We start from the raw sequence: 284,824 nt of genomic DNA, 5'->3' as shown, positions 1-284,824 counted from the left end.
CTTTCCTCAACGTTTTCTTCGCATTTTTTTCATTGAGCAGCTTCTCATAAAACCACGGCCACCTCTTACTGATTTCACCGTCTTCCCCCAGTCCTCTTCCATTTTCATCTTTTACACACTTCACAGCTCCTAACTCCTCTGTGCTTCCTTGCCTAATCTTGGCTAATCTACACATTCCTTTCCCCGCTTTTTTCGTTAGTTGTCCTGCATATCAGACCTCAAATGCCTGTCCCTTAGCTTCTGCAACTGCACTTTTCTCTGTGTTCTTTACCAGCTTGTATTCCTCACAATTTTCCACCGCTCTTATTTTCTGCCATCGCTTAAACCAGTGGTTCCCAACCTTTTTGGCTCGAGGGCCACAGATATCATTTTCACAACCCTGAAGGGCCACCAGTCTCCGCCAGCAGCCCCCTGTCCCACTGCAGCCGGACGGAAGGAGTCCTCGCTGATCTCCCGTCCCCCTGGCTGCAGCAGGGAAACCGCATGCGTCCTGTAGCCCTGTGCGCTCCACCTGGATCCCTTGGCAGTGGCTCCCTTCTGCTGCCAGGGGGACAGGAGATGACTGCTCCCCTCCCTCTGGTTGCAGCAGGGACCCCAGCACATAGGGACCCAGGCAGAGCGCTCTCTGCTGGAGCTGGGGACAACAGCGCTGATCTCCCCTCCCTCTGGCTCCAGCAGGACCCCAGCGCCTATGGACCTAGGTGGAGCGCTTTGCCATGCTCCCTGCTACAGCCAGGGGAGGGGAGTGCTGATCTCCCATCCCCTTGGCTGCAGCAAGGAGCCTGCACGGGTCTTTTAGCCCTGTAGAAACGCGCTCCGCCTGGGTCCTTAGGCAGCGGCTCCCTTCTGCAGCCAGCAGGAGGGGAGCCGTGGGCCACTTTGAAAGCCCCCGCGTGCCATCTTTGCCCCCCAGGCTGGGAACCACTGCATTAAACCTTTCCTGCTCTCTCTCTACTGCCTCCTCAACATCGCTTGACCACCACGACGTCTCCTGGCCATGAAATTTCCCTCCTTTTGTTTGGCCACAGGCACTTTGTGCCCTTTCTGTGACGGGTTTGGATGGAAGGCCTCGGTGCGAGGCGAGTTTATGCACAAGCGTAACAGTTTGCAGGATCAGGTCCTCCGAGACTTGCCCCAGGAATCACAATGAGCCAGTGGCCAAGTTAGGAAGAAAGCCCAGGAGTTCCACCCCGCCCGCCACCTTTTTGCTTTCACCACTCGAAACACTGCTTCCTTCGGAGGTGCAGGAGAGCAACACAGACTTTGGTAAACTCTTTACAATGAAATGGAAAAGCAATCCTGTGTTAATTCTATTCTGTGTCCCTTGGCGTCTTAAATCTAAACCAGGGCTGCATTGTCATGTGTTGAAACCATGTCTTACACACCGGGGTGTCTAGGCTTTCTTAGACACCTAATCGGGAATAATAACCTCAGCTTTTATACCACAGCCTTTACTGTGGTGTCTGCGAGCCTCCCTTGGCTGCAACTGCAAAGAGACAAAGTGATTAACATTGCTCCAGTGAAGGTCTTTTCTCCATTTCCCCTCCCCGCCGGGGAAGGCGACATGTGGTGGTTTGTAATAAATATAAATACAGTTAACATGCTACGCGGGGAGCAGCAGGGCTTGCATTTGGATCAGACCGCATTGTGCAGGTTGCAGTTGAAACCCACACAAAGTCCGGAGATGTAAAAATGATAGCCCCAGCAGCAGCACGCAGCTCTGTCACCTTCCACATCCTGTGTGCTTGCTGCTGTACAGAGCTTGACGGACAGTCACACAGAAGACCAGGAATAGAACATAGAAAATACTAACTGTGGGCCCCGTTGCTGAACTAAGGCTACTGCTTAGCTGGGCGCGTTTCATTGGGAGGCTTATGTGAGTCTCAGGCAAGCTGTCCCTACCGCAGCCCTGGGGCCTGTCAGACTTTTTCAGAGAGATGCCCTGTTCACAAGGGGCTGGGATCTCAGAGGCCTTTTCTGGTGCCCATTGAGTCCAAGGGATCAGGTCCCAAGGCGGGGATTTTCAAAGCAGCGTGGCACCTAACTCTCTTGGGCTCCTTTGGAAATCCCAGCCTTGGCTTCTAAAGTCCTAGACACCCACAAAGCCTGTTCCAATGGACTTTATCTTTAATTTCGCACTCCTCATCTTAATTAAGAACCAGTGCCAGGTTTCCGATTTCTAGTGGTTTTGCTTCAGCTCTGTCCAGCAGCACACCGAGTAGAACCCTGTGTCCCACGGCGGGAATGGAGTTCTGCCCATCTCCAAGGAGGCCGCAGGGTTTTTGCTCAAACTGATAAAACACAATCGCTTGTGGACAGATGTCACCCACTGGTGAGTGAGTTGCAAGGCCCCCTTTGTGCTGACCCGCAGAGGATAGGAGGCTGTTACAGCTCCACCTAAAGTGTGTTGGCTCACATGACGGGCTTTCGTGCTTTAGCCTCTGGAGATCCCTGGTGTGTTGGCCAAGACGGCGACTATCACACAAGCATTGAAAATTTCAGCTCAAAGCTTTCCAGAAAACTATGAGCATGTGAAAAAGAAACTTGCTTTGCACCCTTAAACACAGGGTGGACCCCGGCACCAAGCGCCATAACAACCCATACAGGCATCCATCCATGGATGGACTTTGAACGTGAAATTATACCTTTGCTCCCAGACCAACCAGCCTAATGCTGGGGCTCATGACAAGCTCAGTGGTACAGACAACAAAAGGATACATCCAGCTTCAATAGAGTCCAGAGTGCACCCCCCCCCACCCCTCATCTCTATCTAAATTGGAGTCTTTCCCAGACATATCCCACTGGTGCGGCCCCATCAGTGAAAACCGCCCTGGAACAGCCAGAGATAGGAGGTGCTGCCAGTGTTTTAGCCACTGTGTTTTCCAGACACCTTCTGTAAGCATGGCGCATGGGGGTTAAAATGCCAATGGCTGGTGTTCGCTAGCGCTCACAATGGCGATGCAGCCTGTGACAGTGGGAAAGCGTAGCCCAGACCAAGGACTTGGAGGATTTACATTTGACATGGGACCTGGCATGCGCTCCCAGGCAGCGCGCTGCTCTGAAAGGGCTCTGAAAGGGCTCTCCAGGGCTTCGTGCGTGTGGTGCTCAGGCCCCCCCCACGTACACGCGCAGGGCTGAACTTCCAGGGCCGGAGCGATAAAGGTTTTATGGGAGCCAGAAATAGAGCAGAGTGAGGAAATGCAGGATTCATGTGGAGAGTCAGGACAAAAATAAAACCCTGTGCAACGGAAGGATACGGAGAGAGGACTCGACGACTTCCAAAGACAAAAAAACTAACTTAAAACAACATTTTACATTTAAAACGACAACCGCTGAGACCTAGACTGCTGGAAGCCAGCAAATTCTGAACTGAGTCTGACACAGCGGGCTATGTCCTGCTCCTACTGCTGACAATGGGCATTCATTGGGAGCAGGACGGGAACCCCCGTCCCAGAATGGATGATACACCTGCTCAGCAGAACAAAAAGCACATCAGAGGCTGCCACATTCCCAGTTCCTGGTAAAATGCTCCCATTTCAACTGAAGTTATGCTGTAACTTCTCTAGCACTGCACTTTGAAATATAAACCGAGGGTCACCCAGGCCTTTTGGCGTGTGGAAATGTGAGAGGAACTGGAGAAAGAGAGTCAGGTTTCAGAAAGATCCAGTTTTATGTGAGAATGGGAGCTCGTGTGTGCAAGCTGGTGGCCAGGCTGCTACTAAGACAGATGCAGCCTTCTCAGCATATAAAACCAGCCTCTATCCATGTTCAGTAAAGATCTCTTTCCCACAACTCTGCCTGCCTGCTGCATCACTTATATCCAGTGAAACCGTGCACACTTGTTCTTTCAGATCAAAAACTAAATACCCTGCTAAAACAGCAAGAGTTGGCTCTGCACTGCAGCACCTGCAGGACCAGATTGTGATCTCTGATCTGCCTATCACACTGGGTCATGTCTCGTGAAAACAGCAATAATTTGTAGACGCGTGCTTAGTGTCTGATTTCACAGGCTCCCTAATGAAATATGACATGGGCAGCAGCAATCCTAGAATATAATTAGACAGGAACTTCTACTATAAGGGTGTATATGTGTTGTCACCCCCATTTTATAGATGGGGAAGCTGAAGCAGGTTACGTGAGTTATTTAAGATCACAGTGACTCTGGCAATCAGAAACAATAGCAAGGTTTCTTGGCATACAATTCTATACAGTAATCACCGGAAAACTCCATCCCAAAATTATGGGTGCAACAATCTTCATAATTTAAAAACGTTTTTCCATGATCTAGTATTGTAGGGATTTTTGCAGCTCCATGTGTGGTGCAGAAGTATCATCTTCACAGTTGCAGTGAGAGTATTGCTTCATTTTAGCTTAAGAAATCAAGTTGACTCAGGAAAGCTGTTTTTGAAATGAAAAGTTTACAGTGAGAACAATTACTTGAATTTAGTTATGGTGGCTCTTACCTGCACCTCAGATACTGAGTCACAGAGTAAATGAAGATGGAATGGCAAGGAAGTATTAGAAAACTAGAAAAGAGAATAACTTAGCGTATTGATTTATACACAACTATCAATTTAACCCTTGTATGATTTTACAGGGTTTCCAGCGTATTAGACTAAATGGCAGTATAGAACAGTGGGTGTGACAATTTAAATTGTCCATTGAGCCAGAACATTCATGGTCTACACATTACAGTCCAATTACCATATATATGATACAGCCGCCACATGTCTCTGGCACCCATTGAAATCAATAGGATTCCTGCAAGTATAAAAGCAAGAATGGTTCCATCTGTTGAACGTTATATGCTATGGACCAAACCCTCCTCCCGTTTATACAGATGCAGCTCTGCTGACTTCACTGGGGTTTCACTGGAATCCCTGAGAGCAGAATTTGCCCCTGTGCCTAGGGAGCTGTAGGGGGGACAGGCTGGCGTGAAGATGAAGAGAGGCAAGTTTCACGGTGATGCCCCTGAGAACAGGAACACCCCTGGTGTAATAGTGTCCCTCTTGCAGAGTCCTATTATCCAAGCTGGGTAATGTTGCTAGTGCCAGATCCCCTTTTAACTGAGGGTTTTCGTCTTGCAGTACCAAACATAATTGCGTTCCAATGGCATTCTAACGGGGAGCATTGGAAACCAGCTCCCTCCTATCTCTAGAAGTTGGAGAACATGCAATTGCACAATAAGAAGCAAACTGCATTCACCCAGTCTTCAGACACACTCTCTATACACGGTACACGTGCTGCGCTCCCAGCCCTGCCCTCATCCTGCGCACCCTCCCGGCTGGTTTTGATCCTGTCAATCACACATTCTCTTCTTAACATCTGGTAAGCCTTTTGTGATACTGTCCTCTCCTGGTTCTCTGCCTCTCTCAGCTCTGTCTTTCCCCTCGTGACTTAGCCCTCTCCATCCAGCCTGGCATCTCGAACTATCTTTCCAACCCTCCCCACCAATGTCTGTCATTTTGGATTGGAAGTTCCCCAGAACAGGGCCCAGGCGCTCCTCTGTGCTCAGTCTCCAGCACAATGTAGATGCTATGGCAATATCAATAATAAATATAATTGTATTTATCTAGAAATGGGCATGGAAGGAGAAGGTGACTAGGGCTTCCTCAAAGGAGAGCTAAATGTGATGTATGCAAGTGACCTGTGTTATACAGGATGATCACACTGGTCTCTTCTGACATTAAAGTTTAGGAATCTATGAAAAAGGGAGACTCTGCTCTGCAGAAGATACAAATGTAAACCCAAGAGTTACTTGCCGAAGGTCAAACATTGAGCCTACGGAACAGCCGGGAACTGAATGCCGATCTCCTGAATTCCAACAAAGTGCCTTAACCACAACCCGCATCTTTCCCTGTCAGCAGCTCCATGGATGCCCTCATTTGTATAAAATGGATCATATTGTTCCTCCTTCCTCTTTCACATGAGGAGCCAGGCAGCCTGCACAGACTATGGCATCTGGGCTGCTCAAATGAAGGCAGAACTTTCTGCAATCAAACCTGTCAACTCTGCTTGATCTCTGTGGAAGATGCAGCCTGCAGCCGCTGTATTGCAGAATTCCATGGGCAGCATTTGCCCACTTGCATATTGTGGGCTATCTTGCACTGGTGGAATAGTATAGTTGGAATGATAAACTGATCAGAAACCTCTGCTGTACATTTCTGGAAGTGCTCCCAGTTCCATACTCATAGAATCACAGAAGATTAGAATTGGAAGGGGCCTCAGGAGGTATCTAGTTCAACCTCCTGCTCAAAGCAGGACTAACCTCAGCTAAATCATCCCAGCCAGGGCTTTGTCAAGTCGCAGCTTAAAAACTTCTAAAGATGGAGATTCCACCACCTCCCTAGATAACCCATTGCAGTGCTTCACTACCCTCATGTTCAGATGGTTTACGTTACCTATAAGGTATTGAGTAATATAGAGAGCTGCATCATTAATTGACATGCTATATTTAAACCCTTTTGTGAGAGGCATCCCATGGGACAGGTGTTGTGCATTCATTCTTACTACATTCCATTGTCATTCATTCATTCAGCCTTGGGACTTGTGTCTGGCGGCCACTCCAGTGCTTCTCTAGGGCCCAGTTCTGCAAGGTGTTGACTGCCACCTGCCAGGTGCAGAGCTGAAGGTAATGAGAGTGGAGAGTGCTCAGCCCCACACAAGACCAGACCTTTACTAGGCACAAAATACACTCTATACACTAAGTCACAGAGGTTAAATCAGCACAGACCGATTTCTCTTGCAAACTAACTTCCTTGGCTTTGTGACTCATCTTCCTCCCCACTCCTACCCAGCACAGACTCATTATCGTCCCTTGTAACTCCATTTTGTTTTCTTGCAGAAACATTTGCTTCATGTTTATCAATGAATAGGACAATAGCCTGGAAATGTAAAGGTCAGAGAGCACGTCCCTTCCTGGTCTAAAACTCTGGCATAAGAGCTACTGAGTTCCTCAGGATGTTGCATGGAGTAATTAATATTTGTAACAAATGGCCTTTGAAGACAAAGGATGCTATGTAGTATTACTTTCACACCCCCACTGAGCATTATTGCAAACTATAATCCAGAGGCGCCCAAGGACAGCTGTGACCTAATATACGAAGGGATCCAGCCATGGGTGATCTTTTCTTATCCATGTCCTTATGTCGTAAGCAATGCCACCTTAGCCTGGGACAATCTCCATCTTCATGTGACAAAGAATCTCCCATCAAATCCTCCTTAAAACTACTGTGCTTCCAAGAAGTCTGTAACAAACAGCCATTGCTAGATTTCTACCATCAGCTCCGGCTCATTTTATGCATTCAGTGTATTGGCCTTTTATCATCCCCCAAGTAGAGAAAATGGTAGGTGAGCTGGGATTCTTCTAACTTTCCATCTGAGATTACACAACACTGAATTAACCCATCCTTTGTTACAACTATAAATTAAAATGGCAGTCCATAATTTTCTGGTCAGATCTTTGAATAGTGCATGTTGTGAAGGATGTGTGAAAAACGTTAAGCCCTGGAATGGACACACCGAGGGGAAATTCATAAGATTTCACTGTAGCAATGACTGCAGTAATATCACAGTGTTTTCTTTGCCCTGCTTTACTGTCAGAATGTAAACAAAAGCCTCACAAATAGACCATAAAAATAGTTTATGCAACAAGGATAGTGCAACAAAGATGTCAGAACCTTGCCCAATTGCAAGCTAAGGTTTTAATAATTGGAAGCCACTTTCCATTACATTATTGCTTAATTATTATTAATGATTTATATTGTGGCACAGCTCAGGAGTCCCAGTCATGGACCAGAACCCCATTGCGCTAAGCGCTGTACACACATAACAAAAAGATGATTCCTACCCCAAAGCGCTTCCAATCTAAGTGTAAGGCAAGAGCCAACGGATGGATACACACAGACTGACTGAGAAAAGTAAAAGGAAACAAGGAGACAATCTTGGTTAGTATGATAGGCAGTGGTTTCAGCACACCAGCTGCCTAACCATTGTCAAGTGTTATGTAGGCATCATGGAAAAGGAGAGTTTTAAGAAAGGATTTGAAAGAGGACAATGAGGTCGTTTTGTGGATGCTTATGGAGAGCCCTTCCCAAGCATGAGGCGCAGCTTGGGAGAAAGCATGAAGGTGCTTGTTTGAAAACGTAACACGTGGGCGAGGAAGGCTAGCATTGTGTATGGCTTACTGAAGACTATCCCTAGTTCATCATTCAGCACGGAATCAGCAATGCTGATTCTTCAGGAGCAGTTGGTTGGTTGCATACATCTCAAGGAGCCATCACTGCAACTCTTCCAAGGATATGGGAGAATGGAGTGTGGAACATCAGCAGGATCAGTAATGCAGCCAGTAAGGTTTCTTGCTACAAGAATGAGGAACCAAGCTGGTGCATGGTGACAAATCATGTGTGAATATCTTTATCTGAAATATTTCAAGAAACTAAAAATTCAAGCGCTCATATTAAAATCAGTTCTTGTGTCAGATGGAAGCATGGCTGGTCTCTAAAGGGATTTCCCCAGTCTTAGGGAAATCTTGTCCTTCTGTCTAACTTCAATCTCTCTGTCATGTTTCTGAATAGTTCTCTTTTATTCCACAGATTTGAAATGCACAGAGTAAACTTCCTTCCTGTACCATCTGCAGCCACTCATAGGGGAAAGCATACACAGGAGTGAAGCAAAGTGAATTCTCCTGAATTAAAAGCAGGATTTTTTTACCCTAGTGTCATTTGACCATGAAAAAAGTGCTGTAAATATCGGAAAGGGAATGAGACCAGCTGTTTAAAGGGTCTAGCTGAGCCTGTTCTGAAATGCTTAGTTCCTATTTTCATATACCGGTATCTCTGGGCTTTGCTGTCAAACTAAGGAGTATAAAAGGGATATTAATAGGGGTTAGGGAGAGAAATGTGGCTTAGTGGTCTGAGTATAGATGAGATTTAGGATCTCCCCATCTCTCACCCTAGCTCTGACAGTGACTCCCTCTGTAGCCTTGAACAAGTCACTGCACGCCCTGTGCCTCAGTTAGTCCATCTGTAAAATGGGATAATACCTAACAAGGCATGTGGCGAGCGACGTGCCAGGAAGTAAATGCTCATTTCTGTACAGATCCCTGCTGATGTGTTCACATCACAAAAGCTCCAATGGAAACTGGTTCCCAGTCTCATCAGAGAGGCCAAGGACGGACTGAGGCCTGGTGACTGAACACTAGCTCTAGCTGATGAGGATTAAGGCGCTCAGCTGGTTATTACAGAGAAGCTCGTACTGCCGCTGCTCATGCAGCACCTGATCTACAGCTTAAAAAGGGCTTTGTTTTCCAGGTCCGTCAGCCCAGCATCTTTTACCATCATTACATTCACACAGAAATGAGGCAAACTGAGAAGTAGGGACTATTGTCTTTGTATCTTGGGGATTGCAGGGACAGAAAGACCATCTTTTCAAGGGGATGAACGACCCTCCCCTGAAACTACAACAAGTCACCGCTATTATAGAATAATTCACAGTTAATTGTTGTGTCGAAGCACTCAGCGAGCCCAGCAACATTCATCTCAGCAGTACGGTTCTCCTCCTAGCCCCGTCCTAAAGGCTCAGCCCAATAAGGGCAAGTCAGCGCCTGTCCTTCGGTGACAACCACTCTTTCCAAATGCTTCCTGTGTCTTTTCTGGGCACATTTCTCTTGCCAAAAGTAAAATTCATCATAACAAATCAGTTAGTAACTTCCCATTTCTCTCGGTGAACATGTAATAGAATGAGTTTCTTCCCCAGCTTCTGCAGCGCTGGTTGTTTCATTGCTGACATTGCTTGGTGGCACCAGAGTTTTCAGTCTCACTTTCTCCCCAGAAACAACGCGAGTTCTGTGGTACTTTAAAGACTAACAAATTTAATTTTTGTAGGCATAAGCTTTCGTGAGACTCAGCTCACTTCTCCCCAGACTATTTCCTCAAGTGTCTGGAGCTCTATTAACTCATACCCTTGCATAACGATGGAAGCGTATCTCATCTAGAACTGGTTCCAGCTCCAGTACCTTTAGGGTCTCCGGTTAGCAGAAGCTGTGTGCTGTTTTTTTCTCAGAATGTTTCCAGCGCCGATACAGACCACGTTTGACCAGGGAGCAGCTGATGTCCTTACTTTGTACAAGCATTTTCCTTCTCACACTTGTCATCTTCTCTTATATGAAAAATGGAGTTACCCTGAAATGTAGTTGATCCTTTTGTTCCCCCTGTTGGAAACAAAATCCTTCACCAACTTTTGCTTCGCTCTTTTCCTTCAAAATAGCAGGATCTGCTTTTCGCCTCCCCTGAAACTATACTAGCTCCAAAAGTGTGGCTCTAGGGTTATCAGAGATAGACAGGTATCTTCCCATTATCTAGAACTTCTCTGAGAACTCCTCAATTTGCTGATCCATTTGATTGCGGATGCCCTGGCCTTGCAGCTCCCTGCTGGACTTTGTATGGATTAGCAGTAGTATTACAGGGTCTCCTAGCAGCATCAACCAGGATTGGGGCTACACTTTGGTACACAGCATTCGGCTAGCAAGTTCTGCAGGGGTTCTCCCACTAAAGCTGTTTCCTCTGGGCTCAGGAGTGACCACGCCTGGTTACACCCCATTTCACAAGGATGGCGTGGATCCTTTCCCTCCGCTCCTCTCCCGCCAAGCACCAGGAGGCCCACCAGGGCGGGGCTGGAGATGAGACAGCGAGGATGATCATGACTCGGGGTAGCTCCTAGGAGAGGCAGGGTCAGGGACCAGCACCAGTGCTTAGTTTGTGCCAGGGCTTGCCCAGAGGCACACCGAGGCGTGGCAGTTCATAGCCCTGGCCCTCTGCTCAGCTTGCTGCATCAGTTATGAATGTAAAAAAACCTGCTGGAGCCCGGGGAACCTCTTTCATTACAAATCAAGCAGAGCCAGGCCAGGGGTTGGAGCACTTGGGGGGGGTCTTAAGAGCTCAGGGTTGGAAGGGGCGGCCCCCGGGGGGGGGGCATCCAGTCCAAGCCGCTCGAGCCTGGGCGAGAGGACCAGCGGGGCCAAGCCCTGCTGCTCCCAGGGGGCGACCTCCCGCGGCCCGGCCGGGGGGTGCCGCTCTCCCCGCTGGGCGCGCAAGGGCAGGAGCCGGCGGCGGGCGGGAGGCAGCGAGGGCTGGAGGAGGAGGAGGAGGAGGAGGCTGGCGGAGCCTGGGGCCGGGCGCACGGGGGAGGGGGCGGCTCCCCGGCCCCAGCACCCCGCCTCCTCTCCTGCGCTCCAGTCCCGCGGCTGCCGGAGCCAGCGGCGCCGGAGGGAGCCCCCCGGAAACCTCGAGCGGCCGCTGCCCAGGTGTGGCGCTCCCCGAGCGGCAGGAGGCGCCGGCGGGGCCAGGCTGGCTGCACGCCCCGCTCGCCGGGGGCAGGGCGGATCCGGGCCGCCCCCTGCCCCGCGTGCCCCGGCTGGGCCCGGCCCGGCCCGTCTGAGCGGGGTCTGCAGCCCCTAGCGCGCGGCGGCGGCGGCGAGCCGGGGAAGCTCGCGGGCCATGGAGGAGGAGGTGAGTCACTCGGGGGCCGGGGACCTGCCTCTCTGGACAGCCCCCCCCCGGCCCCACGCACTGTCCGGGGGGGAGAAGGAGCCCCGAAGAGTTGCAGCCCGCGGGGGGGGGAGCAAAGAAGCAGAGCAAAGAAGATGCTGCTCCGGACCGTGAGTTCCCAGCCCCCGTCGGTCCGAGCCGGGGGGGGCTGCCCGCTGCAGCGAGCCTCCCGGGCCGGGCGAACTGTTGAGCCGTGCGTGGCGGTGCTTGCCGCGCTCCCAGTGTCTCCTGCAAGTTTCGCAGGGGAAGCGGAACCCCGCGCTTCGCCCTCCGTGCACACACACCCGGCCAGCGCGGGGGGGACGGAGAGCCGCCGCCGGCCCGGCCCAGCCTGGCTGGGCTCGGACTGGGAGAGCCCAGGGAGCTCGGACTAGCGCCTGGCCGGGCCTGAAGACTTTTTTCCCCCCTTCTCTCTCTTCTTCCTCCTCCTTTCGGTCTGCCGTGGGCTTTGGCCTGGGAAGTGGAGGGTGAGAAGAGCGGTGGTGATGGGCGATGGGCTGGGAATCAGGGCGGGAGAGTTGCTCACGCTGCTTTGACGGTGACCTAAGCCAGAGGCTGGTCCAAACAGCCTCTTTTAGTGCGCTGGGTCTCCGGGCTGGCACTGGGAGATGCTGTCAGCGCAGGCTTTCATCTCCGGCCAGCTGAGGTGAGCTGAAGTACCCCCAGATTTGCCATACACAGTAGCAAAGCTCCTTGCCCAATGCACATGGAAGGGTGGGTTTGAAACCTAAACAGGGGAGGGGGCCAGGCCTCCGGACCACCCAGCGGCTGGGCACCAGTTATTACATGGAACAGACTCTGGGAATGGCCCGCTACCCTGAATGAGCAACACCCCTAACGCACGGTGCAGCGCTGCTGCATCACTAGCGGAGCAGGTGCAAGGTGCTCACTCCGCGGGGCTGAGGACGCCGTAAATGGCTATATGGATAAACAGTATAGAAAGGTCGCCGGTGTTTAAATGATAGTCTTGCTGACTTTTGGCTTCCCATGCACAAGTTACAGAATAGCAGTAATTCACGGGGTACAGTTTTCCCTCTGGATTTGAAATAAGTACGCCAGAATGGTCATACTGAGTCAGACCCAGGGTCCGTCTAGTCCCATATGCTGTCTTCTGACAGTGGCCAATGCCAGATGCATCAGAGGGAATGACCAGAACAGGGCAGTTTATCGAGTGGATGGACCTATCCTCTAGGAACTTAGATAAGTCTTTTCTGAACCCACTCATACTTCACAACATCCCCTGGCGATGAGTTCCATAGGGTGGCTGGGTGTTGTGTGAAGAAGTGCTTCCTTTTCTTTGTTTTAAACCTACTGCCCATTCATTTGTTTTAAATCTGCTGCCTCCTGGTTCTCGTGTTTTGTGAAGGGGTAAATAACACATCCTTATTCACTTTCTCCACACCATGCATGATTTTATAGATCTCTATTGGATCCCCTCTTAGTCATCTCTTTTCTAAGATGAACAGGTCCAGTTTTTTAATCTCTCCTCATAGGGAAGCTGTTTCATACTCCTAATGCTTTTTGTTGCCCTTCTCTGTACTTTTTCTGATTCTAATATATCTTTTTTGAGATGGTGTGACCAGAACTGCGCGCAGTATTCAAGGTGTGGATATACCATGGATTTATTCAGCGGCATTGATATTTTTTGTCTTACTATGTATCCCTTTCCTTATGGTTCCTAACATTCAGTTAGCTTTTTTGACTGCCGCAGCACATTGAACAGATGTTTTCAGAGAACCATCCATGATGACCGCAAGATCTTTTCCTTGAGTAGTAATAGCTAAATTAGACTCCATCATTTTGCACGTATAGTCGGGATTATGGTTTCCAATGTGCGTTCTACTGCACTTACTAACACTGAATTTCATCGGCCATTTTCCTACCAGTCACCCAGTTTAATGAGATCCCTTTGTAACTCTTCCCAGTCAGCTGTGTGTGGCCTTACCTACTTGAGTTATTTAATTCGGTTTGGTGAAACTGGTCTATCCTTATCTTTGTCATTTCTGAGTATGGATACATTGAAACCCAGCCTTTCAAACTGAAATCCTTATTTATGCCATCTTGCCAGTTCTCTCTGTTTAAGGATTTTGTACTCGTGCCCATCACCGTAATACCTGAGCCTTTGCCAGGTTAATAGATCACCAATGATCAAGTGCTTTGTGGACTTCATGGGGGCGTCAGCTCTTCTCCCATTTCAGGCTATGGAAGGTTCTGCTTGGGAAGGTGTTGAATTTGGGGAAAAGAGTGTGGCTGTTGTTTCTCTTTCCATGCACTGGTGGTGTTCATGGCTCAATAATGCATCTCTACCAGGATTTATTCTAACACTAGGACCTTGCCAGCAGCTCAAACAAATGCCTTGCTTTTTCTCAGATCAGCTGGCCACAGTATTATTTCCTCCTCCTTTCCTCAAATGAGAGTCTACTGCCCATATATGGGCAAAGCTCCCATTGCTAACTGGAATGGGAGCTGAGCCTGCTTGACGACTTCAGAATTGGGCCACAGTAGATTTGATGTTAAGCGTCGAGTTGTGCCTTTTCCCTCCTTCATTTCAGGCTCCAAAATTGTGTGGCAAGGCCCAAGGTTTCTGAAAACTGGCAGCAAGACAGTTGGGAGACTGAAATGCAGCCCAAGTTGGTAGCAATTGAAAGTTGTTATTATCCACTGACCTACATGAAATTAATCCACATCACAAAAGCCACCTTCCAGCTGGCAATCTTCTTAGCTGTTTTGGTAAGGGGGCCGAGGCCTGAATAGGCGTGGATACTGAACCAGTCCTAGCGGTGGTCACGCCAGTTCAGGAGTGAGGCATATTGGCAGGGTGCTAGGAGGACAACTTTCAATCCTGTTGCCAAGGTTGCCCTTTCTGTGTAGTGATTTAAGTTTGCAGTTCCGCTCGCTCTGCACTGCTTACTAATGCTAAATTAGCACTTCACAGGCCACTTTTTCAAAGTCAGCTTCGAATTCTGCACCCAGCGGTAATTGCAAATGCAGCTTCATGAGCATGATCAACTAACTGTAGGTGGCAAGGATTAGCGTTAGTTATCTAGTTACCTGATTTGCTACTACAATTCTGAGAAAACTAAGTTAGAATATTTGGGCCGGCATGCAAGATCAGAGGCCAAGTTGACATTCCCTGAATAAAAATAGCTTTACTAGATGGCAGTAGGGCATTCGTCAAAAGTAGAGAAAAGTATTTCTTGCTATAGGTGTACTTTTGATTAGTCAGTTATTTACAGTCGCTATCTGTCTGCTTTAAATGAGGTTAGTTAAACTGAGCAAGGAACTTCAATACCTTGTGTAATATTTAGTTCACAAACCACCATAGTGATTAAACTTTTTTTTTTTTTTTTGCTCAAAAGAAATGAAACTGATGAGGTTTTGTGAGACTGAAAATACTGGGCAAGGAGGTTGGGGGAAAAAGGTAAAACTGGCTACTTAAGTGTTTAAAAAATAAAAAGCCTCCAAAGTTTGACATCCCTGCTAAGATTTGTAATCATAAGTGTGACCAAGTTGCACACATGAAACACCAGTGTTTCACCAGTAAAGTGTCCATAATATAAATTGCAGTTCGTGAAATACTGAGAATATGTCCAGTTCTTGGTGTTGATTCTGTTGACTTAAATTAGGGACAGGATAGCCAGATTCTTCTGCTACACCATCAAATCTTGACAGATGTCAATGGGGTTATTCCTGATTTACACCAGCGTCAGAGGAGTACCTAGCACAGAAATCCCTTGGAAAGGACACAAAGCAGATAGTGCCTTCAACAGACAAACACCAACATAAACCTGAAGTAACAGGAGTGAATCAAGCCCAATGATAAGAAGATTCCTTTGCTTTGGAATTTGTGTAACTGTATTTTGCTGCAATTAGTCTCTTCGCCTTATGTTCTTGTGTGAGCCACAGCCCAGGTCCAGGAGCACAGAGTGGAACTGAAGGCCCAATCCTGCAGTCTTGCCTGTAATGTTACGTCTTCTCTTTACTCCTTTTCACCTCTCCCTTATGAAAAGATAAGACTAGAAAGCCAGATCCCTGGCTTGTATGAACCGGTTTACACCAGCTAAGGATCATGCCCACTGGGTTGGATTCTCCATTCCTTTGGGGTCTGATCCTCCCAGTGTAAATCCAGGGCAGCTCCAGTGAACCCAGCAGAATTATGCCAGTGCAAAACTGCTGTAGGTGGAATTGGAATCAGGCCCCAAGGAACTATAAATGACATCAAAAGGCAGCTCATTCAGGAAACCAGCATGTCTATATTTGTGCACTAGCTGATGTTTGCTGAGGTGGCAGATCACAACAGAATACAACTTCCTGGCAACATAAGCAGTTAGGTAAAAAAAAAAAACAAACAACAATTACAATGCCACTCCATTTTCAGGAAAAGCTTTGCCTCTACTGCTATCCTGTATTGCGGTATTTTCAATCACTACTTAGTGTGATCAAGACAGCACCTACCTAGTGACCCAGCTATCAGGGAAATCTCTCTATAAATACATGCCAAAATACACAATTTCTTAGTATTGGCCTGCTCCAAAGGCCATTAAATTAGGAGCTTTTCCATTGACTTCAGTGAGCATTGGAATAAGGCCCTATACACAGAACAACTCGGTCACTTTCTCTCCGTCTGTCTAGTGTCATGGCTGCCTCCTCTGCAGTCCCAGTTCAAACAAATGGCAGCTGCAATCCAAGGGTGTGTTCATCAGGAGTCCGATGCACGGAAACAAATTTGTTACCAAGGCTCACATCATCTGACAGCGATCCTCGCACTACATTTTTGGAACTCATCCTTCTACGCTAGCTCGTTCTTTAATCAGTTCTGGCCATGAGGGTGTCTAGGTTTGATCTCCATCACCGCACATTGTATTTCCTCAGTTCAGGAAAAACGATGGCCAAGTTACTGTTGCTCTGATGAACTTCTTTCCTACAAGAAGAGTTGCATTTAGTAACTAACCAGGACCATACTGGAATGGGATGGGATTCTGCCTTCAGATAGCATGCTAATTTGACATTGATAAGAAAAGCACAAAGCTTCCATGATTTATCTCATGACAGTACAAGCCTCCTGTCCCAATAGAATATGGAGAAAACTAAACCTGTATTTAAGGCGTCATTCTCCTGAAACACACTGGCAAATACTGGGTCGGCCTCCTGTTACAGTCATGGGTTTGTTGAAGCGCTGTTTACAGGGGAATTGGCTCAGTTGAAGATACAGTAAGGGATTCCCTCTGCCTGTTCCTGCAGAAGAGGCTCATTAAAGGGTCAGCATTCCCAACAGCAGCATAGATGAAGCAGTGAGGAGCATGGGGGAAGGATGGATTCTGATTCTGTGGAAGCCTCATCTTCCATTGCTGTAAATATTCAAGAGCATGTCCTGAAGCTTGAAAGGCATTTGTGCCTTACGTATTTTGGATTTAAATGGGCTTTGCTGACCACACCCTCCCCCTTCTGGGTTTCTTTGCCATCTGAAAAGATGATTGGCATTGGATACATTTCAGTTTATTTTTTAAATCATGAGAGTAATTTGTCCCCCATTGTAGGTGGATCTGGAAAATGACTGGCCCCAAGAATGCAAAACTTGCATTCCTTGCGGCTCCCTGGACTTGTGATTCTCCTCCACGGGCTGCTTGCCTGCAGTCACAGCACCTGCCCTGAGCCCATTGCTGTGGGACCTGTTCTCCTCCCCCTTGCAAATCCTGAGATTTCTGGAGACAATCATGAGAAATTCCACCTCCCACAAGCCTGAGATTAAGGAGGACTAGTTCTGGGTGGGGGGTACGTTTCTGTAACTTGTGTATGAACTCTTAGAACAAGAGACTGGGTTCTAAAACCACAGTCCTGATTCTGATCGCACTTGCAGGATGAGAATCAGGAGTAACTTCCCTGGGGTCAAAGGAAGGTAGCACTAGCATGTGGGAGATCAGAATCAGGCCCTGTAGCTCTGGAACACAGCAGCTTTATGTCTGATAAACCCCATGCAGCCAGCAGTTGTATGTGAGCCACCTGCACATGCATACAGTAGTCTCTGCTTGTCTAAGTAGTGCATCATGATGGTGGAAACTAAGACCAGCCTGGAGAATCAGTGAAAAAGTTATATTAATGTAGCAGCAGGGACTCGAAAATGTAAACTGATTTGCCCACCGGTGTTTCGTTAAATGCCAAGGCACTGAAATGGAGCAGGGCTGCACAGCCAACGTTTGGACACTGATTCTGCTTCTTTGCGTGTACTTACAGCCCCCTCCTTCCCAAGTTTTCAATGCCGGGTGTCAAATGCCAGGGAGGTTTCCCCAGTGCCAACTTCCCCAAGGCAGCATAGGGCCTTTGCAGACTATTCCACTGGGGACTGGCGCAGGGACAATGTACAACCCCAGCTCTATGGAGGGCTTCCACAACACCATGGAGACAGCTGGCCTTTCTCCCTTTCCCTACGGGCCACGGGAGAGGGGTGTGTGGAGGGGGCCCTAAGGGTGACCCAGGCCTTGGAATCCACTCCGGCAGTAAACGGGGGGGATTGGAAAAGGTGGCTATGGTGAAAAGAGGCTGTGGAGAGGAAGGATTGGTAGTTAGATGAAGATGGGGAGAAGGAATCAAAGTCAAGTGGGGGAGGGACAAAAACGTTGCTTTCAATAGTTATAAATGTCCCAAATAAAAGGAACTGTTGCTTTAAACTTCCTTTTTTCCTGCTAGCCCTTTCAACTCAAGTTAAAACCAGCGCATTGCATAAGTTAGTCAATGCAGGGACCACGTCAGTGTGAGGAAGAGCACAGCGCAGAGAGCTAAGCCTTTGGCCCTGGTGTGCTCACATCCCATGGTGCAATTCAGCTTAGCACTGTTAATATGAAAGTCTCAGAGTCCTGTATTCAGCATTACAGAGGGGCACAGAGTTCTACAGGTGACAGCATCAGGTGTATGGAAGACGTGGCCAACCTTCTGGGAGAAAAACTCGACCTGGAGAAAATGCCCAAGAGTGGCTATGGGCCGAACCCCGGGAACTATGGGATTAACTTCAGTGGGAGCAGGAGTAAGCCCAGGAGATTTTCAGGGTTCACTAGAGTGGGTTAGGAACAGAGCTGAATCAAACTCCAGACAACAACAACTTGAGAGGCGGGTGATGTTTTTCCAGAGCTGCGTGAGGAGATCCTGGCTGAGTTTTCCTCTCTTGCAGAGGTTTTCCCTGCAAGGTGGAAGTCTGACCCCCGTCTTTTTCTTCAGAGTTGATAAATGGTGGTAAAAGTCACACATGGGAAAGAGGACCTGCCACACTCAAACCAAGGGATTGTAAGGGCGGATGTAGGCCCCATGTCCTGCCAGTGGCTTCAGTGGGAAGGGTGGAGGCCCAGCACCTCTCCGCAGCGAGCCCTTTGGAATACATAGTGGCTGATGACTAGCTATGGAAAGTGCAATTGACAGTAATCTTCCTCCCTTTGCTTTTCATGGTGTCTTTGCAGGGTGTGAAAGAGGAGGTCCCAGAGAAACCAAAATGTGCGCCAACTGCAGACAAAGCTGGCTGGATTAAGAAAAGCAGTGGAGGACTCTTGGGATTATGGAAAGATCGATACATCCTGTTATGTAAAACGCGGCTACTGGTGTATGACGATGAGGTACGGTTAGCTAAGGCATTCCTGAATAAGGGCCCTATCCTGCATGGTGCAGAACAGGATCTGGCCCATGGGCAACGTGGGAATGTTTGTCCTTCACCCTTTCCTCCAATTCATTTCTGTCAATTCAGCTTCTCAAGAAAAATCCTGGAAGGAAGGTTAAATGCAAGAGAGGAGACAGCTGGAGCATTTTAGAGTATGCTCTAGTCTATATTATAAATATTTTCACCCATAAAAAGAAACTGCCAATGCTATTGGCAAATTTGGAGCAAAAGGTGGTCTGTAAGAAAGGGAGCAGATTATGAAATTGGGAGCAGGAGGAGGATTTTTTGTGGTGGTTAAATTCTAGAACTGAATTGCAACAGGCTGACTTCCCACCTGCTACTCCAGCGAATGACGCAGCCTTGCAGCTGTTTGGCAGCCTTCAAATGTCTGGCCTGCAAGGATTCAAGCCTCTTCAGGGTTTCACTTACCCATTCATGGGTGTGGAGTGTGTGTGAGAGCACTGGCAATCCTCCTTTAATGCAGGCACAATGCAGACTTTACTTGGCTTTTCCCTTCAACTGGTTCAAAAGCAGTACTAAGTTGCACTGGAGCAGGACCTGATCCTTCAGCCTTACTCCTGGGAACCCTTCTATGCACGTCATTGGGATTACTTGCAAATTAGAGGGCCTGGCCCTATTTTAATAGTTTTCAATCAACTGAGAAGTAAGAGCCAAACAAAATCTTCCTTGCATCTCCATTCAATGAGGATTATACATGCCTGAAAATAGAGACCCCGGTGACAGGGCTTCAAAGAGCCTGTATGCATGAGTAAAGATTTCTAGGATCAGGCCCTATATTCCATGATTTCTGTGGAATTTCCTGTGTGAGCAGGATTTTGCAGGCCCAGGCCCAGGCCCAGAAGTGTACAGAAATTGTAATGCAAAGCACCTAAATAAAGTCTGTGCGTTTTGTGTCAAGCTCACCAGAACGGGGAAATATTTCACCAGTTACATTATTGTGATGATTTGAAGGAGAGAGAACCTGAAAAACACTTTTGGTTCTCTCTCTTTTTTTATTTCTCCCTCCTGCCCCCCAAAACGTGCTACCTGATGGAGAAGGTTTGACACGATCAGCCAAGTCAAATGCTACTAGGTCTGCCCCCCGGCAATCGCCAGTTTGTTCTGAGCAGAGCTGGCTAGAAAATGGAAATCACCACCTGCAAAAAATTACACGTTTTTCAGCTTCTCCCTAGTGGGTCTCATGCTTCAACCCCTTGTAGTGGGCCAGGGAGTCCCCAGTAACCCTGTCTCCCCTTAGAGGTACCTTGCTCCAGCTTCCTTCTGCTGGCTGGGGCTAGGGGTTTTCTCCTTCTGCAGAGAAGCACAGTATCCAGGAGGGGGTGTCTCCTCCAGCTGCTACCAGCCTTCTGGCAGCTTTCTCCTTCTGTGCTTCTTCCCCTCCCGCTAGGGAAGGCAGGGTTTAAGTACACCTGGACTAGCCCTTCATTGGGTCCAGCTGTCTCTAATTGCCCTGCAATCATCTCTCCCCTGCTTGCAGGAACCAGGGCTTTAGGCATTCTTGGGCTCATACTCTGGCCCTGGTATGTCTTTTTGCAGCCCTCTGGCCTGACTTCATCACAGGGACACAAAGTCAAAAATGGAAAACTATTCCTGGGAAGGGATGTCCTGAAAACACCCATTTTGAGAGACCCAGAACCGAATTTTGTGGCTTGCTGGAGGCTGTCTCACCGAAAGGCTCTTGGCAATTTCACTTTCTCCCTGCAGGCAGAAAGGGAAGTGACCAGGAGCCTGCCAGGAAGGCAGCTGCGGAGCCATCATTTTGGCTGGGGAACTGCTGGAAAAATCAAAATTGTTCAGCAAAAGTGAACATTTTCCCATGGAAAATTTTGGTTTTGCAAAAAAAAGGGCATTTTCCACCAGAAATCCATCCTGCTGGGAAATTTCCAGCTCGCTCTGAAACCGCCGGCGCCACAAAGTGATTTATAAGCATTTAAAGAAGGAGTCAAAATAAAGTGCTCAGCAGTAGCCAGAAAGTTAGACACAAGTTTATTAGCATGGGCATAGGGGGCAGCTGTGTAGCAAGACGTGGGACCCAATCCTGCACATTGCTGAGCCTCTCCTGGGAGCTGCCAGGTACCCTGGACTCCTGTTGACTCCAGCTGAAGTTTCAAATGCTCAGAACCTCCCAGATTCGGGCTATAAAGACGACGTTGGCTTTTAAAAGGGGATACCTTTGAAAACCAGATATACTGAGGTTTTTATCTTCACAGTAGGAAATGAGGCATTTTAAAGTAAGAGTCATCTTCCCAGACATTCAGGGGAAGAAAAAATCCCACTCGTTTTAAGAGGTATTTTATTTTCTCAAAAGGGAGAATGACATTTATAACAACCAGGCCCAGTATTTTCTGGTGGTGTGTCAGTTGTGGTAACATCCTGTAATAAATTGCATCTGTAAGCTGGTTAGCTGGCTCATGCCACTATTGTAAATACAGGGTCATAATAAGCAATTAAAGTGGCATATATTGAAGTAGTGTATCTGAGGAGTGGGAATTGCTACTAAGTTTGCTGGTAGTGTAATAAGACAGCATATGATTGTGCAGATTTGCTGCCGGGGTACTGAAGGAAATGGCCATTTTTAGTGAGGCACTAACAAAAAGGTCCCCTCCACTGTAATAGCTGAGAACCTCAGACTTAATGTATTTATCTCCACAGCAACCCTGCTTGATAGGGAAGTGGTATTTTCTCCATTTTACAGAGAGGGAACCGAATCACAGAGAAATGAAATTATTTGCTCCGGGTCACACAAGCAATCTGGGGTCTAGGGGAACTGAACCTGTGTCTTCCGCTTTCCAGTGCCCAACCGTAATCACGTGGCCAGCCTACATCCCTATCCAGTAGCTCTTGTTGCAGGTCTAAAGAGGAATACAGCTTCCCTTGCTCTTTTGAGAATCAAGTATTTTTAAATGAAATGTTTTGTGCTTGTGAAAGGTTGGGGTTAGTAGCCGTAGGAAGTGAAGGCCTCTCCTTACACGCAGGCCAGGGATAGTCTGCACAACAGGCTTCCTGCCCAGCGTGTCTCAAGCCTGACCCAAAGGGGTGAGATGGGAGGTCAGCTTCCAACGCCTCCCTGCTGGGACTCCTGGCAAGGGTAGGGCTTTAGGATATGCACGGCTGTCTATGAAGAAGTGGACCAGGCCCCACCAGTTCACTGGACTTGAACTAGTGACCAAGAGGCAAAAGGCACCTCATCCTTTTACCAGCCTCCCGACCTAGCATGAATAGGAGTCTGTAGAGGGCCAGATTTACTAACGCTGGCCTTGAACAATGGCTTCATTTGTAGGTCCAAATGCCACACTTGTTTTTCTGAGGGCACAGGTGTGTCAGCTGTACATGCAAACCTTAGTGTGTACAATGTTTAGTGCATACACAATCAAAGGCAAGGCTACGGGCAGCTGAAACTCTAGTGTTGCATCACTGAAAAAAAATACAGCCTAAGACTAGCACAGATACTGCAGTCGCATGGTTTATGGTTATCGGCTGTAATTCGTCTTTGATTGAAATTCGGCAGTTAGGACTTGCTCATCCATTTTGAAACACGTTCATCATTTCTTCGTCAGGTGTCAGGGGTGTTCTAAAGGGTAGCTGTCTACCCAAGGCAAATTGTAAATGGCTAGGCCAGCCCACAGCAATTCTGGGCCCCAGGGCAGAACAGTTAGAAAGGGATGGCTGAGGTCCAAGTGGGCTTATGCTGGAAGTTTTTGCTGGTTTATTATGCGCCATGCAGGTTCCCAGGCAGCGGAGGAGGTTGTATCTGCTAATCAGCTTCTCCTGTCCCTTGGACTCCCCAGGGAGGTACTGATGGAGCAGATACCGCCTCTTCCTCGGCTCAGGGGAGAGGTGGAGAGCGCGAGCAGCAAGGCCTCAGGGGAGGAGGGGTGTGGAGGAGAGGAGGATATGCATCTACCCTCCCATCCACCCAGGCCCTTTTAAATCGCTGGTCCCCTGGGCAATGCCCCTTCCCCTCCCCCTCGGCGGGCCTGTAAATGGCTATCATATTACACTGAGCAGATGGTTGGCGAAAATCTCTGGTACCTTTAATATGCTTCAAACTTCCTTCAATTGATATGGAGTCAGGTGTGTTTCCTAGATCCCATTCTGGCTTCACCGACATCACCCCACACCCTAACCTCTGCATGAACTGACTGTGCTACCTAAGATATATTTATAGTGTGTATGTCGCACACCTAACAACAGTAACTTGGCTGCACACATACCCACACTAATACATATATGTCCATGCCACTCACACACTGAGGGAGGGGCTCAGATACTACACTGATGAGCACAGTACAAAAGCCTATATAGAATAGACGAGAATAGAATAGGCATTGTTATGAAATAATGATTCGGCCTGCCTTCAAGAGAACATGTGTATCCTGGCCAGAATGAAAATGAAATTCAGAGAATGATACAGGATGTCTGAAGAACAAGGACTCCTGTTCAGAAGGTTGTTGAACATAAAAGTCAGTGCAGTCCCAATACAGATTAGACGGTATCACTCATTTTTGAAATTACCTCTGATTCTTTTTTGTCCAAAGTAACACAACTAATTAAAAACCTGGTTATTTAAATGTATATCATTGAAGGCATCAAGGAGCATAATCTAGCCTGTAAAGAACAGGACTGGAGGTCAGGGAATCTGGATTCTCTCTCTGGCTCCGCAGTAGACTTCCTATGTGACCTTTGGTCAAGTGTTTACCATCTCTGCCTGCATTTTCCACATTTGTAAAGTGGAGATAATGCATTCCCTGCTTCAATGCTTAATTCATTAAATTACTTTCAAAGCCTCAGATAGAAGGTTCGGCAAGAACAGAAATGATTATTACACCAATGTAGACGTCCTTGGTGGTTAACCACAAATAGCGCATTTGGGACTCGTCAAAAATTTTCAATCAAAACTTTTTTTTTTTTTTAATGGAAAAATATATTTTCAACTAGATGAAAATTTTTGTGGAAAGTGACAACTTTCGTAGAAAATGTTTTATTATTATTTTGGAAAATCATAAAACCAAATAATAAAACCCAAAATGTTGGCATTTTTAGAGTTTTGGCAATGTTCAGTCAAATATTCTTCATTGCCAAACACACACACAAAAAAAAAAAATAAAAAAGTCAGTTTTTGGTTTTTCAACAAACATTCAAAACTCTGGAAATGGAACCTTCCATTTTCCAACCAGCTGTACCCATATTATTTTTTACACATACAATGCTTCAATTAAATGTATGTATTAATATGTAAAAAGTGTCCTCAAGTGTTAATAACTTTCTGCCCACGGCCCCAATCCAGCAAAACACTTAAAGTTACATGTGTGCTTAAGCTGTCAGTAGACGACTACCTGAGTAATCAATTCATAGATCAGTCTATTTTCATTCTGCAGGTTATACACATACTTAATTGCTGTCTTGCATCAGGGTCTTAAGTGTCTTATTGATGCCCTTAACTCTAGCAAGTGCAAAAGTGATTTAAAAATCTAACATGTATGAAATGAAAGAGAAAGGAGGACTGAATAAAATTCACCATCCCGCTGTCACCTCTCAACAGTTATGTGTAACGCTCCTGGACAAAAGCTGAGCTGCATTTGAAATGTCACGGGACAGCCCCAAACATCTGTGCTGCAATATAAAGTAAAACCCTTGACTGCAGACTAAGGCCGCTGCGAAATTAAACCCTTGTATCTTAGCACAACATAAAACAATAATTGTAACTCCCCTGTGATACGAGAGAAAACTAGAACACAAGCGGGTGTGGGATAGACTGGTGCGTCCCGTTTTGTAAGAGTAGATCTCCAGAACTCAGAGGTGACCTTAAAGTTATAGAAATGTGCTGGCTGGTCCTGAAAGGTGCTGAACGCATATAGCTTTGAGCAGGGGGTTGGACTAGATGACCTCCTGAGGTCTCTTCCAACCCTAATCTATGATTCTATGAGCTGCCAAGAGGTCATGGGTCATGCAGGCCCTCAGCACCAGGCCGTTCGAGTCTTTATTTCAGCTGTGGATATTAAATATGTAGGATTTTCTTGTGACCTGGCTGGGCACTGAACTAATGCCGGCCTCTTGCCAATGGTAAACTGTCACATTTAGACACGCTCCAAGTTCAGAATCTTCCTTTGCTTCTTATATGGGGTTTCCTTCTTCATCTTGGTCCAGGCCACCCTTTTCTCCCCCTCACTAGATGGGGTAATTTACTTGGGAAACTCCAGTTTCTAAAATACTCTCTCCCTACGGGGCCTGGCCTAGAAACCAGGCCTGTGTCCTAGGACGGGGCCTGTACACAGAGATTCAACCTTTTTGCCGTACTCTGAGTCCCCCATCTGTACTCCACTGGAAGCTGACCTGTTCCCACTTATTTCCTAGCTGTGCTTAAGTGCCAACTCCTCCCCCAGGGGAAATACTGAAGGTTAAATGCTGCAGTGACCAGCATATTTCCAGAGCTTTGTGGGGGCTGATGCCCATGGTAGAGCTTCTGGTCCCTCACCTGCCATGCCCTTCCCCTCCCCCAAAACCATCACAGCCACCAACCATCCTCATATGGGAGAATGGCTTCTGTGGGACCTGGGGGAAGGTGCCTGTCAAACCCTCTAGGTGGGAAAGAAGGGAGGGAGGGCTGAGGAGGATTATACGGCCCTTAGAGACATTCTGGGAGCAAAGCTGCTGCCACAGACTAGAGCTGGACCTATTGCCAACTGGCTTTTTGAGCTAACCTCCCCACCAAGCTTTGCCAATCCACCTTGATCCTGACCCACAACCGACGGTCACAGAGAGGCGACTGACTGGGTGGCAGTTTTGTGATGTGGGCAAACTCTCCTCTAACAACCAGCCTGAGATCACCCAGCATATATGCCCATGTTTGTGACCTCACCCTCCTCTGTCATTTGCTGGTTTATAGGGTTTATTAAAGGTTCTGTTTCCATCCCGGACACATTTGTAATTACGCTGCAAGGACAGGCCATGTGAGCCCTGTCAGAGTGCGTGCCATCTGCTGCGCAGACAGCGGCTATAGAAAGGGCCTGGTCCTGCACTTTTGGAGTGAGCTGGTTTCAGTGCGAGCAGAAGCAGGTTCGTGCTGCACATCGGACGTGGAGGCAGATGCGTCCAGTTCTCCCCTGTTACTCGCCTCCTCTGTTTAAAGTGAAATAAACGTTCCTTTAATTTAAAAAAAAAAATCCAGATCTAAATTAGGTCCAGGCACCTTTGTGTGACTCGCACCCTGCTCTGTATGCCAGCACTGCAGCTCAGCGGGGGCCTCCTCTGTGAATATAATGCAATGAAAGAAATTGCAACACAGCAAGAGCACTTAAACGTCAGAGGGTAAACCATGGAAATTCCCCTCAACCCACTTCCCTTGTGACTATTCCCTGCTTCTAACTGTTCAGTAACTTCCTGGCTAGGACATGTGGCCCACACCCTACACTCCCCCTCTACTATTCCCCAGGCATTTGCGAAACGTAGCTAGAAGCCGGTCTGAGCCCCAAACCGCACAATTTGGGGGTGCTCACAGTCAGAGTTTTAGTTTGGGCCAATGACAGAGACAAGCCTGAGACACGACATTCGGATTTGGATCCCCACTTTCCATAAAGGTCATGGGAGTTGGCGGCCGAGTCCCAGTCAGAGCCCATGTCTTATGAAAACACTCTTTGGTTCACATCTCAGAGACCTCTGTGTTGCTGCTTCTCTCACTTCCTGCAAATGTCCTAATTTGCAGCCTGCAGCAACTGCTGTTCTCCACTTCTGTGACGTCAGGATTTGTTACACTAATGTGAGCGATTAATATGTATGAACACGAAGCTAATTGAAAAGTCTTCAGGGCAGAGACCCTGCCTGCAACCATGTGTTTGTACAGCACCTAGCACAGTGGGGCCCAAATGAGATTGGCGTCACTGTGATAGAAATAATAATAATATTCCCCGCATGTTACATTGTCTTCCCTACTAAATGGACCAGTTGAAAACGATGCGATGTCTGGGTAACTGAACCAGGGCTCCGTGTGCATGAAACTTTAGCTATGTCATTAGACAGAATGGGCCAAGTTCATCTAATTAAAATCATCATTGACTTCAGTGGCGAGATAGGCCCCAAGAAGACACTGGCATTGATAGTGCTGCCTTCTTTAGAATAATATGATTCCATTTTGAAAGATCAAATGTACAGACAGGAAAAACGTGCTTAAACAACATATGGCCATCGCTGGGTTTGTTCTTATTGAAAGGAAGGGTGATCCAAGCCTGCAGCACAAGAGATCCTGGAGATCTGGATTCTTGTCCCTGCTCTGCCAGATTCCCTGCATGATCCTGAGTAGTCACGGTCTGTGCCTCAGTTTCCCCTTGTGTAAAACAGGGATAATATTTACCTAACTCACTGGAGGACTGGAAGGCTAAGTTAAGGCTTATAAAGCACTTTGAGATCCTGATAGAAAGCATTACAGAAATGCAAAATATAGTCAGTTCTGCTCACAGCAGCTAGTCATGTGAGCTAACGCCTCTGCTGAATGACATGCAGCCTACAGAGCAGCAGATTTTCTTTTGTGAGGTGTTTGCCTGATTCATGGAGGCTTCTGCCTGCAGAACTATAATTGCACGCAGATTATTTTAAAGGAGAACTAGGGTTGGAGAGACAAAGGGATGAAAATGCAGACGTTGATATGCATTTGATTTAGAGGTATAATGTTATAGATAAAGATTTTCTTTCTCTCTTCTCCCCCCGCTCTGCAGGAGGAACAGAAATGCATAGAAACGGTGGAACTTGAGAACTATGACAAGTGCCAAGATTTGCGCGCGCTCTTGAAAAGGAAAAACCGTTTCATTTTAATTCGATCCTCGGGTAAGAAGGTAGGATTATCCTTCTCTTCCCTTTGAACTCCACTACCTACTAAAGTATCTATGTGCCTAGAAACCTAAAGAAACCAGAATTCTCATTCTGATTTTGCAGTGATTTACGGTAATGAACTGGCTAATGTGTGTATCTACCATCCCTGCCCTGCCCCTCCACCTGGGCTTTCTGGTGTCTCATAGATCCTAGATTGCTAACAAACAAGGGCAATTCTCCCTTTAATGCTTTTGGAGTGAGAGGCTCTGAGGTTTGTCCCCAATGCAGCAGGGGTGTTCTGAGTGGCAAAGGAACAACCACAAAGTGGCTGTGAATTCTTTACAAGAGGCGGGGAGGGTGGATAGCCAGGGGAGGAATTCCTTCTTCACCGCTACTTTCCCCCAGGAGAAGTGTTTCCTCATGAATTTTTCAGCTTTAGAGACTTCTGTCTGAGACAAGGTTTCATCAGCGGAGAATGAAAAAAAGCGTCTTCCTTCTGCACCCATCTGTTCTCTCCCGGGTCCTGATTAGGGACAGCACTTGATCTACACATATGCTCAAGTCCCCTGGAAGTCAGTGAGAGTTAAGCGTGTGCTTAATGTGTTTTCCTGAATCAGGGCTCTTGTTTTGAGTAAATCTTTTGACTTTGCTGAAATAATGGTGCCAAGAATCAACTTTCAAAGGAGAGTCCATAAAAAAAAATGTATATATTTATATATATATAATATCTCTCTATATATGGAAAGCAGCATGGCTGAGTGGATTGAGCATTGGACTGGGACACCAGCAAACAGCGTTCTATTCCTGGCTTTGCCCCTGACCTGCTGTGTGACTTTGGGCAAGTCACGTCAACTCCCTGTGCCTCAGTTTCCCCATCTGTAAAATGATACCGATCTCCTTTGAGAGCTAAGAGTCAGGTATTATTTTGCCAAATCCCCCAAACCCTAGCACATGGGGTTCCTGTGGCAAGATCCGGTGCCATCCAAAACCTAATATCAGCACAGGAATCAAAATGCCTTTATAAATCCAGTACAGCCCTGAGCCAGAGTCAAACCCTGCTTTGCCCGCCACCCCCCTACAGCTTTCACTACAGGACTGCTGAGAGTCGGAAGAGCAGCAGCAGGATTGTGCCTCTAGTTTTGACATTCTCCTCTCGTAAACAACACAGTTAGCTCTTTTGTCCCTAGCCTTACAGTCACAGAAATGTAGGGCTGGAAGGGACATGCAGAGACCATCAAGTAACCCACCCCTGACGGGTGTTTGTCCAAACTGTTCTTAAAAGCTTCCAGTGATGGGAATTCCACGACCTCCCTTGGAAACCTACCCTCACACTTAGAAAGCTTTTCCTAAGATCTAACCTAAATCTCCCTTGCTGCAGATTAAGGCCATTACTTAATTAAGGTCTACAGTGGACATGGAGAACAATTGATCATGGTTTTCTTTATAACATCCATTAACGTAATTGAAGGCTGTTAAGAGGTTCCCCCTCAGTTGTCTTTTCTCAGGACTAAACATATCCAGGGATGTTTTTTTTTAACCTTTCCTCATAACTCAGGTGTTCTAAACCTTTGATCAATTTTGTTGCTCTTCTCTGGACTCCCGCTGATTTATCCACATCTTTCCTAAAGTATGGCACCCAGAATGGCACAGAGTATTCCAGATGAGGCCTCACCTGAGTAGAGTGAGCAGTTACCTTCTGTGTCTTACATATGACACTCCTGTTAATATACCCCAGAATGATACTAACCTTTTTTGCAAGTGCATCATATTGTTAACCCATATTCAATTTGTGATCCACTATAATCCCCAGATCCTTTTCACCAGTATCGCCACCTAGCCAACTCTTCCCCATTGTGTAGTTGTGCATTTCATTTTTTGCCTCCCTAAGTGAAGCACTTTGCACTTGTCTTTATTGAATTTCATCTTGTTGATTTCAGACCAATTTGCCAACTTGTCAAGTTGTTCTGAATTCTAATATTGTCCTCCAAAGTACTTGCAACCCCTCCCAGCTCGGTGCCATTGGCAGATTTTATAAGCCTACTCTTCACTCCATTATCCAAGTCATTAATGGAAATATTGACTAGGACCAGACTCAGGACTGACCCCTGTGGAACCTCACTAGAGACGCCTTCCCAGTTTGACAGTGAACCAGTTGTGCATCCACCTTGTAGTAATTTCATCTAGACCATGGTTTCCCTAGTTTGCTTGAGACTGTCATGTGGGACTGTGTCAAAAGCCTGACTGAATCAAGATATATCTCGTCTACTGCTTCCCTCCTATCCACTAGGCCAGTAACCCTCTCAAAGAAGAAAGTTAGGTTAGTTTGACATGATTTGTTTTTGACAAATCCATGCTAGATATTCCTTATAATCCTATTATCCTCTAGGTGCTTACAAATTGATTTCTTCCAGTATCTTTGTTGTTGTGCTGAGATATCTCACTTCTGGTTTTGATTTTGATTGGTTTTCTTCTTCTTCTTCTTCTCCTTTTGTTTTGTTTTTTTTGGCCTAAGACTGAGAACATGTCACTGAATTATGGTTTCCTTGTTCTAGATTTGACAGGCTTTGACGGGGAGGGGAGTTGACCAAAACAAATTCATTTCTACAAGGATTTCTGCAGCCAAAAATGTCAGCGTCTCAGCTCAGTCTGTTTTACCTGAATGAGGACTATTCAGCCCCTGTAGGGTTTTTTGCACACTCTCAGGTTTCAGTTAGTATTTATTAGTACAGTAATGCCAAGAGAACTTTACAGAGTTCAGAGCATTATTGTGCTAAACTCTGTATGAACACAGAGGCAGGCCCTTTCGCAAAGAACCAGCACCCTGACCAGGCAAAGGAGAAGAAAGGAAGCGGCATTATACCCATTTTGCAGATGGGAAGTGGGGGGGAGAGGGGAAGAGAGAGATTAAATGACTTGCCCAAGGTCACACAGGAAGTCTGTGGCAGAGCCAGTCTCCTGAGTTCCACTCCAGAGCTGTAACCACAAGACCAGCCTTCCAGTCTTATTGGTGGGGTATCTTGCAATTTGACTAAACATGAATAGCAACTTAATCTAATATTTAAGGTCCTACAAGCCTAACCCCACCGGCGGCTGCCCACCATCCGTTAACCGCCGAGCACCCACAGCTCCAGTGATTGGATCCCGTTAGCTACTTTGGGCCATTTGTTTTTAAGCAGAAATCCCAGCTGCAGTCAATGGAGATAAATCTGCTTAGAAATGGAAGGTCCAATAGGAACCTATTGTACATTGAGGAAAGGGTCAAATCATTCTCAGCTTTACTTACGCCAGTATCTGCATTCGTTTCAGCCGCACTACAGGCATGCATCCAGGCACAAGAGCTGACCCCAGGTACTTCATACCTTACCATAAGGGTGGTGCTTTCCACCTCGCAACCCACCACTGACGGTTAACTTCACTTTTTCAAAGCACTGGCCCCATGACAGTCCACCCGTTCCTCTGCTCTATATAATATCATGCCCCTAATTAAATGGAGACCCAGAGAAAGACCATGTGTTAAGAAAGCCCCTTTAGCTGAAATGAGTTTTGATCAATGAAAAGTTCACTGTTTGTAGCGGGTTTTTTTCCCCTTTGGCAGGGAACCTAGCGAGGGTGTTGACACGCAAAATACTTAATCACAGATGCCAGAGCAGGCTTCAGGCAAGCGAGCCAATGTACACAACTGTCGTCTTTCTGTTTTGAAATTGCAGCTGTGGTGATATTTATCAACTAAACCTTGTCCATTGGGAAGCCTTGCTGCCATCCGCCGTCTGTGCAGCAGTTGGAAATCACACACCCCATTATCTGGATTTTGGAGCTCTTGAGGGCTAGCTGACTTTTCTTTGCCATGTTTGCTGATCGTGGGCTAAATGAGTGTACAAATTTCGGGGGAGGGCTGGGTTTATGGGAGCTGCGTGGGCTCTTGGCCCCAGCGGCGTACCGAGAGGGGACATAGCGGGTGGCGCCGGGCCGACCCGGCCCTTCACCATGGACAGGGGGTGGGGGATGCAGGAGGCTCTGAGGGGCACCCCTCAGTGCCTCTCCCCCCAGCATGTCGTGAAGGGCTGGCCCGGCACCCCACCCCCAGGCCGGTGGGCTGAGGCCGCCCAGTCCAAGCCAGCGCCGGGCTGTGGGGTTGGAGTGATGGGTCAGCGCAGGGCCGGCCTTTCACGATGGGAGGTGCCCCCTCAGCCCCTCCCTCCCGCCCCCCACCCGTGCGTCATGAAGGACCAGACCAGCCCCCCTACCCAGGCCAGGGGTAGAGGCCGTCCCCGTCCGCGTTGGCACCAGGCTGAGGGGCTGGAGCAGGAGAGGCGGGCTCCGCGCGGAGGATAAGTGCGGGGAGAGGGGGGTGTCAGAGCCAAACCTGTATTTGCGCCCCCCCAAACTGCACTCTGCCCCCACAAGTACAGACCCCCCTCCCTGGGGCAGCTGGGGGATAGTGCTGGGACCCCTCCTGCCCTGCGTGGGGAGGTGTGTGATGCCTGGGGGGGGGCGCAAATGTAGGCTTGGCCCCCTGGCGCCAGAGACCCTCAGTATGCCACTGCGTGGCCCCACTGAAAAAAATAACAGGGCACTTTTATTTAAATATGGGGGGTTATGCTGAATTAATTAAGCCCACCACGCCTGTGAAAATACTTAACACCTACACAGCACTGTGCCTAGTCAGCCATTAAATAACCTTCAGTCACTTGGGGTGGAAGATAACCGTGTTATCCCCATTTTACTGATGTGGAAGTTGAGTCAGTTTCCTCCACCTGGCCGTTTGCTTTCAGTAACCCCAGACTGGTCCTGTATCGAATGGCTGGAAGGCTAGCATAAGTGGCTGAAATTCTGTTCTCTAAATACAGGTGTATCTTGGGGAAAATGCCAGGTAAGCATTGTGAGATGTGCTTCCCAAGACGGCCTGTGACTTGAAGAAAAGACCAAGGGATATATGTAGTATTACGTGTGCACCTCTGAATGTGCTAAAAGTGAGGATTAGTGGCATATTGGGGTGGAGGGAATTACTGCAAGTTCTTTCAAATACTTGGTGCTTCTGTGCAAGGATCTCAAAATGCTTTACAGATATTAGGGTGAAATTCACTTCGGCTAGAGGGCCAGGCCAAGGACAGACATCACTTAATTCCCCAAAATAGGGCTCAAGTGAGACCAAGACCCTTGTGCTGGTCTCTGGGCACCAACTAATGAATTTAGCCTCAGTCCCCCTGTGAATACACAGGTTTTAAGGCCAAAAGGGACTCTTGTGATCATCTAATCTGCCCTCCCACAGAACAGGTCACGGGGCTCCCCTGAACAAGTCCTTGACAGAACGCTGTCTGACCCCTAGTCCAGCGTGCTACCCACAAGATCACAAAGGTGGGTCTGTCAGTACTACCCCCCTTTTACAATTTGGGGGGACACCAAGCACAGAGCACGACTTGTGCCAGGTTACACAGCAAGTCTCTGGCAGAGCTGTGGAGAGAACACAGGTCTCCTCCCTCCCAGACCCGTACAGTAGCTTCACGAGCATCCTTTCACAATCTGCCAGCCCAGCTGGTGCCATAGCTGCGTGTAGGTGCATGAAACTGTAGGTCAGCGTTCAATTGTACAACCACGGTTACATGCCAGAGGGACACCTCAGCTTCTCCTTAACGATGAACGGTCCCCCGAGCCTTCACTCAACCCTGCCGTACATTCACAGACTGACACCAACACTTAGTCACGCTCCACTCTCGGAGGCCCAGGGGCTTTGTCAGGGACCCAGAAATGAGGCACAAAGTGGCAAGAGAGGAGGAAGCTTGAAAGCAGGGGATCCTTTCCTTGAACAATGTGTCCCGAGTTCTCTGTACTCCCGCTGTAAGCTGCCAGGTCTCTGCCAGGCAGCCCAACAGCTGAGCTGTGCACAAGGAAATCTTTCTCGCAGGCTTTTCTAATCACAAAGCTTAACAGCAAAACTGTTTCCAAACAAAAAGGATTTTAAGCGCACACAGAAACAGTCCTTCTCAGGCTAAAACAAAAGCAGCCTGGCACGGTGTTTTGGAGACTTGCTTTCCTTTAGCTTCCCTGCTTAGCATGACCTCTGGGTCTCCTGAACAGAGAGCTGTTGTTATGACGCTCCCCAGTTCAGGCCCTTACCTCCGAGTCGAGCTGTTCAGGAGCAGCTTGACCTTGTCACCCTACCTTTTCCACTGGTTCGCTTGTAGGAGGCAGGAAATCCCAGGAAGGATTGCCTCCCTTTCTGCTATGCTGAAGTAAAGGGTTTCATGCCCCATTCCGCTCACCTTCATGGCCGTGGTGAATGATTTATAGACATTGAAAGTGAGGGTTTGCGTGGGACTGAGGCAGATTAGAATCGAAACCTCTCATTTAGATCTCGTTCTAAACATTAGAATCTGACATCTCGTCCCTCCTAGCAAAGGGCAGCTGCAGAAGGGAAGGGTGACTGCCTAGTGGTTAAAGCTCAGGAGAGGGAAGGAGGCAGCCTGGCTTCTAGGCCCGTCAGACTTCATCTGATGCTGAACGTTTCAGCCTGGTGATTTGCCTAGCCAGGGGTTGCCTATTGATGGTCACCTAAGTGAAAGGGACCCCATTTTCAGAAGGTGCCAAGAAGTCCTCCTTTCTGTTAACTTCGGTGGAAGTGGTAGCTGCTCAGAACACCCCACCTCTGTCAGGTGGCTTTATAAGAATAGTGGAGTCGGCAGCCCTGTCTGTTAACGATGCCTGCCACTTCTGTTTTCAGTCACTTACAACTTTGCCAAATTTCAGCTGTTTGGGCTTAAACTTTCTAGGCCAGTGTCTGAAATTTTTCTGGAAAATTTCAGCCAAAACTCTTCAGCCTTTTCCAAAAACAAGGCTAGGGAAAAATACATGGGTTTGCCCTTGTTAAAATTCTGGTCACCTTTCCTTTGAGAAGCTTTGCACCCCATGCTTTGGAACAGGGAGACTGAGGTCAGGGGACTTAAGTTCTATTCCCAGCTCTGCTGCATTAGAGAAAGTCAATTAACCTCTCTTTGCCTCAGTTTCCCTCTCTGTATGCTTGAGGAAACTTATTTCATCTGCTAACACATCCCTGTCAGGAAGCTTTTCCTGGTATGCATCCTAAGTTTTTCCTCTCTTAATTTCACCTCACTGCTCCGAATAGAAGTAAAACCCAGAGACGGAGAATGCCCATTAGGTCATTTCTTTGTTGCCCAAGTGAGAAGCTTGAGTAATTCCTCCAGAAATGGAGAACTGGGTCATCCTTTTAGTTACATGCCAACGTCTGGATGCACGAGAGGATGTTACATTCGCCAGTGGCAAAGGCCATTCTTTTGAACAAATGCACTGTTTCAGAACAGGCCACCGGAGAATTTCCTCACCATTCACTTGGATCTGTTGCCAAGAACTCTCTCAATCAGCCTCCCACTCGTTTTTAATGAGGAAACAGATATTTATCATGCATTGATCAAACAGCCCTGAACTTTCTAGCATGGACACTATCTGGAGTTTAAAAAAAACTAGCCATCCAAGTGAGCACAGAGTTCAGACTCTTGAAGGCCATTGCTTATTCATTCACTCAAGAAATTACATCCCACCTACGATTTCCTGTAGGGAATGCTGTCTGGGGTTTGTCAAGGCAGAACACTAGGAATTCTGAGAACTAGTCAGAGCTGTTGGGGAAATTGGCTCCCTCCCTGCAGAGAATTTCAATTAAAATGAAAAAAAAATAGTTTTCATTGAAATGTTCCATGGAAAAGTTTGACCTTTCAGTGAAAAATTAAACATTGAAATATGTAAATGATGCCATGGTGCAGTATGGGAGTTGTAGTTTGTTTATGTGCCTTGCACATCCATTCTTCTCTGTAGACTGGGCTCCCTGGTCAAACTACATCTCCCATGATGCACCATGGCGCAGTTCATGGTGAGAAGAGCAGTTGCATCATGGGAATCCCTGGTCCCCAAGCACAGTCTGAGGGAATGGGTTCTGTGCTGGGGGATCGCTGTGCTAGGCCAAGTGGAGAGCTCCTTCTCCTCTCCGGGCTTCAGCACAGCTTCTCTCCAGCCATAGCAGGGCATCATAGCTGCATCTGGTGTTACGATCTAAGGGCTTCTCTGTTGGCGTGGGAAGGGGGGAATTATGGCATATGGATCTATATGGCTCTGCCACTTTATCCTTCTGAACCCTCATGTCCTGTGACATCGGTGAGCGCTCCCCCACCACCCTGCCAGCCTGTCTGTGCACGGCCGAGGCAAGGTGTGCACCCCCCTTCACAGAGTCCCAGAATCCCGCCCTCGGCCTATGCAGCAGCACCATACAAGAGCAGGCAGGGTTTGTTCCTCACAGATTTCACCCTGCTCTCTGCCTGCAGCACGTGGGGAAGTTGGAGATACAGCATCTTATTGCACCTGACAACACGGCAGCATGAGTTGTTCAATCAGGCAAATCCCCTAAGTACAGAGCCATCTATTGCTCCAGGAACATTTCATCACCCTTTGCAGGAGGAAGGAACTGTTACCCGTGTTATTAATTGAATTGCTTGCTGCAAAAATAAAACTATAGCAACAAACCGTCCAGCAAAACAAAGCTATGTTCGTTGCGGCTGCGGAGTGAAGCCACTGCAAAGGAATTTCTAGTTTAAACACAGGCTGAGCTGGAGATTGAGTTTAAAACACAAATGATGTAGAGGCTACTTTTCTGTCCTTGGCAAATAACATTAAAATGAAAACATCTCTCTACCCCTTGCAGGTCCATGATATCAAATTTCAGGCTCAGAATTTGGAAGAGAAAGAATCATGGATGAAAGCCCTGAATGAAGGGATCAACAGAAGCAAAAATAAAATACTTGATGAGGTAAGACAAATGGGTTTCAAGCTGTATGCATTTTTGTGCCGGCCCTCATTCACTACACACAGATGGGCTCTAACTGAGACCCTCTGCCCCCACACCTCCAAGTTTCATAGGCAATCCAGCTCCAGGTCCTGTGCCCCTTGACCCCCATATTGCTATTAGCAGGTTTTGATTATAGCAACATTCTTAATCTGGTGGCCAGGTGTCATGTTAGCCTTGCTCCCCCGTCCTTCCTTTGCTTGGGCCTCCTGAATACTAAGCTACAACAAAGGTCAAAGCGAAAAAGAAAACTCTTGTGGCCAGATGCAGAGGTGGTGGAAGGAGAAGTGAGTTACACCGCTTACCGATGTGTAGGCAAGGCTTAGGCCATGTCTACACGTACAGCGGCACAGCTCTCCCATCGGCGTAAAAAACCCCACCTCCACAAACAGCTGAAGCTATGTCAGTGCAGCTTGTCTCTCTCCTTCCAACACAGCGCTGTGCGCTTACGTCGGTGTAACTTATGTTGCTCAGAGGGGTGATTTATTCACCCCGCCGAGTGACATAAATTATGCTGACATAACCTTAGTCACTGCAGCTTGCATTCGGGAGCCAGAACACATAAGAAGTTAGAGTAGCAGCTGGTTCACACCTTCCCCTGTCCTGCTGCTTCTCTTCTCTTCTCCTGGCCCCGTGGTATGTGTGTTACACAAACAAACCCACTGCCTAAGACGCAGTGAGCCAAATTCAGAAGGGCTGGAGAACGATAGGGGTGCGTTATGTTGTTACATGGGTTAGACTCTGATGTGGCATCACACAGGTGCTGAGGGGCCCGGAAGTGGCGTGTGTGACACCCAGAATTTGCCCCTGGGAATGGGATAACAATGCTGTGTCTTTTCCTCTCTGACAACGTACCTCTGAATGCGGAACATATACCTTTCAGCAGAGTTTCAAAGAAGCCTCTCTGGGATTGTCTGTATAGAATCCACCACCCCCTAAGCCATGCATTCCCCATATAAGTCATTTGCCCCCTTCCAATATTGTAATGCTGGGACTCTCAAGAAGGACAAAAGAGGGGAGTAGAGGAAATTATCTGACACTATGCAGTTGGCCTGAGCTACAAGCAACTAAGGGTCTGGTCCAGAGCCCACTGAACTCAGTGGGAGATGTACTAGTAACTTCAGAGGGCTTTGGATAAGACCCTGAGTTAACCCACTGGCATCTCTTACCTACCCCCATAGAAGTAACTAGGGCCCTGGAGCTACTGCAGCTCGGAATTTGCCGAGTGGCTGCTCTGCCCTGGCTGTGGAAGGCTATCCTTCCCCGCAGCTCCAAGACTCTCTATAGCACACAGCCTGCTTACTGCGACACTGCACTGGCCTTAGGGTTGGGCCCCAACTTTAAAACTGGACATGCAGGTAACGTGACACAGTTCATGCTGCCGGGAGAGATCTCTAATGGAAAGCTGCTACGCGGGCCTTTAGCACTACCATCCAGCGATGTGTTGCCAAGTGGTGCCTGAAGCCGCGCTGGCGAGGTTGCAGAGCAGCTGCCTCCCACCCACATGAACTCTGAAACTCTCCTCAAATCCAGACATTCAGCGCAGGGTTTGACATGGAGCGAACCTCAATGCTTTACCAGAAAGAGTAGCATCCACTGTGCATTCATTCAGTAATAAGGAGGAGGAGCAGAGAAACCACTACCAAGGAAATGGATATAAAGAAATGAGATGGGGTAACTTGGAGACTAAGAAACCAATGAGGTCTGATTAGTGAAAGACAGGCCAGTCATTAGGGAAGTGGAAACTAGTGTAAAAATCTTTGAGAGAAAGGCAGGGGATAAAAACCACCACATGCCTTTGTCAAGCATGCGCTACAGACATGGCATAGCATATAGAACGGGCTCAATCCTGTGCCTGTTACTCAGGCAAGGAAGCCAGTGGGAAGTTGGACTAAGGAGCGGAGAATGGGACTCCAATTGCACTGTGCCATTTTGATGAGAAAAAGCATTTAAATTTAAAAGATCCAGACTCTCTATTTTTGTTCACTGGAGGCCACGCGCAGTACCTGGAGGAGGTCCAGGAGAGCACCTTGGGAGGCATTGCTTGTTCGTCATAGCAAATAAAAAGCAGCACTCGTAAGTAACTGGACCAGCTGGGATCAGCAGACGAGCTGGGGCTAGATCATAAACCTGAGCAGCAGAAAACTCAGCATTCGAGCTCACGCTCACGTTACCGATAAGCAGGAGAGGTGATGTAATGTAGTGTAATGCCAGACAGCCCTTGCTGTAGCAACCAGCCTCCGACTCCCTGGTTGCCGGGGGAGAGCAGCGCTGGTGCTGTACTCTCTTTCCAAAGTGGAGTTCTCTCTCTGTCCCCTAGGGATGAGGATGTGCGATTGACACTGCACTCCTTTGCGCAGAGTGCAAAGTCCTTTGTCCCATTTTGTTTTTATTAAATATAGACCCCATTGGCCTGCTCTGTCTTTCAACTTTGGAGAACTCTGATCTCTCTGGGGAGCAGAGACAAGTAAATGGAAAGAGCTGCATGCAATCAATTGGCATTTCTGAAGCCCTTCTTGTTGCAATATCTCCATGCTGCCCTCTATGCCTTCAGACACTGAGGACACTGAATCCCCAGTGGTGCCCAGTAAGCGCTGGGTGCAGCTGGTGGGAGGAGACATTCATGCAAAGGAGACATTCATGACTCCCCTATTCCTGAGGTCTGCTCCATGAGCCACCTGCCCCAGTGTAGTTTATAGCAGCCTGAGGGGCACACTAATCTAGATCAGTTTGGGTCCATTATGCCAGCTCGGATCACAAGCATGCGGTACGCTCTGGCAACATGGCAGCATGCTCCCTTCACTTAGTAGGTGGGGGTGGGGAGAGCCAGGAGTGGTAGGCATAGAGCCAGAATAGTACAGGCACGTAGCACATGGAAAATGGGAGCCATGCTAGGCTGTGAATTTTAAAGCTGATTCCAGTAAGTAAATGTGGAAATTCAGCCCCCGTTGCAACTAATCCATGTCGCCACTCACACCTTCTGTCCAGCTTCCGGAGACCATTAAAGCAGTACAAGAAAAGGTCTATTAACAAAATCTGCTGATACAGTTCACAGTCAGGTCAGCATTATTAACATGCCTTCACCTCTTAGATGGCCAGAGCAGTTTTACTATATCTCCCTGCCACATTCCAAGCCCAGCCTGGGTGCAGGACAACAAAAGTCTTTTGTGCCCTCCCTTTCCCTGCCCCGGAGGTACCTAGGGATTGGCAAACCTCAGAAAGTTTGATGGATCAAGTCAGACTCTCTCCATTTCACCTATGAGGTTGCAGAACTAGCGTATCATCTTGTAGATGAACTCAGTTCCGCCCTCACAGAGAGGCAGGAGCGTAGACGGCAGAGCCGTCATGAATGTGCATGTTGCAAACCAAACTGAGAATTTGGAGCGAGCATTGAATTCCAACAGCCCATGGCTAAGATGCTGAGGGCGGCTATGCTGGATCACAGCTGGATTTGCTTTGAAAATACTAAATAGATTCTGTGGCCATGCAGAGTAATGTTTTGTCGATGTACAAGTTCACATTGCTGGCAGCCAGCTGTAAGGAATGGAAGATGAGGCTTAAGCCTGCCCGCACCTTTTGGCTTTCCAAGAACAAACCCTCCAGATTGTCTGCATATGTAGTCAGTGGCTAAGAGGATGAAGGAGGCTGTCATAGAAACTTCCACCCAAGAAAGGGTTGTGTAACTTTCCTGCTTACAGAGAAGCTTTTGGCATCTCTTTCAGTGCTGGCGCGTGTGATACATATGGCTATATATATATATATATATATATATATATATATATATATATATATAGAGTGCAGTGTAAATGCTTATGAAAGGGATGGCAGGTTCTAAGGCAATATAAATGGTGCTGGTGAGCAATAACAACACACAGAAAACAAGGCTTAGAGGTTTGATTTCAATAGGCCTGGAAATCTGGGACCTGATTGTGATGGTGACCTATTCAAAAGCCATCCTGGATACACATGCAGCCTTGTCAGAAATGACTGAGAAGGTCTGAGAAGGTCTCTCTCAATGAGCTGGTTTGAGACGGGTATTGACAAGTCAGTGAAGTTCTCCTTTTCACCCTTCCCCCATTTAAAGGTGAAGGTAGATGAGAGCCTCTCTCTGGAACATGTGACTCGAGGCAGAGTGAAAGTGGGACACGGGCGCAGACCACCCACCAGAATTCATCTGAAAGAGGTAAGGAGGCAGCTTGGGGTTGCATGTTTCAGCACCGTGAAATCACCTGTATGCAGCCTCCACCTGGTAAAAGTTCCAAGCAGGCATCAGTGAGAACGATTCCTGCGTGTATGGTTCATGCTGATTACATGCAAAACACACTTGTAATAGAACGCAAGCTTCTAGCTGACCCCTTCCAGGTAAGACCAGCTGGCAAGCAAGTTCTTATCTGTGGGAAGGTGGACAGCAGCTGTTTGAGATTTTGCATCCTTCAGAGTGGCAGCTGCTGCATCATGTGATATATTTCGTGAGCTTTTCTACAGTTCCTGAGCTGTTTCATTGTTTGGCAGGTGCCATTACTGCTTAATTAAAAACAACACATAAAGCAAGGAGCGTGGGTTATAATGAAAGATATGATTAGGTCACGAATTCCAGGACTTTCCGGGACTTCAGGGGCAGGGCTGGAGTAGCTGTCGGCCCCGGGGCTGCCACCCAACAGCAGACCGGGGGCCAGCTCTGGACCTGCCAGAGCAGCTCCTGGCCCGCCGGAGCAGCTGCTGGGTTTGGGGCAGCTCCCCTGGGGTTGGAGCTGCACCGTCCGCCCCTGTGGCTGGAACACCGGTGGGGCTAAGCAGCTGCACGCCTCAGCAGCTCTGTTTTCACTCATCTCTCAGGATATTTTTAGTAAAAGCGAGAGACAGGGCACGGACTTCCGTGAATTTTTGTTTATTGCTGCTAACCTCTCCCCAACCTTTACTAAAAATACCCATGACAGAATCTGAACCTTGGTTATAACTGGTTTTGCCTAAGACAGTTTTGTAAAGCAGCCTGCCTATTTCCAGTTCTCAGGAGCTTTTCCGTAGCTAGCATTTAAAACAAACAAACACCACACACACGATTCTCTTATATAGGAGGTGCTAATAAATATTAGATTGCCATGATTTCTAAGGGAGTTCTTACACTGAAGATGTATTGATATTTTAGAAGATTAAACTAGTGAACGGGTTAGAGGCTAAAGTTCTTTCTGCAAACGTCATAGATTGTTGGCTCTCATCTTCTGGGTAGCTCTCATGTGATCTTAGTGCACATAAAACTCTTGAAAGCTTTCTATTCTAGTCAAGAATATATGCTAGCTATCTGTTCAACCTTGTACGTACTGTGACACTCTGAGTACCTTTCCCAGACCTGAGGAAGAGCTGTGTAGCTCAAAAGCTTTGTCTCTCTTACCAACAGAAGTTGGTTCAATAAGAGATATTATCTCACCCACCTTGTCTCTCCTCTGCTCTGGGAAACTCTTTGCATTTATCAGTTCAGACAGCACACCTGTCCTTGTAAATATTTGTAACTTGGAAACACTCCGCACCAGAACTGCACAGCTCAGTGCTTAGAACTTAGAAAGGAAAAAAGGACTTTTTGGTAGGTTGGTTGTACAACGGCTTAGGACCAATTCTTCACCTCTGTGATTATGGGTTGGATGCTCTCCAGACTGTCGCTCCACTACTGGAGAGAAAATAGCTCAATGGCACATATGCTTGCACTGGTGTGTGCTGGTGTAACGTCATACCGGGTGTTAAACTGAGTGAGAAGTGGCGGTGCAGAGGGGAGCAGAAACAGAGGCATTGCTCAGTCTTATGTGTGTAAGCTGTGCTGAGGTGTACGGGCTTGTCTGCACTGTCCACCTTGTGAGACACAAGATGCGTAGAGTCAAAGGCTGGATTCAGTGCCCCCCACTCTATCCACTTCTTTGACTTAAATGATTTTTTAAAGACTGGTTGTGAGCCCAGGGTAGTTCAGGGGATTGCTAACGGGACATATTCTAAAAGAAGCTCTCCTGTATTGCATTTCTCAGGTTGCCAAGGCTACCTCGGATGGAATCTTGAGGCTAGATCTGGATATAGTGGATAATGGCCCTCCAGGCTTCACCTCGGCGGTGAGCAACGACGACGTCCCGCCTCCCAAGGAAACGCCAAAGCCACCTATGCCGCCTACAAAACCCAGTGTCATGTCAGAGAAGCAGAGTGCGGATAACAATGTTGCTGATCAAGAGCTTAAAAAGCCTGTGTCGCCTCCCTTGCCTCCAGCGAAGAAGTTTAAGGAGAGCACACCATCAAAGGACGATCTGACCTCCAAAGACGAGGATTCGGTCAGTAAAGGTGAGGATGGTGAAGAATCCGAAGCACCAGCTGGGGACAATAAAGAGAACCTCGTGGAGGTTGGCAACGGGGCCCCAGCAAAGGCTCCAGTTCCTCCTCCTAAAATCTTATCGGACAAGCTGAAAGGGATCAGTTGGGATGAAGCAGCCCCTCGCTCTCAAAGCACAGAAGATTTGAAATCATCCAAGAGTGGCAGTAAAGAAAACCTCATGGAGGTAGTCACAATGGATACTGTGAAACCTCCAGTTCCTCCTAAGGTTTTATCAGAAACGTTGACAGCAAGTGTGAATTCCACCCTGAGCACTTCAGAGGTGAAGGGCTCAGAAAGCCAGGAGCTCGCTGATTCAAACACTCCCGCGAATGGAATGGAAGACAGGGAAGTGACAGAATCCAATCCGCAAAGATTAGAGCCTGAAGAAGGAAGTGAGAGAGCTGATGATCAGGAAGAGGAGCAGCAAACAATACAGGAACAAATAAAGATGTCCTTAGATACAGAAGCAAAACAGGAAAGTACAAAGGTACCTAGTAAAGAGAAAACACTTTTACCACAGTCCTTGGGGAATTCCTCACCTCTCAGAACTCGCTGTGCATCTCTCGGAGACCTGCTCAATGAATCAAAAACTGCACAAAAAGCACTGCAGGGTCCAGGCTTCCAAAAGGAGGCCCACTCCTGCCTGGCTAAAATGGAGGAGAAAGTGGCTTACGAAAGGGAAAAGACAGAAAAACTCCTGCAAAAGGTTTTGCGTGGAGAGTTGCAGCAAGCACAGGAGGGGAATGGCCCCCCAATAAACGCTGAGGCGATACTCAACGAGGCAGTAGAACAACTTCGGCAAGCAACACAAGTCTTACAAGAAATTAAAGGTTTAGGAGAACTGAATAAGGAACAGACAGAGAAACAGGACGAAAAGCAGAAAGATCTAGTAACTCTTTACAGGAGAAGTGCTCCCTGAGATGAACTTTAAAAGACACTTCTTTCTTGCAATCAGGCTAAAAATTTGCTATTTACAACTTATACCATTTCTAGGTCAGTGTTAAATGTGGTTATGTGTCGCTATGCACACACCATGCATGGAGAGCAGGGCATTTCAGGTATAGTTTTCTTTTATTCCGTCTTTATGCCATATGCCCATCCCTGATGACAATAGGAAGTTAGAGGACATTGGACGTCAGTTGCAAAACTGTGAATATTCTTTAAGGTCTTGATCCAAAGCTCATTGACGTCAATGGAAAAACATCAATGGGCTTTGGATCAGGCCCTAAAACAAACCAACACTGGTAATCAGACTAAAGGTCAGTTTTTCAAAGAAGGGCAATGGATATTCCAGCAAAAACTCATGTGGGCATGTATAAATTGGCATGTAAGACATGCAATTACCCAGTTTGCACTGGCACACAGAGTTTTGCCAATGAAACCATTCCACTGGCAATCTGGCCGCAAACATCCATAAATGTTGCTCAGTTTGTTCAGTGGCTGACAGGTTTTGACTACCTGACCTAATTACATTCTGGAGCAAATGGCTAACAGTCTCCAAAGAGACTTATTAAACACATCTGCACTTAAAAACGGACTTAGAAATCCACACAGAACTGGCAAACTGGTGATGGCAAGTCATTTTTTTCAGCTCTAGACCAGATTTAAACACAACAACCCTTCCATGTTCTGAGCACCGTACAAGTATTAAACTACCATGGCCAAGCAAGTATTATTTTACCAGTGGGGAAACCGAGGCAGCGATGTGAAGTGATTTGCCCAGAGGGAGAGTCCACTTCAGAGCCAGGTATAGAATTTAGCAGTCACACCCCTCACTCTGTGCTCATTCTTCTCGATAGTGCTGCTCCATTTGAAATACCTGCTCCTGGCAAAATGTTCTTTTTAAAACAATACGTCGGCCGGGTAACTCGAGTCTCCTGTGCTGTAGAAGTAGCCGGATATTTGGGAGCGGTTGGCTGGCTGTTCTGAAAGTAGAATCTCCCCCCGCTTTGTGTCGAGAAGCCTTGTCTGGGGATATTGACTGACAACGTGTGTGGCAGGGCCACTGGTTTTGATGGAACGTCCAATCCAGTGGTTCTCAACCTATTTACCATTGTGGGCTGCATAAGCAGCTCTCTGTGTGTTAGACGGGCCGCATCCACACAACATATATACACACTACCTATGTGGCCCTGAAGATGCCACGTGTGCTGATTGGGCCGTAAGTGTCCTGCAGGCTGAGAACCACTGCTCTAATCATGTCATTTGAACAGATTTTTACCGGCTGTGCTCTGGCCACACTGGGAGCTGTTTTCTTGGCATGAATGTCCCCTCTGTGAACAAATATTTAAATACAATCGAGAGAAATGCATTTTGCATATAAATTCTTGGGCGGGAGGTGGCTGAACTATATCCACTGACATGAAGAAGGCATTACTAAATAAGGGCCCAGTCTGGTTCCCATAGAAGGCAAAGGCAACATTCTCCTTGATTCTCGGTCCTCCTGTTAAAAGCAGTTGCATCTCCCTAAGCATCCAGTGAGAGAAATGTGATGAAATGGAAGTAGTCGTTTTGAGAAAGCGATTACAAAATTATGTCTTGCATGACAGAGATTAACAACGAAAGCACCCTTTGCACCCTCAGACAACACGTGTGTATGTGAACCGGGTCACCTGCCTGCCAATCCCAGTTCATTGATGCTCATTTGATCAACCAAATCAGGTCAGCACAAGGTGCGGGTGCATCCCTTGTATCCTCCTTTCACAGTTTTGCCCTAAAATATTCATGCTCAATGGCACCACATCAACTACACAGGAATTCAAAGGGCCACCACCTCCTCTTTGCTTTATCTAGGCTTGTGCAGAGAGGAAGGATTGGATCTTTCTACACCGATCTTATGGAGCTATGGGGAATGCAGGTGGTGTTGAATAGCTAAGGCCCAGCAGAATAGGAAGAATTTCTGAGCGAGGAGAGAAAGTCCGATTTGGAAGTTCTCATTGCTAAAATATCTACACTACCAAGTAGCTTGTGCCATCTACCCCTGCCAAGTGCTAAGCCAGGATCATGCTATCCACCATCTTATTTTTCCTGTAGCTCAGTGAGGCTCCATGGTACCCCATGCTACAAACATCTACCATAACAGCAGCAAAGTAAAACTCAAAACTATAGTCTTTTTTCCCCTCCTTTCTAATTCAGCTGATGAGTGCTCCTAGCTGTGTACGGCCCAACCCTGATCCAAGGCATTTCAGGCATGGAAAAATCCCAGAGAAGAGATAGGTAGTCACTCAACCAGACACTTCCAAGTTGTGTGATTTAAACTGCCTCATTCTCAAGCCAGTCATAGGAGTTGTATTGAAAATCTCTCATTATTCCATCATCCAAGAAGTTTCTGCATAGTAGAATTTGCTTGAGTTTCAGGTGCCAGCCCTGCTTTTGGACAACAGAGTTTCAAATATGTGCAGTCCAGAGCATATCCCCTCGAGGTAGGCCAAGGATGAACTCTGGTTCTGCATAATTTACTGCTGTAGATTCAATGTGAACTGGGGGATCTTGTTCTCTTACGAGATGTACTTATAAGACAAGGGCTAACAATACAGACCTAGTCTATTCAGTGCCTACCAGCTATCAAATATGTATTTTTCTGCATGTGCACTTTTGTTTACCGAACACTGTGCGATGTGAACGCGAGCTGTACAAACCTGGTGCGTACAGAATGTCTTGGGACATCAGCCTTCAGGCACTTGTGAGATAAAATTGTATAACAAAGGATAAAGCAGATGGCTAATGGCGATGCATCTGTAATAGGGATGTGCCCAAGCCAGCACCCTGATCTTCCCATGGGTAATGTTTGGCTGCGGATTCAAATCCCAGTGCTGAAGTTGTCCCTTGGGACCAAACCAAACCCCAGGATCTGAATACCCTTGAACATGGGGAAGGTTTGGATCCAACTCAGATTCATCTCTGATACCCAGGGATGCTTTCACTCTTACAAGTATTTTGTCATCACAATGTGCCATGTTTTAAATATCTACCTAGGGCAGTGTTGATGAATATGACCAGACTCTTATCTTTTACAGCAAGAATCTACAGGATGTGCTTATATTTACTGTAATTTTTTTTTTTTTTTAAATAATACTGAATATTCTAATGAGCAGATGTCTGACATTTTACTGAAACCCCAGTAGGAATCTTAGCAGAAGACACCTGAATCTGTTAGGAGATGGGAGAGCTAAACCTTTTTACAAGCCAGAGCTATACTGTACGCACTATACTAACGTCACTTACCTTTATGTACTATGTCTTATAAATAAGTATAACTTAAGTGAACTTTCTTTTTAACAGTCAGTATCTTCATGGCTGAAAATGTTACGTTAATTAAGGAAAAATAGCCTTTTTTATTTTTCCCCTATAGGTTTAGCAGTTTCATTCCGAAGTGATTAGCCCACCTCGAATTTTGGTTCGACTGGGCTTTCTGTATAAACACAGCTTCCTGGTTTGTTTAGAACATTTAATTCATTCTGAAGCATTCACAGTCGCGCACGTTATTCTTTTTCAGGGCATAAGCCAATCTCTGCCTAATAGGGGAGGGCAGGTTATTCCATAGCTGTCTTCCGGGGTTCTTGCACTTTCCTCTTAAACAGCTAGTACTGGTCATTATCACAGCCGGGTTCTGGAGCAGAAGGCCCATTGCGCTGATCTAGCAAGACCGTTCCTGTCTTCATTTTACCTACTACCGCCGAGCACCCTGCTTTTCTCCGCTCACGATCTCTGGCTGCACTAAGCTTGCTGTCTCGGGGCTGAAGACGTGGTGGGCACGTCGAGATGGTATGTGACTCAATTCCAGATTTGTACAAGGGCAGAGTTGCAGGAAGGAAGCGACTGTGCTAGCAAGCAGCAGTGAATGATGGTTTCTGAAAATCAGTGGTCATGGCTGCGGAAAGGGAACACGGTCTTCTGCTTGTAAAGAGCTTTGCGATTTGGCAATAAAACTCCCTTTCAAGCACAATCCGCTTCAGAGCAGTTTGTTGGTAACAAGAGCGCAGAGCGGGCATTGGGAGGAAGTGTTGACACATTGCTTGGATAAACTCCCATCACCGCCAAAGAGGGCTGTGCAGCCTGCCTCCAACCTAGGCTGTGGGCTAGATCATGGACTAACCCCAGGCCCCAAGGAAGGGACGGCACAACTATGCACTGGCCCAGGAGCAGGCCTGGAATCTAACTGTGACACCAGTAACCCTACGCCCGGCAGCTTACTGTCCCTTCCATGCCCGCCCCGCTGTGCTGGCTGCCATGCAGGCGCACACTTCCCCCCAGCTGCGTGGGAGAGGCCATACTGCACCGCTGCAGCAGCAGCAGCAGCTTTCCCTCCTCCCCCACCACAAACACACAGACCAGCCGTGGGAGCATCTCACGCCATTTCCTTTCCTGCACCGGTGCAGAACTCAAGCTCACGACCGAGCCCTTGGAGTGTGTTAGAGTTGATTTACAGGAACAGAAGCAGGTCCTAAAACGAGGGAAGTTACTCGAGTTGATTGCAAGGGTCTGATTTTAAGGGCAGTGTTGCCTAGTGGTTGCAGCAGAGGCGGGGCAGCCCAGGCTTTCGGTTTCTATACCTTAGACTGCCACTGATTATCTGGGTTTCTTTGAGAAAGTCACTTATTCGTCCCTCACTTTATCCAGTTATAAAAGTGAACATAACAGCTTCTATGATCCCTCAAAGGGATGTAGGAATATTTATGAGGCACTTGCAGATCACTTTTTATCAGAAGCGATCCAAGAGCCAGTTTTCTTACATGCTGTTTTTGGAGTACTGATAAAAGAAAGCCAGTCAATCCCTGATATACAGTTTATTTTAACAAGATTTAATCGCTTCCTTCCAACCGCTATAAGAAGTGGTCATTAACTGCATCGCAGGTTTTATATAAAATCTATGTTGATAACATTAAATATCAAGATTAAATGAAGTACATGGAACCAAAACACTTCCTGAAATTGTGTCAATTTAGTTGAATTATTTCAATTAAAAAAAAATTAAAACTTTTTTTAAAAAAATCAAAAATGTTTTGTTCTGACATTTTCAAAATGAAATGTTTTGGATTTTTATTCAAAATGGCTTGTTTTAAATTTTGCCTCTATTAAAATGGTTAAACTAAAAAAATCCAAAATAACACATTTTGTTTTGGATTGAACAAAATATTGTTTGTTTCAGGTTTAATTTTTTTCAACTTTTTCAGGTTCACTGCCAAATTTGAAAAATGCATCTTTTGGGTCCACCCAAAACTTTCTTCCCCCCAGTTCATCCAGTGAACTGAAAAAAATCCGTTATTCACACCGCTCCAGCCAGAAGAGACCTTTATGATCACCTGATCTCTGACTTCCTGCATAAAAAGAGGCCCTATGTTTCACCCAGTGATTCCTAGATCGAGCCCAACAATTTGTGGAGAAACTAGAGCATATCGTTCAGGAAGACATCCAATCTCCAAGGGATGGAGAATTTGCTGCATTCCTGGTCGGTCCGTTCCAACGGTTAATTACCCCTCACTGTTAAAAATGTGCATCTTACCTTAAAACTGAGACACAAACTACAAAGCTCTCCAAGATTTCTCCTTTCAGTTCAAGGGAGAACCAGAGAGTTATTAATCAAAGGCACAGAACTTGTCCACAGTATTTAGAGACAGAAGAATCCTATTTCACTCTGCTATGCAAGCCCACACGTTTGGGAAAGCCAATTTTTAATTTATTCCTGGAAACTTAGTCACGCTTTCCTCCAGTGCCTTACCTCATGGCTGTGCAAACTGCATTGTTCTTGTGACAACTGCTGATGTGGCATTGCTGACCATTAATGAGCTTGTGGTTGGCAAGAGGATGTCTGCTGTCCGAAGAGCACGTGAAGTATTTTTAAGCAGCCTGTTTCCCACCCACCTTCCAGCCCCTCCGTAGTTACGGCCCAATTCTGCAAAAGTGTTCTTCACTACAGTGGAACTAGCCCAGGAAGAGTCTGCATGATCAGCCCTTAAACCACCTGCTTTCAGCTTTATGGTTCTTTTTGGTCACACTAGCCTGTCTTGTTAGTGTTTACAAGGCCAAGGGCGGGAACTGTATCTGGTTTCTGTAAGATGTTGGCTGGGCCCCAGCAGCCAGGCTGCACAACTAATAAATATCTCCCCATATGCTCATCAGTTTTAAAGTATTGAACCTTGTTTTCTCTCGCACAGGGAATTCAGAGGCCTGAGTTGCACCTGGAGCTGTAGGGTGATAGATCACAATGCCACACTTTAGAAATTCCCCCATACCCATTGCCTGCATCTCTTCCCCCATCTCCTATACCTCCTGCTCCCTCTGCTCCGCCCAAGGTCTTCCCTTTCCCTTCCCTCCCAGTCCTGGTATATCCCCTTCTCTTCTGCCATCCCTACAGCTAGGAACAGCCTCTTAAATAACATTCACCAAGTGTCCTCTGCCTCCTATTCTGTCCATCAAACCCTTTTCCAAACAACCCATTCCCAAGAAGCACAGAGGTGTCCTATGCCACCTTGTGCCTTGCGACCACAAACTCTTTGAGGCAGGGACAGACAGACAGACACACAGATGCTCAACTTTACGCATAGCCATGCTGATATAAATATCTAGAATTTTACTTGTGCAGCTGCCAGCTGTCCTCCTCATTTGGATTCAAATCTCTAGGACAGGAGAGAGGTAGGCTCACACGTTGCATGGTGCCCTATGGCTTGTGAGCCGCACGGCGAGGAGATTCATTTGTAATGGTTTATTTTAAAATAAAGGCAAGTGAATCAAATTGACAAATGCTGGAAAATAGGAAGTTAAAACTCAGTCCCCACATTTGACTCTCAGCCTCGTCCACTGAGTGATGCTGCACTTTTATAGCATCTCCCCCACCAGGATCTCAAAGCACCTTCTGAACATTTATTACTCAATGTACTACCATAATGCCTCAGAATCCCAGTGACGGACCAGGACCCCACTGGGCTAGGCATTGTATAGACCCAGAACAAAAAGACAGTCCATGCCCCAAAGAGATTACAATCTGACTCCCAAATTTAGCCTGTGAGGGAGGGAGATATTATTACATACACACTAGAAATGAATTCCAGAGGGGTAGCCGTGTTAGTCTGTATACAGCAAAAACAACAAGAGTCCTGGAGCACTTTAAAGACTAACAAATTTAATTTCTGCAGGCATAAGCTTTTGTGGGCTGTAAGAAACTCAGGCACAGAGAGGCTAAGGTCCAAATTCTCAAATCATCCTAGTTCTGGCTCCCTGCTTTTTGGTTACTGAAGGTCAGAGGCACCAATGGTCATGTTCCCAACTCAAGTCAATCAAAAATTTGAGAGGTTTAAAATGAGTCCACTTTTGAAATGTAAGCCTTTAATGACTCACCCATCCTCCTAGAAAAGTCCCTGGGCAGTGACAGGAAGAGAACTCAGAATTCCAGCCCTTGAATGGGTATAAAATATTGGATTTAAAAAGGCAGCAAGTTTAGGGCATGTCTTTCTGGGACAAGGTGTCCTGGTAGCCGAGGAAGGTGCAAGAGGCAGAGCCCTGTGTGAATGCTAAAGCTACGTGATGGGGTTTGTTGTTCAAACATGAGTGAGAAATAAGAAACTTGAAATTCCTTTGGAGGCTTTTCAGAGAGAAAAAAATTGAGGCCAGCCGGAGCAAAGATTGCAAGGGCGTGTAATGAGGAAGAGGTCAAGAGGACAGAAGAGGGGAGGATGTGGGCGGACAATACTAAGAATGATCTGGGTGAAGAAGTGACACAGAGTATTGCAGACAGATCCTGTCACATCTTCCCCAGTCTGATGTGGGCCACATACCCTACAAGTGGATTACTGGCTCCCCCGCCACCACCACTCATTTCAGTGTTTAATTCCCTCTTGGCTTCCAGACGTTTTCCAGATGCCTGGTCTAAATTTTTAACATGTTTCGGGTGATTTTTACTTAAGGAGAAAGGATGATTCTGGGGTCAAGACCCAAGACTGGAAATCAGGAGAGCTGGCTACTGTCGTGAGCTTGGGTCAATCCTGCAGCCCCCGTTTCCTCATCTGAAAGGGGAGAACTCAACGAGAGCGGGTCAAAAAACATCTCTTTCAGTGAACATTTTTCAGCATTTTGGATGCTGAAATTCTTTTGGGTTTAGTGGTTTTCTTTTTGTAATAAGAAATGAAACCCGACAATTTGAGGAAAATGGACTATTTTTTTGGTGGAAAGTTTCTATAAAACCCCCAATATTCATTAAAAACACTTCTGGAACAAAAACATTTCCACCAGCACCCAATGCACCTTACCTCGTACCTGCACACTGGAAAGCTACACTACCCCGTCACACAGCGCTAGGATTCACTCAGGGTTCTTCCTCTTGTACTTTCCTTGGCTACCAGGACACTTTGTCCCAGAAAGACACGCCCTAAACCTGCTGCCTTTTAAGTCTAACATTTTATACCCACACACATCAAGATCTTCCAAAGGCTCCAACAGACATGCCAGCTGTTGTTTATTAGGGACTGTCTCTGAGGAAATAAAGCCACCAGCTCCATTGTAAGGCCTCTGCTACTTTAGCTGCAGCGAGGAGTATATTTTTGAGGCACTTGCAAGAAGATTCTGGGAAGGCACATATCTGGCTTGGATGGCCCCATTACCTTAGTATATTAGCAGCCCACAATAGGTCATGTGCCCTCACAACACCCCTCAGAGGTAGGGCAGTGCTGTTAGCCCCAATTTTAAAGATGGGAAACTAAGTCACGGAGAGGCTACGTGACTTGCCCAAGTTCACACAGGAATTCTGCGACCTGGAATCTTTGATCATGGAAATGGTGTTACTTTTCAGCAGCACAGATGGCAGCTGCCCTGGGTTGGTTTTACTGAGCCAAGCAAATAAATTGGACCCATTTTCATCTGAGTGTAAGTCTGAGAAGAACTAGTTCACTTTTAAAAAGGCTATGAATTCCAGTTGTAGTTTGCATGCAAGCTGCAGCTGCTGGATTGGTATGAGGAGGCTGTATTCAAATCTCAGATCATAATATTCAAAGTAGTGTTTCAGCACCAGCCTTAGTAAGACCCTGATCCTGCCGTTGCATCCATGTGGGTTCAAAGGTCTCTCTCTATGCAGATCTGATTGCAAGATCAGTGCCTGGGCGTGAAACTGACCCATGTGCAGAGGGCCAGTCAAGACCTATGCAACACTGAAGTCTTCAAAATTGGGAGTGAGAGATTGAAGCAGCACAGACCTTGCACTGGTTTCACCCTCACTGAGAGATTGAGCCATTTTTTATGCTGGAGAGACAGTGTGGAATTGCCCGGTGCTGATTAACCCAGCATAGCTAGAGCTTGAGGGGGACTAAACTGCATACTTCAGATTAGGAATATAGTGATCTCCATCAAGAAGGCAGTTAAGCAAACAAGATAACGGCCCAGCTAAATCCGGGAGGGAGTTTTCCCTTATAAGGATAACTACATTGTGGTGTTGAAACCAACTCACCCCGTCAAGCTCTTAGGATGGGGCGGTGGTGAACGTAGCACCTATTACAGCTGAGCGCCGATAGGAGCAGGTCAGCTGATGCCCAGGGCACTACAGGAGCCCTTGTCTGCAGCAGCCACTTTTTCCTTTTCCGGTGCAGAGCAGCACTGTGCACATTCAGCTCCAGCGTGTCACCGTAACCCCAATGCCACACAGCGCCGGGCCCACCGCCACCACCCTGTCTATGGGAAAGGGAACCAGAGCAGAGGGACCACAGCCGTGTAACTGGAAAACAAAATAAACTCAGCCTAGCGCTGGTCACTGAGCTCTCAAATCAGTGGGAAAGTTTCCACCGAGAAAGGAGCAGGGTGCTGGTTCTGGGCAGCTTTTAGCCCGGAAGCCTCGGATTTCGGTATCAAAACAAGGCTTCTCCCTGAGTGGTTCGTCTGTGAAATACTTTCGCATCTGACTAACGCTCACTTGGCCTCAGTGCTGCAAAACCTGCCTCCGCGTTCACGTTCTGGGGGCAGCTGCCACTTCGCTTCACTTCTGTTAAAGGGTTCTAGCATTGCTCGGCGCGTTGTGCCCACAGAATGGGGCTGACAGGTTTCAGATGGGCAGCACGGCAGTTTGTCTGGGAGAAGCCCCCCAGGATCCAGATGCTCATTCGAACGGCTGAAGCCTGGGCTGCCATCTCCCACGGCTCAGCTCTCCCAGGAGATTTCTAGTTCTTTCTGCTTCCAGCTAGTCCAGAACTCCCATAAGAGCCAGCACATGACAGCCGAACACTACTGCTTCCCCTCCCCGACAGAACCAGCAGACACCCCGGAGCATGACAACGGCCCGCTCTGGCAAAAGTCAAACTATGTACAAACACACATCAAAAAGGTGGTGTTTGAGCAGGCTCGGCTTTAGGCAATAAAGGCCAGCGAGGGGAATCGTATTTTAGGAGGCATCAGCGTAGATGACAGAACCAAAATCCTTCACCCCACGGTGGTGAACAAGGGCCGGTGCCAAATCAGGGGGACGCAAATGGAGGAGGAGGAGTCTGCTGATACGTGAGAGCACCCAAAGCAAGATCATAGCTGGCGCCAGCAGAAAGGAGGCTGGAACTTGCTTCAGAGCTGAACGCTGCCTGCATTCACATTGTGCCCAGGGCCAGATCCCGGTGAAATTCTAGCTAGAGTCTATACAATCCAATTCCTGCACCGCTCGCCTGGCCCTTTAGTTGGCGCTGGAAGGGGGTAGACAGATGTCATGGCCCAGGAAGGGGTAGGAACCCAGCAGAGTAAATCATGGTGTTGGAAACACGTGCAAAAGGAAAACCTGAGCCTAGAGGTACATCTGTAAAATTGCAGTGTAGATGTTCAGGCTCGGGCCCTGCAAGGTCTCATAGCCGGGACTCAGCCTAAGCATCTACACTGCAGTTCTCTAGCCCCGCAGTCCAAGCCAGCTGCGGGTCTTTTATTGCACTGAGGACATATCCTCAGCGACTTGCCGGGGGGGGGGGGGAGGGGGTGTCACACGGGAAGCCTGTGGCAGAGTTTGGAACTGACGCCGGATCTCCTGAGCTGCAGTCCAGCGTCTCCTCCACTAGACCATCCTTCCCCAAAGGTGTGACGCCCCTGCAGTGCACGTGCTGCTGACTGGATCGGCTTGGGTGGTGATCACACTCTTGAACACTTCTCCTTGCAGCGCTTTATTCAGTGGCATTCCAGTAGCTTCAGGCTGTGCTAGCCGCTGTACAGACCCTCCCTGCTCGCATGAGGTACCTAGCACCATTCTGGCAACGTAGAAAATATTTCTCTCATTGGACAGAGGACGAGCTGAAGCCCAGAGAATTTTGTGGCCAGATTTTCAGAACCACCGAACACCAGCGAAACAGTGACTGCAGTGAATTTGCTAGTACTCAGCACCTCTGGAAATCAGGTCATTAGTAATTTGCCCAAAGCCCCAGAAAGAATCAGTGTGTTGGCTGAGGATGCAGCAGCTCCTGGCTCCCTGGCCTGTGCTCCCATCACTCAACCACAATCTATTGGAGCAATTGTGAAGGGACTGACAGTGGTCTATTACTTTCATGCTTCAAGGGCAGCTGTAAATTTTTAGCTTATTTCCTCAGAGCTTTGTTATAAAAAGAATTTCCTTTCTAATCAGTCTCTCATTGAAGGGGAAGCAGGGAGAAGCTCCCAACTTCTCTTTAAACAGGAAAAGCCTGTTAGCTCTGATAAATGGAAATATATCCCCCAGGACTGAGTGACAGGCAGACAGCAGAAAGGAAGAGGAATATGGCAGCAAAGAGGGATACACAGGTGTCTAAGGAGGCAGGCAGATTGTGATCACGTAAAAAAGGGAAAGTGCAGTGACAATTAAAATGCATGAAGCTGCGTGGCTGGAATCATGCCGTGTGTATATGTGACTTCATTTATGGATGCTAGCAGTAGGACAAAGTGTGTGTGTGGGAAATCTATAAATTATTGTGTACACTATAAATACATGTGCACTCACAGAAATGTAAGTCCTGTCATGGGGCCTGAGATCTGCAAGCCAGCCACAGAGGGAAAACCAGCGTGTGTGGTGGAAACATTTGATAAACACATGACAACATCTGTCTTCTGTTTCCGGTGCTCTGTACAGAATTATCAGGCAGAAATAATCTCTCACTGCTTGGAGAAAAGCTGTACTTTTTTTTTTTTATTTATTTTATTAAAAAGGATCTGCTCTGACTTACTAAAACTCAAATCATCTCAGTTTGCACAACACAAATCAGATCAAAACCAGAGTCAGGACAGCCTGAGTACTTTCTGGATTCAAGCACTTTTTCCTTCATGAACTGAGCAAATAAATAAATAAATTCAATAAATATAATTCCCAAATAAAGTAAAACCACCTCTGTTGGCATAATTATTTTCCATTTTCACTTGCTGTGCCAAAAACAAGTATCCCCTCTAGATTTCTGCATCCCTTGAAGGAGCCATTTCTGCACCAACAGCCAGGGAATTCAGCAACCATCTTAAGAAAAGTCTGTTAGGCAACAATAAAAAAAAAAAAATGGATCGACCTGAAATTCTGCACCCACAGAGTTCCTTGCAAACCACCCAGTTCCAACTGCTGCATGTTCCATTCCTCCTTTCTGAGCCCAATACCATAGAATTACTCATTAGCTCTGGAACAGAACGATTCCTGTGTACTTGCACATGTCCGGGGCAAAGACAGATGCATTAAGTTTCAGTGAGATTTGGGCTCCTAAGTGCTTAAACTGCTTTTGAAAATGGGACTTCGGCATTTCTGAAAATTGCACCCCTTCCCGATCAGGTTTTCCATTACGTACTTAACACAATCAATTCCACATCAGTGTAAACATCCACCTTCAGTGTCGTTCCAGGCTAGATTCTAAAATAAATCAAGGGTTTCTCAATGACTGATCCATGGACCAGCTCCAGACCCTGAGATCTCCCTGACATAGTTTAGGAAGGCAGCAAGCCAGTCCCTGGTATCAAAAAGATTGAGAAGCACTGTTCTAGATCACTTCTGAGGTGTTGGGGCCTACTTCTGCAGTTAAATCCCTGCTCTCATGATAGGACCATTTCAGAGCAGGGTTTCATTTCTGCTGCCAGTTACAATTTCAGAATATGAATGAGCCAGCTCACGAGAGAGGGGCTTGAGTTTTTAACCAGGCAGCTTGTTCAGAGCCATTCACACACCAGCCACAAGCTCAGGCAGTCATGACAGTTGTACCACAGGAGCCAAGTATGCAGGATATGCTGGGCCGCTCGGCGGAAAGGACATTTCCTAATCTGCACTAGAATTCTGGATTCCTGCCATGCAAAGGTTTCCTTGCTTCAGCAGAGCCTTGATACCGGCTACAAGACCTTCTGTTTATCTGTAGCGGGGGTTCTGCTCCGAACAGCCATAAATTGCAAGAGACCAACAGAGATTAATTCAGTGTGAATTGTCAATTACAGGGGTGAAATACTGAGCCGTAGCTACTTTTCTATTACATGCATGTTTGGACAACTTCATTTATGAGGCAGGCGCAGCTGTTCTTCTGTGGAGATCCCAGCTGCAGAGCAGGGGCGGGGGGCAGGGGCAAATGACCACACAGAGAGCAAACCCTTATCAGCAGAGATCAAATTCAGCATCAGATCCACCAGCTCGTGCATTTGAGACACACCACTTGTGGCTCCTTCACTGCATCAGGAAACCAAGACCATAAAACCACAGGCCCAGTCCTGCTCCCACTGAAGTCAGACACTGAACTTTCACACGGTCACCCATAGGATCAGGGCCTAGACGTGAAAGTAAAAGACAGAATCAAAGAACAGAGGATGGAGATTTCCTGTAGCCTTGGTGACTCTGCCACCCTAAAGGCCTCATTGGCTGGTGATCAGCCATTAATACCCTCTTCCGTATGCTCACCACTGCAGTATCCAGGCTGCTCAATCTGGTGGAGTAGGGCTGGTGACAGCTCACTGGTGGCCATCATGTGCCAACTAATCAAAGTGCCCCCTCTATGCTTCCCCCATAGGCTCCCCATGCTCTTACCAACCCAGAAGTACAACCTATTTCAGGATGTGGCAAAGAATTTGCCATCGCACCAGAACCATCTTCTGCGGTCGTCTGCCCCCAGCCATGGGCTGTGCTTGAGACTTTAGAGGAGAGTAACAAAAAGCACTCAGCTGGTCAGGCAACGGCTCCACCTGGCGAGAAGGTTCTCTACGGATTTCTGTGGACAACATCTGATGGCGCCAAGTCCAGGGCATGAGGATTATCCCCACCAGTATTACTGGAGATAGACCTGCGCCACGGAGTTTGCTATTCTTTGCCTTACTAGAGAAAGCATATACCCATTAGCATTTCTTTCTCTATTTTGTCCCTGGCTTTCTTCCTTTTTAAAGCCACTCCCTCCCTGGCTCTGTGCTTGAAGAGGTCCTTCACAAAAGAAAAATGAGCCACACTAAGCAGAAAGCCAAGTCAAAGCCTCTGAAAGAGAGGAGGGGCACGTGAATATTTAGTCCTTCTGCAAGCTTCTCCTCCCACCACATGAGAGCTGGAAATGACGGAGCTGATCTGAGCCATGCATGTCAAGCACTTCTCGCTAAGCTGTCTTGCAGATAACTGTACCACCGAACGTTGAACCTTCAGTCATCTTGTGGCTTCTCTGGAGCCTCGAGGTTTTGTAGAAGCAAGTCACAGGGAATGAGGAAGTAGGTTTTGATTGGACAAGTTGGTTTCTTCACATTTGATTCCTGCAGTAGGTAGTTTAGAGCCCTGTGCCAGAAGGTGCAGGCGCCAATAAAAAGGATTCCTTACTTATAAACAAGGGACCTGGTTTTGATCTCAGAGACGCTGACGCATATCTGCAGTTGCGCCATTTCAGTCATTGGAAGGACTCCGGATTTACACTGGTGGATGGGATAGCAAAACCTGGCCCCTGGTTTCTCTCAGGAAAGAACGCTGGGTTGTTTCACACAGAACCCACGCAATCCGCGTTCACAAAAACCAAGTCTCATTTGCTTCCAACAGGAGAGCTCCCCAAGAACTCCTGACTGGGAAGAGTGAAACGGATTAGAATCACACCCAAAATATTTCATACAAGTTCTAAAAAAGCCTTGCCAACATCTTTTCCGATAGATGTCCCCGCAACCCGTTCCCCTGCAGTCTTAAGTCATGGCCATCAGACCTCGCTGAGCCTTGTCTCTCCTGGGGAACAGCACAGGCTTCAGCAGAAGGTCAGTAGAACCTGTGCTGAACATGGTTTGCTCTTGTACAACACCCCCCCCCCCCCGCTAACCCTGGAGCCAGCTGACACTGGGTGAGGAGGATGGAAGAAGCTTGCCATGGAGCAGCTGCTGTGCTGGGTCAGCAGAGAGGGGGAAAACAAAATAAACATTCAGATTCACCTTTTGCTTGAGAGATAGGGGCTTGTGCTTTTTGCAGATGAAGAATCTCCACTGGTTGGTAGCAGTATGGGGACAATGACACACAGTTGAGTAATTCTGATCCCCTCTAGCAGACAGCAATGACACAGACATTTCCCGTTACATTTCTATTACACAGCAGCTATTGTCATATCGGTGATATTTGGCAATGCAGGGTATAGGCCTACCCGCTGAGATGATCCTCGTTCTAGTCTTGACTTTACCTATGCTCCATAAAAATGTGCTGTCCCCCTCGCTTGTTGTTGACGACAATTTATATGAGAAATAAAGACTCATGAACCTAATATCACAGAATCACTTACAATGACCAAGGATTCAACCCTTTTGTAGAATTTGTGTCCATCCTCTTGGATCTTTGTCACACACGGTCTCCCACATTTGTGCCCTGGCTACAAGGTAAGGGTACAGGCAAAGGCTCCAAAGTAGAGACGGAGCTTAGATGTTCTTCCACACCCCCTGCTAATTCAGACACAGGCCTCATCTAACCAGGCACCTGCCCACTGGGCTGTCATTTTATCCTATGGATAAAACGGCTCCCAAGAAGCCGAGGGTCAGACATGCTTTTCAGTCTAACCATCTCCCTTTATATAGACCGCTGTCTTTCTGTACAGTGGTAGACCTAGCTGATGTGCCAAATGTACACATCAGAGGCATAGGTTTGATCTTTCAACATACAGCAAGATGCGGATCTGTATCAGAGTTGTCATTACGAGCCTCAGCAGACTTCTTTCTGCCTTAATAGGAATGAGAGCACAGCTGAAATGCCTCTGTAAACTGTCAGAAAAGCTACATGGCATAATAGTCTGGGAAAACAAGCAACATATTACTGAGTTACCAGCTTGTGCAAATGGACACTGAAGAACTGAAGCACTGAACGCGCTCAGATGCTGCATGTGTTTAACCCACTCATCAGACAGTCTCTGTTTAACAAAATATTTGACTTCAGAATTGGGTCTGAATTATTATTGGCACAGCTTTCAAGCTACCCGGGTCCCTTTAACAAGCCGTTCTTCTGTGAAAGGCATAGGTGAGGAGATGAATACGTTCTTTGAAGAGGTTTTTGGAGAAACTCTTGGGCTTTGAGTGTGTATTTGTAGAGTCCTGTTAACTTCTCGAGTTTCTGAAGCCTCAATGTGACTGACGTTTAGAAGCTAAAGGCTGATGTTGATGGGTATGGCTGTGATGCCCTTCAGGGTTTTCCACTTTCCAGCTTCCCACTAAAACTTGTATTTCCTCATAACCCTCTAATTCTGACTCACAACCTGCATTACTAGAAAACATTTAGTTAGCCCTTTCAGACTCTGGGCCGAGTTCCATCCAGCCATCGGTATGTATACACAAACACCCCGTGAAGTCAATGGGATTTCTGTACCATTCTGGCCTGATGTGGCCCAAGATGATCGACTTAGATCCTGAAAGTGCAGTGCCTGTGTAGTTCACCCACAATAAGCTCTCAGCCATTGTAGCTCAGGAAGAGGTGAGGCATACAGCTGTGTGCATTAGAAGGTGTTGGCCTGAGAAGATGGAATGCTGGCACTATAAAAATGATATTGGGGGATAATTTCTTGACTGTTGCATAACGCTCCAGTGCTGCTCTATCTACCAGCCACATCCCCACTGCAGAGCCAGAGTTGTCCCCACACCAGGGGCAGTTGCACCACAGAAAGGGTTAACTTTTCCTGAACTGCCACCTGCAGTGGCGAGATAGATCATTCTCATTTTTCTTCCAAAGCCTGATTATAATTTAAAACAAATTTTCTAAATCTTGTAGGTGAGAAATTGCTGATGCACAATGCAACTGCATGGCTCATTTGTGCACAACATCACACATGCACATTGGTAACTGCATGCAAAGCTAGCCATTTCCAAGTCACTTGAACATACAATTATACCAGAAGGCAAACCTCCAACCCCAATTTATTATTGTTCTCTTGCCCAGTCATGATTTTTAAGCCAGACTCATCACACTGTAATACTTGTGGTTGGCAGTTCTGGTTATAGCAAATGGGCACCTACATAGAGCCCTGTGCGGATGCAAAAATTTGGATCTGCTTCCATCCAACCCATGATCCACCGCCGACCTTTTACATGTATCCACATCCACGCCCTCTCTCACTGGGACAGCCCTGCATGGACTCAAAACTTTGAATCTGCATCCGATCCACAGAGATCAACAGATGCGGCTATCCACAGATTTGCAGGGCTCTGCGCATGCAGTCACATTGACTGCGCATGCAAATTAAATGTACAATGCCACTCCTAAGATGCGTTGGCACAAGGACAAATGGGAATAAACTGGCCACGAATAAGCTTAGGCTGGGAATTAGGTTTCTAATGATCAGAGACTTGAGGCTCGGGCACAGGCTCCTAATCGCAGTGGGACAAACAACCCAACCAGTTTCAGGCTGGAGCTTGATCAGATTATTAAAGAGGTTATATGACAAGGTTACTTCAATGACCCAGGAAGTCCCTTCCAGTCTTATGTTCTTAAGTCACTTGCAGCCAGTTTTTAGACATGAGCCAAGAAATAGCACCTGGCAGGATTGGCTAAAATTAGCCCTCAAGAAAGAAGAATGCATGCGACGAGCCGAAGGACTAAGTCTTGCCGCATGCAGAGTCAATACCAAACATCCACTGTAAGGGCACTTGGATTATCAGATCACATTCTGCGTCACTGTCCAGTGCACTATGCCATAGCAGCGGCAGGAAAGTGAGAAAGGTCCTTTGGAACCAGGCTTTTATTAAAGGGTTTACTGATTGCTATGCAAGTAGCTGCTATTAGTAGTAAACCTTTCAAGAGTCAGAAGAGGTTCGTGTCAGCAGAGAACGGTTAGACCTTCCTACTCCCTAGCATGCCCCTGTTCAGTAAGGTCAAAAGAAATTAACGGCATCTTTTTTTGCTGGCTTCAACTACTCTCCTGGAACAGCAGCGGCCTAGAACAGTTGCAAATTCTCACAGCATCTCTGTGCTGTTTCAGTCCATACATAAGCATTAAGCAGCAGACAAGCCTGGGGTGATCCGTCTTGGCTGACTCACGCTCCAGAATAAAATACTGCATCATTGACATTTATAACAACACAGGAACGTGGCACTTCTGCAGAACCTTCCACCTGCTGATCTCAAAGCGCTTGTTCATGTTTATTGGGGTACATGCCTAAAGGCCCCAACTGAGACAGGGCTATCAGTGTGCCAGACGCTGTACACATGCATAGTAAGAGACAGTTCCTGAATGGAAGAATTTACAATCCAAGGGCTTGGTCGACACTGCCCCGCAGTTTGAATGACCGGGGTGTGAATAGAAATGCACCGGAAAGTGCTACGTTGTAACTCCCCTGTGTGGATGCTGCAGGCATGAGTTAAAGGATTCCTAGCCCACGGTAAGGTAGTCCTCTTCAAACAGGATTACATTACTGTGAAGTCAGAACCTTTTAGTTTGCATCCACAGCGTCCACACAGGGCAGTTCCAGCACAACATTTCGGTGCGCTCTGCTGTTCACACTGAACTCCGGGGCAGCGTGGACCTAGCCTCAGAAGGCAAGGCAAAGGAAATATTCTTCTCTTCTGAAGGTAGGACAAGAAGGAATGGGCTTAATCCACAGCAATGGTTATTTAGGTTCGATAGGAGGGAAAAGTTTCGAGCTCTAAGGGGAGTTCAATTCTGGAACAGGCTTCCAAGGGAGGTCGTGGAATCCCCAGCACGAGGGTTTTGAGAACAGGTTGGACAAACACTCGTCAGGGATGGTCGAGGTGCACTTCGTCCTGCCTCAGTGCAGGGGGCCAGGCTAGCTGACCTCCTGAAGTCTCTTGCAGCCCTATATTTGTAGGATTCTATGATAACCCCACATCCTTTTCTGCAGTATTGCGGTCTAGTCAGTTATTCCCCATTTTGTTCTCTCCCATAATCTATGGAGAAGGCTAAGATTATGTCATGGAAGTCATGGAATCTGTGACTTCCTGCAACCTCCGTGACATTTTCTGCTTCAGCTGGGGGCAGGCGGGAGGAAGGGCAAGAGCCGTCAGCCAGCAAGGAGCCTGGCCACTCCCTGCCCCCATGGGTGGGGAGAAAAGGGGACCCGAAGCTCCAAGCTGCAGTAAGCAGCGCCTGTAGCTCCCAGGCACTGCAGGAGATGGTGGGGGGGAGAAGGGAGGGCACGGCGGTCCCCAGAGCTCCCAGCCACCATGGGCTTAGTTTAGCAAGAGAGATTTAGGTTAGATATTAGGAAAAACCTACTAACTCTAAGGAAAGTGAAGCACTAGAATAGGCTTCCAAAGGAGGCTGTAGAATCCTCAATATTGGAGGCTTTCAAGAACAGGTTAGACAGACACCTGTCAGGGATGGTCCAGGTTTGCTTGGTCCTGCCTCAGTGCAAGAGGAGCAATGGGAAGGGACCTCAAGAGATCACTGACCAGCCTGCCATTTCTCTAAAGTGCATCAGAACCCCTCGGAAACTATTCAGATACAGTTTTGTCCACAGCTCCTGCTCCCCACAGGTCTGGCTTTTGGTATTCACTTGTAACCTTTAAGTCTCAGTGTTCCATTGTTTTGCACTGGTGAGCAGGGGGTGATTCACAGCAAAGGAGATTATTCAAGCCAGTCATGATTCTCTAAGGAACCAAGTCTGGGCCGATGAAGACAATGGCGTTACACCAAGTTCGAGTCTGAGCCTAAATCTTTTGAGTCAGGGGGGAAGCCAGAAGGCGGCTCCAGGAAGCAGATGCACTGTGAGGCGACCTGAGGGTGGCCTGGCTAACACCCTTCTGCGTGGGCACTTACTTATGTTTATCCCCAGCAGTGCCAGACAGCTGCACTTGGGAACACGTGAGCTGTGAACTAGAAGAGAGAAACTGCCACCAAGAGGATCAAACAAACATCCTAGCTCTTCTGCTGGCTCATACATTTTTAAGAGCCCATTTCACAGGTAATCCTCTCTGGGAGTCTGTTTAACAAATGGAAATTGTAAAGCACTGTTGGTTCCTCATGCTTCAAAAATATTTCAGCTCCTCACTGGAGCTTAACACTAAGTTCATCTCCATGCAGCTGCCAGGCAGAGAGAACTGGATGTTAGGATGCAGCTGACCTGTACGGAGCAGGACAAGTGGATTCCAGTTGTGATGCTGCCTCTTTCTAGGGCCAGTCGCCCTTCATCCCTAACTTATTCTGCTCTAACTTATTCTGGCTGCAAAAGGATGCCCCCATTCCCCTGTTATGCTGGCAGCAGGGAGATGGTATGAAGGCCCCTCTTAAAGGGTAAGACCGCCAGTGGCGCAGTGTGAACTGGAGAATCTGCCCTAGCTATGGGTAGCAGCCTCTACTAATAATAGTAGGTCATTAGAGGAACTCCTGATAAATAGCATGACCTCTCAAAACAGCACTGGCACCCTCATGTGGTCACTGAGACACCATACACACACCCCAGTCGCCCCATCTCCAAAAGGATACAATCAGAAAGAGAAGATGCCCAGAGAGGCACAAAAACTGATTGGACACTTAAAAAGTTTTCCTCCAAGAGAAGAGAGTATAAGATTGTCTCCTCTCTAAAGAAACCACCCCAAACAGGGAACCCGCCGAGGTATCTAAAATACGGCCAGTGGCATACAGAGAAGGTAAATCAGGTGCTCATTTACCTCCTCTCTCATAATAAAATGGGCATTAAATTAAAAAAAAAAGGCAACAAAAAGTATCATATGGAACCCACTGTCACAAGAGATGGAAGCAAAGAGCTTAGCAGGATTATATGAAGTATTAGACATTTCTAGGAGTAAGAATATCCACTGTTATACTAGCTAGGATAAAAGTTAGACAGGATGACGTTTTTCCAGGAGATCAACCCAGACAATTAACATTGCTTAGACAGAAACCGCTCCTTGGGGTAACTGGACAACTGCATATTACATATGGAATTGACGTCTTTCTCTGAAGCGTCTGGGTCTGGCCATTGCTGGAGAAAGAACACTAGACTTCAACAGACCCTCAGTCTGATCTTGGCCGGGGGGAGGAGGGGGGGAGGCGCGGCGGGGGCGGTAATCCTTGTATTCCTCAAGAATTAGCTACCAAACATGGAGTGCAATTTCAGATCTCCACATCAATATTTCAGAAGACAGACAACGCTGAGTGCATCTGGTATGAAACCACTTAGGAAACGTGGCTGGGGTGGGAACGGTCATTATGAAATGTGATCATTAACAGAGTGAAATCCAGCACTCTCTCAGGGCTAAGGACCAACCTGGCCACCCTTACAAGCTCCTGCTAAAGTCTGTCTGAGAAAAGGCCCAGGCCCCAATACCTAACTCCAAGCATGTGAATAGTGCTGCTAAAGACAATGGGACTCACATGCTAAGGATGGTAGGACTGAGGCTGTGATTCAGCAAAACACACATCCCTAACTTTAAGTGTATGAGAAATCCCATTGAATTCAGGGAGATTGTTAACGTCAAGCATGTGATCAATAATTAATACCACCTAGCTGTTGTGTAGCACTTCTCATGAGTGGATCCCTAAACACTTGACAAAGGAGGGCAGTATCACCATCCCCATTCTACGGAGGTGAAGGACTTGCTGAAGATCACCTGGCAGGCCACATGCAGAGCCAGGAGCAGCTCAGAGGTCTCCAGGGTCCAATCTAGTGCTCTATCCACTAGGCCACAGTACCTTGACCTGGGATACAGGCCTTTCCACAGGCAAACTTCACTGGAAGTTTCTCTGAGTAAGCCTTAGCCAAAGATTACCGGATCTAGCCAGCGATTGCCATTCTGGTCACGGCTGTCATTAAAGTCTCTCTACTCCTGAATTGTTTTCACTTCTTATTTTACAGTCAAATAGGATGTTTAAGGAAAATACCACGTGCCTATCACAAAATGAACACACACAAAAACTGCGAGCTACTCATTGTGACGCATTAAGGAGGCTTACAGCAAACCGTTAATTGGTTAGTTCTCCATTCCAGCATTTAAAATGTAAAAATAAGAGACAAGCAAAGCCTGCTTAATTTCAATATGTTGGTCTAGAAATCCAACCTCTATTCCTCATCTACATGATGGGAAAAATACTTCTTTTCTCCCACCCCTGACTGGTCTTGTCTAAGTTAGACTGGATGCTCCTTGGAGCAGGCACTGTTTGGCTGTGTGTCTATTCAGCACCTAGCCCAATGGGACCCTGATCTTGGCTGGGGCCCCTTAGACGCTATAGTAAAATAAAACACAAAGTCCCAGTATCTCTTCTCCAGATCTGCAGTATAGTGGAATGACCTCTCCCAGCTCGTTTTGAAGGCCACAGTATATTCCAACCAGGCTGCCTCTTTGAGCCTTGGAGAGATGTATTAGTTTGACAGTTAAGGATTTTTGGCTGTACATGGCCAGAGGAAACTTAACAATACTACAAAATGGTGACCTTGGACCCAGGCACCCAGAGATTTTTTGTTTTCCCCAGCAGAAGCCAGCTGACAGGCACTGTCCTTTTGCTAAGTGGGAGCTCTCTGATCAATGCTGATAAGATGAAGTTTGCAATCTGTGCGTTCAAATCCCTAGCCCTGCAAATACAATAATCCCATTGTCATTCAGTACAAAGGGTGACATTTACATGGACCCACAGATGGATGGGACATGAATCCACAGCTCCAAAGCCTAAACCTTCCTTTGAGTGGAGGCCAGGTAAAGAGCGCAGTTCTGCTTACAACCCACATCTGGGGACAAAAAAAAACCGTACTGCTGCTAGGAGAAACAGGCACATGCCCCATTTTCTTCATACCTCCAGTCGTACACGCCAAGGGAGCCCCCTGAACCCCAGCCTTGCTGGTACTCTAGGAGCTGGAGGGTTGATGCAGGGAACCCACGTTTTTGCTCTCTTTGGGGTGAGTGAGGCTAAATGTTGACAAGTAGCAGCAGCAACTGGACACAGCAGGCTGCTGGGTCTGAAATCACCCAGAGCTGATGAACGCAGTCATTTGACTGCCAGACACTGGAGCCCCTGGGCTCTAGCTGGAAACAGAAGCCTGGTCCATAGCTCAGTTAAGTCATTGGGCAGCTTTCCATTGATCTCAGTGGCCATCAGACCAGGCTGTTAGCTGTTCTTACCCAGGAAGATGGACAGGTTGCAGGCAGCAGTGACCACCTGGTCAGGTCAGTTTCCATATCCCAGGCCAGCCGTGTAGGACTCGTTTCTGAACACCCTCAATTGTATTAAGCTCAGTGGGAGCTGAGGGTGCCACAGCACAGGAGGCACTTAGCTCCATGCAGGATCGGGCTCATAGGTAGAAGTGCAGAACAGCAGCTAGGACAGGGAGGGTAGATGCCTGCTTGCACACCCAGCCGTCCACAGCAAGCAAGCGTCTCGCCTGCTGCTCTCACCAGTCCACTACAGCCCAGTGCCAGGAGGTTAGAGCATCACCAATCTCTTCCCTGCATGGTGAAGGCTCCCCTGGGGCTATCGAAGGGGCGGATAACAGCCCATTATTGTAAGGGTGTCTAGCTAGCATCTGCATTCCCCTTGTGCTCTAGTCTGTACCTACGTGACGGCCCCATCTGAAGTTAAAAGAGGCCCCGTTTGCACAAGACACCAGAGTAAGAATCAATATGAGAGAAGATCTTTCAGCCTCCGTTGGCTCTCCTGCTGTTGAAGCAGGAAACCCCTTAGCCAGCCTCAGGTTGGAGCTGAAGAAATTACCCCAGATCCTCGCTTTCCACATGCCAGGCCTGCAAAGCCGGTGAGTACTGCAGTTACTATGTAGATCCACCAGATGGCACCAGGAAATTATTTGTTCCCAGGTACCTTTCTGAGTATATCCAGGTGGGTGGGCCAGTGAGGACCTTAGAAACGCTGAAGAAGATGACAAATAAGTGGGGGCCCAGTGGTCTCCCGGCATGCAGAGCACCCTTGGGAAGGGCAGTATGTTATTGCAAGCTGATCAGTATTTCAGTCATGTTTTAAAATAAAGCGTAGGACGGTCACTGAACACAGCCCCACATGCTGGGAGATGAGCTCACGAGCATCTGGGCAGGCCATTCATTGGGACACACAGGTGGAGAAGGAAAATGACACGTCCCCTGCCCAGTCTCCCCTCACACACAGACCGCATGGAGAGCTCTGCACTTGATCTGGGGAGGCAAGGAGAAGGTTGCAGAGTGGCTGACCCTACACTCTACGTGGATGATCTGTTTGCGGCTCCCTGTCTTTTAATCTCTAGTTGGTGCAGTCTGCAGTACCCCCTCCACACCCACACACACACACACACACACCCACACACCCTGTGATCATTAGGACTTGCTGGTTCGGACTGCAGACTGCTCATGACAGGGACGCCGAGGGAAAGCCACGTGTCTGGTGCTGAGCCTGGTGCAGGGACCAAGAAAGGAGGCAACACACGTCGCTGATCCTGGAGCTGCACTAACTTGCACCCTGAAACGGCCCCTAGTGGTCACTCAGACAGCGAGGAACAGTCACGGGACAGACACACCCCAGTCATAATTCCTCCTGCCTCTGTCCAGAGTCCAGTGGCATAGAACCAACTACATCAGCGCGATACCCGCAGGGGACATTCCCCAGCCTTCCATCGGCTTTGCAGTCACTTTACTCCAGCACAGCAGTCTAGAAGGACTACAGCACGAGAGGGAATCCCCCAGCTCCCCATCACCTTCACTGCAAGGAAAGCACCATGCACACCAAAGCTACTGTGCAAAGGACACTCATCAATACCGCTGCCTTTCTGCCGAGTGGTAGCAGACGTCAGGGCCTGGCAGGTCAACATGTCATTGGAGAGGAAAAGGGGACTTGAAGCCTGGGTATCATCTTAATGTAAGATGCTGCATGTACCCTATGTTCCAGGATTGTGGCCAGAGGAGATCACAAAGCCCTCGGTCAGGAGTCTCAGCCAAACCACAGTGCTCAGTTCCCAGGGAGCAACCCCGCCCCAAAAGTTGACTCCAGAGAGAATATAGCCGAAAGTCAACTTCCGTGGGGCTTGTCAGAGCTCCCACAAAGACAGACGTCACAGAACAACAGTACGGCAATTCTCCAGGTCACTCGTAAGCCAAGAAAAATAACCTAAAGGGTCATGGGCCACAGCCCCATCGGGTGACTCACGCCACAATAAAAGGTGCTGTAGGAGGTTCACGGAGAACTAAATCTAAAGCCTCAGCTATGAGGAAGTTATACTCAGCCTCATTATACCAGGCTGCTGTTCTCGGTCACGTGAACAAGTTATTCTGCCATTTCTCCCCATGTGATCAGCTATCCTGAGAGCTTCCTTTGCTGTAAAAGGCATTCTGTTGAAGACAAGCTCAGGACGTTTTAGCTAGATTCTGCTTACACTCATTGGCAGCACTGCCTAATGTACTTCCGGAACTGCCAGGAGGGGCTGGCACTGGATAGCTTTGTTACCATGTGTTTCGCATCAATACACTCTCACCTCTACCGCATCTTGTGCTAGTGTCCCATGCCAATGATGATTTTATGCTTTGCTCAAACAACAATAACTTATCAACTTGATATACGACTCCAATACCAGAAGCAGCATTTTCCATAAGCGGGGCAGTATGCTGCCAATTGGATGGCAGGCACTCAAAGGCAGGGTACCATGTGCTGCATTTACCCACATTTGCCAAAGCCTTCCCAGGGTGCAATGGGAACCTCCAGTGAGCTACGTTCAATCCTGCAGACAAGGTACAGCAACAAGGGCCCAATCCTGCAACGCCTTGCCCATGCGATTAGCCCTCGCTCATACAAGTAGAGTCACTGGGCTTGAGTCTCCTCTCACTTACCCTCACTTCTCCTGGCTCTTTTTCCTCCTCTGCTCTCAGCTCTGGTGCCGCCTGGCTCTGTCCTGCACCTATTCATGTTAAAATGAAAAAGAAAAGTAAAGACAAAACCAAAGAGGGCCAGCAAGTGTCACAAGAGAACACTTGGGGCTTGACACCTGTCTCCCAGTGAGATCCCTAGAAAGTCTGACCCCTTGTGACTAGAGAGCTTGTCTTCTCTTCCTTCCTAGATTCCTCCCACCCCCAGCTTATTTTTTATTTCTCACCCCATAATCAATATGAGCGGGCCTGTACGACCTTTGGGGCAGCAGATTACATCGTGGGAGGAATCCATCTCTTATCCTTCTCCCTCCTAGACGTCCCTCACTGAACTCTCTGCACTGCATTAGGGCCTTCCGCAGTTGAGAGGGACTCCTGACTTCACAGCTTAGCCAGGCCTTCCTGCTATCGCCTAGCCTGGGCAAAACAAGTGCAGCATTTCAGAGCTACAAGGACATTTGCCGGCTGCAGACACGTGGCCCAAATCCTATCCGCAGCAGTATAAAGCCACAGATATCACTGGGCTCACACAGTTCCCCCCTGTACGGCTTAGTGCACAGCTCACCCTCTTCTTTCTTCACTCAGCTTCCTCGGCCACTTCAAAACCAACCAAACCCCCACAGACGAAGCCGGTTATACTCAACGAGGTCAACATGAACTCAGCCTTCCACACTGCTGAGCTGACTAGTCCCAGGGCTATTTCTCCAGCTGTAGGGGGGCATGTTCTGCCTGATAAGTGAGGGCTGATGAAATGCACCTGACTCAGCAATGGACTCACTCACTGTGTACCTCCAGGCAGGTGTGGATATATCGGCCCCTCACAGAACAGCATAAGACCTGCCATACTGGGTCAGACCAAGGTCCGCCTGTCCCAATATCCTGTCTCTGACAGTAGCCAGCATCAGACCTTCAGAGGGAATGTACAGAACAAGGCAATTATGGGGTGCTACACCCCATCTTCCACTCCTAGCTTCTGGCAGTCAAAGGTGAAGAGTGGCCATGAGCCTGGGGTGACAAGGCATAACAGTTCTTACCTCCAGAGCCTGGGTGCCCTGACACAGTCTCATGCTGTGGGGGCCTATGATGCCTAACAAGGGACAAAAATTACTCCAGGGAGATGTGAGCAGCAGAAGCCTCCAGACATCTGGGGTTTTTTTTGCCTTTTCCAGACTGAAGATCTCCCATGAGGGCAGGAAAGGGTGGTAGAAGGGCACTGAGGGGGAGCACCGGCAACATAGGAAACTTGGCTATGGGGTGAAACTGGGCAGAAATTGTAACTTACAAGTTCCCACTGTTGCCAACTCTCACCATTTTATTCCATGTTCCAGAATATTAATAATCCCTAGCTCTTTTCTAGAACTTTTAATAAGTGGATCTCAAAGTGCTTTACAAAGGAGGTCAGTGTCCTTATCCACATTTTACAGATGGGGAAACTGAGGCACAGGGAGGTGAAGTGACATGCACAAAGTCAACCAGCTGGCCAGTGGCAAAACTGGTAAGAGAAACCAGCTCTTCAGAGTTCTAGCCCAGTGCTCTATCCGCTAGGTCACATTTTTTCCTTAAAGCCCCAGTTCTTGGAGTCATGTGATTAAGTGAGAATTCAGTTTATTAAAAAAAAATTAGTAGTAAGTTTCTAGCCCTTGTCATGAAGGCAGGGCCCCAGAAGGACAGGACCCCAAAAGGACTGGAAGGCAAATAAAAACAAATCCCCATTTTAAAAGTAAAATCTTAAACCAATCTCATCATGTGAGGGGGGAGGGGCGCCTGCTACATGATTTTGGATCCTGAGGGCAGGCCGTGCTGAGTTCTTATCTATAGCTTGTCTTAACCTACCAGCCTGCCTTGTCTTTGTAGATTGTATGCTCTTCAGGGCAGGGACCATCTTCTGTTCTACAGCCCCTATCCTGTCAAGACTCATGTCCGTGCTCACTCTGCACACCAGGGCTGTGAAGTCAGCGGGTCCACTCACAGCGCATAGCGATCAGCACCTGCATCACTCTGTGAAAGATCAGGGCCAACGTTTTCACACCGCCTCGCACAACAGGACACCGACGTTCGCTGAGGCCTGGAGGTGCTGCTAGAATATAGATGATAAACAACAGAAGAAATACAATAAAACTGTCCTCGTCTAACCGTGATACATCTGATGTAAACTCCCTGAACTAGGTAATGGTCTGAGCCACAAGGGCAGCACTAGGACAAAAAGTTCAGCAAAACGAGCTCTTCTTTCATCATTGAAAACATAAACTAACGAATGAACCTGCACCCATGGGCCTCTGTAAGGCCCTCCCTGTCTGTCTGGGAGGGAAGCCATGCCCCCTCGCTACAGTGCTCCTGTGTATACAGAAGCTTGAAGGGGAATTAGCGGTCGGAGGAGTCCTGGCCCTTCCTGCAGGCAACAGATGATTAAGCAGTCTGTGGCCACGGGCCCTCCCTCAGGCCGCCCGGCCCTGTGACAAGGGAGCAGTCTGTGGACCCAGGCCACTGCAGGCAGATGCGTGAGTGCCAACAGAGTCTAGGGGCTCACAGAAAAGGGAGGTGAACACCAGCAGGGCCCGGGAGCTCACAAGCAAAGAGATGGCCTGTGACGCCTCATGGTGTGCAGAGGTGAGGTTGCCATGGGGATGGTGACAAGGGGTGAGAGGAGGGGATCATAGGGCCTAACTCCATCACATCCCAGCCCAGGGCCCTAGCAGCAGCAGGGCGTCCCACTACTGGGTCGGCAGGGCTCCAGCCAAAACTCACTGACACGGCTGCAGGCCACAACACAACTGGACAATGGTCTGGTTCCCGTGGGCTCCTTCCCTGGAGTAGCTGGGCCTCAGGGTCACCATCTGTCTCCCCAGGGTACATGGCAAGGGGTGGCCCTCAGCATCACGGGCTGCAAGCAGCTCCTCAGCAGTCAGGCTAGGGCCTCAACACATCCTTCTCCCCCAGCAGCTCCCTCCAATCTGAGGGAGAGCTAGAGGGCTCACCTTTTATACTTCCTGTCCCGCCCCCCTCTGCTGGGGGGGCCGAGGGGAAGGACAGGGTTGTCCTGCCTCCGCCCATTGGGCTGTCCCTCTCTGTCTGTCTCCCAGGGAGGCCACACCCCCTCGCTACAGCCTCCTAGGAACATCAAAGCTGCAGCGATGGACCTTGTATCAGAAAACTAAAAATACCTTCTCTTGTAAATCGTTGCTCTCTAGAGAGTCGCCATAGATGTCTCTCTCTTGCAGAAATGTTAAAGAAATGGCTGGTGTCTCTCCAGTGAAACCACGGAATTGCGCCAGGGTGAATTTGCCGACGGAGTCGATTTTCTCTTTAAAAAAACAAATACATCCCCTAATTCTTCCCTCACCGTAGTCCGTGTCCTTCCTAAAGCACGTCTCCCTGTCAATGGCACAGCCACCAGAGAGGGGCTGGCCAGACTGCAGCGTGGCGGAGTTTTGGAATTCCGTTATGAGAATTTTCTTCAACTAGAAGAGGAAGGGACAGAGAGAAGATGTGGAGGGAGGAGAGAGATTGTGAGAAGAAAGGCAAGAATAGGAAGTGACGCGATCTCCTCCAGCCAAAAGCCCAGTTAGGAAAAGTTGGGGGAAGCAACAGGGCTGCAGATTTTTCAACATTTTGCCAGAGGCCAGAGGAGGGGGGAAGGAGCGGATAATTAGAAATGGGTCAAAACCAAGACCTTGAATCCAAACTTATTTGAATACTGGGGTTGGGAGGTGAATTCGAATTAAAATCTAAAATTAAAATTCGATTTAAATCAGGTATGATGGTTTGGGATCTTGAAGGATTCTAAAGTGCTGTATGAGCTACTATACAGACACGCCAAATAAATGATTTAATCCTCCACTGAAATGCAGCCATCTCTGGTGTGGCAACTGCCTAACAGCATACAGCAGCAGTACTCAACAGTTTACGACAGGAAGTGAAGATTCCATATGTAACCCTTCTGCCAGACCGAGTCAGCAGCAGCAAGGGCCGGGTTCTATATCTAGGGGTCCCTGTCAATGATACAACACCAAACTGGCTCGAGCCCCCACCCAGTCACCTGGGAAATTACACACTATCCCCTGGGCGCCCTCCAAAGGGCAATACTTCCCCTCTCGCAAGCACAGAGTCTGAGTGTAGAAAGAACCTTTTAATAGCAAAACAGAGATAACACCGCACTGGTTTGGGAAACAGTGCGAGCAGAGTTCATGAACTCAACGAGCCCAAACCCCGCCCAGAGTGCAGGGCATGTCCTTCGCCTCTCCCTTCCTTCTTTCCCCTGTACTGACCGGCGTAGTTGCAATATCCACCTCTCAGGTGTGGCTCCACCCTGTATGCCGCACCTGTCCGACACAGGCTTGTCCAGGCCCCCTCTGCTGCTGTCTCCTACCACCTGCGGGCCTCGCTGAGTCCCCCACCGCTGGCAACGACCACGCTGGTCTCCCACCGACTGCTGGCACCAACCGCGCCTGGCTCCCGCTGACTGCGCTGGGCTGGCACCGATTGTGCCGGCCCCTCCGCCGACCGCTGACCAGGCTGGCACCGACTGTGCCGGCCCTCCGCTGACCGCTGACCGGGCTGGCACCGACTGTGCCGGCCCCTCCGCCGACTGCTGACCGCACCAGGCTGGCACCGACTGGGCTGGCACCAACTGTGCTAGCCTCCCACCAGAGTTGCCTATTGCCCACTCAGCTCTGTTAGTGGTCAGGCAAAGTTTTCCAGATCCTCTACTGGTTCAGCTCTTAGTGATTTCAGCTCATAGGTAAACCTTCTGTTGACATACAGGCATCGTCCCTGCTTTCAAGAAACAAAAGACTCCAAGATGAGTCATTAATTCTACCTTTTAACAATGAGAGGAGAGAGTCACTCCATGCCTGGGGGCAGCCCTTTGCCAGGGCCAGTACAGTCCCAATAGGAGACTGCTCCATCTCCCCCGTTTTCAGGTTGAAACATCTGTCCGCCACCCTTGTGGAGCTCGGTTTAGTTTAAGGTGCAGATTCTATCATAACAGACTAAGCACAGTTTTGCGGACATCTGTTCATACAATTGAAGGACACCATTTCATTATCCCAGCAGTTAACACAAAAGTGGTTTGTAGCCCAAACCAGCCCTGCTAACCATTTCCCATTGTGCTCAGCACCTAGGTAAGTTATGCTAAATACTTAATTGAACTCATGCAGATACAAAGCCCATGCAGATAAAGTGCCCCCTTTCAGCTACTGAGCAGGGAGAGTGCGACTGAGACACTCAGACCTGGCTTACACATATCTAACTGAAATTGCCAAGGCTGTTACGGGGGAAGTTCGTTTACCCTGACCTCCGGATCTATCACCGGGTGATAGACTGCAAATCACTCCGTTGGTGTTTAATCCGAATGACAATTTATTAAGGTGACAAATTATAAACATAAAACCACTGAAGTTAAGAATAACGACGGAGATAAACCCCAGATCCACTACCCATAACACAACCCTTGGATCCCGTAGTCTCTTATCAATATTCACGGTTGGTTCTTCTGTCCTTCCCAGGAGTGTTGGTTTCGATCTGGTCAGTTGTCTGCTTCGGCTCCAGGTCCACCGTAGGCGGCTTCTCGTCCTGGTCTTTGACGCATGCGCAAATAGGCGGTAAACCCTAGCCACTCTGCCACTAAGATGGGCAGCCCCCAATTGTGGCGCTGACGGCCTTAAATCAGTTCGGTCTGCTCTCAAGCCAGCCAATCACTGGCTAGCATTTTTCCCACTTCGTGGGCATTGCACACAGCACCAGTCCTTTGCACACCGCACTCAGGTATTATGCACACTGCACTTTAACCATGGCTTCTCGCCTTTTTTCCCTATCTCTTGGCAGACTTGCATTGCTGGCATCCTGTCAAGCGTCTGCATCTTGACATCTCAGTGTCTGACTCCATATTGAATATCAGATCCAATATGGGGTCTGGCCTAATCCCCATTTTATTATTATCCAGGAGTCATCAAACCTATTTACAAACACACTAAAACAATTCCCCAACAAGGCAGTTTAGGGAGGTAGGATGTAATCACCAGTTGTGACTTGGCCAGGACACAGGGGTTAACAGTCTTGTTCTTTGAAGAAGTGCCTTGGATCGTTAATGACCTTCATTAGTAGAATGTCCCCTTACAGTAAGCAGGGGTACTGAGGTTACCTACTGAGTCACCAGTACTTGCTGCACTAAATTGTTCCCTAGAGGTCTCTTATCCAAGTACCAACCCAGCCTACCACACCCATCATTCGGCCCATCATTGACCTCTGAGATGATATGCAGCAACTGTACACATCACTGGAAATGAAATGAATTTTTTCAAAATTTTTGGTGAATCTTTAAGTCCAAAAAAAAATCATTTGGGGTCAAATGAACTGTTTAATTTCAACAAAATTAAATGGTTTCATTGCAATTTCAATCATTTTAAGTGGTTTTTAAAAAAACATTAAAGGCAATTTTGAAATGAAAAAGTCGTTTCGAACCAAAAAATCAAAATGCTTTATTTAGAAAAAGTCTAAACAAAACATTTTGATTTTTTCTGATTTTCTTTTCTTTTTGACTGAAACAATTTTGTAAAGTTGAAACAAATTCACAAAACATTTCAGTGTCCCCAATCCTACATTTTTCACCAAAAAAAGTTTTGGACACAAAAATTCACGTAGTTCTAGTGTCTAGGCATTAAACCCACAGCGTGGAGGAAAACATGGCTCTGAGGCAGGTACTGACAGATTCTCTGATCCTGCAAATACTTAAATATGTGGTTAACTGTACACAGTCAAGTAACCCATTTCGTTCAATGGGGAACAGGGCTCTGACAGCAGAGAGAAAGAGAAAAGAGAAAGCTTATGAATAGGCTTGGCCGAATTTGATTTTTATTTCTTTATCGTTGGGACAGATAATACTGGTGTTTAGTTTTAAGCATTTTTGTTATTTTTGCTAATTTACATTTTCACAGTTGCAGGAAATCATGAGGGGCTGTCAGAGACCAATTTTTTCCTGACTGTAGACTTGAAACATATAACCCTTAAATCATGAATCGCCCACATCCCACGTCCAAACAGACAAAGTAAACGCCCTTCAGTTGAACACGAATGAGTTCTGGACCCAGCATTTGTCTTACTTTGCCTGTCTGTATGTTGCAACTATTATGGCTGGAAATATTTTTCCTCCTGTTTGGGGTACGGCGAAATCGACATTTACCCGTAAAAATCTAATCCTTCCACACTTAAGCACCAGGCCTAGCTAATGACTTCGCTGGACCTGGCCAAGCGCTTGGACTAGGGGGACCAGCTGGGAAGGGTGAAAAATCATGACAGGGGATTGGGGGTAATAGGCGCCTATATAAGACAAAGCCCCAAATATCAGGACTGCCCCCATGAAATAGGGACATCTGGTCACCTTAGCTGGACAAGGTGAAGTTCTCCAGGAGAGCCTCTATTAACTGGAGGATGCCTGCCTGCTTTTCATGATTCATGGGGCTCCCGGAGGGAAGAGGAAAGTGATTTGAGTGACCAGCGACTGGGCGGCTTTCCAGGCAGGCCCCCAGTGGGGCAAGGCAGCGCTGAGCCAGGCTTTGTGGGTTCTGCTCCGGAGCCGGCATGGGGCGGGCAGACAGGGTGACCAGATATCCCCATTTTATGGAGATAGGGTGACCAGATACCCCGATTTTATGGAGATGGGGTGACCAGATACCCCGATTTTATAGGGACACTCCCGATATTCGGGGCTTTGTCTTACACAGGTGCCTCTCACCCCCTGTCCTGATTCGCACTGGCCAGCTGCTCTCCCTATGGGGCGGAGCCCCCAGCCCAGGGGCGGGGAAGGGGGGGGGGGAACAGCTGGGGATTGTAATTTGACACCATTTTAGCAACAAAGCGGCTGCTTCTTTGCCGCTGCCTGGCTCCTTCCAGCCCCGGCGCAGGGCCCGCATCATGCCAGGGGCTTGAGGGCCTGCCGGGGCCGGGGCTCAGATCCCCCCCGCCAGCGCTGCCGGGCCCGGGAAGGCGGCGGGTCCCCCGAGCAGCCCGCCCCGGCCGGCCGGGCGCCCCGCCCCACTCCGCAGCGGCAGCATGGAAGACGGGCTGGATTCCGCGGAGGAGATCCGTGAGTGGGGCCGGGCCGGGCTGGGCTGGGCTGGAGCCGCCCGGGGCTCGGCGGAGATCCGGAGAGCGCATCTGGGACCCTCCGGCCGGGCGATGGGCACCCACGGGGGGGTGGCTCGGCGGATCGTACGTGCAGATGATGCACACTCAGCACGCTCACACACACACACACACACAGCACGTTCATGCCTTCGTGTTCACACTCAGCAAGAGCGCACACACTCGTGTTCACACATACACAGACCCTCAGCAAGCTCGCACACAGAGACACGCTCAGCAAGCTCACACACTCATTTTCACACACACACACAGGCACGCTCAGCAAGCTCACACACTCACGTTCACACATGCACACCGCAAGAGCACACACCGACACACTCAGCCAGCTCACATGCTCATATTCACACACAGAGCCACACTCACAAGCTCACGCACTCATGTTCGCTCACACACACACACACAGAGCCCCATGCTCAGCACAGACACACACATACACACAGCAAGATCATTCACACAGGCCTATTCATACACACAGCTGAAATCAAATAAAAAGGGGAGGAAACCCTTCATTATTAGGAAAGGCAAATATGTTTAAAACCACCGTAAATTAAAACCCATTTGGCAGGAGGATGGGCTCCTTTACTCCCACACAAACCTTTGTTTGTCTTTTAGCTGGGAAAGGGAACTTTACCAACATAAAGCAGAAGAGACGTGGGACATTGCTTGAGAAACCTGCTCTTTGGGTTTCATTCATGCATGAATGAACATGAAAATAAGACCATGGATTACTATGGGAGTGATGCTATTTGTATGGTTTCCCTGTTTGTCCTTAGTCTGTATAAAACAAAAGTGAATTGTCATGATTTGTAATGCCATTGCTGAGGGTTTTCTATAGCGCCCATCATCATAGTATTTGAATGCTTCCCAGGTTAGTTAGGTTTGCATGTTGAGATCTCTAAGAATTTAGGATGAGTTTTACAGAGGAGGAGTTTCCCTGCAGTTTAATTTTTGATGCTCTTTCAGAATAGCGCTTCAAACAATTCTGGACCAGATTCAGCCCTCAGTTACACCAGCAAAAATCTGAACTATTTCTTTTAGAGTCAATGGTGTAGCTCTAGATTTACTGTACACTGGAGTGACTCAGAGCAATGTGGCCCACTGAGTGAAATCAGGGATGTTGTTTTTAATATTCTGTTTTTACAGGAAATGTAAGACTGGCCCATTCTTATAGACACAGAGTGCTCCATATATTCTAAATAACGCTCCAAGTTATGGAAGTCATACTCAGAATATGGCAGAAAGCCACAAAAGATTAGACAGGAAATTTGGAAGAAATGAAACACAAATCTTAACTCACCCCATTGTAGTAAGTGGGAATTGTACACATCTTTTATACGGAATTGGATTGGTTTTGCGATCATTCTCAATGCATAAACAATAAGGCAAGTGTGATTTGGACTATAGTTTTAAATTTTCCTCACCCATATTACTAACATATTAGACTATTGAAACAGAATTTTAAGTGTCTTTAATTTACTTTGTACAATTTCTTTAGTTTTCCATTCTCTCAGTTTGGCTAATGAAACTAAACTGGTAGGTTTCCATTTTTATTTATAGTCTGTTTCAGATTTGGGTTTAGCTTTCCAGTAAAGCAGGTGATGGTTTGAACTAAAAAAATCTCAGAAAATTCTCTTCATATGCAGGCTTTGTAAAATCTGGACAGGGATCTTTTCTGGGTTTTTTTCTTTTTTTTTTCTTTCTGTGAAGCATCATGATGCTATAATTTAATAACAATCATCATCCTATTTTCGTCACAGACTACTTGATAATCCCTCTGAGCACAAGACATAGTGATGACAACACTGTAAGGCTGAAGTGACAGCAATAATTGATCTTCTTTGTGGTCCATTGATTTAAGTAAAACAAAGAATGTTATTTTAACACATTTTGGCCCACAATTTTCCTTTGCTGTTTTTCAAAATCTCTTGTACAATAAGCTTTCTACAAAGCGATGCAGTCCACTGATGTTAAATTATTCAGATTATTTTGAGCACAGTTTGAGATAACAGAATTCATATTCCTGAGTTGCTGAATTCCAAATGCTATGGAGTCTAATCTCAAGACACTGTTGCGTATACTGAATCATTGGTCATTGCCCATATGTCTGCGTGATGAAAAATTCATTTTTGGGGATTGATTTAGTAACTTGGACATTTTTTCACTAAGAACTGGATTGAGACCACCAACTTGTTTCATGTTACACCGTCAAAGGGTAATAAATTCCAGCCACTACAAACCTAGGTTGTGGTTTGAACTGGGGGCTGAGGGATGAAAAACTCATTACTGTTTCTCTAGCCAGGTGAATGAATGAATCAGTGGCTTTTTTGGTATCTTTTGACTAATCATGAATGACGCTTTGCAAATTCATAGAAGGAGAACACACCTCTTTGTCACCTCGTGAACACATACATGAGGGGATACCAGCTCAACAGAGATGGAGTGCAATTTACGCTCAGATACAAAAATGAACATCTGCAGCAGGGCACTTGGTGTAGGCATCAGCATTAGCACTTCACGTAGGCTACCCCCACCTTTCCAAGTAATGCTGGTGTTGCCACTTTGGTGAAGTGACCCTGTGATGTGGAAACAACTGGCTCACTGACATACCTGATCCAATAGGGAGGGCGTGAAGCAAGTGCCCAGATGCCCATTGACTCCCCTGGGAGCAGCAGGGACATTCCCTCTAGGATACTACTGTTCCATGTTAAGCTTTGTGTCAATCATGGCTGTGCTGGTGGAAAATCTTAGCTAGGTGCTTTGGGAGATGGTGAGGGGTGTTGCGGAAAGAGAGGACTGAGCAAAGGGGACTGAAGCGTGAAGTTATGTCTCTGTCACTCATGAAACCTGGCATATGGTTTATAAAAATGTATGGCAAAGAGTACACAGCTGGTGCTTAATTGATAATTATTGCTAATATAGTTTTATATATTTGTAAATATTCAGTATATAAATACACACCATATATATGCACGCACACAGAGTGTGTGTGTGTATGTGTGTGTATATATATATATATATATATATATATATATATATATAATATATATAATATACACTATATTAATAGATACATATAGTTAGCATGGGAACATTTTTAAAGCTGAAGCTCTCTTACAGTTGAATTGTGTGGCATTCATTATGGGCCATAGCCTTAGCCGATGTAAGTCAGCAGTGAAGTCAATGGCGCTACAGCCGCTGAGGATCTGACCCAACATTTTTACCATTATCATCTGCCTTTAAAATCCCCAGTGCTCATCCATGCAGCAGATTTGTCAGGTCAAGATCATCCATCCAGTTTTGCCATCTGCCATGCTGTGCATCTCTTTGGCCTGATGGTCAGTTAAGAGAGATGGGGTTAGAGGGCAAGTTCCTTACGCATGGCAGGATTCGTTCCGGTTACATCATCCCCCGAAAAGCAGAGCTCTGAAGATCACACTGCTTCACCAAAAATGGGTTTTGTCCTGCCCTAAAACAAGCAAATCCAGAAAGCTGAAGTTCTGCATGTGCTAAATTGATTTGGAACCCATTTCTGACGTATTTATAGCCATCTAGTCAGCAGAGCACTGTCTGTCTCTATCACCTGTGATTTGGAAATTTCTCAAACTTTACCCTCAAACATTGTCCGATGCTGAGTATTATTTCGTAACAGTGAAACCGGCCTCTGATTACTTATTGTATTGCGGTGATGCCCGAAGCCCCAAACGGGAAGATATTATACAAATGTATGAGATAACATCACATAATTTAATGTAAAACAAATTGCTTTAATAAACAGGAAGGAAAGGATTGGGAAGATAAAAGTGTCTGTAATAATAACATATGGATACACTAGCTAGGCAGATCTCTTGCTGTTTGATTGTTATCCGTTTCATAGTATAAGGGCATGTACATTTCCCCAGACTCCTGTTTTTATTGTATTCATTGCAAGATCGATCATAGCTTTCTCCATACAGCTATATTAAGCTTCATACTCTGTTACACATGTAATGGTGACGTGTGGTAGGCGACGAATACAAATATTGTTGTCTGTACTGTTTGACAACATCTGTTCTCTTATCTTTTGTAACTTTTCTGTTATATCACAGACAGCTGTGCCCAACTGTGTAATGGGCACTGTCAAAGCAGTAGTCTAAGAACTCACATCCATCCACAGATATAATGGTGTGTATGACGAGACTGGGTGCTAGTCAGAGCCATGGATGAGTTTCTAGGTGACACCTGAACAGATACTGAATAAAATGAATCATAAATGACATTGTCCCGCTGGAACTCTGACATCCCCAACAACTGAGGAGCATGACTTGATGGTTAGTTAGGGGCAAGGTATAAATTAGATTTTTCTTTTTCCAAATATGTTGCCCAATTCTTCAAAGCAGGTCATGCCCAAGCAGTCCTGGTACAGGGGTAATCCCATGACAGTCAGTAGGACCACCTAGGAGAGTAAAGACTACTTACCTGAGCGAGGGCTTCCGGGATCCATCGCTTGTATATTTATTCTAACTGTTGCCTAGGAGTCTCCCTTGATTGGCACTTCAGGGTTCGCTGATGGGCCCGTGCTGTGTTTGGACAATGCCGGTCAGAGTTAGAAAGGTGATCCTTGCTGTGGTAGGCAAAGCAAGCGCTAGAAATCCCCATTTGTATTTGAAAGCCAGAATGAGGCACATTGTGGGAGCGAAGATGTATAATTCACGAACCACATGAAGACTAAAGTGTGGGTTCAAAATCTAACCGTGTTTGGCTTGACTAACTGAAATGTCTGGGAAGGAAAACCTAGCCTTTGGCTGGGTCTGTCAACACTGGTCTTCCCAAAAGTTTAACTGGACATTGAGTTAGCTATATGGCTCTTGTGCCGCACAGACGCCCAGAGACCGTCCCACTTCCTTGGGTGGATTCTTGAACAGGCAGATATTGATCTGTCACATCCTTGACTTCATCTTCCTTTTTTCTTCTTGCTGACATGCATGACCTGGATCAGGGAGAGCTGTCCATTGCAAGCAGGCAGGGAAAAGTCGATGGAAGGAAGAAAATGGTAACATCATGCTAATTGTGATTGAAAAAAATCTACTCCCAAATTCAAGGTTAAACCCATTTAGAAGAATGGTCCGGGTCTGGCGATGGACCATGTGAAAAGCTGAGCCCAGAACACGTTCCCCCAGAGAAAAATTCACAGAAGAACCAAAGTTAGGCAGGAAAATCTACAGCCTCGAGACCTGGTGTGTTCAGGAGGGCACAGATTGGTCTGTTGTGGAGCGGGCAGCGCGTGGCTCTCCTAACCCTAGGTATACTCCGAGTTCCAGGGGGAAATCCCACAGATCTCAAGGGATCCTTGAGGACTGGGAGGCTCAGACGCTCTGAGCCCCACATCCACCACAACATCTTCACTGGTGTCCAGTCTAACATCACTGTTCCACTGTCCAGGGGGGAGGAGGTGCTGATGCTCATGGCTCCGTCCCATCCCTGCTCAGTCAACTAGTGCCACTCTAAAAGTTCATGGAGGTGGGGTTTATGAGGGGAGGCTGCTGTACAATAGATTTGAGGTGGATTCCTTGTCCAGCAGTCAGAGGGGATGATCTGGCCTCTGACGAGCAAGTTCAGGAGGCAACATTTGCATCTGAAGTGAAAAAAGCAGCAGCTAGAAATCTCTGAATCCCGAACGGCAGATGGATGGCAAGGTGGGCAGCTGAGACCATCACTCTATACTGAGCATTTTCACGGTAATATTAAGGGGCAAAAGTAGAGAAGCTCAAAGCAGCCGAGCTGGATCTGCCAGCTGAGGCAATAGGTTTAGTGTCTGAATTAATGACTTGTCAGAGGAATTCCACTGGAAGAGCAGGGGCAGAGACAGAATCTGATCAAGAAAAAAACCCTCTGGATCTCGGTGGCCAAAAATGTCTGCTTGATTCAAATCCAGCTGCAGAGCCTCTGTCAAACACACTGGAAAGAGGCAGAATCCAGAACGGGGGCTCGATCTCATTTGTTAGCAGGCAGATTTATTCAATAAAGCAGGGGGCTGGTGTGCTGTGTTACCCCAGTGCCCCATCTGAAGAGTAAAGCCTCTTAAATCGCACCTGCTGCTGCAGGAATAGTGCAGTTATTCTTAGCAGAAGTGATGTTCACAATAACCAGAGTCTAGTAACATGTTAAAAAACTAATCCACGGCCATGCTAGGAGGGACATAATTAAACTCTCGATACTGTGCAACGCCACTGACTCACGTTCGCCCTAAAGCACTTACTGTTGAATTAAGAGTAGGGGCCAGATTTTTATTTACACTAAAGCCCCTTTACTTTCCGCTGGCCGCATAAAGAGGTCTTAAAGTGAGTGTAGCTGTAATTTACACTTGCTTGAAGACCCCTTTACAGCAGTGTAAAGGAGCCTTCGTGTAAATAAAAACCAGGTTCTTCATATTTTAATTACATACATACAAAAACTGCATTAAAAGCACATTAAGGTTGCAAAGTCAAGCACTCAGAGGTTAGTATATGCCAGTATTAAGGTTGCCCGTGTAGCCTTAATTTGGCCCCTTCCTGGGCATATGCATTATGACAGAGTCTTTTACATGATCACATTCAAAGGAACATCCCTGACACCATGGTGACTCCCTGCTCCAAATTTCAAGCCCCCTGCTCCAAAGAACAGAGGTGCCAGAACTCCTCAATCAAATGGTTGTAAGAATTTTTTTAACCTGGGTCAAACAATGTATTTTTGCCCCCAGTCTCATTCTCAGAACAGCTGGACTGTTCTTGCTGATACTTTCTCCAGTAAATTTCAGCCCAAACGCTTAAAAGTTTGGCAAAGTTATAAGCAATTAGAAACAGGGTCTTGTAATGCGAAGTGCTGGACAACCTTAACTAAAGTGTCCCTAGCTGCGTTTCCTGTAATATAGAGAAAAGGAAGCATGTTGTTATAGTTAAGATACAGGACTGGGCATGAAGAGGGGGAAGAGGCTTATTTCCAACTCTGCTGTTGACCTGCGGTGTGACCTTGGGCAAACCACTTGTGCCTCAGTTTCTTCAACGGCAAATTGATGGTAGTAAGACAATTGCAGAGTGAGAGTAACAGCAGAGGGAGGGTGAGCCTCGGATGTGCGGGCAAGAGAGCAAGGAGGTGTCTTCAGCTGGGGTTTGCAAAGAACTGGAGAGGCAAGAAGACGGAAGTGGAGGGAGCCTGTTCTTCATAGCAGGAACTTCAGAGGAGAAGGCCCTTGCACCTAGTGTGTGGCAAGACAGAGAGAGAAGACCAGTGCGGGATGACAGCGGGAGCCAAAGGGTAGTGGAGAGACAAGCGAGGCAGGAGCAAGGGCATGAGGCAGATTTTAAAAGCAAGCATGAAATTTCAGTCTGGCCTTGGAACCGGATGAGAAGCCGGTGGGGCTGGAAGCAGGCTGGGGTGATGCATTCGTGCTTCTGTACGCGTGGGAAGGCAGGGAGCCGCGTTGTGCTCACACTGAAGTCTGGAGGCGGCGCTAGAGGAGGGAGACACCTACCCAATGAATCGTCCTTCCTAAAGCCCATTTATAAGGAGTGAGTGAGAGGAAGGGAACATTCAGCAGAGGCAGCAGTTGCTTCTTGCTGCTGCTCAGCACCTCCACTTACCCGTCTTGTCTTGTCTCTTGCTTCAGTGCTTCATTCGGAAAAGGAATTCCACAATGCCGCAAAGGGGAACGACGTGGCCAGGATGGAAGAGCTCATCAGGAGAGGGGTAAACGTCAAAGCCAAAAACAACGTAGGTGCCTTTTGCTTCCTAGCTGCAGAGGGGACCCGGCACAAAGGGTTAGCTTCCAACCTGGGTCTCCAGGCATAAAAGAAACATTTCTCTCCTCATTAGTTGCTCCTCTGGGCAAAGCGTAAGAACCCCGACCCAGGGCCAAGCAGTCCCTGGTAGAGCATGTTCTGCAACACATTGAAATCCAGGGAGTTGCAGCCTGTCGCAAAGCTGCTGCCCCAACATTGCAGCATCTTTGCCTCAGTTTCCTCCCACTGTCCTTTGGCCCACTGCAGCCATCTGAGTGTCCTGGGTCTCCAGCCACAGCACTTTGCAGAGTACGGCCCCATCTGGGGCCACAGAGCCCTTCACCAAAATCCAATAAATATAAAGGTTTGTTCCATCCCTCCAGGTGCTGACGCAGTCCTCCTCAACGCAGAATCTGAGCACCTCGTTCTTTGGAAGGCACCGTTCGTTTTATGGGCTGGCTTGTCAAAGAACAATGTGTTTTCAAGATGTGCCCGTTCCGGATCAGGTTCTTCTACATGAGCCCATTACACTCACTCACTCACTGGATGGGTGAACAAAAGGGTCCCTCCCAGATATTTACAGAAGTGCTTTGGGAAATTGGCCCCGAAGACCAGAGGTTGTGATTGTCTCTAACTTTTTTTTTCCCTTAAAAGGGAGATTTCATGCGTTTGCCATTGGTCCTAGTTGCTTCCAATTCACTCTTCTTTTTAAAACAAAGACTTGGGTTTCCCCACAATATAGAGCCATATTGGCCAAAAGACCCCAATCCGGCAGTCCTTGCATTGCAATGGGAGCTTTGCCTGAGCCTGGATTCCAGGGTCTGGTTCTGAACCTGCAAAATCCATGGTATCCGGTTGCCCTCAGTCCCCTGTTTCATTCCAGTACTCTATGGTGCGAGATGCACCCTGGGGAGGGAATACGCACTCTGGGCCAAATCCTGGCCCTTTATAGGCAATAGGGATTTTGCCATTGATTCTGCTTCACTAGGATTTCACCCTGTGCTTGTATCCACCATACCTTTCCCTTTCCTCCTTTCCAGACAGACAGGACCGCTCTGCACTGGGCCGCTGGAGCCGGGCACGAGCAAGCAGTCAGGCTGCTCCTGGAGCACGACGTCCCGGTGGATGACGAAGACAGTGTATGAATGTGACTCTTCTTTGCAGCTGTTGCAGGTTGTCTGGAGGGGTTGGGGGAGGGGGATTGGTCCTAAATTCAACATAGCGCTGGTAGAAGGCGGGGGATTGGTAGCCCGGGAGGTAGCACAGACATCTGGCCTGCCAGCTTCCTTCTGCCTGCGTCTGAAGACACTAGAAGGCCCTACGGGTTCCCATAAATCTTTCATCCCTCCGCTGAGGCTTCTCCTCCATCCCTCCAACCAGGCTGCAGAGGAGGACCGGCTGGCTTGGTGGTTTGTGGGAATTGTCCGCTTGGTAGCGAATGGAGTCCCGCAAACTCATGTCCAGATGATAACAACTTTCTGCCAGTGGGTGTGAGATACCAGCCTAGAGACACAAGGCCGCTTACCAGTCCCTGATGTATCAACCCCCCCAGAGCAGGGGTAATGGTGATGAGCCAGGGAGCTGAGCCAGAAAAAGGGAAAACACTGGCAACATTTGATGTATTTATTTTTCTTTATCTCCATTCAAATTTTCTGAGAAATGTTGAAGACTGACGACCCACGGCAGTGTTTGGTGGGGGAGGGGAGGGCGTGGAAGGGCTGTCGCAGAGAGGCTGAAAATGGCTCTGTTTCCCTTGGCACAGTTCGGAATGAACGCACTTCTCCTCTCCGCTTGGTTTGGCCATCTGCGCATCCTTCAGATCCTCGTGAACGCCGGTGCCAAGATCAACCGTGTCAATAAGGTGAGGCAGCTTCCTCATACTTCCTGACGTCAGCTTTCCATTCCCAGGACGTGACGGGGAGAGAGAGCTGAGGGGTAATTTCAATCTAGTCCCAGCGGGGAAAACCTGGGAGTGCGGTGAGAGCAGGAACCAGGAAATGACTAGAAATCCCCATCCTTGTAAGCACAGCGGGGCTGTCTACACTGGGAGAGGAAACTGTCGCAGGTGTTGCTTTTGACCCCAGACAGCGTCCGCAAAGATGATGGTGGTTGTACCAATACGGGTGCCTTCTGATGCCTTTGTCTCATAGTTCTTAGCGCTGCTATTCCTCCTCTTATGTGATTCCTTTGCTGGCCGGGTCCTTCAGATCTTATAGTTCATGTTTGTAATATTATAAGAAGAATTTAAATCGAGCTACAGCCTTTTCCCCTTCCCTGCCATGGGAAATAAACTCCTCAAATTCTCTCAGCAGTCGAATATTTGTATGAACCACAGGGTGATGTGACTGTCTGTGTTCTGTGCTCTTATCACTACCTTCGAGGGAAGTGAGCAGGTGTAATATCGCTGCTGCCACATTCCCCCACACCCAGCCTTCTGCCATCTGTATGCATGAAATTCCTGCTGAAGGTCACTTCCCAGAGGGGTGTTATAAAATAAGTTCATGTTACCTCCTGTCACGGTTATGGTGTTTGCACACTCTGGCTGCTCCGGTGATAAGGGAGTGACATGCAGGAGTGCCGGTGAGAGGGTGATTGTTAAAGGTCATCATCACCTGTGACGTGGCAGGGACAGCAGCTGGTGATTCCAGTAGCTGAAATCCGTCTGCAATAGCTAACGTTTGACTCCACCCTCTCTGTCCTCATCCTCGCCATGAGAGTGGACTTTCTTGCCAGGCCGCAGTGAATTTTGGGGATTCAACCCAAACGAGTTGAAGTGGCCTTCCCAGTTTGGAGCTGTCCTAATCTCTGTTGGAAACCTTTGAAACTGGCATGACTGTTGGGACGTTGTATTTTTGTCAATTCCCCCAGCCGGCACAACAGAGAACACAAGCCTTGTACCAGTGATGAAATTAGAAGACGTGAGCCATTTTAATGGCGACTATACAACAGCTAGAGATAGGCAGAGAGTTTATTCTCATGAAGGGACGACCTCTTTGTGGTTATGTATATTTTTTCCCCGGTCTATGATAAACACACTCTGTAAACTCCCATGACTGTAATGCAGGGAAAAGTTCACCTGGCAATAGGAAGAAATCTTGCAACACTCACTACCATTATCAGCTGCTTTAGTCCCCCTCATCAGTATTCTTTAGTGATTTCAGAGAGGAGAATATAGTATAATGGTTGGAGTGGGGGAGTGGTAGTCTGCACTCCTGGGTTCTGTGCCTGACTCTGTGTGGCTGGGCAAATAACTTCAGTCTCTTTGGATTTAGGTTCATCTGTAAAATGGCTATAATAATTTTTGCAGCAAAGCTGTATGGCACTTTGCAAGCAGAAGATGGAAGGTGCTATAGAAATGGACACCGTTGTTAATAAATCAGCAGTAGATGTGTTTAAAAATCAACCTCAGTTGGGTCAAAGCACATTGGTTCTTAGGACAGGGAGCAGCCATCTGCAGCACAAGCTGACCTAGCTACTGGATGGCGCCAGCTGGGTTTTCTGATGGGAACAAAAATAAAATGATAAAATCAAGCAACTCAGCTGCTGACTCCAAACAAATCTGGTTTCCTCCCTCTCCAGAATGGCAGCAACCTGCTGCACTGCGCAGCTCAGAGAGGTCACATCAAGGTGATGGAGTTCATCATGGAGGACCTGGAGGATGTGCGTGTGGATCAGACAGACAAGGTAGCAAGACTCTGGAGCACTTTGAGTTTTGTAGGGCCTGACCTTGCTCCACTGAAGTTAGTGGGAAGTGAATGGACTTCAAGAGGAGCAGGATCAAGTCCTGGACGTCAGATTTTACCCTCGGATGCCCACAGAGGGCAAATCGGGGTTGTGGCTTTTAGAAGAACATAGCAGGGCTCATTCAGACCCAGATTCAGATACCTTGACTCATGTTGAATAGCACCTCGCTCTGACAATGCGCCTATTAAAGTCAACGAGACCACTCATGGAGTAAGGAGCTTGTCACTGTGGAGAGGGGAGGCAGTGTGGCCTAGCAGAATGGGCACTTGTTTGCAACGGAGGAGACCAGGGTTCAATTCCCAGCTTTTCCACTAGTGGGTTGGGTGACCCTGGCTAAGTTGCTTCTCTCTCTGGGCCTCAATTTCCCCATCTGTAAAATGAGAACAATGACACTCACCTCATTTGTGAAGGGCTTTGAGATCTGTGGATGAAAAGTGCTCTGCAGGATCCAGGTTAATATTATAATGTTAATATTAAGAGTATCACAATCCAATCTTTTAGTTTTCAAGCAAAGGCCTGCAGCAGGAGGTGAACCTCCTATCCCACCTCGATGGTGATTTGACCCTAGCTCGTCAGTAGAGAAGTCTACAGCCAACGATCCCCGGCTAACCCCTTCCCAGGCTAGTCCCTCGGAGTTCCAACCCAGGTTCCATTTATTGAAGCCTGTTCCCCTAATGCAGTGGGGCATGAGTAATAGTTCCCTTTTCTAATTATTATGTCTCCCACTGATCTTGTGTTGATTTTTTGCTGCCAGTGTGTACCCGTGGCAGGCCTTTTTTTCAATCTGTTAATAAAGGAAGCAATTCACAAGGCACAACTCCAGTGTCACATTCTGCCCTCCGCAGGCAGAACCCTCGCTGATGTCAATAGCAACCCTTTCTTCTCTTGCCACACAGTTCCTGCAGTGATCCATTCTCTTTGCTGCTTGGAAAAAGTGGGTTGAACATGCAAATTACCTTTAACCAGAACCCTTTTTAAAATAAATGACTCACCAGATAATCGATGCGGCCGATAGTTTTCTTCTTCTCTTTTTTTAAACTGTAATTTCCTTTTGACACACTTTTCCCTCTTCCTGTGAAATAAATATTGAGATTAGCTTGTCCTTTCATTGGGCCAGATGAAACCAAAGTGCACCGAACTGTGGGTGGTTCAGATCAGCTTGTTTTTGTAGGATCATCTCCAAATTTAACATTTTGCTACCGGTGATTTATATTATTTATATTACTATCTTTAAGGTACAGCACTAATAACCGGGGGCTGAAAGAGAACCAGCCTGCCAAGATGTGCGTATTCAGAGACATTATTTTTGGGCCTTTAGCAAAAGTCATGGTTGTTTGTGCTTCCCCAGTTTACCACATTTCTTCTTTCTTTCTTTTTTCTTTTACCTAAAGATGGACAGGACGGCATTTCATCTGGCTGCAGAGCATGGGAGGTTAGAAGTGGTGGAGTTCCTGATTGGGTCAGGCTGTAGTCACAATGTTAAAGACAAGGTATGGAAAGCAAAAGCCATTGGACAGGGTCAGAGAAATGTAACAAGGGACTAGATGGCTCGAGGGACCGTTAGTGGGGGACAGAGCTAGATGGCTGGCTGAAATCCAGGGCGGGTGGGTTGTGAGCGTAAGCTCATCAGCTGGTTGCCATTGTTCTGCAGTGTCCGTGCCAGGGGACTTCTTCCCCTGCTGTTTGCAACCCGAGTACACCACCGTAATATTGTAGTGGAGCGAGGCTCGGGGTGAGACTCTTCCCTGTGCTTTCTGAACCTTGATGTCATAACTCTAAGGTACATTGCGATGAACTTGCAGCCTGAATCTACCAGAAAAATCCTTCCCATTGGCTTGTCTGCAGGTAGACGGTAGGCCCCTACTGGGAGAAGGACACAGTGAGATTTCTATGCTGAGCCTAGACTAGAAGAAAGGATCCTATGTTCAGTCACCTAGCTCCAAGAATGTACACGCTCCTATGATTTGTGGAACATTGTGGCGCTCCTAGATTATGGTGCTGGGAGACGTCTAAGTCACTAGACAGATAAAATAGAAGACATTTGCTGCATCCAGAGAAGGTCCACAGAGACCAATGCGCCATCGCTGTGTAGTCTGAAATCTCAAGCATTGCTGACACTACAGGGATAACAAGATCCTGCAGCAATGGGGGACTGATACATGTGGTCCATAACAGTCAGCTAGGATATACATTTGGGAATCTGGGAGAAGCCTGTTATTGTAACAAAGTGATGTTCAGTGTATATTAAAAGTATCTTCTAGACCTGCCTTTGATGCACTGGTGTCTCAGCAGGGGTATTTGCTGTTCAAAAATGCATCTTTATCAGAATTTGATCTTTTTTCTTCAGTGGGGATTATTAGATAAGAGGATGACTGCAGGATTTGCTGTCAGACTAAATCACCCTGTATATCAGTTTGCACAGAGTTGCTTTGTTTGAGTACGTGATCACGCAGTTTATTCACACCCAAAGCAATGTTTATTTGCAGGAAAAGAACACAGCCCTACATTTAGCTGCTAAAAATGGGCATCCCATTGTGCTGCAGAAGATTGTAGAAGTTGGACTGGACCTAGAAGAAAAAAACATAGTGAGTGCAAACCAGACCAGAACCTCCCTTTCGCTCTTAGAGGGGATCTCCCTCACCAGCTGGTTTAATCATCCCTACTAGCCAGGACTGATGAGGAGTGTGTATAGAATAAGTTTATGTAGCTACTGGTTTTATTTAAAATGCACCGATCCAAAGTGCTGGGCATGTGTACAGAATATAGGTGAAAGACAAAATACCCATTGGACCAGCAGCCAAGACTAAGGGTATGTCTTGACTGACGGTGGCAAATTCGTTGCCATCAGATTGATTCTTCTGGATCAATTGAGCAGAAGTGAAGACCCGTTCAATCGATCCAGAAGTCGATTTAATAAATCCACCCCCAGAAAAAGATTAATGCTGCATCGATGGGAACACATTTCCCATTGGCACAGTTTAGTGGAGACGGCGTGCAGAATGGACTTTAGGAAGTCAACGGAAGATACGCAAGCTATGTCAACTGCCACCGAATTCACCAGGAAGTGTAGACCAGGCCTAAAATTCCTCCTTTGACCACATTGTAGCATTGATTTATCACTTGATTATCTTCTCTAGCCCTGTACATTCAGATACCTAAATGGCTAATGAATTTTGTTTTAAAATAAATCTTGTTGAAGCTATGCTGATGTAATCGCTGACCAAATCACCTTTCTATCTGAGATCTTTCTCTCTACAGGCAAACATTGAAAGAGTCTGTGATTGGAATATCGTTAAGACGGCTCTTTTTTGAGGTTTATTTAATTTTTGGGTGTTTATTTTCTTAGCAATTTTTGAGTTTTATGTAGATGTCCAAAAATCATGGGGAGGTTCAGGGCTTTATCTTTGTATATAGAGTAATGAGTGATGTATTTTATACATTCTATGTATATTTTATACTTCACGCATTCCAGAAGTATATACTGTAATAAGTAATCTCTTTGTAATGTTCCCTAGAGCACTTTAACCTAGCACTGCTTCAAACAACACTATGTTCACTATGCTAGGGAACCTTTAGTGCACACCGACAAGGTCTACATGGACCAAGTAATGCGCAGCACATCGTCATGCGTTCGAATCATGCTCCCATAGTCCGGGTTGCTGCTCCATGTAAACAAGCCCTTAGATACAGGGAAGCATTTCTGCTGTTTTTCCAGTGTTTATTGGAGAAACAAAAAATAAATCAGTATTGGGCATGTTTTATCAGTTAAAACCTAAAATCAGAAGACCTAAACATAGTTAAAACCCTGGATCACAAATACTGACTCAGTAAAGTCCTTCGCAATTGCAGGACACACTATTAGTTACGTTTATCAGAGTTCCTCTTATATCCTACTTAACACTCGCTTAGCAGAGTAAACAAGATTCTGGTAAGATGACATCTGAAGGCAAAGGAAAACAATCTCATCTGATAAATCTACCAGTCATTGCATCTTCTGTATGGTTCTCGTCCTGAACGCTTGCCCTCCTCACTAACAGTGACAATGAAAATAGATTAATTTTCTTTGGACGTTTCATATACTCTCCCTAGGGGGAAGTGTGGTCCAGCAGTTGGAAGAGAGAAATGGAAGTCGGAACGCCTGGGTTCCCAGCTGAGCTAGAGACTGGGGAAGTCATTTGACTCCTTGTGCCTCAGTTTACCCATCTATGAAATGGATACAGTTGACTCAACTGTAAAAATGAGTTTCATGTTTACCCAGCTACATACTCCCTCCCTGGGAGTATTTGTGGTAGTTATTTTATTATAGTGTGTTCTTATTGAGGCACAGAAATACCTTTAAATCACATTAAGGTTGTGATCTGAACTAATCAAAGCTAGTAAATTACAGGGTTAGGCATGGAGTCCTTTCCAAATTCACTCTTCCGTGCCCAGGTCGAATTGCACTGGCTAGCACGTGTGGGTAAAATCACTCATTGCCTGCAGGCTCTGGGGCCGATGGGCTAAAGAACGGCGTATTAGATATGACTGATCAGAACATTCATAGCCTCGTGCTGCACGCAAAACTCCCGCTGAAGTCCCGACCAAGTGAAGCCGTCACTATATTGTTAGCATGGTGGCGTTTATTTCCTTCCTTCTTCTGAGAATGAATCCCTGGTCCTTAGAACCATGATTTTTGCACATCATCAGTTCAGAAGACAAGCTGCCAAAGAAGCCCAGGTTTATGAATGGACTCTTCTGCCCCACAGCTGTGGCTTGTCTTTCCCTATGAAACAGAGACGGAGACTTGCTTGATTGGGGGTTCTCGCAGCCTAAGCTAACATGCCCGTGTAAAGCTCCTGCCCTTGTTCGCTTGTGTTCCCAGGACGGGCTCACTGCTCTGCACTTGGCTGCGGAGGGAGGCCACTACGACTGCGTGAAACTCCTCCTGGAAGCTGGCGGTGACGTCAGTGCCCAAACCCAGGTGAGCCAGGACGGTCTGACGCTGAATCTGTCTCTGATCACTTGACGTTTGTGCTGCCTGCGTGGCTGGCCCCTGTGTGGCTGGCACCGCCTTTCACGTGCAGTCGGCGACGCACACGCAGGGCTCATGTCCAGTCGCCTCCGGGGATGCTCCTTTTGTTAATGAAGTCTCAGTGCAGAGTGGACACGCCGTTTGCCAAAAGGCTAGGCCTCAGACTCAGCAGTGTGAGCCTGTTTACCGAGGAGGTCTTTGCCCAGGCAGTGGGCTCCCTTGCCTTACCTCTGGCAATTGCCATCATGGCATTTTGTCTACACATTTTGTCTGGAGTTTGTAGCAGGGTCTCGGTTTCAGTCCCAGCGTTGGTGGGTCATTAGCTGCTTGCTATTCTTTCGCCAAACTCAGAGTGACTTGTTCGTTACAGCGGACACCCTGCCTCCACAGGAATTCTCTTACTGACCTGTCTGAAGTCATCAGGTTTTGCCCTACGGGGTCTGAGCAAGCATCAGTATCAGACCCTGCCTTGTAGAACATGGTAATCCGTCGGCTCAGGACAGTGCAGCTGGGAATTAGCCGACAGTGCTTTCCCAAAAGGAGAGCAAACAAGCCATCTTTTTGTCATGTTTGCCGCCAACTAAATTGGAGTCCCCTCCATGCGCTTGGAATCTAGTAGCACTAAAGCACCAGGCTGATATCATCTTCCCCTCTGAAAACACGTACCGTCTGAGAGAAGAGGACAGTCTATCAGGACACAGGGGTTCAAGAATGTTACAGGGGAAAAAACACACAGAGAAAGATCATTAGGGTTTTCTGAAGGATACTGAGGCCATTGGGAGATGGTGAAAATCATCTGAATTTGGTACCTTAGAGAAAATTCCCTCCCCCCCCCCCAAAAAAGGGGTCAGTCCTGCACTCCTTGTACCTCCAAAACTTCTGATTTCACTGCAGGGCATGGGCAATCCAGGCCATTCAATCAAATAATTGCATTCCCATGTGAAAGTGGTTATGGTTTTGTTTTTGGAGCTGTCCAGTTGCAATCTATCATCCTGGTATTGTAGTCTCCTCGACTGTGTGCATTGTTTTCCTACATTGGTTCCCCAGTGGAAGGAAAGCAGGGAGAACTCTTAGGGTGGCCTATAAAACAACTGGAATCACTGGGAAGCGGAATGAGCAGAGGCCCTACTGGAAATACGTCCTCTGGCTTGATAAAATGCCCCGACTAATCCCAGCTGTGTTGGTGTTTCTCTCAGAAAGAGATGACTTGCCTTCATTATGCAGCTCTCCATGGCTACGAAGATATGGCCAGGCTCCTTATTGATGCAGGAATCTACACAGATGCAGTGAATCATGTAAGTCATGTTAAACCAGAGCGAGGTCCCCAGACTGTGGGGCAGGGTCCCCCAGGAGGGTGCAGAGAAATGTTTGGGGCGGGGGAGGTGCAGCAGGGCCCAGGCCAATCCCCACAGGAGGGGGGAAGGAGTGCGGGGAGGGAGTGCCACCCGGCCTCAGGCCCTGACCGTGGCCTAGCTATGGCTCTGCTCCTGCTCCCGGCCACAGACCCACCCTCAGCTGTGGCTCCGGCCTTTGGTGTTGGCCCCACTCCCGGCACTGGCTCCCAACCCCAGCTGGGGAGGGGGCACAGACAGGGGTAAGCGGGGGGCGCGAGGCAAAAAGTTTGGGGACCACTGAAACGGTTTTAAGCATCGATAAACAGATGGAGCCAAATTCTAGCTTTCTTCCGGCTTGGCAAAAAACCATGGGGCTCAATTCAACACTGGCCGAGAATGGCCCGTGGCAGCTCGGTTATGGAGGGCTTACCATATGAAAGGCCCCTTCATGTGGGGGAGCCAGAACTGGGTAGGGAAATGCTGCCCCCTCTGGCCATCCAGGGTCTGATGTGTGCCTGTGCGTTGGCCATCGCCAGCATTTACCATTGCGGAGAGCGGGTTCCACGAGAGCAGAGTTCAGTTGCTGGTTGAATTGCATATGACAACGGTCACCACAGTCCTTTTCCATTGACTTCAGTAGGAGCAAGGCTAAGCTTAGCCACACATATTCCCTGGTAGAACCTGGAACCATTCTGATGGCAGTTTCTACGTGAAGCCAAAGGCGGCATGAATGGACATTAAAGAGCAGCACTTTCAGACGGTAGTCTGGCCTAGCGGGCACAGCAGGCATCCAGGTCAGGGTTGGTTAGAGTCAGCGTCAACTGCCAACTACCAGAGCTAGGGGGTTGAGCCCGAGTGAGGGCCAGGAACCAAAGCTAAGGATCAGAGGTGGGTCAGATACCAAATGCCTGAGCCAGGGGTCAGAAGCGAGGTGAAAGGGCAGGAACCAGAGAGTGGCAAGGATCAGACACAGATCAACAGTGCGCCCTTATTGCCAAGAAGGCTAATGACATATTGGGCTGCATTACTAGGAGCATTGCCAGCAGATGGAGGGAAGTGATTATTCCCCTCTATTCAGCACTGGTGAGGCCCCATTTGGAGTATTGTGTCCAGTTTTGGGTCCCCCACTACAGGAAGGATGTGGACAAATTGGAGAGAGTCCAGAGGAGGGCAACAATAATGATTAGGGGCCTGGAGCACATGACTTATGAGGAGAGGCTAAGGAAACTGGGCTTGTTCAGTCTGCAGAAGAGAAGAATGAGGGGGGATTTGATAGCAGCCTTTAACTACCTGAAAGGGGTTCCAGGGAGGATGGAGCTAGGCTGTTCTCAGTGGTGGCAGGTGACAGAACAAGGAGCAACGGTCTCAAGTTGCAGGGCGGGAGGTCTAGGTTGGATATTAGGAAAAACGTTTTCATCAGGAGGGTGGTGAAGCACTGGAATGGGTTACCTAGGGAGGTGGGGGAATCTCCATCCTTGGAGGTTTTTAAGGCCCAGCTTGACAAAGGCCTGGCTGGGATGATTTAGTTGGGGTTGGTCCTGCTTTGAGCAGGGGGTTGGACTAGATGACCTCCTAAGGTCCCTTCCAACCCTCCCCTTCTATGATTCTATGACCGAGCAGGAGCGAGGCAGGAGCTGGGCGTGAGGAGCAGGTGAGGAACGGCTGGGTCAGATTGCAGGAGGCAGACAAGAGCAGGGTCCAACATGGAGGCGGCAGCAGGAAGTCTGCACAGCTGCTCAGAGAGCCCACATGGCTCACTTCCTAGCTTAGGTAGCGGGTCTGAGTGAATCAGGGAGCTGCAGGCCATGGAGGCTCTGACAGGCCATCCTGCGGTGATTGACTTTCCAGGTTTAACAAGTTGGTGTTTTGCCCATCTCCCTTGGTGCTGACACATGAGTGGCAGTGAGCCAGGGCCCCCACAGCCCTAGGATCTTGACCTGCACCCTTGGATCCTTACATTTACCCCCTACAAGCAGGTTCCGGTACTCCAGGCTGAATTTGAACTAGAGACCCCAATGCTTTTTCCCCCTCATATGCAAATAATGTACCTTATTTCCACAGCAAAATGCATCAGCTGTGCACATTGCAGTGCTGCAGGACTTCCCAGCCATCGTCAAACTCCTCATCGACACCGAGTGTAACCTTGACATCCCGGATAACGTAAGGCTGGGAACCCTTCCATCTTCAATACGTGAACCACAAGGAACCGGGGTTTTTAATCTGAGCAGGGGTGGAGGAAAGAACAGTGCTTTTAAATGTGGAAATTCAGCTCATGGAACGTGAATTTTCCAAGCAAGCTCATGGCCCAATCCTGCAAGCGCTCTGTGCGGGTGGGATTCCTGTTGAGTTTCTTAGGTGATCTAGACGCAGAAAGATCGCCAATTCAGACCCTTACCACTGAGCTGTATGCAAAGAGGATGAATTTCAGCCCAAAAGGATATTTTGAGACCATTCAGAGTGACTGGAAATGGGGGGGAAGGATGGATTTGGTTGCTTCTCATTCAGAATTGTGGTATCACGCATGACGAGTCTGTAACACACAAAGAGCTGTATAACCTAGCATTTCAGTTTTAGTTATTATTCATTCTACTCTTGCAATCATCTCAATGTACACTTGCTTGCTTCATGCCTGCAGAATGGCTTTGGTTTCTTTTAAATTGTCTGAAATTTTCTAGAAGTCCTTCAGAATGAAAGAAAAAAAATCACTGCAGTGGTGTCCATATTGGCCTGGGCCCATATAGACTCTAAGGTCAGAAGGGACCCATGTGATCATGTGGTCTGACCTCCTACACAATGCAGGCCCCAGAACCTCACCCATCCACTCCTGTAATAGACCCCTGACCTATGACATGTGAGCCATAGAAAACAATGGCTATTGATTCTGGCTCCATTAGGCCAAGGTATTTTGTTGCTGCTGTTGTCATTGTCTATGGAAAGGGCTTAGAGCAGATTCTCCATATTCTGGGCATCTCACTGCTTGAGTCACAGGGTTTAAAAATCTTCCTTCCAAATAGTCCCAAAGGTGCTTTATATAACACTACAGGGTCATCCATCTGTAGGCTGAAATGTGCAGCCTGGAGGACTTCCCAGTGCTGGTTCTGGTCCCGGTCCCGGTCCCGGCTAATACATCCAGAGTGTTATTTCTGAACTGCTCTTGCAGTTCCAGTTGATGGAGGGTTGATGTTGACATTGAAGGGGCATGAAAGAGAGCAGAATGTGCTCCTCCACACACCCTTAGCAGTCTCCTGGTACAATTATAGATGGCCATATTTCTCCCCGTGATTCCTGGCCAGCATTTCCTCTCAGGTATTTCATCTTGCTTCTGTTTTCTTCTTACACAGAGGCAGCAGACACCCCTCCATATTGCTGCAGAACACGGCAGACAAGACATAGCTGAGATGATTCTCATAGCAGGAGTTAACTTAAAGTTAATTGATAAGGTAAACATCCTTAGGGATGGAATAGATGCCTGGGGATTTGGAGAAAACCATGTTTTGTTTTATCTCAGCCCATGAGTAAAACTGACTGCGCTGTTAACATACAAACATTTGCAAGGAATAAACAGTTACATTTTTGGAGGGAGACAGGGGTGTTGGATTTTGAGCGATGTGAATGACTGAGAAAAGTACAGGGTAGTTAACTCTTTGCTATGCAAATGTCCCTCACCCCCTTCCTGTCTCTGCCACATATTTTCATTTCTGTTAGCTGAAAAAGGTGTTATTCTGTAGTCATCCTAAATAACAAATTATAGGGATTATAGTGCAAAGAAACATTTAATGGGTAAAAAAAATAAAAGATCCAATGTGTGTAGATCTGCTTGCTTGGGAGAAAAAAAAAATCCCACAACTCTAGTAAAACTAAACGAATGTTATGAGCGCCAGGCAAGATCTGTTCTGTGTTCTGAGAGTGTAGTGGGACATATTTGCATGCGTAGGGAGAAAACTCAAGAGTATGCAGGTTAGTATCAGAGCTACAATTTGCTATAAAGTTAAACAGCACGTTTTATAGAAAAAACCAAATCCAGCTACCTACCCTTAGGTACTGAACCAAAATAAATGTGTGTTGTTGCCACTGCCTGGCAGAGCTTGGAAGACACAGCACAGGGGAAATGGGCATGCTGTATTGAGGACATTTTATCCCTAGTACAAAGAGAGAACTCTTCATTACCAAAAAAAGCAACCCCAAGGCAGAATCTAGAGAGAGAGAGAGAGATATTTCTAATCCTGTTCCTATCTATCTATGTGCGCGCACACACACACACACACAGTTAATGCAATGTACTGTTCATACATGAATAGTCAAACTGGCCTGTGTCGTTTTCTAGGAGATGGTTTTTGTTCATACGTGTACTGCAGAAATCCGTGGGATTACACAGATCAGTTCAGATGCATACACCTCGGTGAATGTGTTGAACAAAAAGCCATGGTTTGTCTCAGACTTAACATGTAGTATTAGTTGTGCCCTCAGAGACACGGGTCCAAGTGTTTGTTACGCAGTGACTGCCTGTAATGTGTTTTGAGGCCCCCCCTCTTCTCTAGGTGCAGTGATTGGAGACATTTAGGGCCAAATTGTGGTTGCTCCTGTATGGGGGTGCCGAGGGAAGCAGTGGGGGAGGGCGCACAGAGAGGGCATGTTTGCTGTCCAAGAGAGGCCAGAGGGAACCTTGATCTGAGCGGGGACAAGGCAATCAACAGTGGTGACCCTAACCCTAGCACTGTGCTCCAAGAGCAGAAGAGAAGGCAAGTGCTGAGTGGCATTCAGCACTCTAAGGCAGTGGTTCTCAACCGGGTGGTCTTCCAGGGGGTACATCAACTCATCAAGGTCTTTGCCTAGTTCAGTGTTTCTTAGCCGTCGTGGGATGGGTTTAGGGGGTCGCAAGCGCAGGGCTGTTGTTGGGGGTGGCAAGTAGGACAATTGCCTGGGGCCTCACCCCACACGGGACCGCACGAGCCTAAGTTACAGGCGTTAGCCCCAGGCAGCGGGGCTCAGGCTTTGGGTGCACTGAAATGTAAATACGGTATTTCAATTCCAGTTGATTTTATTTTATAACGATACGGTGAGAACGAGAAAGTCAGCGAGTTCCAGTAACGGCGTGCTGTGACACGTCTGCATTTTTATGTCGCATTTTGTGAGCAAGTCGTTTTTCATTGAGATGAAATGTGGGGGAACCCAAGACAAAGCAGACTCCAGAAAGGGGTACAGTAGTCTGGGAAGATGGAGAACCACTGCTCTGCGGGACAGGTGACTGGTCAGGCTGGGAGAATGGCAGGAGCCTGCCCCCTGCACTTACTTGTGCTCAGTGGTGCAGTAAATGCCACTATGAGACTTCCTCTAGCAACCCCTGGAGGCGCTAGCTTGCAACGCAGAATGTAGGTGGGAGTTGCACCAAAATCTACCTTGCCTGCGTAAATGATCACTGATCCCCTTCATTTGACTTTTGAAAACCTATCTCCTGTAACAGCAAGTAAAAATAATTATGCTTTAACCACTAAGGAGCTGGAAATAAAGTAATGATGCGTCACATTTGTCTATCCTCAGTAGTCATTGGGTGTTTCAGCTCCCACATATGATGGAAGAGACATAATCACAGCACATTGATGAAAATGAAGGATGGTCCAGTGGTTAAGGACATGGGTTCAAGTCCCAGCTCTACACCAGACTTCTTGTGCGACTTTTGAGATTTCACTTTCATCTTTCTGGGCTTCAGTTTCCCATTGGTAAAATGGGGATACTAGCATAATCCTTACCCACACCAGGGTGGTGAGGGATAAATATGTTAAAGACTGTGAGATGCTCATAGACTATGCTGCCAGGGGGGCCAGATCTGTACCTAAAACAGAAAAATGGTGTATATGCATTTTGGGCACAATTGTTCATTAGTTCTGTTTTTCCCCCTTCTTAATTTCAGCAAGGAAAAACATCCCTGGATGTAGCTGCCCGGGGCAACCATATCAACTTGGCGGACATGATTATCAAAGCGGACAGGTTTTACAAATGGGAGAAGGTAGGTAGCTGACACTGAGTCGAATATCCTCAAAAACATCCTTTATATGGAGAAAATGCTCTGTGTTATCCTCTGTACTCACTGGTACGGGGTGTTGTCGGTGTTATTACTGGTGTGGGTGCTTGTCAGCGTAGGCTGTGTGCGTGTGTCCCTGTGTAGGTGTCTTAGCTCGCAGATAGCTGAGACAGCGCTCACAATCGAATGAATCGACACGACCATGGATTAGCTGAGCAACGGAGGCACCCGGGCCAGGTTTTATTGCGTGCGGCGCAATGAGACGCGACCTACAGAGTATCTATGGGTCTGCTTCCTATATGAGTGCAGCGTTACAATGGACACGGCCCAACGGCGGGACTTTCCGTTATCCCCTAGGCCGGACAAAGTCATTCCGTCTGACACCCTCTTTTTACACTGTTACAGACCATTTCGTTCTGCCCCTTTGACGTAGGTAGTTGCCACCCTCTTGACGTAAATTGGACAATTTGGGCAAAATAACTCCATTTATTACCTTATTAGACATTTCTAAGTGTCATTGCAGGGAGTCGGCTCTCTCTTCGGTGTCAGGATGTCTTGGTGCCTTCCGCACCTGCTGTGTATTTTTAGTAATGTTTTGGAAATGGGTACGCTTGCAGTATCGGCGTTTTCTCTGTGCCAGTTTCAGTCAGGTCATAAGTGCACAGGCTGGCTTCTGTTAACTTGGTTTTTTCCACTTAGGCCTTAAGCCTTAGCCTGTTTGCAGGCCTCAAGCTCTCGCTTCTTACTATACAGGGGAATAGAAATGCAGACGATCCCCTGGCAAGCAGCTCTCTCCATTCACCACTCGCTTAAAATCAGCCCACACCTGGACCAAAGACTTTGCTTATCAATATAGGAGTCTCTGCTGTTAAATATCCCAGGCTGCAGTGGGAGGCTTTCCAAGATATTTAGGTACCTAAAGATCCAGATTGGTGCTTAGTGGGAGTTTATAAAGCGCCTAAGCACGTTAGACATCTAGCCCCTATTGAAAGTCAATGGGAGTTAGACATTGTCACCACTCCCGTCAAGCGTCTACTCTTGGCCACTCACCAGGCTGCTTATAAGGGGATCCAGCCACTGCTAAATCCCCGAATGTTGGAAGCCTCTGGAGTCTGAACAGATCCCAGGCACTGTTCTTACCTTGGGTCCCTAGGCACACTCTCGGGGTCATCTATTTAGCAGCCCCACTTGGGAGCCGAGACCTCGAAATCCAACTGCTCAGTCCCTGGACTCAGCACTGACCCCCAAGCTATGCCCAGAGCTTAAACACACCTTCTCCCAGAACTTCTGCAGTGTGAGCAGACTGGCTACCTTTTCCCACTCTCAGGGATGAGTACTGGGGGTAGCAGATAATGTACAGACACTGCACAGGATCCTAACATGTTGTTCCTCTTTCTTTAATGGTGTGAGGCACTCAAAGATAGATATAAATAAATCCTACCAGCACTGTCCTGGAGACTCCAGGAATTAAAGATTATGTCATGTGATGAAAACTCTAGGAATACGATCAACCTAAATTGACAGCCCTAGCGCCTTCTTGCCTCAGTTTCCCCACCACTCCAAAGCCGTCTGGGGCCAACCAGTGTCCTCTTGTTGCAGTGCAAGGCTTGGTTTCAGAACCACAGAGCCTTCTCCCGCACCTCACTTCTTCCTTGGCCAATCCATCCCCTGCTCAAAACTTCCTGTCTCTTTCTCTCTTTCTGAGAGTCTCCACTTTCCCCCAGGAGTCCTTTTATAACCTCCTGTTTTGTCATCCCTCTCTTTTTGGCCGGTGTGGAGAATTTCAGCTCTCTCCACTCCCCGCTTCCTTCAGACAAGAAAAGGAAATATCTCCTCCCACCTCAAACCACCCCATTGGCCCGAGGTGCTTCACTCTGAGTAGACCATGGCTGAGATCTAATGGCCCAGCCTTGTCCCTGGGCTGGGAGGTAAGCTTCTCAGCAGTGGTAGATACACACCGACAGAGGGGCAGTCATGATACTGCAGCTTTCATAGCAGCACGATCGTATTATTAGCTAGAGTTCGTAAGCTGTAAATAGGTTCCTCAAATCACCTCCCCAGGCACCTAACCTGTGAAGGCGATCTTGCAAATCCCAGACGGCGTTCTTGGAGGCACAGAAAGGCAGGGTGGTCTTGTAGCGAAGGCCTATAGTCAGGCTGTAGGATTCTGTCCCAGGCCTTTAGACGGGCTGCCCGTGCCTTGGTCAGTCCTGTACTCTTTCCTTTTCCTCAAAACACTTGCCTACATCACAGGCGGTTGTCAGGTTTAATTAATGTTACTGAAGCCATTCAAGAGCGTTGGACGGAAGGTGCTGTAGAAATGCGAATTGTTACCTACATGGACTTCTGTAGCCAGGATGCCATTAACAAGATTTATTAACCCACAGAATTGGGCCAGGATGAAACAGGAAAGTTAATAAAACAAAAACATGCCATGTCACAATGAACTTAAACTGACCCGGTGGGCTATTACAGACCAGCCAGTGCAAACGAAAGCATGGTAGGTCTATTGCTGGGAGGGCACGGGAGGTTTTTATTCCAGGAAGCATTACTAGGGATGATGCTACTGATGCTAACAATGCAGAGTGTTCGAGTTTCCTGCTGTCATCAGAACGTCAGCAAGGGAAACACTAGAGTCCTGTCATAGGGTAACGTGAGAAGAGGGTGCAGTTCAGCACAGTGCAGGAAAATGACATTCCTTTTTGGAAGTGAAGGAGTTCGTTGTTCAGGGTGGTGATGTTTTTGGAGGTGTTTTTTCTTTCAACCCGAAAGACATTTTAAGCCTTGCACTGAAATTCCTATTTTACCGTCGTAGGACAATCTAAACAGCGACTCCGACTCCTGGGTGGCAAAGCACTTAACCTTTAAACAAGATCACAGGCAGGAAACGCAGCACATTCGCTCAGTGATGTGGAGATTAGCTACCAAATACCTCAAACCCAATGAATGGAAGAAGCTTGCACATTACTGGAAATTCACTGATGCACATATCAGAGCCATTGAGCAGCAGTGGGCAGGTATACATCAGATGACATCTCATTTACACCGTGTATTTTCCCCCCTTTCCTTTAATCTATATATTGCTAGTAGATAATTCCCCAGCAATGGCAGTGGGCCACACACTAAGGAAGCCAGCTGATTCAGATGGAACAGCCAAGAGATTGCGTCTGAAATGCTTTATAAAGTAAATAGGAAAACGTGTATTTGCCTGAAAATGACTAGTAGGCAAGTCCACGGCTCCTGAACAAGGGATCTGCTGCCTCTCCCTGGCTGCTCTGGGGACACACCAAGCCTGAGTCCTCATCCCCAAAGGGAAACTTGATTGCTGTAACTGACAGTGAGACAGGTCTGAGCATCTTCCTACTGAGAGGGCATTTTCAGGCAAGCAGATAAACATTCCTTATTCTTCTGCACAGTGAGATTTTATTAGCAGTGCCCTGGTCTTAAATGGAGCTAATGGTCTTGCACCCAAGACCCTGGCCCCACTGGGCCGGTTTGCCAGTGGCTTGCCTCTCTGGCAAGTAGGAGCAGTTCTAAAGAGGATGGTTTAGAGGGACCCCAGCAACATGCACCTGTCCTCCTGGGGAAAGGGCAGTGTTCTTCTTCCCTTTTGGCTCAGCACACAGAGCACTGCAGGTGGAGTTAGAAGGGTATGCCAGGACAGACAGCATTCTGAGCTTTGGAAATATCCCTGCGTTTGCAAATCACAGCTCTGATTGAAGGAGGGAAGAGCCCAAAGACTCATAGTTTGCACGAAACATGCTCTGCCAAATTCAGTCATTTGCCTGTCTGTGGCTTTCAGAAAACTTCCAGTTCAAGGCCCTAAATTGCCATAAATAAGCTAGGTGAAGCCCCACAATTTTTTTGCAGCCCATTCCATTAAATCTTTGACATTACTCTCGATGTGGTACCAAGGAGTTTAAAGGGACCAGGGACCAGATTTCTTGTAGTAGTAAACCTGTTTTGACCCAATCCTTTCAACCAACCACTATTTCATTCACTTCCCCTGATGTCAATGTCTTGTTTCCTAGTCCTGTTTTGCCAGAGAGCTGCAGTTGTGGATTAAGAGTGTAAGCAAAGACAGAGGTTCTTTGAAATTCACACTATGAAGGTTACAGGCATGCCATTGCTTATGTCAGAGTAGATGGACGCTTGTCCCATCAGTAAGAGACTGTAACCCTCTGTGTGCCCAGATAGATCAGAGTACAGGCCAAATTTACCCTCACATCCATTCACTCAGCTCACACCACAGTTGGAGTTCCATGTATATCAAGTCAGAATTTGACAGCACCTGACAGCCTGCAGAGTGAAATACGGTTTCATTCGTGTATTATTCTTATCAGGTACTAAAAGCCACAGGGAGCATGGCCATAGAATGCTGCTTATTTGGCTTCATGGTGTGATCATGGCAGGAGAAAATCCAATCAAAGGACTATATGAAGGCCTGGTGGGGATTTGTAGACGAGACCTAGCAGGTAACTATCCATCACTTTCCTCTTGCTTTGACTAATACAAACTTAGCACTATTTGAATTAACCCTTCCAATAGTTCACTGAATTTCTTCTCTATATGTTGTGTAATGTAAGTATGGCCAGTACTTTTTCTAAATACAGTTTTAAGCTATTAACATCTTCAAACTCCTCTACTGCTTAGGAAGTTTAGTCTTTTCCCCCTTGTTTTATGAAATACACAGATTTATACATAGTGCTGGGCCATTGCTCCTGCTGCTTTGTACCTCCCCTTCATCAGGAGCATTTCGTAGACCAAAAATACACACACCCAGAAATCTAGAACCTCTTGTTCATTAACTCAGATTAAAAACCAGACTCTGAGAAGCAGACACCCCTCAGAGTGAAAAAAATCAGCACTGATATCAAGCTGCTTCTCAGCAGAAAGGTACAAATGATATTTTTCCTTCCGCTTCCCCTAGCGGGTTAGAGGAAAAACGATGATTTTTTGTTTTACAGAAAGCATTAGGAAAAAGGCAAACGCAGACTCCACCTCTCCAAGGAAGTGTACAGTAATGTAACAACGGAAGGGGAAATCATTGTCCCTTGTACAAAGCTGCCTCAGATGACCTTTTCCTAGAACTAGATCAATTGAACTATTCACCAAAAAGTGGCCATAACTTTTAAGGGCTTCTTGTCATAAGCAGTGGCACTTCTGCTGCTTCCACTTGAGATCAGGTAAACGACATCAACAGATGCTAATAACTGTAAATACATCTTTATACAAGTGTGGGGTTTTATTTGCTGTTGGACAGATTTTGGTCACTGTAATACAAGCTAGGTGAAAAGTCTCATTTGTGATACTGTGACTAGGTTTCAATCAGGACTCTGATATTTTCTTACTGTAATTTGTTTACATCTCATTTTTGTATGCATAGTTTTTTAATTGTCTCTTTTATAAGTTACAAAGGGGGGTAACCTTTATTTAATATGTAGTAAGATGTGTTGTTTACCCAAACACCTTCAGTTTTTGTCCATGTCTCCCGTGGTTTATTGTTGGAGGAATGCTCAATTGTTTAGCTGCTGGCATCGATACTTTTGTTGGGGAAAAAATGTTACATGGACTATATTAAAAAGGGATCAGATTTTGGACCCCAATATCGACAGTTTCTCTTTAGCTCGCATTTGTAAGGCTACAAATTGCATAGTTCTGTGCAACTGAATGTTTGTTATTTAGAATCTGCCCTTTTCAAGGTTAAAGTCATACTATAGGTTTGAGGCCTCTTCACACAAATACACAATTTAGGGAAACCAAATAGAGTTTTATTAGAGTCAACACTTTTCCAATTCATTTTACCTTATGTAGAAGAACCACCTCTAACTTTTTGTGCTCAAAGTGCACAACTCAAGGGGGGACATGAGAGGAATTTGAAGAGTCAATTCCCCTCATTAGGAGCATAAACATCTGCATATTCCCTGAAGGGAAAAATGTCAACATGTATGCTAACATGCCAGCATGTGGTTTACTTGATTTCAGCATGGAAGAGGCAGGCAGCTGTTATTTATATCAACCCTCACAAAGAGCACACTTTTCTTAAGAAACACTCAGCAATTTGTCATGTGAAGTTTTGTATTTTTACAGTGTTTAAGGGGGAAATAAAATCTGTTCTCCAATAAACTAGAATATTTTTCCCCGTAAGGTGATGGATGATTTCTTTCTTAATTCAATTTGTTTTACAAAATACTTTTTAAAATTCCCATCCATGTGCTGAGAACACTCTTATCCAACCTAAGTCAATTAGAATCACTATGATTAAAGCTGTTTTACTATTCCAAGAACACCCTTAAAGCAAATCCAAACAGAAGCCAACATCCGTCAAGAGACCTTTTCTGATGAAGCTCTGCACTTTCATGCTATTTACATCCACAGGCAGCTTTGAAAGATCTTGTTAAGCTCTGGTAATTCTATTTAGTTAATCAGAAAAAAGCCACTTGTTGAAATTGAAGTTTTATTGAAAACCACTGTTACAGCTAGCAAGAAAGTTAAAAATGTTAACGCTTTATATTTCAGATAGAAATAGAGTAACTAACTTGCAACACAACTTATGAAGCAAATAAGTGATGGCAACATTGGCACGTCAGCATTTTTTTAATCCAAATATTCAACAAAATTATAAATGAGCTTTTAAGTACACATTCTGCATGTGCGATATATACAGCTAAATGAAAATATAAAAAAGAAATAGGGCTCCATTTTTAAGAATGTGGTGATGAAGACTTTGGTAGCAAAATATCTCAATTCTTTAAAACTGGAGTCTCTCTCAATGCTACTTTGCTTAAATTCAAAGACTAAAACTTAAACAAAAAGTATTCTGTGACACTGCTGTAGATTACTGTCCTTGGTTGTATTTCACTGAATATCGATCCTATTAGAGTTACACAGTGATAACCGGCTAACATAAGAAAAAAGGCAGATTGGAAACAGCTGATTATATACAGGAAGACCACCAGTTTGGTTTACTGCTTTAACTGATCGTGAGAACACTACTGCTGCTCTTGCTCACTGCTGCTGTGTAGCTTGACTTTCTGGACTTCCAGTTCTTCTGCACTAACCATAGAAGGATCAATGGCTGCGTATCGGGTGCCATGGAACTGCAGTAAGTGTATCTGTTGGACAGGAAAAGGAACTCTGAAGTGCTAATATAGAATTAGGGGTAAGGTACGTGATAAGAGGAAAGTGGCACTGCCTCCCCGCCAGTGAAATATAGGAACGTTCCCCATTATTTAGGAGTGTATTTCAGTCAAAGCACAGCATTAGTTCATACAGCAAAATCTGTTCCACCTACCCGGAGCACAAGAGTTCTGGTGGAGTGCAGAGATATTAGGCAAGTGAAAGCCAACTCAAACCGAGGACCAAGAAGTGTGGCCACTGTGGCCCCCAACCCCTCTGCACCAATTGGATTCAGTGTCTGCAGCTGCCTGAGGTTAGGGAGCTGCAATAGGTGAGGGTCTGAGAAAGATGGGACTATAAAGGGAAATTTCTATACATGTTGCTGGGAGAGGTTTGAATTTCAGAGGCTTACTTGGATATAGAGATTGACTTCAGCGCTTCTGCAGAGATAAGGGAAATTGCCCCCCGTTTTAAGGTGAGCTCTTCTGGCACTGGGGTACAGTTTGTACATTTCTTCCTTAGCTTCAGTTGAAAGTGCACTCTGATCAAACACCTTGAAAACAATCACAAAGTATCTCTGAAGCCAAATCAATTTTTTTACAGCTGTCTACCAGAGCACACTAGAAGTGTGCCACCCTTCAAATTATGTTAACATAATCAACTCACTGCTTTCCAGCTTCTTTGTGGTGGGATATTTGCCTCTTGGTGAAATCCATCTCCAAGAATAAAGCCCACAATATTGTATAAAATAAATTATACATACCCTCTGATGCTTATTTGACACATACTGGAGGGCAAAGCCTCGCAATAAACCTAGGAGTGATTTCCTATATTGTTCACATCTGCCTCAGTTATTACAGTTTGACCTCAAGCTGACACGGAAATTAATAGGGATGCAGAACATCTGTATCTTTAAGAGCAACTAGAATTTTATAGGCATGTGTCATAGTCCAGAAAATTGAAGTAACGCTGCACTAGTTTATAGCACCCAGAGCTCAGACTGTACTGTGCATGATACCCCAAATGACACTTTACATTTAATTCACTAGAGTTGCTTAATGAGTAGAAAGTAATATGAAATTAGATCTTCCATGTTTTATCATACAAAGGGGATAAAGTATTAAAGTTGTTCATGGAATAGCCAAATCCTACCCAATCCAGCCACACAGGACAATAGGTAAATATTAAAAAAAAAAAAAAAACCACTTACATCCATAATAGTCACAGGAATGTCTCGAATTTTATGAGGTTCCACATAGGAGTTCTGGCAGTTGAGGGTGAGTCTTGAAGCTAACTCACTCTGCCCCAGGCTTTCCAGCTTTGAATAAATGGAAATAAAGATGAAGAATTCAGTTTCACTTTGGGAGGTTTATGTTAAGAACATAGCTAAAAAAATGGGCACAACCCAAATTTCGCTGAGGAGGGTCACTACGTTATCTGCCCAGCTTCCCTGAATTTGAGTGGCATTGTGCCCCCATGCACCAGGTCACAACCTCACTCATTCACTCAGATTTGGTCCACATCATGATGGCGGGGGAGGGAGGGGAGACGGGGAGGAGGGTGGTCAGGCCAAATGTGAATGAGTGAATTTGCATCCTGGTACATGGGGTTGCAACGCCACTTATATTTGGTCTGGCCACCCCTCTATCATCAGGTCTGGGACTGGGGGGGCACCCCTCTCCACCCTTCATTGCACCCCTACAAAGAAATATGGTTGCTACTGGTCATTTTTAAAAGGAGTCCTGACCAACGCTTTCCTAAGAAGGGCTTAAATTACAGTTTTACATCCCTACAGTATCCCCTTCCAGGCACGAGAGGCAGACTTCAAAGCATCCTCAATTACATAATGATTGGAGACATCCTGTTGGGCCCTCAGCGTTCCAGGTGCTGCTTCTCTATAGGACACTTTGGAGTCAATACACTTCAATATGTTAGCATTTTTCTCTAGGGAGCTTAAACTTAAACACAGTTAGCTAGGTAAGTAATACCGCACGGCCTCTGGAAAATATCAAGTATTATAAAAGTGTCACTTAAGGAAGAGAGACAAACAAGAGGCAGATCCTTAGCTGGTGTAAATTGTCCAAGCTCCATTGAAGTCAATAGAACTATGCAACATAACACCAGCTCAGGGTCTGCCACTTACTGTTTATCCTTTATATTGGGTAAGTAAAGATGGCAGCAAAGTATCCATGGCATATACGTGATGCTATCTCTAGAAGCAATGTTCAACATTACCAGAACTAGACATCCAGGAGTCACTTACCCTATCAACCATGAAATCGATTCCATCTGCCATTACAGGATCTACAGGACCAGAAGCAAAGTTTCCAAGAACAATTTTCTTCAGCATAAATGCAGGCATTAACCAAAAGCTGAAATGTAAACAAGAATCACATGAATCTTCAAATTTAAATTAAATTCCAAAAAATAAAAAAAGTTATGTGTATGCTTCTCCCTACATTCCCCACAAAAACATTTAACTTTCATTTCAAATCAAGTGGTTTGTGCAGGACTTCACTAGCCCAAATAGATAAGCTTTTAAAATAACAGATGGAGAACTGCATGTCTACCAACATAATACACTGATTTTACAAAGTTACTGACTTTATCCTGCAAGCCTGTATTTTAAATGTATTCTTCACCACACATTGGTTTCATTCATGCTTCCCTGTATGTAGAGTTTAGTCTACCTGCTAGACAAAAAAAAACAGATCTAGTTTTGACTTAGTCTTTCCCAAGTGTGATTATATCAGTCTCAAAAGCTTGAGACAAAAACAAAAACACAAAAAAAAAGACTTCTCCAAGGTTAAAATTCCAGGTTTCAAAATTCTGATTATGAAAATGTGCAGCTTCCTTGTAATATGGTTTTTAAAAGTATTTTACCACCTGCTTTTCCATTGCTCGCAGCTCAGATTACCAGCAAGTAATCTGTTTTTGAAACTACATTTGTCTAAAACTTTGAAATTTTACTATAAAATGTAACATCAATCTTTGACAGTTATCAGTATCTCTCACCTGTTTGCAGTCCATGTCTGGTTAAAGATAGATGTGTCACTGAAAGAATTACAGAGGATCAGAGACTGAACTCTGGGAGACTTGTGTGTGTACTCAGCAAATTTTTGAGCCAAAAAGCCTCCCAACGAAGCCCCGAAAAGGTGAACCTAATTTAAAATCAAACACAAGTACATTTATTATGTAACACAATTTAACTCTATCCTGAATATCCATGTATAACAGATTACAAAAACCGTAATACATAACATTAATTAAAATATTATTCCTTTCCTGGTATTATGATCAACTGAAAGCTTAGTAGAAATAACTGAAGCTCACAATTTTGTTAAAAAAAAAAAAAAAAATCTAAAACTCCTCTCAGATGTTATAATTTAACCAAAAAATAAAGACCAAAAATAAAGGGAGGCAATATATTAGTCTCAGAAGCTCAAATCACGACTTTTGTATATTTATCATGCCAAAATCAAGATGATATGAACACTTATTTTAACCTCTCTTCAGTAGCTATTTTAATTCAAGTTAGACAATGATGTTGTGATGTCATTTGCTACCATTACTTACTACTAGTATTGTTTATTTGAATTATCATAGCATCTAGGAGCCGCAGTCATGGACCAGGATCCCATTATGACAGATACTGTACAAACACAGAATAAAAAGACCATCTCTGCCCCCAAAGAGCTTATAAACTAAGTCATTAATTAATACAATTAACTTGCAGGACCTTAACTAAAAAAAATGAAATTAACAAAAAAAAAACAAAACACACCATTTTTTTAAACAAGTCATTAAAGAAGTGACTAATCAATCAAAGCAGGACAATTTTTGGATAGTATTTGCTTTAATTTTGAATTTCTCGTTTTTAAATAAGCTTGCATCATAGCATGGACATTTTCTGCATGTTAGTTCTTAATAAACTCTAGGCTTTTTTACCTAACATTTTTATAGTAACCCCACGTTATTTGTCAATCTCAGGGCACTAACTTTATCCAGTTGTAGGTGGTCTAATAGTTTTCTGAATCCATCGCAGAACTCAAGGTGGTCCCAATACACTGGATACTGCAACTAGAGTAATAAAGTAAAATTAAACTATAATCAGTAATCAAATGAAGCTCCTCTTTCATACCTCCATGAGCTCCTTTTGGCTTTCTGCTTGAAAAATAGTTAAAGCCTTGCATATTAAAGCCCGGCCAAACACAAACGGAGATAAGGCACTCAACAACATGATTACTGGATGATGTGCAAAATTCTCATTCTGTTGTACAATAGAGACTGATGTTGTTTCTAAGGTTCTCGTACCATATAAAATCAGCAAAATTAAAACCATTAGTTAGTAAAGATGTAGTGAGTCACTTAAAACTACACTACTGTGTGCATAAATAAGGCTTCTGCTAAAAACATTCATATCCTCCCTGTGAAATTCACAGCAGCAGAGAGGCATCAAGACAAACACCACAACCAGATTTTTAGAAGGACTTAGTGACTTAATATTTTCAGCCATGCTAGATAAGCCAGAGGTAACTAAGTTGTATGCCTTTTCAGTGGACTCATCTCCTTGAGATAAAGGATAGCAACCCCTCCTCCACTATACAACTGGCTTGGGAACATATGGCAAAGCTGAGAGGTTTCCTTCTGAAACAACAGATACTGGTCACTGCTGGAGGCCGACCAGATTGACCAAAGTCTGATCCAGTAGGAAGACTTAGGGTTTTTTTTATATGGATAAAATATATATCAGCTTTGCTCCCTTTTGAAAGATGGGAAGTGAAAGATGGAAACTATGATGGAGACAGCCATAAAAAGATAGGGACAGAAATGGCCAAGGGAGAACAGTGGCAGTACTGAAGCCTTAGGTTGGACAGTGACCGTAACTACATGAGGATAGCTCAGTCATACTGGAGTCAATAGGTTAAATTACCCATTCAGTTTAATTTTAGACACCAGGTAATGCTTCTTAAAATGGTGTGGATCCATGGTGTAGCCTTGCTATACCTTGACTGAAGTTACATCATACTATATTGGCCTTCCAGAGAAGCCAACTACCATGGTTATTTTCCTGTCCAACACCAAGCTGGATCAGAGAGGCGTTAACCGAGATCCAGCTGGAGACAAAGCAAGACAGTTGGAAATTGTTGCACTGGAAAGAGTGCCAGCTGCAAACTAAGAATTCCTCTTATACAAAACTCTGAGAGAAATGAATGAGACATCAGGAAACTCCAATTCCTGGTGTTCCGGGAGTGAAGGAAAAAAACAACAGATCACAGAATTAATCCACTAGGTATAAAATTCAATATACATTTTTGTGTAAGTGTTTCATGTACTAACTTTTAAGAATACAGGTTTGGTTTAGGCCCCTTTTTGTATGTTACATACCCGAGAATATACCTTACTCTAACTCTCCTTGGAGTTCTCTGCTTTGATTCCTCAAAAAATTGAGCTGAACAGACTTAAAAGCTGACCTTTACCAGATGCATCTAAAACTCTGGTTTTATTTACTGCAACATAACAGCAAACACACACTGAATTTTGATGTTGCATTGAGAATACTCACAGCAATAATTCTGTAACCCCATCCGGTTAGTGCCAAAATCTGCTGGAAAAACACATCTGCAGTTCCACTTACAGGTGGAAGAAATATGAGTGGGCACCTGATGGTCCTGGGTCCTGCATCATATAATGACCACACTTTACTGTCATCGTCATCTACTATGATCTGGAAGAAGAGAGTTTAATGAAATTTGTATAAGCCTGATACCAGATATTTCCCAATCAATTTCTAGTAATAATGTTTTTCACAAATTTTAACGTCTAACTAATGCTACAAGATTTTTCTTTCAAGCAAGTTTACCCATTGCTCCCCTTCACAATAACATTTCACCCCTTGCCTGTTCAATAAATGTGATGTTTGCACTGCCCTATTACACACATCTGGATGCAGAACTGTGGTTGTGAAATAGTCTGATCAGCTGCTTTTCTATCTGATACAAGCTAGAACAGTATATTTTTATCACTGTCTTATGGAAGTTTGTCATGTTCTAAACAACTAAAGTTCAGTGCAAGTACCGGAAGTAAGAAGTGAATTATGTCAACTTAGGAAAGATTTTGCTTCGGAAATGGGTCTAAGTAGGAATCTTTACCTTACCTATATACAAGTTACATAACCCCAGCTGAGCTAATTTTTGGTTTAAATTTGCCACCTTCCTGAATCAGGCACTCTGGTCCCATGTATCAGATGGGTAATTTTAGATGTGAAAACTGGTACAGGAATAGATCGTGGGAGCATCCCAATATTCTGAGTCTTAGAAGATAGCATGCCATAAATAGAGGCATATCTTTGGCCAAGGAGGAAAACTCCTTCTATTGTTTGACTAGCCTCCTTGCTGCTAAAGGCCTGCTAATCTACAACAAGGACATCCTCCACTCATTGAGAAACATCATCAAAGTTTAGCGGTCAAAAGACAGCACCCTGCAATTGACTCATTTTTTCTAGGGCCTGATATACGGAGCTAGATGGGGGTGGGCCGAGAACTTGCAGTCTGGTGACTATTCAAAACTACTGGGTTAAGTAGACACAGAAAATTGTGACCACTAATTTGAAACAATGGAGGTTGGATTGCAAGACAGGGACACTGTACAGAGGATGCCCAAAGCAGTGCAAGCTGGAATGGGACGGGTGAGCCGCTTTACTGTCAAGGAGGAATTCACTAGAATGTTCTTGGAGAGAAGTTGGAGATGTAGAGCAGCACATCACCAACTGAAGAAGTGGCTGGCTCAGATGCCAGCCACTACTGCTGCCCTTATAGGCTAAAAGCCTTCAGAACTTTCCATTTTGCCTGTCTCATGTGAGAAATTCAAAACCCAAGAACGAGAATCCTGCACAAATGGTATTGTTAAAGAATAGGAGTTTGAGAAGTCTTTGACTCCCGTTTTCAGGGTTTGCCTTTCAGGCATACAGCTGTGCAGATTTAGGATTTTTTTTTTTTTAACATCTAACTAATGCTACAAGATTTTACTGGACCACAGGCCAAATTACTGGACCACAGGCCAAATAAACTCAGTGACCACAGAAACCCCAAATAAAGCTTATGTAGTACAACAGATGCATGACCTCTATTTATGCATCTGTGATCCATTTTAAAGTGACAAATTATTGAACTGGCAGCACCAAAAGCTTTTCTTCGTTGTCATAGCAATACAACCCCTCTACTGATGCTCAGTCAGTGGCACATCAGAAATCCCCAGGTCTGCCTAGTTGACAACAAATCTGTGGTGTACAAGAAAGCCTGTAAAATGTAGGTTCAGGGAGCGTGTGATTATCACGTTATCAGTAGTTTTTGTAACGTTTCCAAGAAAATTTGGAAACGACTTTGTGCCAGGACTTCTCAGAGCACTGCAACCGCTAAGGAACTTGCATTTCTACCTTTTCATTAAAGTGAAAGAAAATTCTCCTCTGCTATGTAAGATTATTAATTGAATCTGCTCATTATGGCCATTTGTGTCTGTGTAACAAGAGCATATCTTTATGATTATGGAAGTGAAACAATAGCTCACACTGAGTACTTCATTGGAGGAAATTAACAAGTGTTAAAGAGATGATTAAGGCTCGGTACATGTGTGGGGGGAACTGAAGTCTAGAGAGATTAAATAACTTTTCCCAAGACCAGACAATTAGTGGTACACAGAGTGTGCAAGCACTTGTTCCATTTGAGAAAGAGCCAAACAATACATAGCTTTACTGTGATGTGTTTGGATCTGCAATAAATGTTGCACAGTTGAGTCAAATTGATTAACAGCTGATTCAGACAGGTCACTGACCTCCTTCTGTTCAGTTATACCAAACTTGATTGTGTGTGAAATCTAGCACCATTGAAATAAATGGCAAAACTCCCATTGACTTCAATGGAACCAGGATTTCAACCTATGACTGTCTCAGAGCAGGATATTATTTTAGATAGAAAGATATACTATTTTACAGATAGCAGGTGTGACTTACAGAAACGGAGCACTCCACTTGTACAGCCCCTCCTATCTGAGGCGCTCAAAGCACTTTACAAAGTTGAGTTAATTTATCCTCCTCATTTTCCTCCTTCCTCCACATTTTACACTGAGAAAGCTGTGGTACATGCAGTTTAAATGACTTGCAAAGTGTCACACAGGAAGCTCTTGCAAAACTAACGCAACATACAACACACAAGACTCCAAACTCTGTAATCTATCCACAAACCAACCTTCTTCCCCACCACATACATCTGCAAGACACAACTTGCATCTATATAGCACTTTCCCTAGTAACACTGCAGACTAACTATAGAAATGACTTCTCACATTTCTGAAAGGCAGCCACCAGTGGGGTGGCTGGCAGAAGACATTCTGCTGCATAAGTACTAGTAGTTTTAAGGAGAGGAAATGAACAATCATTTACCCAGTTGGAACTGCATAGTGGATATTATGTAAGCAGAATAACTATCTGCACTGGAATTTAGCCAGTACACCACAGTAAGTACTCCCGCACTTACCAAAGAGTGCCAGGGGATCTCTACTGATCACAGGTAGTAAGGAGTTTGGTCCTAGTTTGAGTGATGCTATCTCTTTATAGCCAGAGGCAGTGAAAGACAGTCTTTAAACACTGATTTAATTTTCAGTAGCTCTGTAAGCCTCTTTCTAGAAGGAACAGGCTTCCATTTATTTATGATCTCAGCAGGAAGGGTGAGACGTAGCCGTGGTAACACGTGGCTGATGCAGGAAAAGCAATGAAACACAGCTTAATATCTACAAGCCTCTCACCCACTTCCCCAAAAAGGACAAACCATGGGTGCTCAGTACATTGATTAGCTGGCAGCACAAAGCAGCAGTGAGGAGGGAAGCAGCAGCTATGCTGTTTTCTTGCCAGCCCCATTTTCCCTCCCTCTGCATCAGGTAAGCTTGCCTCCTACATATGAATCACATCCAAAGTGGGAAAGGTCTTATTCCGAGAAACAACTCCCACAAAGAACTAGAATTAAAATTGTGCTTTTCTCCTTCAGAGATTAAGATTGGCTTCTTTAGGTCTCACCCACTTTCTTGTGTTCATCACTGTGGTATCTTTGACTTAGCTTACTTAAAAAACAAAGTGACAATCAGTAAAGAAAGTTAAGCCCCTATGTTGAGGCTCATCTAAAAGCAGCCTCACTGATTTTCCTGCAATTTATGCATATTTTCATTTAATCAATTAATTATCTGTAGGTGAAGAGTTATATTTGCTCAAGAGTTTACATGTAACGTTGTTCCTATAGGAAGTGGCAGAGTTTTCCTACACTCACTGAATCTCACCTGATATTCTTTCCATCTCACGCATCCCTAGCATGAGAGTCTGTAAGCTAAATTATGGCCTCAGTACACCTATGCTCTCATGCCTGTGCTCTCTCTCACACCTGTGCTTGTTCTCTCACAGATTAAGTGCAACTGTACCTATGCAAACCCATTTTGAGCATAATCTGGAGGCACTGGGACTGCACAGAGGTAACTTGGCCTACAGCACCTTTATTACTAGTAATGATTTGTGAGATGAAAAGAACCCATAGCTTGACTGTCAGAACCCAGCATGAATTTGTGAAGCCCATAGCAGAAGTATTTTCCTAACTGCAAACTGAACGAATTTGACGTGGAAATCAGTGAGATACGAGTAGAGAATCCCACATGCCTTTTATAAGAAAAGAAGTCACCTGTCGGGAAGAACTGCACATCGGGATTTGGAACCAAGAATAAAATGTGTTTTAAAAACAAAGTTACCCACAGTAACTGTGGTTCAAGTAGTATGTGGTCTCTACATAGTCACACTTATGAGATCCAGCCCCTAGCATAGTGAGCTGCAAGACCTTCTGAAAAACAGTGTTTTTTGGAAATCACACAAGCACCATTTTGCAGCACTCCATGTTCAGAGCGGAGGTTATAAGAGATCTGCACATCCTAAATGGTTGCTCTGGGCAAATGGGAAAGGAGCTGGTTAGTGTGAATATGCAGAAGTTCTCAAATCCTCTCCCATCCAATTATCGCAAAAGATTTTTTTTTTCCTCCAATGCAGATTGTGCATTTTTCCACTTGTGGGAATCTAGAAAGCAGTTCAATCCCCAGGAAGGTAAGCTGAAGAGTTCTCATTAAACCCCAAACAAGCAACAAATCTAGATGATGAGCCAAAAAAGTAGTGCTGTGTAAGCATGTGAATTGATGGGCAAACTGGGTAAAGCCAGAGACAGCACCAGCAATGATGGTACATGGCAGCCATCTTGGCTGCACAAACTTTTTCTAATCTCAGCTTCAAACATTTGTTGCTACGAGCGGGCACTCGTGGCCCCCAAAGGGCACTGCTTTCCAGAAGGATCTCAAAGCTCAGGTGGCACCATGAATCCAACTAGAGGTAACAGACCACCTCCAATGAGAATTAGGTGAATATAAAAGGACTGGCCAGGTACTCAAATACCATGGTGATGGGGGCCATGCTGATACCTAGATCTGCCACCTCCAGTGACTGTTTATCATTACCCACAAAGGCCCATTGATTAGGCAATTTCCACCCTGCATACCATGACTCTTCAGAAATAAGACAACACTTCATACACAGACTAAAACTGTACATACCTTTTTAAGAGGAACCGTACTTCTAAACCAGTTATAGTCAGGAGAGACTTTAATCTCTCCCATGATGTTAAGATGAAACTGAGGTTATGTAAACCTGAAACAAAGACATGTAATGTTTCAGATCAAGAACATAGATTTACACTAAACCAGTACATAGATGCCTCATTGTGTATACAAAAGATTCTTTCAGGATAAGTTTTAACTTCTTCTCAATTGACTGTTCTCCCTCATCAGTCTTCTAACTTGTACTGTTTACACTTATCCTTTGTTTTAAATTATAAACCACTTGGGGATATTCAGAAAATGCAATCTCTTGATAGTTTGAATATTACTAACCCTGTAATTAAGAATTGACGATGTCTTGGGCAATAAGAACAGCTTTTCATAACAAAGCATTCCACTGTAGCAGCTCCTGAAACAAAGATAATATTGTAGGGTTTAATATGTTTTTTAAAAAGTTATATTTTAACATTCTTTTAAGCAGGTTTATAAACTGCTCCAAGGTTACCTCTATTTGAATTTGCTGGTGTTTCACTCACAGTTCAGACAGTGGACTATATAAGTACTTATATTTTATGAGTTTACAGTCCAATTAGTCAAGTACTAAGGCGGCACCCTCTCATTTAAGTATAATTAACTTAAAAGTATCTTAAAAATATTAAAATGCTCTATTCAGATTACTTGATACCTATTGTAAAAAACAGTCAAAACTTCAGGGCTTGTACACATATGGAAATTGACCAGAAAAGCTATTGCAGAATAGCTTCGTGTGTGGATAGTATACCAGAATAAAAATCATTTTATTCTGGAATAATTAGTGTGCTTCTAAAATGGAAGTATTGTTCTGGAATAAAATCACTTTTATTCCAAAACAGAGTATCTACATGGTGCTATTCTGGAATAGCTATCCAGTTAATTTCCCCATGTAGACCAATCTTAACAAGATGGCCAGCACATTCTGAATGTTATATATTCTACTTATTTATAGTAATGAAACTTACATGACTGAAATAGGACATCTACATTTCACTGGAACATTCACAGCACTAGTAGATTAAGAACTTCCATTTGTATAGCAAATGATGCCAGATATTTTTTTAAGTTCACATCTGTGTGTTGACTGCTTGTTAACTTTAGGTTGCAACAGAAATTTTGCAACAGAGATTTTTCATGTGCTCACAAGAACATAGAGGATAAAGAATGCAAAATAAGTTTCCTTTTATTATTCATCATGACCTAATTATAATTAATGTCCACTTGTTTGTTTTTCTTAGTAGAATAAAACTATTGCTGATTCTGTAATAGATTCTGGTCAGTTTCACTGAGGGCTTTTAAAATCCATTAAAAACTGATTTGTTTTGCAACTGGAATAAAGAGTTAGTTATAATTCACTTTTATGTCTCTAAAACTCAGATGCCCATTCTTCTGCTGCTGTTTTATGAAATGTCAGCTCTGAAGGAAGAAGGGCATATTCCCCACATCCCCAACATGAAAGAAAATGTGCACCTCTTACCTACAGTTTTCAGCACTGCAGGAAGTCTTTCATTTTCTTTATACAACAAATGTTTCCAGATTCGGAGATTTCCCATCCAACTGTGCTGGCTATCATTTCAATTTTGGCTAAATTACTGTTTATGGCACATATTTTACCACTTGTGCTACTCTGGCAGCACAAAAAAAGGTTTAATGGGGGCCAAATGCCTCTTCTACCCAACAGACTGCAAAGTGAAACAGGCTCAGACATTACTGGAATGGGAAGGACAGCTGTGCATTAGAAAGAGAAGAGAGTAGTTCATTCTATTAATCCCCTCCATTTGCCAAAAGTATGGCTTAACCAATTCATATATAAAACAGATAGGATGTGATGGTGCAATGAAGTATAGCAAAAATAGTAACCGCAAGCAAAAAAGTACAATGAACTTTATCCTTTTGTACTATATTTATTATTTATATTACAGTAGCAGTCAGAAGCCCAAGTTAGGATCAGGATCCTAGCGTGCAAAGAATTGTATGAAAACACGTAAAGAAATGCTTAACAGGAAGCATCTGTTTAGTCTGCTAAAAGGAACAGTACCCTAAAGAATAATTTTGTTCACTACGAAAGGATTAGAGCTATCAATTCCAGCTATAATCAGCTCTCCTCATTTTTTGTCTTCTTCTGCCTGTGGCTGTTTTAGTACCATTATTAGGTGATGCAGGGGGCTGGTGATAGGTGCCAGTTACAACTTTGTACATGGAGTTCCTCAATCCATATCCTGGGTACAGGCAGCATCTGCTAAAACTTTCCCCCATTACTCTTACTGTTCTGTCAGTGTACCTCAACAATGACCTGAAGGGGCCCCCATCACTGGACTGAAAGTATCAATCTCCATGCCCATTTAAATCTTGGGATCACTACTGAGACTGCTAATAAAGATCCCAATCAGTGCCATTTGTGGAAGGTTTTGTGCAGTGGACAGTTAGCCACTACCAACAGGACTGAGATCCTCAAACTCATGTCATGTAAGCCATGAGCCAAATGATAACTAGAGCTTAGCACCACTGCAAAACATTTCCCCTTAATAAACTTAATAAATTTGCTCCGGTCTTAGTTATTTTGGTCTGACCATGACCTTCTTGTGTTTGCATTTCATGAATGTACGTGCAAATGAATTTCTCTGGTACGAAATTCACTGTCTGTGAACATTCAAAGCAACAAATGCAAGTATCCACAGAAACGGAAATACTAAGTTCACACCTGTAAATATTTGTGCCAGTAATGTTTGCATGCTCTTCCAAGTCAGGGAACAGAAATAATGCCATGAAACATAGCGCAACTAAAATGTAGTGAATATCAAGTACTCTCAGACTAGTTAATGATTAAGCCAGCATAGGGTTTTTTTTAAATTCAAATACATTATTAATACTTTTAAACAAACACATGTAGGAAAATGTTGCCAGCTTATGTACATCCCATAAGCAGGAAGAGAGTCTAAATGTGTCTCATAAGTTTTTTGTGAATCATTCACAACACTGCTCTACTAACAACTTTAGTGGTCACTGATGGTATGAACTGCTTTTGAGCCTGTCAGGGGAGAGAGAAAGCTCACCTATTCTGCTAACAACTGCTTAGACTCCTATTTCCCCAACCTACGTTTGATCTATAAGCAACAGATCATAGGAAAACACTACTCAGCCCACCCATCAAAATGTTTGCTGTCCCGCTGTTTCTTGCCATACCATCCCTGCTCCCAGGGGCACAAAATGTGAATCAGCAAGACAAGGATTTTGTGTCTGAAACAAACTGGTGTCATATGGGTAAATGCAGTTTAGTCACCACAGCTACAGGCGCTAAATACACGAAAAGTGCCACAACCGGGAATTAAAACAGCAACTTTCCCGACACGAGATTACAGGCCCCATCCCGCTCCGCATTCCTGCCCCCATGGGAGTCACTCTTCCCCACAGCAGAGAGCAGAGGGATATACTGCCCTCCCCATCCACCAGCACAGAGGAGTGGGGGGGCAGAGCCCCCCGCCCCCAACACAGAGCTCCCCCATCCACTCCCCTAACACAGGGGAGACCCAGAGGACCCCCCCCCCATAACAAGGGGCCCACAACCCTCCTCCCCCCAGCACGGAGGGGCCCAGAGCCCCCTCCCATTCACTCCCCCAGCACCGGGGGGAGGGGGGCAGCCCTGGGGGCCATCGCAGTATCTAGGATGTTCCGCTCTCCTCCCCGCCTCGCTCCCCGTGGCAGAGGAGAGCCGGGGGCGCCCTGTGGCCACAGGGGGAAGCGTGGCACGGCGGGGGGTGGGGGGGCTGGAAGGGGTTCTGTGCACAGGTCACCCCCACACACAGCCCGGGTGCGGGGGGGGGGGGGGCTCCCCCGCTGCTTACCGGCTCTGGCTCTTCCGGCGCGGCGCGGCGCGCTGGGGGGAGGTGTCCGAGCCTCCCTCTCTCGCCGCCTCCCCCGGAGTGAGCAGGACCCCCTTCCTCACCCAAGGCCCCGCTTCCGGGTCCTGCCTGCGTCCAGGCGGGGAGGGCAGCGGAACGTACGCGCTAGCAACCACGTGACCCCCCCCCCCCACGCTGACAACGGCCATCGCTACCGAGGCGGAACCGCGGCGTCACGTGTGACATGAAACGTTTGCCCGTTGGCTGCCTCGGAGCGGGGGGGGGGGGATCATGTGACATGGCACGCGCGTTGCCTGGCGCTGTCTGGTTTGTGGCGCGGGGGAATCGAGGCGCGTGGTAGAAGCGCCGCTGCCCCTCAGCTCAGCGGGGCCCCGCGGGGGAGAGACACTCCATGAGGCAGTGACCCCCCCTTGCCTCCCACGTGGGCCTCTCCCCCCCACCGTGTTACCGGGGGCTGGGTCCTGGTCTGTGCTCCGGCTCCGGGGAGACGTGGTCAGTGCCCGGCCTGGTTACTGACCTGAGACCCAGGAGTTCACAAATCGTGACCCCTCCCCCCATGAGAGTGGCTGTAACATCCCCAGGCTTTATAACCACAGAACATCTGGGGTGGAGGGTTTTTTTTTCCTTTCCTTTCCGGTTTCTGAGTTAGGTGCAGTTGGGGTCAGATTTAGAACTTTTCTCCCCCCCCCGGAGGGCTAGACACCTTTGTTTAATGCAAGCGGAGCTTCTTACAGAATGACCATGACTCCAAGAGCTGGGGCTTTAAGTAACCGTCAAACAGTGTGAGACTCCTAATAAAATCGTGCGCGTTGGCACTGGGGGGGCTCTGGCTGCTGCTCCATTCCAGTGTCCCTGGAAAACAGTTCCTTTATCTTGATTTTTTTTTATTCTAGCTAAAGCCGGTGGAATGGAGAATCCTGCACACTTGTGCATACCCATATGGGGAAACGGAGCGAGGAGTTTCAGCACTTTCAATACTACCAGTGAGTTCAAATCCACTGCATGGCCAATGAAAGTTAGGGTGACCACCTTTGTTGGATGGAGATCAGGGAAAACCATATGAAAAACAAGAAAGAATGCTTTATTTTATGAGACATTTTAGGGAAATACCATTTCCCTTAGCATATCATGTATTTTTCACTCAAGCGTACATTTCTACTGCCCTCAAGTATACAATGCAATGATCATAAGCTTCAATTAAATGTTTAAAATAGTACTCTTCAGTTTTAATACATTTCAGTACATCTCAAAATAAAGAACAGGTGGTCACCCCAAGAGACAAATAAATGAAATAAGGGACTGTCCCTTCAACTAAGGAACAGGTGGCAATTGTAATGAGAGTACTCTGCTTAGAGCAGAGAACCGGTGGTACGCGTACGAGAAGGCTGGGTGGTACGCGAGCCGTACCGCGCCGCCGAATCCGCCGCCGGAAGTGCCCTCCCACCCGCCCTTGCGAAACTTTGCCGCGGAAAATGGGCAAACGGCGGAAGGGTTTCGGCGGCGGGCATTGTTTCCCCCATGTCTCTCCCCGCCGCCGCGAAACCCCGCCACAAATCCCTCCCGCCGCCACTGCGAAACCCCGCCGCTGCCGCACGTCCCCTCCCTTTTTTTCCCGAGTGGTACTCAGGGAAAAAAGGTTGAGAACCGCTGGCTTAGAGCCATGTCAGGATATGTGCCACAAATGTTAAGATTAAAGGCCAGTTTTTGCTCTCAGATGCGATCCTGCAGCTCCTGTGGTTTTCAATGGGAATTGCACCTGCACATCTGAAGCCAGGATTTAGCACAGCCGAAGACAGGGTTTTGCTGTTGCATTTACAAAGATTCTGATGAAAGTTCTGTTTAGATCCTTTTGAAACGGACTATTTGGGATTAGATAATGATGGGCAGAAGAACATGATGCTTCAGTTAATTTTGGCAGGTTCTGTTCTATGTGTATCAAATTCTAAAAAGGTCATTGTCGCATTATAATATATTGGTCGATTACAACAGCTGCATAATTCAAATTCTGCATAACTGGGATAGCAAAATGTTTCCTTTGAACGTAAGATACATTAATACTCTGCAAGTGAGCAGTGAATTTGTATTCTCTACCAGGAATGCCAAGGAACTGAAAAAAAATCTTTGTTGAATTTCACAGAACAAGTGTACTTGCAGCTGTTGTGGCATAGAATCACCAGATGGCTCTGACTGGAAGTACTGCTATGTGTGAGAAAGGCAGTTGAAGGCTGTTGCAGTGTATTTTAACAGCAAGAAAAAGAAGATAACGACTCTCCCCTAACCCAAAGCCACAACAACAGTAAGTCCTGATTAAAGAGAGCCCAAACTTTGGACGTAGCAATTAAAGGTGAGCCGCAAGGGAAGAAAAGTTGGTTTTTGCCTTTTTTTTCTGCTTTATGTACATCTCCCATTGAATTCTGCCGTGCATCAATGAGCAACACTTGGACCTTAATTTGTGAACTAGAAAAGCAAATGACAAATAAAGGCTTTCCATACCTCTTTTGACTTTATTCTGGTTCCGGCCCTCCTGTCCTTTTATGGTTGTGGAGAAGGAATAACTGTGGAGTGCTGCCGCCACCTAGAGGAAAGAGAGAATATCATTGTTGCTCAATATAAGGTGCTGCAATTTAAATCCCTTGTCCTGCAAACACTTACACCCATGCTGACTTCACAAGTGAGTTGTCCCATTGACTTTAACAGGACTACTTGTGTGTATAGTAAATGATGTAATGTAAAATCTTTTATCAATTCTGACAGTCTGAGGAAATATCTTTCTGGTATGCTCTTGTATTTTAGACACTGAAGTAAAATATAAAATGCCTTCCCATTTCAATTACTCTCTTGGGACATATTATATTGTGCAGTCAATCCTTTCTGGGTTTTCACTCCGTTTACTGTTTTGTGTCTCCAATTTCTATCTCTATGGTTACTGATTCTGCATTTGCTGGAGTTTTCTTTAGCTTTGCATGTTTCACTGTAGTGCAACAGTGTGACAGTCCTGTGCAGGGATTTGTCACAGTGTTCTCAGTGCTGGTTCAGCAACTTTGAGCCATCATTCAGTTTGGAGTTGTCAGTTCTGTAGTGCTTGTCAGTTGTTGGCTGCGTGCGTTTCCCCCCCTCCGTGTAGATGCTGTCCCAGCTCTACGCAGGTAACTGAGATGGCACTCATGATCGAATGAATAGACACGACCATGGATCCGCTGAGTAACAAAGGCACCTGGCCAGGTTTATTGAGGTGAAGCATAATGAGAAGTGACCTATAGCTTACAAGTACACTTCAAATAAAGTGCTCCTTTACAATGGACCGGCTCAATTAATGGCAGGGCTCTCCGTTATCCCCTTGGCCAGACAAAGTCGTTCCCTCTGACATCCCTTTTATACACTGTTACGGACAAGTTTCATCCTGCCCCTTTGACGCAGGTAGTTGCCACCCTCTTGAGGTAGTCTGATACCATCCAATACCTTGCACTGGATGGTTTGGGCAAAACATCGCTATTTGTCATATTAAAAAGATTTCTATCCATTAAAATGTCATTTGAGGGGGCCAGGTGGCCCTTGTTATCTCTTTGGTGTTGGGATGCCCTGGTACCTTCTGTCTCTGGTATGTATTTTTAGACTCTTGTACTTAGTAATGTTTTGGAAATATATGTGTTTGCAGTATCAGCTTTCTTCTTGCCAGTTTTGGTGAGGTCATAAATTCACAGCCTGACTCCTGCTAACTTGGCTTTATAACAGACTTGACCATTCTTTTAGCTTAGGCCTTATGCCTTAGCTTGTTATGCTAGGCCTCATGTTCTCACTTTCTACTCAGGAGTGTCGTTGTTTGTTCCTTAGACCAGGTTAGTACAGCTGCAATTTGGGAGGAATGTGATGGATGAGTAGATTATGTTGGATTTATTGTTGGGTTGTTTTTTAAAGCTACTAGTGCTTTGCAGAAAGTGAGTATTTGCTGCTTTGGTTGAGACAGCATCAGAAATTTATATCAAATGGGAAGGAGAATTGACCCAATTATTCTCTCCAGCCATTGTTGCAAGGATTGCTATGTACATGTAGTATTTATTTCCAGAATTATAGCTGTAGGTTTTCATAATGGGGTGGCGATCAGCCCAATTTACCGCTGTGGTAAAGCACAGCACTGCCAATGAGACCCTGCCTCAGTTTCCCCTCTTTGGAGGGTCTCATTTATGTAACAGAAAAAGACAACTCGAAAACATTAAAAAAAAAAAAAGCTTCAGTCAGCTACTTTTCTGGACACTGGCCCCCGTGAGTTCATCTGTCTTATATCTTGCTCCTCTAGCCCCAGAGCATTCCCAGGCTGAATTCCCTGCTTTGGAGTTTGGGCCTCTTCTGGGCGTTTGGCCAAATGCCAGTCTTCTTCTGACCGTGCCTCACTCTTTGCTGAGCCAGTCACTAGTAGCTCCCGAAGAGGTCCATGCCCAGTTTATTTTTCTTGGCTAGTTGGGTCCCTTGCCTGCAAGCACTTTCTGTCTGGGCCTGGTCATCTCTCCATGAGCCTCTGCTCACCAAGGAGACACCACTGGAATAGCTTCCTAAGCAGCTCCCTTGAGGAGTCTCTCTGAGAGAGAAAGTCCAGCGGAGGGCAACAAAAACAATGAGGGGGCTGGAGCACATGATTTATGAGGAGAGGGTGAGGGAACTGGGCTTGTTTCATCTGCAAAAGCGAAGAGTGAAGGATTTGATAGCAGCCTTTAACTACATGAAAGGTGGTTCCAGCGAGAGTGGAACTAGGCTGTTCTCAGGGGTAAATGACAGAACTAGGAGCAATGGTCTCAAGCTGCAGTGTGTGTGTGGGGGTCTAGGTTGGATATTAAGAAAATATTTTTCCTGAGGAGGGTGGTGAAGCACTGGAATGGGTTACCTGGGGAGGTTTTGGAATCTTCATCCTTAGAGGTTTTTAAAGCCTGGCTTGACAAAGCGCTGGCTGGGATGATTTAGTTGGGGTTGGTCCTGCTTTGAGCAGGGGTTGGAGTAGATGACCTCCTGAGGTCCCTTCCAACCCTCACCTTGTATATGTCTCTGATTCTGTACAACCTGGCAATTGCTTTCTCTGACCAATAAGCTTCCCCCCCCCCCCCAATCGGCCGCTAAAATCGCAAGATTTGTGGCTTTGATGCGCATTTCCTCCCTGGGGGGAACCAAGGAGTCGCTAAATCACCACATGGCATCATGACGGCCGGGGAGGATGGTTCCTACAGCAGCAGATTGACCCAAAACAACAGGCCCACTCCTGCAGCAGCCATTCTCCCATGGGCACTACAACTCCCAGCATGCAAAGCTCCCGCTCCAAATTCCGGCTCCCGGCATGCAATGCAAAATCGAACGCTCCAGCGGGGCGCTGCGAGTGGCCGCCGCGTCACTCCCAGGGAGCCGGCCTACGTGTCCCAAGATGCAGTGCGGGCTAGCACGGGCTGCGTGCGCCTGGCGCGCGGGATAGCTGGAGCTCGCGCGAGAGGAGCGTGCTGGCCGTGACGACACACAAGCGCCGACCCGACCCGAGCGTGGTGACGCGGTGACGGTAGTTGGAGGAAGAGGAGGGAGGGGCGGTGTTTACTCGGCGGCCGTGTGTGGGGGGTGGGGCGCGGCAGGCTGTGGCCGGGCCTGAGCGAGGGCTAGAGCGGAGCGGGCCAGCAGGTGGGGGGCGCCGAGGCCGGGCGGCGCCATGGCCGCCTGTCACACCTGCGCTGCTGCCGCGCGGCTGCTCGGCTCCTCGCTGCCCTCGGCGCACAGAGGTAATGACCCGCCCGCCTCCTCCCAGCCCCCACTGCCCGGGGCCCTCCTCAGAGCTGGGGCTGGGCTTCCCGGCCCGGCGACTCGGAGACCGACTCCCGGCTCGCACCCTGCTTCTCCTCTCCCCAAGGGGCCGCCCCCTGAGTGCCCCCCTTCCCGCCGCCGAGACCCCCCTCCCCCGTGCCAGGCCTGCCCGGCCGAGAGCCTGCTTCCTTTCCCCTCCCCCTGGGCTTACTGAGTCCGTTGGGGGCTCTCCCGCCGCCCGGACCGGCCTCGCCCCCCAAGTGAGCGGCCCCCGGCTCCGCCCTGGGGCTTGCTCTCCGTCCCCAGCCCTGATCTGGAACCTCCCCCAGTCTAGAGCCTCCCCCCCCCACGTCTCTGTCGGCTCTGAACCTCCCGCGTCACTCAGCCCCCACCCAGTGTCGGTGGGGGATGGGGGAGAAGGAAGTGAGGTGCCCTACTTCAGCCACAGTTCTCCCTCTCGAGCCTGGGCTCCATGGCTCAGCATGTCCGATGTCAATAACCTACACTTCCGAGCCTGAGGTACCGCACGCTTAAGGCTGGGTCTGAAATGAGGGACTGTAACCTGCTTTTTTTGTTTCTTTGCATAGCTCCAGTCACTGTGATCCCTTATAAAGAGCTGGCTCTTAGGGTGGTTTGGCGGGTGGAGGTAGGGGGCACATACCTGTCATTGAGCTGTAGTGTGACAGATATGCTTGTAGAAAGAGTGTTGGTGCAAGCATTGAAACGTGTTTATAGGATTGCACACTTGGAATGGATTTCTCATAGAATTTATGTACAGTTGGTAAGACATTCATCTCCAGCTGGGTTTGTTGTGGGTCAGTGCAAAAGCAGTGTTATTTTGGGGATACTCTTATTAATTTCCATCAAGACTTACGGAAAGATATCACCTTCCTCAATTCACCATGTACAATGTATTTCTGGTTCTTACCGCCAGTGGCATTCTAACAAGACTTTTATGTTGCTCAATATCTTTAGGGTCTTTAGTCAAGCTCTTTCTCTTTCTCTTTATTTTTATGTTTAAGTTCAAAGGGACACTTGGTTAGTTCAGGCCTAAATGAATATTGCGTGGCTAAAGAAAGTTTTACAGGACTAGTATTAATAGAAATGTGTTCAGGGAAACCAAAAAAAAGAAAAAGTGAATATAATCACTGATGAGAATTGTTTAAATCGTAACAAAGCTTAAATATTACATTATACCGATGAATGAACTTGTGACTGACTAACAGAAACCTTCAGGTTTATCTTCATAGTTGAAACGTGAAGTGCAAAAATTAAGCAGTATAAATGTTAATAATGAAAGGTGATGTTAGTAATACAAGTAAAGATTTTTTTAAAATGTGATTTTTAAATTTGCCCTTGTGAGCATATTTTGTCAGTCTCACTAACAATAGCCCAATGTGGTAGTTCAACACGGGGTATTCGTTAAACTGCATGTGAGAAGCATTACAGAAAGACCCATTCCAGCTGATTCGATATCTGCTAATCCAGCGTGACCTACATTGGGGAGGTTCAAATCAATATTTTCAACTCTGAACTCTCTACCTTACATGAACCCTCTAAAAGTAAATAAAGTTTAAAAGATAAAATGCTCTGGTCAGTACCTGAATCAAGTATTTTCCATAAACAGTATATCCAATGTTTTTCTTCGTTCAAAATATATAGTGTAAATTGAATCTTTATAAGGATAAATGAAAAAATAAAAACTTCAGAGTAGCAAATTAATTTTTGAATCCAACTTCCTGTAAAAGCTGTAGAGGAGACTATTCCTATTTTGCCATCTCTTAATGCCTGCAACTCCTATTCAACATCTTAGGTGCCAACCACAAGCAATCACTAATGGATTTAACCCTGCAGATGATGGAATGTTTAGAGTGCAAGTATAATCTATTGGTTAAGGTGCTAGTTGGGGATTTGGGTTCAGTCCCCTGCTCCATCACAGATTCGTGTGACTTTTGTGTGTCTGTGCTTCAGTTTCTCATCTCTAAAATAGGATAACAGAATTTTCCTGCCTTACTAGGGTATTGAAGATAAATACATTGAAAGATTGTGAGGCACTCAGATAGCATGGAATAGTAATAAGAACTAAGGTAGTCAGCGGTTTTGCACATTATATAGCTGCTGTGGAATTTACAGCAACAGTCAAGCATGGTAATCACTCAAGTAAAAGATTTTTATTTTTCATGCAGTATATATTTGGATTTAGCAAAACATACTCTACCATGTATCAACAAGCTGTTCAATTTGAAGTTAATTCATTGATTAAAAATAATCAAAAGTTTCTTCAAAATTAATTTTTTCTATAAAGATGAAATAGGGGTGGGGGAAAGTTGATTCCCTCAGGGCTTTGATTAAAATATGCAGTGGAAGTAAACCAGGTATTTGACTGGAATGTGGAGTATTGCTGAAAAATTGTGCTTTGTGATTACTTACATTTTATGGAAATAGGTGCAGTAAAATTCTTCCTATTTTACTCTTTAGGTATATACTTAATAACCTTTTTCCACAATGACCAATTTTAAATTTTGCCAGATGGTTCTTCTGTATAATGAAAACCTCCACCCTGTCTAACACACTGGTTCTGGTGATGCCTAACCTTTCCTTCTTAACCTACTTACGCCCTCCTAAACCCAGCAGAGGTGAAAAGATAAGCCTGATGGTCAATCATGTAGGTGTCTTGTCAGACCAATAGGAGGGAACATATTAAAGGCAAGGGCACCTCAAAAAAATGCTCTGCCAGCACCTTACTCCTCCTTCTACTGGGTCGTGGGGAAACTGTTAACTAGAGTGTGTCAACTGCCATGGTATCGTGGCTAATACCACACAATAAATAATGTGAGCAGAATCCTTTTAAATTGATAGGTTGTTGTTGTATTTAAAGTACTGCTTGTCCAGGTTTGAGTAGCAAAACATCTAAATGTTAGTATTACCACTTAAATAGTGCCTTTCATCTTCAGAGTGTTGTACACATATTTTCTGAAAGGACACCAACTTCAAATTGTGTGTCTACTATGGCAAGTAGTCCCTAAGATTACAGGAATGGAAAGAACATAATTTTTTTTCAGTTTACCTTTTCCATTTGACAGCATTTTGTGTATAGCTAGTTTCATGATTTCCCCTAGATAGTCATTCAATTTTCTCTCTCATCACAGCAGGCAAGAGAGACATCTCAAATTGGTTGGGACTAAGGATCAAATAAAAAACAACAACTATTTTAAACTATTTTTAAAATTATATTTTGAGTGAAGTGTGTCCCTTTTAAAACATATATCTTAATTACTTTACTTGATTGAAGTATCTTACTAATAAACTAGTATATTTTTTAAAATCTGCAAATCTGATTTGATTAAATATCACTGGTTGTGACTTTGCAGTAGCAGATGTCAGCAGGTTTTTCTTTGACCATATGCATATCTGTGTGTAATATTCTTCCTTGTTGTCTGTCCTTGTATTAAAGTAGTATGGTGCCATTTTCAAAACCCTCCCCTCTCAACTGGCACCAAGAATTTAAGATGGAAATCCTAAGAATTTTTTAATTAAATTATTTAAGGTATATTCTCTTACTTAAATGTGTGCATTATGGGAATTATGTGTATATGTTGAGGGGGAAATTGATAGCCAGTGGAAAACCCAGAAGGTCAAATTTTGGAATAAAATTACATGTCTGTCTTTTATCAGGATTTTGTTAAAATAAGTTCAATTAAAATAGACTTAGATTTATGATTAACTATGATAGCGGTTTTAGAAGTGTCTGGAAATCGTTTTCTGTCTCTCATATTGCAAACCAACTCCACTTATTCTATCATCCATATCCTCTTTATTTGTGTGTCCCTTGTTCAGAATGATCTATTGAGATGATAAACTTTCTAGTGGATGAGCCTTCTTCCCAGGGTTCAGTCCTCCTTCACCTATTCCTGTCCAAATTTAGCTGAAATAAAAAAAAATTAGGATCTGACTATATACTGTTCTATCATTGCTGCTAAGTTGCATTTTTCTGTTAGGTCAGCCCTTAGAATTCCCCTCACATTGTTTACTAGGTATGTGTAGTAGCTCCCTAACATGGAAACCATATCTCAAATGTATCGTTGCTACTTGAATTTTGTACCATTTCTCATTTTAATTTATGTAAAAGATCCTAAAACTGTAGGAATAGTGTAGGTGGGTCATGCCCACCCAGTCGTGGAGTATTTTTCCAAGGCTATTGCAAGAGTACCAACAGTTTGGGTAGCCTAACGGATGAGTTTGTTCATGTTGGGAATAAACCATTTATAACTGTCAAAGTTAAAAATAGAATATCTAATTTAAAATTTGTACCCACTGTTTATAGAAGATAGCCATGCTGCCAAACATAACAGCACCCCTTCATTTCCCCCTCTAATAATTTGTTTTCTCAAATTTGACCTTCTGAACAATCCTGGAAACTGACTTATGGAAATGTTTACAAGTCAGTGTCAAGGATTCTGATTCAGCCAAATGAAGACCAGTGTGCTACACCACTAGGACACTTACATGATACATGTCATGATTAGGAGACACTTCAAAGGTCATTTCATTATTATCTCCTGTAGTTACCTCATTTCGTAATACATGTTAAAGGTTGCTCTTTTTTCATCCCGCTTGAGCTTTTTTGTAACTGGGAATAATTTCAGGCACTACTATAAGATAACCTCAATTACCTAAATGTTGCAAAAGACATTAAATCAATTTGGATTTTGGATTATCAAGAAGATCATTGATATGACAGATATTGAGGGGTGACATGATGCTCTTTTGGTAATTGAAGTTTGGATATTGAGAGCTGAACTGCAGTACTGTTTAACTTAATGTTACTAGCCACTATTGATAGTTTGGCCATGTTCTCGCTACAGGCTTCTGATGGCATAGCTATGGTGGTCAGAGGCGTGAAGAGGGCTGATCCCTGACAGACCTGCCTCGCTGTGCCAGCAAAGTCCCTAGTGTAGACACAGTTATACCTGCAAAACTGTGCTGCTGTTGTTATAGCTTGTATGGGTTATTCTTATGGATTGGTTTTTTTGGTTTTGTGTGGGGAGAGTGTTAGAATCAACTAAAGCAGTAAAAGTGCAGTTTTGCCAGTATAAGCGGTGTTAATATGAGGAATGTTTTGCTGGAATAAGATAATAGTATAGCTATAACAGCAAAGTGCTCCTAGTGTAAACATGGCCTTGATTAATCACTCTTCTGTTTATCAAAATCAGGCCTAGGCTGGGATGCCATCAGAATTAAAAGAGAGCAATTTTCTGTTGATATGCTCCCAAAAATTGCTAATGTACTTTTTTGTTCAGACTAGAGCTTTTGACAAACTTATGAAAAACATTAAATGATTTTGCTGTTGCTAAAGTGTTATGTGAGCGAATGTATAATAATATATTAAGTGGTTACTTTTGTATTATGATTACATTTTGGACACAGATCTACAGGGCTGATGTTAACTGAATACTACTGACTAGTTGTGTATCATATGTGAACTTTCTGCCGAATTGACCTGTTAACTTAATGGGAAATATAATATTCATCACTGTAAAGACCATTAGAAGTAGTGTTCTGTTGACTTCCTTAAATCAAAGGAAATTAAAGCTTGTATTCCTTCATCTTATGGTAGTTCTGCTTCTACTTCAAAAGGAACGGTCAAATCTTATTTTGAATTGTTCTGAAATGCTGGTGACCTTTGGATCAGAAGGAAAGTCACACATTCCTTCAAAGTCCTTCTCATTCCCATATAATAGGGCTGAGGAAGATGAGAAAAGGGGTTGTCAATACACGATATATTGACACTTCTGATGTCTTCTGATCAGTGGTAAAATGTTAGCTACAGTAGTTGTTATATCTTGTTCTCTCTTATACCATAAAGCAAACTAATAATAGATAATGTGGAGTATTTTCCCTGTTTTACACAAAGAGTTTGTTTGGATTGTGGGGAGTAAAATGTGTGCCCCACAGACTCACAGGATTTGTTTCATTTCCAGGTATTACTTGTGGTCGTACTTGTCTCGCTGTTTTAGGAAGAATTGGGACTTTTGAAACTCAGTCTCTCAGAAGGATTCCTTTTAGAGCTTTTTCAGAAACACCAGCATACTTTGCTTCGAAAGATGGAGCGAGCAAGGATGGCTCTGGCAATGGCAATAAGGTAGTCTGCATACACTACCTGTTGCTTAAAGGGATCTCTTAACCACATTCCTTTCTGAAATTTTTACCTACTGTTACAAGGCACTCTTCAGATTACTGTAACTGAAAAGATTAGAGGAAAAACATTTTAATTGTATGGTTTGTTTAGTGTCAAATGCACAAAAACTTTATATTCACTTTCCCCTGTTGTTTGGATCTTTCAAACAGCAAAAAGTAAGAGAAACATTTGTGAAAACATAGTGATGAAATATGGTATAAAACCACAAACATTTGCAGGGACTCGGATGGCAGTATCAGAAACTGTTTTAACACTTTTTAAAAAACTGACAATCTTATTTTGGTTTCTTTAAACCAAACATTTTATGGTTTCTAATTCTGTAATATGTTGCTGTGGAACTAAGGAAGAGTGCTTTGTGGAAAAGACTCATTTTAGTCTTATAATATGTTTAATTGCTATTTTGTTATGAACTTATTTTTAATCTTTGTTTTACCTCATCATTTCTCTTGTACCTGCAGTTAATAAGCAGATTCTTCAGGTGTATGATTATCTGATGGGTTACTCAGTAGTCAGCAAGTAGGGTTTTGGCAGGTGTATGGGGTACTTCAATAACTTTTCCTTATACTGATATTTCATAGGGTGTGAAGGACAAGCCAAAGGGCCTGGACAAATGTCTAGCTTCAGAAGCTCCTGTGTGGTATATGTATTTTTAAAGTAAATCTCTAGCTGTTATGGTTACAGAGGAAACCTTCAAAATGTGAAGAGTGCATAACCAGTGCAATGATGTCTATATGAGTTTGCAGAGAGCCTGAAACAATAGCTTTCAGATGTGGACTTCCTCTCTTATTTTAAAGAGTGCCAACTAAGATATTTTGTGTCAACATTGTTAGCTATTTCATTGCTTATAAAAGCATGTTAGAAGTATCTCCTCTTTTTTTTTAATCATTTCCCAGAATGTGGGATGTGCCTTGATGAACTAAACTAGCACAGAAGATCTATAAATTGAGATGTATAGGTCTTTAATAACACATGGTGAGATTGCAGGAGGGCACAACTAGTTTAATTTTACCAAATGGGGGCTCAGCTTCAAAAGTTTGGGAAACGCTGCCTTAAAGCTTAAGACCTAAATTTTCAAAAGGGGCTTGTGATTTTGGATGCTGTGATTTTTTGGAATGCTCATTTTGAGACCTTGGAAGGGTGTGTTTTTACAGATACCCAGAACATCCCTTCAACTTATCTCAGGTTGAACATTCAAAATCTCTAGCCACTTTTGAAAATGTAGACTTGTTCTGTCTCTTGTGATATGGTGCTTCTTCTGGCTTGTTGGTAGAAAAACATTCGCCTGCTTTAAGAATGAAATTTCAAACTCTGTTATTCTAGACGTTTGAAGTCTTTTTCATATACTGAAAATAGACCTGTTATTTAAAAAAAATTTTTAGCTGCCATTTTTTAATTTTTAACTTTTTTTCATTATATACAGTCGTATGTATAATGTAACAAATCTGAAATTCACTGTCTGGAACTAACAATTGAAATCTTATTTTATTGTTTATCATTAGAAATCTGTCAGTGAGGGAGGCAGTAAGAAATCAAGTTCTGGAAACTCGGGGAAAGGAGGAAACCAGCTGCGATGCCCAAAGTGTGGTGACCTATGCACACACGTAGAGACCTTTGTATGTAAGTGTCAACAAAGGATTGTGTTCAGAGGTATATGGATGATTCCCCATTTCTATAAAACATTGAAATGATTGCTAAACTGAAATTTTAACCATTCTGTTTAGATAGCTAAGTTTTATTCTGAATACTGAGAATTTCAAATATTTATGCCATGCATATAAATATCCTGCTATGCTGGTGTTAATCCAGAATAATTTTGCTGACATTGTAAATCAGGACTAATTGCATAAGTATAATCGGGAGCAGAATTTGGTCAACAGTATGCAGGGCAATATTGTGAACAATGTAAGCTTATCTTAACTATTATTTTGTATCTTAGTGGAAGAGACATTATGTAGACAAATTATTTCAGCTCCTGACTTGCTTTCTAATGAGCATGTGCCTGATTTATGACTTTTGTTTATTTAGCAATAAAACTTTTTTCTTGAGCAATAGGAAGAGTAGGATGAACTGCTGATCCACTAAGAGAATCACCACATTTTAGAATATAATAGAAGAAATATATGTTTTGGACTTCGTAGGGCAGAATAAGACCCATAGTGTATTCAAGAGTGGTTGAGTTATTAATGAATGGAAAACTTTGAATGACAATGAAAAACTTAGATTTTGTTCTTTTTAATTTTCATTCAAAAATCAAATGCCAGACCACCACTGTTGATAAACCTTAGTTCTGAAGTGCAGCGTTCACCTTGCTTGGACACTTGTTATACTGTACAGCAATAATTTTAATACACAAAGTTTAAAATATTTAGAATGAACTCTTTTAAACAAAATATTAAAGGGGTTGTAGCACTCCAGGGCTATTGAATGGATGAGCAGTGAGAAGAGGAATATAACTATAGGACTAAAAGTGGTCATACTGAAAACATTTTGGACAGATAAGCTGAGGCAGTAGTCCAGAGCAGCGTGAATCCCATGCCCTAGGGTCTACTAGAGAAGGCACAATCTCCTGCTTACTTAAGAAGTGAGAGAGATCTCTAAAAATTGCGTTGTCGGGGCACAAATATTCATCAGCTTGTTTTGATGAGACTTCAGGATGAGGTCTCAAGAATAGCCAGAGCTATGTTGGAAAGGGTTTCAAAACAAAGGCAATTTAAAGTCACTATAAAGAATGCAGGGCAGATGTAATATCACAGTTACTTAAATGAACAAGCAGATTTCTGATGCTTTGTTCTGAACAAGCTACAAACAGAGAAGCGTTGGTGGGAGGGAATTGCAGTAATCCAACCATCTCCAAGGACAGGTCTTGCTGTTGCAAGATATCCCAAGATAAATAAAGGATCAGCCTGAAAAAGAGACTGGTTTTCAGAAGTATTCAGCTCCCGCAGCTCCTGTTGATTTCAGTTAAAAAAAAATGTAGGTGCTCAGAATTTCTGAAAATCTGGCCCTAATTTCACAGTTGGAATAAAGATTTCATATCCTGTTCATGGCATGGGACTTTCCACAGGAAGAGTGTGGTTGAAAGTGAGGAAAAGATTCTTAATGTGACTCACCGTCTTCAATAGAGACCCAGTTGTAAACAGGGAATCAAGAAACTGACAGTGTCAAAATGACTATCTCTACCTATATTGCCCCTAAGACTAGGGTTGATGAGGTCCTTTACGTGCATCCAGTTAGAAACCTCATCCAAGAACTGCTCGAGAGCAGAGATCAAACTTGTGTGGTTCATGGGTAACAGATACACTTAGATATCATCAGTGTCACAAAGCTACTTTAATCTGTGTTTAGAAATGATCTTGCCAAGAAGTTCATACTCTTACGGTGTGGGAGATAAGTATAATTTCAATTTAAAAAGAAGGCCGGAGCTGGATTGGAACCTAACCAGGATGTCATGGGATATTTAGGACTAAAAATAATTACTTTTCCTTAAAAGCAGGATTGGGGCTGATGGAAGTTTGAAAGCACTTAAGCGGCAAGGTACAGTGAGAGGATGGCCTCTTTTGGGGAGTTGGTTATTCCTAATTTCGCAACACCTTGAAATGTTGGGATTTAAAGAGTTTTTAAAAAAGTCCTTTATTGATGATAAAATGCAGCATTGCAACAAATAAGAGTGGAACCAACTCTTTTCTTTTGTTTAGGGCTTGTTAGAGAGACAGAACAGCGGGAGAGCTATCATTGGATTCCTAGTAACTCTGAACTTAAAAAAAATCTGTGGTAGCTGCTGTAACTTTTCAGATGTTCCTTTAAGGCTTACATCAAAATTTCTTCCTGAATTCATTGGACTCCTTACATCTTTTTTTCAGTTCTCATTCAAGCTGTTAATTTGAGTACATTTTTTCCCTAACTAAATTTGTTTTTGTGTTTAATCACCCTACTTTTTTTCTTTTCTGGGTTTATTTGCTCTACTGAATGCAGAATAGCTGTGGGGAAGGAAGCTGAGTTCTAATCCTCCTTGAACTATCAAAATTCCCATTCAAGTTCCATTCCCAGAGCTATTAATTGGTGGTTGTATTCTATGAAACAGGCTGGAGCGCCACTAGCTTAAAAAGACAAAACAAACCTGTTACTTTGACTTGTAAATCTGCAGGGCTTTAATTACATATTTACAGACTAAGGAAAACACACATTTGTCCAGCATGTGCCCTGCACTTTAAAAACATTTTCAACATCAAATTAACTCTGTACTCATCTTGAGAGGATTAGCAGAAGTGAAATACTGAAATAGAATTGAATCAGAGAGCTTCTTTATTCATGAATCAAGTTGCAAAGAGCCATTGAGTACTAGAGTGACACCTTGACATTCCATTGCAGATTGTTTGTAATGTGCTTTTTCATCACATATTGCTGCAAACCTGATACAATGGTTTTGTGATTCTTTACTATTCCAACACACTCATCTTCTTTCCTGTCTCTCTGGAGATATTAAAGGGATATTGGTGGTTCTGACTCATTTGCTCAACACTCCTTGTATCTGACCTTAGGCATCAGGCTGCATAGGGAAGAGTCCTGTAATCAGCTCAGTGAGATAAAATTCATGCCTGAGACATGAAGTCCAAACCCACCTGTACCTTTTGAGCTTGAGTATTGTTGATTCAAGAACTCTTAAACAGGCATTCTTTTTGTCTTCATCTCATTCTGCCAGGATGAACTCCCTGCCCTTCCTGTCCTCCAGAGCAGGATTTTCCAGTCATGTTGTTTAAACCTGTTAGGAAATTAGTGGTTTTCCTGCCCTTTTTTCCTTGACATCATGCTCCCTTAGAGTAATTGCCAGGTAGTATCTATCTCCACCCAAGAGTGTAGATTCAAGCATTTTAAAAAATACTGTTGCATCAAGTTTCTGCATACATCATGTGGCAAGGCTCTGCTGTGGAGTGGTACGGCCTACACTGTAGCACTATAAATACTGGCTCAGCAAATACCTTTGTAATGTGCTCCCTCCATTATGCCGTGGGAGCCAAGTCAACAGCTAAGCTTAACTTCCTTTTCATTACTTGGTGTTGTATCATAAACATTTGCAGACCTCCTCATGCCAGTGAAGTTATTTGAAATTGGAATGGTTTCACAGACGTTTGGGTGTACTTGTAATACAGCATTATTGCTGGCTCTGAAGATCTGCACGGCTTTTTATGCCTCCTCTGTCATGGGGAAATGGCCAAGGGCTGGGTGGGTGAGGTTCTGTGGCCTACAATATGCAGATCAGACTAGATGACCATGATGGTCCCTTCTGACCTTATAAAGTCTGAGTCTAAAAAGTCTGACCTTCTTTGAAGCTGGTGATGTAAAATGTTCTGCCAGTTGCCATTGGCACTACCATTTCAGAGTCGAAATAAAAAGGTTTGAAGTTTACATTTACAGAATTTGTGAGGCATCACGAGTGTACTGCAACAAAAAGAAAATGCCTCACAGTTTCCGAGTGGTTCTGGTTTCTTCTTATTTGAAGGTGAGCATTGCTGTGGAAACTAAGTGATCTTATTTTCCTTTGTCACTGCAGTTGGAGGTAGCATGAACTAGTGTTCAGAGCATGAAACTGATAGTGAGACGACCTTGGTGCTGATCCGAGTTCTGCCACTGAGTTGCTCTGACCTCAGGGAAAATAGGGAAAATCACCATTGTGCCACATCTGTAACATGGGGGATATAGCTACCTCAGAGTGGTGTTGGGAGACTTAATGTTTGTAACGCACTTTGAGATCTTCCAATGAAAGCTGCTGTAAAAGTGCAAAATATTATGTCTCACTTTTTTCTTCCATACTTGAGTGACTACTCGGTGGTACTAGTGTTGAGTGTTAGCATCCTGTGAGGGAGGAGAATGCTCCCATGGTACTAGTAGTCAGTAAGGATGTCAGGAATGTTTTGCGCTTGTGTGGTTGCACACAGGGCCCCCACATGGTGGGGGGTACATTTTACTGTGGCCCTGGTGGACCCGGCCCAGGCTGCAACCCCCATGAGTATGTGTGTGGGAGGGGGCCCGTGTTACAAGTTTGTACTGGGGCCGAAAAAGTTATGCTTGGGCCCTTGTTGCACACCCTGTCCCTGTGATATTGGCAGTCAATAGTACTATCATAGGAGGGTTTCTTACAAGTGAGTGACCTTGCACTGTTCCACTTCCAAACACCACCACACTGCCCTCCTTCCTCCCCCACCCCCCAAATGATACCAGCATTTCATGCTGCTACCACTGGAGTGTTCCATCTGCTTTGTTCACTTTGCTTGAAGGAATAGGATTAAGGGCAGCGGGTTTCCTCAGCGCAGCAGCACTTTGGTAATCTATTAAAGCTAAAAGATTTGTAAATTTTTAATCTAATTTTATTTGTAGAGCTACAAAATGTTAGAGTGTATGTATCTTATTTGTAGAATGAGCTTCTCCTGGCATCTGCTCCAAGGCAGGCCATGAGCACAATGTAAAAACATGGTTTGCTTCTTGCCATAGCTCAGCAATAAAATTACCTAGATGTGTAATCTGTTTTCTAAAAGCCTTTTTAAAAGTTCCAACGATTGTTATGGAGTTCTTCTTGTGGTCATTTGTTGAAGCAGGTCATGCTGCACTTATTTGGTGCACTTAGAGGACATTCGAGCGCTGGAGCAGGAACTGAACACTTATATTGGATTATGGTTTTGTTCTTTGAAATCATTGAGAACAGGTGCTGTTTTCTTCTATTTTCTGAAACAGACAATAGCTTTAATAGTTCCAGTCCACCAGTTGTTATAAAGTATTTCTGAATCTGATTCTTTGTCTTCCTTTGAAGTCTGAGTTGCTGCTGTCCTAAGAATTGATTCCCAAAGGCAGCAAAATGTTTTTCTTTAAACAAAAATCTATTATTTCTTCTTGAGGTTTTTTACTATGCCATCTCAAAAAAAATCTAGAGCACTATTAGTTAATTTCTGAAGTGATAACCAAAATGTTGCTCACTAGACAAGGAAAGTCATAGTATACTTGACGTTTTCCTCAGTGTTTTGCCTTTTCTGCTAAGTGTAAATGCTTGTATATTCTAATTGTGTTAATTGGAAATTGTCGTTACTGATTTAATATTTGGATTGACAGCATTCAATATAGTGCCATATTAAACTAGAAGAAACTGAAATACCAGTTACATATAGATTCTGTTCAAAATTGGTTAGAAATTGGTTTACAGCAAGCAGAGTTTTGTATAGTGTGTTGTTTTATGGGAAATCTCCAGACCTCAACACCCTCTTTCACAATAGCCTGATTAATTTCATGCAGGGGAACACACATAAAGGGAGCAGTGTTATAGGCCAGGCCAATAGTTGTTGCCTCTCCCTGTATATTGTGGATCTAGCCTGTTCAGAACCGAATTATGTGCCTTCCCCTGTGTATACAGGATTACCGAGCTCTCTGTGTATTTTATGCTCCCTCCACATGATTCAAGTAGCATGAAAGGTGTTGCCGCACAATTTCATCCTTAGAATACAGTTGTTAATAAAGAGCACCAAACCAGAAGTAGCTACTTGACTTCTTTTCCTAGATCTGTCACTGTCTTTCTTTCAGATCTTGACCAGCTTGCTTTATGTCTCTGTATGAATTTCACCATCTGTTAAATGCTTTGTAAAGCTTTTGTGGTGAACAGATGAAAAATGCTAGGTAAATGAAAAGTATTTAATAACTTTGTCTCTTGATTTGGCGTTATCCCAACCTAAAATATACCTTGGAGGCAGAGGAGGGAGTTAACATAATGTTTGTTAGTACAGGTGCTTAAGTTCTGTGTAGCATGAAACTAGAATGTTTAGATAACATTAATTCAACTGTTTCTCATCACTTCATTTTACTTTTTTTGCAGCTTCCACCCGTTTTGTGAAGTGTGAAAAATGTCACCATTTTTTTGTTGTGCTGTCAGAGACAGACTCAAAGAAGAGCATCATTAAAGAGCCTGAATCAGCAGCAGAAGCTGTGAAATTGGCATTCCAACAAAAGCCACCTCCTCCACCGAAAAAAGTATGGTTCTTAATTTCACTCCAGTTTACTTATCTGCATTATAGCATATTGGAATGTATTAATTTTAAAAATCTTTATGAAAGTTTAAAGTTCAATTGGGACATCAACCCAAAAAAATGATTAAACATTTACTATTTGTATTCTACAGGACACAGCGAAGTATTGTTGAAGGAAATATTGTTACAATTTCATGATCTTTTGTTGTATTTTTTTGTTGGATGTTTAATGCTAATTTCTATAACCTTTATTAGTTTATATCACAGACCATGAAACCAAATTTAAAAATCAGGTCTGTTTAGATCAATTAGCATAGCCTCCATTTATGTTCCATGCATATTGTGCTCCAAAGCTTTGGAGTTCACTCCTTTTATGTATTAGAATTTCAGATTTTGATGTCTCTTAAACTCAGGTTTTGTTTGATTTTCAGATATGTGTAGTCTGTGTTAATTTTGTACCTGTGGCACCTTGTAATGCTTTTATGGTGCATGGGTGGCTTAGAAATGTAATTAAGTTACTTTTATTAAGTTAGTTTTATTTTTCAGATTTACAACTACCTCGACAAGTATGTTGTTGGTCAGTCTTTTGCCAAGAAAGTGCTTTCAGTCGCTGTGTATAATCATTACAAAAGAATTTATAACAATATCCCAGCTAATCTGAGACAGCAAGCAGAAGTTGAAAAGCAAACTTCTTTAACGCCTAGAGGTTTGTATAGTGTTTCATATTCTTCTGATTATGAAGTATATTCTCTGTGGTCTTTTCTCCTATACTCATGCAAAATTGTCATATATGGTCCTATAAAAATGCAAGCAGCCATTGTGCGTGTAAAACTTCAGATGAATTCAGTGGTGTGTGATACCTGCATGAAGAATATATTATTGGCTCCTTATATGATTTAATTGGGTAGTGTAGACCTAAATGTTAGGTAAAAGCAAACATTTTCAAAAATTTACATTAATATGAATGCCCCCATTAATATATTTCAGTAAAAAGATTTTTTCTTAGATTTAAATCTTCTGAAATGTTTGCAACTACTTTTCATACATTGCAACATTGTTAGTGCATGAGAACCAACAAGCAAAGTGAATTCTTTGTTTGACAAGTTGTGATGTGCAAGAAGTAAAGATGTAGTACAAATGGTGAAAAGTAAACTAACTTTTAACATTAGTTAATTGAAAGTAATTTTAAATTTTCTTGTGTTCTTTGTTAAAAAGATTTTTAGATCCATAGTATTACCTTTACACTTTGACTAGATGTAAATTTTATAACTATTTTTTGAATAAGCCATAAAGTTTTATGGCATCGTGGGCATTTTCTAGCTTATTTAAATATTTAGCATCTGTTGGTGGCACACTTTCAGATGAATCTGATATTACTTTATAAAGTGAGCCTATTAAAATTTTCTTTTTGATCTGCTTTATTACTTGAGCAACTGATTTATGTTAAGATGCAAGCAACACCTAAGAGGGGTTAAGATAGAAATTGTATTCTATGTAGTTATAACCTGATGAATAATTAACTACATATTTTTGCTCCTATGTCAACAAGCTGTTGATCAGCTTAATATTGTTAAATATCCAACAAGTTCATACAAGGTTACTTGTTGGCAGTACTTTAGTCGCACAATAGTTATGCAATAGTATCAGTTTACTTTATTTTTAGAAGTAAGATTAAACTGATAACTGACTCAAGGCTCAGTTTTATTTATAAAGTGTCATTCTAAGTGTCAAATCTAAGCTTTAGTATGCTAAGTACATACAAAAATGATGTTTTAATGTTCATACTGTTTGCATTTTATCTTATAACTGTTTCTAATTTCTAATTGCATTATTTATATGCATTGCAGTTGTGACTATAATGGTCTAAGCACAGTTAAGGATTACGTTGTGCTAGATACTATACAAACACAGAACAGAGACATTTCCTGCCCCAGTGATGAAAATTAACAATTATAATTCATAGTCTTTTTAAATATGTAGAATAATCTTATATCGAAGTATTACAATGCTAGTTTAAGATAAATTTTAAAAATCCAGATTAAATAGGGTCTGATCTGTTACTAAGTGCCTTGTATTTTAAGATTTTGAAGTATACACAGCAAATTTATTGTAATCAAGAGGAAGTATGCAGTCATTTTTAGAAGACTAACTAGTCTTGAATGGGGACTATTCTTAGAGCTGACAGACACAAAAACTAACATGGGGATTTCTTGTTAGTTATACATTAATTACACCTTGAAATGTATGCAGAAGAGGGCAAGAGGTGGAGCAAATATAATTTTTTTTATATTACTGTTTTCATCCTCTCTTAGAATTAGAAATAAGAAGACGGGAGGATGAGTACAGATTTACAAGTAAGTGAACTCTCCTCATGTCCTCCTCTGCAATATCTGCCCTTAGAAATGACCATTAGAACAGGGTTTAGTGGTGGCTCAGTAGAAATTATAGGCCAAATCCTGCTTCCTTTTATTCAGACAAGTAGTCCATTGACATCAGTGAGCATTTGTGAACAGGATTTGACCGTGTGTATAAATCTATGTGGAGGGGAGGTAAAATGTTAACCCACAAGTTTCTAAATAAGCATTTGTATGAAGAATTAACCTTGATAAAGAGAGTGAAAGTTTAGACTTGTTGACTCAGTTTGAGATATTTGCAGTGTATACTGTCCATGAATATCTATATGATACCAACTCTCTGAGGCAAAGAGAAATGTGAATCACTGCCTAGTAGGTAATGCCTCATTTCAAGTTTTGTATAGCATTAATCATGCAATGTTATATTTGCTACAATGTGATTGTACTCTGAAAGTTGACTTTTAAAATGGCATTGTGCAGTTCCATGGTCACATTTGCTCAGCTCACATGTGAAGTTTTTTTTCTAACTGCAAGCTGACTTTCAAACCAGGTTCTTTCTAGCTCATGCACCATCCATCATCAGTGATAAGGCTTCTGCAGACCAATTTATAATCCCAGTTACACCTGTTCAACTCCATTTTCTTTAAATTACAACATTCTGTCTTGCAATTGGAACTAGTTAAAATTCTTTTGACGGATGAAAAGGAATAGAATTCAGCTCACTCTCCCGTATCTCTTTTGGCACTTCAGTACTAATGAATAAAAAAAAGTTTAAAAAATAAAAATGTTAATTGATCACTAAACACTCACAGGTCACAAATCCGTGTTAGGAGGAGTTATTTTTGTATAGTCACTTTTCAGAGTAGAACAGTACATTGTTTTTGTGTATATTAGTAGTTTGCCTGTTTTATATGTTCTTATACTTTGCCACGCATTATGGTATCTAAGTGCCTTTTGTGCACGTGTGTGTGTGCATATGTGCAGAAAAAATACTTGGTGACCTCCTTTGTGTGTGGAGTGGGAATTTTGCATGCACTTGTTTTTTAATATATCAAAAAACGTTTTACATAAGCCACTATACAATTTCTGTTTCTGGAATATCTTTTCAAATATTTGAAAATGTGTTTGTGGAAACACATGTAAATACAGTTCCTCTTTTTTGATGATTATGCTAACTGTGTTTGTTGCAATCCTGTCTGTAGATTGCAGTATTTTCTTAGATAGGATAACTAGTTAACAGAACAAAACACTGACAGATTACAAGGACTGTCAGTTTAAAATTTTAATTATGTGCTCTACAGTCATGTCAGACCCTGCCAGTTCAAATTAAACCTGATTCTCAAACAGTGCTTCTATTGTTAATTTCAGAACTTCTGCAGATTGCTGGAATAAGTCCTCATGGTAATGCTCTAGGAGCATCAATGCAGCAGCAAGTGAACCAGCAGATGCCTCAGGAGAAACGAGGAGGCGAAGTACTAGATTCAACCCATGATGACATAAAACTTGAAAAAAGTAATATTTTGCTGCTTGGACCAACTGGGTCAGGTATGTAACTTAACACTTCTGTAGATTTGTGTACTTTGGGAACAGATAAGATAAAATATTTTTTTTTATGTTACCAGTTGTGTGAATAAAAGCATAGCATAGAATCATAGAAATGTAGGACTGAAAGGGACTTTGATAGGTCATCTAGTCCACTACCCTGGACTGAGGTGGGACTTTCTAGAGGATCCTTGACGGGTATTTGTCTAACCTGTTCTGAAAATGCTCCAATGGTGGAGTTTCCACAACCTCCTGAGGTAGTTTGTTCCAGTGCTTAACCACCGTTACAGTGAGGGAGTTTTTCTTAATGTCCAACGTAAATCTTCCTTGCTGTAATTTAAGACCATTTCCTCTTATCCTGTCCTCAGTGGATAGGGAGAACAATTTTTCACCCTCCTCTTTATAACAACCTTTTACATACTTGAAGATTATCATGTCTCCCCTCCCCCATTCTTCTCTTTCGCACTAAACAAATGCAATTTTTTCAATCTTTCCTCATAAGTCATATTTTCTAAACCTTTAATCATTATTGTTGCTCTCCTCTGGGCTTTGTCCAATTTGTTCACATCTTTACTGAAGTATTGTGCTCAGAACTAATTACTAGAACAATTACTGTAATACTACTCTAAGTATTATCATGCATTCATTTATTTTCCCCTAGCACATATCTAGTAATATTTTGCTTGAATTAACTAAAGACATAATATTAAGTTGCATAACATCTTTAAGTACAGGGATATATTAGAATATTATTAATATAATGATTTAACGACATACAGTTAAACAATTATTCTACACTATGACTATAGACACAGTATCGGTATTTTTTAATCTACTGAATCTATCTATTGAGGCCTTATCAATGCTGAGTAGAATGGAAGAACTACTTGGGTCTTGCTGACAACACTTCTTGTATTACATCACAGAATGATGTTTGCTTTTTTCCTCAACAATATTACATTGCTGACATATTTAGGTTGTGATTCACTATATGCCTCAGAACCTTTTCTGCAGTACACCTACCTAGGCAGTCATTTCCCATTTTTTATTTGTCAGTTGATTATGCCTTCCTAAATTTAGTACTTTGCATTTCTTTATTGAATGTTGTCATACTTATTTCAGGCCATTTCTCCAGCTTTTCAAGATTGTTTTGAATTCTAATCCTATCCTCCAAAGCGTTTGCTACCCCTCCCATCTTGGTATTGTTCACAGACTTTATAAGTGTTCTCTCTATGCCATTATTCAAATCATTTATAAAGAATATTATATTGAATAGACCCAGACTTAGGACAGATCCCTGCGGGACCCCACTTGATATGCCCTTCCAGCTTGATTGTGAACCATTAACTACTCTAAATTTTTTCAACCAGTTGTGCAACCACCTTTTAGTAGGTTTGTTTAGGCTATATTTCCCTAGTTCACTTTTGAGAAGATCATGTGATACATCACATCTACTACTTTCCCCATCCACAGGACTGTTACCCTGTCAGAGAAGGATATTAGATTGCTCTGACATGATTTGTCCTTGACAAATCCATGTTGACTGTCATTTATCTTATTATATTCTAGGTACTTACAAATGGTTTATTTGCTTCGTTATCTTTCTGGGTACCGAAGTTAAGCCGACTGGTCTATTATTCCCTGGGTTGTCCTTCTTCCCCTTGTTATAGAAAGGTACTGTATTTGCCCTTTTCCGTTTTTCTGGGATCTTTCCTTCTCCACTCCACAAGTTCTTAAAGATAATCATCATTATTAGCTGAGATCTCTTCTGCCAGTTCCTTAAGTATTCTAGGGTGTATTTCGTCAAGTCTTGCTGACTTGAAGACATCTAATTTGTCTGTTTAATTCTTAACTCGTACTTTCCGTATTTTAGTCTCAGCTCCAATCCTATTTACTCTGATGTTCACAATGTTAATCGTTCAATCACTGCTAACCTTTTTGATGGAATTGGGGTGGGGAGGGTGCATTTAACACTTTGACCATTGCTGCATTTTCTGTTCATTGTCTTTTCCCCCTCATTGAGTAATGGGCCTACCCTGTCCTTGGTCGTCATCTTGCTTCTGCTGTATTTGTAAAAGGTTTTTTTGTTACCCTTTATGTCCCTAGCTAGTGTAATCTTTTTTTTTTTTTCTTGGCCTTCCTAATTTTGTTCATACGTGCTTGTGGGGTTTTTTGTATTCATCCTTTTGTAATCTGATCTAGTTTCCATTTTTTGCATGATTCTTTTTTGAGTTTCAGGTTGTTGAAGCTCTCCTGGTTAAGCCAGGGTGGTCTCGTACCATACTTCCTATCTTTCCTATATACTGGGATGGGTTGCTGTTGAGCTCTTAATAATGCCTCTTTAAAAAACTGCCAACTCTCCTGAACTCCTTATTCCCTTAGACTTGCTTCCCATGAGGTCTTATCTACCAATTCCCTGAGTTTGCTAAAATCTGTCGTCTTGAAGTCCATTGTCGTCATTCTGCTATTTTTCTTCCTACCATTCCTTAGAATCGTGAATGCTATCATTTCATGATCGCTTTCACCCAAGCTGTCTTCCACTTTCAAATTCTCAACCAGTCGCTCCCTATTTGTCAGAATCAAATCTAGAACAGCCACTCCACTCGTCACTCTTTCCATATTCTCTAATAAAAAGTTGTCTCCAATATTTTCCAAGAATTTGTTAGATAATGTCTCTTGCCATCTTAATTTCCCAACAGATGTTTGGTTAGTTGAAGTTCCCCTTTGCCCCCGAGTCCTGTGCTTTGAATGATTTTATTTGCTGTAGCTAAAAAAAAGATATCTAAAAGGGGAAAATACATGTAATACACTCTTAAGTGAGAGAATTAGACTGAAGCTGTAAGGATTACTACAAATGAAACTTGCAAAGTCTTCTGCATTGTTGACTAACGGGCCTGACAGCTGTTTGCGCTAATTCTAAAGCGTAAAACTTCCTAAGAATTGTAGAATCCAGAGGTGTTCAAAGGAGTGTTAGAATAAAGCATCCAGTTTGAACCCACATAACATGCTTCATGATTCTGTCATTAACATATACATACCCTAGTTTTTTGTGTGTGCCGGTTGGGATGGGGGTTGTGGTGTTTGGGGTTTTTTGGGTTTTTTTTAGGTACTTGCTAACTGCTCTCTGGACCCAAATACAGAAATAGTGGCATTTTACAGCAGGACATATGCTTGTTAAAACACTGATGACCAAAACCTCAGAATATTCAGTAACATCTCAAAACAGATCTCCATTAACCGATATATTGTTTGGCAGCATTTGAATCTCAAAAGTAAACAAGACTGGGGATTACTATGAAATAACATAAATCTATTGGTAGAAAAAGTGAGTAACTACTTGGTTTGAAAACATGTTTTGTTTTTCCCCTCTTAGTCCTTTAGATTGCCACAATTTCATGTGCTCAGAGACTAAACCCCAAGTCCCATACATAGGTTTGGCTTCCATCCATGTGGAACTGTGGGAGAGGTTCTTGTTCTAGTCCTAGACTTGAAACGCAGCAGGTGAACTGTATAATATATAGAAGACTAGCTTTTATGAAGCTTCTTTACAGGGGAAAATATTGTATCAAATTTCTGGATTTCAGAATATGTGGAGATCACTTTCTATTTCTTTTACTTTTTATGGGGTTTGACACACTACCAAAACAACTCTTTTTTTTTTTTTTTTTTTATGGAGCTTCAATAATCATTTTACATAAGTTTCTGTAGAACAGATATTCTCAAAGAAGGGTTCACTTCAGTTAGTTCATATATCCTAAAGAAGTCTGGAAGTTTTCCATTTAACATGAATTTTTGAGGATGCTCATCTTATCCATATAAATACAATTCTACCATGGCAGTGAATGGCTAAATTAGATCTCTACAGTATGTACTTTCATCTCTCTCAAACCCAGTTTGAGTTCCTGTTTTAAGAAATTTCAGTCTCTGGTGGTTCTTTTGGACAACTGCAACTGGTTAATAACAGGAAAAACAGCAGGAAGTAGAAATGGTAAACTCCAGCCTTTGCTTTATAGTATATGCTTATCATAAACTACAAAAAATCTATATTGAAACATGCTATATGTTGAATTTCACCTAAAAACAGATTGAAATGAGCTTTTCCTCCATGGAATAAAGTTAGCATTCAATTCTTCACTTCAGACCAAGGTACTGCTAGCTTATTACACCTCCTTCCTTTCTAACCATCTGTATGATCCAATTTGTGCTCTGCCAAACGTCAGATATATCCATCATGATGATTTCTTTCAAGCAGAGGACAAAGTTGACTGCAATCATTAGACTACAAGACAAAAGTTACCATGCACAATTTTTGTATCTCGATAATGGTGCCTACAAATCATATTTTCAAAGTTTTTCAAGTCCAAGGAGACAGTTGGCCATCTGGAGTTACCCACAGATACCTCCATAATGTGGAATGTGGGTGGCTCATCTTGGTCAAAAATCAATTGTACTGCAAGGCTCAGGCAGTTTTCCAGAACAATCATAAAAAAAAACCTTGCTAGAATAAGTTCTAAGAAGATGTTGTAATCATCCTTCAGCGACTAGAAATGAAATACATAAGTTACTATAAAGACAATAGCATGGAAACAGAATGGTCTGGAATCAGGTAGGGAGGAATAAAGCATACTCTGCCTGAATTTCCGTATCGGAAAATTCTGTTATGCTGAGAAAATAACCAGTTTTTAAATCTAGTGTGTTGTAGGTGCTTTACTAAAAACATTCTTTAATATGTGGTTATGATGTGCAAAATAATGTGCCTGCTTGGAACCTGATATTGAGAGGTGTGGAATATCCATCGAGGTCAGGTTACATTGTGTAGATGTTCCCACCTCTCGGGATCAGGTTCTTGATGAATGTAGTGACTTAGGCCTGGTGTACGCTAGGAATTTACTTCGGCATAGCTGTGTGCCTTGGGGGTGAAAAATCCATCCCCCTGAGAGGTCGGTATAGCTTTATCTACCTCCCAGTGTAGAACAGCACTAGAATTCTCATATTGACCTAGCTACCATCTCTTGGGGAGGTGGATTACCTATGCCGACAGGAGAACCCTTCCCATCAATTTAGGTGCTGTCTTTACTGAAGTGCTACAGCAATGCAGTTGCATTGGTGCAGCATTTTAAGTGTAGACAAGCCTTTAGTATGACATGTATGTCAGTCACTCCATCGTAAACTGACTTCCTGCTTTTTTACCTTTTTGGTTCACTCATTTTAAGGCATCATTCCTCTGCTTTTTAATTTACTTTAACACTGGAGGAAAAATAATGCCCATGTACATAGCTTTCATTGGAACAATCTTTTAAACAACAAAATGGAGCTGCAAAGACTTGGTCTCTGTGGTTTGTACCCTAAATGGCAACTGCAAGTGATGCATAGTATTTTGTGGTCCTTTACTCACCTGTGCTTAGCGGCCTTGGGAAGGGAGAAGAAGGCCCTGCTACAGAATCTTTCTTCTTTACACAGTTTTTCCTCCTTAATTAGTAATTGAAACCGTGTTAAAAATATAACTGTCATGTAACTAGAAAAAATGTGTTCAGAGTTCGTGGACTTCTCATGGCAAGCTCAAGATGGTTAGAGGAGGATGCTGTTTCACCTTCTAAGCTACAGCTGTTGTAGGGGCTAAAAAGGAAAAATCATTTCAATTTTTAAAATATGTGAATCACAAGTCTGTGTGCAGATGCATAAAAATACAAACATAGTAGGATATTTACTCATTACTCTTTCAGTCAAAATATGGCTATACCACTCTGTTTCAGACAAAAGTCTGAATAAACAGATGGGGATTGCACTAGGCCCTGAAAGTTAACAAATGAATGGCAGTAACTTAACCTTCCCTTTACACTGGTACAATGATTGTTACTATATAGCTTATATATTGTAACAAACACTCAAACTTGTATTAACTGTAGTGTATGTATCATAGGCAACCCTGCCAGAATGTCATTAAAATGCATGCAACTTGGCAGAATGAAAAGATGACAACACAATTGTTTGTCAAAGCTAGCTTATCCAGAAAACGTTGAATGAATATATGAACATGTAGATGTCAGTGTAGCTGTCTGATGAAGAACGCCACAATAGTTATGTTCCTTGAGGAAAAATGCTTGTGGTCTTGTATGCTGCTGCAGAAATAAATTGACTATTACAGAACAAGTACTAGTATTTTTTAAATTATTTTTTAGGTAAAACCCTGCTGGCTCAGACTCTAGCTAAATGCCTCGATGTACCTTTTGCAATCTGTGACTGTACTACCTTGACTCAGGCTGGCTATGTAGGTGAAGACATTGAATCTGTTATTGCAAAACTACTTCAAGATGCCAACTACAATGTAGAAAAAGCTCAGCAAGGTAAACTTGGACCGCATGTTTTCTGACGTTCAGCCACAAAATATATGTGACCCACTTACATGCTGTGCAGCTTGCTATCAAGCATCGTTTTAATAGGTTAGCATTCTTGGTACATATACTTCAATTTTATTTCTGATTAATGAATAAGAATTTTCAAAACTTAGTGAATTAATTTTAAAAAATTATGAACAGGTGTAACAAGTTATTCCTTTCTTATTGTCTAGCAAGTTGCTTATGTAACATAGCATTCTGTAACATTGCTAAAGCGATCTCTTCTATTTAAGATGGCACTTTTCTCTGTGCATAGATTGTTTCTCTCTTACAAATAGCGTTCCTTAAATATATTCCTTGTACTTTAGGCATTGTTTTTCTGGATGAAGTAGATAAAATTGGCAGTGTGCCAGGCATTCATCAGTTACGGGATGTGGGTGGAGAAGGCGTCCAACAAGTAAGTATGCAATTGTTTTGATATCAGCCTTGTAAAGCAAATTGTTAAAATCCATGAAGTCCCTGATATTGTCTTATGTTGCAGATATTGTATGTGTAAAGATTCATATTTCATTAAATTCCTCTAGGGATAATCAAAAGCCCCATAACCACTATTCTGTGACTCCCCTTTTCCCCCAAAAACAAAAACCTCAGTGGAATTGTTTTATTAGAAATCATCCTTATCTGCCTTCAAGTATCAAGTCACATAAACTGAACAACACTACATACTGTTTTTTCACTTTACCCAAAACCCTCCATCACTGATGCCTCGTGGAGAAATTTGAAAAACATTTTTAGAAACCATTCTTCTCATAAGCATGGTGGCATGTAGAGGATGATGAAAGATCTAAGTTCTGTTCCCATCTCTGCTGCCAGTTCTCAAGGTGGCCTTGAGTAAAACACTCAAGTACTCTGGAACTCTGGCCCAAGTTCTGCTAGTCGTATTCAGGTGGTCGGCCTCATTGAATCCAGTAGGTTACAGGATTTGGTTCGCATCCTGTTCTAAAGTGATATTGTGGATTCTTTATTTACTGCTTTTACTTGTTCTGTTTTTACTTAGGGCTTGTTAAAGTTACTAGAAGGTACAATAGTAAATGTTCCAGAAAAAAATTCCCGTAAGTTACGTGGAGAAACGGTGCAGGTTGATACAACAAATGTCCTCTTTGTAGCTTCTGGTGCCTTTAATGGTCTTGACAGAATCATCAGCAGGAGGAAAAATGAAAAGGTGAGAACACGTTGTTCTAGAATAGTTCTTTTTAGTTCTTAAATTGTTCTGAGTGGCTCTTTTGCTAATGAATTTTGAGAAGATTATCTGTATTTTAGAGTCCTCTAACTCTGTATCTAGAAAACTGAATTCTAAAAAGTTAATTTTGAAGGTATTGTCCCTTAATTTCTAAAAATGGGGTACCTGCGTGAACCATTCAGTTGAAGAAGTGTCCCACCATCACATTTCTCTTAACTTTATGATATGATGCGTAGAAAGCTTAAAGCAGAGAGCAAACACTGGAAACTTATGGAAAGCTTTTGCTGGTCAGTCTGTTGGCACACATGTAGTCTTTATTATACGTTGCCCAAATAAGCCAGTTATTACTTTTAAAGATTACACACTTTGATTAAATTTAATCCTCCTTTTTTATCAGCAGTTAGAAACAGGAAACTAATCCAATAATACAGCTAAGCCCTAAGTAGGCTTATTATGTCATTCATAAAAGAGCAAAATTATGTCTCTAACAGATATCTAATCTTAAGTTCTGACTCCAACTTGCTAGGTATTTGTAAAGTTTTTTGGTGTAGATTTTTTTATTAGAGTTTCATCTGTTTCACTTTGGAAAAGTACTTTTAAGTGTTTTTGGAGGATACTCGTATCACATAAGCTATTTAGTACAAGGTATATAGTCTAATCACATTTCACTTAATGAAAAGTGTATAATTCAAACCTTGTCAGTAGTCCCTATGTGTTAATGCCTTGCTGAGAGAACTAAATGTTACAACAGGTTTCTGTTAATTCATACAACTTTAAAATTAAAGCCCTTTATACACACATTCTTGAAAGAGTTCATTTGTAATGAAAGCTTATTGGTCATTTCAGTGTATAGTGCTGTCATTGGTGAATTCTAATACGCATATGCAACCAAATTTATTTCTATAAAGCAAGCATATAACTAGCTCTTTATAATAATGCAGTTTTTATTTTGCAGTATCTTGGTTTTGGCACACCATCTAATTTGGGGAAAGGCAGAAGGGCTGCTGCAGCAGCTGACCTTGCTAACATAAGCGGGGAGTCCAATACACAGCAAGATATTGAAGAAAAAGATCGCTTGTTGCGGCACGTGGAAGCCAGAGATCTCATTGAATTTGGCATGATTCCAGAGTTTGTGGGACGTTTGCCTGTGGTGGTTCCCCTGCATAGCCTGGATGAGAAAACACTTGTACGGATTCTTACTGAGCCACGAAATGCTGTAGTTCCTCAATACCAGGCATTATTCAGCATGGACAAGGTTCGATTTTTTTATTTTTATTTTTTTGTCTTACTAATTGACATCCTTTTGGTATTCTTATTATGGAATTCACTTTAAGGCTTTTTCAGTATAAAGATTTACTGTCTGCTTTATGATTAAGGAAAATAAACTCCTTGCCTTATCAAAGAATGGTAAGTAATAGGAGCTGCATAAATCCCCACTCATTAGAAGAATCCCTTCTCATTGCCTCAGTGATTGCATTAGTTGCCAGTGCTTTGTTTGGATCCAGGAATTCTAACTTCCAGGGAACGAGGTTAGCAAGATCTTATTAAATTTATTGGGCTTCTCCTAAGTAATCAAAAAGTTATGAGAGAAACATGTACAAATGTATTCTTTGTTTTCACTATTTTGGCCAACTGTGTAGGCTGTAATTTCTTGTAAAATTGCTAATTTTCAGAATGTCTATCTTCAGTGTAGGAAAACATTGCCTGGTCTCACCTAAAGATATAATGGAATTACTAGCATTATTCCATTCGCTAGGTATTTTTGTGTTCTGTTTTGGAATCGCGGTTTCAGAGCTTGATTTGAGTATTTTATGGTTTGGGGAAAGGGTTTTTCCTAATATGCCATGCCTCCACTTGCTTCCTCTGAATAGGCCAGTTAATCATAGTCTTCCTCTTGGAAGTGTTTAATAAATGAGATGCTTGGAATGTTTGCAATTTCTAGAAAGAATTTCAAGGTACATGCTAAACTTCACTAATCAGCTTGCCTTTATTGTAGCTTATTCCCTGTACTCTCCATCCTCACGTTTGTATGTTGTCTAGCTAGCTTGTGAATTCTTTGTCGGGACACTGTCTTCATACCTGTCTCTAAAGCTCTTAGTATACTGACACTGTACAAATAATAATAATAATCTGGCCTTTTTAAATAATATGTATATTATAACATTATTAGTACCTAATTCAGGAGCCTGATTGATACTAGAAAAATTTAAATTGGTTGAAACTCCTGCAGTGTTTGTAGAACAATGTGTTCATGCACAAAGAAGCCTCAAATGTTCTACCTACAGTTATTAGACCAGATTCTTTCAGAAGATTTAATAACTAGTTACAACTTAATTAGTTCATTCTGAACCAGTTTAGTACCATTGTGGATGAAGACAAGCTGAAACAGTTCAACTTCTCTTCTCACTACAGTCCAAAAGTAAATGGGTGGTCTTGCGAAATCTCCCAGAATGCACTAAGAGCTGATCATAGGTACACAGAGGGCATCGCAATGGAAATGGTTTAGGACAGCCACTGGTGTGGATGCAAGGCAAAACTTAAAATTAATTCAGTATGGCTTGTGGGGACAGGTTTTAACTGTTTGTACTTAAACTCATTCCATATAAATGGTTCTGTTAAAAGCGTCCTGGTCTGTAGTATAGACGAGACAGAGGCCAGTAGTAAATACAGTAGCACAGAATCTAAGCAAATGGCTTTCATAACCCATTATTTGTCATTACTACGTTGTGTTGAATGCATCCTAGTCTCTTGCCACATTTGCAGCTATGCCGCCATATTGAAATGGCAGGAGAAAACATACTGTAATTGCAGTGGAAAAGCAGGTACTTGAAGTTTATCTGTAACATGAATAAACTGAAAATTATTTGCAAACCATAATTTATTCCATTCATGACAACTCAGTGCTCTAAACTCAGGTGCAAATCCAATGTTTGGTTTTTTTTAATACACATTAGCATTAATATTGATATAGCTGTGGTTTTTCCTGTTGCTTTACATATACAGTCCAAGGTACCTGTCTGGGGAAAAAAAAATTAAAACAAAATTTAAAAGTGAGAGGTGCAAGAGCAGAAGACGACAAAATCATCTGAGCTTCTGTTAACATCTGTTTGGTGGAATACATTGTTTGGGTAAAGTTTCCAAAAGATGACTCTAAGTGCTACTTAATGAACTAGCTATTTAATAATATTGTTATTGAATTGTTTTGCAAAATGTATTTATTATTAAATGAAAGATAGGCAAACCATGGATTTAGGAAAGTTACAAATGAAATATTTAACCAAGTTTAATGTATTCTTATGTATGTAGTGTGAATTGACTGTTACTGAGGATGCATTGAAGGCTATAGCCAGACTGGCCCTAGAAAGAAAGACTGGTGCAAGGGGACTTCGATCTATAATGGTAAGTGTGCAGCCTATCTGAGTAGGTGTAGATAATATTATAGCCTTAGTAGATGTAGATGTAGATAATATATTTTGAATGTAAGTATTCTCCTTGCCAAGGCAACTTAAAAAAGAATTTCTAAGTGGGATGTTCAGATCTACAGAATAAATCTCGTCCTAATGACAGTGGGTAGTGAGATTCTTCTAGTACTGTATCAAGTATTAGGAAGTGATTCTCAGAACAAGTTTTGTGCACAAAATCTTTTTTACTTTTCTCTTTGCTCTTAGGAAAAGTTGTTGTTGGAGCCCATGTTTGAAGTACCCAATTCTGACATTGTATGCGTGGAGGTTGACAAAGAAGTTGTGGAAGGCAAAAAAGATCCAGGATACATTAGGTAACATTGGAATTTCAATGCAGAACAGACTAATAATCTAGACAGTTGTCCTAATGCCTGTCAGGGTGCCTCATACAAGTGTTCTGTTTTTATTTTATTTTAAAAAATAAATCTACACATACACCTTTTCCAAAAATAATCTTCTGACTTTGTGTATATCATACATAGGTGATAGGTATAAGGCACTTACCACATATTCTGTACTAGTGATTTTGGATTTTTATTACTATTGTTACATATTACATTTTAAATATAAAAACAATTATTTTGTAACTTAAAATTTAAACATATTACATTCTGTTTTTAATTCTTCCCGAGTGTGTGTGTGTTTCTTTAGAAACAGAGAACCAAAAGTGCATGATGAGTTAATTGTGAATATATCACTAAGACTATTTAAATGAGTGGTGGTGTAGTATTTGCTGAAAAGAAAAACAATTCTGTGAGAGGGCTCCAGGACACTGGCAATTGCCCCCTTTCCTTGGTTGGAAATAGCTGAATTTGATGATCTAGGCATGCTGCAAAATACATCTGTTTGATAATATTTTTGAGATGGCAGGGGATATGCTTCCCACAAAGATGACAAGAATGGGATGATAAGGTGTTTCTGCAGGTAAGTGGCTGGTTGGTTGAGTTCCTCTTGAAATTACTACTTTAATTCTGCTGGGATTTAATTGTCTTATTAGACCTTGGATACGTATATGGAATCTTCCCCCAGGGCAGATTGGCAGAGGCCTTGGGGTTTTTCACCTTCCTCTGCAGTATGGGGCAAGGGTCACTTGCTGATGGTTGCTCTGTACCTTGAAGTCTTTAAACCATGATCTGAGAACTTCAGTAACTCAGTCTTAGGTTAGGTGTCTATTACAGGAGTGAGTGGGTGAGGTTCCGTGGTCTGCATTATGCAGGAGGTCAGACTAGATGATCATAATGGTCCCTTCTGAACTTAGTCAGAGTCTATTTTTTTTTTCATTCCAAATAAATAGCAGATGATATGGAGAGGGGATGGCCAATCTTGTATTTAACATACAGGGCTAGGAGTCAGGATTCCTGAATCCTATTTCTGGCAAGGTTCTATATGTGACCTTTAGGAAGGTGCATAACTTCTCTGCACCTCAGTTTCCCTTTCTGTGTAATGGAGACGTAATGTAGAGCACAGGTAGAGTCCCTCCTGGCTGGACACCTATCAGTCGGCTATGTTGAGCCTCACACACTGGACTCATGTTTTCATAAGCTCCCCTATTTCTCATCTTGGCCTCTTTAGCACATTTCCCTGTGCACAAGCACTCTGTTACTGCTTCTTGGAAATGGGACCATGTGGCCCAGCTGTCCTAGGCCCAGTATCCTGTCTTTGCTTTAGAGGAAATGAACAGAACAGGGTAATTACTGTGTGATCCATCCCCTGTCATCCAGTCATAGCATCTAGTGGTCAGAGGCTTAGGGACACTCAGAGCACTGGATTGCATTCCTAACCATCCTGGCTAATATCCTGGCTAATATCTATTGATGGACACATCCTCCATGAACTCATTGAATTCTTTTTTAAACCCAGTTTTAGTTTTGGCCTTCACAACATCCCCCAGCAATGAGTTCCACAGAATGACAATGTGTTGTGTAAAGAAATACTTCCTAGGTTTTTTTTAAACCAGCAGCCTACTAATTTCATTGGGTGACCTCTGGTTCTTTTGTTATGTGAAGGGTAAATAAAACTTCCTTATTCACTTTCTTCACACCATTCTTGATTTCATTAGACCTCTATCATATCCCCTCTTAGTCATCTCTTTTCCAAGCTGAATAGTCCCAGTCATCTTAATCTCTTCTCAAATGGAAAGCTGTTCCATAACCCTAATCACTTTTATTACCTTTCTCTCTAATTCTTTCATTTCTAATACATCTTTTTGAGATGGAGCAAACAGAACTGCATGCAGTATTCAAGGTGTGGGTGTACCATGGATTTATATAATGACATTATGATATTTATTCTCTTATCTATCCCTTTCCTAATGGTTCCTAACATTCTGTTAGCTTTTTTGACTGCTGCCGATCATTGATCAGATGTTTTAAGAGAACTATCCACGATGACTCCAAGATCTTCGTTCAGTGTTAACAGATAATATAGACTCCATCATTTTGTCTGTATAGTTAAGATTGTTTTCCAATGTGCATAACTTTACATATATCAACGTTCAGTTTCATCTGCTATTTTGTCGCCCAATCACCCAGTTTTGTGAGATCCTTTCGTAACTCTTCACAGTCTGATTTGGACTTAACTGTCTTGAGTAATTCTGTATTGTCTGCAAACTTTGCCATCTCACTGTTTACCCCTTTTTCCAGATCATTTATGAATATAGTGAACATCACTAGTCTCAGTGCAGATCTCTGGGAGACCCTGCTATTTATCTCTTTCCACTCTGAAAACTGACCATTTATTCCTATCCTTTTGTTTCCTGTTTTTAAGCCTGTTGTTGGTCCATGAGAGGACCTTCCCTCTTATCCAATCACTGCTTACTTTGCTTAAGAGCCTTTGAAGAGGGACCTTGTCAAAGGCTTTCTGGAAGTCCAAGTACACTGTATCCACAGTATCACACTTGTCCACATGTTTGTTGACCCCTTCAAATACTTCTAGTAGATTGGTGAGGCATGATTTCCCTTTACAAAAAGCACTGTTAACTTTTCTCCAACAAATCGTGTTCATCTATGTGTCTAATAATTTTGTACTCTACTATATTTAGATTAAATCTCAGGAAAAACTTCCTAACTGTAAGAATAGTAGGACAGTTTAGGGAGGTTGTGGAAGCTCCTTCACTGGAAGTTTTCAAAAGGAGGCTGGGATAGTCATCTGCTTTGCATGGTTTAGATGTAACAAATCCTGCAGCTTGGCAGGGGGTTAGATTAGATGACCCTAGTGGTCCCTTCTAACTTGGTGAGTCTATGATTCTATAGTTTCAACCAATTTGCCTGGTACTGAAGTTAGACTTACTGGCCTGTAATTGCCAGGATCTCTTCTGGAGCCTTTCTTAAAAATTGGCATCACATTAACTGTTCTCCAGTCATCTGGTAGAGAAGCTGATTTAAGCAATAGATTACATATCACAATTGTTAGTTCTACAATTTCATAGTTGAATTCCTTCAGAATTCTTGGATGAATACTGTTGGTCCTGGTGACATATTACTGTTTAATTTATCAGTTTGTTCCAAAACCTCCTCTATTAATACCTTAATATGTGACAGTTCCTCAGATTTGTCATCTAAAAAGAATCTCAGGTGTGGGAATCTTCTTTGCAACTGAGATTGATGCAAAGAATTCATTTAACTTCTCTGCAGTGGCTTAAACACATCCTTACCCAGAGTTCCACCTTACAAGTTTTACAGGTCACCTCTTCAGGGACATGTGAGAGAAGAACATACTCACTCTCACAGGCTTTGTAATGGTTTTAAAACAATTACTTGGGTAGAAAGAGAGATACAAATCTAGACAAAATAATACGCACCTGTATGCCTTTCCCAGCTTCAGTTTCTTCACCACTCTAAAGCATTCCTAGGTTTAGAACAAAGCCCTCTGGGGTGCCCAGTATTCTTCAGCACATGGCTTCTGAAAATCATGGAGTGTATGTGTGTATCCTGCCCCACCTCTAAGGCAGATAGCTTCCTCCATCCTCAGCAAATGCAGCGGTTAAACAGGGCTCCCTGCTAGAAAGGCATGCCCTTTTCTGCCTCTCATCTGTCCTACTCTTCATCCAAATGCCTGCCCTTGGTTCTACCTGTAAGTCCTTTTTAAACCCCTGTTTTGTCACCCTTGCCTGTTTATCCTGTTTGAGGATTTTCTGCTGTCCCCTCTCTGCAGAGAAGTTGGGGGAACTATTTCACTGAGCTTCAGCCAACCCATTGTGTCAATGGGTTTCCACCTGACTAAGACAACCATTAAGGTTTAACAGCTGAGCAACATCCCTGATCTAGCAGGTACATGACACAGCACCTGTCAACTTGTGGCTGACTCACTATATCAGCAGTTCCTGAACTGTGGGATTTGAGGTTGTGCCATCAGCAGATGGGGCATGGCAATCCTTAGTATGTAGAGATTGCCATTTTGCTTCACACAAATGCATGTGAGGTCATGCTGTGCTGAGGAAACCATTTTGCTCTTCAAAATGGCATACCCCACATGCTGTTTGAGGAAGGAAATATTTAATTAAAATGGTGTCATGCCAGCAAAAAGTTTGGAAACCTCTAGACTAAACATTGAAGCATTTCATATCCTCTACCAGAAGTCATAAGTTGTATGGAGACAGATTCCCCAAAACATCACAAGAGATACTATTATTTATTTCAAGTCAGTATTGAGACTTAATTCTGAGGAGCTCAGCCAGCAGATAGAGAGGATTGTTGAAGTGCAAAATGTTATCTTCAATAATAGTTGCTTTTAAGTATCAGGAAGTGCACCGCAAAGTAACTGGCAGCTTTCAGTGTTTACTGGAAACTTAAACTTTACCCTGTTGATTATTTCTGGTCATTTAATTTGTGATAAGGAAAAATTATTTAATATTCTTTATCAAGCAAGCAAATAGGGTTTAATCAATGAATTACCTTCCCAAGAGACTTGAGGCCAGTATTTAAAGCAACGCATGTCATACCAAACTTGAAAGGATGCTTTGTGGAGTGCCTGTGTGTCAGGAGCCATGGTAACCCGAACAGCATTCTCCTCTCAGCTTTTAAAACATGATCAATTCTTTTTAATTGTAGGGCTCCGACTAAAGATTCATCTGAAGAAGAGTATGACTCAGGAGTTGAAGAGGAAGGCTGGCCTCGTCAAGCAGATGCTGCAAACAATTAAATAGTGTCAATGTTCTCCTGCATATAGTGCGCTTGGTTATTTGTAAGATCATTATCTGGCATTACAGTCTGAGACGAAAGGCATTGGATCTATCCTGGATATAATACATGGTCAAAAAACTTAAGATTTAAAAAAAAAAAAAAAAATCAGATCATGTATCTTATTGTAACATCACATTGATTTATGCAGTGGACATTATTTGGACTTGAGTAGCATAATGTTCAAATATAAATTGTATATTACGTTTTGTTCAGTTTTTAAATAAATGTGCTTTAACAAACAATTCTAGAAAGCAATGAAGGCGTTGCTTAAGCAATGCAGGTATCACCAATAGTTAAGAAATTTTACAATAATGTTACTCTACAAATGGGAAAAGAAGTTTAATATAAAAGAGAGGATAGGCAAACTCTTAATTCTGCACATATACATCACTCACTTGGGTTAAGTTCATTCACTGTAAATGCCAGTGTTAGGTTTATGTCCATTTGGAACCCAAATGGATGCTGGAGAGACTTGTTACATTTGTCATGAAAAATTCCCTAGAAGTTGGATTCTGAAAACATAAGACATGTTTTATGACCTTTTTATGCAACTTTGCTAAAATGTAACAAAAATTTGTTACAATAATTGGCTGCAATACCAAATGTCATATCATGATTTACTTATCTTAACATCACATGTAGGTTTAAATGGATCCTTTAGACTACTGTAAGAGCTGATGAAACCAGAAATCTGAATTTCTTTTGGAAGGAAACAGTTGACAAGAAGTGGTAGACCATGTGGATTTAGACTATAAAATGTTGGCCTAAACATTTAAATATTCTATATAGTACATTTTGTTTAAAGTATTGGAACTATCATGCATCAATTTTTTGATGCCAGATATTTGCCCACCTATCTTCTTAAACATTAAAAGATGAAAGAAAGTAAAGTGAATGTATAGTATTTTTGATGTAATCAGTAGTGACTGTTTCAACGTGACAGTGCTATTTTTAAGTTATATACTTAAATGCTGGTCTTGCATCTTGTGTTTTTTGTCTCTTGGTTTTAGACTTTCAGCAAAGCAAAAAAAGCCCTAACTTTGTTTTACACTCTAATTAACTTGATCCTTTAGGAAAGTATTAGTAAAACACTAAAGGACTTGTATGTTTTTGATTATTTCAGAAATTAAAATCTATGCCTACAACTTTGATGTTTTGTTCTTCCCAGCAACACGTGGCTCTAGGTTATCCTGATATTTTTAAAATTTGAGTCAAGCTAGTTAGTTTAATTAAAGCAGTTATACTTTTTATTCTGGGAATACAGTGACTATTTTAGATCAGAATAGGTACTCTTCTGTTGGCCCTAGCCTTCATTTCTTCATTAGTAGTTTAGAATTAACATGGTATAAGTACGTCATGTAATATGTACATGCTTATATGGAATGGACACAATAAATATAGATTTAACCAGGTGCAACAGAATTTCTGTTGCAATTTCTGTTTTTCTTCTGGTTAAACTACCCAATAATGGTTCAGGAAAGGCTGCTCCCAGGATTCAGGATACTTCCAGGAGAAGCAAGCATTGTTAGTTTACTTATAGATTATCATTTAGAATGATCAGACTTCCAACTTCAGTAACTTTAACCTTATTTTCCTTTTTGTAGAATGAAAATTCAAGTAGCTTTTAATTCTGTTCATTCTTTTTTGAAATGATTGAGGAATGTTTTAGTGAAAACCATTAAGCAACTTAATTTTGAAAGTTGTTTAGAAATGTGCAATCAAGAAATGTTTTTAAACAAATGCGGTGTAACTACAATTTGTACTTCAAAAGCACGATTGGAGTTTGAATAAAACAAAGCAAATCTTCATGAATTACAGATATTTCTGCAGATTAAACATTAGAGCTAAGTAATGGCGCAAAACGATTAACCATTCTGGAAAATGTTTTGAGTTATGTTCAGGATCCACATTAAAAAGCTAAATTAAGTTACATATGTACATATTGAGCTTTCACAGTTGAGTCCACTTGCATATTTTTAAGACAATTTTGAATTTACATAATAGAATAATGTTTTTGGAATTATGCAAGCTACTCATGACTACTTTCATATTTTTAGAATGTAAAGGTACATATAAAAAGTACAATAAAACAAAAAAAAACAAAGTAGCTGTAACTTGGGAAAATGAAATCTGTTTAACATAAAATGCCTTTGGTTGTTCACATTATTATTCTCAGGTAAATGCTACTTCCACGAATTATGTTTAATTAAAAAGTTACCTCTTCTAATAGGTTCTTAAGGGCCATCCTCTTGCATCTCCATGCTCATTTGAAACCTTGTTATCAAGTTGATTCTGTGGGGAGTGAGGCTCATTAGAGCAGCCTTCTATATAATCAGTTACAGACTAGTAATTGCTTTTCTGAAAAGCTTGCTTTTATTATCTATTGGATACTACAGAGCCTAGGGAAATGTTTCACTTAAATGAAATGCTGAGTGTCCAGACTAGCAATAAAAAGGCTAGAATGACTGTATCAAAGCTCAGCCATATTTTTTTAAATGCATCAAATCAATGTTTGTGATGGAAAGAGGGAAGAAGAGTTTTATATGCGTACACGTCTCAGTGAGAAAGTACATTGTACAATATTAGCAATTGTGGGAGTTACCAATGTCAATTATTTGCACGTGGAGGGGATGAGTCACATAATGGACCACCTAATAAGGAATAGAAAAAGAGGTTGGAGTTGGCTTTTTTTTTTTTTTTTTTTTTTTTTTTAAAAAGAGTTTTACAAACATGACTGTTTGTTCATTACCTCTGGGCCCATGAATGTGGGAGGGGGAAATTCTAGAAACCAGCTGGCAAAGTCTAGGCTTTCAGCAGGCTTCAAAAACATTTGAGACTAAATGAGACCAGTTCTGCGCTGTTGTGGATAAAGAAACTGAAAAGGTTCAACCTAGGACCTTCCCGCACTGTTTCATTTAGTATTGTCTGTTCAATCCCAGCTTCACTGCTCCTGGCAACTAAGCTGTGGCTGGGGCTTATGAGAATGGGATAGATACCCAGACTCTTTGCTACTGAAAGGATTTAGAATAGCAGGATTGCAGGTAGGCCAGGCAGAGCTGCAGCAGAGCAGTTCAACTGCCAGCGGGGCTAGAATGGACATATTGAACTATCTGGGAGTAGATTGGTGCAGTATAATGAGATTTTGATTACTTCACTGAAGCAAATAAGGCCCTACTAAGAGAAATGTCAACATGTATTTTTTGACTGCTGTAGTATACTAAGTAATGACTGGTAACAGTCAGATAATACATATTGTTGATTTGTAACTACCTCTTTTGGACTTTAATTCTGCTCCTCCTTGTGACATCCTCACTGTTGCTTGCTGCATCTGTGTACATGCAGGAGCCTGGTCATTGCATTCTGTTAGCTCAGTGAAAGACCATTTGTGTTCAAGTAGCTGGCATTGCAGAAGATATAGTTTGAGGCTCTCTCCAGCAATTACGAGTATTGAGGCTGCCTGTGTAGCCCTGCTTGACCACTGTTGCTCTAGACTGGCCATCTTCAGCATGCCATATAGTCCACCAATCTAGTACAGGCCTTATAGTCTACATGGGGTGTGGTAGGTGCTCAGCTGGTGGACTATACAGGATACACGCTCATTCTCCACTCTTGTTTGCCATGACTGTCCACTTGTCTGTTTGGGTGACAATGTTAGGGGTTTACAGGTGCTAAGAAAACTTAAGTTGTAATTTCAATTAACTCCCCATGGGTGCTGTAGAGCAGATGTCTTGGAGCAGTGCATTCTGCATTCCACTCTACTACTAACTTCCCCCCGTATATCAGGCTGAGGAATGGCTGGGAGGAGGTAGAGGCTTTTGAGGTGGCTAGGCTTACGGCATTCTGGAATATAGGAGCAGGTGCTGTTAAAATACAGGCTCCCCTTGCTTTGTGTGAGGGGATCACGCTGTGCTATAGGATGTAGGAACTCTTTCAGCATGCTCCAGGAGCCAGCGGGGAGGAGAGGCTAGGCTCTGGTTTGAGAAGTTACTTTGTGGTTGCAGACACTTTCTGCGGCCAGGGGCCATGGTGGGCTGAAGTGAGCAGAAGGGAAAGACAGAGAGAGTGTCACTGTGCTCATAGCGGGTGGATCAGTCGGTCTCTTTTTGTCCTTCATGCATATTCATAGTCCCTGCCTACACCCCGCCCATCATACATATTCATAGCCCCTGCACACACCCCACCCTTCATACATATTCATAGCCCCTGCGCACACCCCGCCCTTCATACATATTCATAGTCCCTGCCTACACCCTGCCCATCATACATATTCATAGCCCCTGCACACACCCCGCCCTTCATACATATTCATGATTGCCTGACCTATCTATTCACAGGCCGGGCCCAGCCCCTTTCTAGTCCGTACACAGGCCGACTCCAGCGTCTCTTGTCCCAGCTCCGCTCAGAGCCACGCCCCTCATACATATTCATATCCCAGGCACAGCCGCTTTCCCTGCTCTACATCCTCAGAACCCTTCGCCGCCCGCCGCGGAGGCCGCCCCTGCGCACTGGCTCCTCCCCGCCGGCAGGGGGCGCTGTGTGAGCCGTTCGCGGCCGGCACGGCAGGGAAACAAGCCGGCCACCTTCCCCGCGCCGCTGCGGCCTGGCTGCGTGTGGCCGCCCTCCTTCCCTCATGGCTCAGCCGCCGCCCTTTGCCGCCCGCTTCGCGGCTCCGCTGCCGCCCCCCCAGTACCGCTGCTTCCCGCCCCCGGGGGGGCTGTTCCCGCCTCCCCCCGCCGGGGGGCCCTTCCCGGGGGCCCAGCCCCTGCCGCCGCCTCCCCCCTTCCTGCCGCCGCCGCTGCACCCGCCCCCGGCTGGCGGCCCCGAGCTGCCCCCGGGCCAACTTCTGCCCCCGGCGGGGGGCGGCGGCGGCTCCTACTTCCCCACCCCTGGAGGAGGCGGCGGTGGCGGCCCGGCTCCCCTCGCCCGGGAGGCGGCCCCGCGGTCGCTGTACTCGGCCCCGGGGCAGCCCCCCTGGCAGCCGGCGGAGCGCTTGGGCCCGCCGCCGCCGTGGGCCGAGGGCAGCGCCGAGCCCCGGGGCCGGGAGGCGGCCGAGGGGGAGGAGGAGGCCGCCCTGAGGCAGCGCGATGAGCTCTGGCTGGCCCAGTTCCTGGCCCAGAGGAGGCCCCGGCCCCACGGCTTCCCCCAGGCTCCGCCGGGCGCTCCCAGCCTCAGCCAAGCCCGGCAGCTGGCGGCCGGGAGCCTGCGGCCGGTGGCCCAGCTCGCAGCCTTGTGCCGGGCCATGCGGCGGCAGGAGGCGGCCGGGGACGAGGCGGGCTGGAGCCAGGCCCACGGCCAGGCCCGCGCCCTGCTGAGGGAGCTGCAGGAGCGGCTGCGGCCCCTGCGGGAGCCCGGCTGCCTGGGCGAGCTGCGGCGGAAGGCGGAGAAGGCGAGGAAGAGGAGGCTGCGCCTCCGCAAGAGGAAGCAGGAGGCCGGGGCGGCCCAGGAGGAGGAGGCCGCCCGAGCGGCGGAAAGAGAGGCCAGGATCGACCAGTGGCGAGCCAAGTGTGTCCAGGAGGTGGAAGAGAAGAACAGGGTACTGCGGCCCTGCCTCTCCGCCCCCATGGGTGGGAGACTCCCAAGGGGCGACGCCTCGGCGCTGTATGTGCCGCCTCGCCCCCGCACAGTCAACTCTGTGCCAATGCCCGGGGATGTTACGGAGCGATGCCGGGCTCTCCAGACGGTCATTGCCAGCCCTTAAAGACTCCTTGGGGCTTTGGCGCAGTGACTCCGTTGCTCTGGCCAAATCCTGATGCGTTGAGTCTACGTACAGCATTGTCCTGGCAGTTTCACCTGGGCACCGTTCTTCCTTCCTAGTCCTAAATTATCACGCTGCCCCGTGCCCAGTGGCTGCTGCTTTCCATCATAGCTGTGTTAAATTGGAGGGTGCGCTGATCTTTGGTGTACCCTTTACCTACCTCGTTGGCATGTTTGTAAGGCTCCTATGTTCACATGCTTTGGAATTTAAGTTCCAAGAGGTGTGAGGAATTATGACTCTCAATTTTTTTTGCAAGTCTTGTGAAATTTAGTAACATTCTTAAAGCCCTCACTTCCTGGAGTCAAGGGATTACCTGAGAATCCTTGCTTTCATTTTTTTTTTTTTTTTTTTTTTTAAAGGAGGTTTCTAGCCTTTATGGTTGAGAATGTGACCAGAGTGTTCTCTAGATCAGTGGTTCTCAAACTTTTTGTATTGGTGACCCCTTTCACACAGCAAGCCTCTGAGTGTGACCCCTTGGCCCCCATGGGTGCCCCCTCATTGCCCTGGCCCCACGAGTGTCCCCCTTCCATGGCCCCCATAGGCTCCCCATTCTCCCTTCATGTCTGGCCCTTGTTGGCTCCTTCTTTGCCCCTAATCCCTGCACCCTCCTCCAGTGTGCCCCCTGGGGAAACTGACCTGTATGCACAGAGCAGCTGGTATTGCTGCTCCTCCATGCACCCCTATGGGACTGTGAGGGGGAGAGTGAGGAGCAACTTCAGGACTCCCTGCATCCAGGTCACTTTCCCCAACTGGGCTGTGTAAGGAGAGGGCAGAGAGCAGCAGCCCAGGTGGGTTAATGTTTTCTCTGTACATTCTTCTGCTGACAGGAACGTGAACTTAAAGCTGCAGCAGACAGTGTCTTATCTGAAGTAAGGAAAAAACAGGCGGATACAAAGAGAATGGTGGACATCCTGCGTGCTTTAGAAAAGCTTAGAAAACTGAGAAAAGAAGCAGCAGGAAGAAAAGGTAAATTGCTGGGACTTTATGAACTATGCAACAATACAAGAAATAAAACCTTTTAAGACAAGTATATAGGGATTCAGATATGTCTAACAAATGTTTTTATTTTGCAAAACTCCATTAATATTGAGAATCTTCCATCCTTGCATTAGGTAGTCCCTTATTTTCATCGTTATGGATTGAAGACTTACTCAACGTGAGCAAGGCTGGCAAAATCTTGGCCTGTGTAATTATCTGTGTAATACAAACTCTGTGCTAAAAATGGGATATGATAATAGTGCCTTCTCAAGCTCTTAAACTTTTGTAAGTTCATGGAGCGTTCAAATAGCTTAGGAGATGAATTGGTGCCCTCATTTTGTAAATAAAGGGTATGTCTACACTGCAATTAAAAACCTGTGGTTGAAAGGCTGTGGGGTTCTTTAATTATGATGTAGACTCATGGGCGCAGGCTGCAGTCCGAGCTCTGGGACCCTCCCACCTCGAAGGATGTTACCTTGTGAGACTTGCTTAATAACTTCATAATAATAATAATAATTACTTCATATTAAGGTGGTATTAACAATCATAAGTTATTATTTATTTAAGCAGTATGTGCTGAATGTACCCAATAACCAGGCTAACAGGAACATTTTGTACATAAATAATAAAACTTTATGCATTGAGTACCTGGCTAGTGGGGTCATTTAGAAGATACTGCTTGAGCAAATTTCATTCACTAGTTACCTTAAATTCCATTCTTATATAATAATATCTCTGAAAAATTGTTGTGTATCATGCAGGATACAGCAGCTACACACTTTGGTTTCCAAACTCCTCCTTGACCCATATCATTTAATTGAAGGATGGTAATGAGGAAAATGGGTGACTTAAATATAAGTTCATTTGAGTTTCTGCAAAATTCTCTCTATATAGGAAATTGAAATTAATACCATTTCTGTGATTGAAAATTGTAACTTAATTTGCTTTCTTTATAGGTGTCTGTCCACCACCCTCAGCAGATGAAGCTTTTGAACTTCACATACAGAGGCTGAGGACACTGATAAAAAAACGCACTGAACTGTATGAGGCTGAAGAGAGAGCATTAAGAGTTATGTTAGAAGGAGAACAAGAAGAAGAGAGGAAAAGAGAAATGGAAAAGAAACAGAAGAAAGAAAGGGAAAAACTTCTACAGCAAAAACGTGACATTGATTCCATGTTATTTGGGGATCCAGGTAAATTTCTGCATGTTTTAGTTCAGTATTGGGGAGGGTTTTTTTTAAAACAAGTAAAGTTAAAATGCAAGCACGGTTTTGCTTGGAAAAGCTGATATATGCTGAAGTAAGTTACACTATGAAGAGCAGGAGAAGTTCTGTCATGCTCTTTCATTATTATATTCTTGTAGTGCGATTAGAAGAATTGGAAAATTACTTTATATAGAAGGCATCTTAGTCATAGTGTCACAAACTATGATTTTACAAACCAAGCAGGATTAGGCTGAATTTGGTATTTAGTTGGAAGATTTCCCATAACATGTAGATGATTTAGAATTTGTGATTCAGCAGGTGTCGTCATTCCTTCTGGTACGGACCCAATATCTATGTGTTCCCACGGAGGGAGTTGTGCTAGTGGAGGTGTTGTCTTTTGTAAGAGCATAAAAAGTCCTAACCACTTGTAGTCATCAGAAATCCCATAATACTTTTTGTAATAATAAGAATATATTAATTGGCAAATAACTCTAAACAATAATCAGGGAGTGACAAGTGAGGTATGGCAACTTGATATTGGAGGTCTTATGTTGTTTAATGGTTTTCTTATGTGTATGTTTTAACAGATGAGTTTCCCCTTAATCATCTACTGCAACCCTTTAGACAATATTATTTACAAGCTGAGCATTCTGTACCAGCCCTCATCCAGATAAGGTGAGAGCAAACATCTTTAGTTTATTATATTAGAGTGGTAATCTGTCACCTAGAGATTTGTGAAGATAAAATTACAGCATCTGTTGGTTTGTTGACTTCCAGAACATCAAGTTATACCATGAATTCTCATCAGATCTCTTTGGTTGATTATAAAATTGGCTAACTCAGCTTTCTCTAACTCAGCTTTCAGCTAATATAAATTATTCCCACCCAAAAAACTACATTAACATGAGAATTATAGTTGCTGAAGAATATTTCCTCACAACAACATGAACATTAAAAAGCAAGCAAATAATAATTTAAGGCAACTTTCATACCCAATACAATACTAATCTCAAAGCATGTAATCACACCAACACATACATGCTCTCTAAAAAACTAATTTTCAGGTCAACAATATTGCTGCACTTGGCACACAAAAAAACCTTGTAAATCCTGGAACACTTTGACCTGTTTTTACGTGGGAGCATACTTACCTTCTCAAAGAAAGTTTTAAAAGTAAGTTTTACAAACTTTAAATTTTATAAAGTTCATAGGATAGTGATATTACAGCTGCCATCAAAGCAATCTAGAAATGGAGGGTCCGTGTTCTGCTTCTGATCCTAGACTACTGTATAACTATGTAAGGTGGAGACAGACTGGTACAGCCTGTAAAATGGAAGCAGCATACCCACTAAGATAAATTGGTGTATGATTTAAAAAAAAAAATTATCTTGATGACATTTTTAAAAATTAATTCAGGGACATTATGCTTTTGGCTCTTTAAATATCCTGTAGACTTCAGCATAAACAAGTGCAGTGAATCTCCATATGTAACTGTTAGAAACTTACATGTTCACTCATGCTCATTTCATATTGGTTTAAAAATGTATCTTCAAGTTTTTGCTTTGAAAAATGTAATTCAGAGAGTACATTTTATAATGAGTTTGTATTGGGAATGTAAAATGCTAAACAGTTAACTGTTAAGTATTAGTCTTACTGTTCAGACTAATACTTATCTGTTAGCCGGTGGCGTGGGCTCTCTGTCTCTATGGTGATGGTGTCAGGCCATGATGGAGGCGGCCATGTTGCTGCCCAGGGAGGCCAAGGCCCTGGTGCAGTTGCTGTGGAGTGCCCCACTATGGAACCCTGGGGACCATGGGTCCGAGATGAGGTCTCCTGCAGAGCCAGGCTGGGGGTGCTACTCAGGTGCTGAGGGGAGGGGACTGGGTATGGAAGGGACACAAAATTATATCGGTTAAATGGTTAACTGATATAATTTTAATAGTTTAAACTGTTACCTTTTGTAACCAATATTTACATCTTTAGTTTGTATATCAAACAATATGACAAAAGAACACATATATGAATATATTTTATCAAAGTGTGTGAGGTAGCTTCTCACTGAAGTTAGGCATTTGTTCTGTTCCATCTAAATATTTTTTCTATTAAAGGCATGAATGGGATCAGTACCTGGTACCAGCTGATCATCCTGAAGGAAGCTGTATCCCTCCAGGATGGGTCCTTCCAAGTCTCCCTAGTAGTGACACTTGGGCCACTGCTGTCAGATAATTTTACAATAAGTCAGTCTGAAGTTGTAGGAATGTCACATATAGATAGATGGGTCCCAAGGAAAATATATGTTGTAAATATGTGTATATGTGGTTTATATATTTTCCTTGAGATCTACACTACCACGTCATTTTTTAATTGTTAAGCATGTGGCAAGATACCGGAGTTGGAATTTCCTGAAGAAAAGTGATAAGGGAAAAATGTTTTCAACCTTCTGGATCAACAGATAAATATCCAAGTGTAAAAGATGGTGTAAGCCATGTTTGGTTTTTAGTGTTGTGGTGCTGTAGAGTTACAATTCTGTTATGGACCTCATTTAACAAATCTTTGGATTTGATGGAATTTGTTTGCAATTTGATTGCATTGTAAGTGGGTTTGTATAATCCAAATGCACACATTGGACATCAGGTTTAGCTGTTTCTCTAGCATGTAAGCTTTCAGTTCTGCAATTATCTCTATCCTTTCTCTTAACTCTTCTGATTGTAGAGATAGTGAGTGACTATCACCAAAAGAGGTGAATTTCTATCTTAATGGACTTTTAACTTCAGAGCCTGACTACGGCTAATACCTTTTGTTAACTCTTTCTGGCTAAAAACAAAAAAATCTACACAGCTCTACACTACAGAGTTTTGTCGGCACAGCTATGTTGGTTAGTATGGAAAAAAAACACACACACACCCCCACTGCCTGCAAAACTTTTGAGTGTAGAAGAATGCTTTTGTTGACATACCTAATATCGTTTGGGGGAGATGGTGTTACTATGCTAACAGAAAGACTCCTGTTGGCATAAGCTGTGTCTATACTAGGGGACTCTGCCAGTATATCTGTTCCAGTATAACTATACTAGCAAAGCATTTGTAGTGGAGACAAGGCCAAATACAAACCTGGGTGCATCTAGCATATGTGCTGATCTAGTGCAGCTGATCCCATTCTAAGCATGCAGTATGTTATATTCCATAGAAGACTGATTTTGAAACAAATTCCTGTTCTAAAAGCAACATGGAAGTCAGTGAACAATCTGGCTCTAACAGAATGTTCTGTTTTGCCCTGATGTTCCAGACAGTGATGGGGGCATGTAATGGGATCTTTGTTTAAAAAACCTAAACAAACAGCCAACACCACATTAAATATATAAGTATCGCCATTTCTAAGAGTCACTGTGATCAGCCTGAGTTCTAATCCTGGCTCTACCACTGGCTTGCTTTGTGGCCTGTGGCAGTCAATACATTCTGTTTGTCTATTTAAGCAAACTGTAAAACGAGAAGAATAATTTCCTACCTCACAAGGATTAATGTTGTATAGTGAGTTTAAAATGCTAAGAATGATATGTAAGGGCTAAGTATTACTTACATTTATGTGCTGTTTAGCCAGTATGCATCAAACATACCTCACAAATAGAAGATTCTTTTTCTAAATAAAAAGTGAGAGCTTCTCAAATGGACTCCCTTTCTTTCAGGCAGTTTTACAGCCAGCCTGTGGGCGTTATACATGCAGTAATAATACAAGCAGTTCTAAAAATCTAGCTCTTTGATTGTCTCCTGTTCAAAATCACAGTTATTTTTGCTTAATGGAGCTCTTAAAAAAAGTCTTGTTTTCAGTTTTATTATAAGAATGAAAAGGTCCATCAGCATCATCCCCCCTCCTCCCCTGCCTGCACATACTCATGTATTGTACTATGTTCAAGAGACACTTTGCTTTTAAAATCTGAAATTTTGCATGTGCTAAATCACGTATAGACTAGAGCCTAATATTCATGTAATACCTGTTCCATTCACATCGTATTTTGGTATGATATGGCAATATATTGACAATCCATAGTCATACCATCAGCAGTGCTGTGAATTTTTTTATAAAATACATTAAAATTAATAGTTAAATTTGTCATTTCTTTATCTGGTTAAGACTGTATACAGTTGAGTCAGTGGGAATTTTAATTTAGGAAAGTGAACTAAAACACTATTGAAGTTCTTATTAATAAACCCTCAAGAAAATTTATAAATGATGCAACATGATCCTTAAGTCATTCCTAGATGTTACAACACATTGAGGATTATATCTTCATCTAAATGCATGCACAGCTCCCATGAAATCTAAATGGGAATTGTAAAGTGAGTGGAGAATTTCCTCCATTGTATGTAAAACCATTAACCCTTAGAGGCTCTTGCAACACCTAGGCACAGAGGAGTAAGTTAAGAATGACCATTAGTATTCTGAATAGCCTTGCTTTTATGGGTTGGGATAGTTTACATTAATTCTACATGAATGTTTCTGTAGCTTTCTTTTAATTTCAGTATTGAAATAATAACTCAGTCTTTAATGTAAAAGGACTAAAAAGTGTGCATATCTAATTTTCTCATGTATTTGATATGTTTTTATTCTTTTACATATTAAAATGTTTTTGCTGATTTTCATTTTATGAACAGGAATCAAGATTATGAAGACATCAAAAGTTTAAAAAAAAGGAAAATTAAATCACTAGTAAGCAAGACATTTTTTCTCATATTTAATAATGTATGGCCCCATATCAAGCATAACAGTCAGACTGTTTCCATAGCCTTGTTAGTAGAAATCAGCAGTTAAACTGAACCAAACCCTTATATGCAAACTATGGCTTAGATTTTTTAAATCCTTGACTGTAACAGCAGTTTTTGGCATTTTGACCTGATGAGTGCTAAAATTGGTACCATACTGTGGAAGACTATCCCCCATTGATAGGCTCAGAAAGGTAGACTAGCCATGTGACTGCATATAACTTGATAAATAAGCCTACTAGAAAAAAAGATAATGTAATAAAAGCTGAAGTCTAATTTATTGTAATTGTTCTTGTTGGTTACTTATTTTATTTGTAAGTAGATACCATTGGTAAAATATAATTTGATCAAAATACAACTCTCATTTTGTAAGTTCATTTTATACTTAAAAAAAAAAAAAATTAAAAATAATTGAAACTATTATAAATACCTGTTCTCTAAGTGTGAAAATTTCCATGGTCCAGAGGACCAGCACAAGCCTTTACATCACTTAATCTCCATATTATGGGGAGAGCTGCTGGCAAAGTAGCCATACAGAGAAACCTCCGCAGCTCTTTTCCCTAAGCACTGCAGAATGTTCTGTTTTGCCGCTGTTTTGTGTACAGGCCAATATATAGGACAGTGATGGGGGCATGTAATGGGATCTTTGTTTATACAGATTCTAGTTCCGTCTATCAGATCTAACACCCCATGCAAGTGATTCAGAGGTGCAGCTGCTATTCAACCCCGTTTATGTTGTGGCTTTACAAGTAAATGTAAACGCTCATAAATTTTGACTGGAACTTGTGCCTGGAGTAGATCTCTTGGTATGGGCAGACTGAGAATTACTTACTTGAAAGGGTTAAAATGAGTGTGAGACTTTTTTTTTGCCAAAGAATGTGCAGCAATTGTTGCTTCCATGTCTGTTGCCTATAAGCACCGTATAAAATAGGTTATAAAGTAATTAAAGGCAACGTCAGGGTTTCTGGTTTACAAAAGAAGAAAAAAATCTGTTCTTTTTAACTTCTTGTTATACAGGAAATCATCTTTCCCTAGAACAGAAACTGAGAATCTTATTTGATCTAAAACAAAACGTCAAGTTCTATAAAAACAGTGACAGCTGCATCCTCAATTTATAAAACTTAATAAGTGACCAGAGGATATTCAGCACAAGTGGTTAGGCTCCTTATTGTATCTGGGGAGGTGGTGATGCAGGCTAACTGATTAGGTAGCCATAATCTAAAACTAGACATGTGATACAGACACCTGACTCTCTTGTGTGAGTATTTAAAGAATTGAGCTGTGGATAAACAGCCAGCGTATGTAAAACAACGCAAGTTTCTGTGCTTCACGAGAAAAGCTGCATGATTTCTTTTTAAGGTACATATAACTTTATACTTTTATCTTGTACATAAATACATAAAATGTAAAATGCCAGTTGATGTACTATAGAGCAAAGTATATTCCAGTCATATATTTTTAATATAGTTCATATAGTAAATATGCAGCATTGTTTAATATTACTTTTCCTTGTAAAATATTTTGATTTTTCAAATGAAGACCATATGTGTAAGCCACCAATTGAGGAGGAACTCTTAAAATATTATACAGCTTAGAAACTATTGTATACAAGCTTGTGATTTGATTCTAAAATAATCTGTCTTCAGATAAACACTAATCTGATTAAACCTATGAACTGAGCTGAGTCCAGAAAGGCATTTTCCTGCTTCGTGTGAGGTTTAGAAAAATATTGTGGTTCAAAAGAAGATTGATATAACTTTCTATAGCTCCTTTGGATCCAATTCTATATCTGGTCCCAATACAATTTCAATTCTGTATGCACTAAGACATTCTGTCCACTCCTTTACTGTCTTTAAAAATTGCACTTGATGTGTATTAATTCATCTATCAACCTGGATCTTCTAGTGTGAAACTGGCTAGGAGTGATGTGAAGAAGTCACTGGATGAATGAGCTCAGAATCTTTGTAAAAAGTGTTTTGGTGTTAACTAGTATTTACTGGTAACTCTGCTTTTATCTTTTAGGTAGGCAGGCTCCACTGTAATCTTAAAAGTGGAAGCCTCATATATATTTTTTATAGCATATAATGGTCCATTTGGCATTATAATCCAAGCTACAGATCACTGAAAATGTTTGTAGTGCTGACAGACCCCTATCTAGAGTGTTTCTGGTAGTCACCGCATCTTAGATCTGAAATACACAGTTTTTGTACCAGTATAACTATTTTGATTAGGTGGTGAATTTTGGCTTTTAAAAAAAAAAAAGAGTAATACCGGTACTGCAACGGCTATGGATACAGTTCTACCACTATATTTTATTCTCCTTATATGGGAATAGCTATACTGGTATAAAGCACTTTTATATGGGTATGACTGTGTCCCACTATATGAATTGTACTGCTTTAATTATACCAGTATATTTAAAGTGGGTTAACTTTCGTATATAAACAAACCCGTGTTCTGGCAAATCCAGCATAGCAAATATTTCAGATATCAGAACACCAATTGTTATGTTCATTGTGGCTTTAGGGAATTGCATCGATCCTCCTCATTTAATCCATAAAAGTGACTTTTAAAAATCTTTCTTTAGGAAAAGGTCACAAAATGCTTTTTTTCCCATATACATACCTAACTGCCATTGACAATAGTGGATGTTGCACCTATTTTGAAAAAAAGACCCTATTTATTTATTTAACTACAGGGACATCCTGTTTCAGCAGTACACAATGTCTGCAAGGTAATATTAACTACATACGTGTGGACTCTTCAGCATATACAGTCCAGGTAACTGAAAGAGCAATGTCTCACAGTAATTTGTTTTCAAATACAGTTTGTCTGTTTTTCTGTGGCACTTACGCAGGCTGTAGCTTATGCTGAACTTCTCTTACGTATGGAAGCAGATGGTCTGCCCCTGTGTAGGATTCCAGCTTGTTCCACATGAAATGTATTAATGAAAATACACGTGCCGCTCTGCAAAGCTGGTCATTGTCCATCTGGCTACAACTACAGCACTGGATGCACATAATCCTTGTATTAACAATCCAAATGACAACCCTTCTGTAATGTTCAGATAAACTGAATATATTAGCTCAGTTGCACCTAGGAATTGTGCCTAGGACTGGCACAGTATAATAATAATAATAATAGTAATAGCAGTATTTAAATTTGTTTCCTAATGGTGGAAATCTGGCTGTGAGTTGTTTAGCTGCCTCCTCCTTTTTAGATCTATATTCTTCAGTTTTATATGTGGTGCTGCTATGTCCCCTTTATAAAAATTTTGCTTCTTTTTTGATGTATTTATCCCCATTAATGAACATACCCTCCCTTTTGTTTGAAAAAATTATGGGCAAAACAGTTTTGTGGAAATTGATATGATTCCAGCTACTTTTTATTTCTTCAGAAAGATTATAAGGAACTGCTGTGTAGGGATTTTTTTAATAAGCACAGACTTCAGATTCCAAGTCTTGTTGGAAGACTTATTATCAAGACTTGTCAGTTAACATTATGCAAAAGGAAAATACCCATCAGCCCATTGCAGATAAGAAATTAGGGAATAGGGATTCCTCATCTGACTGTACAACAGAATCTTATTTTTCACTGAACTGAGTCAGAGCTGTTGTAGCAATATTTTCCATGCCACTAATGCCAGTTCACCAGATTCCACCCTTCTCTCCCTGCCGTTCCTACCCCAAAAATTTTACCACATTAAACGTTATTTGATTTCTTTTTCAGGTTTATCTAGATAATGTAATAGTAACATCCATCTAACAATAAGTGTGATTGTCTCTCAGCCCCCCAGTAGCAGGATCTTTAAAATAACATGGGCAAAACCTCCGAAGCGAAGGGGGTCAAGAAAATGACTGAGTTGGCAGAGAGAGAGATTTAAAATCACATGGAAATAAACTGTATAGGCTGACCCTCGTTATTCTGCATAACTTGTAGGAATAAATGTGAGACATGAACTCTGTGTAACATAGCTATGTTTGAGTTGGAAATGGAGGCCATTTCTCACAATGTGGAATAGCTGAAGAAAGGGACGTGTGAGCACAACAGAACTTCAGCAATTCTCTCATCTTTCCAGTAATCTCGTCTGGATTTGCGTGTGTCTGTTACGATGCTCCAGTGCCATCTCAGCAGTCTCCTTCCATCTGCTCTTTAAAACCCAAGTCGGCCAGCCATGTGGGGGAAGCCTTTGGGATTGTCCTGCTAATCTCTGACTTTGCTAGGGTTGCTGTTGGGTCATGTCAACTGGGCTAGGAGGATGTCTATTTGTACTCCCCCCACACTATTCCCTAGCAATCAGACTACCAGTCCATGGCTGAAACTGCTTATCCCTCCCTCAACCAGGGTCATCCTTAAACTGCATAAAGGATGGAGAGGCTGATTAATGCTTCCCTCAGATGCCATTTTAGCCTCTGTCTCCCGAAGAACTGCCAGTTGGTCCCTTCCCCATACCCAGCTTTCTGGTTGGGAGAGGGAATGGAAGGAAGAATGATGGGTGGATGGACAATTAAAGTAAGGAGGTATGTGGCAGTAGGGAAAGGAAGAAAGGGAAGTGGATGGGAGTTATTGAATATATATGGGGAATTCAGCTTGAATATAGTAGAGGATGGAAGTGGAGAATAAATTAATAGAACACAGTCTTTATCATGCTGCAAGTGAAGCTGGAATCAAGGTGACTTGGTGACTGCCATACTGGGACTATATGCAACCTGTTCAAATTATCACTTACCATAGGTACCAAATTATCATAGGTACCAAAACAGAGTACTTGATCAGTGGATAGAAGAGAGAACTGTTGGCTGTCAAAGACTTGGAAAGCCATTTAAATTAATGAAATGAAGGTTCACATATGCAAGTGATCAAATGAGTTGGTCATATGCGCTTGTCTGGAGAAAGGATAAAAGAATAATTACACGCTGGTTCTTTATAAGAATTTCTGACATTAGAGATGTAGGGCAAAGAAGGTAGATCAGCTGGCTCAAGCCACATTCTGGATATGGGTAGATGTGTACTGCAGTGGAACCTACAGAAGTCTGTTGTGCAGAATGCAGACTGGCATGTGGGGAAAAAAACCTGTCTCCTTTAATGATCCATAGCAAGAGCTTAGTTGTCAGTTCCTCAGAGAGCCTAAGGTGCGTGTGAATGGACAGCCCTCATTCTGCACAAGAATAGCATGTCACTAACGTAGACTGGAGCATTGGCCATAGGACAGGCGTATCTACATGTGCAGCAGAATTACAGGGAGTAGTAGGATCAACAGTCTGCGCTCTGCGAGTGAAGTAATAGTGTTCAATATGAATCACATTTGGGCTGTGCAACAGTTTCTATCATCCAAAACCTGAACCCTAGAAGTTTTGGCTAAACAGGGCCCCTATTCTGTGGTCATCACAAACCCCGTCATCCAATAATTAAGTTTAGCCTTTTATGTAAATATTTCTAGTATCTGACACCAAATACAGTTCTTAAGATTTTCAGTGTTTTTCATAGTGGACACGGCTCTTCTACTTTACCAGAATCGGCAGCATACAGTGCTTTTCACTTATTGCTAAACTATGTTTAAAAGCTAAATTATTTTTATTTGCAGTTAAAATATATTTACTTTGCTTCTCCTTTCATGGTGTGTTTTTTTTTTTTGTTTGTTTTTTTAGGATCTGGCATGTGAAATGCTATTACCTTGCTGTTTCACATTAAATTCACTGAGACTTCTTTTTATTTACTCATTTTCTGTTAGATTGCAAAATATCAAGTGACAATATGAGCTATCTGGATGACGTACCTTTTAAAATGTCCAAGAGCTTGGAAGATGACTCTGCTGAAGGCACCAACTTAATCAATTTAGTCGACTTTGATATTCCTGACTGCATTGAGATCCTAATGTCCACAATGGTAGGTTAGTCCCTGTTCACAGAGCCTTTGTTAATTTTGATCCCAATGGTAAATCCATGAGATTAAGAGTAGCGTAGTATTTTTTTCCACTAAAAAGGAAAAAAATTCCTTGAAATATTTATTTTCTGGGCCAAACTGACACCTGTTTTTGCAGTCTTATGCAAGACCAAAAATTATTAGGGGAAAGCCCAGATCCTGCTTTGACCTGTGTACCATGGCCTGAAAGGGAATTTTGGCCAGCGAAAACTACCCATGCTGGCTAGGACATATGCTGCAGTGTGATGTACTCTAAGAAATTTAGGCCCTGTTCATGTTACAGTTGACCATTGTTTTTAAATGCACACACTGGTGCTAGAACAGTTTTGTCAGTCATATGAAACTGCTTTGGATTTCCCCCACTAGCTGGCCGCAGTACTGTTTTATCACAATCATCTCAGTTGTTGACAGTATTCCAGAACTCACTGGTGCAAATTTCCTAGGTTACAGTTGTTGCTAGCATAATTTCAACCATAGGATGGACAGGACTTTAGCTGAAGTCCTCTTTGTAGAAAGAACTGCTTTGGTTTCAGATATGTTCCTCAAGTTCTCACCAATAGGTGGAGTCATTACACTTTATTCTTGGCAAGTCTGTATTTTGCAAGACTCCATAACAGAGATTGATGCTGTTTATTCTTGCTTTGAGCAGCTGCAAAGTTTTAAAAATAACATCCTGCTTTTTCACTAGTTCATTTTTGCTCAACTCTACTCTGTTCGCTAAATTAAATATCTCAAATATACCAAGAATAGTTTTGTTTTTGAAATGCTAAGATATTATTACAGTTTACATCCTGACATTCTGGAACTTTTTTTTTGAAGGAGATTGCAGCATCTGTGCCTTATGCAACACATGTAAAATGGATACTTGTTTGCAGACTGATAGGTGTGCAGTCTCCTGATCTGAACTTTTGTGTTTGCACAGGCATACCAGTTGCCTCCTCGTCTAAAATTCTGACCTTCAGATTTTGCTTTGGAAAAAACAATATTTTTTGCCAGAACATGATAAAAGATGCAAGATTGGATCTAGAATCTTTCCTCAAAATTTGATGTGTTTTGAATCTGGGGGATTTGGTTCAGGTCCATCATCAGTCATAACAGTAGCAAGTGCTCTGCCCTACTGTACATTAAGTAGTAAAAACAGAACTTGTGGCCTGAGTATGGGGCATGTTTGTCCAACAGCCCATGAGAGTTCTAATTTGGCAAACTCCAGAGGGCATGATATAAGGATTATTTGCTAAATTAGATCTTTAGATTATATATTTATATTTTAAAACTAAATATATTAAAATAGTACCTCTTCTACTTTCATGCCAACACCCTCAGTCCCTAGTTCTGTATTTCCCCTTCACCAGTACCATAGGTGATAAATACTTGAAACAGGGCATGTGGCTTTGATTGTGAGCTCAACTCTTGAAGCTAGTTGGTTTTTAAGCATTACTCAAATATTTAAAAAGAAAAAGTTCCAGTATGAATGTGTTTGAGTTGGATGTCATTATTTCTGAGTTGATACAGTTCTATGTTTAGGATTACAGATTCTGAGGCAGACTGTATAAATTGGCATAACTCCCTTGCTTTAGATGGAGTTATGCTCATTTACACCAGCAGAGGATGTTGCCCACAGTGTCCAGTCCTACACCCCTTACTCATGCAAGTAGTTCCATTGTAAGCATTACTCAGGTGAGAAAGAGTGCAGGTTTGAACCCATACAAAAATCTTTTAATTGACATCATATGAGGTTTTTATTAAATACTGAGTTATTCTGCTTTCTGCTATTTTACAGCATGATTTCTCATTAGAAAGAAAGGTGCTTTATTGGATTGAGGCTGCTTCTGGGCAAGCAACTCCCTGGTATGAAGTTACTACTGATGTTGTCCCAACAGCTCCACCTTGCTGGCTGCTTTTGGTTGATCCTAAAGAAAACTATGTCATCAACACACAGAACGAGGAGACAGTTGATGGAAAAGCAAAGGATGATGTTACACACACAACCTCTGTTCGGAGGTGTGTAAGCCTAAATGCTGCTGATGTGAAATATGGTCCTTCCCAGCCCACAGGGGCACCATCTGAAACAGAAAGTGAGGACTGGCACTCTGAAGAGAATGAGTATTCGGAGGATGATGAGTACTCCTCAACTACCTGTGAAGAAAGTGACAAAGAAGAAGAAAACATTTTGGACAACAAATTTGAAACTGCCATGCCTCAGCATTCCAAAGCTCACCAGTTTAGGCCCAGGACTTCTCCGGCATTGTTAGACCCTCCTTTCGAAAATTGCTGCCACAAGCCAGTTACCTCAAATGTGATCAAGCAGAGGAGATCCATGATTTTATTTAACAATATGAAGAATGAGTTGGAAGAAGCCAAAAAGAAGCTAGCTGCTTTAGTGCATCCTTTAAAAAGAGCATCTGCTGAAACGCAGCTCGCTCCAAGACCGTTTTCACTCTACCAGCGCTCTCGAAGTAGCAGAAATCTTAGATATGGGTCTGCCTCTGATGTATCCTTGGTGGGAACTTTAACCCCAACACCTCCACCTACCCCTGGCTGCAGTCCCAGGACACCTTCTGCTACTAGATCAATACCTCCAATAAGAAAACATAAACCCACAGTTGCGGTAAGATACAGCTTTTTGATATTGTGTACCTTTGTCAATGCTGTCTGTGGTAGTCACATAGCCCCATGTAAAGTGGGGTAAAGGGTGAGATAGAAAGGAGATAATGCATCCTATATAGCGGTATTTCTCAAATTTTTGGAAGCTGAGCTCTGTTCAGGAAAAAATAACCAGTTGGCCTTTGTTATATGTTGTGGCTGAAAACACTGACAAAATTAATAGAGGAAAGTCTGAGTAGTGGTTGGGGAACCAGTTTTCATTAGAGCTTGTCTAAAAAAATTTTCCTGAAAATTTTTTTCAATTAAAAAATGCCTTTTAGATTACATTTTTGTGGACATTTCCATTTTCATCAAAAAACTGCAAACATTTTCAATTGTTGCCGACTGCCAATGAAAAAACAGTTTTCAACGACTGAAAAAATGTTGGTTTTCAATGAAAACCTTAAAATTTCAACCATTTTTGTTTCTTTTCTTTGAAATTTTTTGCAGGAAATAAAATACATTTCTCAACCAGCTCTAGTTTTGTACCACACACAGCTACCTCCCGGTTACCCCTCTTGGCAGTTTCAGAAAGGAGGCTATGGATTGAATGGACATGAAGACTGAACTGCTTTCTCACCCCTGACCAGCTCAGGTGGAAGCAGTGCACTATAACTGTCTCTTTTGTCCCTGTTCTGTTCTGTTGATAGAAGAACTTTAGCTTTTACAGCTGCCAATTCTAGCACCTTTTACCTGCACAAAATTCACTTTTAAAAAATCTAGATAGGAGAGAAATAATTATGAACTAGCTCCATAGTTGCATTATAAATTCTAATCATGTAACAATAGAGTAAATACCACAAAATGATGGAATAAATGTTGTTGTTTTTGTCTTCTGAAATTGGAATTTCATGACATCTTAAAAACTTTTCAGGTTCTATCATAACTTTTTGAGAGATGTATGACTCTTGTTACTTAAAAGCTACAGGTACCTTGACCAAATAAATGAAAGGCAAAGTTAAGTTGCATGTAATTGTATGAGATTTAGAGAGAGTAATTATGGAGTGGTTATATTCCTATATGTACTCTGTAAGCTAAACCACTGTTAAATCTAATTACTTATCTATCATCCCAATCTGTTCAGCTATCATACGTCATTGTGTATTCCATAAGCCCCTAAATGGGATGAGCACTTCTCAGCATGAGATGTTTTCTAGGATGTCAGATGGCTTTCTTTCTCTCTCTCTCTCTCTCTCTCTCTCTCACAAACACACACACAGACAGTTTTATATCTTTATATGCACAACACACTCTTAAATAGGAGATCAAGTGTTTAGACAGTCACTGTTTCCAAGGCTTGACTACCTGACTGTCATCCTCACTGATATTATGATCATTTCCTGCTTGGTCAACCAAGGGCAAGTAAAGAGCTTGTTCTTGGAGTTATGAACAAGATTCCCTGAGAATTCGAAGCTGTGTGTGATCAGTTTAACACATAAGCATCCTTGAGTGCTAGCGCCTTTGATCTGTATCTGAAGCCGTGAAGCCATCTGCAGCTAGACTTAATTTAGTCTAGTCTCGTTTGAAGGGAGACCTTGTGAACAAATTGTTGTAGCTGTCCCCAAGTAATAACTAGATTGGGTTCTTTTGTTTGTTTTTATTGTTATAGTGCATAGCTTAAAGTTTTCCCAAATTTCCGGTCTCCAGACATTGTCATCTCAGTCTGTGCAGAGTTTCCCTGGAAACATAAGTTCTGATCTCAGTAAGGTCATTTGAAGTAAACTTAGAATTCATTTAAACAGGATATGTAACACAAAAAAATCACATGCATGATAGCTAACATGTAATCATTTATTTATACACTCACACACAGAACCAGAAGGGAATTGTTCCATTTGTGGGAATTTTACTTTGGTTGCCCACTCTAATGCAATTATATTAAATGACAAATGCTGAAATGATGCTTTTGAAATCCACAATTACCTTGTTGTTCCAAAAAAGGAGAATGAGGATTCTTTTTATAGGTTCACACAGTACTAAATGCTAGTGTCTTGTAAATGGATGTGTCCTAATTAGTGAACATAAAGTTCTCTGTTTATTTTTCAGTCCCTCAGCCCCTATTCCTGCCTTCCACCCCCATCTGGGGCTCTGCGACCTCCAAGTTCCCACAGAGCTCATCCAGATTCAACAGCTGACCTCCTCTCGGCATTAAGCCAAGAAGAACGTGACCTTATTGAGCCAGTTATAGCCTTGGGTTATCCGATACGCAGAGCTATCCTCGCCCTCCAGAAGACTGGAAGACAAAGTTTAGGTCAGGTTAGTGGAACCAGTATTGCTTTTCTTGAATGGTATGAAAAACACTTGATAAAGGACAATCACGTAAGAATCTTCTTAGTGCAAGATTATCTGGTAACTAGCCAAGTCTTAAAAGAGACATCCAGTTCTGCTTTTGGGAAGCTGTAGTAGTTTATCATACGTCATAATAAGAACTGAAGTAATTCAGGATTTTTGCCTTAGATCTTAAATTTTTAAGTAATAAAATTGGCTTTCATTATGTTCAGCCACATTCCCACAGGCCACAATAGTTGCTGCGTTACTATTTTATAGTGTCCTGTTTATTGTACAGAACCAAAAACCTACATTTGTGACCTAAATCACAGTGTCATTTTGAAGTGCAGATTTCTTGTTTTCATGGTATGAAAACATTTTTTCTAACAAATTTTTTTTCTCAATCATTACATCAGTATGATTTATCTTGGTGCCTCATCTAGTCTGAGCTGCACTGTGTAATTACCTCTGAGATTTCTTACTTCTTCACCAAAATTAAAGAATTTGCAGAATGGTGGTTAGTCACTGAATATGTACAAATAATGCCTGTGCATTGCACTGGGTCACAGAATATTCTAAATTGTCATCAATACATAATGTCACTTATAGTTAGCTTACTGGATGCCTCTCTACACTATCTAGTATCCAAGCATATGCCAATCTTTGATATATTTATCCTCACAATATCCCATGAAGCAGGAAAGTACAGTTATCCCATTTTACAGATAAGGAACTGAAGCCTTGAGAAAGACTAAGTGAGTTGCCGAAGGTCACACAGGAATTTTGTGGCAGAGCAGGGAATTGGACCTAGGTCCCCCAAATGACTGGCTAGCACCTATCCACTAGACCATCATTCCCAGATCCGTTCTGCTGTTTAATGCAAGTATTTCTGTAATCCTGATTGGTGAACGTTATTTAGTCTACTCACAAAGGCTTAAAACTAGCCAGGCACAGAGAAGTGAGCAAAGTGCAGCCCCTACATGCCCTATGTAGTCAATGGAGTTGTTCAATGTGCTCCTCCATGGCTGCCATCATCTTCAGTGTGGAGATACAGCCCACAGAGGCTACGCATCCTAGCAGGCAGTGCTCCATATTACAGATGAGGTTGGCTGCAATCCGCTCCATTTTATGCAAATTGACTGCGGCACTCAGGTTCTCACAAAGTTACCAGTGCAGCCCTTAGCTAAATATATGGTTGTATCCTGCTTGCAAGCTTCCGAAGTGTGTGCTGGTCTCTCACCTTCACCAGCATAATCTCCTCTTTCTCCTCCAGTTGTGTAGGGGCACAGCCAAGATGAAATATAATGGTTAGCCATGAAGATTTCTAGTCTCAAATTACCAGTGTAAGTCTGACCAAGTTAGGCTAAAGACCTTGCTGGAAAAATGTTTCCACCAAAAGTTAAAAAGAGAAGAAAAATTGAGACTATTCACTGCTCCTCTGTGTCATGCTGGGTTGCAGTGTGTTGCTGACAGCTGCAGGCAAGGTGATGGATAGTAACATCATGTGGTAGCCAGAAATCACTGCATTCTTTATGGTGTTGAGTAAATCTGCCAGAAACTACCCTGATTTCTAAAGCAAGAATTTTCAAGGCTTCAGCTTTAAAGAGACTTCACCCCAGTTCTGACAAAAGAACATGGTTAAAAGGCTCATACAGGAATAGGAATTGCCATGATGTGTCAGTGGTCCATCTGATCCAGTATCCTGCCTCACGAGTCGCCAGTACCAGATGGTTCTGAGAAAGATGAAAGAACTCCAAACTGGGTGGGCAATTGTGGAATAACCTGCCCACAGTGGAAGTCTCTTCCTAATCCCTGTCAGCTAGTGGGTCGCTTATGACTGACCAGAAGTTATAGTTCTTCAAAACTTTTTGTTAGTCCTTTCTAATGTGACTATTCTCATTATCCGTATAAATGCCCATTCTTTGTTTTAATTCTTCTAACTCTTGGTCTCAATTACAGTATTATGTTGTAGCAGGGAGTTCTGCAGGAGGACTATGCATTTTGTAAGAAAGTTCTGTCCGTTTTAAATTTGCTGTCATTCCACTTTATTGACTGTCTTATTCTTGTAACACAGAATACTTTAGGGATGTTCTTAACAGTGAATTTCCCAGGCCTTGGCCCAGAGCTTGCTCCCAGGGAGGAACAGTGGTTTTCCCCAGTCCTTCATTCTGAAGCCGTCACTTTTCTCCATTTTGGTTCCGTCTGTTCTTGCAGTCAGTTCCATTCCTGTGCTTTGTCTCTGGCCGTGAGCTGGAACTTACAGGCTGCTCTCTGAATTGGCTGGCAAGACAGCTGGACCTTAAAACCAATGTACAGTGCAACCTGTTATAAGCAGCCACCTATACACTCATCAGAAATTGGTGGCCAAGGAGAGATGGGCGTTTTTAGTGAAGGTCAAACAAAATTGTACTGGAAATCTTGGAAATACATTCAAGTGAATATGTAACCCCGGGGCTTGTTAATTGGTGTGGATTTAGTTCGAGTCATTCCATTGCTTTTCTTTTATATGGGGGAGAAAAAAAAAAACACATATTTTTCTGAAAAGCATGACAGGTAACATAATGAATGGGAGAGGGCAAATGAATTACCGGGTTACAGGTGTATTGAAGAACTTAAAGATTGTTTTGTACCTTAGCATGTTCCATTGATTCTACCACCAGAATAAAAAACTTCATGAAGTTTTTTCTGATACAAGATACTGGCACTGAGGCTACTTGGTGTTTATAACCATCCTCAACCTCATTATAAGACACAGGAAAAAACCCCAGAGAGAATAGCTTATGATAGGTGTAAGCATTAAAACTGTGTATGTATTTAGTTTTAATTTTGCAGAATGTGCCCATCTAATGTTTTGTGGGTGCATTCGTATTCTTGAAAACCAAATGCACAACTTGTTCTTAAATGCATTCCTCCAGGGTAAGCTAGCTACATTCCTTCTCCACCTCCCCAGGCAAAAGATGAGTCTGTACTGTAGCATTAAGGCTGATGGGTCACAATATTTAAAAACCTGTTTTTGTTTAGTCTTACTGATGATTTTTTTGTAATGCTGAAATCATCCTGTTTACGACAGTTTTACACAAGTTCCACACTGTGCTTAGGCAAAATGTCAGATTCTCTGACTTGTTTGCTTCTGCAGTGAACATTGTAAGCCAATGTCCCTGTTAATGGCCAAAGAAATGTTGTCAACAGCAGTGGCTTTTTAGGAAGGAAGGTCATGAGACAAATAAAAACAGCAAGTTATTCACGTAAATGGCAAGCAACTACAGGCTGTAATGTTTGATTTGATAATACCGAGTGAATTTAGGTTGCGCTTTTGACTCCTCATTACTGCACCGCTGGAGAGATGAGTTTTCACCAAATTTTATTCTTTGCTTGTGAAACCTTTTATGGACATTTAGCCAGTTTTATGATCTTTTAGTGAATCCTTCTATGCTTTTGATGCTGTTAGTCTGGCTTTTTTTTTTTATTAATAAAGACTATGGAGATTATAGGTCAAATTGTCCTCTGGCATCAACAGACACAACTTCAGTGAAGTCCATGAAGTTGCACCCACTTACACCAAGTGGTGAATTTGGCCCTGGCTTTTTTACCATTGTATATTTCATTTATTTTTTGTCACATATGTTTTTGGGCAGTGAACGGTTTATGTGGTATTTATAAGATACCACTGGGAATTGTGCTGTCAGTGCTTCAAGAACAATGAGGAAAGCCAAAAATAACTGTTTACTTTCTGTAATGACAGCAGATAGGCCTCCGTTGGGCTGGGGGACACATTCTGGTCCGTATTCTGAAGCAAGCCCTTAGTAGGTTGAAGTTTTGAAGATCAACAAGGACACTGAGCATGGCAGGTTAGAGTTCGGCACACACCTCGCACTTCATGATACAGTCTTTAAAAAGCCAAACGAACCTGAAAATATTTTTTTCCCATATCAGGAAGCATTCAGATTTCTGGATTCCCCGGGGGTGAAGAGTCCTTCCATTTGTTCATATTTCCCACACCCAGAGAATAGGAAGATCTTAAATAATTATCTTCTCCAGGGAAGTGATGAAAGTCCTGATGCCTGAGTCATTGAGAAGTAGAACGGACAAAGCTTTAGGCAATGAACGGAATGGAACAAGTCTGTGTTGAATCTTTCCCATCCCTTTTTTACCTCCCCTCCCCCCCTTGTGATCTTTCCTCTACTCTGTGTCTAAAAACTGGTGCAAAATTGCAGCTGACCTTAGTGGAGACTGAAAGACAAAAGGTCTAGTTCCCTGAAGTGCGGCTGAAACGTACAACTTTTGGTAGCTTTTGGGAAAATTGTGCAATGTGCAAGTTACATATATTCCATGTGTTTCTTGTTACAATTGTAGTCTATCCTTCAATCCCATATTCAATCAGAACAGTCCAGCATTAGCTCCATGGGGCACCTAATAATTTAGCCCAATGAAGAAAAACAGCCAATTTTACACTTTTCTTTCAATGTAAAGGGCCAAATCCTTAGGGGATGTAAATCAATGTAGCTTATTGGAGTGACCCTGATTTGCACCAACTGAAGATCTGGCCACCACTGAAGGAATGCTTTCATAAATACGCCTGGTACAACACCAGGGCTGAAATCTTGGCCCTACTGAAGTCAATGAAATCAGAATTTTATGAAGCAGGGGGCCCAGCCTCTCAACCGGAAAAGCTCCACTCCAGGCCTTTATGGATTTTTCGTCATGATGGAACAGTTTGTCCTTCCCTGCGTGTCTGGCTCTGGGTAGTAAAGCCTGCCTTATCCTCGTGAGGAGTTCTGATGACAACTTAGTCATAAGAACAACCTCCAAGATGGGAGCCTCTGTATTGCTGGGCTTTGGAGTGGTGGGCAGGCAGTCTCCTTAAATCAAAGATTTCATATACAGGCAAAAGATTTTGATTGCTAGTCGCGCCCTCTCCCAGAGGTTATATTAACCCAGTTTCTTTGTTGCTCTTTCTGTTGTAGTTTCTCGGTTATCTTAGTGCCTGCGACAGGTTGCTGAAACAGGGCTATGAAGAGGGGCAGGTGGAAGAAGCCATGGAAATGTTCCAGTACTCGGAGAAGAAGGTCAGAAGCAGTTAGGCACATTCAGAGCAAAGAGTAGTGTTGCTGAAGCTTTATATTAGAGGTGGGACTGAACCGAACCTCCAGTACCCCTCTCCTTATGGGCGGCACAGAGCTGTTGAGGAATCCAGCCCTGCCTCCCACAGGGAGTGCAGAGTATTTGTGAATGCCTGCTCCGTTACTGCCCCCCATGTGCAGTGGAAACACTACAGTTCCATAGCCCCTGCACTCATTAATTCTATACTGCACGGGCATCAGCCTCCTCAGTGGTCCATCTACCTGCTGGGTCCACGGTGGGTTGCCAAGACCCCTGTGCAGGTTCTCCACTGTGTGCCTTTCCCCAGATGGCAGAGCCATAGCATTGTGGCTGGGTGTTGGCCTTTATGAAGTCACATTTGGCCAAGGATGTCGGGAGATGCCCCTAACAGGGTGAAAAACTGGCAGGGACGTATAAGCACTATTGAATTTCATGCCGGCACTGTTTGGCACAACCCCAACTTTCAAAGACGCCGGACAGCACCTTTCACTTCTAGTGACTTAGCTGCAGATGAGAGGCTGTGGAAAGTACTGAGGCCAGTAAAGGTCTGGTGCAAGAGTGAAGGGTGTGGGGGAAAGAGCACTAAAAATGAATTCCCGCTCATGCTCTATTTCTGATCTGGTCTATTTTTTCATGTAATTATTTCATAATATAGGCTGAAATTCTATTTCATTATTGGATATTGGTGGTAATCCCTTCCCCCCCTCCCTCCCTGATTAGTATTATTTCATCTTATTGTTTGATATGGGCCACTTTAGAACCAGACTGACACCCTTTTGGAACAGGTGACGTTAGTCACATTTTCTGTTTTATTGTAACATGGAGTGAAATAAAGGAACAATAATTGTTACCTGCATTAAAAGCTAGCCCTTGTGTCTGTTGAATACATGGAATATGTGCAGAAAAAAGACATTTTCTCACTGTTAGAGAGGTGGGACCAGCTTCACCACTTTTGCCAGCGGGTATCACTCCATTAAGCCAGTGGACTGGTGCCCACTTTTATCCATGGTGAATTTGGCCTAGGGTTTTCAAACTGTCCTGTTCCCATTGGAGGCCTCAGTTGTGCATGGGCAGCCTCTACGCCCGTATGGAACCGCCGAGACTTCCACCTGCATGGAGGAGCGACCAGGATGATGGCTTTACTGGCCACATTCTGTGCCACTGATTTCAATATCGTTCTTTAAGCATAATGAACCCTGCCAAATCACATAGATCAATTGCACCTTTTCACATTCCATTGCTTCTGCTGAAATCTTGCAATGAATTCCACTCAAACTGATAATGACAAAATAACTTCCTTTCTGTTCCTTCTTTTTTTTCCAGGCAGCTGAATTCTTGCATCTTTTAGTGCAATTTAAGGATATGGGTTTCCAGCAAGATGAAATCAAAGAGGTTCTTCTGCTTTATGAGAATCATAGAGATAAGGCACTAGAAGAGCTGATGACACGATCACAGTGACCAAATTTCTGGTAACAGTGACATCTTTTCATCGCTAGATTGCCCACCATAATCCTGAGAGTCAGTTTTATTCTAGACATGGGCTATTAATTTAATGAAAGACATGAATACAGACCTTCAGAAATAAACCAGTAAAGCTGTATTTCATTCTCTCCTCACATTCTGTGATCATCTATTACAAGTGCTTTTGTTACTGTACCAAGGCAGTGACTTTATATCAGAAATTTTCATCTGCACCCCTGCTTTCCACATGTGCACCTTGACTATCTCAGTGTTTTGGATAAAATGGAATTGGATCCAAGCTCTGCTATGGCTTAACTTCTGCAAAAACTGGAACATGGCTTAATAGGCTTTGCAAAACATGGCCTTCTCAGTCACTTTGGGAACATATACAGTATAGTCTTTGTTTTTTCTATAGTACAATACCAGCAAATGTAGCCAGATGTGAACTTTTAAAAAATACAGACCAACAGAAAAAGTTGTTCTTTTATAAAAGCAGAACATTTCCCCAGAAAATTAGTTCCTGTTTTCTTGAGATGAGTCCACCTTAGCTTAGTCTTGTTTGAAGCGTGTAACCACATTCTAGGTTTCAGCCAAATAACAATGGCTTCCCATTTAAAAGAGAAAGGTCAAATGAATTCAATATTCCACTGAGAGTAAGAGAAGAAAACAAGCTTCTCTTGTAATTTTGTTGGTAACTAATATATCATGTTTATCCAATAAATAAAAAAATGGCTTATGCAAGACTTATGCCCTGTGTGTATAGGAATTTTCATGAAACTTGGAAGAGAATTGAAGGAATTATTCTGCTCTGTCCACCTTTTATCTTGAGTCCAATTGAAGAAAGTTTGGGGGAGCAGCACAGTTCCAAAAGGTGGGAAGCAATGGCTCAAATAATCAAATTTTGCAGTCTTCAAGATCTGGAAAATGTGGATGTAAGTTTTTGTCTGGTATAAGTGACATACAAAGAATGTAACTGATCCAAATCTCCTGACTGGATGTCTCTCTGCACTTTGCAGCTTTACAAGGGATAATGTTTTCACACTGATGAACTCAAGCCCTTGATTTTCCTTTGAATTAGTTATAGATGTAATTGCTTTTGAGTAAGAGATGGGTTTTTTTCTTAAATATGTTTGTGTCTTTTCCTATCAAAATGCCAACTGGCACAACTTAGCGGGGACAGTCCTTAATTAGGTGCAAAATATTTATCATGTTTCCATTGTGTCCTTCCAAAAGCTTTCATAGTCCAATCTATCTCAGCTGAGTTAAACAATCTGTCCTTTTATGTTTCTCCCCCATGTTCCTATTTATAGTTTTAAATGTTGTTGTTTTGGGAAATGCCCCCCTATTACTGCTTGATATCCTAGCATCCTCCTTCGGTATCACAGCAGAGATGGAACACTGGCTCATGAAAGAAAGGGTGATCTCGTGGTTAAGTCACTAATTTGGGACAAGGGGAGCTGAGTTCAATTCCCAGCTCTGCTGCAGGCTTCCTGTTTGACCTTGTACAGTCACTTAATCCTAATTGTAAAATGGGTAAATTTTCTCCCACTCTTTGTCTGTTTTAAGTAGACTGTAGACTCTTTGGAGCAAAGACTCTCTTGTTATGGCATGCCATGGACCATATACACTTCTCAGGAAGTCTTGAGTTTGTTTCTTATATGGTTGTGTCACAGATCGTAATGAATGCCCCTTCCTGGCCACCTGTTAGGATTGTTGCGAGAGGAATCTAAGCCTTTGACCTCTGGGTCCCTGAGATTTCAAGCTTCTGGAGCCTGAGCGGAGTCCATCACTGCCCCGATTTCGAGGTCCCTAGGCACACTGTCAGGGCGCAGACCTTCAATCTGGCATCCCCTGCAAGTGTTGCAACTCAGTGTCCAACCACCTAGCCACAGCACTGGACTTCCTGACTCCCCGGCACCAAAACACACCCCTCTCCCAAAGCCCACGAAAAGTTGTGAAGCCTTCTTCTTAACAGCTTAACTCTCCCAAGGGCTCACAGTAGTTGTAATGCAGACAACACACACGCATTGCCCAGTCTAACATCTTTTCACTCTTAACAGATAAAGCACAGGAGAGTACAGATCGTACCAAACATCCTGAACGCAGTGTCCATCATGGGCTTAACCTTCCCTTGGGGTCCCTGGGAATCATCTGTGTTCCGGCAGGCAGGCAATGTCCTCCACCCCTACCCCTTGCCTACCCTACCCCTGCAGTGGATTCCCTCACCATAATCTGGGGCAAAATGGTTCTCTCCCCAGGTCCCTTCTGGTGAGTCCTAGACTCTGGCTGAGGTCACCTGCTTCTTTTGTTCTCCTGGCAACTCTCCATTACTTCCAAACACTACTCCCTTCAGCCAACAGGAGGAAGTGTCTTCTCCCAGCTAGAGTAAACCATTGTCCCAAGGGGTTCTGTAGTTGAGTGCCGCTCACTCACCATTGTCTCTGGCCTGCAGAAACATGACACGACCCTTCTAATTCATGGTGGAGCCACATACAATTAGGCTTTCCATGACCCAGTAATATCATAAAATCATCCAGCATTCAGAAGTGGTACAGACCGAACCCCAAGTTCACCACAGACTCTGTAGTAGGAAATTGCTTTGACAATATTTAAAATTCCTAAGCCTTTTATGCCTCCTCTTTGTCTGTGTATAACTGAAGAGAGCAGTATGGCTGTCCTACTGGAGAAAGGCTCAAGCTACTGATATATGTTGTAAGTACAAAGCAATGAAACAAACAAGGACAATCCTGAAACCTTTACTCGTATGAGTAGTCCCAATGAGATCACAGGGACTACTCCAATGAGTAACTCAAAACCTGCATATTAACCCTTGGTCTCCAAATCACAACACATGCTTTTAAAAAAATTAGTTTGTACCATAAGTTAGTTTTCTGTGTGTCAGGAATTCTGCATCCCTATCTGTCACATATATACTTTTCCCTTCCACTCTTCCTTGCAGAAGTTTTTCACGTAGTTACATGAGCATTTATTTTTGAATACAGTCCTTATAAGGCAAGTCCATTCTACAGAGAGAATTTTTCATCCCATTTCTTGTTGCCAAGATGATGTCACTTAACATTTTGCAAGACTTTTTTTTTTAACATATGATTAAAGAAATAGTTTGAAATCTAACTTAGTCTTCAGAGAAGTACACATAGTTAAGATTTAAAGAAATAGATAGCTGTGTGTTCCACTCCAATGACTACAAAACATTTTGCCTGCAGTTTCTTTGGGGTAAGAAATAAAATTTGCAGATGGTTTTGTGCCCACTTATTGTAGAAGGGGTGCCTGTGCGGAATGGTCTATGGTTGAAACGGTTTGTTTAAAGATTTTTTCGGCCCTGTGTAGCAAATTTTTTCCACCTGTTCTTGTCTGAACAAGTCTCTTTTCAGTCCCATGCAGCAAGCAGTTCTATGTACAGGTGGTGTATAGGGTCAGTGGGTAGCTGACTATCAGTTTTACTCTGTTGTGTGTTACTCTCAGATTAGCTTTGTGGACAGGTTGATTTAACCAATGTACTCTTCTTTTTAGAGCCTTGTGACATCCACATCAAACCTGCATAGTGAATCCCAACACACATTTCTTCTCTAAAATGTTACAGCTACAGGACGTGCTGTATTTTATTAGTGTGCATTTCAGGCAATCTAAAAGCTCTGGACAAAAGCATATGAAGGGAAGAAAAGGTGTTCAAAGGGGATAGAGGTGGTCTTGCTTGGCCTCTTTGAGACTATACTTATAAGGAATGGAAAAAGCCTGCTGTGTTAAACTCTCATGGGTGAGTTACATAAGCCTGTAATAGTTGTTTTCACTACTCTAAAAAGGGGGTTACACTGATTACTCAGCTGAAGGTGATTTTAAAACATAATGCCCTATCTGTGCTGCTGTTAGTTTAGGAGACAGCAGTGTTAAGTGTTGACTGACTTCAGCTAAGACAGGACGTAGCTTTGCCTTCGCTGAGTTTATATTAGCCCGTTTGCAAGTCATAGTGTCAGGTTTCCAATTGTAACAGTTTCGTTTTCTACTGGGGTTTTAAATGCAAACGCCTGGTTCTCTCTCATTACATTTTTGTCAAATAATAGTGCAGTTATAAAAAGGTTAATTGAGCAGAATGGCTGGAGGAGCATGCTGCTTTCTCTTTTTGTCATGCGTGCTCTCCTGTAAAAAGGCTTTCTACTCATCTCTAGCATCCTTGTACCATCTCATTTCAAAATAAAAATCAAAATATAAAAATCAAAGCTGTTTATGATTTTAATTGAAACCAACTGAACCAGTGAGGGGAAGGATGAAGGGAGTCCGAAGATAAAATCATGTAACAAATGAAGTGTTTATTAAATTGAACGTCCTCCGCGAATTCCCAAGTGGACATGAACATTTTAGGTGACATTCACAAGTGGACATGAACACTTTATTCCCTCTCCAGAGAAGGGTTGGCTCACTTCCAGAGCAATCTGCTATTTTTCGGACACCAGAGAATGACATGCTGGGACTGACAAAGATGCCTTGACATGGGCCTAAAGGCCTTGTGCTTGTATAATTTCCACTCACATTAATAGCAGGTTTGCAATTGTAACGACAATTAGTCGAGGTCTCAGAGTGCTAGAACCCCCACAAATTAATGGAAAAGGCCTTTGTTTAGCGTATATTATACACACACACACACACACACAAATGATCCATATATTTACTGCTGAACTTTGTTGTGTATTCAATAGTCAGGTAGTTCTTAGTCTTAATCTTGGCATAAGTGTTTTAAAAAATAGTTGTTTGCAGTGTTGTAGCCGTGTTGGTCCCTGGAGAGAAAGACAAGGTAGGTGAGGTGATACCTTTTATGGGACTAACTTGTATTGGTGGAAGGTACAGACTTTTGAGCTTCACAGAGTTCTTCTTTAGGGCTGGGGACGGTAACCAGAGTGTCTAAGCTAAATACAAGGTGGGACAGATTGTTAAGCAGAAGGGGTTCACACATTTGTCGGAGACTACTTAAAATGAAGCGGGCTGTTGCGTATTTTGTGTCCTGCCTAGCTTGCCGTAGCAAAAACCAATATCTCTGAGTCCATGGTTTTTAGTGATTAGCAGAGCTATGAATTTAAGTTCCCAGACTTCCCCTTTGAAAGTTACCTATGCAGCCTCTGAAATCCAGCCACTAGATAGTGACCAAATCATCAGACAAAAGGAGTGCCTTTTCATCATGGTCTTTAATCATGATGACTACATCTGTGAGGCCAACAGACAACACTCTGACACCACCTACTATAAAGAACTCAAAGAAGACCCTATATATACCGCAATTCACACAGGAATTTAAAGATCCCATCAAATCCTTCCCCAAACTCTTCCAAGACATTCTGCAACCTCTTCCCCTACAAACCCACCCCAGGATGTTCTACATGCTTCCCAAGACATACAAACGGGGGAATTCAGGCAAGCCAGTCATATCTGGCTACTGCACTCTTACTGAAGGACTATTAGGACTCATAGAAACCATCCTCAAACCCCATACCACACCAAAGGCCAGCTTCTTCCAAGATACTACCAACTTCCTCCAGAAACTCTGCAACATTAGCATCCTTAACCCATGTACCCATGCGTGCTACCATGGGCGTCACCACCTTATACACCAATAGCCGTCACCACCACAACATCACTGACTGCCTCAAATACATACAAGATATTGTGCAAGACTCAGAAATCCACTCAAAACAAATCATCCATTTCACCCTCACTCACAACAACTTCACATTTCACAACAAACCATGGGAATAGCCACGGGTACTAGGATGGCTCCCCCATATGCCAACCTCTGCATGTTCCAGCCTGAGGAAAACTTTCTGGAAAATGCCCTAGAAACCAATGATATACTTGAGGTAAATCGATGATATTTTCATCCTGTGGACAGACAATCTAAACACCCCCATAGATTTCCACCACGACTTCAGTAACCGTCACCCATCCATCAAACTCTCTCTAAACAGTCCCACACCAGCATCTATTTCCTGGACACCACAATCAACTTAAACAATAGAACCCTACAAAGGACTATAAGCAAGAAACCCATGGATCACTACATTTACCTTCACGGATACCATAGACATCCCCAGAAATCTGTTATCTACAGCCAGGCACTCAGACTCCACAGAATTTGCTCTGAAGAGAGTTTAGGAGATGCTCCTAAAACGGTGTTCTCTAAACAAGGACACTCCACCAGAGGCGTAGATCACATCATGGAACAGGCCAACCAAACAGACAGAGAACCTGCTTCAATACGAGGTAAGAAAGCCCCACTGACCACACCCCCGTGGTTGTCACCCACCTCTCCACACTGGAACACACATGGGGTATCATCAAACAGTTGCAACCCATATTTGATGGGGGCTTCATCCTGAAAGAAATCTTTCCCGAACCCCCTCTTCTGGCCTTCACCAACCCCCCAACTTCACCAAGCTCAACATCAGAAGCAAGCTCCCCACAGATGCACCAACTCAAAGTGGCACCAGATCCTGCCATAACAACAGATGCAAAATCTACAGACATAATTCCACTGTTATGATCATCAATACCCCCACAACAGACCTTTCGAGATTCATGGGTCCTACACATGCCTATCACAACATGTGGTGTACCTCATCCAGGGCGTGAAATGCCCCAGCAACAACTATGTGAGTGAAACCAGACAATTACTATGCTCTCGAGTGAACTGACAGAGAAAAACGATAAAAGATGATAACACCCTGTCACTTTTGGGTGAACACTTTTCACAAAGCGATCACTCCATAACTGACCTCTCAGTCCCTGTCTTCAAAGGAAATCTGCACCATGACTTCAAGAGGCAAGCTTGGGACCTTAAATTCATAACTCTGCTAAACACTAAAAACCATGGACTCAACAGAGTCACTCATTTTATGACTCATTATAACAATTTGTAACACACGCTACTGCCTGCTAACCCTTAATTTTAATTAGTCTTCTACAACATGGATGAACAATTTGTCTCACTTAAATTTAGCTCTAGTGCCTTCCCCAGCCTTGAAGAAGAGCTCTGTGAACCTTGTAACCTTATACCTTCCACCAACAGAAGTTGGCCCAATAAAAAATATTACCTCTCCTACCTTGTCTCTCTAAAGAAATAGTGCCTAGCTATATTGTTATTGGCTCCACTGGTGTTTCCATTATAAACTTCTTTACCAAAACATTCATATTACAGCCTTAACATTTTTCTTCAGGCCAAAACACAGCGCAGTTGGTTTGGAGCTACATTGAGCTTCTGGATAGAGGCAGCAAATGAGGTATTTTTGGCATCTTTGTCATGAACTGAACTAAAAGGCTTTTAAAATTTGCCCAGAACATGTCTGACCTGATCTGTCTGGACCACAGAAATGTTTGTTTCACAGTCCTGTTGCGTTCCTGCACAGAACTACGCTAATGTTCTGAGGACTTAGGACAACAGCTGCTTCTCCAAGCTCATTCTGTGCCTTGTACAACGAGGGCTTGGTCTGGACAGGGGCCTCCAATACAAGTAGTAAATAATCATACTCGAGAGAGTCCCTTGTCACCTGCAATATTTGTGCATCCCCGTTTCAAAAGTCTTGCTTGTGACTGGCTATGTAACCTCTTTGTTGTTTGAAATGTTCACCTTGAAAGTGCACAGCTGAGCTCTGGAAATTTCCCAGTACTGGTCTGGATGACTGTAAGACAATACTAACAGGAAATAGTTCACCCTTTCGGTGTAGCTCTTGTTTCAATGGCTAGAACGCTAAGCTAAATCAGGAGGTGGAAAGTTTTCCGCCAAGCTATTTTTGCGTTTCTTTATTTTGGCAAAGTCACGTCCGACGAGAGCAAACTTATCCTTGGTATTGAACTTGGCTTGACCTGGCATCTCTTATTCTGGACGGTGATCCAAATGGCATTACCTAACGGTGAGTTAAGGCCCACGCAGCCCTTGAAGTGGAGCGAAGTGTGGCTAAAGTGGGCTTCCAGGCTTGGGCTGACACTGCTTTATCAGGAGGGAAAGAGGCAACAGCTGTGAGGGGTCCCACTCATTCACAAATAATAAAGAACAAATGCTCAATAATGAACCCCCTGTTCAGGGGCAGGAGGACCAAGGATCAGACCCTGGCTGGGTTTTCTGTTGACATGAGGTGCTCAGATGACATTTGCATAAAGGCCTAGGTGGGCAGACCGAGGTTCTGTGCAAGGAGAGCGCTAACTTGCAGCACAGAGTGAAGCTGAAAGTGAAAAACAGCAGAGGGGGAATAAATGAGACCCTGACGGTGCACGGAGCTCTGCCTAGCTGGCACCTACGCCCACACAGAGCTGCAAGGAAGTCAGCAGAGCTCTACGCAAGCGCAGAGGTCGGTCTGCATGCCGCTTCTGATACGATCTGGCCTCACAGCTCACGTTGCGCATGGGTACTGTCCACAGTTCTGTCCCACCCATCACGTTCTCCGTTCACGCACCTAACTCTGCCCTCAGATGCACTATACAGTTCACTGCGAAGCCAGTCAATGACTTCCAGGGCGATGGGCCTGTGTATTCAGCTAGGTCCTGTGAATGGAAAATGGGCTGTTTTATAACTCGCGGCATCCTTGCTGGACTCTACAGTGGAAACTATTTTAATGAAACTGTGAGCTGGGGACAACCACGCCAGTGGCTTAGACTGATGGCGGGGGCGAGTGGAAGGCTGATGAACGAAATGCTTTTAAAAATGACTCTGGACAGAGATGTCTTTTAAAAGGCAACAACTGTTATGGCCCACATGGCTGCATACTTGACAATGCAGGGAACTTGGCAAGAGCTAGAAATCTGAGAATTTGAAGCATGCCAGCTGGCATTCTGTATTGTTTTATTTAGATTCTGGAGGCATGGAGGGTTAGGAACCTACTCAATTTATGGAAAAATGGTTGTGTAATATTTTGGCTCGTCATGTTGATCGCAACTTTATATGCACTAACAAGATAGAGTCCTAGCTCCAATCTCACCAACGGAAAGCTCTTCTAGCAATACTGCATGTGTAATTTTTGTAGAAATGAGAAGGAGAGAGAGAAGGGGGAGGGGAACACTCCTCCAAATACTCCAGAAGAAAAAGGGTATTAATTTGGTGTGAAACAATAATGATCTTTCCATATCTTAGCCTCAGAACCCAAGAAAGGAAGTAAGCACGGATGGAAATTAAACAGCCAAGTGTTCAGGGATCTACATGGTGAAACTGTGAGCACAGCAAAGAAACGACATGTTCGGCTATTTGTATCTGGGAATCATAGAATCATAGAGTTGGAAGGGACCTCAGGAGGTCATCTAGTCCAACCCCCTGCTCAAAGCAGGACTAACCTCAGCTAAATCATCCCAGCCAGGGCTTTGTCAAGCCGCAGCTTAAAAACCTCTAAAGATGGAGATTCTACCACCTCCCTAGGTAACCCATTCCAGCGCTTCACCACCCTCCTAGTGAAAAACTTTTTCCTAATGTCCAACCTAGACCTCCCCCTCTGCAACTTGAGACCGTTGCTCCTTGTTCTGTCATCTGCCACCACCGAGAACAGCCTAGCTCCATCCTCCCTGGAACCCCCTTTCAGGTAGTTAAAGGCTGCTATCAAATCCCCCCTCATTCTTCTCTTCTGTAGACTGAACAAGCTTAGTTCCCTCAGCCCCTCCTCATAAGTCTTGTGCTCCGGCCCCCTAATCATTTTTGTTGCCCTCCGCTGGACTTTGTCTAACTTCTCCACATGCTTGTTGTAGTGGGGAGCCCAAAACTGGACACAATACTCCAAATGCGGCCTCTTGACTCTTCGACAATACAGAATGTTTATGATCTTGCAGGTGAACCCAGACTGCTCTTCTGTTGATAGTTTCTCCATTCTTATACTTTCAGCAGCTTCTGGCTGTCCCAGTTTATCAGGTCCTAAATATATCCTTAAAGGCTAAAATAAGCATTGTATCTTTGTTGACGTCCATGGTTTAGCTGGCCCTGCAGCTTAGCTGGTCTCAGAGGAAAGGGAATAGTCAGCCAGTGCAGCTGAGGACATTATAGGCCTGATTTCCAAAGGGCAGGGGCTCAACGAACCCTGGCATGTCAGTGCACCCAAATTTGGGGGTGCGGACGTACCCCAGCAGAGGCCACCTTGTCACAACTTGTAACAGGAATGCCGGAAAGCACCAACAGAGCCTGGAACTCTGCAGGGGTCTCTTGGTCCTATTGTAATACAACTAGGGCCTGATTTTCAGGCGGGCTGAGCACCCAAAACCCAATCGCAGTCAATGGGAGAGGTGGGCCCTCAGGCCCACAAGGCCCTCTCAAATTCACTGAGCGAGCCTGGAAGGCTCCCAGTCTTCGCTCTCCTTGTACAATTGAAACACGGATCTACCCTAGACCCAGCCAACCATCATCCAAGTCCTTTGCCAGGGCCCTCCCTGATCTGAGTGACCTACCAGATTGTCGTCACGGTGACTGGGGCCTTCTTCACACGGGCGGAGGCTATTTCAGCAAGTGACTCCAGACGTATTTTCCCCTTGTTTGTGATGCTCTCTTCGTTTTTAAATAGCCTGACGGTTGCGCTGAGGTGTGGGAAACTTTTTGGGGAAGATTTAAATCTGCCTCATCCAGGCTCTGTTATGCAAACAGGAAATGCTCGTTTTCTTCTATTGAGGAGGCTTTCCAAATTTAGGCGCATGTCAGTGGGTAGCCACTGAGTGCGCTGCTTTATGCCTTTTTCTATATCTGCAGAAAGCGGATGTATCGGGCGCTGTCTGGAATAATAGATTCTTTCCGGGATCTCAAAATAAGACAATGTCTACAAGCTAGCGCTCCCTAAACCCTGCGGGATTCACTCTGTGTGCTTGCTAGACAGACTCTCTGTACTTCTCTAAGGCAGCAGTAAAACTTCCGTCAAGCCTTAAGCGAGGTAGTGTCCTTGCTAGAGGAGGGAACTGGGAGTTAGAAGATTTGGGTATTGTTTTCCTGACTCTCTCAACGATGCTGAGCATCAGTGAACTTTGTTGGCCTCAGTTTCCCCATCTGTAAAAAGGGGATCATGCTTAGTCAGCTTTGTGCAGTACTTTGAGATCACTGACTGAAAACCAGGGTGTCAATCCAAATAATTACTTTACATACAATGTACTATATGTGTCTTGGGGCCCCATGCAACTGCCCAATCCCTGTTCTCTGTCCCTGTCCAGATCCCAAGTCTGTGAATCACTCTCTTCGGAATTTAGGAATTGAATGGGACTCTTCTTGTTCGACTGTGTCTCTTTCCCGTTTCCTACCTGACTTTATCAACTCCTCTCCTCTTGACTAGGATATAGAGCATCCCCTTTAAAAAATTCTCCCCTAAGGGATGTGTGTGTCTGTCTGAACTGTATGCTGCTCCGCACCTGTCCCTCCTCGGAACACCATCATCTAATCCACACCTTGAGACCCTGCAGTTCTGCCTGTCTGACTGGCCCTACATGTGGAACTGGAAGCATTTCAGAGAATGCAACCATGGAGGTCCTGGACTTTAATCTCTTACCTCAGAGCCTAAATCTGGCTTCCAGGACCTCTCTCCTGGCATTGGCACAGAATAGATGTGGATATGAACAGCTGATAAATGTGCATCTCTTCTGGTCCTAATTCAGACTCTGTCAGTTGCGCACCTCTGTGTCTATGTGATCCTGCACCTGCACATCTTGTTTCATCCGGGGAAGCATCAGTATTTCCATGACAGGGAAAAGGGTCAGCAGCTTAGCTGTTCTCGGCTGGCTCCTCTTCAGACAGATGGGACTCATCCACTCCGTGCTATTCTCTCTGGTCCGTTGGCCAACGTGCCGCAGAACTGCAAGAGCAAAGCCTGTAATGACTTGTGGTGAGAGACCATGAATCTGCTGACGCGCAGATACGGCTCAAGAGCGAACGCTTTCATTTCGGGGCTGAACTAAAAGCAGCTGAAATTGCCAGGCTAATCAATCGACAGCCTGTCCAGCGAGCGGTGCCTTTCTGTGTGGGTATATACAGATCCAGCATGGGGAAAGGAGATGGAATTATGTTGTGATGGATAGAAAATGATGGGCAATGACAAGCAAGGCAGGAGAAAACAAGACAAGAAACAAAGATATCTGTGCCTCGAACTTCAAAAGCAGCATGACACCACGGCTATGGTATCCAGAAAGCAGCTTCACATCTATACTATGGGGATTACACTTTACTCCTTATAATAGTTCCCCCCATTTTAGCTACACTTGCTGGCCAGCAATACCCAACAGCATAAAGTCCCATGTGGCTAAAAGCTCTCATCTGATTTTAAGCATAGTCACAACAGTGGCTGCTGAAGCACTCAAGTGACTACCGTGTGGAGAAAATGCTGCATACAAGATCTATGTTGGCTTTGGACTGGAAAAATCTAAAAATGAGAAAAAACACACTCCTGCTACATAATGTCAGTAGAGACAGCGGGGGCCAGTTCTGCTCCCATTTATGCCTCACAGCGTTACACAGGTGTCAGTGAAAGAAGAATTGGATCCAATGATCCATCTCTGCGTCACTGGTGTAAGGCAAGAGTAATGCCATTCAAGTCAGTGGAATATCCCCAGGGTAAGTCTGATGTAAAGAGAATAGAATTGGTCCCATTGTACGGGCCAGTGCACAATACAAGGTCACTGCAATACGGGAACTTTACCAGGGAGAAGCACAAAACTAGAAAATGTTGCACAAAGGATTTCCAAATAGCATTTCGACACATTCAATCAAACCAAGATTCAACGGGGGCTGACTAGATCGCCCCGAAGGGTATCTGAGTAGGTCCATTGCTTTAGTGCCATTCTATTGGCCTCTCTCTGTGTGTCTTTTTAACTTTTCTTTCCCTTTTGGAAGTTCTTGGTTTATGGCTTCCTGGTTTAATTATAACAAATGTCACGCCCAGATGCCCTGACCGTTGTAAAGGTGCTCCAGGGCTAGAACCTCAGCAGGTGTACCTATTACTGCAAAGTTGTATTCGCCACTTCAGGGTTTCTACGGGTATACATAGCTCTTGACTTGCCCGAGCTTCCACTGTGCAGAATCTGCTATAGCCGTGAAACTGATCCACCCTGAGCTACAGCTCCCAATATAGCCTTGGACAATGTCAGAGAAGCATGAGAACATGTGTCCCTGTGTCATGTTCTTACTGAGCTTGTGGATATGTGCTGCGGTGGGCTGGAGTACTGAACTGAATGCAGGCAGTTACTGTGACGCTCAGTTACTGGAAATGATATATTGTCTGCCTGGGAAAAGATTGCTGTAATACAAGAGTGTGCAGGGGGTTAGGCCTTTGGGCCGGGAGACCTGGTTTGAAAACATGTTGGTAGTTGGAAAAGCATTTACCAGGTAGTATAAAAACCTGACCTGTACATGGCACTGCAATTTATTTCGTTTAATTTCCATGAAACCATTACCCTTTTTTAAACACGTGCTTACATTTAAAAAAAACAAAACCTTTCCCTTTAATTCTACAACATAATTGATCTTTCCCCACCAGTATGTAGAATAAATAATTTTATAAACATTTGACAAATTCAGTCAATATGAACTATAACTAGCTCCAGGGGTTGCAATGTGCTATACTGAGGAGGGCAATATCATTATCCCCATTTTAAAGATGGGGAGACTGAGGCCAAGGGAGGGGGAAGTGACTTGTCCAAGGTGGCCCAGTAGCAGACCTGGGAATCAAACCCAGGTCACCTGAGTCACAGTGCAGGGCTGTATCCCTTAGGTCACACTGTCTGTTTTGCATTTCTGAAATGTTTTTCATCTGAAGGTCTCAAAGGGCTCTACAAACTTCATACACGTAGGACAAGCTCTGGGGTTTTAAATCCAGGGTGCTCGATCCTTGGTAACCATGAATGGAGGACAATTAGGAGGGCTGTCTGCAAAACTGCAGGTCCTGCCACTTGGAAGGGCGAATGTAGGAGGAGCTAGCAGCAGTCAGCAGGACCCGAGTGATATTGCAGCCTCATGTTATACATGGCATTCTACTGAGCAGCTGGAGGGCTTGAAAAGGAGAGGAGAAAGATGAGGATCCAGAAGTGACTATATTTAATTGGCCCATATCCTAGCGCGCCCCTTGTGGCAGGGACTGACTACGTTGCAATGCTGTGGTCTCTCTTTGGGAACCTGAGAAGGAAGGTCTGTAGGGACCCACTCCTTGGGAATCCAGCCTTCTCCTTTTTGAACCTCCATGTACTCTCTTCTATGGAGTAGAGGAGAGTCAGCATCCTGTTGACTGTATAAACTGTGTCCCCTCTGATCAGTGCGGTGAAGAGGGCGCCTTTGCTGTTGACGTACTGCCCCGGTAAAGCTGTCCACTGCAGGGTGGTGAGGTTGAAGCAGTCTATCACGCACCGCAGGAAGTCGTCCGAGGGCCCATTGCGCATGATGTAGAGATTATCTCTGTGGGCCACCATGCAATGGCCATAGCTCTGAGGCCTCTTTAAGGCTGAGATGGGAAGCCATTCGTCTTTCTGGATTTCGTACTCATAAATGACAGTGGTGTCTAGTGGCTTCCACAAGCAAACAAATATCCGTCCCACGGCCTGGGCGCAGGGCGCACCTGCTGTTGGCTGGGGCAGATCAGAGATGAAAGTCCAGGTCTTGGAGGACACATCATATTTCTCCACGGACTTTAGTAAGGTCTTCTCAAATTCTCCTCCTATGGCGTAAAGATAACCGTCATGACCTGTCAGCGTGAGGTCATACCGGAGCTGTTGAGGGCTGGGAAACTCGCTCCAGCTGTTAGCATCTACATCGTAGCAAAAACTGATGTCCACAATTTGTTTGCTAGCGCCGCGGACTCCGCCCACGATGTAGATCTTATTATCCAGCGTTGCAATGCCAGCAAGGAATGTGCTGGCCGTCAGCGGTAAGCAGGAGAGCGTCTTCCACGTGTTCGTGTCTTCGTCCAGATAGCAAATGGTTCTTGAGAGGTCCTGTAGAAACTCAAAGGTTGGTGTATGGGCTCCCACTGCGACAAATGTGCTGGGCAGAAGGGACTCCACATAATCCAGCAGGTCAGCAGAAAGGCAGTCTAAGTACTCCTCTAAATCGGAATAGCTATCTCTAATGTACAGGGCAGTGCTATGGAAAAGGTCCTGCAGGCCAAACATGGCAGCAGCTTGATAAAGGACAATGCAGTTATCGGAATTGATGGAATTAATCAGATACTTGGTCAACGACCTCACCTGAAGGAACGCTGCACATTCGACCGCCTTGAGATTCTCCTCACAGGTCAGCACGGGTCTCTCCCCTGCCAGGACCCGGAGCATGATGAGAAATCCCATGGCGCTCAAGTCTCGGATCTGGATTTCGTCTTGCGTGCTCTCCTTCATGCCAGACTGGAAGAGCGCGCGGAAGTACTCACTGTGCTCCACCAGCAGAGCCTTGTCCGTGGCGAAAAACGCCTCCTCCACTTTGATACGCACTCTTTCCATCAGGAAAGCCTGCCCGGTCTGATCCTGAGTCACCCTTCTAATGCCGGGGACTGGAATAGGGAAGCAGGAGGTGGAGGCATCTCATTGCATTGGCAAGTACGCAATGGAACCCAAAACCCTTCTCAGTATGTCGGCCACCTCCCAAGCAGAGCACGATTCCTATCTCTTCTGTGATTGTTTGCTATCTTGCTGTGCCTCCCCGGTAGCTCAGAAGCTGCTAACTTGTAATATAAATCCCTCCAGCTAAAAATACCTGTGGCCCATGTGATCGGAGCTGCCAGCAAGGGGGGCGATGAGCAGAGCCCATCATTGGCATCCATGGAGCATTCTTACCAGCTGATACCAGCGGCATTTCTTCGAAATAAACACAGAGAAGCCACGCAAGGGACCGACAGCGCTCGGCTGCCTATCTGCAGGGCCATCAAATAAAGGTGGAGCTAACCGTACTGAACGGGTCCGATTCATGCCAGCTGTAACTTGTGAAATTCTTCTAGGGGATTACCTGCGGTGGTTTCCCAAGGCAGAAGCTTATCTAGTCAGGGTGGTGGTGAAGATTTCTGAAAGCGACTAGTGATTTTTTTTTTGGTGTCTCCATTTTTGTGTGTCCCGCTTGAGACCATAAAGAGCTCTGGTTTTAGGAGGCTGGCCACTGAGTGCTTTCTAAACTACAGGCCCCTTTAAGGCATTGCACGTTAGGTGTCCCAGGATCACGAGTCATTTCTGAAACTCTTGCCTGGGGTCTTGACTAGGTTTCCTTGAGCGCTCCTAAAGGCACGTAGATGCTATTGAACTAGAAACACTTCTATTGCAAGATGCTTATAACAACAATCATACCGTGAGGATCTCAAAGTGCTTTACAAAGGGACAGATTCTGCTCTTGGTTATGGTGTTGGTCAGTGCTTTTACTCCAGAATGAAACTGGTGTATCAGGGAGCAGAATTGGGGCTCATACATTGAGTTCCCCTCTTCGGGGGAGCGAGGTACTATACTAGGGAATTGAGGCACACAGGTGTTAAGTGGTTGACCCACAGCAGCGCTGGAAATGGGGCACAGGTCTCTTGACTCCCCATTCTATCCCTTATTCGCAGGACCATGCTTAATCTCGAGATGTCTTAGTAGAGGCTTCCATACTGTGGTCCACAGAGCAACTGCTGGTGACCCTTGGAGAGCTGACTAGTCACACGGAACTGGCTCCTCCTCCGAATTTCGAGATCTTGAAATGCCTTAAGAGAAGCTAAAAATGCATTCGGCACTTCCCTAATGTGACTTTTTCAGGTCAGCAGTTGCTGCATGCCACAAGCATGTTGTGTGAGTGCAGTTGGCGGGAGGGTATCCTCACAGTTGTGAATGGAGGAGGAGATGTCCTTGAGAAAATCTCTCTATTAAGGATGAGGATGTCCGAGAAGCCCAGTTCTAGGAATTTCAAAGGCAGTCTCTCTACAGGGTGCATACAGATTGTCTGACAGGATCTCCAATGGGGGGAGTTGGAGCCCAGTGCCGAAATGCCCAGAGATTTTCTAATACCGACTTTCATTCATTCCCTTTCATCCCACAGCTCTGGCTTTTTGTATGGCTGGAAAGAGCATGCTTTCCCCCCGTCCATAAAAGTCAGTTTTATGGCCTCAATTAGATAACTTCCGTAAATCTCTGAGTCTTTTAAGCCTGAATTGTGGGATTGTGTGTCTGCCAGCACCGCAGGCCACACACACAGCAGGGTGTTTTACAGGCAGCAGGCATGGCTTATTGCAGGTTTTTATTTTATTTTTGTACGTTGGGCGAGATGATGGAAAAGCGGCGTGGGGGGTCGGACTTGGGCTTTGAAAGTTACGCGGATGTGGGTTCCACTGGTGAAAAAACAGCATTAGTTTTTGTGAGTACAGTGACTCTTGGATTGATAGCTGGACAGCGTCCACTGTACAACCTCAGTGCCTTCTGCAAGGCATGTTCCATCCATCTGCTTCCTTCCGGGGCTTGGACAGAAAGAGGAGGAACATTTCACATCTGTGTGCAGCCTTGCCATGGGTGCAGTGATCGCTGCGGAGGCCCCGGGCGGACATGGATTTTTTTCCTCCCAGGAGTATCAAGGAGGTGGAATTAGCAATCTGATTTGTCCCCAACTTGGGTGATTTATATTTGGGTGTGGGAGGTTTGAAATCAATCTTAAATTACTGTCCCTGCTGATCAGTGGTTTATCCATTCCGCACATCTATGCCAATCGCAGCAGAGCAAAGCAGCCGCTAAAGCAAAACCCACCCTGGTGGCTCAGCGGGTGGCAGAGCTAAAAAGAAGGTGGAGGTTTGAATTCTGGTACTGATGGGGACTGGGTGCTCCTAACACCCGGGTAGGTAGGGAGGGCGGGACTCAGTCAGCATCACCCTGCCAGGCTGCTTTCCAGTCCAGAAGGGTAACGACCCCAGCCTAGCCCTCCCCACTCTATCTTCTGGGCTCTGCTGCCTTCCACTCCGCTCTAGCCAGCGTGGAACTGGGTCGATCCAGGCTTGCCAGTGGGGAGAGGGGGTTTGGAGCAGCTCTGCTGGGGCAGAGCGTGTGTGCCAGGGAACGGGGAAATGGCACCTCAGGGCCTAGTGCAGATTGAGAAAGGAGGTGGCAGCCCAGTGCCCTGATCTCTGATTCAGATACTGATTGGCACTGGGGAGCAGCGTTCTGCAGTGCCCCCAACGGGCCAGTTCGGACCAGCATAAGCTGATCTGCTCCAGTTTTTGCAGAGCTGCAGACCAGTGGGTATAGCCAGAGGTCAAGCACGTGAGCTTGAAAAGGCCTTGTGCTGCGTGGGGGGAGAGAGACCAAAATAGACGTTGGGAGAAGAACCAGGTTCTGACTGTAGCAGGGTAGAGAGCGAAGAGGAAAATTACGCTCTGCAGTTAGAGCCCATGGGATCATGGCTGTGCTGAGCTGAGCTCTGGAGCCGTTCCTGCCCCAAACCCCCTGGCTTGTTTGTACTTTTGCTCAGGTTGCCCTATCATTTTTCTGACCGCTCCCCGCCCCACACACTCACTCTGCCTTTCCCTGCTCTTTTGTTCTGCTGCCTTTCTCTCAAACAACAGCCCCTTGTTGTCAGCACCTGGACTTGAAGCTGGCATGGCTCACTCAGGCTTCTGCATCCAGAAAGGGATGAGGTTTATTTGCACTCCAGTGCCGGGGGGGAGACATGGAATTGCACAGAACTTAGCAGCAGTGGGACTGGAGTGTGTCTAGGATGTCTGAAGAATGGTGAAGCTGCTGGAGTAGGATGAGTGCAAGGGTAGATGGGGAAGGGTATGTCTGCTGCTAGCTGGGGGGGCTGGTCGCTGGGATGTCATTGGGGGGGCAGAGTAGGGTGACCTGATGTCCCGATTTTATAGGGACAGTTATGATATTCAGGGCTTTGTTTTATACAGGCGCCTATTACCCTAGGGCCGTGCTGAGTCCCTCGTTAGAGCAGTGCAGAGAACAGAAGTTCTGTTTCGCGAAGATTTTGAAACTTGGCTTAATTCCGAATCAGAACAAAACTGGAACTTTCTAAATTCTCTGTGAAGCAAAATCCCCCCAAACTTGTGTTCTGACCGAGCGACACGTTTCATTTAGATTTCGATTGTGTTCTGGTTCGTATTATAATTTACAACAGGCTGCCAGAAGCCGGCAGGGGAAGAGGGGGTGGATCTCGCCCAAATTGCCCTGTGCCATACACTCCTCTGAAGTTCTGGTGCTGGCCGTTATCACGGGATCCTGGGTTAGATGGATCCTTGGTCTGACCCAGCAGGGCAGCTCCGATGTTCTTACGTAGCATGCAAACCAAAACGACGTTAAGTGACAAATCATTTCAAACCCAAAAATGACGACGTCTGGTTCCCTTTTGATATGGACGGAATTTTTTTTTTTTTTTCTTTTCTTTTTCTGGGTTTCTCCCAAAGTGAAATTCCAGCAAAACGGACCCGACTTCACGAAGTGTTTCGATCTCAGTGGCACTGCGTGTGCCCCACTGGAACATGGCGATATCTAAGTTACTCGGACCAGCTTTACCTGCACTTCCTGCTTTTGCTGCGGCCTGCTGGGATCGGCAACAGGAGCTGGGAGAGGCGGGGCAGAAGTTTGCCTCTGCAGCATCTGCCCTTGGATCCCTGATGGCTGGGAGGAGCAAATTTAACCTTGTCACATCCCCGCGAGACCCATCTTGAGCCAGCTGTGTGGTGGGCCCAGGGCTGACAGGTGTGTGGGTGTCACACATGACACTTGGCAGTTTTGTAACTGCCGATTGGACCCCAAATCTGCTGGGGCTAAGGGAGCAGCGTATATGCAAGATGCTAGAGGGATAAGCTGGGATAAGTCCACTTGTCTGAGGAGTCCATTGTTAGAGCAGGGGACAGGGACTCAGGAAATTCAGGTTTTGTTCCTGGCTCCACCACTGACTCTCCACATGGACTTGAGCAAGTGGGTCATGTCCATGCCTCGTGCCTCAGTTTCCCTACCAGTGAAATGCAGATGATAATATGCAGATGGTTTTGAAAGTGCTTTGAGATCCTGGATTTGAAAGGGGCTGGGTAAGTGCAACTTATTGTTGCCGTGACTGATTGGTTTGCCAGGAAAGCTTTATATCATTGCTGTCCAATGCCTTGCTTTCCCTGCATCTCTTGGCCTCCACATTGGCTACTGACCGCTCTGTTCAAATTGAGATCACTCAGCTCACTGTTGATCCGATGGTTCAGTCCTTAATCATTGTAATGACCATACAATGACCTCATACACCTAGTGTGCTAGTAAACGGAGGCCATTCTTTCGAGGTTGGCACAAGGATGCTGCCCCTACAACAGGAGACAATAGCTGTATCCAAAAATCTCAAAATCAGCTGTAACCAGCCCGTCTTCTGGCAGCCTCAACGGAGACATTAGTGACTGAATGGGCCCAGGACCGCCAACCATCTAGAGGCAGTGTGGGGTACTGGTGAGATAGGCGTGAGTGTAATGTATCTACCTAATACTACAAGCAGCTTCGTGAGATCTCCTTTAGCTCACGCTGGTGGACACCTGTGTTTCTGAAGCTAGTCCCATCTCCCGGTGGGTGGGCAGTCTGTACAGCGGTTGGGACTATTGGCCATCCAAGACCGGGGATGGGCCTGCCTTACTTGGGGTGGGGGTTTGCCTCCCAATCACAGTCATGACCGAGGTCAGCATCTTTAACAGGCATTGAAATATTCCCTCTAATGGGATAAATAGGGATAAGTCCCCCCCACTGTCCCCAGTGTACCTTAGAAGACGCAGCCCCTCTGTCAGCTGGGAAAGGGGCCTGGAGAATGCAATTGTCAAAAGGCTGGATGGGAGCCAGCGGTTCATTTCCTACCGTAAGAAAACTTGCTGCAGGTGCACCCCAGACCCCTGGGGGAGTCACGGCATCAGCAGAGATGTAAAACCAGGATGACTTATTTTCTGGTCCCCGAAACACGGGGCAGAGGCGAGGGTAGAAAAGCCAGCTTTGGCCCCACTCAGTGTGCGTGGTCTGGCCATCCGAAACGCTCTGCTCTGCCACCGAGGCGGAGCTCCTTCCCCATGTGAAACTGGGTAGTTCCTTATGCTCAGAGCACCCTGGATCCCTGCCAAAAGAGAGCTGGGTGCATTACAAATCACATCTCTTTTGTTTTCGCCTCAAACAGCTTCTATGTCTCGTTAAGGTTGCCTGGAAGAAAGAGTGAAAGGGATCCATCAAACTGGTTAACAGCTGGAAAAGAGGCAGCTGCTAAAGACTTCCTGTTATGCTTCTAAAATCATTGCTATAAAAAAAAAAAAAAACCTCAAAGTGAAACAGACCCCAGGAAAGGTTGTGTGTGTGTGTGTGTACCCCCCCCTTCCCCCCCCCACTTGGGAGCAGTGTACAAAACAGCAGGGAAAAGGCTTCAAGACAAACGCTACCAGTGGCCTATATCGTTTTACTCCAGAATTTAAGCACAGCATTGCCACATGGATAAATATAGCCACGCTGGAGAGCTGTCTGATCTGATCAAAGAGATGCTGAATGGGAAGTTCGAACCCCAGATCTGTCACTCACCTTGGGCTAGTCACTTAAACTCCTGAGTCTCCTTTATGTGGCTTAATTGGCATAAAAGAGAGTGGACAGCTGGCCAAGACGGCCCCCAGGTAATAACCCCAGGGCAGGGACCTTCCCCAGTTGGTGTAAAGCGGCATGAGACTCTGCCACTCTCCTGCACAGCCTCCATCACATAGGCATGTTGAGATGGGTGCAGCTATGTGTCAGAGATGGCAGAGGATGTATCTGGAGTGCTCTGCATTCCAGCCATTCTGGGCTATCGGAAACTGCTATAAGTTAAAGCAGACCCCAGTGCTGCTCTAACTTACACTGGAGTCCAGACAGGCTCCCAGCTATGCCCAGAATTTGGGGTGCCTTGGAATTACCTTTACCCCCATTATGGGCTGCATTGACTGACAGGTGCAGTTCAGAATCTGCCTTCTGGGTCAAATTCAGACCTGGTGGAAGCGGGTGTAAATCAGTTTCCTTGTCTTCAAAGCAGATAGATAAAATTACTTACCTGCCAGAGAGGGTGGTTGTGAGAGTTGTATCATGTTTATCAGCTGGTTTGGGAGTCTCAGGTGTGCTAAATGCAGGTGTGTGTGTGTGTGGGGGGGGGGTTGTTTTTGTTTTGCTGTACCCGGTTCGTTGCCTTTCGTGCACAGGGTCCGAATGAGATGCTGCCAATTGTGTGTACGTTCCTGTAGCTAGCCAGATCCGGAGCTCCAGCCAGGCTGAGCGCGGAGTATTTACATAGATGTGTGACATGGGGGAGAGTGGAAAGTGCTTCTTTATGGCCAAGATTATTTAGAACATTCCTTTGAAAAGACCCACTGGTGCCTAGCCATGAGCAACAACGCGGGGAGACGAGCAGCTGGACTGAACATTCCCTGGCAGCAGGTCAGGAGTAAGAAAGGAGGGAAGGAGCAGGGGGATGTCGGTTTCAATCACCCTGAAGAGACTCTGACGTAATGTATATGTGGATGTGGCAGGGAGGTCCCAGACTGGGCTGGCCAGCTTGCATGCTTTAATCTGCTAGAGGTTGATGACTTATGGGGCCTCTGGGGTCATTGGTTCTGTTGCATTGTTTGCTCTCTTCCCTGCAGTACTACTTAGGTAAAGGGACTCCTCTAAGGATGGCTTCCTGGGCTGCTGTCCTTCAGCCTTCCCTTCAAAGAAAAAAAAAATCCCTCCCTCCAAAAAAAAAAAAAGTCATAGCTAAGCAGCAGCAGGAATTTCTCATATTGCTCCAGCTCGGAACATCCAAGTAGAGCAAATGTTTGCATCTTAGTGTTGTTTTGAGTTGACTACAGTTCACCATGAGGCTTATGATGAAGATAGTTCCATCCGATCAATAGAGTTTAAGGCCAGGTGAGGGACCATTCTGATAATCTCATCTAACTTCCTGCATCACACAGGCCAGAGAATTTCACCGAGGAATTCCTGTGTCAAGCTCAACGGCTTGTGGCTGAACAAGAACACGTCATTGAGAAAGATGGCCAATCTTGATTTAAGACGTCAAATGATGGAGAATTTACCACATTCCCGGTTAATCTGTTCCAATGGCTAGTTATCCTCAGTCTTAAAATCATGCCTCTTATTTCCAGCACCAGCAGCAGAAGGCAAGTGAGGCTAGAAGTCTGACAAAGAGAAGGATTCTACTGTCTCTGGAGGTGAAAATACGGGAGTAGCCTCTACCAAAGATGTTTCTCTCTCTGGAGAAAAAGTGCAGAAATCTGTTCACGTGATCCTGCTGTTTCTTAAATGTGGGATTGGCTGCCAGTCTCTTACCCTCCACAGGCCTCTCTTGTCCAGAGGGGACATTCAGCAGCTTCTCCGCACAGTCTTGTTGTCTTCAGAGGCAATGCGGGACAGAATGCCAGCTGATAAAGTGACCTTCAACCTTCTTCAAAGTTCTCTGCTGCAGCAGAACCTGGGGGCGCATGTCATGGCATGTGTATCTGGTTAAAAAAAAAGGCACTAGAACTGACCAGTGTAGACCCAGTGGATCAACTTCTGCCCTCTCATACCCAGTTTTGCTCTGCAGCTTTTTTAGCATGTGCAAAACTGGATGCACACCATCTTGCCTGGTTTTGTGCATACGAAGCTTTTGACACAGGATTTGCGATAGCTGGATACCCAGCTATCTAGTCCAGATCCCTTTCAGTTTTGGAATCCTAGGTGATCTTATGTCCATGTCAGATCCAGAAGGGGCTTGGTTCTGAGATGGATGCAGTCAAAATGACACAAGACAAAATCTTGCCAGAACAGCTCATGAGATTGCAGCACAATTAAATCCAAACCCCAGCACCGCTATGTTAGGATGTAGGGAGAGTCTCTGTAGCCATTTAGCGGAGACTTCCTGTATCTCTTTGCATCATCAACTCTCAATCATTTCAGGTTATGGATGAATAACACATCTTCCCCTGCCCAGCTCTTATTTTTTAACTTCTTTCTCCCGTTACTATCAGTGTTTAACTCTGTAAAGCAATTTTGGGGAGACAGTTTTATATGACAGATACTTTGATTTCCTTCTCCAGACCTGAAAAAGAGCTCTGGATAGCTCGGAAGCTTGTAACTTCCCCCCAACAGGAGTTGTTCCAATAAAAGCTATTATGTCACCCATCTTGTCTCTCTGATACTCTAGAAAATAGTCATGTCATTTGAAATGAACATGCTCAATGTATTTACAGCCAGATCCCATGTTAAATTATTCCACTATATCATAATTGATGCTCTACGGTTTGTCAAACTCTTTCCCCTCCCCGTTAGCAGCTTATGTAGCAGTTCAGAAAGTAGGTCTGCAGTGACATCAGTGGATTGAAGTCAGATGATGATGGGGGTCAGGTAATCTATTAAGAGAACATCTGTCTTGTATAACCCCCAGCTGTTGCATTGTAGCATATTGTTCAATGATTCAGAATTTGAAACAAATACCTGGTTTGATTACAAAAATCATAAGGCAGGTTTTCATAGGTTCCTATGTTCTAAGGCCACGAGACCACGGTGATCACCTAGTCTGACCTCCTGAACAACACAAGCTGTATAACTTCCCTGAAATAATTCCTGTTTGAACTAGAGTACCATTTACAAAAACAGTGGGTTGTTTGTGTTGGTTACAATCTCTGCAAAGCAGGATTCCGATCTTATCACTAATTGCCATCAGTTTGGTTTCAATCCCGATCAAACTCAACCCAAAGAAGATGGAAGAATTGGTTACATGTCATGCCTGCCCTGGTGCTAAAGGTCCACCTAGTGAGGGAGAAACCTGTGTACTAAGGGGAACCGAGTGCTATTGAAAAATCATGGGGAGAACTCAAATGAAAGCAAAGGGTGCCCCAAATCAATAAAGACAAAGCACAAGTGAGAGTCAGTCAGATCAGTGCCACTGTAAAAACGTTCCTTGCTTTCTCAACAGCTCGGATCCCCCCTTAGCTTGGAGGGAGTGGAGAATCAATGCCCTCTGATTTTAGGGTTGAGATTGGGTGTGTTTTTCTCTTTGCTATCAGCTGGGCACCTCTGTGAAATCGGGTTCCAGCTTCTGAACATGCACCAACTTGCCCTTTGAGTCCCCTGGAGCACGTTTACGTTGTGGCATCAGACACAGAGGACAGAGAGGATGCTGTTTTACCTCCAAGAGCATCGACACAAGTGCCATGGACAGCGGAATGCAGTGCAGTGATTCCATATGGCCAGCTTTGTTTTGTTTCTGGAGGGGCATGAGATGGCAGGTGCAGTGCTGGGGCCTGCTCCCGAGAGGTACAGAGGACCCACAGCTCTTGTTGCTGTGCTGGGAGCAGTGGGGAAGATAGGGCTCTACAGCAAATCAACTGCCACGGGAAGATCCTGGGAAGAACTATGAATTATATTCCACCCACATAGTTCCTCCTGTTACTGTTTAAAGCTGGGATAGTCCGTCCCCGCATACCGCATGCTCTTTTCCAGAATAGACATTGGGTGTTTTAGCTGGCTTCCTTGCTGTGGTTTGCTATCTCATGCACTGATCCTATTTTGTGAATTAGAAGAAATACGTACAATCTTTCCTGTGTGTCACTCACGTGTGCACGTTGAACAAAGACCTGCAGTGATTCACGCGTGGAAGGGTCCTCTCTTGGTTTCATTGGAGCTATGTTGATTTACATCAGCTAAGATCTGGCCCACGAGTTGGTTTTCAGTGAAGTCAGACCCTCTGGGTTCTTTTAATAATCACTTGTAATCGAGGTCTGTATTTACTGTGTAATTTCACCCAAGTGATCTCACTGCTGGACGTTCTTTGAAAGTAACGTGCCTTTATTTTTTTGTATCGTTAACCCAAATACCAGAACAGCTGGGAACCAAAGATACCATCTGCGTTGTGTGGGGAAAGTAATCAGAATAACAATGCTACTGGTAAATCAGTGGCGCATAAATCCCTTTTGTAAGCACTGAGTCCAATCCTGCTTTTGGCAGTGATGTCAATGACAGCAGGGCTGGGGCTATTACCTGCAGGAATGCATCACGCTTACTGAATTTTCTGAATAATAATATTTTGCATGTATATATTTATTTATATAGCACTCCACATGTTCCAACTGCTTCACAATCATTCCATGTGAAGGAGGTGGTTACATTTTATTCCTGTTTCATGGAGTAGTAAGGGGGCGTGGCCTCCCTCAAAGACAGACAGGGAGAAACCCTCTCCCACCTCCTGGTGGGCGGAGCCAGGACACCCATGCCTGCCCTGCTGGAAGCCGAAGGGCGGGACAGGAAGGGGAAGTATAAAAGGCCAGCCTTCTAACTCAGTTGGGCTGGAGCTGCTGGAAGAAGAGGAGGTCTCTCCCCCGTCGCTGGTGCCTAAGCCTGACCACTGCAGCGCCAAGGACCCGGAGGAGCTGCCGGAGCCGCCTGCCGCCTGGGACGCTGCTGCTCGCTGTCTACCCCAGGGAGATGGACAACAACCCCCAGGTCCAGGTGCTCCAGAGAGGGAAGGTAGGATGAAGCCCAGGGGAACCAGACAGTCGTCCGGTTGTACTGTGGCCCGATAATACGTCAGTGTGCTTCAGCTGGGACCCCACTGACTCAGAGGTGGAACCCTCCGTCACTGGTAGGGCGCAGGGCTGGGAGTGGGTTGGGTAGAGTAGGGTGTGCCTGGGTCCCCTCTCCCCTGCTGCTGACCCCACCCCAGGGGTGGCAACTACCTCACTATAGACCAGGAGGCCTGATTGCTGGCTCTGCCCCACCCGAGGGCCAGAGTTTATGAACGCTAATTCCCCCCTTTGATCTTTTGGCCCCACAGAAGTACCGTAGCGAAAGGCTGTGGCCTCCCTCCCAGATGGACAGGGAGGGATGGTCCAACCCCCAACATATGGGTAAAGAAACTGAGGCAGTAAGAGGTGAGACAGCATGGGCTAGTGGAGAAAGCACTGGACTGGGAGTCAGGAGACCTGGGTGCTATCCCTGATTCTGCCACTGACCTGCTGTGTGACTTTGGCAAATCACTTCACCTTTATCTGCCTCTATTTCCCCTCCTACCTTGCATCTGTTTTGTCTATTTAGATTGTAAACTCTTTGGGGTAGGGACTGTATCATACTATATTCGTACAGCCCCAAGCACAAGGGGTCCCCAGTCGCAACTGGAGGTCACTAGGTGTTGTTATAATACATATAATTAATCACCACTTAAATGGCTTGCCCGAGAGCGCCCATCAAGCAGGGTTATGATGGGGATTTGGTATCTTCTGCCACATGCTCCTTCGTTCCTCCGGCCCATGCTGTCTCCGACATGCCTTAGGAAGAAAGTCGTTTGATTGGAAGCGTCCTTAGGGGGTCCCTTCATCATGGCTCAGTTTAAAGACTGAAAATCTTTCACTCCCATGAGGAATCCTGGAGGTTTGGCTTGTAAGATTACTTGGTAGATATTGCAGTATCTGCTATTCTGGTGAAATAGCTATATAAAGACATGTACCCTAAAGTGCTATTTTTGCAAAGCCAGGTTGCCAGATCTGATATCCGCGTGGTGGAGTCTAGCTCATTCTTGCAGCACACATCGGTCAAAGGAAAACACCAGGCTATTAGCGTCTGAAAGAATCACAGTTTAGAGATGTAAGCTAAACAAATTCCACCCTAGCACCTAAAGCCTTAATAACGGGGGTATTTTATGATGGTCTTTGAAAGACCTTTTTTAATCCTATAAATATTTACATTGCTCTGCCCCATAAAGTTGTTTTTCCCTTCGGATCCAGGAACAATTAGCACAACTCTCTAATGCATCAGCAATCTGACATCTCATCTTTGCTTTTGTGCCGTGATTTATCTCTCCAAATACCTGGCAAGGGCTTGGGTTTGAGAAAACACTTAGCTCTGAACTCTGATTAATTTTAAACACATGCAGTCTTTGTTTACCCAAAAGAGAAGGGCTGCTCATGTCTTCCTCCTGGTGCACCTGTAGCAAAGCGGTAGCAGGGAATAGATTGTAACTAGCTATGAGTGGGGGCATCAGGGCTGGGCCCTGGGGTGCTAGGAGCTGTCCCCTTTCCCCTGTGAGCTTCTGTGCAAGGACCAAAAGCAGCCTTGGTCTGTGCTCTCTCAGACTGGGGGCCATTGCTCTGACAGAGGTACTAGAAACACCATAGATCTGGGTTGATGGGCACCTTGCACTTTCTTCTAGGGTGTTGCATGCCCTTCCCTAGCTCTGTCAGAGACGCTGGCCTAGATTCAATCCCTTTGCCTGGGCTAATGCAAATCAGCTGTAAACCAGTGTAGCCAGCTGGCTGGGCATTCCCCTAGGGCGATGGCATCCCTAGATCATCTTTGAGCAGGAGTAGCTGGCGCTTACACTCCCATTCCCGGTGTAAGGACCGTGTTGCTCACAAGGCTGGGAGGAAGATGCCATGACCAGAGCACTGCTATACTCTGGCAAGCCTCGGTTTATGTGCTAGCTCGCTGGGGTAGTTTAGAGCAGCGGTGAAGCTATGCTGGGAACTGGGACCGTGACCCCCTCATCTGCACCTCCCACAAACTGGACACCGCAGAACATCTGGGCTGTTGCCCCTGTCTCCTGGAGCTGGAAGAGAAGCCCAGCGAGGTGAACAGAGCCCTCAGACAGGAGGACACGCTGATAGACGGCTGCAAACTTTGGCTTTACCGGCTCCTGGCACAGCCGCGGGGCTTGGGACTCAGCTGGAGTCAACAGTTGCAAACGTGTAGCAAAACCCATTGCGCCGAAGCAATCCCACACAAGGGGGGTGGCGTGGCCTAACGGTTAGGGCAGGGCTTTGCGAGTAGGACCCTCTGTGCTCTCTTCCCAGCCCTGCCAACGACGGGGCGAGTCACTTGCCCTCGCCTCTGTTAGTTCCATTGAAGCCAGCGGACTAGCTGTGGCATAAAGGCCCCTTTCCAGAAGGCTGCGGATCAGCGTTGCTACCCTGGAGACGAGACAGCAAAGCCGATCCACGCCAGCTGAGTGAAAAGGGCTGGACGTGGCCAGGCTGCCTGGAAGGTGTCGTTGGCCTGCGCTGTGTTCATTAGGGCAAAGCCCACGTTTCAGGGCCTGGCTGTGCCGGAGCAGTCCCACTGGGCCGGGTTCGGAGCTCCGCCTGATTTACGTGGGTGTGAGATCGGTGCCGGGCGCAAAGGAGGGGCTGTTTGTTGAAAGGTTGCAGAGTCGGGCCCTGCGTTAATTAGGCCCGGCGGCCTGACTGGTCCAGCGCTTTGCCGTGTTTACGTAAGGGCGCTGCTAATGGCGCCATAGATCGGTCCGTGCCAGGTGTGGGTTGTCGTTAACGGGCGGGTGTTTTGATAAGACTGGTTTAGGGGAGCTGCTAGAAAAAGGAGAGACTTTTGCATGGGCGCTGCAGTCACCACCAGTGACCGTATTGATCAGAATCGAGCCAGTGTGGAGAAATGAGTGCGTCTGTTGATGGGCCCAGTAAGACATCTGGATTCCCAGCACGGGGAAGGAGCTAACTGATGCATCTCGCTGATAGTATTGCTGGAGCTGTTTTCCAAGGTGGAGGCTGGACCTTTGTGATCAGAGACTCTCTCTGGTGTAGCTTTGGCGCCATAGCTAGGCTGGCATCACCTCGTAGCGTCGGCGCAGCCTACAGCAACGGAAGGGATTTTTTCCCATCACTGTAGGTAATCCACCTCCCTGAGCAGCAGAAGCATTCTTCCATCAGCCTAGCCGCATCGACACCAGCAGCGAGGCCGTCATCGCTGCGGTGCTCCGTGGGGTGGGTTGCTCAGACCCCTGAGTGCTGTAGCTAGGTTGACCTAAATTCTCGGTGTAGACGAGGCCTGAGGACTGCATGATGGATCCTCAGGCAAGTACACGCAGTCTGTGTGACCCATGTAGACAGGGTCGGATCCTAATCCGGTCTAAATCACCAGAGCAACATTGACTTGGGTTTACACCACCTGCAGCTGAGTTTGTTTAGCGTTTGGTTGATGACTTTAGTTTATGATTAGTGGATTTCTTTGGAGGGGGGGAGGGGTGGTTGCTTTGTTTTGCGTATTTTATTGCCCCCAATCTGGCCCTTCATTTGGCAGAAGATTTAGCCCCTTTAAAGCCTGCCCTAGCAGGGAGCTTTGGAGATGCTGGCTTAAATTTTGACAGCAGCCGCCAGTTGCTATAGCAACAGGAATTCTACAAATCTCTGAAAGTGAATGAATGAATGGAAGGAGTGAGACCTAGTGGTTAGAGCAAAGAACTGGCGGCCAAGATTCCTGGGTTCTATTCCTGACTCGGCCGGAAGTCGGCAGGAACTCTGTATTGTTCAGGGAAGTTACTCCGGATTTTCTGGCTTAACTGGAAGCTGAATTGGACTGACTGTCTTCAGCTGTGTCTGGTTGTTTTCTGGAACAAGCTGGCCTCTGCTGACCTTCAACGAACTGTCACATGAAAAAATATATAAAACCCAGATGAGCTATTAAACTGGTCCGGGGGGTTCACTTTCCCAGGTGTCCGAGATCGCTGACAGGATGCTGCTGCTGACTTACTTGTCATGTTATGGTAGCCCCTAGAGGTGCCGCTCAGAGATCCAGGCCCCTTTCTGCTAGACACTGGCCACACGAATAACAAAAACCTGTTTTCTGCCCCCCCAAGCGCTTCCAGTCTAGGTAAGCCAAGTCCCGTGCTATTGCTTGCTTATTTTCTTCAGATGCTCCGAGTTTATTTAGACAGACACCCCCATAATTACCCAAGGCAGCTCCTGCGGACCAAAGCAAAAGCTCCCGGGGCTGCTAGATTTCAGAAGGGATTTAAGGGTCGGAAGGGCAGCCTCCTGGATAGCGCACTGGGCTGCAGTTCAGGACACCGTGGTTCAGTCTCTTGCTCAGCCACAGACTTCCTGTGTGACCTTGGGCAGTGCCCAGTGGTGCCCTGATCTTGCCTCGCTGTGTTTCGCTCAGAGAGATGCTAAGACAGCGCGGACCCAGACAGCGCAGGGTGCCCGGGGGACGACCTGATCGCATATACTTATTTATTTAAGGAGCAACTGCACTTCCGTGGATGGCGGCTGAAATCATTGATAGGCTGGCCGGGAGCCGTGTGATCTGAGGAGGTATTGGAAAGAGGAGAGGGTGGGTTCCTAGGGAGGTTTTTCACGTCCCCTTTTAGCAGCTCCTTTCAGCAGCCTTTTATTAATAACCGAAGTCTTCACATCTAATGTGCTGCAAGGATGGCATGCAGCAGTGGGGGATGCTGCCGTGTCCAGGGGCTGGGACTGCAGCCTACTAAAGCACTCAGGGGAGCCACAAGCTGGTGTGTTTCTTTCCCCTTTAACCATGAGCCTTGGAGGCCTTTTCTGCAGGTTTATTTGTTTGCTGTGAGGAAAGTCCCCTGTGCTGATGGGAAATCGTAGCCAGCGGGGCCTGAGAGAGGCAGCAGCTTTCCTTACAAGGAGTTTGGCTGGGACTCAGCTGGCTAAAGTTGCAGGGCGCCTGAGCTCTCTTCCTCCCTGCCTCATTCATTCACGCGCGGGGCTGAGGACTGGAGCAAGCAGCTGTGGGGGACGGTGCAGACGCTGAGTTCCCAATGATTCAGTCGGCTCATCTGTGCCTGGTGGCGGGCGTGTTCCTCTGGATTCGGTGTGTGGGTGCAGCCCTGGCCTGGCCGTGAGGAGGCGTGCGCATGTGAGCGTGTGTGTAGGGGGCAAACCATGGATCTGTGGATATAAACAGCAAAGGTCTGCCCAGCAAACTCATCCTCTCTGTGTCCCTCATGAAAATCCAGCTCTGATTTCAAGGTTAGAGGATTAATTTATCTTCTGTTTCTAATAGCAGGGGTGGGGGTGGCGGGGGGGAGCTTCAGAGGGATAGGAGCCAGTTACAGCCTCGTCTTTGCAAAGCAAGCATCCTTTTGTATGTGTTCATGGGGGGGAGAAGAGGGGTTTGCAAGGCAATACATGGCAAAGCTGAATGTGAATTCTTTCCTGCAATGAGGCGCACGTTGTGGGCAGGCTGCACTTTCCAGGGCTGCTCCTTATTTCAAGGATGCAAAATAAATTGCACTCAGGAGAACAGGAGAGTCCTTTGTCCGGACAGCGGGAGCACAGATGTTCCTTTCCCAGTACACTTCACAGCCCTGGGTTCCCAAGCCCTATTGCTGTTTGCTTCTTCGTGCCGGGAAGAAGTTAGTTGTGCACTGCGAGGGGGGTTGGAAATTGACATGGTGGTGCTGAAGATGAGTTTGCGCCTGAGAACTGGGAGGGTAGGAGAGAAGAATGGGGTGTCCTAGTCCCCCCACCCCACCCATCCCGTGCTCTTCGATCCTACTGAGGTAGATGTTGGCCTGTGCTGCAGAATCTGTTGATGGTGACGGATCTGATGGAGAGAATAACACTCAGCACTTGTGTAGCTCTGTCTCGCAAGCCTAAGTGCCTCTCCATGGGGTAGTCGGTCTGATCGTGATGCTCCCATGCTTTCTCCTCACTCTCTTTGAAAGGCAAGAGAATGTCCTCGATGTTCGGCAAGCCTCGGGCCACCCCCAGCACCACCGACCGCCACCTCCCCAGCCTGCTGCCTGAGTGCAACGTGGCGATCTTAGGATGCAGAGGATCCGGCAAATCGGGTGAGAAGGAAAGAAGCACCATGAGAGAGAGAGAAAGATGCAGCTGGAAAGAGAGCCCTGGGATTTGGCTGAGAGGCCTTGGAGTAAAACATGTTCATTTTAGGCAGTGTGGCCTAGTGGGTCAGGCACTGGACTGGGACTTGGGAGTGTGGTGCTATTCTTGGCTCTGCCACTGACCTGTTGGGTAACCCTAGTCAAGTCACTTTCCCTTTCTGTGCCTCGGTTTCCCCATCTGTAAAGTGGGAATTTTGATCCTTTGCGAAGCACTTGAAGATCTACTGCTGAAAAGTGCTATATAAGATGTAGGCCTTTTATTATTTCCTTGAAGCTATGGGTGTAAAATAAGGTTAAAACTTTGCCCTGCTATTATACCTAGTAATAAACGGGAATTTACCATAGAGACTCAGCTTTGTCTTGATCCTGGGCTTGCCCTGTGGTTCCCAGGCCCCACATGGTCATGCCCAGGGAACCAAAAGCCAGGGCCTACCCATGCTGGAGGTGAGCATAGCAAAGTGATGCTAGCATTGCATTCATTTGCCTGAATGCTCTGAAAGTGGCAGAGCCTCACAGCGTCCACTGAAATGTCAGTTGTGCTAAGCTATCCGGGGGAGTTGTCTGGGTGAAATCAAATGCAGTTCTGCAGGAACTTCTGCCATTGTACTTGAGCATTAATCACAGGGGCCAAATTCATCGTGCTGGTTTCGCAGCATTCAGCGCACCACCACCACCCCCCCTCCCCCGGTGGCCCATCCTGTATAAAATGTGGCCCAGGAATCTTCCCAGTGAGGAGAGCTGCCTTTGGAAAATGGAACTTTCCTCAGTCCCTTTATCATTCTCCATATGGGTGAAACCCCAGAGAGGAGAAATTGTGATGATCAGAATTAAGGCCCTGAGCCAGCAAAGCACTGACGTGCATGCTTAACATTAAGCACATGAATACCCCTATTGAAATCAACAGCACTGCTCATGCACTTAAAGTTCAGGTGTGCCGAAGTGCCTTGCTAGGTTGGACCTACAGCTCAAAACCTTTCGATTCAGTTTACTGTGCCCATTAGGACTGCGTTTACACTGCCCGCTCAAAAGTAAAGTAAACAGGGTTATCCTGTTGGCCACTGATAGACTCTATAGTATGTAGCCAATCTTCCAGCAAACATCATACAGTCATTCCCATTGAAGTCAAACACCTCTGTGCAAGGCAAGAAGGATGTAGCTCCTGCAGGGGTTTGCTAGAAATCCTGGGGAAAGTTGGGTGAATCTGGAACAGCATTTTTTTCCATGTTGGCATTTAAACAGTTATGACTCGAACTGAGGGAATAATAAATTGTGGTTCAATTTGAACTGAAACTGATTTTTTTCAGGGTTGTTTTTTTTTCTGAACTGAAAAAAAAATGAAAACAATTCACTTTGGCTTTTCGTTTCGGGTGGCTTTCATCCTTTTTCTTTTCCTTTTATTTTTTTTAAATGACCCAAATTTCTAAACAAAATGCCATTTTGAATCAAAAAGTCGAAATGAAATGTTTCAAAATGGTCAGGAAAAAAACATTTCAACGTTTCCAGGTTTCTTTTTACATTTTTTTTTTCAGTCAAAACTATTCTTTGAATTTGACTTGAATGTGGAAATAATTTCAGAACCCTGAAAAAATGCATTCCCCCCCCCCCTCTATTTTGCTATTCACTGAAAAAAACATGCCCTGTTCTAACCGTGACTAGCATCTGATCATCTCTGCCTTCCACACAAACCCAAAGAACTGCAGAGACTTTCATTCATTCCTTTTGTTCTTTGAGAGAACCTAATTTCTGTGTCAGCACTATGCTCCCTGTGTGAATTGTGACACTCAACTAGCTGCCGCTTCCTTGCTAAAATGTCTCTGGCGTTCTTTGAGAAAAACGTGTATAGAGGTGGGTGCTCTTCACAGAATAGCTTTGTACTAAAGTCAACCCCTAACCAGCAGCAAAATGAATCTACTCCGTATCAGGCTGGATCCTGTTCTCCTTACACAGCCCAATTACCTGTTGATTTTGATTATTATTTGTGGCACCCGCATGGTAAGTGACAATACCTGTCCCAAAGACCTTACAGTGTCAATCATTTGATGAGTTAAGCAGAATATGGGAATAAGGACTGCAGAATCAGGCCCAAGTGCCTTATATATAAATACATCTTTTCCTTCTTTTATATATTTTACAGACTATATGATGGTAACCCTGATACCTATCTCCCTTTATATGGTGCTCTGCGTCCATAGATTGCAAAGTGCTCTAACAAAGGAGAATAAGTGTCATTCTCCCCATTTTACAGATGGGGAAATTAATGTACACAAAGGGGAAATGACTTGTCTAAGGTCAGAGTACATGCCAAGAATGCAGGCCAAGCAGAGTACATGCCAAACTGAGATTAGACCCGAGGTCTCCGGCATGCCAGCCAGTGTCCTAGGCACTTGGTCACGCTCGCTTTCTGCCATGATGGCACAGCAGCTGGTACAGACGAATGAGCAGTAGTCATGAATAGCCAAGCCCCGAGAGAGTTAGGAAGGTGATCTCAAAGGAATGCCGGTAAAGCCACAGGTAATACATAGGCTGCGGACCAGGGAAGCTTGTCTTGAGAGTTTTCAACAATTTGATGGGGTGCATGTTTTGTATAACGCCAGAGGCCTTAGTACTTCACGTGTGACCGTACGGGTCATGGAGGGAGGGGGAAAAACCCAACTGTAGCGAGCACATTTTTAAAGTCTCTATAAATGCCACAGGGTAGCTTTTCTATATGAAAAAGATCTGAGCTTTAAAGTCCGATCTCCAGAATGAGAAGCTGAGGCACCTTCTCACCAGTGGTGGAAAGTTCCCGTTTCCAAGGCACAAGGTATCAGTCCCTAAACCTCCTACTAATGCAGCCTGCATATTGCCCAGTCTGCACCTCAGGCTGAGATCCAGTCGTGAGAGGCACAGGCGTGCTGGAGGGAGGCTGCTGTTTAGTCCCTTCTGCAAAGCACCGAAGCGCATGTTTAATTCCAAGCACCTGCTTCAGGGTTCTTTGGAGTCAGTGGCAAAACTTCCATTCACTTCAGCATTGCAGGATGGGGCCTCACGGGCTTTGCCAAACAGGGATGGAATTAAAGGCTAAGCAAGTGTTTAAGCGCTTTGCTGAATCACAGCCGTAATTTCCTTGCCCCAGACAGAAAGGCAAGGGTCGGGATTGCAAAAGGCCACACTCCTGTTACATGGCAGGGCTCAGTATCTGCAGACTCCAGTGGCAAATGACCAGAGGAATTGGAAGGTGGCAGGGGGGTAAATTCCACATTTGAAGGAAGAAAAAGCCGTTTTTGTGGTAGGTTGATTTTAAAAACTAAACATCTGGTGCCTGTTAGAAGGTGGTCATTGGTTTGGAAGGATAGAAGACGGCCTGGTGGAGCTGGATTGGTAGGCAGAGCTCAGGGAAGCAGTCGGAAGTGCATGATAACTACAACTATCACATGGAAACCATGAGCATGCATCTTCCATACGTGTCTGACTGTCTGTCTGTACAATGTTGCATAAAGTAAATAAACACGAGAAAAGTCATCCCATAATTTCTAGGAATGCAAATGACTTTATTCTGCCCCCAGCCTCCCAATGGCTCTGCACTCAGACTACATGGAGGATCTGTGACTATGTCCTGGGACAGCAAATGACCCACTCAGAAATGTCAGAAGATGCTGTGCTTTTCCCAGCAGCACCTGCTGTGCGTTTTAAACGCACTCTGCTTCAAGCTGGGTGGGGCTTTGAGTGCCCGGTGACATTGTTTGGTCTGCGGTCAGTTGCAAGGTGTAATAAGTGAGAACGGGTTTGGTTTTGACACCTGATGATAAGAGAAACTGTGGGCAAAATCCTTTTGTCGGTGGGGTCACTGGAGGAAAGGAATCCTTGGGCCATATCCTCAGTGGGTAAATGTTGCTGTAGTTCTCTTGACTGATAGATTTATGCCAGTTACACCAGGCTCAGCTTGTCTGTGTCAGAGGTGGGATTCGAATGTAGAAGTTGTTGGTTCCCAGGCCTTTGCTGAGACCACATCTCTGAGACGTTTCTATGGGAATGGTGTTGGTGAAATTTACTAGCTGATCCTTTGAAAGTGTGCTGTATCTCAGCAAAAATGAAATTTGGCTTCAGGGACAGAAAGTGCATATAAATATACTGTGTAATAGCTTGTATCCATTCACAGATGGGATTCTGGTACTAACACCGAGGGAAAGAATAGGCTTAGGGATGCTTTAATTTCACGAGCAGAACTAGATGGTCCCATGAACTGTTTCTCAAGGGAAAGTTTGTCAGTTTCCCTTTGCATGAGGCTGCAAGAATGACTTGCTACTGGCGTGAAGCTGAGTTGCACAGACACGGACAAAACTGAAACTAAACAAACCTTGTTTCACCTTTTTACAGCACTGACTGTGAAGTTTCTAACCAAGAGGTTTATAAGTGAATATGATCCCAATTTGGGTAAGACATTTTCTTTGAAGTTATTTTTCCCTTGGTTGTCATCTGCATGCCATTTCCTGAAACACTCGTGTGCCTGTCCTATTATTGCTATGATTTAAAGCCCAAGCAGGTAGTGTCTGCAGCTTTCTTTTGCCTGCTGGTACTAAGCTGGCTTTCTACACTGGCATATGAGAAAACAGTCTTCCTTTATAAGTGGACAGCGATTCTTTCCTAGTCCTAGGTTTTCCACAAATATGGCATTTGGGGGAGTGTGTGTGTGGGGGCGAAGTATGCTACTTTGAAAACAACTAAACACTTGGAAAATATAAAACCCCGAGAACTTAATTACCCTGAAAAATGCTGATTGAAACAAGCTTTTCTCATATTTAAATCTCATTTTCCAGGCACTTTACATCTGTGCTTCTGAATGTCATCACGAAAAGCTTTTCATTCAGAGGTGTGTGCTGATGAAATTAGCAGCTTCTTTATTGTATTTCTAGGTCCTCATGGAAGTCACTGAAAACCCCAACTTTTATTTTCTATGTCAAAAAAAAAAAGTCTCCCTCATTCTTTCCAAACACTGGTGCTTCACCATGGCTAATCTGGCCGTGTACTGCACTCCAGACTCTGTTATTAGCCCTTTGACATCGCTTATGAGTTCAGCAGTGGATCTGAGGCAGATTTGGGGGGTAAATCTGCTTTAGACTCAAAGTTAAACAATGGGCTTGACTCTCCCATCATTTGCACCAACATAAATCAGGAGTAACTGTCCTGAAATCAATGGAGTTACGTTGATGGGAGAGCAGAACCTGCCCCACTGGTTGTGGGTTAGTGATAGGTGACATGGGTTGTTCACATGAAGGTTTTCTCATTATGGGTTGGGTCTTCAGATGGTGTAAACTGGCATAGCTCCATCAGCTTTCAGTGGCACCATGCTGATTTACACCGGTTCTGTTCTATTCTCCTGTGTTGTGTGTAGGTTCTTATCACTGTAGGATCTGTGCGCCTTTCGGGAGTGCCTTCAGCAACGTGACTAACATTGGTCACATGTTGTTTGTTCTCTCATCCCCTCCCCAGTGGGAGAAATGTGTGCAGTGGAATGTATTGTGTGTGTGTGTGTGTGAGAGAGAGACACACACACACACACAGACACAAACACGTTGCTCTGTGTTCATGTTAGAGAAGGCAGGTCAAAGAAATGCACCTTGCACTCGGAGTGGAAAATGGAAGTGTTTATGATGTTCCTTAGTTCCTTGGGGAGTTCACTCCACAATCCCAGCCCCCGGGAAAGTCTTGTCTTCCACACAGACAAGATTTACCCGTACGGAGGAGCAATCCTTTGTGCCAGAGGAGCAAATATCATCGCTTGGACTAGACTAGATCATCTGCTCCTTATTTGGTTAAGAAAAAAGAAATTATTCTCGTTCTCAATTCAGCTCTACTTGTCACATGCTGTTCCTTTGCTACCGGTTCTCTCAGCCCCATGCACATGCCATCTGGTATCTGGTTTTACGAGTCACATAAATACACTCATGTGTGGGACAGTATATCAAGGGAATATGACCAAGCCAAGAAAGGCTAGAAACCACAGCTCTTGTCCTAGGAGGTTGACTAGAAAGAAAAAGTGAAACTGTCGTTGCAGACATCAGAGATATATAAATGTGAGGAAAACAGCCTCCGTAGTTGTGAAGGTAGCATTGGATTAATAATCTGATTAATAACTCTAAAGAACAAGAGGATTTCAGAAATATTCTCTCTGCAGTCTTCCTCAGAGAAACTTCCCAATGAAGTCAGCAGCAGTGGAATCAGTGGGAATTTTGCATGAGTCAAGACTGTGGGATTTTGCCCAGCATTTGAAAGCCTTTTCTCTTATTCTCGTGTTCATCAGCAGGGGTGGCCAGGTATATGTGCCACCTTTACAAAGTGATCTTTCACAAAGGGGTAAAATTCCCTTTGTGCAGAGGGTCAGCACAAGGGCTATGCACCGTTTAAGTCCTACCTCCCACCCCAACCCTGAGGAAAGAATAAAGGAGCCTCTGCCAGTGAGAACTAGAGAATCCCAGTTCCTACAGGGGAATCATCCACCTAGGGGAGAATGGTCACAAGTTGTCTTATTTTTGGTTCCCCCTGAATCTGCATCCAGACGTCTGTGAATCAGTTACGGAGAACAGCTTAAACATACGTAGTTGCCTGCGTTCATTGTGGTGACATGGAAAGGCTTAAGTTTCAGAGGCGCAGTCTGCAGGAATAAGGACCTGGCCAGAGTTGTTTGAAAACTTATACAAATTAATAACGGGGGAAAGACTACTAGAGACACTAGCAAAGCAATGTAGCTTTGCCCAACTGGATCTGACCATCTAGTCCCTACCCTGTTTCTGAAAGTGGCAAGCACCCCTGGCTTCAGAGGAAGGTGCAAGTACCCTGCAGTAGGCAGTGACGGGATAATCTCTCCATAGGGCAAGTTTCCTCCTGACACAAATAAGTTAGAGGTTGGCTGATGCCCTGAAGCATGATGGTTTGTATCCTTCACATCATTTTTCCTTTATTATCTGCTGTGTATGAATAATCTCTTGAAAACTGGATAGCATATTCTGTTCCCTTCAGAGGCAGCTCATCCCCTATCACACGTGCACACACTGGCTTGTTGTTGTAGAATGGATCGAATCGTGGGTTTGGAATTATTAGAGAATTTGATTTACCCTCCTTGTCCTCCCTTCAGTTAAGACTGAGGTGAACTTTAGAAACCAATAAAGGAGGTGGGGAAGGATTAGAGCAAATTTTGCACATGCTGATTTTCCACAAACAAACTTCACATAGACGTGGCACGCTGCACTCCAGGGCTGCCAACCTTGCATTTCAGTTTTTACTGACATGAAGATCTGAAGTTGATTTTTTTAACTGACAGAGCAAACTTTTTACTGACATCACTAAAAATACCATGAACAATACAATAATGTCACAAAAATGTGTACTCGCTCATGATATTCTGTACACAGGAATTCGGAATTATGCAATTATTTTAGCTGCAGTTAATTGATCAGTCAGGTTCTTTGGGCGTGTGCAATTACAGAAAACAAGAAATTGATAAAGTCATGGTCAGTGTAGTTTTATGATACAAGAAGTGATTCTGAACGACGACAATCCATGTCAAAATACAATATATTTTATTTCTACCCAATTTCTCGGACATTTTCATTTATTTACGGGTTTACGGACAGTGTTAAAATTGTACATTTTTTTACTGACTGTCTGTAAATTTACGGACGATTGGCAACCCACTCCACTCAACGCTGCTCAAACACCAACGCCTTCAATACAATCAAGGAGTTTTGCCACCCTCCCAAATGCTATCTGTCTGACAGTGTAGGGTTGGCTGCTCTTCTATTCTTGCACAGTGGGCCTCTCTTCTCGATTGCCCATAGGTGCTACTGGGATAAAGAAGATGGCTATTATTAATAATTCATAACGATTGAAAATGTTCAAACATGTTTCAGTTCCTGATCTGCTCCAGCCATGTTTAAGGGCCTCATCTGCAGTCCATTGAAGTCAATGGAAAGACGTTGAGTTCAATTGACTTTTGAACAATCCCTAAGCGCCTGCTGTTCTGTTCTGAGTGTAAACCCAAATGACAAATTGATTTTAATGAGCTACACCAGAAGAGAGCAAAATTTGGGTGCAGAGAACCAGCCTAGAAGAAAGAGGCAAAGAACCTGATAGTATTACAGATGGAAATGGACATTCTCTATATAACAAAACCAAGAGAGTGGATCTGGGACCCTGAACTTATGAAATTTCTTTTCTCTCCTTATCATAAAATAGGCGTTGCATCCACTGACTTCCAATCTGTCCTGCAGTGAACTCAGTGTGGATAGATACTGTGCCCACTCAGAGCCCTCTCCGCATGGGTAAAGGAGTTTGCTTTGGAACAAAAGTGTGTGACCAAAGCCCATCAAAGTCGATAGAAAGATTCTCATTGACTTCAACGGGGTTAGGTCAGGCCCTAAGAGAGACAGCCTAATTGCTTAAAGAAACAAAGCCGCCTAACATATTTATTTGCTTTCCCTTAAGGTTTGCTCCAAAGCCTGGAGAAGTCAGTGGAAAGATTCCCAGTGGCTTTTGGGCCTGGCTTGTAGTGTGTTTCAATATCTCGACTGTGCACCACTCCATCTGAAATCGCAAACTAGCCATTTGGAAAATTTGTTAATTTTGGTAGGAAAATAATATCCCCAAAATGAGCAGCAGATGCAGAAATCTAGAGATAACTATATTTTGCACTGATGGCAGTGAAATGTTCTGGGCATTTTTTCCACTGAATCTCTGTTTGAGTAATTAACAACTATTTTTATGGGCCAGAAGCCAGGACGCAATAAAGAACTGCAGATGATTTATTGTGGACGTTAGCCAAGAACTGACTAAAGACTTAATAACTCAGCAACTTGTGTTCTTAAAAATCCTTTCCTCAGATCTTGTTCCGGAACTCATTTTTAAAGAATGGAGAAGGGAAAGAAATCTTCCCACATTTTAAAACCTCTCAAAAAACTGACTATAAATATCTAGCTGGAGCAAGTGCTGAACATTGATTTAGTGTTGTAGTTGTTATTTAACAAGTAATCTTCTCTTCCCCATTTCTCAAGAAAAAGGTAGTCACTTCAGCGTAAGTTAACAGACAATAACATCGTGCCCAGCTCCTGACTGAGAATAGCTCAGTTTTTTCTTACCAGATCAAGTCTTTTTTGAACATACCAGTGCAAGAACTGGCCTACCCTCTCTCCTGTCAGAATATGCAGGTGTGCATTTGAGCCATAGGTCCATCGTGAAATACAAACCCTTGATTCCCTTGAATTGGTGTTTTGTATCTTTACTGATGGCCAAGAAAGAAAATATAGCGAGGAGCTCTTGATTTGTGCTATGTGGGTTTTTGGAGAGGAAAAACTGAAGTTCTTGTCTGTATTGTAACACTTAGCACTGGTAATCTTCTGAAGGCTAAGGATTCATTGCTGCGTTACTCCAGTTTCACATCAGTTTAATGCTATTGGAATTAATGAAGACAATAGCGAATCAGACTCACTAGTTTTCCCACTCCTTCGTGAGGTAGGCGAGTAAGCTTTTAAAGAATCGGCTACTCTGTGTGTGTATGTGTGTATTGCTGCTCTGTACTGGATAGGATCAGAATTGCTTGACTGTCATAGGCCCTCTATTGCTATTAGCTGCAGGAGATTTTCCTATTGCTCAAGTGCTAGGGGCATCTGTGTTTGGAGCAGAAAGATTTGCAATCTATCCTTGCTGTCAGCATGAATTTTCTAGAAGAGTTGGCATACAGCATAGTGATATCTCTAGTGCGGTATAGGTGGCCACAGACTTGTTAAGAATATTATTGACCCATTTTTCAGATGGAGAAATGAAGGCAGAAAGGTTAGGTGCTCAGGCTACAGAGTGAGTGTCAGGAATTCCTGGCGTCTACACCTGTACACAGACTACCAGTCTGTAGTGCTCTCTGGGTATGTCTACACAGGGATTAAAGAAAACCGTCAGTGGCCTGGGTCAGCTGAGACAAACTTGCGGGGCTTGGGTTCCAGGGCTGAAAATTTACTGTGTAGACGTCCAGGATTGGGCTGGAGCCTGAGCTCTGGGACCTTGTTGTCTACACAGTGATTTTTAGCCTCTCAGCCCAACCCTCATGAGCCCAGGTCTGCTGTCCCGGGCCATCTGCAGCCGTGTCACGGGGCTTTTCTCACTGTGTAGAAGTATCCTCTGTCTTTGCACGTAGGAAGTCCTGTGGCCGTTTCTACCAAGTACCTCTGCCTAGGAATGTAAGGGCTGCCGGCTGACAGGAAGTCTGAATGTCAGCTAACGAAGAGGAGAGAGACTGCTCCTGTTCAGTATTGCTTTTGCTTTCTCCTCATGTTTGTTGCATGGAACTGTCTTGTCTCGGGCCATGAAACTTCCAGCCCTGGCAAACAGCAGCGTGCAACAAGCCTTTTCCCTTTGCTCCAATTTTTCAAAACTGAACTCATCAAGATAATTGAGCTGTGAACTTATAACCCAGGTGAAGTAGGATCAAAGTGCCTGCATTGAGCTGCAGCCCCGTGCCAGATACATGTCATTCCTCTAATAATGCGCCGCAGATGAAGTTCATCAAATGAATTTATAGCGGAACTCACTTACATAAACCCCTGCTGTTTCCAAGTAAGCAACATGTTAATTCTGAAATGGGTTGCTCTCCTTCCTGTTGTGCTCTGAACCATTTGAGACGGGATTTATTTTGATGGCTGATGTTTTAATAGCAAAACATGACCTATGAGCTCTTCTCCTAGTGTTTACTTGTTTGTTAAACCAGGTTTAGGAGATATGTCGAAAGGTTTATGATTGAGGGGGGAAAGGAAGGCTCTTGGTCAACCTCAGAAGGAGAGTAGAGTTTTGGTTTAAGAGGGATGGTTCGTTAGCAGAAGGATACAGCTGAGACAGGGGGTTATTTTTCACTTGACACAGTGGCCAGTGAAATCAAGGGACTTTTTCAACTGACTTTGACAGAAGTTGGATCAAGCTCAGACTGGGGCGTAGCTAGTGAGTTCCATTGTCCCCAGAGGGAAAAAGTAAAACCACACTAGCGGAATTCAGTGGAAAAAATTACCTTCAAAGGCACCAACCATTGACTGCATGTACGTTTGTAATGGCCCTTAGGTGCTATGGTGATAGGTGGGTAGGTAGAAAGGCCTGGTGAGGTTTATGGATGTTGAAGTATGGCCTCACTTAGATCTTAGGGCTTGTTTAGAAGTGTAACGGCTGAGCTGCGTGCCCTGATACCTGATCTGCATGTGCAAATGCAGGCCAGCCCAGGCTACATGGGTGTACATTCAGTGTGAGCTGTGGTGTTGGTCACAAGTGCAAACACAGACGTGTACTTTCAGAGGTGACAGTGGGAAATACCCCTTTATTTTACCTGGAAACGAGTGCTCAAGACATTTTGTGCTGGTGAAGCAGTGACTCAGCAGAGAACTTTGCACAGATAGGAAGGAGACAGCGAGCTGCCAACTGTGCTGGCCACCCGAGGCCTCACCGATGGCCAGAGGCAGGATTGTGGAGAGAGAATCTCACTGAAATTCCTTGAAGGCTGTTGTACCAATAGCGGCCAAATCCATGGCTATGGCCAAGGAGCTCACAGCAGAAGGCAGCAGCTGAGGGTGGAGGCTTCAAACAAGAACATAGAAATCTCCCTATTGCATCCCCTTGATTCTGGGGCTGCCATAGGCAGGATTAGTCCCCCTGAACCAGGCTAGAGCAGCCTCTGGGCTGCTCTAAGTTTTGCCAGCTCAGGTGGCTGAAACCGGTCAAGGAGTGGCACAAGATGGGGACGTCCAGGTTTGTCCTTTTTCCTCTGGTCACAGCCCACGTGACAGTAGCAGGGAGGGGGTGTTGAAGGCATGTGTCTATGATTTGGTCCTAGGCCACCAAAGGGTCCTTCTTGAACGGGGATGACCCTCTGGGGGCCAGGCTGTACAGCCAGCATCCACCTGTGGCGTGGCACAGTGTGTCCACATGCGTCGGAGGATCTGGCCCAGTGTTCTTTGCAGGGAAACTGTGATGTACTCGTGTCAGTAAGGTCTGCGGGCCAAAGCCATCCTGGTGGTAAGTGCCATTGCCTTCCTTGGCATTACAGCAGGGAAGCTGTGTTCCTGTGTGACCACCTCAGTCCGATCAGCACTTTATAAAGACCGACACGCGATTAGATTAGATCCTTTCCCAGGAATCTAGGAAAATGGGGGATGTTTCCATCCCCAATCAGATCGTTCCCCAAAGAGCTCTCTTTCCCAGGCCACTTCTGCCACAGTCCCCACCAGAAACCAGCCAATCAACAGCCGATGGGAATAATTGGCTCTTCTTTTGTCTCTTTTTTTTTAATAATAAACACAGGGCAAATGTATATCTCCAAGTAACAATTATATTGATTTCATTGTCTCTCTCTCCCCCGCACCTTTCACATGCCACTTGTCTTAGACGGTAAGCACGTTGAGGCTGGGACAATGTCCCTTTACATGTTTGTACAGCACCTAGCACAATGGGCCTTCAAGTCTGAGTAGGGCCTCTAGGCACCACTGTCTGCAGATATGAAATAACAACAGTACATCCAGGCATAACCATAGTTTAGTTAAATTATATGGCCAAGGTCAACACTGATTCTTAGTAGTGTGTAAAAGGGTTGAAAGTGTGGGAGGTGTAGTATCAGCGAGCAGCAATGGCCTGTTATGCCTTTCTCATTCACCCACCGTGTTGGCAAATCTAGTGACTAGAACCTTGTGATCAGCGCTGTTCATCGGGGGGCCAGAACGAGGGAACTCCAGCTTCATTTAGTGGAAGGTGTCGGGGCCCCTTTCGTAAATAACTGGGCCTCGGACTTCATAGAGTGTGTGATTGAGACTATGAAAGGCTGTCGTCCCACCAGCTGGCCACTCACCAGAGCTCGCGTGTATTGCAGAGGACACCTACACGTCAGAAGAAGCTGTGGACCAGCAGCCAGTGCTGATGAAAGTGATGGACACAGCTGACCAGGTAACGATGAAGGGCTTCTCCAGGGGATCTAAGGAGGAATGCTCTGCACCGCTAGAAAAGATGGCGGGATCCTGCTCCCCGTGCAGCATGCAGCAGAGTTCACAATAGAATGAGGTGATGACTATGAAATGAATGGGGGAAATGGTCCCACGCCACCTGGCCATGTGCTGATTCCAGTTTGCTGTTTCCACATTTCACCAGAGGTGAATTTTTCCCCTGGGCAGAGGCCGGCACTAGGCGTATGTCCAGACAGCTTCTGTAGGACTTGACCAGTGTGTAGGCCTAGTCCTGGCCTGCTGCACGAGGGCCAATTTCATCCAGAATGTCTACCCCATAGTTAGAGACAAGGCGCAAACAGGGAGAAGAGCGGAGAGGTCAGAGCTCCAAAGCAGCTGACTAAGAATCAAATCTTTCTACCGAAGCTTACCTGTGTTTGGGTTTTAGCCTGCTGCCCATCACTGTGGTATCTGGGCGCCTTCCACGTAAAATTGTTAGTGATTGCAGGGTCCCGAGGGATTCCATTAAGCTGCTGGTTCTTCTTTCTGTCTGGGGTAAAAACTCGGCTTGGGCTAGAGACTGTGTAGCAGTTGCTTATGAGAGAGTGGGAAGTAATAACAGTGGGAGAGCTGAAGGAGCCCAGCGCCGGCAGCGCACTGAAGTGCAATAGGAGATGGGGTGTCAGGCTTTCTTAAGCTCCTTGGAAACCCTGGGGCTGCTTGTCCCATCGAGAGCTGACTGCTTTGGGGCAGGTGCTGATCTCCGTTACATGGTGTCATTGCAGTGCCACCCCATTGCAGCGACCCACTGCTATCTCCCACTGCCCCCATGACAGGCTGTTCCATGGTTCGTTATAAGCCCAGGCTTACCGACTCGCTTGTGCCCGTCAGCCATTTCTCTGCAGCGTAACGCAGACAGGAGCTCCTTTGTGTGGATATATTTTAGTGTTTGTAGCTCATGGAGTAACTCCAGATTCCCAGGTGCAACCGAGACCAGCTGGCCTGTCTGTGTGCCAATGACATGCAAGTGGGGCAGGGGCTCTGATCCTAGACTCCTTCCTGCTGCTGGGGTTGCCAGGAAGAGGGGGCATGGCCAGCACGACCGTTTCCCTGCCTCATCCACCAGCTTCACTTCCCGCTGGGGCAGAATCAGGGCGGTGGAGAAGTGGGCTTTGAGCAGCCTTTGCACACCCTTCCCCTGCTGGTTTGCACTGTGTGTCTTTTGTCCATAGCTGGGGAATCGGGTCTCGGGTTAAGCTCACAGCACGGGAACTTAAAGGGGAATCCCTGGCGCTGCCGTGCTCTGGGACACCACGTAGGTTTAATCTTACCCCCCTGCTCACAGATAGACCTGGCTCTCATGGGCTTCCTCCATCCTCATGGCCTATAGCAGGGCCCACTGGAGTCAATGGACAGATTTCCACTGCCTTCAGTGGCCTATGGGTCAGTTCGCCCATCCACCCCAGGAGGCCTTCACACCAGCTCTCCCTGCCATGAACAGAATGTCTTTTAGTTGCAAAGAAAACCCACAGCTTAAACAAATCCGTGTAAGAGGCTGCCTGGAAGGCTGGTCTTTCTGGAACCCTGGTGGAGTGAAAATCTGACACCGACACTGTGTGGCTTTTGATTGCTCTGATTTGGGGGCCGCGCCAGATCTTTTAATATCATTGATTCCTTGCACAAGGAACTTTTTCATGCAAAGCCAAGTCCGCTCTCAAACGGCCTTTTGAAATAAGCTTAGTTTGAAACAATGTACAAAGCGCGGGAGGAGCAAATGTCGCCAGGCAGGCTCTGACAGCGGCACTGCGCTGGCCTCTGATAATGCTGCTCTGTGTTACTCTGCTAGGACGGACCGGTGAACTGCGAACGCTATCTCAGCTGGGCCAATGTCTTCATGGTCGTCTACAGCATTGACAACAAAAGGAGCTTTGAAGGTTGCCATCAGTACCTGGATATCATTTCCCTCCACTCGAAAGGCATTCAACATGAGTATCCCATCTTTCTGCTGGGGAATAAGCTGGATATGGAGCAATACAGGTAACGAGCTTTGCTCTGTGCCATGCAGAGGGATGATGTTGCTTAGCCCAGACAACCCCGTGTAAATGCGCTAGGTGCTGACTTTAGCCTTTCATTTATTCTATTATCATTGCTAGTCTCTGCACAGAAAGGCAGCGTCAATGCAGGCGTCCCTGACGATGTAACTCAACTTGATCTGGAGAGGATAAGAAGGTAGTCTGGGCTCCAGCCAGGCCTGCGTGTCTTTGCTGGGACAAAGGGACCAGTTAGTACCGATGATAGTGATGATTCTGTCATGTGAACACCTGTTCTCTGAGCGCTGGCCTGAGACCGTGATATTATTTTACACAAAGGTCACTGAGCTGCGGTCAGCTTGGGTGAGTGCTTCTCCTTCAGAACTGAACCTGCTTTTGGGTGGAAACCTGCACCGAGAAGAATGGGTTTGGCTGAGTATCGAGGACCAGATGCTGCCATCCTTACTCACTAGCTGTCCTCCTGAAGTCCATAGGACTTACAAAAGGGCTGGAGGGGCGGGCCTGATGTTACTGTTTGGGGGAATGCTCTGACAGCGTGGAACTCTTCACTGTTAAATTGTCCTTTCTTATCGTTTTGTCTGCGGGGAAAGGGGGACATTTAGCCGCACAGTTGACACATGATTGGCAGCCAGGCGGATACGTGTGTGTTTATTCTATTAAGGTGAACTGAAGGGAGTATATATGGCTGTCATCCACTGGAGAACTGGCAGACACGGGGTGGGGAGCTGTTGGAGCTTAACTCCTCTGAGCTTCAGAATGGGCATCCTGGTAGCTCCACCCTACAATGACGATTGGCTTCCCCTTTGGCACGCCACATGGCTCTCCGACTCCTGGCTGTCATTGCCCTGTTGTCTCTCTCCCTCTGACCTCCCTGGGCCAGCTGGCAACCTGCGTTCGGCTGTCCGTGGCAGAGCGGGGCCCACAGATTCCGCTCTGGTGTTCTGTATTGTTCAGATGCAAAATCCAGCTTTGAGTCATTGGTTCGTTTTCACCAAGTCCAGGATTGATTCCCAGCGGGAGATGTGGTGTGAGGACGCCCCTTCTTCTGTGTGATGATGTCTCCGTTCTGAATGTTCCCCCCCCTTCCTCCTCCCCACCCAGTCTCTGTGCTGGCTGGAAGGTGATTTGCTTATTTTGAGTTTGCTGCTATTTTTGTGGGTTTTTAGGCTGCCCTGTAAGGTAGTGGGTTCACCCCCTTTGAGCTCTGTGGACCTGTTCCAGCTCCTCGTGTTACGCTGTACTCAGAGCTCTGTGTCCTGTGGTTCTCGCTGCAGGGCCTAAATGCCTTGAGGTGTTTGCCTGGCTTTGCATGCTGCTCTGGGCTGACACTTTACAGCAGTGCTTCCCAAACGTATTTGAGTGTGCTCCACTTCTCTGTGTCTGGAGTAGTTTATGCCCCTTCCCCCACCGCACAATGACATATACCGATAAGAAAAACCAACATGCAACGCTCACTGAATATGAAAAGCAGCAAGGCATTGATTGAAACAGAGCCCACGATCCATTGTCATAAGAGCAAAAGCAGAACTGCCCTGGTGATTTGTGCTTGCAGTGAAATGTGCACACCGCGTCCTGGCAAACGGATGAAAGTACAGAGGGCCGCGACTTTGTATAATGCCATGCAAGCTTCACAGAAATGCGTCCAAATGCACAGCCCCAGCTGAGGCCCTGATCTGTCTGGAGGGATGAGCTTGGCTAGTTATTCATGGCCGTGGGTAAAATGTGCGCAGTAAGTCCCCCCCCCCCCCAAGCTTTCTCATGCCCCACGCAGAATCCGGGCCCTCCCCAGAGGGGCCTGCCCCCCAATTTGAGAACCTCGGCTTTAGAGAATCCCTCCCCGCTTCTCGCGGGTACTGGAGTCCTGTGCTTGGAAATGCTGATGGCCACTGGGCTCTGTGCACGCAGAGGGACGGGTTTCACATTTCTCCTGTTGAATTGATCGGAGCTGGAAGGAAGGAAGGAACTCCAGCATGTCCCTGGCACACAAGGCCCATTCTGTCCCCTCCTCCACCCCTTGTAAAGGTGAGAACAATAATAGCCCGTCAGGAAATCAAAGCTGTTACTGGAGACCTCGCTCGCTTTGCCTAGGGAAGCAGTGGCCACATAATCACAGCAGAACTTTGCAAAGCTAACAGCCCCCCCCCCCCCCTTTTTTTTTTTTTTTTTTTTTTGGGAAGTCCAGGTAAGCCCATCACAGATCTGGTCGAACACCCTTCTCCCTCTTGTACACACCAGCCTGCACCCACCTCCCAGCCCCATGTGCTTCAAGCCCCCGGAGTCCGAACAGAGTCCAGGCACTGCACCTGTCTTGGGGTTCCTAGGCGCACTCTTGGGGTGAAGATCCACTATCTAGCACCCCACCCTGAGAGCTTAGCCCCCCAGTCCAACTGCCTAGTCCCTGGGACTAGTGCTGACCCCTCAGGGTCCCCCATAGCTTAGGCTGTCCCAGAAGCCCAGCTGTTTGCTGTTCTGGCTTCACAGGTTAACCCTTCAAGGGCACATGGAGGGTAGTGTGTACACACGCGCGCGCACACACATGCGCACACACTTTGCACAGGATTCTAAACCACCACTGCTTTTAATTGCATGATTGATACGCAGGTCTATACAAAAATAAACCCTACAGGCATTTCCCTGCCTCAGTTTCCCCAACACTCCAGAGCATTCTTTGGGCTGGTGTCAGGGCCCCCTGGGGGTGTCCAGGGGCCTTCTCCTACAGCGCGTGGTTTGCCTTCCCAGCCATGGAGCCCCCTGTCTCTCTCCCCAGGTCCGCTTGCTTTGAGCCTGGTTGGTCCTGCAGCTAAACCGGGCCCTTCCTGCTCCGAGAGCATGCCTGTCTCTTTCCCTCTCCTGCCCAAAAAGTCCTGTGTGGGTTTGGAGAGTCTCCGCTCTGGAACCACCGAGGCCCTGTAGTTTTTAAAGACTAGCATCAACACTGACGTTCCTTTGTCCTGCCTTTGGGGATTTTCCACTCTCCGAACACCAGCCGCTTGCAGACAAGCTGGAGGAAGTAGCTTCTCCTAGGCTTTAGCTAACCCGTTGCCCAAAGGTGCTTCCACCTGAACAGGCGGCCACTGCGTGCTAATGACCCCCCCTTGCACCTTGTCTGTGGGGAGGTGATGCAGCCCTTGTCAGCCAGGGTGGCAGCTGCAGACACACAGAGGTAGGTTCTCAACAATACAGCAATCATTCCCTCCCGGGTGCCTGATTCCTCCTGCTCCCTGACAAGTCTCACCTGGTTCCCTTCAAGGCTCCAGCTTCTGGCCCAGTTTCACCTTCCTCCTGGATCAACGCCATCCGCGAAGCCGCTTCACTGCTCCCCACTGTTACATGCCGGGTGCAATGTCTGATGCAACGACAATGGCTCCATTTGGCTTCTAGCTATGACTGTAGATGAGCCCGAGCTGTGCAATCCGGGCCTGTCGCTCCCTACATCTACAGGGGCTGGATCCGGGGGGGTTGACTCAGCCCATTAGAAAGAGCAGGTCAAAGTCTGGCTCCAGGTCCCGACAGCCAGGGCTCTGGTATTCACGGGCTTGGGACAGGTCCGTCGCTAGCTACGATCTTCCCAGCAGTCAAGGTTGGAAGGACTCAGCCAGGTGCAGTCATCAAAGGCTGTCCCTTAGGAAAAGAAAGCAAGGCGCAAACTCCTCCAGCCAGTCCCAAGCCGCTGGCTCCCCCCCCCCCAAGGGATCCTCCCCACTCACGGCCCTTTCCCTGAGCATCCCTGCAAGCAAGAGGGGAAGCTGAGAGGATGTTAACCCTCCATTCCCCAGAGACCAGGCAGCTGGACACCTGTTGTGGGTTCTTTTAAGAAGACACCCAGGAGCTTGGTTAATCAATAGGGTTCCCCCTCTGGTTCTTCCCTTGCTCTGGTACCCACGAGAGTCGAGTGGTTGTCTGGGACGTGAGCATACTGAGTTGGGTTTAGAAGACAATGACTGATCCATTGTCCAAGGATAAGAAACATGGTCACAGTTTATTGCACCCATGCCAGTGGGTTTGGTAGCCTTAACGATACCGTCACGGCTCAGCCAGGCCCTTGTTCTGGCCAGGCCAAAATATACAGAGCTCTGATTTCATCCTCCCAGTTTCAGTCATCACCAGTCATCAGCGTGTCTAGCACCTTGAGCCTGCTGATTGATTCCAGCAGCTGTGGCGCCTGGGAGTGAGTCTCCTCCTGCCGAAGAATTCCAGTGCATGTGGGTTTCTATCCTGTCATGCAGTAACACAGGGCAAAATGCCAACTTGCAAGGCTTTATTTCACCTCTCCAGCCCGCAGGTCGGAAGGGAGAGAAGAATTGCGTGCCTGCGCTGCAGCCCAGCATCACTGTCTGGATGTGGTGCAAGGCGGCCGACTTCTCTGGTGCTTGCATCTCCGGACAGTTTCACGTTCCGATTTGCAGACTTGATCTCATGTTAATGTAGGTGCTGGGCATTGAATGTCTGCAGCGCTCGATCCTCTGCTCTCGGAAGCCAGTGGGAGCTTTGCCTGTAACTGTGGTGGGGTTTTGGATTGGGCCCCTAGTGAGTTCTGAATGAGTACGTTTGTGACACTTTGTGGGATCCCCGGCCCTGATTCAGCCAGGCACTCGAGTCCATGCCTAATAAGCACAGGAATAGTCCCATTGGCTTAAATGCATTGACTTGAATAGGACTACTCACAAGTTGGAAGGGAAACGTGTGCTGAATTGTAGACGTGTACCAGTGTAATAAATTGTGGCTGTGTATATCCAAGCACTTAGTGTGGAGCAAACCAAGACCTTCTGCCCCTACCCAAAGCCTAATGAAGTCAATGGGAGTCTTTCCATTGATTTAAATGGGCTTTGGATCACGCCCCACAGCATAAATACCTTTATCTTGCGCTCAAACAATCTCTATTTGCTGCCCCTTCCTCTCAGGCTCTTGCAGTGTCAGGGGCTGGCCCCTAGAGGGAGATATGATCTCCAGTCCTGGACCTGTGCCTTCAGCCTGCGCCTCAGCTGTCATGGTTTGTGGTCTCTGCTCGGGCTCATCCTTTCCTGGTCTCCTTTGTCAGACAGGTCACCAAAGCCGAAGGGGCGTCTCTAGCAGCCAAGCATGGGTGCTTGTTTTACGAGGTCTCTGCCTGCCTGGAGTTCGAGGCCGTGCAGCACGTGTTCCACGAAGCGGTGCGGGAAGTGAGGAGGGAGATGGAGCGAAATCAGCCGGTCCGACCGCTGTTCATCACGGAGGAGAGGCCCTTCCTACACCTTGCTGCCCCGGCTGCTGTGGCATCCAAGCACGGCCTGGCCAGCTGCACGCTCAACACCCTCTCCACGGTCAACTACAAAGAGATTCCCTCCGTGGCACAAGCCAAGCTGGTCACGGTGAAATCGTCCCGGGCTCAAAGCAAGAGGAAAGCTCCCACACTGACCTTACTGAAGGGCTTCAAAATATTTTAAGTGTGGGCCCTTCAAGCATTTGCTGCTGCCAAGGGATGGGAAAGGAGCAGCCACTGGATTCCGTGGCACCCTCAGGAACCTTCTCCGACTTCTGCAGTGGCATGTTTGACAATCTACACAGCAGCCGTGGCTTGCAAACCCTCCTCCGCGAGTTACTGACCATGCACTTGGCCTTAGTTCTACAGCGAAACACTTTGGTAGGAATGCAATGAACAGGGCCAGGCTTGAGTGCAGAAGAGTCTGCAACTTTGTCAGACCTTCTCTCTAAATCACTGGCTATTTGTCCGTTCCCCGTAGCTCAGTATTGACATGGTATTTGCACATTAGTCCTATCATTTGCACTGGGTGTTAGCATAGCTGTTTGTTATAGCAGAAGCAGGGAGAGGGGAAGCCTACGTTATATTTGTCATGGCAGCAGGAGGAGAGACTGAATTCCCTGTGCGCAGGTTAAATGAACATTACATCGTTCTCCCATGAGGCCAGATTGTACCCGAGTCTTACTACGTCTTGAAAAACCAGCTCCCATAAATGTCCACTAGCTGATGAGATAAGATGTGCAGCCCATGTAATAACCGGGTTCAGCGTATCTAAACTCAGCGATCACGCAGATGGCACAAATGCAATTCCCAGTTTGGTTCCCTGCAGTGAGACTATTGGGTGGAGCTGGCTGGAATATGTGACTTCATCAAAGCCAAAATGTTTTGTGGAGACGTGTCGGTTTTCACAAAGGTTTCATAAGGAACTTTATAGCGAGAGAGAGAAAATAGCTGAGTGGCTAAGGCATTCCGCTGGGATGTGGGAGAACTGGGTTAAAGTCCCTGTCTCTGGCTGATTCACAGTGAGAGCAGAGTTTTCATCCCAGATCACTTTGACTCAGGCAGACCAGGGACGTGAACCTCTCTCTCCTGCAACCCAGGGGTGGTCTCTCTGTCTCTCTCTCTCTGAAACCTCAAAAGTTACCATGAAATGGAAGTGTTGCACTCCGGACAAGCTGTAGTATTTGGCTCACGTCAGTGTTGAAGATCTGCAGTGTGAAGACATAACATCTGATGAATGTGGGTGGAAGTGGTCAGAGATATATGTCGGAGACGAAGTTGTTTGGACTATCTTGACTCTGAATTTCGTTCCAACATTAGAGTTATTTTGTTTTTTTTATGGTTTCTTAAAGGTTTTCTGTATCTTAACATTTCCCAACTTTCCAGAGTTTGTTAAAATGTCAGTGTTTTTCTAAGGATCTGTCCCCTAAAATTACTAATATATATTTACAGCCTTAACTAGATTCATCTTCAAATCCAGATGTTGTATCCTGTGCAAATTCCATTGAAAACAATGGGGAAAACTCCCCTTCACTTCCATGGGAGTAGGAGCAGGTACATAGGGATCTACAATTCCCGTTTCAGGTAACTTCTACAGCACGTGTGCAGATGAAAGTCCTTATTGCCCGTGTTGTATGCTGTGAAAGTGAGCAAAATATCAACACAAAGTGCTCCATGCTGATAAATTTCACTAAGGACCACGGAGCCCCCTGGCGGATGTTAGCTGCTAGGATGTGCTCTCATGAAAGCACAACAGTAACCGGTGCATCCAGAAATGTACAAAGGATGGAGCCTAGTATGTAAATGTATATTGCCCGTCCAGTGACAAACTGATTTAAATAATGCACACGAAGCTGATGGCATGCATATCAAACACAAGCAGCCGCGTTGTTGGCATTTCATTGTTTAAGCAATAAGGAGGGAGAGATTTTTAATTAGAATGAAAAAAAAAAGTTGCAAATAGAATTGCTGCAGAATATACACTTCAGAGTCTGTAAAAAGAATGCCTCCACACTGAAATAACGTGCATTTTGTAGTGTTTTTTTACAGTGCAATGTTCCTTTTCAAAGACTTTGCCAATGGAATACTCTTTTAGTAGGTGGATTTAAACAAAACCTTTTGTGTGTAAGGTTGATATATTTTCCATTTGTCTTAAATTATTTGTGGGTGTCTCTATTCTAGGCTCTCTGTGGAGAATGCTGACTAAATCTTAACCAAGAGCACAATTGACAATGACTAGGCTATTTTCCTTAAGAAAGGCTAAGTACTTTATTTTCCTTTTTGTATATGGTTTGGGGACAGTAACTGCTCTGCTTCTGTATGGAGGTGCACTTATCTGCAGAGTAAAATCATGTATCTATAAGTATGCAATTTCAATCAATGACTTTGGACAATGTTTTAATAAAGGCGACTTTTGAAGAAGCATCAGCACATCTGCTTAGCTTCAGCGTTTTCTTGATGAATCTGCACAGAGTTTTTTAAAAGGGCACATTCCCTGGCTGACCGCAGTACAATCCTCCCCCTTCCTTCTCTGGTTTGGTTTATGTAATTGTTTTGCAGTGGAAGCGAGTGACAGCTGAGAGCGGGGGGCAAAGCTGGCACGTCGGAGTATCCCTGGAGCCAACAGACAGCAGCAGGTAAGGATCAGGCCATATTGGCATCAAAGGAGGGGGACCATACTGTATCTGAATCCAGAGCTGTTCATGCTGAGGAACCTCCTCTGCTATTTCTTTTTATTCCACTTGATAAACTGTGCTTAACTTTCAAAGCTTGCATCAGCATGAATTTAGGTACATGATACTTTCTGAAATATTCGTCCAGGCTCTAAGACTTGGATTCCGTTTGCCGTTACACATCCTCCTCACGCTTGTCTGCATACAGGGCTGTAACATTGCCATCCTTCCACTGGACCAGCACCTCCCCTGGCCTTTGTTCTTTTGCCAGCAAATCTTGTGTTTCAGGATTCAAGTGACTATCTTCCTTCAATTGCACAAAAGGTGGCTTGGTTTCCAGCTCAGCTGGTTTTGCGGCTTCGGCAGCTTGTTTATGCATGAGGATAATCTTCCTATGTCTAATGGGGAGGGATAGAAAAGAAGCAAGAAGTGAAACAGCAGGCTAAGTGTGGGTTTTCGTGCAGCAGGTGGGGAACTAGCATATGCGGTACTCAGTACTCTGTGTACATTAGCTGATGAGGTTCCGAAAACCCCAGATGCATCAAGTCGTGTAAGTGAAGTCAAGTGTTTTAGTACACACAGCTGCAGAGTTCATATTACTACAATATCCAATCCAACGAACGCCAAAGAGAAAACATAACACACCAAATGGTCTAAATCAAACGCCGAAGACCCAGCAGGCAATCATCAAAATTAGATGTACAGTGTGACTATTTTATAAGAATTTGCTGCTGCTTTTTTCTTCTTTTAGATGAAGAGAAAACTCTTACGATTATAGCCTGAGAGAGGTGCAAAGATTGTTGCTTTAGGAGAAAACTGTCGTAATTCTCAACTCTGTGGTGCCTGACCAATGTGTTTTTAGCACAGCAGAGTGGTGTAATGCTTGTTATTCCAGCAGAATTTAGATTGAGGGTTGAGCTATTCTCTGATTCTCTATTTGACAATGATTAAATCAGATGGTTGCTCTAGAAACAAGATGGTGTGAAAGTTTATTTTGAATAGGTGAGGCAAAGGGGCAGATTTATCTTTTAGGTACATATTCATCTGACATCATTATAGTGTCTGAGCTCCCCACAATCTTCTTTAGATGGATCTTTTCAGACGATAGCGCTGTGAGTTAGGGAAGTGCCATTATCCTCAGTTTACATATGGGGAAACTGAGGCTTAAAAAGACTAAATGACTGACCCAAGGTCATACAAGAAGTCTGTGGTAGAGCAGAAGACTAGGAAACTGAATTGACTGCTAGGCCTGGTCTAAAAGGAATGAGCATGGATCTGGGATTTCTTACACTGTGGGAATGTGGCATTAAGATGCTAAACCTCTCTCCGTGCTTCACTTACCTCCTCCATAAAGCAGGGAGAACAACAATTGCCTGCCTTTGCACAGCACATCAGGAAACAGATCAAAAGCATGATGGAAATGCAAGGTGTTAATTCTTATTGATCTAATGTTCCAGATGTGCCAGTGATTTTTTTTTTTTGGTCCCCTTTGCCTCACCTATTCATAATCATTTCCCTGCTGGCCATTCGGCAGCCATCAGATGGCAACGGCTTTCAGTCACTACAGATGTGCGGTGTGTGCATTTAAGTGAGTCACCTAGTGGGTAAGTATGAATTGGAGTAGGTTTGAAAGTGGCCCGGTCTTTCTTTGGACACCCACTGGAATGATTTCTTGGGTCACTTCTGATTAAAACCAATCATCATACAGATCCCATTTAAAATAGCACGTTCCTCAACCAAAATCCCACAGGTCGAGTCCTGGCTGGTGATGGGTGGGTGTGTCAGGGGGAAGAAGCCAGAAAGCCCAGCACCTTTGTGCGCCTGGGGAGGGAGAAGCCAGAATCCCTGCGCTGGTTGTCTCTAAGCACAAGAACGGAGGGAATTGCAGCCCTGCCCCCCTCAGGAGCACATCCACGGGGCACTCTGTACACACTTCGGCAGCTGTCCCTCCTGTGTGCGCTGCTCCACTGTCTCCGGGGCCTTGTTCTCCCTAGGATTGCCACCCGGATGGGTTTTATCCGGACAGGCCGGTTTTTGGCTTCTGTGTCTGGGTGCCATTTAGGTTTCCAGGGGTCTGGTTTTCAGGACCTGGCAACTCTAAATGGCACCTGAACTGAAAGCCCAGTTACTGCAGGCTAGGGGGAGGCGCTGGCTCATTAACCCACGCCAGCCCCCGCTCAGCCGGGACCACCTCCTACCTGCAGGCAGGCCCCTTGAGACAATTCAGTGAGCAACAAGGGCTGTGGGGGAAAGGGATGCGTGACGGGGCGGGGCTTGGGAAAGAGGCGGAGAAGGGGGCAGGGCCTAGGGTGACCAGCTAGCAAGTGTGAAAAATCAGGACAGGGTGGGGGCTCACAGGCACCTATGTAAGACAAAGCTCCTAATATCAGGACTGTCCCTGTAAAATCGGGCCATCTGGTCACACTAGCAGGGACTTGGTGGGAAGAGGCGGAGCAGGGGCGTGGCCTTGGGGAAAGAGGCGGAGCAGGGGCGTGGCCTTGGGGGAAGAGGCAGAGCAGGGGTGTGGTCTTGGGGGAAGAGGCGGAGCAGGGGCGTGGCCTTGGGGGAAGAGGCGGAGCAGGGGCGTGGCCTTGGGGGAAGAGGCGGAGCAGGGGCGTGGCCTTGGGGGAAGAGGCAGAGCAGGGGTGTGGTCTTGGGGGAAGAGGTGGAGCAGGGGCGTGGCCTCAGGGGTCCAGTTACCAGCAATTAGAAAGGGGGCAACCCTAGTTGTCTCCCATGATGCCCCAGCAATGGTTTTACAGCCTCACTGTACCCTTAAAGTTCTGTGTGGCTTACCTGTTTCCCACGATATTTATTCCGAGGAGGAGAAGACCCAGAAACAGCACCACAAAGGACAGGGCTAGAATGGAGTAATTCCACGTAGATGCTAGAGGGAGAAACATCGACGAGGGAAGTCAGTGTGTGCAGAGCCATTCCGGCAACCCTGTTTTACAGCCATGTATTTCCAGGGGTGCTTCGGGTAGTGCCGGGTGGATCAGTTTGGTGCAAATCAGCTGCACGATTCGGGGAGCGCAGAGAGGACTGAGGTGTACCACTGCCCCAGCCCTCTGCCATGGCGGGGACGTGATGAAGGAGATAGGCCCAGGTAGTCCTGGCAAGTGACCCGCATCCCCACACTGCAGAGGAAGGTGGGAAAAAACCCCAAGACCTCAACCCATCCGACCCGAGGAAAAATTCCTTCCTGATCACACCCATGACGATCAGTTGGATCCAGAGCACGTGAGCAAGAACCGATCGGCTAAGCACCCGAGAGAGAAAATGCCTGGTGCCGCCTCAGAGCTCTGGCCCTCCTCATCTCCAGCCCTGGCCGGCCCTGAGGCTTCAGAGGAAGATCACACAGGATCTGGCCCTCGGTGCATGCATCTTTAACTAGCTCTTTAATAAGCTTGCTGCCTGAGGGTCCCATCCGCTGAAGGCCAGATCCTCCAGGGTTTATAGACACCTAACTCTGGGCCTGAATGTCTCCCGCAAAATGCCTGAGCACCTTCCGCTCCCCTTGATTTCACAGTCAGGTGCTGTGAAAGGCGGGACCGTTCGTGGGGCAGCCCCTGTGACCTTGCATGACCCGCTCGCTCCTCTACGTGCTCCTAAATAGCCTGCTCCTGAGGACACAGCGCCTAAGCTGTGTACCCCACCGGAGGAGCACCCCCCGGCAGCTGCTTGTACTGAGTGTAAAGAATCGGGCAGAATTAAACCTCGAAAGGGGCGATCATACATTGCCCCAAACCCCAGAAGGAAGTAATGCAGGGCTGAAACAGCAAGTGGACCTTATTTGTCCTGGTGTGTTATCAGCAAGTAATCACAAAAGGTCCAGACCTGAAGGCCTTACGCAGGCGAAACTCTATTGACTTTGGGATTTGGCCCATTAAAAGTTAATGTGTAATGATCAAACTCCGTGGCATGCCTGAGTTCTTCAGCACGCTCTTTTCTGGATTTAATACCAAAAAGGTTTTGTGTGCCAGCCTGCGGAGTCAGCTCCAGCACAAGACAGCCCGGCTTTTTCCCTTGGGCGCTAAGACTCTGATCCTGCACCACAAAAGTCAAGGGGAACTTTGCCATTGACCTCAGTGCATGCAGGATTGACCGTACGTGCTCCGCTCAGCCCATCTTGATCCGTGCTCCTGCTCTGCTAAACAACCCATGATCACAAATCTTTGCTCCAATGGCTGGAAGACCTATTGAGCAGAAAGGTCAGCCGGCGCACTGGAGCCATTCCCATGTTGGCTGTGGAAATTTGCGAGGGAGCTCACGGCAATAAGATGTCTCCCATCCCACTTGTATTTGCCTCTTGGTCCTGGAGGGCCTTCCACAGCCAGGGAAGGACCTAGGTTTGTAAGATCAGCAGCAAGCTCTGCTAGAGTTGGTCGGGAATTTTATGATGAAACATGTTTTGAGAAAATGCTGATTCATCAGCACTGAAACTGTTCATGGGAAAGGGCCGGTTTTGAAAATCACCCAAGTCTCTCTCACCAAAAAAAAATAAAAATAAATAAAAAATTGGGGAAAAAAGGTTTCAAAACTGTCCAAACATCCCATCTCAATGTGTTTGAAACAAAAAGTTTCATTTTCTGGCTCAAAATGACTTTTTGTTTCAAAATTTTAGTTAATCTATACTTTAAAAAAAGGTTAGAGTGGTTGACGTGGAAACCAAACGTTTTGAAATGATCAAAACTAAATATTTTGATTGATCCGATCCCAATTGTTTTGAGATTACTGGTTCACAAACATTTTGAAGATTTGGACTTTTCATCCTCATTCCGCCCAGGAAAATATTTCTACATCTCAAAAACTCTCATGGGATGGGAAAACCATTTCTGGCCAACCTCTGTGGTTGGAATAACTCCCCTTGCTATCTGCCACTGGCGTAGAAGGTTTATAACCCCACGTATGCTTCCACTGCAACCCCTGAATGGTTAACATGTTTATTTATGATACCTACAATCTTCTCTCCGGAAAAACCACAGCGCTTCCTGTAGTTCTACAGACATATTGTCCGCCACCTGATCGTCCGCATATGTGCTGGTAAGAGCCATTGCGACATATCTGCTTTCCTCTGCCTTTGCTGTGAAAAAATAGAAAGATGGACTGGATATGCACAAGATAAAAGAGCCTCGCTACTTGATTCACAGGGCTGAATGTCTCTTGTTTTGCATGTACACTCGTGCAGGCATGACACAGGTATGCAAAACGGGTTTTTTTTGTGGGCACAGCCAGTTGCATGTGCAAAAGTGAGCATGCAAACAGTTTACAGCTAAAAATGTGGCTCAAGGTATCCAAGGTACGGGAATCTAAGTGAAATGTTTGTGATAGCTCCATATGTATCTTTGTTATTAATCAGGTTTTCTTACTTATGGCCAAATCAGTTGTCCATGGAAGTCAGTGGGACTTTTATCCTTGATATCAATGAGACCAGATCTAGCTCTTTTATACTCAAATCTTACCTATTCCTAAAGGGACTGAGAAATCTGAAGTTGACTTTCCACCTTATGGGACCTAGAGTATCAATACGTATCTGCATGTTTGTTAAATAAATCTTTTTATCATCGGTTGGAGACTGCTGTGTAGTATACAGTGTTGATGTTTTTCAGCTGTTTGGCTGACACTGCAGGTCCCTTTGTGTGTGATATACAGGATTGTAAAGACACAGAAAATTCACTGCATATTGGCAAGCGTTGCATGTGTTTAGTGAGTATCTTTTCTTTTTGGTGTCTGATGCTTACCTGGCCTCTCATCACATATGCTCTGCCCACTACTGACTCGCCATTGGGAATCTGGACTTTCTGTCTGAGTCAGCGAGGCTTTATTCTTATCTGCTGTCAGGTACGGATGGGTGCTACCCACAAGATGTAGCGTGAAATTAGCACACTCCCAGTTTGCATGTGCTGCACTTCCACAGGGACTTGTCTGCACTCTGTTGGCTTCTCCTGTAGACAAACATTTCCTGACGCCTTGATTGATCAAGAAATTGTCTTGCCAAGACCACTGCTGGACATCTGAGGTGGGATTACAGTCCTCTAAAATCACATGCTCGTCTGTTGTGCTGGCTTGTAAACACCGCTTGGCTTTAGCATTTTGAATCAGAAAACCCTGTGTGCCTGCAAAGAAACCAGAGCTCGAGCACAAACCTCCTGTGAAGATGGGACAGTTATCTGCAAAGCATGGTACAGACAGTTATCAAGTCAAGCAATCTTTAATGTCTAGGGGAGCAGACAGGATTCATGCAAAAGTGAATTGCATGGAGCTCAGCTTCCCTCTCTTGGGAGGACTGAGTCAATTCTACTGGGATTTGAACCTGTTGTTGTTCCAAGGAGCCTAAGCGTTTCAGACCAGAAGGAAATCCTCTGCAGTCCTTTGTGAGCTGCTGCTGTCCAGCTATCCACTTCCCCATCAACATCCCCAGCTTACAACCCAGCTGCTCAGCTAATCTGTGTTCTGGCTCTCTGTTTCAATGGAATTTAAGGGGAATATCAAGTTCAGCTGCTCTTGGTTATTTCAGCCCTAGCACATTTCCGCTATGGGCAGTTCGAGAAAGTCCCCTGCTCTAGTGTGTGTGTGTGTGTGTGTGTGTGTGTGTGTGTGTGTGTGTGTGTGTGTGTAAAATGTGGCAACTGTGCAAGATGTGGGGAAGCAAGCGTGCATCTAAGTGGGGCACCTAACCCAAGCCCAAAAGTGATTTATGTTGTAACCCTGATCACCAGTGACACCTGCTCAGCCTGAGGTGGGCAAGAGTTCAAGCTGAGGTGCTGTGTTGGTGTGCGTGGGCCGCTCCTCACATTTGTCCCACACTTTCCCACAGCAAAGACTCTACCTGGTGCCAGCAGAAAGAGGATTATCCAGAGCGACTCCATAGTTGTAGGTACAATTCTGAAATGGAAAGGCTTCTTTGAAGTATGGTATATGGACACCTGGGAAGAGAAAAAGCCAGGAGGTTATGAATACTTTCTTGATACCCTGAGACCGTGGGTTGGGGCAGTTTGCTAGTATTAGAAGTCACTGCCTATATCAATGCGAGATACCGGCGCTGCTGTAACAGGCTCAGAGATGGTAGGCCAGCGTGTCCATTTTCCAGTGCTCTCTTCCAGCTCCTTTTAAATGACACAAGCAGTGGGAGATCCAGCCTCTTCCCCTGCCTGATAGACATTTGTTCTGATGTTCAGCTTCAACGTCTGTGCTGCTTTTCCTCTGGCGACACTAGCCGAGCTGACTGAATGGGATGCAGAGCTAATTCTAAGAGCCACCCAGGGACTGGCTTTCTCTTGAGCAGCCCTTGGCCTGCTGCCAGGAACCAGTTCTTTTCCCAGCAAGACTCCTTTCCTCTGTTCCTCCCGTCACTGGCTCCCCTGCCATCCAGCACCAGAGGCAGGTCTTGCACACGAGGGGGGAAGCTCAGAGCATCTGGTGTCAGTCAGAGAAAAGCAGAAGAGACTGGGCTCTGAGAGTGGAGAGCACAGCTTCCCGAAGGAGAGGGACGCAGCTCCCGGTGCCAGGCTGAAGGGAAGGGGCCTCTTGTTCCTCGAGTAGCACCTCAAAGCAGGCTCCTCTCTCTCCTCCCCGTAGGCAGAGCATCCACCGCCCGCCCCTTAAGAAGTCGTCAGCTCCTACGCTCGCTCTGCGCGTTCATCCCAGCAGCGTGTCTGTCCCTGGCAGGAGGGATTGTACCTGGTGATGGCTCAGTCCCCACAGCCCATTCAGTCCTGAGCCTTTTTGCTGAGGCTGCCAACAAGAGGGCTAATTACCACAATTAATAAATTCATGAATGGTGTGAGGTGGGGATACTTGCCTGCTAAGATCTGGACTGAGCCCATGAGACCCCATTTATTCAGGCCACCAGACGGTAAAACCTTTGTCACTCCCAAACTGGGAGTTTGAACAGTGACTTACCTCTAGATAAATGACTCTCTGTCCCATCACTAGTCTCTGAGCTACCCTGTCGCCACATGTGATTAATTATTATATAACCATGTAGAGTTTTGCATCCATTCCATACTCTGGCTGTAATTTGCAATAACTCATATTATTTCTTCTGACCCCAGAACTGCCCAGGGTAAATTGCTTACCAACAGATTACGCTGCTCAGTGCATGCTAACAAGGATCCTTCTGACTATTATATGAAACATTTGTCCTACTGGTTATTCACCTTCTGATTGATTTTTTTTCTGGCCACAGGTCATGGATGACAATTTCCTAACAATTCAAAGTTCACATTTTTATGGCCAGCTAAGCATGAAGGCTCAGTTCCTTATGACAGAAAATCATGCTGTAGACAGTACATCTGCAGGTATGATTCTGTAATGTCTTACATATTTTACAATAGCACTGCATTTTAGAGAATGAGCATAAACCCTCTGTCCACAGGAAGTGTTAAATTAAAAGGTACAGTGCCAAAAGTGAAATCCCTGCAAGCTGCATGGAAACTTTTTAAAGACGCCATAACAGAGGCTCAATTTAAATGTACATCCCAAATTAAAAAACAGAGTAAGAGGCCCAAAAAATGTGCCACTCTGGCTAACCAACAAAGTAAAAGAAGCAGTTAAAGGCAAAAAGGCATCCTTTACAAAGTGGAAGTTAAAATCCTATTGAGGAAAATAGGAAGGTGTATAAACTCTGGCAAGTGAAGTGTAAAAACAGAATTAGGAAGGCCAAAAAAAGAATTGGAAGAACAGCTAGCTAAAGGCTCAAAAAGTAATGGCAAAAAATTCTTTAAGTATATCAGAAGCATGATGCTAAACAACCAGCAGGCCCACTGGACAATCGAGATGCTAAAGGAGCACTCAAGGAAGATAAGGCTATTGCGGAGAAACTATATTAATTATTTGCTTCGGTCTTCATGGCTGAGGATGTGAGGGAGATTCCCAAACCTGAGCCATTCTTTTTAGGTGAGGAACTGTCTCAGACTGAGGTGTCAATACAGGTGTTGGAAGAAACTGATAAATTAAACAGTAATAAGTCACCAGAACCAGATAGTATGTACCCAAGAGTTCAGAAGGAACTAAAATGTGAAATTGCAGAACTACTAACTGTATGGCATGTAACCTATCATTTACATCAGCTTCTGTACCAGATGACTGGAGGATAGCTAACGTAACACCAATTTTTTAAAAAGGCTCCAGAGGCGATGCTGGCAATTACAGGCTGGTAAGTCTAACTTCAGTACCAGGCAAATTGGTTGAAACTATAGTAAAGAACAGAATTATCTGACACATAGATTAATATGATTTGTTGGGGAAGAGTCAACATGGTTTTTGTAAAGGGAAATCATACCTCACCAATCTACTAGAATTCTTTGAGGGGGTCAGCAAGCATGTGGACAAGGGTGATCCAATGGATGTAGTGTACTTACATTTTCAGAAAGCCTTTGACAAGGTCCCCCACCAAAGGCTCTTAAGCAAAGTAAGTAGTCATGGGATAAGAGGGAAGGTCCTCTCCTGGATCAGTAAGTGATTAAAAGATCAGAAACAAAGGCAAGATGTAAATGGTCAATTTTCAGAATGGAGAGAGGTAAATAGTGGTGTACCCCAGGGATCTGTGCTGGGACCAGGACTGTTCAACATATTCATAAATGATCTGGAAAAAGTGGTAAACTGTGAAATGGCAAAATTTACAGATATAAAATTATTCAAGATAGTTAAGTCCAAAGCAGACTGTGAAGAGTTACAAAGGGATCTCACAAAACTCGGTGATTGGGCAATAAAATGCCAGATGAAATTCAATGTTGATAAATGCAAAGTAATGCACATTGGAAAACATAATCCCAACTGGACATATAAAATGATGGGGTATAAATTAGCTGTTACCACTCAAGAAAGAGATCTTGGAGTCACTGTGGATAGTTCTCTGAAAACATCCACTCAATGTGCAGCAGCCATCAGAAAAGGTAACAATGTTGGGAATCATTAGGAAAGGGATAGATAGTAAGACAGAAAACATCATATTACCATAGATCCATGGTAATCCCACATCTTGAATACTGTGTGCAGATCTGGTCGCCCCATTTCAAAAAGATGTATTGGAATTGGAAAAGGTACAGAAAAGGGTAACTGAAATGATTAGGGGTATGGAAAAGCTTCCATGTGAGGAGAGATTAATAAGACTGGGACTTCTCAGCTTGGAAAAGAAACTACTAAGGGGGGATATGATAGGGGTCTATAAAATCATGACTGGTGTGGAGAAAGTAAATAAGGAAGTGTTATTTACTCCTCATAATACAAAAACTAGGGAGTCACCAAATGAAATTAATAGTCAGCAGGTTTAAAATGAACAAAAGGAAGTATTTCTTCACACAATTCACAGTCAACCTGTGGAACTCCTTCCCAGAGGATGTTGTGAAGGCCAAGACTATAACGGGGTTCAGAAAAGAACTAGATACGTTCATGGAGGATAAATCCATCAATGGCTATTAGCCGGGATAGGCAGGGATTGCTGTTTGCCAGAGGCTGGGAATAGCCAACGGGATGGATAACTGTGGCTATGCTGCTTTGTATACGTGCACTAGCGCAATGAACTCTAGCGCAAGTATGTGTACACGAAAAGGGGACTCAGACCCCTAACTCATAGTGTAGACATAACCTTTAGATCACTGGACTAAACTCTCTGGATCTGCACCGTAACCAATTCAGAATTAAGTTTGCAGTCCTATCAGTGACTCTCCTGTCAGTCCTGTCACCAATCACCCTATCACCTGATCAGTCCTATCACTTATCAGTCCTATCAGTGACTCACCTCATGGTGTCTAGGTGTTTGACCCTGCCCACTGTGCTGAGGTTACTTTATTGCTTTGGTACAATTTGGGGAGCTCAGGAAAGAGAGATCCAGTTTTCCAAATTTCCCTAGCTTTTGTTAATTTCAGGCCTGTGCACAATGGTGTCAATATTTCATCGTTTTTGGTGAACATTTGTTTGCCATGTTATTTTGGGTGACTGACTTTACACCTGCAACATTTCATATTCTTTTCAGACATTGGATTTTCACAGGGAAACATGCAAAATTCACCCCATGTTCTTTTCAGAGAAAATACAGATGCTCATCGGCCAGGAGTTTCACAATTCAAAAAAATCTCAGGCTTTTCACTCAAAAACAGATTCTGTGGAACTTTGCCCATTTTCCATGCAATTACACCCTTTTTACTAAATCCCAATGAAATGTGGAAACTCAAATGGTGAGATTGTCACATTACTAGTGAATATTTTATACAGCTCCAGCACCCAGTCCTGCAAACTCTTACTCCTGATAGTACTCCTTATGCACCCAGGCAATCCGATCAATTGCACACGAGTAAGTTTGTGAGATCAGGGTTCTAGATATTGGATACATCACCTGAGGATCTAGTCCACAAGTGTATATTTCCACCCCCTGTTGTGCACAGCATATTGCATAATCAAAATCTATAGCCTAGAATGTCGCAAATACATCCTTCCATTTTATTTTGTGTGTTGGCTTTTATTAAGTTTTAACATTTTAGGCCGTTTACCAAGAGATATGCTGTGCTCAGTCTGGGTGCACAACTCCCAATGATGTTGATAAAAGTGCAACAGCAATCTTTTGACTACCGGGGGACAAATCAGATTAGCTGGCCAGCAGACCTTGAAGTCTGCAGTCAAGGTCCTCCAACCCACTGTGATTTATCTTGTTGATACCAGCAACAGATGCGCAGTTCAACCTTCAGAAAGGCCATCTGTGTGGAATATCTGATAAGAAATTATTTATGTCCTTCCTGTCTCCTTACCTGATATTCATCATACAATATATTACAATACAATTACAATAATCAAATTTTGGGATTAAACACCTTGGAAAATTGTACCCTTTTATCTCTGTTCAGCTGGAGTCAGTTTGTGGTGATGATTGTCTAGTAATTGCATTAAATCTTGCATGTCATCACAGGTATTGTACCTGAAGACTCCCACCCTAACTCTAATACTAAACTGGCGTGCAAGGTGCAATATCTTGTAAACATAAGTCACTAGTTTTGTGTCCAAGAAAGTCAAACTTTGCAATCAGTTCAACCAAAGTTTTTAGCACTTGGGAGCAAAACTGTTTAGAGGAAAAACTTCTTACAGGAAAAAATATTAAAACAGGGAGGCATTTTTTTTATCATTTTTTGCCTTTTGCATAGTTAAAAATCTAGTAGCAAATCTACTCAACATTTTTCAGTCACAGCGTTTTTCTGATTTTCTATACAGAACTTTATTATTTGAATAGGGGTATATCCTTCTTCCCATCCAATTCCCTTTCTTAACAACAAAAGGACACACACTCTTTTCTTAAGACTATCATGTGGACTTTACACAAAAATCTCCAAGAATTCCCATAATTTTAACTTAAAAAATAAAAAAGAAAGAAAATATTCTTTAATAATACCTAAAATTTAACTCACCAGAAAGCCAGCAGTTCTCAGAGAAAAGGAAATTACATTTCTTTTGTAAATCTTGCTGTCTGCAGATTTGACACTATGCAGCACACCACTCAGTACTTCAGTTCAGCAGTGAGATCTTCCTGCCTGCTACTTTCTGTAAGTCACATGCAGTGATTCATTCTGCTGCTCGTAATCGTGTGGAAAGCAGAAACCAACAGATGTCTTTTTCAAAGTCCCAGAAAATCACACACCCTCTGATATTGGTTCAATTTACAACATAGGGTGAATGAACTTTTCCCCAAGATGTACTTTTAGAACCTCCCATTTATTTATTCAAGTTGTTGGCATATAATCATTATTAAAAAGGAGATCTGAATAAAACTAGCTACTGAAACATACCACTCTGTTTAAAAATATGTTACACAATATGGTTTTCTGGGTCAACCTTTGCAATGTGAAACCATAAAAGAAACGTTACAGATATTGCCCAGTATTTGTAGATAATAACATCATTGCTATAGCACCTTCCCACTGGGGAATCTCAAAGCACTTTACAAATGTGAATGAGTTAATAAACAGTCCAAAACACCCTTGAGAGGCAATATCATCCCCATTTTACAGGTGGAGAAAAGTGAGAGAGCTAATTTATTATTATTAATAATAATAATAATAAACATTTAGAGGCCTAAGTGTAGATGTGCTGGGCAAGCTCCAACTTCAGATCTGAATTTGATCTTTTTGATCTGATCATTCTACATATTAATATGCAAAGTTATGCTGTCATAGTGTAGGTTAAGTATAGTAGTAAACAGAAGAACTGTAAGACATATTCTGCAGAGGAAAAGGCGTTAGGATATCTATTTGCTGTATATGCTATAGTGGCAGAAGTTAATTCTGCAATCCCCTGGAGAGAGAGGAAGAGGGCTGTAGCACAAGCATTGCAGTTAGCCAGAGCAGGTTCCTTGCAGGTAGACTGCAGTGATTAACCGTAAAACGTTGCAACATCATCATAATAATGTGTAAGTGTTGGTTTTAATGCCAGCCATATTTGAAAATAGGGATTAATGTCACAGGAGCCATTAGCTTTTTTATGCTTGTCTCATCTAAGCATCCTAGTGCAAAACTGAACAGTGCACAGAAAGGAAACCCAGAAACCATTTCAGTGGTGAGGTTCCAACAGCCAGGTATGATGTAATAGCATATGTTTAGGGGATTGTGGTCACAGGCGCCACATTCTCTCCCAGTTTTCAGCATTTTCTGATTTGAATTAAGGCCTCTTTGGTGTTAAAGCTGTGTCCTGCAACGATTTGATTCCCCCTCCGTATCCAATTCAGAGCATTCTCTGCCTGCCCCTATAAAATCTTATCCCACCAATGCTCAACCTCCCCAAACAGACAGGATTTACTATTCAGTTTCAATCTGGCAGGGAATAGGATTATAGTTTTTCATTCAAAATCCATTCCTCAGGGGTATGAAGGTTCACTCAGCCTGAGGAGAGACACTTAGGGCCAAAAGGCAGGGGATTTGCTGTGACATATACATTCTCTCTCCCAGGCTTTCTACAGTGTTTTTTCCTTCTTCGTTCAAGATGCATGATTTATAAGTTCTCTGTCACACTGGACACAGCATTATTACCATTCCTTGGGAGTCTGCATGACTTTTATTTCCCCTTTAAATGATCATCCATGATGTGTCCATTAGACTGAGCAAATAGTTCTTTCCACCATCACAATTCTGTCACACACCCCTCCGTTGAAGAAGATCAAGGGGGTGAGGGAAAAATTTTGACCTACACAGACCAATCACCAAGTGAAAGCATGGCACAGCCGGCACCAAGGTCTTTCCAACATAAAGCTGATCATCTATATTTTAATAATGCTGTTTCCCCCAACCGGTGTCTTAAAGCCCAGCCACGCTGCGTTTGGCACTATAACCTACATTTCCATGCTTGAGTGCCTACATAAGTGATGCATGTTAACTCATATATAGGGGGCCTAAGGAAGTGGCCCAATTATTAGAAGCTCTGACCATCTGCCACTCCCACTGAAGCCAGGAGCACGTATAATACCTTCATGGTGATGGATACACTCATGTGCTGCGTTAGGGCAGCTTGCAGCAAAGATGTCTGAAAACTGCACTATTTGGTCCTTGGAGGACTCCTCCTGCATAGGGCATCCCCAGTGGTCTACAAACACAGCAGTTCCCATGCCTCCCTTCTCCTGGTCACAGGAATAAGGTGTGTAGTTGGGGGAAAGGGTGTATGGCTGAGGCTCCCTGAAGTCCCGCTCCACGGTCTGTTAAAATAAAGGAAAAGATTCCTTCTGGCTACAATGAACTCATGCCCCAGTGATCTTGGCTGCCGCCTTTTGTATCCCTTACCTGAGCTGTAGTGAATGCTCTTCAGCTCCACCCATGACGTAGGCCAACCTATAGCAACTACTGTAGGTGTTTGACTTGATGTGTCCATTGACCACATACACCGTGTCACTGGAGATATCTTTCTACTTCTCTGATATTTTTGTCTAGGAAACAGAAGTACAGATAAAACATGGCTTTGTGCTCTATTTCCTCCGCAGATTTGTCTTTGGCATTTCTAGGAAGAAACTAGACTCCGTCCTTGGCATTTGAATTCTGCTTATCTGTTTGTATTACAGTTTTCTGATCTCTTCAGTGTCTTTGACCCCACACACCTGGTTACAGAATAACTAAGCTTTTTTTTTGTGTGCAATGTACAAAATCAGAGTTCAAATCCATTATAAAAGCACGGTCTCTGAGTCTTTTATTTGAATAACAATAAAAATTGTTTCTTTAACTATGCAATAAACATTTATATCCAGACAATTACAGCCATTTAATTACAGCACATGCACACTTTGTACAGTGTGTAATAATAAAATAGCTAGTTAACTATGCGGTCACGTTACAGTCATGAATCAGTTCTTTGGGCGTAAAATATATTTGAGTGACTTTCAAACCATTTCATGAAAGCACCAGAAACAAAACACTAAGTATTTTGTAAATGAGTGTGGCAAGAATTCATAATGAAGTTTCAGTATTTCCAGAATCCTTATATCTAACTACTGTCAGCATGAAGGGAACGCAAATGGTACTTTTCTGAGGCTTAAATTTGCTCTATTAAGTTACAAATCAGTGTGAAAATCTAGCAGTGCAGTACTGAGGAACCAATCTGATATGTTGTGAATCATTAGCTAGAACTAATACTATCACTAGAAAGCCGGAATCTTTTATTCTCCGTTTTCCAATGGTGTCAATATTCATCTCTAGCTCTTATAGACTCCTGAGATTAAATCTTGACACTACTGGAGTCATGGGAGTTTAGCTGTTGACTTCAAAGGGGCCTGGATTTCACCCCAAGAACCAGGGTGGATTGATTTAAATCAAGGTAATTTAAATCACCAAGAAAATCATTGATTTAAATCAAGTTTCACACTGATACTTCTTCACATATTTCTTAAACAATGGTGCAAATCTGATCCCTAAAACATGTTAATTTACAACACAATACAGCATTTTACAACATCTAAGCGGGTATACTTTGTGTAATTTTTTAGATAACTTGATTTTTATTAATTTAGGAAATAGTTCATAATACTCATTACCTGTGTCAAGCTGCAGATGCAGCAGCAATACATTAGGAATGGTAAGAACTAAATCACACATAGAGACACAATAGCACTCATATTTTATTAAACTAAATCTTAAATGTTACATAAATGTTTCACATTTGCAATTGCAGCAGTCTCCTGAGTTGCCAGTTGACGGGTGTCCTGAAACTCTTTTTTGTTTTAATTTTCAAATTTATTAACTCTAACAGACAAGTCATCACAACACTAAACGTACGCTGTCCTTAAAACTTCTACAACTAGCTCTCATCTTTCCCACTTTCATTTTGACTCATAAACTGAAACAGAAATATGAGTTTTCCTGCTTTTTCAACTCCCAGTTGATTTCTTAGCTTTGACTAAATAATACCAAATGATGAAAATATTCTCTCTGTGCCTGCAGAGGAAGCTACTGCTGTGAAATGTTGGCTTAGCAACTGAAGGAACTCTGTTTCAAGGTGCCTGGCTAATGATTTGCACCAATTCAGGGGAATTACTTTGTTCGAAACATCGTTAGTAAACATGTACTGTTTAAATGGCTCCGCTCCAGCCTTGAAATTTATTATGACTGGCATAACTGAGGAGTGATTTTTGAGATGCCCATGCCATGGCAGCATCATTTTCTTCAAAAGTTAGACATCTACCTTTTTATCTGGGGTCGAGAATGTTCACAAGAAAATGAGGTGGAGTTAGTGCTTGATCCTTTCGGTTTTTTATTGCCTGCAGTTTAACTTTCTGGTGAGGTATTTCTTTCTTCAATGTCTCTTGAAGTGCCTTCCAAATTTCAACAGCATCAGCAATGCAGCAACAGTTTCTCTGAAGTTTGTTTAAAGATATGCACATAGTATACAGTATACAGAGCATATCCTCTACATTCCTCTTTAATCCCATGTTAGATACTTTGGATGAGATACTTCCATCTATTTTATCATGGTTTTCTTCACAAAGTTTTATGAGAATAGGCCAGTTCTTAATAAATGGTTCAAAACAATCAGACACAGAATTCCATCGAATGTCTTGAAGGAGAATTAGTTTGGATCCTCCTGCTCTCTTCAGTGAAGGTGAAGCAAAATGGTTGTTACAGAAGTATTTTGCGATTTCAACAACGTTTTCTTTTATTCCTGGAGAAGATGTACTTAAGTCTTTGGCTAAAAGATGCATTAAATGGACACTGCAGCCATATGTTATGAAAGAGCATCATTCCATTTCTTCTTCTAAGTATCTTCTCATCTTTGCCAAGTTTGCAGCATTGAGTGAATAATACCAAACGATGAAAATATTCTCTCTGTGCCTTTAAGACAGTGTCTTAACTAACTCCTCTGCCTAGCTTGGCCCAGCTCCACCAACACATAAGCACAGAACAATAACAATCCTATCCAGCCTGTGTCTTTCTTTGCACATGTGACTTTAGTCTGCTGAGAAACTGAAACGGAAACTGAAAGCCCAGAACTTTCAAGAAGCAAGAGCTGATAGTTAGACTGGACAGACTAGAGCCATTAATTCATTTTTATGAAAATATAAGTGTAGGTTTAGCATTTTTGTGATGAGATTTAATTGTAACTGTTATTTTTTAAATGAGAGAGAAATTTAGTATTTTATTGATTTTTAAAAAAAATAAAAAATTTGATTTAAATTAAAAAAAAAATCCGATTTTATTTTTTTTAAATCATTGATTTTAATCCACCCTGCCAAGATCTCAGAATGATGGCATTTATTCATTTAAGGTATGTCTATACTGCAAAAAACAAAACAAACAAACAAAGCCATGCAGCAGCGAGTCTCAGAGCCCAGGTCATCTGCCACCGACTCAGAGAGCTTGTACTACGGGGCTAAAAATAGCTGTGTAGACATTCCCGCCTGGGCTAGAGCCCAGGTTCTGAGACTCATTCCCCACTGCATTTTTTTTTCAGTGTAAGCTCATGGTTCGTACTCAGTCTCAGGTCTAACCCCCCTTCTGTCAACACACAAATCACACTAACCCAGGGCTCAGACTCAGGGTCCTAGGACTGCATGGGGGGTTAAGGGTCTAAGCCTGAATCAAGCCAGGACCCAGGGCACTTTGTCATCTAGAAGTGTAGGAAATTTGCACAAATAATTCAAATTAAATTTTGTGGGAGTTACATATATAAACTCTCTTCCCATGGAGAAAAGAATGTTCTTAGAAGATGATAAAATATTTTCATTAAGGGAGAAGGCTGTTCATTAAATGATTATCCTGACCTTGTACTTTCCAAGAACAGAACATTCTTTACATTATAATCATTGCAAAACAGAGCATGTCTCACCAAAAGAATTCACTTTTCCAATGCAGCAGTTACTCATCAATCTTTCTTAGCATCAGCAGGACGTCAATGACTTTGGTGTCAACAACCTCTTTTGACTGAAATTTTTCCACTTAATGTTTACATATTTTAACCACATGTAAATGTAGCCAGCTTAAAACACATGGTCATATTCAAGAAAGAGGGTTAGATTCTGTGTTGCTGGTTGTGAAAGTGATCAAAGAAAGCAAATACAGATGTGGTGAAAACTACTTAGGTTCACAAAATTGCGTGTTTGCAGCTGAAATATCCATGAGGACTCATTCTGAAAAGGACCAGAAGCTGCTATTTTGCTATCCTGCCATAGCAGGAACAAAACAATAGCAGGAAACAGTGACACAATTCATTTGGAGAGCCATAAACTGTAATTTGACATGTTTAACATCTTGGGGAATAATTTACAGGGCTGATGTGATGTAAGATCTTGACTACTCAGTCATATTTTGGGCCTCCTCATTGTCTTTCATTATCCAAATACAGGAATGTTGTTATTCCTGAAAGTATTAGTCCTGAATTACTGTATTGGCCCAATAAAGTCCTTTTGATTTTACAATATAATGTTCTCTATATTAAATGCAATGTAATATCTAACGAGATGATGCACAGTATATTATATATAGGCTTGACAGAATTTGATTTTTTATAATTTCGAGGGATAATATTGATGTTTATTTTTAAACTTTTTAAAAAAAATGTATTGATTTAAATTTCCACAGTTGTGGGAAATTAAGGGGGCGGGGGAGAGCCCAATAATTATTTCATGGCAGTAGGCGCTGCGATTCGAAACGTTAAAGATTTAAAACCATTAAAACACAGAGTCCACATCAAATGTCAAAACACAAAGTAAACAGTCTGGAATCAAACTCTGACAGGGTCTCACGCTGCATGTCTCTTGCTTTGCCTGGCTGTAAACCTCTATGACTGTCCAGGGAAAGAGTTGTTGCTCAGTTGGCCTGTGTACTGGGAAATGGACATTTACCAAGAAAAATCTAAGCCGGCCACGCCTCGTTATGTCCCCTACGTCCAAGGGCGAGCGTGTCACGTTCCTTGGGCGCTGGCGTTAGCACATGGGGCAGGGCGTCGACGCTCCCACCCCGGTGCCCCGCGGGGCGTCACAGGCTGGCGGCTGGGCCCCAGGGAGCATGGCGCTTGGCTGGGCTGCATACGTGGGTGGGGCCCACACAGCAGCGCAGGGACCCCAAGGTCTGGGCCCTGCACTTAGCAGGCCAGGCGGTGGCAGCTCACTGCTCCCCTCAGGACAGGGGGACACAGGGCCTGGCTGGGGCCTCAGGCTTCTGCCCTGTCTAGGCCTCAGAGCCACCTCCCTACGTCACAGCCTAGCCCCGCCCCTCCTCAGGGACCTCCCATCTGGTCTCAGTCTCAGAGGGCCAAAACGTCATCGCGCGAGGCCGTGCGCTAACGGCTCAAGGCCCTCGGAGTGCGTGGCGTCGGTACGTCACGGCGTCACGTGCGCGGGACCTCCGGAAGCGGAAGCGGAAGCGCTCGTGTTGTGGTGGGGCGGCATGAGGAGAAGGCTCCTGTGGGCTTGGCGGGAGGGAGCCGCCGCCGCCCGCGGGCTGGCCGAGCTCGGGGGCGCCCGGGGGAAGCCGCCGTGGCGGGTGCTGTTCTTCGGCACCGATGACTTCGCCGCCGAGTCCTTGAGGGCGCTGGAGGCCGCCAGGTGCGTTGGGGAGCGGAGAGGAGCGGGGGGAGGGGAGGTTGTGGAGCAGGCGGGAGCCTGAGGGAGGGAGCTGGGAGGCGGGGAGGGCCTGGAGCGGGCCCCCTACGGCGGGGGGTGCCTGCGGGTGCAGGACGGCGGGGTGGCGGGGTCTCCTGTGGTGGGGAGCGATGCTTTGCCTTCCCGCCCTGCTTGTGCCGGCCGGGCGCTTATTGGCATGTGTCCTTCCCCCCCCGTGTCTCCCCCCGTTACCTTGCCGCAGGGAGCCCAGGGAGGAGCCGCTCCTGGACCGGCTGGAGGTGGTGACCCTCCCCTCCCCTTTGCCGAGGGGCCTTCCTGTGAAAAACTGCGCCCGACACTTTCAGCTCCCAACCCACGAGTGGCCGGACACGGGACCCCGCGGCCAGTTCGACGTTGGGGTGGTGGCGTCGTTTGGGCGGCTGCTGAGCGAGGAGCTCATCCTGCAGTTTCCATAGTAAGTCGGCTCCGCTGGAGCAGCAGCCTGGGCTGGGTTTCCTGTCGTCCAGCCTGTCTTGGCTGTGAAGCTGGAGTTTTGGGTGGTCTCTGTGCGTGACTGACTGGATATAGTAGCATGTGAAAAGACCATCTAAGCTTTGGGTCTTCTGCCTTGTAACGAACCCCTTTAAGGGACACCATCCATGTGAAATTGTCGTTTTTAACAAAAATGAAGTCGGTGCAGATACTAAACATGCTGCCGAGTTCCATGTCAGATTTTTAGAGCTTTGAAAAATCACGTTTCCTTGCTCTGTCAAAATCTTTTTCTGTCCCCGTTTGCTGTGTGAAGGAGCCATACAGCTTGCAGTGAAAACTGACACGCTGACCATGCGCAAAGGCTGTCAAATGTGCAAAGTTAATAAACTGAACAAAACAGAAAAATGTATTTTCTCGGATCTGTTCCAGTTAACTTTGGTGGTGCTTGTAACAATAATAGGTAAAAATTGACATACAGAAATTACTTCCAAAAAAAAAAAAAAAGTTCATGAGGTCCCTCAAAATATGTGGTGTGTGTTCCCCTTACTTCATCTGTTCCCCTTTCCCAGTTTACTTGTGGCCAGACATTAAAGCTGTGTGGTGTAAACATGCCTGTAAAATGCTTATTTGCTTTTAGGATTGGCATTTTAAATATGACTTAATGAAGCTCATAGGATTTTCAGCACTTCTGATGAGCTAAAACATGTTTTTTAATAAAAAGGAAGTTCAGGATAATAAATGGTTAATACCCATTTATATATGTTACAGAATTACTGGTCCTATTCTAATTTTAAAATATTTTGATTCAGTGGCGTGTTGAACGTCCATCCCAGCTATCTGCCAAGGTGGCGTGGCCCTGCACCGATAATCCATACAGTGCTTCACGGTGATACGGTAACTGGGGTGACAATTATGCAAATTATGCCTAAAAGGTACATCAAACATCCTTTTAAAAAGATTAAATCTCTGTAATGTCTGCCTTTCAGAAATATTCACTTAATACTGTGTTGAATATTCATTTTTTTTAAGTTAAATAATACTGATGTTAAATTTCATTTAATTAAAATGGACATAGGCACATGGATGGTTTAATATTAAATATTTGAAAACAGTTCAGAAGTTTAACCTGAACTGCTGTGATTCAACACTCATACAGCTTGTGAGTGAACAAATTGGTTTCCCACCAGACCACCATATCACAGTTGTCTGTTTGTTAAGCGCTTTGTGCTGTAGAAGTCAAAAATAGCGCTAGATCTGCAGGACTTCTGATCTCAAGTCAGCTGTGCAGTGAAACCAATAAATTGTGTCTTTCCTCTGATGATTGCCTTTCCAGACAATATATGTGTACTTCCAGGTTCTACAAACTTGTTCATTTCTGAAACTGAACACAAAATGAAGTGGCATGGTTTACAGAGTACATTAAATTAAAAGGTACATGCTATGGCCCTTTACTGTAGACCTGTCTGTTATTTATCTATACTAGATTAATACTCATCCATCCTACCATACTTCAGTTGGATAACAGATCTTAACAGTGTATGAAATTCACCTTGAATATTTCAGGCCATTTTTCTTTTTGAAAAATAGCACTATGAATTGTAAGTCAATTATTCAGACCATTTCAGCTTGCCTCTGTAATACAGTTCTACATTCTTTCCCATAATATTGTATTGTGAATCCAGTATTAAAATTGTCGTCCTTTCTTTCTGTTTGCAAATGAGTATAGTTAGCAGTTGAGTTAATGTAATAGCCTTGTGCTAAATTGTACACTGGATCTAATATCAATGAAATCATAGTCCACTAGAGAGAGAAGCTAATACATTTTTTTTTGTTTGTTTTTAGGTTTGATGTAGGTCCCATTATTAAGCAGGAAAAGTTTGCTGTTCCTTCCCAGTGCACAGCAAAGGAGCTAGAAGTAATATTATCAAAACTGGGTGCGAACATGGTAAACCTAAGCAAGTAACTAGCCGTTTTATTTAGTGCGTTGTCCTCAAACTTTCCATTATGAGAAGCATTCTTTGTTATGAGCTATTTGTAAAATGCATTAGAAAACAAAGGAGTACACGCTCTCAATACACAAACCTCATTGCTTTTAATGTTAATGTGAATTAACTGCAAGCTTGGACTAGAAAATAGATTCAGATGGTCTGAAATTTGGCAGTTCTGAGCATCCTACCTTGCGGAAGAAATGCATTGGCAGCATTGGTATCCAAGTCTAAGAATTGGTTCCAGTGTGCACTAGTTCTAGTTTAACTGTCCAAAGAACAACTTTTTAAACATGTTGTATGAATACTCAGGCTGACACTGCTGCTATTGAAATCAATCACTTGATTTTACACCAGTTTCCATCCAGGTTCAAGAATAAGGTAACACTAGCAGGATAGCTGCTAGAATGAGGCTGAGGGAATTTTCAATTTTAATTAGAAAACAATTAATTTACAGCACGCAGTTAGGTGTTTTTTAAGCTCATTGAAATGAGTTTCTTATGAGTTTTTAGAAAGTTGCACAGATCAAAATGTGTGCGGCTTTATAAGTCTTGGAGGAATGCTACTCGCAATATACTTAATATAGTGCTATTGCAGTATAGGTTAATATAGTGCTGTTGTGCTATTTAAATTTGTTCTGTACAAAGTCCGTTTTTGTTTTGCAGCTCATTTCGGTTTTGAAAAATTTACCTGAAAGTTTAAAAAACAAAAGAGAGCAACCAAATGAAGGAGTAACATTTGGTACGTACTGAGTATTTAATGCAAATTCTACATTTTTCATTTAAAAAAAAAATTACCTGGATGTAGAATTCAGTTCCCATGATCCTACATTACGCATTTTGGGGCACCCTTTTGTGTGTTGGTTCTTACTTGGGGATGGAACTGCATCTCTTGCAATCAGTGGAAAAACTTCCATTGACTTCTGTGGTAAAGGATTAGCATCATAGGGGGTAGAATCTTTCCTTGGATTCAAGCAGTAGCAATTTTCAGACTGCCCTTGTAACAGCAAAATCAAAGATAACATTACAAGATTCTAGTCAGGTACATGCTATTCCTGTGTGTGTCACCAGAAAATGAACTATTAGGCTTGAGCATAGGTGTGATTAACTTGCATGATATTCTGGTGATGTATCGAGAAGACTCACTTAAACTGACTTTTTTAATGGCTTTACAAATTAAACTTTAAATTATTCAGTTGTAAATGAACACAAAGCAGGAAAAATAAGGTATTTTGTTTTGGCTTTTTTATAGCTCCTAAAATCACTGTTGCTACAAGTTGTATAAAATGGGAAGAACAAACTCCTGAGCAGATATTACGACTACAACGTGCCATAGGAGCTACAGTAAGATAGTAATTATTTTTTGGAAGCTTACCTTTAAGGTAAATCTTGCCCCAACTGGGTATTTGATGCTTTAGCCTTTTAAATGGTGGCTTGGTTCTTTTTAGAGAAGCAGAGCAGTCAAGTTGTTCTGGGATCCATGTCCTACCCTCACACATCTCCTGACTTCTAATTCTAGCTCTGTTGGCAACTCACTGACTGTGACCTTGCCAAGTTACTTAACCTCTATGCTTCAGTTTCCCTGTCAGTACAATGGGGACAATATCTATGGTGCTTCAGAAAGTGCATTCCTTCAGAGGAATGATGCTGTATTTGTGAAGTGCTGAGTAAAGTCACGGTTAACTGAAAGGGAGCAAACGTTCAGATATTAGCTGCAAACGTACCAGGTTTGTGTATACACACTTCTCATTTGTGAAGTATTAAGAAAAATTGAACATGTATAGGTAAGAGTTCTTGAGTCCTCCATACAAGTGTATTTAGGTAGTTAGCTAATTTATCATTCACTGTTAGTGCTAGAAAAGTAACTTTTTGGTTAATATGTAGCTTAATGTGGTTAAGAAGTTTGAGAAGAAGGAATATGAGAAGAACTAAAAAAGATTAGGTGCTTACACTTTGACATGTAGACAGTCCACCCTACCAGGAATACTCACTCACTCCCAAAACCTCTGCCTTAATGCTGTGCCACACTTCACACGAAAACCCCCCAAAAAACAAAACCCTAGGCAGTTGACTGAAACTCTTGTAAAAATGTTCTCAGTTTGTCATGTCCTTATATGTATTTCCAGATTCCATTGCAGACGCTGTGGATGGGAAATACTGTTAAACTTCTGGATTTTGTGGAAGTGCATAATATCCCTGGCTTTGCTGGTATTTACTTTAATCTGATAACATTTTCTGCTACAAGATTTACACAGACCCTGACAGTGATTTGATTTAAATGGAAGTAAACATGAAGCTGTGCTACGCGACAGTTACATGATGCATAATTTTAACCAGGAGTCTAGTGGAATTAAACAAGACTAAATAGTCTCATCTGAATGCATGGAGACTTATAAATTGCTCCTTAGTCATTTTATTAATGACTTGGCTAATGCAGTGAAGAGTGTGCTTATAAGATTGTGGATGATGTGAAGTTGGGAGGGGTTGCAAGCATTTTGGAGGCTAGGATTAGAACTGAAAATGATCTTCACAAATTGGAGAGTTGGTCCAAAATCAACAAGATGAAATTCAGTAAAGACAAATGCAATGTGGGGGGAGGCTGAGCAGGCCCTTCACAATGCGTGTGGGGGGAGGGGGGCGTGCAAGGGCGGAAGTGAGAGCAGCCACCCCTCTGCCTATTGTAAGGGCCAACCTGGCGCACGTCATGTCGTCGTGTCCCGTCGTCCCCCCCCGTCCCCCCCGAGGTTGGGTGGTGAGGCTGCCAGGCTGCAGCAGGAGAGGCGGGCGCTGTGTGGCAGATAAGTGTGGGGAGGAGGGAGGTGGTGGAACTAAGCCTACATTTTGCGTCCCCCTGCATGCCTCATGACACCGACACCACCACACACACACACAACCCCACTCCCCCACCCCCCACACACACACAGTTACAGACCCACCCTCCCTGGGGCAGTTGGGGGCGGCACCAGGACCTCTCCTGCCCTGCGTTGGGGACGCAAATGTAGGCTTGGCCCCCAGGCGCTGGCGACCCTCGGTATACCACTGCTTATGGGACGCTTTCGCCCCTTACTCTGACTTGCTCCTTTCTGCTCTATATCACTGGTTCTCAAACTTTTTAAAGGGAGCCTCCCTGTGGACTTTTGTCTAACAATTGTGCCCCCGCCCTTCCTGTGAATCGCGCCCCCCTTTCCACCTTCTGAAAGGGGGAGGCCCTTTCAGAAAAAAACAGGGGTGCTTCCCACGCTGTAGGTCCTGTTTTTTCCTGAAAGGGAGTTCGGGGGAAGTGGGGGCGTGATTGTTAGGGGGTGCTTCCCGCGCTGTAGGCCCTAACAATCACGCCCCCCTTCCCCGAATGCTCTCCTTTCAGGAAAAAACAGGGCCTGGAGCGTGGGAATTGGGGAGCAGCAAGCACCAGCAGCAGTGCAGGGAGCAGGGGCAGCAATGTGGGCGGCAGCGGCTGCTTCTGTCTCCGGGGAGCTTGGAGCTCGACCGGCTCTTTCCCCTGCTCCGCACATCCCAGTGATCCATCTCGCGACCCCCACTTTAAGAGCCACTGCTCTATATCATAAAGAACATGAGGTTTTTTGTGCAAACAGATAATTGTAGATAACTGTCCAGTTTCGGAAACAAGCATAAAAATAAGTTTAATATTTTTCAGTCTTATTTAGTAACATGAAAGTGCAAGAAGCTCCTATTTGTTTGCAGATCAATTATTAAATAAACACGGAATTGTTCCAGGATCAGTATTGTACCATAAATCGTCACAGACGGTGGTGGTACGTTGCAAGGTATGTTTTTCTGCCTTTGCTTTCTTTTCATCTTTCTGAAGATAATTTTAGACTGCTTCCTCTTTTTAATAATCTGCACCCTAACTATGTGCCTGTATCTAATCAAGCAGGTCTGTGCAGTATGAATATTCTTATACTGTACATTGAAGGACTTTCCTTTGCCTGGTAACTGGATTTTAATTTACAAGTGAGAATTACAATCAAATATAGCATAAACAAAATATAAAATTACTTCAGTGTTCTGTAATATTAAAGATAATGTGTGTTAAATTTCTAATTATTATAGTTTTAACAGTTTGGAAGAAACTGTGTGCATCTTTTATTTCCCTTTTTTAGGAAGGCTGGGTCGGAGTCAAAACCGTTATCTTAAAGAAGAAGCTTACAGCTGCTGACTTCTATAATGGATACTTACATTCCTTGTTCCAGCAGAATTCAAAAATGCTTCATAGGGACTGCAGATTTCAAACACTGAAACGTACAGCAGTGAAGAAGACTGAAAGAAAAGGAAATGTTGGTGTATGAAATTTGTCAAGTAGGACAGTGGTAAAGGAATAGAAATATTAAATATTTCATCATCCATTACAGTAAATGAAGCAGGTATTTATTTAAGAGAAGAGCACACATTTGTGAATGGCTAACTAAGATGAATAAATCCCTGTTTTTGTTGGAAAATAAATTATTTTTATAAACTTCTGTAAAGTTTTTTTTTTAGCATGGCTTTGTCAGAGAGTAACACAATATAATTGTGTTAATTATGCTTATCTGACAAACTTAAAGTAGTTTGTCCTTAAATGGTATAGGAAGTTAGTGAGAAAACACTCTTCTGCCTGCCAGGTCCTGTTTCTGTGAAACAAACCTATTTTGGTAAGTAATATTTGCCAAAATCATATTGGATCAAAATATATTTATTTGTACAAAGGTATATAGTAGCTGTGTAGTAGAATTTCAGGCCCAGCTTTGTAATTTTTCATTAGTGGAACACTTTCTAGGGACATTTACATTGGAATTGTCCAGGAGGATAATACTGACAATTTTGTTAGCTTTTATCATCTAAAATAAATTTAGACTCTAAATCAATACCCACAGTAATTAGAATTGTTCTCGTACAGTAGACCCCATTTGGCTAGTGTTTGGTTGCATGATTGCCATCTAGAAAAACTGTCTAATGGAAGAAAAGCTAATAAAATGTTGGCAATGAACACTTATACTGAATTAAGTATCTGTTTATACTCATTCAAACTTTTTTACATTTGCATTTAGCTCAATAGTATGCAACATGACAGTTTAATTGTAAGAAACAGTACTTTTTCTCCAAATAATTACCAGAACAACAACATAGAAGGCTTTATCACTTCATCTCTTCATCTGGATATAGTGAAATCTCTTGCTTAATGAATGCATTCTGGAATGCTTTTCTGTCATCCAGGCTTATTGCACAAAACTTTCAGAAACCCACTTTAGTCCTGGACATAAGAGGAAAAAGCCAGATGTTTAGTATTTAATTTTGAAGAGAACCTTTTTTCTACCAGATGATTGTGAATTTCAATTTTTAAAGCTGAAGGGCCAAGAAGTCCTGTTTTCATAAAGAGAAGACAGGACTGACCATGATTGACTATAGAACAGTAATCAGCAAACACCAGGCCTTGGATGCTTTGTGCCTTCATCTTTGCAGTGTTCTTACATAAATTCTTGCAATTTTAATCTTGACTTATTAAGTTGTGCTTCTTTTTAAGTATCTAAATGGAAAATGTTTTCCCTAAAATGACTTTATATTTACATTTAAGATTATTTAATACAAATAATAGTTCTGTTAGGGTAATGCTTTTTGTTATGTTTGTAAACTAATCTGTGCTAGTAGGCTTAAGTTGTCATTTACTTACATTTTAAACAATTGTCTTCAGCAGTTTATAGAGATCTAACTCAGGCAATAACTAAAGTTTAGAAAAATATTCGGCGGAACAGCTGACTGGTATTTATAAATAGGACTTGAAAATTGTACCAAACAATTTGTTAGATGGATAGCTTACCAGCTGGAGGTATAGATGGAAGACCAGAGATACCAGAGAGTTCTTGGGGCAACATCTTCAGAAGCCTGCCATCCTCAGTTGTGGGAAATGGGTGTAGTACTGGGATTTTTAGCAAGTTTCTATCCTTGAACCTGCCCCTTGGGGTTTCCATCTATTGTAGCAGCCTCTGGCTTGTAGGTGTACAATTGAACATGGAAGCTTCACCACCCGTCTAGCTGCTGGAAGGGGGCAGGTGCATTCTGTTCCTCTTTTCCCCTCCGGAACCTCCTGGCTGCTGTGTATTGCAGAAATCTGTTACCTTACCCCGTCCTCAGAACATGTGGGCTGCTGTGAAGGGGGCTGGTCTTTGCTACTCTGTCCTCCCCAGTCTCCTGCCTGCTAAGGTGAGATGAAAGAAAAATATTTTGGGGGTTAGGATGGTGTGGAGTGGATGTGGGGGAGAGCTTCTCTAGGAATAACCTCACTGCTGATATCTGCTCCTACATGTAGCTTTCTCCTTCAGCAGAAGCAGCATGGAAATGGACTTGGTTTTTGATTGGTTTACTCTTGCCTATGGGATCCTGAATAGCAGCAGTGAAATTCTGGAGTATTGCTAATTTCTCTTTGCTACTGCTTGGGAAAAGCTGGAGAAGCAGCAGAGCTACTGGAGCTGTTTGCAAACTTGGGAAGACACACTGCAGCAGTTTCCATTCACATCATATTTGCAAAGTTATCAGTGAAATCCTAAGGGCTGTACACTTTACAGAAAAATAGTGCACGTTCTGTTGAAGTAGATTGCTGAAGTTCCCACAGTCACTAGGTAAAGCTTTTGATGTTAGTGGATATGCTCCAAGTTCTGCATATGCTAAGACTTCATGCTTTAACCTCTCCTGCTTGGACTGTCTAGGGTTGCCCGTTGGCCACCTAGATCTTTCAATGGCAGTGTGTATAGATCCTTTCAGATGTAAAGAAGAATGTGACTAAAGCTGGAAGATAAGCACAGGCCTTAAACATCATTCTAAATGTGTAGATACCATGGTCACAGGCATCCTAGAAATATCTGAGATGCATTGGCCAAGAGAAAGCAAAGTCCATTAAAAATGCATTACATTATATAGCATGGAGGAAAATGTTTTAATGGAGTACATGTCGCAATATTTTTCTTATTGACATCAATCTATCCATGAATCTGTAACAAGTTTCCCAAAGCAGACTCTTGCAAAAAGTTCAGGCCTCTGAATTATAATGTAAACCTGGAAAGCAGCATCATGGTAAAAGACTGGATCTTGTTGAGAGAGTTCATGTCAACTTGAAATAACTGCACACAATCAGGGTTGTAACTTATTATGCTCTTATGAGTCACAAACATTAAAACTGACTGTTTTTAGTGGTTCCAAACCACAAATGCTGTAACTAATTAATGCCTTCTGCCCACTTCTGACAGGTAGTGTCTGATATTTGACTTTTCTCTAACTTTTTCTAGCAAAAAGGAGATTAGCTTTTTAATGTCACTTACCTTTCTTGCATCTTTGAAAGCAAGATTTGTCTCAGACTAGATTTTGTGTATAACTTTAATTGTTTTTTTTTCTTTCTCCTCATCGTTTGCCACAAGCCGCCTTCTCAGCTCAAGCTGGTTGGAAATTTTCCATCAATGTTTTTTTCCTACAGAAAATGTGTTTTCCACCAAATAAAATTTTTTCCTGGGGAAATTCTGATTTCTCTGTTGGAGAAAATCAAAGTATTTTGTTTTGTGTTTTGACCCAAAATGTAATAATTTTGTTTTTTTTAAACTGAATTGAAACATTTTGGGCTCAGTTGGCATTAATGTGTGTTCACTTTAACTGTGGTGCCTGCTGGGAGCCTCATAATCCTGTGGGCCAGGGTCCCTGGCCAGACTAATCTCCCATGATGCATCACAGCCTCCTCTCTGGTTGCACTGACGGGGCATTGTAGTCTGGCTGGGGAGCTGACTTATAGGGAAGAACAGGTATGAGCAGCATCTGAACTAGAACTCCTGTAAAGCAATGCAGCAGCTCAGAAGAATGGAGTTCACTGTCAAATGGAGGTGAAACTGAATGTTTTTATTCGGCTTGACAAACCACAAAAACCAGACTTTAGCAAGTTTAGCTAGTAGGTGGAGTCCTATGGTAATAAAATATGAGGGATAAAGGAGTTCAGGAGAGCTGGAAGTTTCTCAGTGTGAGGACATTAAAGGCACAACCCCAAACTATCCTGAGAAAAAGGAAAGAAAAGAATACTAAGAGGCTAATATGACTCCATCAGGAGCTCTTCAATGACTTGAAAATAAAAAAGGAATCCTACAAAAGTGGAAACATGGATGGATTGCTAAAGAGGAATACAAAGGAATGGCACAAGCATCTAGGGACAAAGAGTTACACTGAGCAAGGAACATAAAAGGCAGCAAAAACAACAAGAGTTCTGTAGCACTTTAAAGAGTTAACAAATTTAATTTCTGCAGGCATAAGCTTTCATGGGCTGTAACCCACTTCATCAGATGTAAGGAATAGAAATCAGATAGGGATATATATATATACACACACACATCTAAGGTTAAGGAACAACAATGGGGAAGTTAGGTATAAGCAAAGTCCATTCAGTTAGAATAGTTGAGGCCTATTCACAACCATTGATTTGGAGGTGAGAATGTGTGAACAGTGACAATTACTTGTAATGAGATAACCATTCCAAGTCCCTATTTAGACCCAGTTTGATTGTGTCAAGTTTGCAGATGAGTTCCAATTCTGCAGTTTCTCGCTAAAGTCTGATTTTGAAGTTTTTTTTGTAGAAGTATAGCAACTTTCAAATCAGCTACAGAGTGTCCTGGGAGGTTGAAGTGCTCTCTGGTTGGTTTATGGAGGTTACCATTTTTTATGTCTGATTTGTGTCCATTTATTCTTTTGTGTAGTGACAGTCTGGTTTGGCCAATGTACATGGCAGAGGGGCATTGCTGGCACATGATGGCATATATTACATTAGTAGATGTGCAGGTGGATGAGCTCCTGATGGTGTGGCTGATGTGATGGTGTCACTAGAGTCGATGTGTGGGCAGAGCTGGCAACGGGGTTTGTTGCAGGGGTATGTTCCTGCGTTAGTGATCTTGTATGGTGTATGGTTGCTGGTGAGTATTTGCTTCAGGTTGGGGGGCTGTCTGTAAAGGATAGGTCTGCCTCCCACAGCTTGAGTGAGTGAGGGATCATCTGCTAGGATAGGTTGTAGCTCCTTAATGATGTGTTGGAGAGATTTTAGCTGGGGGCTGTGGGTGATGGCCAGTGGTGTTCTGTTTTCTTTGTTGGGTCTGTCCTGTAGTGGGTGACTTCTGGGTACCCATCTGACTCTGTCAATTTGTTTCTTCACCTCTCCAGGTGGGTACTGTAGTTTTAAGAATGTATTATGGAGGTTCTGTAGGTGTTTCTCTGTCTGAGGGATCAGAGCAAATCCGGTTGTATCTTAGTGCTTGGCTGTAGACAATGGATCATGTAATGTGTCCAGGGTGAAGCAGGAGGCATGAAGATATGTATTGCAGTCAGTTGGTTTTCGGTATAGGGTGGTATTAATGTGACCATCCTTTATTTGTATTGTAGTGTCCAGGAAGTGGATTTCTTGAGGTTGATGGTGGGGTGGAAATTATTGAAATCCTGGTGGAATTCTTCGAGGGACTCTTTCCTGTGGGTCCAGATGATGAAAACGTCATCAGTGTAGCGTAGGTAAAGGAGAGGTGCTTGGGGATGAGTTTTGAGGAAGCGATGTTCTAGGTCAGCCATAAAAATGTTGGCATACTGTGGGGCCATGCGGGTGCCCATAGCTGTGCCACTGACTTGAAGGTATAGATTGCCTCCAAATCTGAAGTAGTTGTGGGTCAGGCCAAAGTCACAAAGTTCAGCTACCAGGTGTGCCATATCATCATCAGGGAAAATGTTCGTGATGGCTTGTAGTCCATCTTTGTGTGGAATGTTGGTGTAGAGAGCTTCTACATCCATAGTGACTAGGATGGTGTTTTCTGGCAGATCACAGATGGATTGTAGTTTTCTCAGGAAGTCAGTGGTATCACGAAGATAGCTAGGAGTGCTGGTGGTATAGGGCCTGAGGAGAGAGTCCACATAGCCCGACAGTCCTGCAGTGAGAGTACCAATGCCTGAGATGATGGGGCGTCCAGGATTCCCAGGTTTGTGGATCTTGGGTAGCAGATAGAATAACCTGGTTGGGGCTCAGGGGGTGTGTCTGTGTAGATTTGCCATCTCCTGCCAGCAATCATCCCACTGTGAACTACTTGCGAAACTGATCAGTTGTGATGTCACACAGCTGTGGCTTTGTAAGTAAGTAATAATAGGAATCTCCTTAATACAGAGGAATGGAGGAAATAAATCACTTGAAATTAAAGAGTTTTTAGCACACAGTGAAAAGGAATCTAGTGATTATGAGAAGTGCTGAAGACTGAAGGGCTCTAGCTGCAGAACAGATAGTGTGTAGACAGTGCCAGCTGTGCCCACACCTCACTTGATCTGTGAGGATTGAGAAGTTAGGTGAGTGTATCTGTTCATTTGACCCTGACCAAAAGGAATAAGCTGGAACTTCTGTAAATTGAATGAGGAGCTGAATACTTAGATGCTGTTTTTGGGTTAAAGGTTCTCTGGTCACCAGCCGATGTAATTCATCTGCCTTGTTCATGCTAATACTTTAAAACAATTCCTTTTAATGGCTTTGGTTTTTCTTTAATTTCTCCGTATTTCTGTGCTTTTTGACCTGGCTGGGTCCATAAAGTTGACTCTAAATCAAAATGATGATGCACTTAGCATTGTGTGGGTCAGAAAGAAGGTCTTCTTGTGAAACAGCCTAAGGATTGAGCACAAGTGCTATTCTAATGTTTGCTTGCACGTTAATATTCCTGGGGCAGCCACCCTCAGTCACTGTCTTAAGAGTGCTTGGTGGAGTGATGTGTAGCAATGCAATAGTACCACCAGAGTGCAACAAAGCTGCTTGCTGGAATATCTATTTTAAGGTGCGTTAGAAGAAACGGCAATATTTATACTGCAGTAGAAGTTGGTACCAGAGAGAAGCTGCAAAGTAGCTTCTACGTTTCTTGCTGTTGTCTTCAGATTGCACTTTGTGAGATTTATTGCTGTTAGCCATTGCTAGCTTGCTGTAATTTCAAACCTAACTATACACTAGTGCAGATGTTTTCTTATTTGTGATTTTCTGGATATTCAAGGTAACGTCTAGTCAAGAGATCAGCAGATGGTGCTGTCTGCATCTGATCCTGACCTTTGTTTTGTGCCATATGTGAGTAGCAAATTCCTCTTGATGCAGATAGAAGTATCTGTTTTAAGTGTATGACTCAATTGCACCAGAATCACAAAGTAAAAATAGGGTTCAGAATGCCTGTAATTCTTTGTCTCATGAAAAATAATTTTTAAATCTTGCTGTGCCCAGAGCTGCCCAGTTTTTCTCATAATTAAATCTTTTAATCCACATTAATTTCTTTTGGGGGCCACTAAATTATTCTTTTGCAAAAGCAACTTGATATGCTCAAATGTTAGGAAATTCTCAGCTTGTGCATAAAAGAGTTACTAAACAACTGAGAAGAGGTCCCTGCTTTCTTGTAGTAGTTTTATGAAGGAAAAGATTATTCTAATTTTCCCAGTTTGGGACCCAATTCACTCTAATACCTTTTGCACAATGGCTGAGATTATTGGGAATTGGATGTCTGTGTCTCCCAAGAGTCTGAAAATCTCAGCCAAAATATTAGAAAGCAATGTTTCCAAAACCTACATGGTATGGAGATTTAACCTAGAAAGTAATGAACAATGATTATTTTTGCAGAATGTGCATAATAAAAGTGGGGCGTTTGCTGATGAGCTGTGACATAACATGCCAGGATTTACTGAAATGCTTAGGCATTGTGATTCAATTCCCAGTGTCACTATTAAGGTCAAGAACAGCAACCTTAGTATGCAGAAATTGGTGCTAGCTAAGCAGAACAACTCTTTGCCTTTTCAGAGCTGAGAGAAAATTGCAGCAACCTTATATTTTTAAGCCAACGTCCACTGAGGCTTTAATTTATTAAAGGCCCTTGTAAACCAGGTCAGTAGGGGACCAGAAAAACTTCTTGAACTCTGGAAAAGCACTGGTGTTGTTTATGGATGCTGTCATTTTGAATTTCAAATAAATACCATGCAGAATAGGAAACCTTGTGGCATATCTCAGTATGATAGTAATTGCAGCAATTAGGATGCTCCTGCTTGAAAGATAAAGATTTTGTAAAGCTGTAACTTTCTCCTATTTCTTGTTGAATATTCAGTGTAGACTCGCAGGAAGCCCTGGATGACTATATGAGAAGCCACTACTTCCTGTATCTTAACTCATCAGTTGAGCCCAACCAGTGAGTGCTTGATGGTCCCATATGGTTCTGTCTTTCTCCAGCTGAAGTCAATGGGGTTTTTGCCATGGACTTCAGTGGGAATAGGATTTGGTGGCAGATGTTTGTCTGGGGTTGGGAGGCAATGTGTTCTCAGTGGAACATATTTCCACTTAGTCCTTAATTTGTGGATCTTTCGAGTGCACCATGAGTCCTGTCTACTTAAATTTGCGCCTCGGGTGATGGTCTGAAGCCAGCATAAGGGAGGAGTTGAATTTGGGTTTTCTCGTGAGGTGTTTAGTCTGAAAAACACATTGCTAAACTAGGCAAGCCAGTGACTGTGAAGGAGGAATAAAGCCAGTGACCCATCTTGGCGCTGCCAGCAGGAGCTCAAGCCAAACCATTGCAGAGGAATAGGCATAAATGAAAGAGGAAACAACCAAGGTCACTGCAGTGAAAAGGAAGAAATGCCAGAATATTCTCCAGCTTTCTTTTCACTTAACCTCGTGAATTGACAGTGTGATCCCCAAGAACATGGCTTTTTGTGGCATTTCTTGTCCATTGATTAGAGCTGCTGCTGCTTTTTTTAACCCTTAAAATGAGTCAGGCTAATCC

The 284,824-nt window shown here is 44.5% G+C and overlaps 10 protein-coding genes and 2 long non-coding RNA genes across 23 annotated transcripts; 8 read left to right on the top strand and 4 right to left on the bottom strand.

Moving 5' to 3' along the window:
- The first annotated feature begins 11,161 nt into the window (after positions 1 to 11,161).
- On the top strand, positions 11,162 to 48,144 carry PLEKHO2 (pleckstrin homology domain containing O2). 4 transcript variants are annotated; one of them, XM_067555582.1, is made up of 6 exons: positions 11,162 to 11,507; positions 18,992 to 19,144; positions 27,915 to 28,031; positions 36,713 to 36,817; positions 40,938 to 41,036; positions 42,865 to 48,144. In XM_067555582.1, the coding sequence occupies exons 1-6, from the start codon at positions 11,496 to 11,498 to the stop codon at positions 44,116 to 44,118; spliced, it is 1,740 nt and encodes a 579-aa protein (XP_067411683.1). In that variant the 5' UTR covers positions 11,162 to 11,495; the 3' UTR covers positions 44,119 to 48,144. The 4 variants fall into 4 exon arrangements, with proteins under 4 accessions (XP_067411683.1, XP_067411682.1, XP_067411684.1 ...); XM_067555581.1 differs by lacking the exon at positions 11,162 to 11,507 and having other exon boundaries at positions 18,775 to 19,144; XM_067555583.1 differs by lacking the exons at positions 11,162 to 11,507; positions 27,915 to 28,031 and having other exon boundaries at positions 18,775 to 19,144.
- LOC137158051 (uncharacterized) lies at positions 15,780 to 20,531 on the bottom strand. The gene is made up of 3 exons (XR_010921277.1): positions 20,450 to 20,531; positions 20,233 to 20,342; positions 15,780 to 16,467 (listed from the first exon to the last, which is right to left on the bottom strand). It is a non-coding gene; the product is annotated as an uncharacterized lncRNA (long non-coding RNA).
- A 30,099-nt stretch (positions 48,145 to 78,243) lies between the features above and the next one.
- Positions 78,244 to 108,465, top strand: ANKDD1A (ankyrin repeat and death domain containing 1A). 2 transcript variants are annotated; one of them, XM_067555577.1, is made up of 15 exons: positions 78,244 to 78,418; positions 86,099 to 86,202; positions 87,251 to 87,349; positions 87,973 to 88,071; positions 89,790 to 89,894; positions 91,346 to 91,444; positions 92,441 to 92,539; positions 94,816 to 94,914; positions 96,162 to 96,260; positions 98,361 to 98,459; positions 99,641 to 99,739; positions 102,208 to 102,303; positions 105,134 to 105,335; positions 106,662 to 106,793; positions 107,286 to 108,465. In XM_067555577.1, the coding sequence occupies exons 1-15, from the start codon at positions 78,385 to 78,387 to the stop codon at positions 107,345 to 107,347; spliced, it is 1,527 nt and encodes a 508-aa protein (XP_067411678.1). In that variant the 5' UTR covers positions 78,244 to 78,384; the 3' UTR covers positions 107,348 to 108,465. The 2 variants fall into 2 exon arrangements, with proteins under 2 accessions (XP_067411678.1, XP_067411679.1); XM_067555578.1 differs by lacking the exon at positions 94,816 to 94,914.
- A 293-nt stretch (positions 108,466 to 108,758) lies between these two features.
- On the bottom strand, positions 108,759 to 124,112 carry SPG21 (SPG21 abhydrolase domain containing, maspardin). Of its 2 annotated transcripts, none has more exons than XM_067555579.1 (10): positions 123,945 to 124,112; positions 120,403 to 120,478; positions 120,067 to 120,160; positions 115,004 to 115,165; positions 113,437 to 113,517; positions 112,453 to 112,598; positions 111,701 to 111,809; positions 110,648 to 110,755; positions 109,850 to 109,990; positions 108,759 to 109,433 (listed from the first exon to the last, which is right to left on the bottom strand). In XM_067555579.1, the coding sequence occupies exons 3-10, from the start codon at positions 120,127 to 120,129 to the stop codon at positions 109,311 to 109,313; spliced, it is 933 nt and encodes a 310-aa protein (XP_067411680.1). In that variant the 5' UTR covers positions 120,130 to 120,160; positions 120,403 to 120,478; positions 123,945 to 124,112; the 3' UTR covers positions 108,759 to 109,310. The 2 variants fall into 2 exon arrangements, with proteins under 2 accessions (XP_067411680.1, XP_067411681.1); XM_067555580.1 differs by lacking the exon at positions 123,945 to 124,112 and adding an exon at positions 121,580 to 122,006.
- A 162-nt stretch (positions 124,113 to 124,274) lies between these two features.
- On the top strand, positions 124,275 to 126,469 carry LOC137158309 (uncharacterized). The gene is made up of 3 exons (XR_010921359.1): positions 124,275 to 124,454; positions 124,856 to 124,945; positions 126,100 to 126,469. It is a non-coding gene; the product is annotated as an uncharacterized lncRNA (long non-coding RNA).
- Positions 126,470 to 129,521: 3,052 nt separating this feature from the next.
- On the top strand, positions 129,522 to 165,857 carry CLPX (caseinolytic mitochondrial matrix peptidase chaperone subunit X). 2 transcript variants are annotated; one of them, XM_067555575.1, is made up of 14 exons: positions 129,522 to 129,709; positions 135,713 to 135,873; positions 137,430 to 137,547; positions 143,783 to 143,937; positions 144,480 to 144,639; positions 146,246 to 146,287; positions 147,656 to 147,832; positions 154,009 to 154,173; positions 154,533 to 154,621; positions 155,222 to 155,386; positions 156,360 to 156,659; positions 158,711 to 158,803; positions 159,073 to 159,179; positions 163,914 to 165,857. In XM_067555575.1, the coding sequence occupies exons 1-14, from the start codon at positions 129,640 to 129,642 to the stop codon at positions 164,002 to 164,004; spliced, it is 1,893 nt and encodes a 630-aa protein (XP_067411676.1). In that variant the 5' UTR covers positions 129,522 to 129,639; the 3' UTR covers positions 164,005 to 165,857. The 2 variants fall into 2 exon arrangements, with proteins under 2 accessions (XP_067411676.1, XP_067411677.1); XM_067555576.1 differs by lacking the exon at positions 146,246 to 146,287.
- Positions 165,858 to 168,663: 2,806 nt separating this feature from the next.
- PDCD7 (programmed cell death 7) lies at positions 168,664 to 175,250 on the top strand. Its single transcript, XM_067556094.1, has 5 exons — positions 168,664 to 169,578; positions 170,628 to 170,766; positions 171,735 to 171,971; positions 172,571 to 172,658; positions 174,092 to 175,250. Exons 1-5 carry the CDS (start codon positions 168,676 to 168,678, stop codon positions 174,207 to 174,209), a joined length of 1,485 nt encoding a protein of 494 aa, XP_067412195.1. The 5' UTR covers positions 168,664 to 168,675; the 3' UTR covers positions 174,210 to 175,250.
- A 55-nt stretch (positions 175,251 to 175,305) lies between these two features.
- UBAP1L (ubiquitin associated protein 1 like) lies at positions 175,306 to 198,369 on the top strand. Of its 3 annotated transcripts, XR_010921276.1 has the most exons (9): positions 175,306 to 178,099; positions 179,439 to 179,521; positions 182,472 to 182,626; positions 184,443 to 185,270; positions 187,352 to 187,561; positions 192,538 to 192,639; positions 193,997 to 194,142; positions 194,898 to 195,066; positions 197,666 to 198,369. XR_010921276.1 is itself a non-coding variant. In XM_067555573.1 (7 exons), the coding sequence occupies exons 3-7, from the start codon at positions 182,495 to 182,497 to the stop codon at positions 194,129 to 194,131; spliced, it is 1,407 nt and encodes a 468-aa protein (XP_067411674.1). In that variant the 5' UTR covers positions 175,306 to 178,099; positions 179,439 to 179,521; positions 182,472 to 182,494; the 3' UTR covers positions 194,132 to 194,882. The 3 variants fall into 3 exon arrangements, 2 of the variants coding, with proteins under 2 accessions (XP_067411674.1, XP_067411675.1); XM_067555573.1 differs by lacking the exons at positions 194,898 to 195,066; positions 197,666 to 198,369 and having other exon boundaries at positions 193,997 to 194,882; XM_067555574.1 differs by lacking the exons at positions 175,306 to 178,099; positions 179,439 to 179,521; positions 194,898 to 195,066; positions 197,666 to 198,369 and adding an exon at positions 181,203 to 181,260 and having other exon boundaries at positions 193,997 to 194,882.
- Positions 198,370 to 208,213: 9,844 nt separating this feature from the next.
- Positions 208,214 to 209,573, bottom strand: KBTBD13 (kelch repeat and BTB domain containing 13). Its single transcript, XM_067556093.1, has one exon. The coding sequence runs from the start codon at positions 209,558 to 209,560 to the stop codon at positions 208,214 to 208,216; it is 1,347 nt and encodes a 448-aa protein (XP_067412194.1). The 5' UTR covers positions 209,561 to 209,573.
- A 16,033-nt stretch (positions 209,574 to 225,606) lies between these two features.
- Positions 225,607 to 248,676, top strand: RASL12 (RAS like family 12). The gene is made up of 6 exons (XM_067555571.1): positions 225,607 to 225,798; positions 226,497 to 226,622; positions 231,033 to 231,089; positions 239,542 to 239,615; positions 241,458 to 241,648; positions 246,701 to 248,676. The coding sequence occupies exons 2-6, from the start codon at positions 226,505 to 226,507 to the stop codon at positions 247,083 to 247,085; spliced, it is 825 nt and encodes a 274-aa protein (XP_067411672.1). The 5' UTR covers positions 225,607 to 225,798; positions 226,497 to 226,504; the 3' UTR covers positions 247,086 to 248,676.
- Positions 248,677 to 248,817: 141 nt separating this feature from the next.
- SLC51B (SLC51 subunit beta) lies at positions 248,818 to 264,502 on the bottom strand. Of its 2 annotated transcripts, XM_067555570.1 has the most exons (7): positions 264,327 to 264,502; positions 261,969 to 262,101; positions 256,403 to 256,499; positions 255,315 to 255,689; positions 254,534 to 254,656; positions 252,370 to 252,460; positions 248,818 to 249,971 (listed from the first exon to the last, which is right to left on the bottom strand). In XM_067555570.1, exons 3-7 carry the CDS (start codon positions 256,440 to 256,442, stop codon positions 249,749 to 249,751), a joined length of 852 nt encoding a protein of 283 aa, XP_067411671.1. In that variant the 5' UTR covers positions 256,443 to 256,499; positions 261,969 to 262,101; positions 264,327 to 264,502; the 3' UTR covers positions 248,818 to 249,748. The 2 variants fall into 2 exon arrangements, with proteins under 2 accessions (XP_067411671.1, XP_067411670.1); XM_067555569.1 differs by lacking the exon at positions 264,327 to 264,502 and having other exon boundaries at positions 261,969 to 262,165.
- A 4,911-nt stretch (positions 264,503 to 269,413) lies between these two features.
- On the top strand, positions 269,414 to 276,523 carry MTFMT (mitochondrial methionyl-tRNA formyltransferase). 3 transcript variants are annotated; one of them, XR_010921275.1, is made up of 9 exons: positions 269,414 to 269,572; positions 269,832 to 270,044; positions 270,871 to 270,993; positions 271,904 to 272,006; positions 272,712 to 272,787; positions 273,298 to 273,389; positions 274,172 to 274,253; positions 275,701 to 275,830; positions 276,167 to 276,305. XR_010921275.1 is itself a non-coding variant. In XM_067555566.1 (9 exons), the coding sequence occupies exons 1-9, from the start codon at positions 269,415 to 269,417 to the stop codon at positions 276,350 to 276,352; spliced, it is 1,116 nt and encodes a 371-aa protein (XP_067411667.1). In that variant the 5' UTR covers position 269,414; the 3' UTR covers positions 276,353 to 276,523. The 3 variants fall into 3 exon arrangements, 2 of the variants coding, with proteins under 2 accessions (XP_067411667.1, XP_067411668.1); XM_067555566.1 differs by having other exon boundaries at positions 275,748 to 275,830; positions 276,167 to 276,523; XM_067555567.1 differs by lacking the exon at positions 275,701 to 275,830 and having other exon boundaries at positions 276,167 to 276,357.
- The last annotated feature ends 8,301 nt before the right edge of the window (positions 276,524 to 284,824 follow it).

Source organism: Emydura macquarii, unplaced genomic scaffold (assembly GCF_026122565.2).
Source record: "Emydura macquarii macquarii isolate MOO-44397 ecotype Brisbane River unplaced genomic scaffold, CSIRO-AGI_Emac_v2 contig_1644, whole genome shotgun sequence".
In the NCBI taxonomy this organism is placed as follows: domain Eukaryota; kingdom Metazoa; phylum Chordata; order Testudines; family Chelidae; genus Emydura; species Emydura macquarii.
This window is presented reverse-complemented; position numbering and strand designations above follow the sequence as displayed.

Coding starts and splice junctions, on each gene's coding strand:
- PLEKHO2 (XM_067555581.1), top strand. CDS start 18,977: ATGGTGTCTTTGCAGGGTGTGAAAGAGGAGGTCCCAGAGAAACCAAAA. Junction 19,145..27,914: donor TACTGGTGTATGACGATGAG/GTACGGTTAGCT, acceptor CCCGCTCTGCAG/GAGGAACAGAAATGCATAGA. Junction 36,818..40,937: donor AAAATAAAATACTTGATGAG/GTAAGACAAATG, acceptor CCCCATTTAAAG/GTGAAGGTAGATGAGAGCCT.
- ANKDD1A (XM_067555577.1), top strand. CDS start 78,385: ATGGAAGACGGGCTGGATTCCGCGGAGGAGATCC. Junction 87,350..87,972: donor CGGTGGATGACGAAGACAGT/GTATGAATGTGA, acceptor CCCTTGGCACAG/TTCGGAATGAACGCACTTCT. Junction 105,336..106,661: donor CATTGAGCAGCAGTGGGCAG/GTATACATCAGA, acceptor TATTCTTATCAG/GTACTAAAAGCCACAGGGAG.
- SPG21 (XM_067555579.1), bottom strand. CDS start 120,129: ATGGGAGAGATTAAAGTCTCTCCTGACTATAACTGGTTTAGAAGTACG. Junction 113,518..115,003: donor GGGGTTACAGAATTATTGCT/GTGAGTATTCTC, acceptor TTATTACTCTAG/TTGCAGTATCCAGTGTATTG. Junction 109,434..109,849: donor AAGTCAATCTCTATATCCAA/GTAAGCCTCTGA, acceptor CCTGTCCAACAG/ATACACTTACTGCAGTTCCA.
- CLPX (XM_067555575.1), top strand. CDS start 129,640: ATGGCCGCCTGTCACACCTGCGCTGCTGCCGCGCGGCTGCTCGGCTCC. Junction 144,640..146,245: donor AACTTCTTTAACGCCTAGAG/GTTTGTATAGTG, acceptor ATCCTCTCTTAG/AATTAGAAATAAGAAGACGG. Junction 146,288..147,655: donor GGATGAGTACAGATTTACAA/GTAAGTGAACTC, acceptor TGTTAATTTCAG/AACTTCTGCAGATTGCTGGA.
- PDCD7 (XM_067556094.1), top strand. CDS start 168,676: ATGGCTCAGCCGCCGCCCTTTGCCGCCCGCTTCGCGGCTCCGCTGCCG. Junction 170,767..171,734: donor AGAAGCAGCAGGAAGAAAAG/GTAAATTGCTGG, acceptor CTTTCTTTATAG/GTGTCTGTCCACCACCCTCA. Junction 171,972..172,570: donor CATGTTATTTGGGGATCCAG/GTAAATTTCTGC, acceptor ATGTTTTAACAG/ATGAGTTTCCCCTTAATCAT.
- UBAP1L (XM_067555573.1), top strand. CDS start 182,495: ATGAGCTATCTGGATGACGTACCTTTTAAAATGTCCAAGAGCTTGGAA. Junction 185,271..187,351: donor AACATAAACCCACAGTTGCG/GTAAGATACAGC, acceptor TTTATTTTTCAG/TCCCTCAGCCCCTATTCCTG. Junction 192,640..193,996: donor TCCAGTACTCGGAGAAGAAG/GTCAGAAGCAGT, acceptor TTTTTTTTCCAG/GCAGCTGAATTCTTGCATCT.
- KBTBD13 (XM_067556093.1), bottom strand. CDS start 209,560: ATGGAAAGAGTGCGTATCAAAGTGGAGGAGGCGTTTTTCGCCACGGAC.
- RASL12 (XM_067555571.1), top strand. CDS start 226,505: ATGTCCTCGATGTTCGGCAAGCCTCGGGCCACCCCCAGCACCACCGAC. Junction 226,623..231,032: donor CAGAGGATCCGGCAAATCGG/GTGAGAAGGAAA, acceptor ACCTTTTTACAG/CACTGACTGTGAAGTTTCTA. Junction 241,649..246,700: donor CTGGATATGGAGCAATACAG/GTAACGAGCTTT, acceptor CTCCTTTGTCAG/ACAGGTCACCAAAGCCGAAG.
- SLC51B (XM_067555570.1), bottom strand. CDS start 256,442: ATGGAGTCGCTCTGGATAATCCTCTTTCTGCTGGCACCAG. Junction 255,690..256,402: donor CCTCTTTCTGCTGGCACCAG/GTAGAGTCTTTG, acceptor GTTTCTTTGCAG/GCACACAGGGTTTTCTGATT. Junction 252,461..254,533: donor GTTTTTCCGGAGAGAAGATT/GTAGGTATCATA, acceptor TTCTCCCTCTAG/CATCTACGTGGAATTACTCC.
- MTFMT (XM_067555566.1), top strand. CDS start 269,415: ATGAGGAGAAGGCTCCTGTGGGCTTGGCGGGAGGGAGCCGCCGCCGCC. Junction 270,045..270,870: donor CTCATCCTGCAGTTTCCATA/GTAAGTCGGCTC, acceptor ATTTTGATTCAG/TGGCGTGTTGAACGTCCATC. Junction 272,788..273,297: donor AAATGAAGGAGTAACATTTG/GTACGTACTGAG, acceptor GCTTTTTTATAG/CTCCTAAAATCACTGTTGCT.